Source organism: Podarcis raffonei, chromosome 2, assembly GCF_027172205.1.
Source record: "Podarcis raffonei isolate rPodRaf1 chromosome 2, rPodRaf1.pri, whole genome shotgun sequence".
In the NCBI taxonomy this organism is placed as follows: domain Eukaryota; kingdom Metazoa; phylum Chordata; class Lepidosauria; order Squamata; family Lacertidae; genus Podarcis; species Podarcis raffonei.
The window spans coordinates 115667553-115936808 of NC_070603.1; the positions used below are offsets into that span (position 1 = coordinate 115667553).

Below are 269256 nucleotides of genomic sequence, written 5' to 3' on the forward strand. Positions count from 1 at the left end.
TAATACTATTATTAAGGCGATCCTGGCCAGCAATGCCCACCCTTCTCCCCTTTCCCGCCTCCTTCCCTCCACCCCCTTTGCACCAGATCCCTGCAGGAGGAAGCTTCTCCCCCCTCCCCTTCAAGGCCCCCTTTAAGAAAACAGCTCCCTTTCCTCCCTTCTCTTCTCCCCGCCCGGATCTTGTGCAGCGCCGCCTCTCCCCGTCCCGGGGCTTCTCATCCTGGACCCCCTCGCAAAGCCCCTTCCCGCCTTCCCCGCCATTGGCTTTGCACTCACCCGACATCCTGGGCAGGGGGGGCGGGAATGGGAGCCCCCGCGTGGGAGGCAGGGAGTGAGGGCGCTTAATTAGGAGCCTTAATGAGGAAGCAGCCCCCTCCTCCGCCTCCGCAGCCTCGCTTCCCGCCTCCTCCCCTCCCTCCTTTGCAAGCCGGGAAATTATCTCTGCTGGTGAAGCCGGAAGTGGAGGCAACTCTGAGGAGGAAGGAGAAGTTTCTCTTGACGCTCACCCTCTTGTCTGTTATTTGATAATTGGGGGAAGGAAAACCTTGTGGCACCCAACCAATGGGGAGACGAGGGAGGGAACGTGTGCATAGGGAATATAAACTTATACTTTGCCTCAGTTGGACTATGCCTACTTTGGACCCCCACTTTTGCAAGAAACTATTATCCTCAATAAGGGCTTGCCGATCAGAAGGTTGGTAGTTCGAATCCCCGCGAAGCGGTGAGCTCGTCAAACTGCAAGTAGATAAAAAGGTACCTGTTGTAAACAAAATCTGCCCTTATTCCCTTAAGGGGGACACAAGAGCCGTTGTAGAGTCCTTTGCAGGTTCTCCATCAGTTGGAGAAAATAACAGAGGCCAACCAAAGAATATTGAGAAGCAAAGCAGCTAGTAAGCCTGATCTTTATTGAACTGTTGCAACAGGTTGCTCCCCTCACACGCAGGAGGATGGAGGAGGACCCAGAACAAAGGTGTGCCTGCCTTTATATAGCCCTTTTAAATTCCCTGCCCTAGAGCTCAAGACCACCCCTCCATACGTCATACATACATCACAGAAGGGTTGTAACCCAAGACCACGACCCACAAACATCATATCTGCATCACGGTCTACAACAGAAAGGCGGTCTACAACAGAAATTTGGATGTTGTTGCTTTTCCTGTGCTGCTCCAGACATGTGGTCCACATATCTATGTATGTGCTTGGTTGGTACATTTATGAACATTTATTATATATATAAGACCTTAAAATATTTTATTACATACCGCTCCAGCGGGAAGGTAAATGGCGTTTCCGTGCACTGCGCTGGTTCACCAGAAGTGGCTTAGTCATGCTGGCCACATGACCAGGAAGTTGTACGCCGGCTCCCTTGGCCAATAAAGTGAGATGAGCACCGCAACCTCAGAGTCGTCCGCAACTGGACCTAATGGTCAGGGGTCTCTTTACCTTTACCTATTGTCCTCAATAAACTCTTTACTGCTTCACCAATTTTGTTCAGATGATGTTTTAAGGAAGGGGATCAAGGGTCTCAGGACCCACTTCTTACAATGTATGAAGTAGTTTACAGCAAAAAATAACTCTTCTGGGTAACTGAATAAATTATTTTAATAAATATTTAAATGGAGAGCATATTTTGCCTTCTCATGTTCATGTAAACATGGTTCCACTCCAACCTCACTTAGTATTAAATTGTGGGTGGACATATCAGACGCCCCAGAGATTTCTCCAAGTGGTTGTTTATACTAAGCTGGAAATGAACTGAGCTCAAACAGCTCAGCCGGCCTGCTTTTATAGGCAGCCGGCTGTCAACATTGTAACAACAACCCAGGGTTTCCCGCCTAAATTAACTGACATGGACCTGAGTGAAAACTACATAGACAATACCCCTGGTGGCCAGGGTGAGAACTTCAATGCATAACACTTAGTCCCCCCCTTCCACCTCAGCAAAGAATTTTTTATATAGAAATCTACTGGACAGAAGTCTCCCTGTTTGCATTACAGGGAGGGCTCAGCCTCTGTCTACCTTATTGCACACTCATTACACACAATGTATTTTGCCGTGTCCTGTATTCTCCTCAAAGAAACACTCCAGAGACACAGCAACAGTGGCAGGCGGCAGCAGCAGCAGCTAGACAGGTTAGCTGGGGATTTTGATCCAGAAAAGGAGCAGACAGGGAAAGGTTAAGCAGAACCGCCCCCCCCCCAATGTTGCCCTTAGGTGTGCTCAGTCTTCACCTGCTTCATGACTCCACCTGGCATGAGAAAGAAGGATGGAGCTCCAGGAAACAGGAAGTGGTCCTTCAACCAGCCAGGACATCTCACCATCACAGACAGATCCAGTCTCCTGCTGTGGAGTCAAGAGTGGCCCTGGGATGGCAGAGAGAGGAAGGGAAGGGACCAGCGCCAGAAGGAATGGCAGGGCTCCAGATGCTCCCTTGGACCCCCCCTCCCTTGACACCAAGGGGAGCTCCTCTTCTGGGGCTGAAAGCATTGGCGTGGAGGAAGGGCGGAAAGGAAACGTAAAACGCATACAACCATAGACACACTAAGAACTGAATGAAAACAGGCCTGTCTGAAGGAATAGCTACTGGAGAGCATAATGTGGGGTGTAGCTGTAATGCTCACCTGCCTCCCTGGACTGGTCTTTTCTTGGGGTCAGGGAGCTGGGGTGGTCGATCAACATGAAGTTCCCAGGTTACCTTTCCTTCTGGTCAGCTATTCCAGCTCTTGTCTCCTCCCCATTTCTTTCTTTATGGAGGGGCAAAGGCTCTGCACTTTCTATAGATGCAACTACAACCCACAACTGGAATCTTCTGGGTGCATTGAGCCCCCCCCCCAGATAGAATAGATTCCCTCAGCATCTTGCCCCACCTCCCAGAAGCAAGTTTATCTGGTTAAAGTGTTTGTTTGGGACAGCATTATATTGTATTTCTCTGAAGGATAGACTCTTTATATCAGCAGTAATACATTAACTGGGTTATGAATAACAGTTTTGATACTGTCAACATGAACTGTGTCTGAGGTTTCAGAAATACCCATTTCGTTCAAGAAAAGATGCATAAAATACTTTTCCTTTTTGATTCTGGGCACTTGACTTCTCCCATCCTGCTACCATCAAGGCAAACGTTTGGGGCAGATATCCAGGGCCCCACTCAGCAGCAGCAACAGGGGGGGGAGGAGGCCCCACAAACATTTCCCACATTTTGAAGTTAAATGATACAAAGCCTCCTCAAGAATCGACAGAAGCTTACCAGGGTACCTTTCCTTCTAGTCAGCTATTCAGGCTCCTCATTCCTCCCCATTTCGCTATGGAGGGTCAAAGACTATGCACTTTGTATAGATGTAACTACAACCAACATCTGGTATCTTCTGGGCGCACCAAGGTGGCCTCCTTCTGCATTGTCAGCAAGTGACAACTGTCATGGAACAATCCCCAGTGTCTCTGCAGAAAATGTTACTGATGGGCTTGTAGGACCAGGGGAGAGAGGCAGTCTGCTAGGTGGATAGGGTTGTGGGATAGAAATGTCAATAACCAAAGACTGAACTGGACTAAATGTGTAACCTGCCTCAAGATTCTTTGTGGTTGTTTTGTGCTTTCACATTAACTAAATCTGCTGCAAAACAACAACAGAAATGGAAGTGAGCTGGAAGAACTTGATGAAAAAATAGGAATTTTTCTTTATAAACAATAGATTGCCAAAAATAAAAGAATAGAAATACTTAAATGCCCCTATTAATATTAAGGAAATAAAAGAAGGAATTGTGACTTCTAAGAATGGTAAAGTCCCTGGTCCAGATGGTGTTTCTATAATGAATTACAAAAAATTGGAAGAGACCATATTACCAGTGTTAGAAAAAATAATGAACAAAATTTTAGAAGGAGGACAAGTGCCAGAATCAGGGCAAGAGGCCCTAATTACATTGAACTGAAATATGGATCCAATTTAGAGTAAATTAAAAATTATAGACCAAACTCACTTCTTAATTCAGATTATAAATTATTTGCAAAAAATTTTGCCAATAAATTGAAAAAGATCCTGGCAAGATTAATAAAGAAAGATCAGTCAGGCTTCCTACGCAGAAGACAAATTCACGTACAGCAACGTAAGATTGGTAGTAGATACAATAGAATACCTAGAAATGAGACCAGAAAAAAAGGCACCCCTGATCTTGGTGGATGCGGAGAAAGCATTGGATAATGCTTCAGGGGCATTCATGCAAAAAACTTTGGAAATGATGAGTTTGGGTGAGAAAATATGTAGTGGTATAAAAGCGATTTATATTTCCCAAAAGGTCAGACCAATTATAAATGGTGAAACATCAGAAGCTTTTAATATCTCTAAGGGAACAAGACAGGGCTGCCCTCTTTCTCCTCTCCTCTTTATCACACTTCTGGAAGTGTATTTGAAAGCAGTAAGAGAAGACCCTAGAATAGAAGGAATTAAAGTTGGACAAAGGGCCTATAAGGTCAGAGCCTTCTCAGACAATCTAATAATTCCAACAGAAAACCCTCTACAGCAGCAGTTCTCAACTTGTGGGTCCCCAGATGTTATTGGACTACAACTCCCATCATCCCTGAGCTCTGGCCTTGCTAGCTAGGGGTGATGGGAGTTGTAGTTCAACAACATCTGGGGACCCACAGGTTGAGAAACTGCTCTAAAAAGTACTATACAGTGGTACCTTGGGTTACATATGCTTCAGGTTACATAAGCTTCAGGTTACAGACAGTGCTAACCCAGAAATAGTACCTCGGGTTAAGAACTTTGCTTCAGGATGAGAATGGAAATCGTGCGGTGGCGGCATGAAAGCAGCAGGAGGCCTGAATAGCTAAAGTGATGCTTCAGGTTAAGAACAGTTTCAGGTTAACAATAGAGCTCTGGAACGAATTAAGTACTTAACCCGAGGTACCACTGTATTAAGACCTCCCCATGTAAATTAGTGGTATTTCCTAAGGTTCCATATTGACTAAAGCTGCTCCACTGTGTGAGTTTGCCAATGTAATGTAAGTTTATCCTTCTTGTTGAAGCTTTTCCCACATTCAGTACATTTAAATGGTTTCTCCCCCGCGTGAATTCGCTGGTGTATTCTAAGGTGTCCACTTTTACTGAAGCTCTTTCCACATTCAATACATGCAAATGGTTTCTCCCCCGTGTGAGTTCGTTGGTGTATTCTAAGGTGTCCACTTTTACTGAAGCTCTTTCCACATTCAAAACATATAAATGGTTTCTCCTCCGTGTGAGTTAGTTGATGTATTCTAAGTGCTCCACTTTGACTGAAGCTGTTTCCACATTCAATACATTTAAATGGTTTCTCCCCCGTGTGAGTTAGTTGATGTCTTCTAAGATGTTCACTTCTACCGAAGCTCTTTCCACATTCAATACATGCAAATGGTTTCTCCCCTGTGTGAGTTCGTTGGTGTCTTCTAAGGTTTCCAATTACACTGAAGCTCTTTCCACATTCAACACATTTAAATGGTTTCTCCCTCGTGTGAGTTCGTTGATTTACTCTAAGGTATCTATTTTGACTGAAGCTGTTTCCACATTCAATACATGCAAATGGTTTCTCGCCCGTGTGAGTTCGTTGGTGTATTCTAAGGTGTCCACTTCTATTGAAGCTCTTTTCACATTCAAAACATATAAATGGTTTCTCCTCCGTGTGAGTTAGTTGATGTATTCTAAGTGCTCCACTTTGACTGAAGCTGTTTCCACATTCAATACATTTAAATGGTTTCTCCCCCGTGTGTTAGTTGATGTCTTCTAAGATGTTCACTTCTACCGAAGCTCTTTCCACATTCAATACATTTAAATTGTTTCTCCTCTGTGTGAGTTCGTTGATGTCTTCTAAGTGTTCCACTTCTACAGAAGCTCTTTCCACATTCAATACATTTAAATGGTTTCTCCCCCATGTGAGTTCCTTGGTGTATTCTAATTTCTCCACTTTTACTGAAGCACTTTCCACATGCAATACATTTAAACGGTTTCTCCTCTGTGTGAGTTTCTATATTTCTTCTAAGTGCTCCACTTTCACTGAAGCTCTTTCCACATTCAATACATTTCAATGGTTTCTCCCCCGTGTGAGTTCATTGGTGTATTCTAAGTGTTCCATATTGACTGAAGCACTTTCCACATTCAACACATTCAAATGGTTTTCCCCCTGTGTGAGTTAGTTGATGTCTTCTAAGGTTTCCATTTTGACTGAAGCTGTTTTCACATTCAATACATTTAAATGGTTTCTCCTCTGTGTGAGTTTGTTGGTGTATTCTAAGGTGTCCACTTCTACTGAAGCTCTTTCCACATTCAATACATGCAAATGGCTTCTCCCCTGTGTGAGTTCGTTGGTGTATTCTAAGTGTTCCATTTCGACTGAAGCACTTTCCACATTCAGTACATTCAAATGGTTTCCCCCCTGTGTGAGTTCCTTGATGTTTTCTAAGAGTTCCATTTTCCCTGAAGCTCTTTCGATAATCAGTACATTTAAATGGTTTCTCCTCTATGTGAATTTGTTGATGTGTCCTCAGTCTTCGACTGTGACTAATGCACATCCCACATTCCATGCATTTAAACTGTTTCTTTGTTCTTTCCAATGAATTCACAGATGGTTCCATAGAATTCTGGCTATCATCTTTCTCACCTGTTTGGGAGTGGTGGGGAAAAGGAAGAGTATCCTGTTAAGGCTTACAAGAAAGAGACTGAACACATGTCAATCCCAATATGCACCTTCTCCTATTTTAACACTGTCTCATTTCTCCATTGTCCTCTCTATGTTCCAAAGTTTTAGGAATGCAGATGAGATAATGGCAAGAACAACACATGATCACTCCATTCACGTTTAATAAACTGCATTATTTTATAATCTATCGTGGAATTGGCTTCTTAGACACATCTCTGTATTTCTCTTTTCTCAGGGAGGAAATGATCACTGGATCGAGTAGCAGTCTCTCCTATGACTAAGAAGTAAAACTTTCATGTTACTATGCCACATGTAACTGTAAAAATATTGCAATATATTTGAATCCCCAAACTTGGCCCTCCAGATGTTTTGGGACTACAATTCCCATCATCCCTGACCACTGGTCCGGTTAGCTAGGGATGATGGGAGTTGTAGTCCCAAAACATCTGGAGGGCTAAGTTTGGGGATGCCTGTATTAGAACATAAGAAGAGTCTGCTCGATTGGGCAAAGGCCCACCGAGTCCAGCATTCTGCTCTCACAGTGGCCAACTAGATGCCTGTGGGAAACCAGCAAGCAGGATTTGAATACAAGAGCCCTCTGCCTTCCTGTGCTTTCCAGGAAGTAGTATTAAGAAGCATTATTGCCTAGGACCACAAGGGCAGAGCACGGACATCAGTCTAATCCTCTTTTTTCAAGCTATCCAAGTTGTTGGCCATCACTGTCTCCTGTAGGATGGAAGTCCATAATTACAAAAGCAGAAATACAACCAAGAACGCTTTCGGACCATAACTCAATAATTCTTGAACTAAAAGGCGAGACAAATATTCCATTTAGAGTATTGATCATATTTTGGACAATAGAATGAAAGGTGTTTTAGCAGAAAAAAATCATCACAATCAGGCCTGCTTTCTACCAGGACGTCAGATGAAGGAGAATATAAGGAATATAATTGATATTATTGAATATTTGGAAGTAGGAAATGAGAAAAAAGCGGCCTTAATGTTTATAGATGCTGAAAAGGCTTTTGATAATGTTTCATGGGCTTTTATGAAAAAGATAAAAGAAAAAATGAATTTTGGGGAAGCATTTGGGAGAGGAATTGATGCAATTTATTTTTACCAACAGTCTATGCTGATTGTTAATAAGGTTATAACAGAAAAGTGTAAAATAATGAAAGGGACAAGACAGGGATATCCCCTATCACCATTATTATTTATTTTGGTATTGGAGGGCCTGGCGAGAGAGAAAAAGTGGAGAAATTAATTACAGGAATAACAGTAGAAAATAAAGTATATAAATTAAAAGCTTTTACAGTTCACCTTGTAATTACAGTGAAGGATCCCATAAATACTCCACTGAAGGTGGTAGAAAAGATACAGGACTTCGGGCAGGCCGGAGGCTTTAAACTAAACAAGAATAATACTAGGTTTTTGGTAAAAAACACAATGGAGCAAGACCAAAAGGAATTTCAACAGAAACAGAGTTAGTTATACATAACAAAGTCAAATTCTGAGAGATTTGTTTGACAGCTAAGAATATTAATATTTTTAAAGACAATTACAAGAATGAGTGGAAAGAAATAAAAAGAGCTTTAGAGATATGGGGAAGAATGAATTTATCATTTTGGGGAAGAATATCAGTAATAAAAATGAATGTATTGCCAAAAATGTTATTTTTATTCCAATTAGTCCCGGCAATAGACAACGCAGGATGCTTTGAAAAATGGCAAGGAGATATATCTAGGTTTATCTGGAAAGGGAAGAAACCAAGGATAAAAAATAAATTATTAACAGATGTAAGAGAGAGAGGAGGTTTCGCCCTGCCAGATTTGAAACTTTATTATGAAGCATCCTGTATCTGCTAGAACCGGGAATGGATTACATTGGAAAACACAGATACTGTATTTTAGATCTGGAAGTACACAAATAATGGATAGCATGCATATATATGGTAGGAAAAGGACAAGGTGCATAGAGCTTTTCAGAATCATATAGTAAGAAAACCAATGTTTAGGGTATGGGAGAAGTATAAAAATTTGCTTGAGTAAAAAACACCCTGGTGGCTTTCCCCCTTGGAAGCAAGATCTCTGAAAAAAATTGAATATGAGAAGTAATCGGCCGACTTATAGAGAGCTGTTAACTGAAGTTGAAAACCAACTTAAATTAAAAGATTTTGAAGAGATAAGGAAAACTGTAACTGACTGGTTACAGTACCATCAGCTAAACGATATCTTTAAGATAGACAAAAAGAAAGGTTTTAGTTATGAGACATCACAATTTCAAAAAGAGCTTTTAGGAAGTAACATAAAAAGTTCTGTCTAAAATGTGTAACTTGCTCCTAGAACGGTATACAAAGGATGAACAGGTCAAATCAGTTATGACTAAATGGGAAAGGGACTTAGGACATAACATGCAAATGGCAGATTGGGAGAGGCTTGGGAAAACAGATCTGAAATTCACAGCTTGCTGTACATTGAAAGAAAACTACATGAAAATGATGTACTGGTGGTATTTGACTCCTAGTAAGTCATCTAAAATGTATAGAGTAAGTTCAACTTTCTGCTGGAAATGTAAAGAAGTGGGTACCTTTCGCTATATGTGGTGGTGTAGTGGTTCTGGACAGTTAAGAGTTAACACTCCAGAAGCGTTCTTATCAACTGGGTGCACTGGTCACATGACCCGGGCATTTTCCTTTGATCTGTGCTCTCTGGGGCTGCTGAGAGCAGTCAGTCTGAGAATGTGAGCAAGGTAGTTTCGTTTTGTTAGAGACAGAAAGCTGCAAGCATGCAGCTAGATTCTGTTTTTTTTTTAAAGACTATTTATTAAATTTTCCAATTTTTTAAACAAACAAACAAACAAAACAAACAGAAACATTAAACACAGACATAAAATTCATAAACCATACTTTTAAATAACAAATTTCTCAGACCTCCTCATACTTCTCCTTCTTGTATCCCAATTAAGATTATTTGTTCAGCAAATCCTTCATTTAAAGCATTACAGCTTATAACATTACCTTATTTTTCAAACCCTTTCTTTTCCCCATCTATGTTCTTATATATTATTGCAGCTAGAAACCTCTCAGTTTCAATCCAACACCATCTAACTTTCTTAAATTTTACAATGTTTCTGTAAATAGTCCTTAAATTTTTTCCAATCTTCTTCAGCCGACTCTTCTCCCTGGTCACGGATTCTGCTCGTCAATTCTGCCAGTCCCATACAGTCAATCATTTTCATCTGCCATTCTTCCAGAGTGGGTAGATCTTGCGTCTTCCAATACTTTGCGATGAGTATCCTTGCTGCTGTTGTAGCATACATAAAAAAAGTTCTGTCCTTCTTTGGCACCACTTGGCCGACCATGCCCAAGAGAAAGGCCTCTGGTTTCTTCAAGAAATATTTAAAATATTTAAAATATTTAAATACCTTTTTCAGTTCATTATATATCATTTCCCAGAAAGCCTTAATCTTTGGGCACGTCCACCAAAGGTGAAAGAATGTACCTTCATTTTCCTTACATTTCCAACATTTGTTGTCGGGCAAATGATAGATTTTTGCAAGCTTGACTGGGGTCATGTACCACCTATATATCATTTTAATAATATTCTCTCTTAAGGCATTGCATGCCGTGAATTTAATCCCGGTGGTCCACAACTGTTCCCAGTCAGCAAACATAATATTATGTCCAACGTCTTGTGCCCATTTAATCATTACAGATTTAACCGTCTCATCCTGAGTATTCCATTTCAGCAGCAAGTTATACATTTTTGACAAGGTCTTAGTTTTGGATTCTAGCAATTCTGTTTCCAATTTAGATTTTTCCACCTGGAAACCAACTTTCTTGTCCAAATTATAAACCTCCATTATTTGGTAATAATGAAGCCAATCTCGCACTTTATCTTTCAATTTCTCAAAACTCTGCAATTTCAATCTGTCCCCTTCTAGTTCCAAGATTTCCCAATATTTTGGCCATTTAGCCTCCATGTTAAGTTTTCTCTGAGCCTTAGCCTCCATTGGTGACAACCACCTTGGAGTTTTATTTTCCAATAAATCTTTATATCTAGTCCAAACATTAAACAGTGCTCTCCTGACAATATGATTTTTAAAAGCTTTGTGTGCTTTCACCTTGTCGTACCACAAATATGCATGCCACCCAAAAACATTGCTGAAACCTTCAAGATCCAAAATGTCTGTGTTCTCAAGAAGCAGCCAGTCTTTCAACCAGCAAAATGCTGCTGATTCATAATAAAGTTTCAGGTCTGGCAGGGCAAATCCACCTCTTTCCTTTGCATCAGTTAATATCTTAAATTTTATTCTAGGCTTCTTGCCCTGCCAGACAAATTTAGAAATGTCTTTCTGCCACTTCTTGAAACAATCCATTTTGTCCAAAATTTGCAAAGTTTGAAACAAAAACAACATCTTAGGCAATACATTCATCTTTATAGCTGCAATTCGACCCAACAAGGAAAGCTTCAAATTTGACCAAATTTCTAAATCTTTTTTCACTTCAGCCCAACATTTTTCATAATTATCTTTGAACAAATTCCCATTTTTAGCTGTCATATTAATCCCCAAATATTTCACTTTCTTAACCACAGTCAGGCCTGTTTCATTTTGGAACTTTTCTCTCTCTATCGGTGTTAAATTTTTCTCAAGTACTTTGGTTTTTAACTTGTTCAGTTTAAATCCTGCCACCTGACCAAATTCTTGAATTAGTTCTAAAACTCTTTTAGTACTAGATTCTGGCTCCTGTAGTGTCAAGACTAAATCATCTGCAAACGCTCTTAATTTAAACTGTTTGGCTCCGACCTGTATACCTTTAACCATCCGGTCCCTTCTAATCATGTTCAGCAAGACCTCCAGGACTGAAATAAAAAGCAGAGGGGAGATTGGGCATCCCTGTCGTGTCCCTTTTTCTATCTTAAACTGTTCTGTAACCACATTATTTACAATTAGTTTAGCCGTTTGTTCTGAATATATTGCACCAATACCATTCTCAAAACCATGGCCTACCCCCATACCCTGTAGGTTCTTCTTCATAAAGCTCCAAGAAATGTTATCAAAGGCTTTCTCCGCGTCCACAAATATCAAAACAGCCTTAGTGTTTATATTCACTTCCAACTTCTCCAAAATGTCAATTATATTCCTTAGGTTATCCGAAAGATGTCTACCCGGAAGAAAGCCCGCCTGGTCTTTATGAATCTCCTCAATCAATACTTTTTTCAATCTCTTAGCTAAAATGTCAGCAAAGATTTTGTAATCCACATTTAATAGGGATATGGGACGGTAGTTCCTAAGTTGAGTCTTTTCAGTCTCTGTTTTTGGTATTAGTGTAATGTAGGCCTCTTTCCACGATTCTGGTGCCCTTTTCCCCTCCATAATTTCATTACAAACTTCCTTCAATGGTTGCATTAGCCACTCTTTCAACAGTCTATAGTAGCAGGAAGACAATCCATCCGGTCCTGGAGACTTGCCCGCTTTCATACTTAGAATGGCACCTTCTATCTCCTGGTCAGTTATCTCACAGTTCAGGATAAATTTACTTTCTTGTGAAATTTTTTGTAATCCATTCGTCTTCAAAAATCGGTCTATATCCATTTCGTTCTGTGGCCCTTGTGCAAAAAGTTGTTTGAAATATCTCTGGAAGCAATTTCTGATCTCATTTGGATTATGTATGTCTTTCCCTTCCACTTCCAGATTTGTAATTGTATTTAATTTTTGTCTTTTTTTCAGTTGCCATGCCAGTAATTTCCCACATTTGTTTGCTGATTCAAATGTCTTCTGTCTCATTTGTTTAATTTTCCATTCTATTTCCTGGTTCATCAATTCCATATATTGTACTTGAAGTAGCTTTATTTCTTTCAAAATCTCCTGTGACTTTGGCTTTGCTCTCAGTTTCTTCTCTCCTTCTTTTATTTTCTCCAGAATTTTGTCTTTTTTCTCATTTCGACTTCTCTTCTTTATTGCATTCTGTTGAATCAGAAACCCTCTCATCACGGCTTTACTGGCATCCCATATTACTCTTTTTTCAACATTAGTGGCCAAATTCACTTCAAAATAATCTCTCAAAGTTTTTTGGGCCTTTTTGTATACTTCTTCATCTCTAAATAAGGTGTCATTCATCCTCCATCTAAAGGAGCCGGGTGTCATTTGTTTCATCTCCATCTTTACTGCATTATGGTCGGAGCAAGTTTTGGGGCAGATTTCTACCTTTTTTATCTTCGGTGCCATTCCTCTAGTAATCCAAATTTGGTCAATCCGAGTCCAGGTCATTTTTGCTTCAGAGAAAAAAGTTCCCTCTCTCTCTAGAGGGTTCTTAGTTCTCCAAATGTCAATCAAGTCCATATTGTCAGTCAGTTCAAAAAAGTTCTTTGGTAATCTCCCATCTTTGGTGATTACTTGTCTTTGTGCCTTGTCCATATTTGTAGAGACAACTCCATTCATATCTCCCATTAAGATTATATTATAGTCCAAATAGTCCAGAAGAACCTCATGCAACTTCTTAAAGAATTCAGATTTCCCCTCATTCGGAGCATACACCCCTACAATCAGGAATTTTTCTCCTTGAAGTTGAATTTCAATAGCCAAATATCTTCCTTGTTCATCTTTAAAAATTTGTTTCGGTGAAAGTTTCTCCTTTGCATATATCACAACTCCTCTTTTTTTAACCTTATCCGATGAAATAAATTCTTGTCCCAATCTCTTATTGATGAGCAACTTCCTGTGTGACCTCATTACATGTGTTTCCTGTAGACAAATCAAATCCAGTTGTTCTTTCTTTAATATATGAAAAACACTTTTCCTCTTTCGAGGGGAATTGATCCCATTACAGTTCCAGCTTAGAAGTTGCAGAGCCATGGTTGATTATTTGTTCTTCCCTCCTACTGCCCCGAGTTGCTCTTCTTCCTCAGTCGGTAGTGTGTCTTTCCCTGGTTCAGCAAGTCCATATGACAAATTTGCTACATCCAAAGTTCCTTGTGAGTCAGTTGGGTCCTGTCCAATCACTCCCTTCTGCAGATTCTCACCTTGTTCATTAAGAAATTTGTCTTTATCCTCCACAGTCCTTATTCTTATTTTCCTTCCTTTAAATTTAAAGGATAGGCCTTGAGGAAATTCCCATCTAAAAGGAATTCTGTTTCCTTTCAGTAGGTCCACCAAATCTCTGTAGTGAGCCCTGACATCCAAGATGAGTTTAGAGATATCCCTAAAAATTTCCACGAAAGAATCTCCAATTTCCAAACGTCTTTGATACTGTAAATTAAGAATTTTATCTCTTTCTTCTTTTGATCTTAACGAGATCAGGCAGTCCCTTGCTTTATTCTTTCTTTGCTTCCTACCAATCCTGAAAGCACTCACTATTTTAATTTCTTCCTTTCCCAAATCCTTTTGCCAAAATTCAGTAAATTCTTTCATAAGAAAGTCCACCAATTATCTTGTTCCTCTTCTGGTACCGCCCGAAGTTTCAAATTCTTCTCTTTCCCTTGAAGTTCCCACATAGATAGGGTCAAGTCATGGTCCTCAAGCTTCTTATATACCGGTGGAAACCTCTCCTGATTGGCAGTTGCAATTTCTTTTGCTTCTTCGGCTAATTTCCTAGTGGAGGTTGATTCCTCTATAAGTTTCTCAATAGATTGTGTATTTGAATTCACCTTCTTCCCCAATTCATTTATACTTGTAGTATTCAAATCAATTTTTGCTGAGGCCTCCGCTACTTGCTTATTTGTCTCTGCAACTTGTTTAGCTAGGAATTCCAATGATGTATTAATTTTACTTAATGCCTGGGCGATTGGATCTTGAGATGACATAACTTTTGGTTTTTGTTGTGTAACTATAACTCCTGCCGAACCCGCTGGACCAGATGTTGAGGCCCTTCTCTGCTGATATTGTTTCCCAGATCTAAGCTTTTTTTCTTCCGTTTGTTCTATTTTTCCCTTCTCATCTGCCATATCACTCCCATACAACAGTCCAAGGTCAGTCTCACGCTTAGTTACTTTGTTTTGAAAGGGGATTTCCAGGCTCTGTTATTCTGTAGCACTAAGCTTATTGCAACAAATCTCCTCTAGGGGGACACAGTTTCAATTTCAATTTCAGTGGTAACAAATATAGTCCTAATAACTCCTCTTTGTTCTTTAGTCAAGCACACTTTCCACCAAAAATAGCTTTTTCTGTCCAAAATCTCTTTATAAGCAATTATTCCCTTCACAGAGTATCAACGTTCTTAACACTTAGCACTTTTGACAGCTGTCAAAAGCAGTCCGTTCCAGGTTTTAGAGGCAGCCGATGGAAATGTCTTTGCAGGAGAGAGAGTGATCAAATTTCTCCCCTCTGCCCCTGCTAAGCAGAGGGGAATCCTTTTTCTTTAGTGCTGAATTAAAGTCTTCCAGTACGACTTTTAAGGTTTCTACTTTATATTCTCTTTGCTTTGTCTTGTCTACAAATCGGGAGAAGCAGACTTCCTGTTGGTACTTCCCCTTTTCAGTGCCGAATTGTTTAAAAAATTTGTATAAATTTATCTTCTTCCCCCTACTCACGGGTAGTTGTTTTCAGTCCGAATTTCCAGAAAGGCATCGACGCTCTCCGACAATGGCTTGCGGCTTCGCCCCGTGAAGACGGTACGATGGTGCGCGACTCTCAGCTCCGCGCCACTCACCCCCGCTCCGTTCAGAAGCCTTTAAAAAGGCTCCCTTGCAGTGGGGGGGGGGCGCAAATGGAGCCCACCGAGCCTCCGCGTTCGCAGGCTTCACCGCCTGCGATTTCTTCGGGTCTCCGCTTCGCCGCAGCGGCCAGACCCACGCTCCACGGGGCCGGTTCCCTCCGGAGCTCAGAGGGGACCCGCCATTAACCGTTTCATCCTGAGTATTCCATTTCAACAGCAAGTTATACATCCTTGACAAATTCTTAATTTTGGGTTCTAGCAGTTCTGTTTCTAATTTTGATTTTTCCACCTGGAAGCCAATGTTCTTGTCCAGATTATACGCCTCCATTATCTGATAATAATGGAGCCAATCTCGCACTTTGTTCTTTAGTTTCTCAAAACTCTGCAATTTTAATCTATCTCCATCTTGTTCCAAAATTTCCCAATATTTCGGCCATTTAGCCTGCATATTGAGCTTTTTCTGCGCTTTCGCTTCCATCGGTGACAGCCACCTTGGGGTTTTATTTTCCAATAGATCCTTGTACCTTATCCAAACATTAAACAATGCTTTCCTAACAATATGGTTTTTAAATGCTTTATGCGCTTTGACCTTATCATACCACAGATATGCATGCCATCCAAATACATTATTAAAACCTTCCAAATCCAAAATGCCTGTGTTTTCAAGAAGTAGCCATTCTTTCTTTTCTTTTTTTTTATAAAATTTTTATTGGTTTTTCAACATATAGTATAAGACAATACAAACAACAAACACTGACAAACAAACATATAAACATGTATAATTTCATAAACTTTTTCGTATACCCAATTTCAACGACTTCCCCATGCCTCCCTTTTCTGCATCCCTGTTTTAAACTTTTTTTCAGCAACCCCTGGTCTGAATTACTTATTAATTCCTTTCTTTAACCCTTTTCTTTCCTCTTGTCCAATCATTTATCGCTGCAAATCTGCTATTCTTTACCCATGACATTTTAACACTCAGTAATTTTACAAGAATTTTTAAGATAAAGTTTAAATTTCTTCCAGTCTTCCTCCACCGTCTCTTTCCCTTGGTCACGGATTCTGCTCGTCATCTCTGCTAATCCCATGTAGTCAATCACCTTCGTCTGCCACTCTTCCAGTGTGGGTAGTTCTTGTGTCTTCCAATACTTTGCTAGTAGAACTCTTGCTGCTGTTGTAGCATACATGAAAAACGTCCTATCTTTCTTTGACACCAATTGGCCTACCATGCCCAGGAGAAAGGCCTCTGGTTTCTTATGAAAGGTACACTTAAGCACCTTCTTAATTTCATTATATATCGTTTCCCAGAAGGCCTTAATCCTTGGGCACGTCCACCAAAGGTGATAGAAAGTGCCTTCAGTTTCATTACATTTCCAACATTTGTTATTGGGCAAATGATAAATTTTTGCAAGCTTGACTGGGGTCATGTACCACCTATAAATCATTTTCATAATATTCTCTCTTAAGGCATTACATGCCGTAAATTTTATACCGGTGGTCCATAACTGTTCCCAATCAGCAAACATAATGTCATGACCAATGTCCTGTGCCCATTTAATCATAGCTGATTTAACCGTTTCATCCTGTGTATTCCATTTCCAATTGTACATTCTAGACAGATTCTTAGTATTGGGTTCTAACAATTCTGTTTCTAACTTTGACTTCTCCACCTGGAAGCCAATTTTCCTGTCCTGTTTGAAAACTTCATTTATCTGGTAATAATGAATAATAATAATAATAATAATAATAATAATAATAATAATAATAATTATTATTTATACCCCGCCCATCTGGCTGGGCCTCCCCAGCCACTCTGGGCGGCTTCCATAAAAACCAAAAATACAGTAAAATATCACACGTTAAAAACTTCCCTGAACAGGGCTGCCTTAAGATGTCTTCTGAATGTCAGGTAGTTGTTTATCTCTTTGACATCTGCTGGAAGGGCGTTCCACAGGGCGGGCGCCACTACCGAGAAGGCCCTCTGCCTGGTTCCCTGTAGCTTTGCTTCTCGCAATGAGGGAACCGCCAGAAGGCCCTCGGCGCTGGACCTCAGCGTCCGGACAGAATGATGGGGGTGGAGACGCTCCTTCAGGTATACTGGACCGAGGCCGTTTAGGGCTTTAAAGGTCAGCACCAACACTTTGAATTGTGCTCGGAAACGTACTGGGAGCCAATGTAAGTCTTTCAAGACCGGTGTTATATGGTCTCGGCGGCCGCCCCCAGTCACCAGTCTGGCTGCTGCATTCTGGATTAGTTGTAGTTTCCGAGTCACCTTCAAAGGTAGCCCCACGTAGAGCGCATTGCAGTAATCCAAGTGGGAGATAACCAGAGCATGCACCACTCTGGCGAGACAGTCCGCAGGCAGATAGGGTCTCAGCCTACGTACCAGATGGAGCTGGTAAACAGCTGCCCTGGACACAGATTTGACCTGTGCCTCCATGGACAGCTGTGAGTCCAAAATGACTCCCAGGCTGCGCACCTGGTCCTTCAGGGGCACAGTTACCCCATTCAGGACCAGGGAATCCTCCACACCTGCCCGCCTCCTGTCCCCCAAAAACAGTACTTCTGTCTTGTCAGGATTCTACCTCAATCTGTTAGCCGCCATCCATCCTCCAACCGCCTCCAGACACTCACAGGACCTTCACCGCCCTCACTGGTTCTGATTTAAAGAGAGGTAGAGCTGGGTATCATCCGCATACTGATGAACACCCAGCCCAAACCTCCTGATGATCTCTCCCAGCGGCTGCATGTAAATGTTGAAAAGCATGGGGGACAGAACAGAACCCTGAGGCACCCCACAAGTGAGAGCCCAGGGCTCTGAACACTCATCCCCCACCACCACTTTCTGAACACGGCCCAGGAGGAAGGAGCGGAACCACTGTATGACAGTGCCCCCAGCTCCCAGCCCCTCAAGACGGTCCAGAAGGATGTTATGGTCGATGGTATCAAACGCCGCTGAGAGATCCAGCAGAACTAGGAAACAGCTCTCACCTTTGTCTCTAGCCCGCCGGAGATCATCAACCAGTGCGACCAAGGATCCAGGAGACAGGTGGTTGGTTTCACTCGTCCAAGCAGCCTGTCCACATCCTCGGAGGTAACAAGCCAGTCTCTAACTTTAAACTTCAATTTTTCATAACTCTGTAATTTCACCTTTTCACCTTCTTGTTCTACAATTTCCCAATATTTTGGCCATTTAGATTCCATATTAAAATTTTTAACCTCCTTGGCCTCCATTGGTGACAACCACCTAGGGGTTTTATTTTCCAACAAATCTTTATAACGAATCCAAACATTATATAATGCTTTCCTAACAATATGGTTTTTGAAACTTTTATGAGTTTTTACCTTGTCATACCATATATATGCATGCCAACCAAATCTATTATTGAACCCTTCTAAGTCCAAAATGTCTGTGTTCTCAAGAAGTAGCCAGTCTTTCAGCCAGCAAAAAGCTGCTGCTTCATAGTACAATTTTAAATCCGGCAGGGCAAACCCCCCTCTTTCTTTTGCATCAGTTAATATCTTAAATTTTATTCTGGGCTTTTTGCCCTGCCAGACAAATCTCGATATATCTTTCTGCCACTTCTTGAAACAGTCCATTCTGTCCACAATCTGCAATGTTTGAAACAAAAACAACAGTCTTGGCAAAACATTCATCTTGATAACAGCAATTCGGCCTAACAAGGAAAGTCTCAAGTTTGACCATATTTCCAAATCTTTCTTAATTTCTGTCCAACATTTCTCATAGTTGTCTTTAAATAAGTTCACATTCTTAGTTGTTAAATTAACCCCTAGATATTTCACTTTATTTGCTACCATTAATCCAGTTTCACTCTGAAACTTCTCTCTTTCCTCCACTGCTAAATTCTTTCCCAGTACCTTTGTTTTTTGTTTATTTAGCTTAAAACCTGCTACTCGACCAAAAACTTGTATTATCTCCAAAACTTTTTTAGTACTAGTGTCTGGCTCTTGCAAAGTTAAAACTAAATCATCTGCAAACGCTTTCAACTTATATTGTTTAGCTCCAACCTGAATCCCTTTTACCAGCTGGTCCCCTCTAATCATATTTAGTAACACCTCCAGAACAGTTATGAAAAGTAATGGGGATATTGGGCACCCCTGTCGTGTCCCTTTTTCAATAGCAATTTCTTCAGTAACCACGTTATTTACAATTAGTTTTGCTTTTTGTTCAGAATAGATTGCACCTATACCATTCTCAAAACCTTGGCCTACCCCCATTCCTTTGAGATTCTTTTTCATAAAACTCCAAGAGATATTGTCAAAGGCTTTCTCAGCGTCCACAAATATTAATACTGCCTTAGTATTAATATTGTTTTCGAGTAACTCCATAATGTCTATTATATTTCTCACATTATCAGATAAATGTCTTCCCGGGAGAAAGCCAGCCTGGTCTTTATGAATCTCACCCACCAAAACCCTCTTCAGTCTTTTTGCCAAAATGTCTGCAAAAATTTTGTAATCCACATTAAGCAATGATATAGGGCGGTAGTTCTTAATCTGGTTCTTTTCAGTCTCAGATTTTGGTATAAGTGTAATATATGCTTCTTTCCACGATTCAGGTGCCTTCTTCCCCTCTAAAATTTCATTGCAGACTTCCTTAAACGGTTGAATCAGCCAATCTTTCAAAGCTTTGTAGTATCTGGAAGTCAGTCCATCTGGTCCTGGAGATTTTCCCAGTTTCATGTTTTGAATGGCTCCCTCTATTTCTTGCTCAGTTATTTTCTGGTTCAAAGTCACTTTACTTTGTTCAGATATTTTTTGTAATCCATATTTTTAAAGAAATTCTTCTATCTCTTTTTCGTCCACCGGCCCTTGTGCATAAAGTTTTCTGAAATAACTCTGAAAGCAGTTTCTAATCTCGTTTGGTCTGAAAATGTTCTTTCCTTCAACCTCTAAGCTTGTAACCATATTCAACTTTTGCCTTTTCTTCAATTGCCATGCCAGAAGTTTCCCACATTTATCTGCCGATTCAAATGTCTTTTGTCTCATTTGCTTTATTTTCCATTCTATCTCCTGGTTCATCAATTCCATATATTGTCTCTGGTAGAACTTTATTTCTCTTAAAATTTCATGAGACTTTGGCTTTGATCTCAATTTCTTTTCACCTTCTTTTATTCTTTCCAAAATCTTATCTTTCTTTTCATTCTGTCTCTTCTTTTTTAAGGTATTCTGCTGTATCAGGAATCCTCTCATAACGGCTTTACTTGCGTCCCAAATTGTTCTTTTCTCCACCTCTGTTTTCAGATTTATCTCAAAGTAGTCCTTGATAGTTTTCTGGGCCTTTCTGTACACCTCTTCATCTCTAAATAGGGAGTCATTCATCCTCCATCTGAAGGAACCAGCTGTTGTTATGTTCATTTCCATCTTTACAGCGTTATGGTCGGAGCAAGTCTTTGGGCAGACTTCCACTTTTTTTATCTTGGGTGCCATCCCACTAGTTACCCAAATTTGGTCGATTCTAGTCCAGGTCATTTTTGCTTCAGAGAAGAAAGTTCCCTCTCTCTCCAGAGGGTTTCTTGTTCTCCAAATGTCAATCAAGTCCATATTATCAGTCATTTCAAATAAAGTCTTAGGTAGTCTCCCATCCTTAGAAACCACCTGTCTTAGTGGTTTGTCCATATTTGTAGAGACCACTCCATTCATGTCTCCCATCATAATTACATTGTAATCCATACAGTCCATTAATGTCCCATGTAGTTTCTTAAAGAACTCTGACTTCCCTTCATTCGGAGCGTAGATCCCAATTATCAATAATTTTTCTCTGCTGATTTAGGATTGCTGGCACTGAAAAGCGGCGAACTGAGAAGCTAGTCTGTCTCTACACTCAGAGATTGTCAGGTGGCCTTTGGCAGCCACATAAAAGAAGGGCTGGAGGGTCTCTCCTGAGAAGGAGGCTGCCGAGAATGAGTGGAGGAGGACTGCTCTATCAGCATTCTTTCAACCAGCAGAAAGCTGCTGATTCATAATAAAGTTTAAAGTCTGGCAGGGCAAATCCGCCTCTTTCTTTTGCATCCGTTAATATTTTAAATTTTATTCTAGGCTTCTTGCCCTGCCAGACAAATCTTGAAATATCTCTCTGCCACTTCTTGAAACAATCCATCTTGTCCACAATTTGCAATGCCTGAAACAAAAACAGCATTCTCGGCAATACATTCATTTTTATAGCTGCGATACGGCCCAGCAAAGAAAGTTTCAAATTTGACCATATTTCTAGATCTTTTTTCACTTCACCCCAGCATTTTTCATAGTTATCTTTAAATAAGTTTCCATTTTTTGCTGTCATATTGATCCCCAGTGTGATGGGATGATGAGCTGCTTGTGCGTAAAATCCTAATCCCTCAGAGTTTGGCTAAGTCCCCAAACCTCTGTCTGTGATGGAGCTCCTTAAACATGACTCCATCAATCGCTCGTTGAATCGGACAGTGGGCGTTTACGGAACTTCTTCCAGCATAAAAGCTCCTTAACGGAAACGCGTCTTCTGGACTCTCGGCGTGACAGTTTCCGCCGAGGAGTGGGTGTCCCTACAGGAGGTCCTGAAATCTCCCCGCTGCTCCCGCTTGAAGTGTCTCTGAGCCCTCCCTCCGACTCACTTTCCCTTGGAACTCCACTTCTCCCCCTGCTGGTCCCCTCCTCCGCTGAATGGTCTCTCTCACCCTCCATGAGCCCTTTCACCTCCTTAGTCTCAGATGGCAGTTCCCTGACATCCACCTCCCCTCCAGGGCCCCCTTCACCCCCTTCCCTCCCCTCCTCTGCGGGAGGCGAGGGAGCAAAACCCCTGAAGGAACCTCCCTCATCTTCCGAAGTTTCGAACACTTCCCTCCACCTTTTGCTGTCTCCGGTTTCCAAGTACTCCTCCTCATCGGAGTCTGTTCCTCCTTCCAACTCCGATTCCCTGAATCCCTCCAGTTCCTCCTCATCGTCGGTGGTGCCAAAGTACTCCCTCCGAAACCTCGCTACTGGCTGAGGTTTCCTGGGGAACCTTTGGTGGAACGTTTCGATCAAGATCTCGTCACGGACCTCCTCTGCCTTCACCCAGGTGTTTTCCGACTCCGGTTCCCCTTCCCACGCGACCAAATACTCCACCTGATTACCCTTCCACCTGGAGTTGATGATTTCCGCCACATGGTTGCGGCTTTCCCTTTCTTCTATGGCTGGCCCCCGTGTGGATATCCCTTCACCTTCCCCCCTGTATGGTGACAGTAATGACCTGTGGAATACTGGGTGCAGTTTCATGTGGTTCAGTAACCGGAGTCTGAACGCCACTGGGTTGACCTGTTGGATGACCTCAAATGGTCCCAATCTTTTGGGTCTCAATTTCTTGCAACCCCCCTTGAACGGCAACCCTTGGGTTGATAGCCAGACCCGACTCCCCACCCTAATTGTTTCACCTTCCCTTCTGCTCTTGTCTGCCTGCCTCTTATATTCTTCCTTGGCCCTTTCTAAGTTGAGTTGGAGTTGACGATGGATCGCTTCCATTTCTTCTACAAAAAGTTCCGCGGCCGGAACACTCCATCTTTCCCCTCCTTCCCCTGGAAACGCCCTGGGGTGGCACCCATAATTAGCCAAAAAGGGGCTCATCCCGGTGGACACATTCTCAGCATTATTGTAAGCAAATTCCGCTAGTGCCAACTTTTCGACCCAATCGTTCTCTCTGTCATTGACATAACACCTCAGGTATTGTTGGAGAATACCGTTTGCTCTCTCCGCCTGCCCATTGGTCTCAGGGTGCCTGGCAGTCGAAAAGTTGACCTCTACGTGCAATAAGCTCATAAGTTTCCTCCAGAATCTGGACGTGAACTGTTTCCCTCTGTCAGAAACCACCCTCAAGGGGGCGCCATGCAGTCTGAAAATATGTTCTACAAACAATTTCGCTGTTTCTTCCGCCGTGACTGCATGTGAGCAAGCTACAAAGTGACCCATCTTAGTTAACAGGTCTACTACGACTAGTATGGCGGTTTTCCCCTGGGATTTGGGCAGATCAGTCATAAAATCTATCGACACCGCCTCCCACGGTCATTCTGGTGTGGGTAACGGTTCTAATAACCCCGCTGGTGCCCGCCTTTCTCCTTTGGCTCTCTGGCATTGGTCACACCTTCTCACATACTCCCGTACATCCTCCCTCACCTTGGGCCACCAAAACTCCCTGGTCACCAACCACATGGTCTTGTGTTGCCCAAAATGCCCCGCTGTGGGATTGTCGTGCAGCTGTTTGAGTACTCTCCCCCTCAATTCCCCTTCGGGTATATATAGCGCCCCTCTTCAGGTTTTTATCAATAAACTCCCTTAACTCCTGCATTTCCCTGTCTGACATGGCGTACAGCTTGCCCACGGGGAGCTGGGCCCCAGGGACCAGATTAATTTGGCAGTCAAAGTCTCTGTGCGGTGGTAATTTATCTGCTTCCCTTTCACTGAAGACCTTGCTCAGGTCAGCGTATTGTTTGGGCACCTTCCCTTTGTCCGCCACTTCCGTCCCTGCTAGAGAGGCTTTTGCCCCTTCTGGCACCTTTCCCTCTCTGCAGTGTTCCAGACAATGTGCTGACCCAAAGGAGACCACTCTCTGATGCCAGCCCACTAGCGGGTCATGCAACGCTAGCCAGCTCATTCCCAAAATGACTGGAGCCCCTCCCAGGGTGGCTACATTGAACGCTATCCTCTCAGTGTGCCTGGCCACCCTCATAACCATTGGGACGGTTTGTAGGTTGACTTCTCCTCCCAGCAGCTCCCTCCCATCGATCGTGGTGACCTGCAGGGGGTTGCTTAAAGGGAGTGTCTGTATCTGGTGTTCAGCTGCAAACTCCTTGCTCATAAAATTACAGGAGCTGCCTGAGTCCAGCAGCGCCTTAGTCTTTAGTGGGTATCCGTTTGCCAGCTCTAGCAACACCTCTATTACTAGGGCTGGTCTTGGAGGTTCCGGAGTGGGCACTTTTACTGCTCCTTGGCCTGTCTGCAGTGCCCTGACAGAGGCAGACAGGCGTTGGCTTTTACTGGCTCCTGGACTTCCTCCTCCTTCCCCCCAACAGCTCCAGCCATCCCTTGCCATTCCTTTCTTTGCGGGCAGACTCTGGCAAAGTGACCTGGCTGCTGGCAGAGATAACATTTCTTGGCGCTCTTTCCCTCCTTCTTCCTCCCTTCACTGGGATTTGAAACTGCGCGCGCGCGCGCTGTTCCAACTTCCATCGGCTCTCCTGGCGGGAAACTTGGTTCTGGAATCTCTGGAATGCGGAAATCCCTCCAACGCTCTCCTTTCCCCTCCCGCTTCTCCAAGGCTCTTGCCTCCTGGCGTGCTCCAATGGTCAGCGCTGATTTGGTCAGCTGGTCCATAGACTCCGCCCTGGGCGCCCGGGAAAGTTCATCTTTCACCGCCGAAGAAAGCCCCTCTTCAAAGAGCATTTGAATGGGTTCCGCCGAAAGGTCCCACCCCAATCTATGTATCAACATTGTAAACTCAGTCCAGTACTCACGAACCGATCGGCTCCCCTGTTTGCACGCCATCAATTGTCTGCGCACCAGCCCCTGTTCAATCTCGCTGGAAAACATCAAATCCATGGCGCGAAAAAACTTCCTCGCGTCCTTCAGCATGTCACTATTCCCTGCCATCAGGGGTCTGACCCAATCTCTCGCCCCTCCTTCGAGATGGCCAATCACAAACGCCACTCTCGATGCCTCGTCGGGAAAGTCATTAAACTGCAGTTCAAGAGCATACTGCATCTCTGTCCTAAAGGCTTGGTAGTTCCTGGGGTCCCCCCCAAACTTCTGCACCATTCCTGGCATCTTTCTTGCTAGTGTAGCGCCTTTTGCCTTTTCTGCATCCTGCGCCCTCCTTTCTTCTAGCCTCGCCGTTTGCATTGCTAGCTGGAGTTCCAACACTCTGTACCTTTCTTCCAGGCTTGGACCCTCTCCAGCTCCTGCTGCTCCTCCGGCTCCGGCTGGGTTACTCATGATGCCTCTCTGCACAAGCTGCTTTCAGGGACTGTCCGATTGCTGTGATGGGATGATGAGCTGCTTGTGCGTAAAATCCTAATCCCTCAGAGTTTGGCTAAGTCCCCAAACCTCTGTCTGTGATGGAGCTCCTTAAACATGACTCCATCAATCGCTCGTTGAATCGGACAGTGGGCGTTTACGGAACTTCTTCCAGCATAAAAGCTCCTTAACGGAAACGCGTCTTCTGGACTCTCGGCGTGACAGTTTCCGCCGAGGAGTGGGTGTCCCTACAGGGGGTCCTGAAATCTCCCCGCTGCTCCCGCTTGAAGTGTCTCTGAGCCCTCCCTCCGACTCACTTTCCCTTGGAACTCCACTTCTCCCCCTGCTGGTCCCCTCCTCCGCTGAATGGTCTCTCTCACCCTCCATGAGCCCTTTCACCTCCTTAGTCTCAGATGGCAGTTCCCTGACACCCAGGTATTTAACTTTCTTGACCACTGTTAAACCTGTCATATTCTGAAACCTCTCTCTCTCGGTTTGTGTTAAGTTTTTCTCTAAAACCTTGGTTTTTAACTTATTCAGTTTAAACCCAGCGACCCGACCAAATTCTTGAATCAGTTCTAAAACCCTTTTAGTACTAGATTCTGGCTCCTGTAAAGTCAATACTAAGTCATCTGCAAATGCTCTCAGTTTGTACTGTCTAGCTCCGACCTGTATACCTTTAACCAACTGGTCCCTTCTGATCATGTTCAGCAAAACCTCCAGAAGCGATATAAAAAGCAATGGGGAAATTGGGCAACCTTGTCGTGTCCCTTTTTCTATTTTGAATTCTTCCATCACCACATTGTTCACAATTAATTTTGCCTTTTGTTCTGAATATATTGCACTTATACCATTTTCAAAACCTTGGCCTACCCCCATACCCTGTAAGTTCTTTTTCATAAAAGTCCAAGAAATATTGTCAAAGGCTTTCTCCGCATCCACAAATATCAAAACTGCCTTAGTGTTTATATTCTCTTGCAATTTCTCTATAATGTTAATTATATTTCTCACATTATCAGACAGATGTCTTCCTGGGAGAAAACCTGCTTGGTCTTTATGTATCTCTTCCACTAACACTTTTTTTAGTCTTTTTGCTAAAATGTCTGCAAAAATTTTATAATCCACATTAAGCAGTGATATGGGACGGTAGTTCTTGAGCTGAGTCTTTTCAGTCTCTGTTTTCGGTACAAGTGTAATATATGCTTCCTTCCACGACTCTGGTGCCATTTTCCCCTGCATTATTTCATTACAGACTTCTTTCAGAGGTTGCACTAACCATTCCTTTAAAGATCTGTAGTATCTAGAAGTCAGTCCATCCGGTCCTGGAGATTTACCCAATTGCATGTTCTGAATGGCACCTTCTATCTCCTGTTCAGTTATTTTATAACTCAACATTAATTTATTTTCTTGAAAGATTTTTTGTAATCCATTTTTCTTCAAAAATCGGTCTAAGTCAATTACTCTCTGTGGTCCTTGTATATATAGTTGTTTAAAGTACCTCTGGAAACAATTTCTGATCTCCACTGGGTTCTGTATATACCTTCCTTCCACTTCTAAATTTATAATTGTATTTTGTTTTTGTCTTTTTTTCATTTGCCAAGCCAACAGTTTCCCACATTTGTTAGCTGACTCAAATGTCTTTTGTCTCATTTGTTTAATTTTCCACTCAATCTCTTGGTTCATCATTTTCATAAGTTGCACTTGGTATAGCTTTATTTCTCTCAAAATCTCCTGCGATTTGGGTTTTACTCTCATTTTTTTTCACCTTCCTTTATTTTCTCCAAAAATTTTTCCTTCTTCTCATTCTGGATTCTCTTTTTTAATGTATTCTGTTGTATCAAGAACCCTCTCATAACCGCCTTACTAGCGTCCCAGATTACTCTTTTTTCCACATCGGTGTTCATATTTATCTCAAAATAGTCTCTCAAGGTTTTTTGGGCCTTCTTTGAAACTTCTTCATCTCTAAATAGGGTGTCATTCATCCTCCATCTGAAGGAACCAGTTGATATTAGTTTCATCTCCATCTTGACGGCGTTGTGGTCGGAGCAGGTTTTTGGGCAGATTTCCACTTTCCTAGTCTTTGGTGCCATTCCTCTAGTTACCCATATTTGGTCAATTCTAGTCCATGTCATTTTGGCTTCAGGAAAGAAGGTTCCCTCCTTAGCCAAGGGGTTCTTTATTCTCCAAATGTCCACTAAATCCAAGTTGTCTGTCATCTCAAAAAAGGTCTTCGGTAGTCTACCATCCTTGGTGACCTGTTTTTGTGCCTTGTCCATATATGTAGATACCACTCCGTTCATATCTCCCAGCAGAACTACGTTGTAATCCAAATAGTCCATCAGGATCTCATGCAACTTTTTAAAGAAATCAAATTTCCCCTCATTTGGTGCATAAACGCCTACTATCAAAAATTTTTCTCCCTGTATTTGAATTTCAACTGCCACAAATCTTCCTTGGTCATCTTTGAATATAAATTTTGGTTGCAATCTTTCTTTTGCATAAATCACAACTCCTCTTTTTTTTACCTTGTCCGATGAAATAAACTCCTGACCAAGTCTTTTGTTAACCAATATTTTCCTATGTAGCCTTGTTATATGAGTTTCTTGTAGACAAATCAGATCCAATTGCTCCTTTTTAAATAAATGAAACACAGATCTCCTTTTCTGAGGGGAGTTCAAACCGTTACAATTCCAACTTAAAAGTTGCAGAGCCATGATGTAGGTACTATGCTTCTCCTCCGACTGCACCCAGTGCCTGTTCCTGTTCTGTTGGTGGTATCACCTTCTTTAAACGCTCTTTTAATTCAGGAGGAAGATCTGGTATGTCTAGAGTTTCACTTACAAGTGTTCTTAACTCTCCTTCGGCTTTCTTCTGCAGGTCTTCTCCGTGGTCTCTCCAAAATTTGGTTTTGTCGTCCTGATTTTATCCTTATCTTCTTGCCTTTATAGCTGAAAGACAGGCCTTCAGGGAATTCCCACCTGAAAGATTCTGTTACTTCTCAGTCGTGCAGACAAGTCCTTATAATTGGACCTAAGGTCCAGAAGATGTTTCGGAATATCCTTAAATATCTCCACTCTTGATTGATGTATTACCAAAGTCTTCTGAAAGTGCAGACTCAAGATTTTATCTCTCTCCTCTTTTGTTCGGAGGGTGATCAGACAATCTCTTGCTCTATTCTTTTCCCCTCCTTTCCCAAGTCTGAAAGCACTCACTATCTTGAAGCTGTTCTTCTCCAAATCTGAATTCCAAAAGTCTGCAAATTCCTTTGTAAGAAATTCAATCAAATTATCTTTCTCCAATTCAGGAACCGCCCTGACCCTTAAATTTGCTTGTTTCTCCCTCAACTCAATCAAAGAAAGAGTTGATTTGTGTTCTTGTAGTTGTTTATGTATTGGTGGAATCTTCTCTTCTACAACGGTGGCTGTATAGGTTGCAATTTCTTTTGCCTTGTCAGCTGTCTTTCATATTGAAGTTGATTCCTGTACTAATCTCTGGATGGTCTCAGTGTTAGTGTTTACTTTCTGACCCAAACTATTAATGCTTGTAGTATTTTGATTAATACTTGTGGTATTTTGGTCAATTTTATTCGATGTCTCGGCTAGCTGTTTATTTTGTCCAAAGACTCATTTAGTTTACTAAGAGCCTGGGCCAAGGCATCATCAGCGGCCATACCTTTAGGCTTAGATTGTGCCAATGGGGTTGTTATTGGCAAGCCAGAGGGACTGGATGTCAAAGCTCTCCTTTGTAGCCCAATGTCTGTACGTAGTACTTTTCCAGATCTGGTTGCTTGTTGGGACTCTAACTTGTCTTTCCCATCAGCCATAACCCTCCAGATGAAAGCCAAGGTCAGTCACACACTCAAAGTCAGAGTCAGAGTCTGCCAAGGTCAGCCACACACTCAGAGACAAAGATTGTTTTGAAATGGAAAATTCCCTTAGTCCAGCTGCAATTGCAGCAATTTCACAGTTCCTCTAGGGGGACACAGTATCAACAACAGTCAATAATGTTTTTTAAAGTAACTTATTTTCCCTTTCATCCCCCGGTCTCCAAAGGACAACAGTTCCTTTTTCAGTTTATTTATTGCCTGGTACTTTAAAATCAGGAGAAACCAGTCAGTAATATTGTGTCTTAATTGTATCTTCAAGCGCAGAGTTAACTGTTGCAGAGAAAAAGTACTTTCAGCGACAACACACTTCCCAGTACGACATTTTTAACTGTTCGCAGGAGCCGGTCTCAGGGGTTTGAGCAGTGGATTTAGCTGCTCTAGCTCTCTCTTTTTGCAGGGAAATACTGTTCAAATCCTTTCCCCCCTCCTCCCCTGTGTCAAAAGGGGGGCTAACACTTGTTTGATGTTCAGATTGTAATCCTTAAAAACGACCTTTAAGGTTTCCGCTTACAAGTTCATTGCTTTACTCCTTTACAAAAATGGGAGGCAGACTTCCTTTTTGTACCTCTCCGCATTCGGTGCCAAATCTTTTAATTCAATTCCTTTAATTGCCAAATGACCTACGCACGGGTCGTTGATCTTGGTGCCAAATTTCAAGAAGGCAGCGCTCTCTGGCAACGGCTTTGCGGCTTCGCTCCACGGAAGAAGCAGACGACTCACAGCACAGCGCCACTTCCCCGCTCCGCTCTGGAGCCCAAAACTGGACTCCTTTGCCGATTGGGGGGGGCGCAAAAAGGTGCCCGCCGAGTCCCACGGCCACAGGCTTCACCCGCCTGTGGTTTTTGAGGGTCCCCGCTGCGCTGTAGCGGTAAAAACCCCAGTTTTCGCGGAGCCAGTCCCCTCCGATTTAGGGGGAATCAGCCATTTTCCGATGGCGCCACCCCGGAAGTCCCAGATCCCTGAGCTCTCACTTGTGGGGTGCCTCAGGGTTCCGTCCTCTCCCCATGCTTTTCAACATCTACATGAAGCCACTGGGAGAGATCAGGGGGTTTGGGCTGGGTGTTCATCAGTATGCGGATACCCAGCTCTACCTCTCTTTCAAATCAGAACCACTGAAGATGGTGAAGGTCCTGTGTGAGTTCCTGGAGGTGATTGGAGGATGGATGGCAGCTAACATATTAAAGTTGAATCCCGACAATGCAGATGTCCTGTTTTGGGGGGACAGGAGGCAGGCAGGTGTGGAGGACTCCCTGGTCCTGAATGGGGTAACTGTGCCCCTAAAGGACCAGGTGCGCAGCCTGGGAGTCATTTTGGACTTGCAGCTGTCCATGGAGGCACAGGTCAATTCTGTGTCCAGGGCAGCTGTTTACCAGCTCCATCTGGTACGCAGGCTGAGACCCTATCTGCCCGAAGACTGTCTTGCTAGACTACTGCATGCTCCAGTTATCTCCCACTTGCACTACTGCAATGCATTCTACGTGGGGCTACCTTTGAAGGTAATCCAGAAACAACAACTAATCCAGAATGCGGCGGCTAGACTGGTGACGGGAGGAGAGTCTTCACCCCCATCGTTCTGCCTGGACATGGAGGTCCAGTACCAAGAGCCTGCTGGCGGTTCCCTCACTGTGAGAAGCAAAGTTACAGGGAACCAGGCAGAGGGCCTTCTCGGTAGTGGTGCCCTCCCTGTGGAATACCTTCCCACCAGATGTCAAAGGAAAAAACAGCCACCAGACTTTAAAAGACATCTGAAGGCTGTCCTGTTTAGGGAAGCTTTTAATATCTGAAGGACTATTGTATTTCAATATTTTGTTGGAAGCCACCAAGATTGGCTAGGGAAATCCAGCCAGATGGTCGTGGTACAAATAAAAAAAAATTATTATTATTGAAAACAAACACAAATTATTTTCTGTACATCCAGAGACTTGACAATCATCTTCACTTCCCAGGAAATCTGGGAAACCTGAGCGGAAAACTCCATACATTTATATGGTTTCCCACCTGTGTGAATTATCTTATGAATATTAAGGTCTCCACTCCCTCTGAAGCCTTTTCCACATTTCATAAATCTGGTTTTCCCCATGTGAGTTAGCAGAAGTTTCCTAAGGTTTCATATTGAGTTAAGCTTCTCCCATGTGTGAGTTCGCCAGTGTAATGTAAGTTTATCCTTCCAGTTGAAGCTCATCTCACATTCAATACGTTCCAATGGTTTCTCCCCTGTATAAATTAGTTGGTGTACTCTAAGTGCTCTACTGCAGCTGAAGTTGGTGTCTTATAAGGTGTCGATATGGACTGAAGCTTTCCACATTCTTTCCACGTTCAGTAAATTTAAATGGTTTCTCCTGTGTGAGTTTTTTGGTGTTTTCTAAGGTGTCCATTTTGACTGAAGCTCTTTCCACACTCCATACATTTAAATGGCTTCTCCCCTGTGTGAGTTCGTTGGTGTATTCTAAGTTTCCAACTTGTACTGAAGCTTTTTCCACATTCAATACATTCAAATGGTTTCTCCCCTATGTGAGTTCGTTGGTGTATTCTAAGTGTTCCATTTCGACTGAAGCTCTTTCCACATTCAATACATTTAAATGGTGTCTCCCCCGTGTGAGTTCGTTGGTGTTTTCTAAGGTTTCCACTTTCACTGAAGCTCATTCCACATTCAATACATTTAAATGGTTTCTCCCCTGTGTGAGTTCGTTGATGTTTTCTAAGGCTTCCAGTTACACTGAAGCACTTTCCACATTCAATACATGCAAATGGTTTCTCCCCCGTGTGAGTTAGTTGATGGCTTCTAAGGTGTCCATTTTGACTGAAGCTCATTCCACATTCAATACATTTAAATGGTTTCTCCCCTGTGTGAGTTCGTTGATGTTTTCTAAGGCTTCCAGTTACACTGAAGCACTTTCCACATTCAATACATTTAAATGGTTTCTCCCCTGTGTGAGTTCGTTGATGTGTTCTAAGGTTTCCAGTTACACTGAAGCTCATTCCACATTCAATACATTTAAATGGTTTCTCCCCTGTGTGAGTTCGTTGATGTTTTCTAAGAGTTCTATTTTCCCTGAAGGTCTTTCCACATTCAATACATTTAAATGGTGTCTCCCCCGTGTGAGTTCGTTGGTGTATTCTAAGTGCTCCACTTTGACGGAAGCTCTTTCCACATTCAATACATTTAAATGGTTTATCCCCTGTGTGAGTTCGTTGGTGTCTTCTAAGGGGTCCACTTCCACTGAAGCTCTTTCCACATTCAGTACATTCAAATGGTTTCCCCCCTGTGTGAGTTCCTTGGTGTTTTCTAAGAGTTCTATTTTCCCTGAAGGTCTTTCGATAGTCAGTACATCTAAATGGCTTCTCCTCTATGTGAATTTGTTGATGTGTCCTCAATCTTCCACTGTGACTAAACCACATCCCACATTCCAGGCATTTAAACTGTTTCTTTGTTCTTCCCAATGATTTCACAGATGACTCCATAGAATTCTGGCAATCATCTTCCTCACCTGTTTGGGAGTGGGGGTGGTGGGGAGAATCCTGTTAAGACTTTCAAGAAAGACAAGAAAGGAACTAAAAAACACGTCAATCCCAATATGCACCGTCCCTTATTTTAACAGTCTCCATTCTCCACTGTCCTCTCTTACGTTCCAAACTTCTAGGAATGTAGATGAGATAATGGCAAGAACGAGACATGATCACTCCATTCACACTTAATAAAATGCATTTATGTTATAATTTATGGTGGAACTGGCTTCTTAGACACATCTCTGTACAGTGGTACCTCAGGTTAAGTACTTAATTCGTTCTGGAGGTCCGTACTTAACCTGAAACTGTTCTTAAGCTGAAGCAGCATTTTAGCTAATGGGGCCTTCACCGCCGGAGCACGATTTCTGTTCTCATCCTGAAGCAAAGTTCTTAATCTGAAGCACTATTTCTGGTTGAGCAGAGTCTGTAACCTGAAGCATATGTAACCTGAAGTGTATGTAACCCGAGGTACCACAGTATTTCTCTTTTTCCAGGGAGGAAATGATCACAGGCTTGAATAGCAGTCTCTCCTATGACTAAGAAGTAAAACTTTTGTGTTACTATGCCACATGTAACTGTAAAAATATTGCAATATATTAGAACAGGCATTCCCAAACTTGGCCCTCCAGATGTTTTGGGATTACAATTCCCATCATCCCTGACCACTGATCCTGTTAGCTAGGGATGTTGGGAGTTGCGGTCCGAAAACATCTGGAGGGCCAAGTTTGGGGATGTCTGTATTAGAATATAAGAAGAGCCTGCTCATTTGGGCAAAGGCCCCCCTAGTCCAGCATCCTGTTCTCACAGTTGTCAACTAAATGCCTGCGGGAAACCAGCAAGCAGGATTTGAGTACAAGAGCCCCCTGCCTTCCTGTGCTTTCAGTCTAATCCTCTTTTTCAAGCTATCCAAGTTGTTGGCCATCACTCCTGTAGGATGGAAGTCCATAGAAGTCCATTTAGACTATTGCTCATATTTTGGGCAATAGAATAAAAGGTGTTTTAGCAGAAAAAATTCATGACAAGCAGGCCTGCTTTCTACCAGGACGTCAGATGAAGGAGAATATAAGGAATATAATTGATATTATTGAATATTTGAAAGTAAGAAATGAGAAAAAAGTGGCCTTAATGTTTATAGATGCTGAAAAGGCTCTTGATAATGTTTCATGGGCTTTTATGAAAAAGATAAAAGAAAAAATGAATTATGGGGAAGCAATTTATTTTTACCAACAGTCTATGCTGATTGTAAATAAGGTTATAACAGAAAAGTGTAAAATAACGAAGGGGACAAGACAAGGATATCCCCTATCACCATTATTATTGATTTTGGTATTAGAGGCCCTAGCGAGAGAGAAAAAGTGGAGGAATTAATTAATGGAATAACAGTAGAAAATAAAGCATATAAATTAAAAGCTTTTACAGTAATTGTAATTACTCCACTGAAGGTGGTAGAAAAGATACAGGACTTCGGGCAGGCCGGAGGCTTTAAACTAAACAAGAATAAGACTAGTTTTTGGTAAAAAACACAATGGAGCAAGACCAAAAGGAATTACAATACTGTATTGTTTTAATTAGTGTTTTTATGGAGCAGTCAAGTAATTTCGTTGTCCCCGAGAGGGGGCAATGACAATAAAGATATTATTATTATTATTATTATTATTATTATTATTATTATTATTAGTTATACATAAAAAGTCAAATACTGATAGATTTGTCTGACAGCTAAGAATATTAATATTTTTAAAGACAATTACAAGAATGAGTGGAAAGAAATAAAAAGAGCTTTAGCGATATGGGGAAGAATGAATTTATCATTTTGGTGAAGAATATCAGTAATAAAAATGAATGTATTGCCAAAAATGTTATTTTTATTCCAATCAGTCCTGGCAACAGGCAACGCAGGATGCTTTGAAAAATGGCAAGAAGATATATCTAGGTTTATCTGACAAGGGACAAAATCAAGTATAAAAAATAAATTATTAACAGATGTAAGAGAGAGAGGAGGTTTCGCCCTGCCGGATTTGAAACTTGTCAGGGAACTGCCATCGGAGCTAGACGTTGCTTGTGCGCAGCGACAGGCAGGCAGCATAATGAGCCAAACCGGAGAAGCCGGCGCAACGGAGCAAGCAGCTGGAGTGCAAAATCTGGTGGAGAGGAACCGAGATTTGGAACAGCATGTGGCTCTCCTGACGACGCGGCTGGACGAAAGGTGGGCTCAGGATGCACAGGTCAGACCCACCCCCGTCGCAAGGAAGGTACCGGGACTGGTACACAAGTTTGGGGGGAAGCCCCAGGACTATAACGCATTCCGAACGGAAATAGAGTACGCTTTGGAACTGCAGCATAATGACTTTGCTGATGATGGGGAAATGGTGGCCTATATTGTCGGGCATCTACAGGATGGGGCCCGGGAATGGATCAGGCCCCTAATGGCGACACAAAATGCTGCCTTGAAAGACCTTAGGAAATTCTATCAGGCGATGGACGCAATGTATTCCAGTGAAGTGGAGCAAAATGTGACTCGACGGGAATTGATGGGGTGCAAGCAGGGGAGCCAATCAGTTAGAGACTACTGGTCGCGCTTTGCGATGTTGATCCACCGGCTAGGGTGGGATCTGGACTCTGAACCCATTCAAATGTTGTTTGAGGAGGGGTTGTCCCCAACTGTGAAGGACGAGCTTGCCCGCGCGCCTCGCCCGCAGCTGACCAAGGCTGTGCTTGCGATTGGAGTAAGACAGGAAGCACGGGCTCAGGAGAAGCGTGAAGGGAGAGGGGAACGTTGCCATGACTACTGCATTCCTGAAATACCGAGGCAGCCTTCCCAGCCGGCTGAGCCAATGGAAATAGATGGCGCGCGTGCGAGGTTTCAAACTCCAGTGAAGGTCGCAAGAGGGAGGGAAAGGATTGGAAAACCACCAAGAAGTGTTTCCTCTGCCAACGGCCAGGACATTTTGCCAGGGTCTGCCCTCAAAGAAAGGCCTGGCAAGGGATGGTGGGAGCTGCTGGCTGTGAGGAGGAGGGGGAAAGGGGACAGGCACAGGGAAACGCCAACGCTTGGCTGCCAATCAGCGGGGGCAGCAGCCAAGCCAGCAACCAATAGAAGTGCCCCAGCCAGACCCTCCCAGGGCAGCTATAGCCATAGAAGTGGTGCTAGAACTCCCGAATGGGCACCCAGTCAAGGTGGAGGAGCTGCTGGATTCAGGCAGCTCCTGCAATTTCTTCAGCAGGGACTTCGCTCTAGAGCACCAACTCCACCTGCTGCCCCTGGATTTTCCCTTGCAAGTGACCACCATCGATGGCAGGGAACTTCTGGGAGGGGAAGTGACACACTAGACCGCACCAATGAGAATGAGGGTTTCCAGGCACACGGAGACCATTGCCTTTCACGTAGCCACACTGGCAGGACCCCCAATAATATTAGGGATGAGCTGGCTGGCACTACATGATCCAGTAGTGGCATGGCATCAGCGGTCGGTCACCTTTGGGTCAGCTTACTGCTTGGAACACTGTCTAGGGGGGGAAAACCCAAGGATGACCGTGGCCAGGGTGGCTGGGATGGCTGTGGAGCCAAAAGGGGAGGTGCCACCACAATATGCTGACCTGCAGGAGGTCTTCAGCGAGAAGGAGGTGGATAGACTACGCCCCCATAGACCCTTTGACTGCCAAATCAACTTACTCCCAGGGGCTCAGCTGCCGGTGGGTAAGCTGTATGCCATGTCTGACCGGGAAATGCAGGAGTTGCGGGAATTTATTGACAAGAACCTGAAAAGAGGTTTCATAAGAGAATCAAAGGCGGTGGGGGGCAGTCCGGTGTTCTTTGTGGACAAAAAGGATACTAATCAGCCTAGATTAGTCATAGATTTCAGGGCCTTGAACCTTGTATCAGAACCCGTGACCTTCCCAATGCCCAGGATTGACGACATTTTAACACGGGTGAGGCAGGGGAAAATCTTTACTAAGCTGGACCTCCGGGGAGCGTACAATTTGATTAGGATGAGGGAGGGGGACGAATGGAAAACCACCATGTTCACCCCCCTGGGGGCCTTTGAGTACTTATATGCCATTTGGATTATAGTCGGGCTCCGCCTGCTTTCAAGCATTTATGCACCACGTGTTGGGGTGCTTGCTGTACAAAAACTGCGTAGCCTTTTTGGACGACGTCTTAATCTATTCTGACAATGAGAAGCAACATGTCAGAGACGTCAGGGAAGTGCTAAAGAGACTGCAGAAGCACCAGTTGTGGGTCAAGCTGGAAAAATGCCAATTTCACGCAAGAGAGGTTGAGTTTCTGGGGTACACGTTGTCAGACAAGGGCCTAGCTATGGACCCCAGCAAGGTGCAGGCAGTGCTGGAATGGAAGGCCCCCAAAACCCGGAAGGACGTGCAGAGGTTCCTAGGGTTCAGCAACTTCTACAGGAAGTTCATCAAGAACTTCGCCCACTTGACAGCGCCCATCACAGATTGTCTCAGTAGCAAAAAGTTCGTCTGGACAGAAAGGGCCCAGCAATCCTTTGAAAGAATGAAGAAGGCGTTCGCTTCGGAAGAGCAGCTGCTGCACGTGGATCTGCAGAAGCCCATGAGGCTGGAGACCGACGCGTCAGACCGAGCCATCGGAGCGGTACTGTTGCAGCCAGGGGCCCAGCGGGGCTGGAGGCCATGCGCCTTTTTCTCGAGGAAGCTGAGCAAGTCGGAGCAAAACTACACGGTGTATGACCGCGAACTGCTGGCAATTTATGCAGCATTTCGATGATGGAGACATCTGCTAATAGGGGCGCAGCACAAGATCCAGGTGTGTACGGATCACAAGAACTTGAAATACTGGAATACTCAACCAGAGACAGATTCGATGGGCACAGGAGTTCTCCAAGTTTTCCTTTGAGATCCGGTACGTGCCGGGAGAGGAAAACGTAAGAGCAGATGCTCTCTCCCGGAAGCCGGAGTACATGGAAGGAGAGGGACTGCCGGAAGTCAGACACGTGTTCCCCGAGAACCGATGGGTGTGTGGGGGAGTGTTGGTTGGGAAACGAGAACTGGCCGGGCTTACTAGAAACGACGAATTCGCTCAAACTAAAATCAGGGAACTCCGGGACGGAAGGGAAAACCATGGAGGGTTTGAGGAAAAGGAAGGGCTACTGTATTATAAGGGGGCGCTGTACGTACCGGGGGAGACCTTGAGGGGAAGGGTACTCAAACAACTCCACGACAACCCAACAGCGGGGCACTTTGGTCAACACAAAACCATGTTGCTTGTCACCAGGCAGTTCTGGTGGCCAAGGGTAAGGGAAGATGTACGGGAATATGTACGGGGGTGCGACCGCTGCCAGAGGGCAAAGGGGGAGAGGGCTGCCCCTGCAGGGTTACTGGAACGCTTACCCACGCCGGGAAGACCCTGGGTGGTGGTGTCCATCGATTTTATGACAGATTTGCCCAAGTCAAGGGGGAAGGCAGCAGTCATGGTAGTAGTCAATCTACTGACAAAAATGTGCCATTTCATAGCTTGCTCACATGCGGTGACGGCAGAGGAAACAGCCAGGTTGTTTGTGGATCACATCTTCAGGCTGCATGGGGCTCCCTCGAGGGTCATCTCAGATCGCGGGAAACAGTTTACTTCCCGGTTCTGGAGAAAGCTCATGAGCTTGCTGCAGGTCGAGGTGGGCTTCTTGACGGCGAGACACCCGGAAACCAATGGGCAAGCAGAAAGAGCGAACAGTATACTCCAGCAATACCTACGCTGCTACGTCAGCGAGAGACAGAACGATTGGGTAGAGAAACTAGCGCTGGCTGAATTTGCGTACAAGAACGCTGAACATGTGTCCATGGGAATGAGCCCGTTCATGGCCAATTATGGGTGTCACCCCAGGGCCTTCCCGAGGAGAGGGGAGGAAGGGTGGAGCGTACCTGCGGCAGAGCAGTTTGTGGAAGAAATGGAGGCCTTGCACCAGCAACTTAAGATGAACTTGGAACGGGCCAAGGAAATTTACAAGAGGCAGGCAGACAAGCACCGTCAGGAAGGGGAAACCATATGGGTGGGAGACCGGGTGTGGTTGTCAACCCAAGGGTTACCCTTTAAGGGAGGGTGCAAGAAGTTGCAGCCAAGGCGGCTGGGACCTTTTGAGGTAACACAGCAGGTGAACCCCGTGGCATTCAAGCTCAAGTTGCCTGACAGCATGAAGATACACCCAGTGTTCCATAGGTCCCTACTCTCACCGTACAGGGAGGGGCGGGAATTCCCGGGGCGGGAGGGAGAAGTCACCACACACCCGCAGGTAGAGGAGAGGGAACACCACAACCAAGCCACGGAAATACTCGATTCAAGGTGGCGAGGGCGCCAGGTGGAGTACTTGGTAGCTTGGGAGGGAGAACCCAGGTCAGAAAACACGTGAGTTCCCGCGGAGGCAATCAATGACGGGTATCTTGTGGAGGAGTTCCACAGCCTGTTCCCAGATAAACCAAAACCACTAGCGAGATTCTGGGAGGAGCAATTTGGAACCACAGATGATGAAGAGGATTTTGTGGGTTTTCCTGCCTCCGAAGAGGAGGGAGGAGAGGCGTCAGAGGGAGAAGAATCAGACTGGGAGGCCCACCCCGCGGGAAGAGATCGGAGCGGGTGGGAAGCGGGTTTTGAATCCTCAGAGGATGGCGACAGCTCCTTCCGGGGATTCCCCGCATCGTTGGCCGAGGAAAGGGACGAAGTTGGATCAAAAGGTCGGGCCGGGGGTGGAGGGGGTCCTGGGGGGGAGGTGGATGTCAGGGAACTGCCATCGGAGCTAGAGGCGGAGGCAAGGCTCCCAAGCGATGCTGGAGAAGGGCCCAGCAGGGAGAGAGGCAGCTCATCAGCTGGGGAAGGAAATCAGCGTAACACCAGGGATAAAGGGGGGCAGATGGGGGAATCGGCGAGGGTGCTCCAGGACTCCTCACCGGAGACCAGCGGGGAGAGCACGGGTCCTCCGCTGCCCACACCCACCCTGCGCAGAAGACTTCCGCGCAGGGAGAGTAGGCGGAGACTTGGCGTCAAAGAACTTCTTTGCTGGAAGAGGTTCAAGAAACGCCCACGGACGGATTCTGCTAGCGACTGAAACAGCCACGAAGTGAAGGGCTGTCCAGACAGAAAAGGTTTAACCAGGCAACCTAGCCAGGAGTGGCGGCAACTTACGCACGAGCAACCCCTATAACCATTACAAAACTTTATTATGAAGCATCCTGTATCTGCTAGAACCGGTAATGGAAAACACAGATACTGTATTTTAGATCTGGAAGGACACAAATAATGGATAGCATGCATATTTATGGTAGGAAAAGGCCAAGGTGTTTAGAGCTTTTAAGAATCATATAGTAAGAAAACAAATTTGTAGGGTACAGGAGAAGTATAAAAATTTGCTTGAGTAAAAAACACCCTGGTGGCTTTCCCCCTTGGAAGTAATATCTCTGAAAAAAATTGAATATGAGAAGTTATCAGCCAACTTATAGAGAGCTGTTAACTGAAGTTGAAAACCAACTGAAATTAAAAGATTTTGAAGAGATAAGGGAAGCTTTAACTGACTGGTTACAGTACCATCAACTAAACGATATCTTTAAGATAGACAAAAAGAAAGGTTTTAGTTAAGAGACATCACATTACAAAAAGAACTCTTAGGAAGTAACATAAAAAGATCTGTCTAAAATGTGTAACTTCCTCCTAGAATGGTATACAAAGGATGAACAGGTCAAATCAGTTATGACGAAATGGGAAAGGGACTTAGGACATAACATACAAATGGCAGATTGGGAGAGGCTTTGGAAAACAGATCTGAAATTCACAGCTTGTTGTACATTGAAAGAAAACTACATGAAAATGATGTAGTGGTGGTACAGTGGTGCCTCGCAAGACGAAAATAATCCGTTCCGCGAGTCTCTTCGTCTAGCGGTTTTTTCGTCTTGCGAAACAACCCTATTAGTGGCTTAGCGGATTAGTGCTATAGCGGCTTAGCGGCTATTAGCGGCTTAGCGGCTTAGAAAAAGGGGGGGAGCGAAAAAAATTGCAAAACTCGCAAGACGTTTTCGTCTTGCGAAGCAAGCCCATAGGGAAATTCATCTTGCAAAGCACATCGAAAAACGGAAAACCCTTTCGTCTAGTGGGTTTTTCGTCTTGCGGGGCACCACTGTATTTGACTCCTAGTAAGTTAATTAAAACGTATAGAGAAAGTTCAAATATCTGCTGGAAGTGTAAAGAAGAAGTGGGTACCTTTTGCTATATGTGGTGGTCATGTAAGATAACAGTATCATTTTGGGAAATGGTATATAATGAAAAAGTAGAGACATCACCTTGCCAACAAAGGTCCGTACAGTAAAAGCTATGGTTTTCTCAGTAGTGATGTATGGAAGTGAAAGCTGGACCATAAAGAAAGCTGATCGCTGAAGAATTGATGCCTTTAAATTATGGTGCTGGAGGACACTCTTGAGAGTCCCATGGACTGAAAGAAGATCAAACCTATCCATTCTTAAGGAAATCAGCCCTGAGTGCTCGCTGGAAGGACAGATCGTGAAGCTGAGGCTCCAATACTTTGGCCACCTCATGAGAAGAGAAGACTCCCTGGAAAAGACCCTAATCTTGGGAAAGACTGAGGGCACAAGGAGAAGGGGACGACAGAGGACGAGATGGTTGGATAATGTTCGCGAAACTACCAGCATGAGTTTGACGAAACTGCGGGAAGCAGTGGAAGACAGAAGTGCCTGGCGTGCTCTGGTCCATGGGGTCACGAAAAGTTGGACACGACTAAACAACAACAACAAATATAATGAATTGGGGAAAAAATGTTTAAAATAATGTTTGTTAAGAATGTAGAAGCTTATTTATTTGGAATTACAGGTACTGAGATCGCAAAAGACCAGGAAAGACTATGTATGTGACAACAGCTGCACAGATGTTATTATCCCAACGATGGAAAGATGCAATAATCCCAACTAGGGAAGATTGGCAAGCCAAACTGCTGGACTCTGCCGAAATGGCAAAATTAGCCGCGAGACTCCGGAATCAAGAAAACAAGGATTATAAAAAAGAATGGGGAAATTTTATAATTTACCTATGAGATTACTGCACGCAAATCAAAACGTTAGCTGGACTTTAGGAATCACTCGTAAATAGGTTTATGGACAATTTAGATAAATGAAAACTGTGGAGAATGTATCTATACAGTGGTACCTCATGTTATGTAAGCCTCTGGTATTTTTACGGGTTTCGCCGCTCGCACGCGTAGAAACACTCTATTGCACTGTGTGCGTGTGCAGAAGCGGTCCTCCGGTTTGCAAAAACCTCGGGATCCATCTGGGGCTCCTTAACGGATCCCGTTTGCAAACGGAGGTACCACTGTATGTAGTTTTGGAAAAATTAATATAAGGACCCATGAAAGGGATGGAGCGAAGTCATGTGATTCAGAGAATCTCATGAAATGATTAGAAAAATGTCTTTGATATAAACTTGTATTTGTAAAAAACAATAAAAATATTTCAAAAAAAGGGAAGTCCATAGATTGACTATGCTTCTGTAGATTCATCATTTGCAAACCCAGAAATAGGTGTTCCTGTTTTTGAAGTTTGCCTCGGAAACCGAACGTGCTCCTGAGCTTCCATTTTTACTGTTGCGCAGCAAATTTAAGTGCCCCCCATCCTAATTAAGGCTTTTTTTCATTCCGTTTTACCCCTGAGCAGCTGATTTAAGTCGTCTCCATCGTAATCAAGGTTTTTTTTCATCCCATTTGTTCCCTTGCACAGCTGATTTAAGCTCCCCCGCCCCCAATCAATATTCAAGCCATTCCTGGTTGCAGTGTTCTGAGGTGACATTTGCTGCTTTAGTTTTTTCCTATTTTTTGTGTTTTTGTTTTTGTGGCTTTTTCATTTTTGACTGAGGCTTGTTTTTTCTTTTATGATTGATTGATTGACTGTGGAAAGGGATAAAAGCGCCCCATTTAATCAATGACTATCATCAGTGCAGGTACAAAAAAAAGTAATTTTAATTTTTTTCATCTACAATGCTGTCTTATTTATTTTATGGTACAGAACATTGACTATTGCTTTCTTTTTATGGATCAATGGTCTTGTTAGATAGTAAAATTCATGTTACATTGCTGTTTTAGGGGTTGTTTTTAAAAGTCTGGAACGGATTAATGCATTACTTTCTATGGGAAAACACGCCTTGGTTTAGGAACGCTTTGGTTTTTGAATACTTCTGGAACAATTAAATTTGAGAACCGAGGTACCACTGTAACTCCTAAGATTTAAAATCCTGGAGGAAGAAAATCTGCCCCCACTACTTTATGAAAGGGATTCAAGAAACAAAGAGCTGCTTTAGAGAAGGCCTCACCCCTTCCTTCTTCCTGTCAGGAACTTCCTTCCATTTGTCTCCTCTCCATCTTTTCCTCTTTCTCCCTCCACCATCCATCTATCCCTGTCCCCATCTCCTCTCCCCTGGAACTCACCAGATTTCTCCAAGGGTCCTGGGAGGGAATGCTCAGAGGTTGTGGGAAGGGATGTGGGAGAGAGCCTGACCAGGTCAACCGTCCATCTTCCTCCTTCCATCCTGGCCAGGGTTGCAGGTTCAGTCTCAGCTAGGTTTGCAGGTTCAGCTTCCTGAGGAGCCCAGAAGCCAGAGCAAGTTGCAGCTTCCTGGGAGGGAGGGAAGAAGAAGCCAAGGGAGTCTGAGAGCCCCTGCAGGGATTCTCCTGCCCAAGACATTCTGCTGCCCCTGGAGAAGCCCCAACTGGGCACCCCCTTCCCAAGAGCCCCCACCCATTTTCAAACACCGTTGCAAATTCCTTTCACCTGCCTGTCCCACCTCCCTTCCTAAGGCTGGCATGGTATGCACATTAGTGGCCTGAGAGTAGAACCCTTGGAACTTAAAAGTTAATCTGCAAAGGACTGCTCTGAATACATGGGTGGCCCTTGCATGGAGAAGAAGGAAGCCAATTCCTTGCATCTGAACCCCCTGGGAGAGGAGGGGGATCCGCCACTGCTCTCTCTGCTTCCTTCTCTGTCCTCGTGCCCTGCAAACACCCTTTGCTCTTGTTGATCAGGGGAGAGAGGTGGCTGGTGGAAGGAGCCTTCAAACCCATCCGTTTCCTCCTCTGCTCCCCCTCCTGTCCTTTTGGGAAACAGGAGCTTTGGTCAGGAGTAAACAACTTAGATGGCAAGTTCACAAGATAAGCACTTTGGAGCACTGCTCCTTAAAGAGCACTGATTCCTTAAAGAGGGCATTTCTTGAAAAATCAAACTAGAAGACCTCTGATGGCAGCCCTGTACAGTGGTACGTCAGGTTACATACGCTTCAGGTTACAGACTCCGCAAACCCAGAAATAGAGCTTCAGGTTAAGAACTTTACTTCAGGATGAGAACAGAAATCATGCTCCAGCGGCGCGGCAGCAGCAGGATGCCCTGTTAGCTAAAGTGGTGCTTCAGGTTAAGGAGAGTTTCAGGTTAAGTACGGACTAAGTACTTAACGAATTAAGTACTTAACCTGAGGTACCACTGTACAGGGAAGTTTTTGATGTTTTAATGTTTTTATTTTGTTGGAAGCCGCCCAGAGTGGCTGAGGCAACACAGTCAGATAGACAGGGTGCAACTAATGAATTAACAATAAAATAATAATAATAATATTCCATCCTAAGCATGTCCTGCTATACATTGCTGGTCAGAGACTCTGTCTCAACCTCCCCCTTGAACACAACAGGGCTTCCTATTTTTACTGCTGTTCTTTACATTTCTATACTGCCCTTCCTCCGAAGATCACAGGGCAGCTTACAAGAAAAAAACACAGAGATGCATAGCAGAGTAAGAAATAAAAATGACAACGCCCCCCCATGCAGTTCTGAAGTCCATAGATTGTTTAATGAGCCAAACGCCTGGGAGAAGAGGAATGCTTTGGCCTGGTGCCTAAAGATAAGGAAGGAAGCCAGGACACTGAGGTCCTCCTGCCAGTTCTCTCACTGCGAGAAGTGAAGTTTCAGGGCATGCAGAGGGAGTTCTAGGTAATGGCACCCTCACTTCCAGCGTCAAAGAGATAAAGAACTACAGAACTTTTAGAAGACATATGGAGGCAGCCTTGTATTGGGAAGTTTTTAACATTTGACATTTTATAGATGTTGTTAGCTGCCCAGAGAGGCTGGTGAAACCTAGCCAGATGGTCGGGATATAAATATCAAAATTATTGTTGTTATTATTATTTTTATTGCAAACCTGGCCAGCAATGCCCACCGCTCTCCCGCCTCCTTCCCTGCAACTCCCTTTGCACCAAATCCCTTCAGGAGGAAACTTCTCCCCCCCTCCCCTTCACGGCCCCCATTAAGGAAATAGCTCCCTTTCCTCCCTTGTCTTCTCCCCGTCCTGGGGCTTCTCATCCTGGACCCCCTCGCAAAGCCCCTATTACTATTAAGCCCTTGATACTATTAAAGCGATCCTGGCCAGCAATGCCCACCCTTCTCCCCTTTCCCGCCTCCTTCCCTGCAACTCCCTTTCCACCAGATCCCTGCAGGAGGAAGCCTCTCCCCCCCCCCTTCAAGGCCCCCTTTAAGAAAACAGCTCCCTTTCCTCCCTTCTCTTCTCCCCGCCCGGATCTTGTGCAGCGCCGCCTCTCCCTGTCCCGGGGCTTCTCATCCTGGACCCCCTCGCAAAGCCCCTTCCCGCCTTCCCCACCATTGGCTTTGCACTCACCCGAAATCCCGGGCAAAGGGGCGGGAATGGGAGCCCCCGCGTGGGAGGCAGGGAGTGAGGGCGCTTAATTGTTGTTGTTGTTTAGTCGTTTAGTCGTGTCCGACTCTTCGTGACCCCATGGACCAGAGCACGCCAGGCACCTCTGTCCTCCACTGCCTCCCGCAGTTTAGTCAAACTCATGCTGGTAACCTCGAAAACACTATCCAACCATCTCATCCTCTGTCGCCCCCTTCTCCTTGTGCCCTCCATCTTTCCCAGCATCAGTGTCTTCTCCAGGGAGTCTTCTCTTCTCATGAGGTGGCCAAAGTACTGGAGCCTCAGCTTCACGATCTGTCCTTCCAGTGAGCACTCAGGGCTGATTTCATTAAGAATGGATGTGTTTGATCTTCTTGCAGTCCATGGGACTCTCAAGAGTCTCCTCCAGCACCATAATTCAAAAGCATCAATTCTTCGGCGATCAGCCTTCTTTATGGTCCAGCTCTCACTTCCATACATCACTGCTGGGAAAACCATGGCTTTAACTATACGGACCAGACAACGGGCGCTTAATTAGGAGCCTTAATTAGGAAGAAGCCCCCTCCTCCGCCTCCGCACGATGCAGCCTCGCTTCCCGCCTCCTTCCCTCCCTCCCTCCTTTGCAAGCCGGGAAATTATCTCTGCTGGGGAAGCCGGAAGTGGAAGCAACTCAGAGGAGGAAGAAAAAGTTTCTATCCACGCTCAGCCTCTTGTCTGTTATTTGATAATTGGGGGAAGGAAAACCTTGCAGCACCCAACCAATGGGGAGACGAGGGAGGGAATGTGTGCATGGGGAATATAAGGTCATGCTTTGCCCCAGCTGGACTGTGCCTGCTTTGGACCCCCGCTTTTGCAAGAATGTATTGTCCTCCATAAAGGGACGCGGGTGGCGCTGTGGGTTAAAGTCTCAGCGCCTAGGACTTGCCGATCAAAAGGTCGGCGGTTCGAATCCCCATGGCGGGGTGCGCTCCCGTTGTTCGGTCCCAGCGCCTGCCAACCTAGCAGTTCGAAAGCACCCCCGGGTGCAAGTAGATAAATAGGGACCGCTTACTAGCGGGAAGGTAAACGGCGTTCCGTGTGCTGCGCTGGCTCGCCAGATGCAGCTTGTCACGCTGGCCACGTGACCCGGAAGTGTCTCCGGACAGCGCTGGCCCCCGGCCTATAGAGTGAGATGGGCGCACAACCCTAGAGTCTGGCAAGACTGGCCCGTACAGGCAGGGGTACCTTTACCTTTACCTATTGTCCTCGATAAACTCTTTACTGCTTCACCAATTTTATTCAGATGGTATTTTAAGGAACGGCACTGTGGAGAGATACTTGGGATGGATTGTGCTTTGGCTTGTGTTATTTTGTTTATATTTATTAATTGAATAAAATTTATTTTAAAAAACCTGCAGAGGGGTTTCCCAAAACAAACAAAAAGAACACCACAGCAGTAAAATCAGGAAAAAATTACAACCCTACTTTAAAACATACAAAAGCTAAAATATTAAAACAGATTAAAATTACTTCCATTTCCTTTTTTTTAACTTCTTTTTATTAAGTTTCATGTAAGTAACCAAAAAGGAAAACAAATTAACAGTTACAAAGAAAAGAAAAAATACATAACAAATATCTAAACATAACATAAAAATATTGTCCATTTCCGTTACAGTTCTTTGTCTTCACACTTGTCTCTTTATATCTTAGGAACTTAAATCATTCTTCTACACTCTGTTGACCTCCATCCCTCCCGCTTTCAGGCTTCTTAATATACATAATTTATTTTTCCTGCAGCTAGTGATTGTTAATAATTTGCACGTCGTAAGATTTATATCAGACCTGCTATAGTTTTTAGGCTTCTGTAATTCCCTTCGATGTATATCATAAATTTGTTCCAGTCATTAATAAACTTTGTATTTTTTTGGTTTCTGATTTTTTGTGTCATTTTTGCAAGTTCAACAAATTCAAATAATTTTGTTTGCCAGTCTCTAATTGATGGGGTATCTTGGTTTTTCCAATTTTGGGCAATTAATAATCTGGCGGCGGCTGTGGCATACTGAAATAGTATCTTATCTTCTTTTTTGATTTCATCCCCAATTATCCCTAGTAGGAATGCTTCCGGTCTTTTGGGAAATGTATATTTAAATATTTTTTTTAACTCATTATAAATATGTTCCCAATATTTCTTCATTTCTTCGCATGTCCACCACATATGGAAAAAGTTGCCTTCTTTAACTTTACACTTCCAGCAGTTCTTATTTCCAGTTTTACACATTTTCCCCAACTTTGCTGGTGTAATGTACCACCTATACATCATCTTTTCTAAATTTTCCCTGAGTGTTACACATGCCGTAAATTTCATTCCACTAGTCCATAATTTCAACCATTTGTCATATTCTATATTATATCCCAGATCCATTGCCCATCTTGTCATTACCCCCTTTATTTCCTCGTCTTTGGTGTCCCACTCTAATAATATGTTATACATTTTGGATAATAATTTGGATTTGCCTTCGATTATCTCTATCTGAAACTTAGATTTCTTTTCATTCATCCCTACTTTTTTATCGTCTCTCCATACTGCATTTATTTGATGGAATTGTAACCGAAATTACTTCCATTTCCTAAGTATCTGGCTAAGGTAAAGGTAAAGGGACCCCTGACCATTGTGGCCGAATCTGGGGTTGTGGCGCTCATCTCGCTTTATTTTCCGAGGGAGCTGGCGTACAGCTTCCGGGTCATGTGCCCAGTATGACCAAGCCGCTTCTGGTGAACCAGAGCAGCGCATGGAAACGCTGTTTACCTTCCCGCCGGAGCAGTACCTATTTATCTACTTGCACTTTGACGTGCTTTTCGGCAAGCCCTAGGCTCTGTGGTTTAACCCACAGCGCCACCCGTGTCCCTGGGTATGCTTGCCTAAACAAGAATGCTTTTAGCAGGTGCTTGAAAAGAGTCTAGCAAAGGCATGTGCTTTATTGCAATAGGCGGGGAGTTCCAAAGTGCAGGTGCTGCCACAGTAAACAATGCAGTGCAGATATTATGTGGAACCTGTAGTAGTGCTTGAAACTACTGAAGTGTAGATTTTATTTATTGTGATTTCACCATGCTCTGTATTATCTGAAAAAGAACATTTATTTAAAAAGCAGGACTGCACAGCAGCAGTCTATTCGCCTGCAAGGCTCATCATGATCCGTGGGAGTTATTCCCAAGCCAACGGTGCATAAGATGGACTGCAATCCTATGCACCCCTTGCATCCAACTTGTACCTAAAAATCTGCACAAACCTGCACCAGAGAACTGTAGAGTTGGAAGGGACCCCTGAGGGTCATCTAGCCAAACCCCTGGGGCAACGCAGGAATCTCAATGAGATTATCCCTGACTGATGGCCAGCCATCTTCTGTTTTTCCCTCAGCCAGGACACACAACAACTGAGACTGGAGGTGGGGGGAAAGATAAATTTTGACCAGGGAAAGACAATGGGGCAGATTTGTCAGGCACATGCAGGCGCAGTTTGAAGGCTTTACACAGAGAGGAACCCCCCCACAGAGAGGAACCCCACGTGCAGGTTTCCCTGCATGTAATGTAACAGGCAGGGAGCCAGCTCAGATAGAGAGAAAGACTTTTTGGGGGCGGGGAGGACAAAAGAGTACCAAAGTCTTGGAATTTATTTTACAGTGGTACCTCAGGTTACAAACGCTTCAGGTTACATACGCTTCAGGTTATAGACTCCGCTCACCCAGAAATAGTGCCTTGCACTATTTAAAATAACATGAGAAAAATAGAAAGATTTTTAAAAGAAAAAAAGGTGCAGAAGATCCCGACAGAAAAGAAAGAAAGGCTGAACGCCCCTATAGAAATGGAAGAGATTAAGGAAGCCATAAAAGAGTTGAAAAAAGGGAAAGCTCCAGGACCAGATGGATTTACAGCAAGTTATTATAAAGAAATGAGATACATCCTGTCTACACCGCTGAGAGAAGTCATGAATAATATTCTTCAGGATAGAGAAATGCCGGAGACGTGGAAAGAAGCTTTTATTACACTAATACCAAAACAAGACTCTGATTTGACTCAAGTTAAAAAGCACAGGCCTATCTCATTGCTAAATACAGACTACAAAATTTTTGCAAGTATCTTAGCGAAGAGGTTGAAAAAGATACTACAAGAAATTATTCATAAAGACCAGGCGGGTTTCCTTCCTGGCAGACAGATGAAAGATAATATAAGGAATATAATTAATTTGTTAGAATATCTGACAGCCAGGAATGAGAAACAAGCTGTGTCAATATTTGTGGATGCAGAAAAGGCATTTGATAATATTTCTTGGGACTTTATGTTAAAAAATTTAGAATATATGGAAGTGGGGAAAGAATTCTTTAATGGAATAAAAGCGATATATACTGAACAAAGAGCAAAGCTTATTGTAAACAACATGACTACAGAAGAATTAAAAATATCAAAAGGTACGAGACAAGGATGCCCTCTCTCACCATTGTTATTCATAATGGTTCTGGAAATTTTCTTAAATTCAATAAGGAGAAATGAAGCAATAAAAGGTGTGTCAGTAGGCCAGAATGAGTATAAAGTAAAAGCCTTTGCTGATGATCTGGTAATAACAGTGGAAGAACCGCTGGAAAGTGCAAAAGTAGTTTTGGAAGAAGTTGAACAATTTGGTCAAATGGCAGGGTTTATATTAAATAAGAAAAAAACCGAAATACTTACAAAAAACATGGAGCAAGATATGATAGAAACAATGTAACAACAAATAGGGATAGAAGTGGTGAAAAAAGTTGAATATTTGGGAATCTGGTTAACCCCCAAGAATATTGATTTGTTTCAGAATAACTATGAGCCAGTGTGGAAGGGAATAAAGAAAGATCTAGAGGTGTGGGGTCGAATGAAGTTATCTTTTTGGGGGAGAATTTCAACGATTAAGATGAGCATGCTGCCAAAGATGTTGTTTTTGTTTCAGACAATTCCAATAATCAAGGGAACAGTGATCTTTAAAGAATGGCAAAGAGCAATTTCAAGATATATCTGGCAGGGTAAGAAGCCAAGAATTCAGTTTAAGTTATTAACGGATGCGAAAGAAAGAGGAGGCTTTACCCTGCCAGACTTGAAATTATATTATGAAGCTTCATGCCTCTGTTGGTTGAAGGAATGGATAAAGTTAAAAAATACTGTGTCAGAGCTGCCCGAGGTCCCAGCTCACAAAGGACCAACGCCGGTTCGTTGTTATGTACAAAAGTCTTTATTGAAGTTCAGTTTCGCTTTCACAGCCGCAGCGTGCAGCTCTACGTCTCAAACTCTAGACCGCTGAAGCTCCGTCTGAATCTCCTCCCCCCAGACACCAGTTTAAGACTCTAGCCTTGCTCCACCTCTTCCTTTGCTCTTTCCTCCTCTGGTTCCGCCTGTCCGTCGGGGTCTTGCCCTTCCTAGACTCTTCTGACGCTGAGTCCCCTGAGTCTTCCCCCTGCCTCCGGCGGGCTTTAGGACCTGGTTCCCAATCCGGGTTTTCTGCTGTCCCGCGCGCCTGTACATTCGAACTTGGCGCGCGCGCCCAGCCGGCAACCTTCCTCCTGACCGTTACACTGCTCCTGTCACTGCTTCCCCCTTCGGGGAGGCTAGCTGGACCTGACCTCCCCTCCGTTCCCCCACTCTCCGATAGAGGCGTGGTCAGCCCTGACTCATCTTCTCTCCCCGCTGGAGGAGACGCTGGTCCTGACACATGGGACTCTTCCCCCCCACTACGCTCTGGTGGGGAAGCTGGTCCTGATCTCCCGCTGCTGCTTTGGGAGTCCCCGCTGGCCCCTTGTTTCTGGTGCGTCCCCCCTGGGACCCCCCTTGCCCTGACCATCGGCGCCCCCTTCTGGGAATCTTCTGATTCGCTGGAGAAGCTCATGGAATCTCTCGGGTCACTGTCATACTCCCCTACGCTGCCCTCAGATTCTTCCCCTTCGCTCTCCATTTCCTCTCTCCCCTGTGATTCTGCTCCTGAGCCCCTGACATACTGATTTGCTAGATTTAGAAGGTTTTGATAACAGATTTGGCTGGCACGCATATTTATGGTGTGAGAAGAAAAAAATCCATAAAGGTTTCGGAAACCACATCTTTAGAAGATCTCTCATAGAAATATGGGAGAGGTATAAAAGTTTATTAGAACCAAGAATTCCCCACTGGCTATCTCCGTTAGAAGTTATGAGTCTTAAGAAAGTCAATATGAGGGGGAACTGGATTACATATAAAGAATTGATAGTAAAAGAAGGAGGAAAATGGAAAATGAAACCTTATGAAGAAGTGAAGGAGCATGTATATGATTGGTTGCATTATTATCAGATTAATGAAATGTTTAAAAAGGATTTGAAAGAAAGAGGTTTTGATGAAAAAGAATCAAAATATCAAATGGAAATAATAAATAATGAGTACAAAATTTTATCTAAAATGTATAAAATGTTGCTGGAATGGTATACAAAAGACGAGGAAGTTAAATCGGTTATGATACACTGGGCCAGAGATTTGGGTCATAATATACAGTTCAATGACTGGATAAAATTATGGAATGAAAATATAAAATTTACGGCATGCACTGCGTTAAAGGAAAATGTTATGAAAATGGTTTATAGATGGTATATTACACCCGTAAAATTGGCAAAAATGTATAAAACATGTAACAAGTGTTGGAAATGTAAAGAAAAAGAGGGAACATTTTTACCATATGTGGTGGGATTGCAAGAAGGTGACGGGTTTCTGGGAATTGATATATAATGAGTTGAAAAAGATGTTGAAATATACATTTGTTAAGAAACCAGAGGCTTTTCTTTTAGGAATAGTAGGAAATGAGATAAATAGAAAGGACTGTAAACTTTTCCAATACGCAGTAACTGCAGCGAGAATACTACTGGCCCAAAAATGGAAACAGGAACAACTACCGATGTTAGAAGAATGGAGAATAAAATTGATGGACTATGCAGAACTAGATAAACTAACGGGGAAGATCAGATATCTACGAGACCAAAAGTTCATCGAAGATTGGGGAAAATCTTTAGATTATTTGAAATGTATATGTGATGAGCAAACAATGCTAGTGGGATTTCAAGAAGCTCTGTGAATGTTTGAGGAATATTGTGTTGAAGAAAAATAAGAGGGTGAAGGTATATAAAATGCAATATAAAAATTAGGAAATGTGTAATTAAAAAATTGAATAATGGATGACTGTTAGAGAGGCTTAAGGAAGTCCAAAAGAGAAAATATGTGATAAATTTAGATTGGATATTATAAATGTATGTTGGAAAATTAATAAAAATTATTTATAAAAAAAAAAGAAATAGTGCCTCGGGTTAAGAACTTTGCTTCAGGATGAGAACAGAAATCGTGCTCCAGCGGCGCAGCAGCAGCAGGAGGCCCCATTAGCTAAAGTGGTGCTTCAGGTTAAGAACAGTTTCAGGTTAAGAACGGACCTCCGGAACGAATTAAGTACTTAATCCGAGGTACCACTGTATCCTCTTTGGGATGGTGGCGCTAGGGCTCTGGGACCACCCTCCCCAAAATATTTACTTGCCTTCAATGTATTGTTACCACTGTTATTTTATAGTACAGATCATTTTTAAATTAAGCACTTTCTCTAAAATTAAAACAGCAGAAGTAATCAGTAGCATAGATATCAAAGGAAAGGCAAGAGAATGGTCCCTAATAGATATAAGGGAGACACAGGTACACAAGCACACAGAAGTAAATAACCCAAGAGTGGCTTCATTGAGTTGTTAAGTGTTATGTTGTTAAGTGAAGCTAAATCCCCACTGCAGCCTTGACAGAGTAAATGAGGCACATTCATTTTATGTTACACGGATGAGATCATTTTAATGTGGTAGTCCCATCCTGAGAATTTCTGCGAAGGTTGGTGAAAAATTTCTTTTTTTTTTATAAATATATTTTATTAATTTTCCATACATTCGTATCACATTAGCAATTTACAATAAATTTCCAATTTTTTGACTTCCTTCAGCTTCTCTGACAATCATTCGAATTCTAATTTTTTGATACGCATTTCCAAGTTTTAATATTACCTTTATGCTTACCCCCCTCTTATATTTTACTTTTTTGCAATATTTCTTATTCTGTTACAAAGCTTCTTTAAATGCCACTAACGTTATTTCGTTATCACTTATACATTCCCAATAATCTGCTAATTTTTTCCAGTCCTCGATGAAACTTTGATCTCGTTGATACCTGATCTTCCCAGTCAGTTTATCAAGTTCTGCATAGTCCATCAGCTTCGTTCTCCATTCCTCCAACGTTGGTATTTGTTCTTGTTTCCAATTCTGGGCCAGTAATATTCTTGCCGCTGTCACTGCATATTGGAAAATTTTATAATCCTTTCTATTTATTTCATTACCAATTATTCCTAAAAGAAAGGCCTCTGGTTTCTTAACAAATGTATATTTCAACATTTTTTTCAACTCATTATATATCAACTCCCAGAAGCTTTTCACTTTCTTACATTCCCACCACATATGAAAAAATGTACCGTCCTTTTCTTTACATTTCCAACACTTCTTACATGTTTTGTACATTTTTGCTAGTTTTACTGGTGTGATATACCATCTATATATCATTTTCATAACATTTTCCTTTAATGCAGTGCATGCAGTAAATTTAATACCTTCATTCCAGAGTTTTGTCCAATCGTCAAATTGTATGTTGTGTCCAATATCTCTGGCCCATTTTATCATAACTGATTTGACTTCTTCATCTTTTGTGTGCCATTCCAACAATATTTTGTACATTTTGGATAAGTTTTTATATTCATTATTTATTATTTCTATTTGAAATTTAGAGTCCTTCTCTGCATATCCATGTTCTTTAAAATCTTTCTTAAACATTTCATTTGTTTGAAAATAATGTAGCCAATCATACACAAATTCTTTCACTTCTTCATAGGGTTTCATTTTCCATTTCCCCCCTTCTTTAATGATCAAATTTCCATATGTGATCCAATTCTTTCTCATATTGATTTTTTTAACAGTCATAACCTCTAATGGCGACAACCAGTGTGGAGTTTTTGTTTCGAGTAGGTTTTTATACCTCTCCCATATTTCTATTAACGGTCCTCTGAAAATGTGGTTTCCAAAACCTCTATGGATTTTCTTCTTTCCAGCCCATAGATATTCGTGCCATCCAAATCTATTATCAAATCCTTCTAAATCCAACAATTCTGTGTTTTTTAATTTTATCCATTCCTTTAACCAACAGAGACCTGAGGCTTCATAATACAGTTTCAAGTCTGGCAAGGCAAAGCCTCCTCTTTCTTTTGCATCAGTTAGTAACTTAAATTGAATTCTTGGCTTCTTTCCTTGCCAAATATACCTTGAAATTACTCTTTGCCATTCTTTAAAAACCCCAGTCCCCTTGATTATCGGAATTGTTTGATATAAAAACAATAATTTTGGTAGCACGCTCATCTTTATCGTTGAGATCCTTCCCCAAAATGATAATTTCATTCGTCCCCACATATCCAGATCTTTCTTTATCCCATTCCACACTGGTATGTAATTATTCTGATATAAATCTATATTCTTGGGGCTTATCCAAATACCTAAATATTTCACCTTTTTCACCACTTCTATGCCTGCTTGCTGCTGTATATTTTCAATCTTATCTGAGTCCATATTCTTAGCAATTATTTTAGTCTTTTTCTTATTCAATATAAATCCTGCCACTTGACCAAATCTCTCTACCTCCATAAGTATATTTTTCATACTTTCCAAGGGATCTTCTACCGTTATAACCAGATCATCGGCAAAGGCTTTCACTTTATATTCATTCCGGCCTACTTCAACCCCTTTTATTGCCTCATTTTCCCTTAATGATTTTAGAAAAACCTCCAGTACCATGATGAATAACAATGGTGAAATTGGACACCCTTGTCGTGTACCTTTAGATATCCCAATTTCCTCTGTAATCACATTATTTACAATTAATTTAGCTTTCTGCTCCGTATAAATTGCTTTAATTCCGTTGAGAAATTCCTCCCCTACTTCCATATATTCTAGACTTCTCAGCATAAAATCCCAAGATATGTTATCAAAGGCCTTTTCCGCATCAACAAATATTAACATCGCTTGTTTCTCATTTCTGGCAGTCAAATATTCCAAAATGTTGATTATATTCCTTACATTGTCTCTCATTTGTCTGCCAGGTAAGAAACCCGCTTGGTCCTTATGTATAATATCCTTTAATATTCTTTTCATCCTTTTCGCCAAAATACTTGCAAAAATTTTGTAGTCTGTGTTGAGTAGTGAAATAGGCCTATAATTTTTTACTTGTGTTAAGTCAGAATCTTGTTTCGGGATAAATGTGATAAATGCTTCCTTCCATGTTTCCGGGATTTCTCTTTCTTTGAGAATATTGTCCATAACTTCTTTCAAAGGCAACGACAGGATGTGTTTCATCTCTTTATAATATCTTGCTGTAAATCCATCCGGTCCTGGAGCTTTCCCTTTCTTAAGTTCTTTTATAACTTCTTTTATTTCATCTAATTCAATTGGGGTGTTCAGCCTTTCTCTTTTTTCTGTCGGGATCTTCTGCACCATCTTTTCTTTTAAATATCTTTCTATTTTTCTCATATTATTCTTTTCTGTTCTTTTATATAGATGTCTATAAAAGTCCAAGAATCCTTTTCTAATGCCTTTTGGGCTGTCTATTTCTTCTCCCTCCACGATGATTTTGTTAACTGTGCTCTGTTCTTTCCTTTTTTTGATTTGCCAAGCTAGCCATTTTCCTGATTTATTCGCCGATTCAAAATTCCTTTGTCTCATTTTTTTTATATTCCATTCCACCTCTTTGTTGATTATCATCGCAAATTGTGCTTGCAAAGCCTTTATATTCTGTTTTATTTTCTCATTATTCGGTTTTTTAACCAATTTTTGTTCATTGTCCATTATTTGTCTTAGAATTTCCTTCTTTCCTTTCTCTCTATTTTTATTTTTGATAGAATTCTGCTGGATAAAAAATCCTCTCATAACCGCCTTGCTAGCGTCCCAAACCGTGTTGATTTTCGTACCTTTATTATAGTTGTTTACAAAATAATCCGTCAGAGATTTTTGGGCTTTCTCCACAATTTTTTGATCATCTAGAAGGTAATCGTTCATTCTCCATCTGAATGTTCTCTCTTCATATCCTTGTAGTTCTAGTTTTATTGGGCTATGATCTGATATTACTCTTGGTTGGATTTCTATTTGTTTAATTCTTGGAGTTAACTCATTTGAGACCCAAATTTGATCAATTCTTGACATTGACTGGTTCGGATCCGAGTAGAATGTAAATTGTTTTTCCAGTGGATGTCTCAATCTCCAAATGTCTATTAAGTTGCAGCTTTTTATCAGTGAAAAAAATGTTTTTGGAAGTTTTCCTTCTTTACTAATTCCTGCTGCTCTTAGTCTGTCCATTTTCCAGTTGGTGAAAAATTTCATTCCCAAAATTACTGCAACATTTTCTTCAGAAGACATTTCCCCTGTATCACTGAAAGTGCACGCAAGCGCATGCGCATGCGCATGCGCGCACACACACATACATATATATCGCCACTACACCCCATAGCCAGCGTGGTGTAGTGGTTAAGAGCGGTAGTCTCGTAATCTGGGGAACCGGGTTCGCGTCTCCGCTCCTCCACATGCAGCTGCTGGGTGACCTTGGGCCAGTCACACTTCTCTGAAGTCTCTCAGCCCCACTCACCTCACAGAGTGTTTGTTGTGGGGGAGGAAGGGAAAGGAGAATGTTAGCCACTTTGAGACTCCTTCGGGTAATGATAAAGCGGGATATCAAATCCAAACTCTTCTTCTTCTTCTTCATTTTTTGTGCACAATTTGAATTACTTGAAGGCCATTCTGAGAATCTGTATAAATGCTTGGTCATTAAAAATAACATAAAACAAATGCCAACACAATGAAAACTGTGCACAAAAGCACGGTTTTATAAACTTTGTCACCAGCCTTGGGGAGAGGGGTGGGAATGTACAGTTTGCTGTGCTTAGCCTTGTAATGGGAGACTGAAAGGGCTTAAATTTTTTTTTAAAAGTCTTATGTCTAGGAATATTTTTCTGCAAAAGCAACAGACTGGTTGTCAAAAGTGTGAACTTCGTTAACTGACCCTATTTAAAGGAATTGGTCAGTTAGTCACAGAATTTATTTTCTTTTCTTCTTCTTTTAATTACACAACTGCTTTTGGGGGTGGAAGTGTGGTCAAGCACACAGCATCCTAGAACTATTAACCAGCCATCACCAGGCTCCTTTGAGTGTCTGTCAGCAAAAGCAATAAATGCAATAATATTGGCAAAGCTTTAAAACTCTATGGGTGAGAAGGCAGGTCTGAGAAAATCATGGAGGGTCACTTGTGTAGATCGACATGAAGCAAGCCATGTGAGCTAAATATTAACTGTGCATATTGCATCAATCAAAATAACCTCCCGCCCCCTCCTCCCCGCCCCCTTGCAGGAATCAAGATAATTCAAGGTTACGGCTTCTGTTTTTCCCTGGTTCTGCTCTGCTTCGCAGCAATCATGCATATTCAATATTGAGAAGCCTATGGCGCCCCCCGCCACTCCCAAGCGTACCCCGAGCCTCGGGGGAAGGGGGGAGAGCTGCGCTCGTCCTCTCCCCTGCCTGCCTCCTCCAGCTCAGTGCGGGCTGTGTGCCAAATGTCACCCCCGTCAGGATGGCACCCGGGGCAGGCCGAACCCACCACACTCACCTTGGTACGCCTCTGACCCCTGGATGCGCACTCCATTGTCTCTTGAGACATGTGGATATCAAACAAGGGTAGTTTGTACACACGCTCACACACCCCTCTGTATCCAGGCAAGAAAGGAGCGTTATCGGAGTTCAAGGCCAAATCCCAGCCAGGCAAGAGCACTCAAGAAGAGCACAAAGCGTGGCCTGAGGAGAGTTCAGGGGGCCAGACTGAGAGACCTGGAGGGCCACATATGTTTCCCCATCCCTGCTCTACATCACCCAGGATGAATAGCGCCTTTGGGGAGAAGTCCATTTGGCTCCATCTCTCCCAAATCCCTTTTTGTGACTCAAGTTGTGTGGCTTGGCAGGATTACAAAGCCTAACAGTATAGCAAGATTTCAATATATCCTAGTAGGTGCCCATTCTCTCCCCTCTCTCTCCCCATACTCCCTTGCCTTCCCATGCCTTTTTAAAAAAATGTGGTATTTGGTTCAACTCTGCTTTTCTTTGAAAGCAAACCCGGGGGGGGGGGGAACCATGCCACTTTCCTGGAAATGGTGCGAGACAGGGAGCTGAAAATCAGCTGAATTGTACCTCTCAGGTGTAAATATTTACCAATCCATACATGAGAATAAAACATTTTGGGAACACGGAACTTGCACGGATTACGAAATCCTGGACAGTGTGGCGGTGGAGTTGACCCTTTCAAGCAAGGCTAGATAGATGGGGATAAAACCCCAGAGATCTGACCTCAGCCTTGGCAATTGTTGAAATATCTGCTGGACCTTGATTAAAGGGATTTGTTGCTGTTGGCAGAAGCCTTGGCTTCATTTGGAACAAGCCTAAAAAGTGGATTTTTTTGGGGGGGGGGGGTGAGAGTTGGAGAAGGATCATACGGCTGGTGATGCATTTGTGCTTTCAGTGGGCTTGGCTTCCAAGTTTATGCACTCTTGGGGCTGCAGCCAGATAATCTTGATCGGAATGGGTCTGGGAGTAATCAGGAGCTGGTTTTGACTCATATCAGTCCCGGTGGCTTTCTGAGGTCCCAGTCAAGGGGACTCTCTGCCCATCACCGTGACCAGCTACTGGGGAGCTCATGGTGGTGTAGTGGTTAGACTGGTGTCTCTCAAACTTGGGTCTCTGGCTGTTAAAAGGTAAAGGGATCCCTGACCATTAGGTCCAGTTGTGACCGACTCTGGGGTTGTGGCACTCATCTCGCTTTATTGGCCGAGGGAGCCGGCGTACAGCTTCCGGGTCATGTGGTCACCATGACTAAGCCGCTTCTGGTGAACCAGAGCAGCGCACGGAAACGCTGTTTACCTTCCTGCCAGAGCGGTACCTATTTATCTACTTGCACTTTGACAAACCTAGACAGCATCTTAAAAAGTAGAGACATCACCTTGCCAACAAAGGTCCGTATAGTAAAAGCTAAGGTTTTCCCAATAGTGATGTATGGAAGTGAAAGCTGGACCATAAAGAAGGCTGATCGCTGAAGAATTGATGCTTTTGAATTATGGTGCTGGAGGAGACTCTTGAGAGTCCCATGGACTGCAAGAAGATCAAACCTCTCCATTCTGAAGGAAATCAGCCCTGAGTGCGCACTGGAAGGACAGATTGTGAAGCTGAGGCTCCAATACTTTGGCCACCTCATGAGAAGAGAAGACTCCCTGGAAAAGACCCTGATGTTGGGAAAGATGGAGGGCACAAGGAGAAGGGGGCGACAGAGGATGAGATGGTTGGACAGTGTTCTCGAAGCTACCAGCATGAGTTTGACCAAACTGCGGGAGGCAGTGGAAGCGGCCTCGGTCCAGTATATCTGAAGGAGCGTCTCCTCCTCCATCGTTCTGCCCGGACACTGAGGTCCAGCTCCGAGGGCCTTCTGGCGGTTCCCTCACTGCGAGGGGCCAAGTTACAGGGAACCAGGCAGAGGGCCTTCTCGGTAGTGGCGCCCGCCTTGTGGAACGCCCTGCCATCAGATGTCAAAGCGATAAACATCTACCTGACATTCAGAAGACATCTGAAGGCAGCCCGGTTCAGGGAAGTTTTTAATATGTGACATTTTAGTGTATCTTTCATCTTTGTTGGAAGCCGCCCAGAGTGGCTGGGGAACAAATGGGCGGGGTACAAATAATAAATTATTATTATTATTATTATTATTATTATTATTATTAAGGTAGGAGTGCCTGGCATGCTCTGGTCCATGGGGTCACGAAGAGTCGGACACGACTAAACGACTACACAACAACAAAGAATTCTGACTTTTCTCATAATGAATTGCTTTCTCAGTGGAAACACTTCTTGCCAGTTATTATGAGGACCACTGCAGTTGCATCTTTCCCCCTCCTTTTGCCACCTCTCAACTTTGGAGAAGTGAAATGTTATCATTTGTCCACATGGTGGTGCTGTTGACTTTATTGGTCAACACAGAGGCTTTGTAAAGAATTATAGCCTGTCCTTGAAAAGCCTCATGATAAAATAAAATAGAAACGTCTTATGATCTTTGGTTGGTTGCTGATGGTTTGAACTTTGGCCTGAATCTTTCTCTCGTCCTCTCGTCCTCTTTTGCTTCTGCGGCCGTGAATATTTCTAGAAAGTTTCACGTATTCCCAACTGTCCCTTTCTTCTCATCTTATTTTAAATGGAATGAATCTGATTTTTTTCAATTTCTGCCTTCTTTGCAGGATCTGTTGGGAAGAGCAGTGTCGTCTGCTCCACAGAATGTCTTTGTTATTGGTATGTTAAAAAGCAGATCACTTAATCAATTTTTTAAAAAGACATAACTTTTTTAAAAAAGAAAAATGTTGTTCATTTAACCAATGAGTGTGAGATGCAGAAAGACTCTCAAGAACCCTGTGAGGTAGGCTGATAGGCGGTGAGTTGGCCAACAGCAAACCACGTAGCTGAGTGAGGATTCGGCCTAATTTCACCACCATCCTCTCCATGATTCCAGTTCTCCTTTTCCCACAAGTTCCCTTTTCCTTTGCTGCTCTGATAAGTTTGTTGTGGGTGTCCATGTAACTGTTCCACTTTCCTCTGTCAGGAAAATCCTGTCAGAAACCTGCAGAGCAAATATACACAGGTCCTTTTCCAAATCAAACAGTGAATGCCAGGACAGCAGAGCCGGGATGGAGAGACGAGGAATGAGTGAACCTCTTTTTCTGTTTAAACAATGCAAGATGTTTTCTGACAAAGTTTTAATAAAGCGTGTTTGAACATTTGTACACCTTTTCCGTCCTCCCTGGGTGTGTAGGGGGGTGAGGAGGGTGTAAGAACAGGAAGAGAGCCTTACTGGACCAGCCAAAGTCTGGGGAACCTGAGGGCCACATTGCCTTATAAGCAAACTTTCAAGGGCCATATGCCAACAGAGGCAAAAGTGGGAGGAGCAACAAATGCTTACCTTTGGACAGTAGACAAGTTTCTGAACACACACCTTTCTGACGTCCATCCAAGGGCATTGCCAGAGTTCACAGTTATAGTCCAGTTGCAATCATTCCTAACAACGTGTGACGATTGTCTGGGATACCCAGTCAGGTAGGTGGCATATAAATAACAAAATTATTATTAATAATAATATGCACACAGTAGGAGTTTTTCCTGCCACTCTTCCACTCATTGAAATTCTCTGATATCCCTGGCCCTGCTCAGAGTAGACCTGCTGCAAATAACATGCGCGGCTAAAAGGCTCATTTATTTCAGTGTTTATACTCTGTGAAGAGGTAGCATTGAATAACACATTTTTATTATCTTCCTTCATGGATCACTGCCTTGCTGTGGCGAAGGGGCTTGGATAATTCAGAGAAGCTATGAACTATGCCAAGCAGGGCACCCAAGATGGACAGGTCATAGTGGAGAGTTTTGACCAAACGTGATCCACCTGGAGCAGGAACCGGCAAGCCACTCCAGTATCCCTGCCAAGAAAACTCGATGGACAAAGACAACAGGCATATAAAAGTTATGACGCTGGAAGATGATCCCCTCAAGTCAGAAGGCGTCCAACATGCTACTGAGGAAGAGCAGACGACAAGTACAAGTAGATTCAGAGCTGATGAAGCGGCTGGGCCAAAGCCGAAAGGACGCTCAGTTGCGGATATGCCTAGAAGCGAAAGGAAAGTCCAATGCTGTAAAGAAAAATATTGCATAGGAACGTGGAATGTAAGAACCATGAACCTGGGTAAGTTGGGTGTGGTCAAAAATGAGATGGCAAGAATAAATATTGACATCCTGGGCATCAGTGAACTAAAATGGACAGTGTTATCTACTGAAGTCTCACCCTGGGCCAGCAGGGGGATACTGTAGATAGTTATGCAAATGAAGGATCGAAAGTGACGTTCAGTGATTGGATAGTTTGTATGCAAATGAAGGATCGAAAGTGACATTCAGTGATTGGATAGTTTTAGAAAGTTGCAACAGTTACATTGTCCTGGAGCTTTATATAAGCAGGCTGACTGAGCTCCTCAGTTCAGTTCTGTTCCAGCTTACAAATAAAGAGCTGCTTTGGAAGAATCGCTGTGTCGTCTGATATGTTCGCCCACAACTTAACAGACGGGAATGCGCAAATTCAGTTTGGATGACCATCATATTTACTACTGTGGGCAAGAATCCCATAAAAGAAATGGATTGGCCTTCATAGTCAACAAAAGAGTGGCGAGAGCTGTACTGGGATGCAATCTCAAAAATGATAGAATGATCTCGATACGAATCCAAGGCAGACCTTTTAACATCACAGTAATCCAGGTTTATGCACCAACTACCGGTGCTGAAGAAACTGAAACTGACCAATCTGACCAACTGTCAAAACTGTCATCTTGAAAGGGTGGTGGCTTTAGGCTTTCTCTGAATGACAGAGAATGTGACAACAAAAGGATGTGATAATGGCTCTTCAAGAGTTGCATAGCCTAAGGCCAATGGAGGCTGAAATGAAGGCTGTCGGGGGGGGGCAGTTTGAACTTTTAGACTTATCTTTTATTTCTAAGATGCTGAGCCTGCGCTGGACAGCACCAGATATTGTATGGATACATTTCTGGATGTATCATTTGATTTTTCTGTTTTGTTTTGAAGAGTTCTGCAAGTAAAAGTTTGAAGAAAAAAGAAAAAAGAAATTGACCAATTCTATGAAGACTTACAACACCTTCTAGAAATGACACTAAAGAAGGATATTCTTCTCATTATATTGGACTGGAATGCTAAACTAGGGAGTCAAGAGATAAAAGGAACAACTGGCAAGTTTGGCCTTGGAGTTCAAAACGAAGCAGGGCAAAGGCTAATAGAGTTCTGCCAAGAGAACAAGCTGGTCATCACAAACACTCTTTTCCAACAACACAAGAGATGACTCTACACATGGACATCACCAGATGGGCAGTACCGAAATCAGATTGATTATATTCTCTGCAGCCAAAGATGGAGAAGCTCTATACAGTCAGCAAAAACAAGACCTGGAGCTGACTGTGGCTCAGATCATCATCTTCTTATAGCAAAATTCAAGCTTAAACTGAAGAAAGTAAGAAAAACCACTGGGCCGGTAAGATATAATCTAAATCAAATCCCTTATGAATACACAGTGGAAATGAGGAACAGGTTTAAGGATTTACAGAGTTTAAGGATGGACAGAGTGCCTGAAGAACTATGGGTGGAGGCTCGTAACATTATACAGGAGGCAGCAACGAAAACCATCCCAATGAAAAGGAAATGCAAGAAAGCAAAGTGGCTGTCCAACAAGGCCTTACAAATAGTGGGGGAGAGAAGGCAAGCAAAATGCGAGGAAGATAGTGAAGGATATAGGAAACTGAATACAGATTTCCAAAAAATAGCAAGGAGAGACAAGAAGGCCTTCTTAAATGAGCAATGCAAAGAAATAGAGGAAAACAATAGAATGGGAAAAACTAGAGCGCTGTTCAAGAAAATTGGAGATATGAAAAGAACATTTCGTACAAAGATTACCATAATAAAGGACAAAAGTGGTAAGGACCTAACAGAAGCAGAAGACATCAAGAAGAGGTGGCAAGAATACACAGAGGAATTATACCAGAAAGATATGGATGGCTCGCACACCCCAGGTAGTGTGGTTGCTGACCTTGAGCCAGACATCCTGGAGAGTGAAGTCAAATGGGCCTTAGAAAGCACTGCAAATAACAAGGCCAGTGGAAGTGATGGTATTCCAGCTGAGCTATTTAAAATTTTAAAAGATGATGCTGTTAAGGTGCTACACTCAATATGCCAGCAAGTTTGGAAAACTCAGCAGCGGCCAGAGGATTGGAGAAGATCAGTCTATATCCCAATCTCAAAGAAGGGCAATACCAATTCATCTCGAGAGAGAACGGAGTGTACCTCCAGGAGTGAAGTCAAACCACTGTGTTATCAGCACCAAAGTGACCTCCCTGCGGCTCAAGCCTGGGCAGCAGGCATGGAGGTCATGGGCTGCCCAGATGACAAAACCCATCAGCTGCCCTCACCTGGTTAAGCTGGCCAATTGAAGCCATTTCCCAGAGTGTGGCCACTGTTGCATGCTAACAGCTTCTAGGAGCCACAGGTGAGAGAGCTGAGTGCGGGGTGGGGGTCAAAGGTGGGCAAACTACCCCAGAATGATGTGTCTCCCTTAACACCCCATATGCCCCACAAGTATTTTAACAGATAACAGACGTTTTGAGGTCAGTGTGCCATCCCCCACTCCCACATTAAACCCCCTCACCAAGCGTCAGGGTGTGAAAAAGCCACACTCTTGCCTGGCATTTTCCATACTTAGAGCCATGAACCAGAGCGATAAGTGGTGTTTCTGAAGAGATAACCCTCTGTTCCCCTGGCCAAGGGCGATGGCTGGGGGCCCTGGCGAAACTGCCAGGTGCCCAAAATGCCAGAAAGTGTTTGTTTTCTTTGACGAATGGCTGTCTGTGCTGAAGATAATGAATCGCTTCATGATTTTTATCTGCTTTTTTGTTGTTGTTGTTCTGAAAGAGAAATTGCATCATTTATCTGGTCACGATAGCTCGAGAACAAATTGGTCAATCTGTACAGTACAAGTTTGGGAACGTACAGCACCGAGGAAGAGCTGATTAGATTGAGCTGATATGGCAGGAAAGATAAGAAGGGAAGTCCAGGAGAGTGTGGGTAGTGGGCAGATCAGCTGGTAAAGCCCGAGAATCTCAGGGTTGTCGGTTTGATCCCCATGTTGGGCAAAAGATTCTTGCACTGCAGGGGGTTGGACTAGATGGTCCTTGTTATGTACTGAAGTTCTCACCCTGGGCCAGCAGGGGGATACTATAGATAGTTATGCAAATGAAGGATCAAAAGTGACGTTCAGTGATTGGATAGTTTGTATGCAAATGAAGGATCGAAAGTGACGTTCAGTGATTGGATAGTTTTAGAAAGTTGTTACAGTAACAAGGTACTGGAGCTCTATATAAGCAGGCTGACTGAGGCCTTCAGTTCAGTTCTGTTCCAGCTTACAAATAAAGAGCTGCTTTGGAGAAATCGCTATGTCGTCTGCTATGTCAACCCACAACTTAACAGTCCCCGTGGTCCCTTCTACAATTCTGTGATGGTGCACAATCTGGAGTGGCACTTGTTAGGAGCAAGCATAGGAAGCAGCCTTATATGGAGTCGGACCCTGGGCCCACCTAGTTCACTGACTGGCATCAGATCTCCAGGATTTCAGACGGGGAGTCCAACCCTGCCTGGAGATGCTGATGGTTGAAAATGAGACCTTCCGCATGCAAAGCAGCTGCTCTGCTGCTGAGCGATGTCCTTTCTCCAGGATTTACAACCCCGGTGCAAAGCTTTGGGGTCGTTCTCCACCTCCAGTTGTTGTTGTTGCTGCTGTTTTATTTTATTTTGAATTTCAATACCGGGTCTCAGGGCAGTTCACAGAATAAAATCAAGATATAAAACCACAAAATACATAATCAAAATAAATACAGCAACCCAATGTTGTTGTTGTTTAGTTGTTTAGTCGTGTCCGACTCTTCCTGACCCCGTGGACCAGAGCACGCCAGGCACTCCTGTCTTCCACTGCCTCCCACAGTTTGGTCAAACTCATGCTGGTAGGATGCAGGAGAGCAAGATTAGAAATGTAATAAGTAAATTTTGTTGTTTAGTTGTGTCCGACTCTTTGTGACCCCATGGACCAGAGCACGCCAGGCACTCCTGTCTTCCACTGCCTCCTGCAGTTTGGTCAAACTCAAACTCAAGCTTCGAGAACACTGTCCAACCATCTCGTCCTCCGTCGTCCCCTTCTCCTTGTGCCCTCCATCTTTCCCAACATCAGGGTCTTTTCCAGGGAGTCTTCTCTTCTCATGAGGTGGCCAATACCCGAGCAACCCAATACCCCCCCCCCACAAAAATCACAAGACATTTTAAAAGGGCATAGGATAGAAATCGGATCAACCAAAGGCCTGGTTAAAAAGGAATGTTTTTGCCTGGCGCCTAAAGGTGTATAATGAAGGCGCCAGGTGAACTTCCCTGGGGAGAGCATTCCACAGATGGGGAGCCACTGCAGAGAAGGCCCTGTTCTCGTGCTGCCACCCTCCGGACCTCTGAAGGAGGAGGCACATGAAGGAGGGCCTCGGAAGATGATCTCAGGGTCTGGTAGGTTCATATGGAGAGAGGTGGTCCTTGAGGTACGGCGGTCCTGAGCCGTTTAAGGCTTTATAGGTCAAAACCAGCACTTTGAATTCGGTTTTATTTTGTCAAGCTACGAAATGCTTTTAAACAACCCACAACCAAAAAAACAACCCCCGTCCCCATTTCTCTTTTAGAAAGCCACAAAAAATATTCCTGCAGGGAAAACACAGTTACGAATCCCTGCGCACAGGACCAAAATTATGTACGTCACAACTCCCACTAAGTTACACAACCGCTCTCCTTGACTGCGTTTTCTCCTTGGCCGAAAACGGAGGGAGGATGTGCATTTGGAGACAAACTGTGCCACCCATGGACAGCAGAAGTTTCTCCTTGGTGGGTTTGAAGCCTGGGGGTGGAGAGTGTTGTTCTGGGAGGTGCTTGGCTTTTCTCTCCCTGCCTGCCCCACCTCCAACCATGAATGTTCCTGGCTATATATGCACCAGGATGGGGGCCCCTGCACCCATTTAAAAATGCTAACTGCTGCGCTCCTTGTTCTCCTCCTGCTGGTTCTAGCCTTGTTGACAAAGCGGCATGGGGGGTTCAGCTTTCCGAAGAACTCGGGGAGGCTGCCCGGGCCTCGGGCCTTGCCCTTCGTTGGCAATCTCCTCCACCTGTTCCATCCTGACCTTCCCATCCACTTCCATGACTTGGCTCGGCAATATGGCTCCATCTTCCGCCTTCGCCTTGGCAGCAAAGGTAAACCAGAGCAAAAACTTGTTCACCAAGGCATTGGATAGCTTAGTCACAATTTTACATTGTCTTGCCGTTTTATTGTCTTAGGACTCAGCCACGTTTGTTTGCCCCTGAGTCTGAGAGGTTTTCCTTTCGTCCCAGGGGGAAAACACCCACCCACCCCGCTTTTTACTGCTGAATCAGAACAAACTTTGGTTGGGTTTTCTGCAAATTGGCATTTGTTCCGATTCAGTGGTAAACAGTGGGTTTGCTCAGGGAAAGTGGTGAGACAAATGACAAACTTCTCAGACCTCTGCCTATCAATCACAGGACAAAAGAAAGTGTGAATGGTTCTTACTGTAGTTTGGGGTGTTTTTTTTGGTGTGTGTGGGGTATTCTTGTCTGCATTTTCATTTTTAGAAGAGGACTCCCCTCCCTGCTTCTATGGTTGCTAATTCTCTCTTTATAAAATTTACCAGCTAAAATGTTTATTTGTATACACAAATGAAGATTTTGCGCATAAAAGGACATTACAATTACTTAAAATAGTAATTTTTAAAATATATATTTGTACAATAGTTTGTCTGTTAGTATTTCAGTTATTGCCTTGCTTCTGCGTTTTAACTTTTTAGAATATCACATTTGTTTCCCCACTTTTATGGTTGTCAATTCTCTCTTTATAAAATTTACTAGCCAAAGTGTTTATTTATATGCACAATTGAAGATCTTGTGCACAAAAGGATATTGCAATGATTCAAAATAGTAATTCTTTTTTTTTAAAAAAATGCAATCATTTTTCTGTTAGTATTTGGTTATTTTCTTGCTTCTGCATTTTAACTTTTTAGAAGATCATGTTTCTTTTTCTACTTGTCACTGTTGCCTTTGATATATATATTAAATAGCCAATACATTTATACATGGTCATAAATGACAAATTACACATAAAGGTTATTACAATAATACAAAAGTGTTAATTTTTTAAAAATAAAAAGTAATAGTAATTAGAACAAATATAAAAACTTGATTGGCATTTGTTAAAATTCAGCAGTGAACAGTAGGTTTTCCTGGGAAAAATGGCAGGACAAAAGGGAGGAGAACACCTCTTAGATGTCTGGAAATCACAGAACGAATGAAAGAACCATAAGTGTCCTTTAGTATAACAGGGTCTTTTGAAGTGCATTATTTTTTAATTTTTTTAAATTAAAGTCTTGGCTTTTTCATTCTTGTTTTGCATGCCACCTTTTGAATAATACAGAGAAGTGGCTTTTCAATTATTAAATTCTACTTTCTTTTTTTCTTTCTTTTTTCTTCTCTCCCTAATGCCTCATCAAATGAAACGGATTTGTAAAAATGTTACATGGAAGAAAAAAAATACGAGGCATTACACTTACACTGTAAAACAAGAAAACCCTTAATAAAATATATTTTTTTTTAAAAAAAGAGGAACTATCCAATGTTAGACTTTATTAATTTGCAAAGCTCTGCTTGAAGTGTGACCAGTGTTGCATACCACCCATAAATGTTTGCATCAGGGTCCTTTTTCTGAGCAGAAAAAGCTAATTATTCCTCCCTCATTTCCCTGATATACACAGCAAGCCCCCATAAACCACTGCTCATCTGTCTGGGTTTCCCCAGCCACTCTGGGTGGCTCCCAACATAATAATAATAATAATAAAGTGATAAAATATCAAACATTTCAAACTTCCCTTTAGTGGTTGGCAGTGCCTGTCCTGGGTTTCTGGATAAGGAATCTTCTCAGCTCTGTCTAAAAATGCCAGGTATTGAACTTGGAATCTTCTGCACACAAAAGAGATACTCTAGATCCCTCCTCTGGTTCACAGCTTCCTAATTACCCTGAACAGTAATTAAATAAACAAAGCTGCTTAGCCTTGTTGTTGTTGTTTAGTCGTTTAGTCGTGTCCGACTATTCGTGACCCCATGGACCAGAGCACGCCAGGCACTCCTGTCTTCCACTGCCTCCCGCAGTTTGGTCAGACTCATTTTTGTGGCTTCGAGAACACTGTCTAACCATCTTGTCCTCTGTCGTCCCCTTCTCCTTGTGCCCTCAGTCTTTCCCAACATCAGGGTCTTTTCCAGGGAGTCTTCTCTTCTCATGAGGTGGCCAAAGTATTGGAGCCTCAGCTTCACGATCTGTCCTTCCAGTGAGCACTCAGGGCTGATTTCCTTCAGAATCCATAGGTTAGATCTTCTTGCAGTCCATGGGACTCTCAAGAGTCTCCTCCAGCACCATAATTCAAAAGCATCAATTCTTTGGCGATCAGCCTTCTTTATGGTCCAGCTCCCACTTCCATACATCACTACTGGGAAAACCATGGCTTTAACTATACGGACCTTTGTTGGTAAGGTGATGTCTCTACTTTTTAAGATGCTGTCTAGGTTTGCCATCGCCTTTCTCCCAAGGAGCAGGCGTCTTTTAATTTCGTGACTGCTGTCACCATCTGCAGTGATCATGGAGCCCAAGAATTAGCCTAGAATTGGCTATATACAAATATACAGTAATTATTTAAAATTCAGTGTCACATAAAAAAGTCAAAAAATACATCCTTTTAAAAAAAATGTAAAGAAAACTGAACCATCTAAGGGTATATAATCAATACCCATGTCTGAGATTCCTAGTTCTCCTTTGTTGCTGTATTGTTTTTAACACTGATTGGGAGCCGCCCAGAGTGGCTGGGGAAACTCAGCCAGATGGGCGGGGTATAAATAATAAATTATTATTATTATTATTATTAAGTCACCAGACCACAAAATACCAAAGAGCCTTGTGGCACCATAAAGGACTGATTTATTATAGCATAAACTTTCCTGGATGACTGCCTGCTTCGGCTGGTGAATCTGATGACAGACAGCTGCATCTTACGAAGTGGGTCTGAGTTAACAAAAGGTTATGGTGTCATGAACGTGTCACAAAACTCCTTCAAAGTGTCACAAAACCCTCTTCCTTGTTTGTTTTTTTAACCACATGCCCTTCAGAATCCAGCTGCCCCTCTGCAGTTATTTAAGGTGCCTGGGTACGCTTCTCCATTCCATAGCACGGCTGTTGATTTCAGTGATCCCAAATTGCTCCAATAATTCCCTATTTAGATCTCAGCCTTCCCATGTGCTGGCAAATAAAATCACGGCCACTGTTTAAGCAGGTATAATTCCTGCACTTGCATGTTTGTTTGGAAATGGGTGCTGTTTTTTAAAACTAAAATAAAATATTAGCCTCGTTAGCATAGCTTGAGAGATGCGTCTTTTGACTGGCTAAATGATCTTGGTGGCAAATTAAGTAATAATTCCTTGTTTTGTTTCGCTTTGAACTTTGGTGGAACTGTCCATTCTGCCTTAACAGTGGCTTCCCGCGGTTTCAGGCGAGGTGGGATCCTTTTATCAGAAGAGAAGGCAGGGATTTGATTTTTTGATCTACCACTTGCCTAGCCTAGTTTTTCTGTGGCTCTGCCGGTTGGGAATGCGGATCAGGCGCTAGATCCGGGACGGGAAAACTGCAGCCCTCCAAACGTTACAGGATTCCCACTCCCATCACCCCCTGTCCATTGGCTATTCAGGTGGGGACTGATGGGAAATGGAGTCCAACAAGAACCTGTCTGCGCTAGAGAAAGCGGGAGGGCTCTCCCCGGAGTTAAATCTGATGACGCAATAAAAACATAAGGGCATCCCATGCCCTAAACTGGCCAATGCACCAACATTCATTGGATTCTAGTCGCGGTTAAGTTTTGATCATCATCAGCCCAGTGGAACAGGGAGTCAAGTTTACACACGAGGGGGAAAAACAAGCAGACTTCTGATAGTTACTGAAACGAATCGCTTGGTTTCTTCATATGTAAAGTTTAAAAGTATTACTAAATGATCTGAAATGGAATTAGGAATGATCTAAAATGTCTGGGGTCCCTTTAAAATGTATATAAAAAATGGAAATCTCTGATAGAGACTGTATACTGATGTATATTCATGGGCAAGTGGGGTCTTGAACCCTGGTCTCCCGGGTCCTTGTCTGCAACTGCCACACCAAGACCAAAGCAGAAACCTTCCCCACACTCCCCTTTTCCCTTCTATGAAGAAACCCTTTCTGGGACCCCACATTTAATTCTTCCCTGGTTCTCCTTGCTGGCCCCAGTAGGACCAACTTGGCCAGTTAGCCCTGGTGATCATTTGATGTCTACTAACTGGGTCCCCCCCAAAAAATGACCCCTGAATTTTTGAATTTTATTGATATTGATGCTGCATTTTATGTTGTATTTTATGCTGTTTTATTCTGTTTTTAAGTCACATTTTAATCAATGTTTTATATTGCTGTTAGCCACCCTGAGCCCGGTTTTTAAACTGGGAAGGGTGGGGTATAAAATAATTCTTTTAAAATTATTATTATATAAGCAGCTTTTGAATTTCTTTTTCTTTTTCTTAGACATGGTGGTTCTGAATAGCACAGATCTGATTCGGGAGGCGCTGCTGCGGAAATGGTCTGATTTTGCAGGACGGCCTCATGGATTTGTTGGTAATTGTAACCTGGTTGAATGGGAAGATATACACATAGCCCTGGTTGAAACGTAACTGCTTAAGCAAACATGGATCAATCCTTGGTTCATTAGCCTAGTTTGCTCACTAATCACAGTCAGAAAAGAACTTAGTCTCCTCAGTTGGAGGTAATGAGAAACTACAGTTTATTCAAAATTGCAAGCTTGTCTTGTATGGATAAGGGCAGAGGGAGAGATTTGGGCTCATGCTTGCAACAGCAAGCCATAGTTTATTGTTACATCTGAACCTGACCATAGAGTCAAGGAAGGCCTGGACTAGAGCAACACAAAGCACTCACTTCCTGTTCCCATGTGAAAGCAGAATCGTGACAAACATTGGCAAGGAAATCCCTCTACTGTACCCCCTCATGCACCTTCCTGGAGCCAGTTTTAGGTGCCTAGTAGTAGTGGCAAATCAAAATGGCTGCCTTCACTTGGAAACAGGAAGTGCCAATCAAACTGCGTTTTGATTGGGAAGCTTTGTGTAAACTGTGGGCTTCAGGTTGACCCTAATGGCCTTGTTCTACATAGTGGTTACATTATGTTGATTCTCCCACAATCAAACACTTTTCATAGCAAATACCACTGAGGTAATTTTCTTTCATGCCTACCATGGCAGTGACTCCATTTCTGAATATGTGTTCTTCCTTCTCCCTGAATTGTTTTTTCCCAACAGACAGAGCAATTCCTCCCCTTTCTCTGGCACTATTTTGCCACCCTCCTTGTGTATTTTTGCCTAGGTGAATGAAAACATTTTAATATTACAGGTAGTTGTAAAATAGGAAGCTGGGAGAGAGCAGCAGCAGCAGGAGAAGCAGCTCAGGGCCCGATTCCAAATAGGAGTGAAAACAGGATGCATATTCCATTCTGTCTTGTTCTTTGCTGCATGTAGACCTGTTTCCCTTCTGCTGCAGCTTGTCTTCTGCCAAAACCAAAATATGTCATGTATGTTAGTTTCTGTTTCTCACTGAGCAGCTGCTTGGAGTCACAGGACTCTGTTTACATTCCAGAGACCTTCCAGTCTCACAGGAAGGGAGACGGGGTGTGACGTTAGTGGTTTCCTGTTTCCTTTGTTCCTTTGTTCAGTTGCTCTCTGCTTTTGTAGACAGAGGATGTATATTTCTTTGCTGTCTGCGTAGCAAGAAATAAAGCATAGCATGTAGCCCAAACCTCTCGTCTCTTCCCTGTGCTGGGAACTCTGCTGAATAGAATGTGCCTTGGAGCCTCATCAAAGGCTTGAGGTCGTTATACGTCGGGAGGCAATTCGAAGGCTCGGCCGAAGGAAGATGAGACTATCAGCTTGGCCGAGCGGAGATTCTGACAATGTATACAGTTCATCGTTGACATTACGTTGTTCCACCCCAATCATTTCAGTGCACAGGCAATGGAAATCAGGAGGGGAAACAAATAAATTCTGTATCATTTGCAGACTGTAAGCAACAAAAGCAAATCCTGGCTTAATTGATTTCCCTTCTGGCAATGGGGCCAATGAACCAACTCCGGTTTCTGTTCCGGTTTCCTTCGCAATTTGCTGGTGTGTGATTGCATTCCGCCCCCCCCCCCCGGAAAGAGCAGCAGTCCGGAAGCATTCCTTCTCTCCCTCCTACTTCTCGCCCTGCAGCAGACCTTGTTTCATTGGGAGGCAAGGACCTCTCCTTGGGCAACTATACGCCGACCTGGCGTCTGCAGAGAAAAATGGCCCACGTAGCTTTCCAGCGCTGCCTGCGAGGAAACATGGAGCAGATTGTCCAGAGCCAGGCTCGTCAGCTCTGCAAGGTGAGATGCTGCAAACGCCACCGATTGAGCAGGGTGGGCGGCTTGTGCATCTTGTGAAGCCGTCTCTCCGGGGCCAGGACTTCCGCTTGTGCAACAGAACTTCCCCTCCCCTTTTAAAAAAACAAAAAAATGTGTAACCTCTAGCCTGGGCAATAAAACCCAGAACCATATCGTTTTACTTTATGTCAGGGGCATAGCTGTCAAACATCCCTTATTCGGTGGGAAACTCCCTTATCCCAGCGCCGTTTCCCACTGCTGTCCCTTATTGATGATGTCCCTTAAATTTCCCGGGTTTCAAAGGAAGCAGCTCCTCTCCCTCCCTCCCTGCCAGCCGGCCAGGGAGGAGGGAGGCTCCAACTGTGTTGCTTGGCTGCGTTGCTCACCCAATAAGGAGTCTAAGAACGACTGGGGGGTGGAGCTTGCATGCCTTGTGCCCGGCCGCATTGCCTGGGGACTTGCCTTTGCTCAGCGCTTGCCAGCGGAGAGGTGACGGTGGTTTTCCTTGCTGCATCCCCTTTGCCGGGTTGCTGCACTGTGGGAACCACCGCTTGAGGCTTCGTTTAACTGCTGGCTGGGCTTTCTGCCTTTGGCTCAGAGGGGCTCATAAGTTAAACATACCTGTGCTCGGAATCGGATGGATGCGTCACCCTTGCCGGGGAAAAGGTCTGTCTGGAGCGGGGGCACATGGTGGGGGAAAAGGAAAGGAACTGGTTGAGTACAATGGCGGGCGGCGATCTCGTGGGGGGGGCTTTTGGATTTGTTTTGGAGGCTCCTTCAATTGACTGTTATGGGGGAAAGGAAAGGAGCTGGTTGACTAAAATCCCTTATTTTGGCTGCTGATCCCTTATTTTCAAATCTGTAAGTTGACAGCTATGGTCAGGGGTAGGGAACCTTTTTCAGACTGAGGGTAGCACTGCGGGTCACATGCCATTGGTGGGCGGAGCCAGCGGCAAATGTGGGCGGAGCAACAGAGACGAACTTTGTATGGTGGGCTGCACTTCAGCCATCCAAAAGTCAGGGGTTTCTGGGTGCACCTCCAGGCAAGCGAAAAGCATCATCACTCTCTAAGGAGAGGGGAGAGTCCTGAGCAGGGGTCAGCAAACCTTTTCAGCAGGGGGCCGGTCCACTGTCCCTCCGACCTTGTGGGGGACTGGACTATAAGCCACCCCCCACGACTCTCCCCTCCATTCTTCACAGCACCGGACGAGCCCCAGTGGCTGCTTACCTGTGTCTTGCGAGCGGCAGGGGCTGGTGGCGGCGGAGTGACAATGAGCGGCGCATGAAAGGGCTCCGGAGAGGGGCTGCTTAAAATGGCGGCCGCTGAAGCGCTGCTGCTGCTGGCACCAACAAAGCCCAATCCCCTTCCTTCTCTAGGCAGGGCGGGGAGAAGCCAGGAGGAGGGAGGGAGGAGGTGCCTGCAGCAACTTCTGGTCAGTTTTACCATTTCTGCATATTCCATTCTTCCTTTACTGGGACTTCTGCTTCTTTCCATTTTGGGGCAAGTAGCATTCTTGCTGCTGTATTAGCATACATAAATAAGTTTCTATACAGTTTAGGTAGTTCTGTCCCTATAACTCCCCAGAGAAAAGTTTCTTTTAAAAAAATAAAATAAAATAAAAGTTACTTTGAACATCCTTTTCAATTCATTATATATCATTTCCCAGAAAGCTTTAACCTTACTACAAGACCACCACATATGATAAAAAGAACCTTCTTTCTCTTTACATTTACAACGCTGGTTTGATTTAGATATATCCATTTTTGCCAGTTCACTTTGTGTTAGATACCAACGATATGTCATTTTTGTATAATTTTCTCATAAACCATAACATGCTGTAAATTTTATAACCAAATTCCACAATCGTTCTCATGTTTCCATGTCTATATTATGAACAATATCTATCGCCCAGACGATGCTACATGTTCTAAGGGAAGCCTTTTCCTCTTCTGGTTTTGTCAGGCTTTCCATGGTTATGGGGGCAAACCTGTGGACTTGGCTAAGGATTTCTCCCTGCAAGCCTGTGGGATCATCTGCAGCGTCTTGTTCGGCCCTTTGGTGAGTAGGAACGGAGAAATTTGTCCACTTCAGTCCCCCTCAGTTTTTCCTTTTCCCGTTCTCAAGTTCAGATCTCTGTAAGTGCACATCAGTTTGCAATTTCTCTCTTAAAATGTCCTCATGAAAATTCAATGACATTTGAGTGGGCGCCTAATTTACCCATTTTTGCAATGCATTTCGCCCTAATATAAAACATTTTTGTCTGTCATTTTCACCGATTCATGTATTTTATGCACGTCTTATGCTAGCATGTGCATTCTTGCACATTACTTGCCCCAAGAACTGCAATGCAAAATCCAGAGAAGTCCCCAGGAGAATTCATAAGTATTTTAGTGGGTGATTCCCTAATACACTCACTTCCCCTTAATTTCCCCTTAATATACACATACAAATTTAAGAAGAGCCTGGACCTTCTTAGTCCAGGTATCCTCCTCTCACTGTGTGCTATTTTCATGGATGTACATGGATGGGTGGGGTGTAAATAATAAATTGTTGTTGTTGTTGTTATCATTGCTTTCCCACTAAACTGCATTTTTGTGCACTTCATTTATCTGGAGAAACGTGCCACAAAATTTTGCAAGGGCAGCTGCATTTCAGTTCATGTTTAGGTAACAAAGCAAATTAGGTCACTGCAGCAAAATGTGTACAGTTCCAAATTTGTCCCTATCCCTATTGCTGAGTCATAAGGTGTACAATCAAATCTCAGATCCTGAACGCCTCCGTTTTGGAACATTTCGGTTCCTGAACGTCGAAAACTCGGAAGCAAATGCTCCGATTTTCGAATGCTTTTGGGAAGCCGTGCCTCGGTTGTTGAACATCTTCCCGGAAGCTGAACGTTCTTCTGGAACGGATTATGTTCAACAACTGAGGTTTGACTATAATGGCAGGAAATACCACTGTTGTCATTAGACTCCCCTTCTTGTTAAATCACCTTTTCTCATGGCTATCTGCTCCGACTAGGGATGGAAGGAGTTGTCAGTTCTAGTCCTCTCAATTTCTCATTCCCCCCCCTAATTTTAAATTCAGTTTTCTACATTTTGCAGCAATTTTCATTTTATTTTATATATTTTTAAAAAACCCCACGAAATTCAGGCAGCATTTTAGTGCAAATGTCACTTTCTTCTTCTTCTGCGATCCCTTGTAGCCAAGTAAGATTGTCTTCCATAAACACGGTTTTAACAATGAGTCCGTAAGTGACTGTGGAGGCCAATTCTGGATCCACACGTCCTTCCATAGTGGGGACATTGGTTTCCGGGTGGGAGTTGATCACAGTGAGGGTTTGCCAAGTGTTCCTTCCTCTTAGCACATTTATCCCTTGCGTCCTGAGTTCGAGTGTCTTCAAAGCCCAAGACACCTTTGGTAAAGGCTGTTCTCCAACTAGAGCGCTCGCCAGTCAGTGTTTCCCAGTTGTCAGTGTTTGCACTATAAAGGGATCTAAACCACAGAGCCTAGGGCTTGCCGATCAGAAGGTCGGCAGTTCGAATCCCTGCGACAGGGTGAGTTCCCGTTGCTCAGTCCCTGCTCCTGCCCACCTAGCAGTTCGCTAGGCCACAGTAACTCCCCCCTCTCTCCTTTCTTGGAGGTTTCTTTTTTATAATTTTTATTATTATTAAACATTTCAACATAACAATTTATCAAAAACATATCAACCTCATTTCTGCCCCATAAATTTCCTACCCCCATCCCTGAAAAGAACCCACCCTTCCACCCCCTCCCAGACTTCCCTCAGCTCCTCTCTCTGGTTTTTGATCACATGTTACTCTCTGCATATTCTAAAATAGTAATGACCCTTAATTTATCTGTCTATATGTTACCAATAGGGACGCGGGTGGCGCTGTGGGTTAAACCACAGAGCCTAGGACTTGCCGATCAGAAGGTCGGCGGTTCAAATCCCTGTGACGGGGTGAGTTCCCGTTGCTCGGTCCCTGCTCCTGCCAACCTAGCAGTTCGAAAGCACAAAGTGCAAGTAGATAAATAGGTACCACTCCGGCACAAAGGTAAATGGCGTTTCTGTGCGCTGCTCTGGTTCGCCAGAAGCGGTTTAGTCATGCTGGCCACATGACCCGGAAGCTGTATGCCGGCTCCCTTGGCTAACAAAGCTAGATGAGCGCCACAACCCCAGAGTCGTCCGTGACTGGACCTAATGGTCAGGGATCCCTTTACCTTTTATACTACATTTTTTTAGATTTGCCTTTAAACCTATTTATCTTTTCATACACAGTTTTTACTAATGTATGTACACAGTTTTACACAAGCAGTTTCCTCTAATTTGATGCTAGCAACTTTTGCACACCCCCCCCCCCATATTTGTATTTTTGCCAATCTTGTGTTGTTGGAGAACAGCCTCACAAAATTCAGGCAGGTGCGTACTTTGAAAGAAGGCTGTGTTTTGGGTCACATATTGCTTCAGAAAGTGTGAGTTTGACAGATTTGCCGGAAATGAATTGACTCTCCCAGCATCCCTCCTGCCATTTGTCTTCGTCTCCAGCCTGACTCTGCACTTTCCTCCACTTCAGGACAATTTCACCATTGAGAAACTGCATGACTGCATCTACAAGATAATGGAAAAGTGGGGTGCAATCTCTGTCCAGGCGGTGGATGCCTTGCCCTTCCTCAAGGTACAGGGGCAGCAATGAGCTGGCTAACTAGGGGGGAAACACCACCGCCACCTAAACTTGCCTTGCAAGGCCAAGGTCAATTTCACTTTCTTAAAGAGCATCTCCACCCCATCATTCTGCCCGGATACTAAGGTCCAGCTCTGAGGGCTTTCTGGTGGTTCCTTCACTGCAAGAAGTGAGGTTACAGGGAACCAGGCAGAGAGCCTTCTCGGTAGCGGCGCCCGCCCTTTGGAACGTTGTTATGTACTGAGTTGAGTAGGATTCAGAATGCAGCAGTCTGATTGGTCCTAGAACAATAGGGTCCAGAATGCAGCAGTCTGACTAGTCCACAGGAGCCACCCAATCCAGCTCCAGTTGGAAGTGAATCCGCAACCTGATTGGCCTACAGGTGAATCCCGGAATTAGCCAATCACGTGGGGCCCGTTGTGCAAATAATGTATATAAAGCAGACATTCTGGGGGAACTTCCATTCCTCCTCACCACTATGAGCTGAATAAAGAGCATGAAATCCATTCTCAACTCCGAGTATATTTCAAACGCCCTCCCATCAGGTGTCAAGGAAATAGACAACTATCCGACTTTTAGAAGACATCTGAAGGCAGCCCTGTTTAGGGGAGTGTTTGATGTTTTATCGTGTTTTTAATATTCTGTTGGGAGCTGTCCAGAGTGGCTGGGAAAACCAAGCCAGATGGGCGGGGTATAAACAAACAAACATTATTATTATTATTGTTATTATTATTATTATTATTATTATTATTATTATTATTATTAAAGCAAGTTTATTGACTGGTTCTAGTCAAAGCGCTTTGCTGCACAGCTCAAGCAAGCAGGCTGCTTTGGACTTTGCTATGCTGAGATAGCCTGGTTCTCTGCAAAAGTGGGAGAAATAATCGGGTGGGTCTCTGGGTGTTTTGTGCTGAAAATCAGCTACCTTCTGCTTCCCTGACACCCTAGGTCTTCCCCAATGCCAATTTGCGCCACCTGCTCTCCTGCATCAAAAGCCGGGATGCCTTGGTCCAGCACGTGATGAAGAAACACCAGGTGAGGATATGGATGGTGAGCAGGTTGGGATCTTCTTGTGGGGATCTGCAGCAGGAGACCGGGACACTCATTGGCCCTTGATGCAGCAACGTGGAGAAGCAGCACTTCAAGGTACTATGGAAGATGACATCATGCATTTGTTGGGTAGAAATCCAACTGGTGCAGTGGTGCTCAAGGAAGGCCTTTTTTAAATAAAATAAAATAAAATTCAAAGATCTTTATTGAAACTTAGCATATATACATAATAACCAAAATTCCCAATGATTCCCTCACATGAAATATAATATCTACATTACAACAGTTGCATAATTATAATACACTTAATTATAAAACCCATCACCCACCCCTCCACAGCAATTTGACTTCTGTATATTTCTTTCAACATTTTCTCCTTGCTTTCTATAATAAATTATTTTTGTTAAATTCTGATTTTTTTCCCCTTTGTTTGTTTTGTTATTGCTTACATTTTTTATCCTAAGCCTATTAACATGTCATTTTTAGAACAATATTTTGACATATAATCTTCGAAATACTTCCACTCCATTCTTAACTTTTGATTTGATTGATATCTTATAATTGAAGTTAATTTTGCCAATTCTATATACTCACTTAATTTACAAGTCCACTCTTCCTTTGCTGGTATGTCCTGAGATTTCCATTTAGTAGCAATCACTACCCTGGCAGCTGTTGTTGCATATAAAAAGATTGTTTTTTTCATATGTGGTATGTCTTTGCCCACCAACCCTACCAGATAAGCTTCAGGATTTTTTTATCAAGGTTTTTTTTTTTTTTTTAGCATTTTCTTAAGTTCCTCATGTATTTTTCCCTAAAACTTCTTTATTTCTCAAGGAAGCCCTCTTGATCCAGTGGATGCTTTTGCTAATGGAAGGGGAGTGGCAAGTTAGGGGTTTGTTTTTGCCAGTTTCCCTCTCCCACCTACAGCCCCCCTGAAAATTAACTCCAGAGAGCCGAGGGACCCTCCAAAACAGGGTGGACAATGGTGCAGAGGACTATTTGTTCATTTATTTGTTTATTACTTTTATATACTACCTTTATCTTCCAAGGAGTTCATGGTGGGGCACATGGTTCCCCAGTTCCTTCTCACAACAACACTGTGAGGTAGGCTAGGCTAGGAGATCGAGACAGGCCCAAGGTCACCCAATGAGCTTCATGTCTGAGTGGGGAAGGGTGAATTGTCAAGATCCGTCCATTAGTAAAGGACTGCGGGGGGGGGGACTTGTGGCCTTCCAGAGCTACACTGGATTCCCATCACATCAACTGTTACCTGCCCTGACTGGGACCTATTGGAGTTGAAGTCCAACGTTAGATGAAAAAGGCCACAAGTTGTCCATTCCTGTGTTAGTGAATGCCTCTGTTGAATGAGAAGGTTTGAAATTCCTCCAGAATGTTCATAATGAGGGAAACAAATACAAGTAGGCCATTCCACAGATGGGGAGCCACCACCGAGAAGGCCTTGTCACATGAAGACAAAACGGTAGGGCGATTTCAGTGATGGGGCGTGGGGGTGGGCTTTTCATGACAACTGGACGTCGAGATTAGATTCAGTCAGGGCTCTTAGATTCCCTTGGGGAGGAGTGGGTGACGTCCTGGTTAAGCAGAAACTGAAGAGGTCATAGCATTGGGGTCTCTTTTGATTTTGGAGGAGCTTAAGAATATTAGAAGAGGCCTGGTGGAACAGGCCATTGGCCCACCTAGTCCAGCACCCTGTTCTCATGGTGGCCTGACGAAAACTGGCAAGCAGGACTGAAGCACAAGAACATTCTCCCCTTGTTTCCAGCAACTGATACGTGGAAGCATTGCTGCCTTGAAGTTCTCCCTTGCTTGGGCACTAAGCCACTTCTGCTCTCTCTCTCTGTCTGTCTCTCTCTCTCTCAGGAGCCCCACAGCACCTCAGAAGGACAGGACATGGTGGACCACATGCTGCAATTCCAGCATGACCATGAGGCTAGTGAGTGCAAGGGGACGGGCCTTGTGCCGGAACACGTCCACATGGCCATTGTTGACATGCTCATCGGAGGTACTGAGACCACAGCAACTTTACTCAACTGGGCTGTGGCCTTTTTGGTGCATCGCCCACAGGTAGGACGCAGCGGTGTGTGTGTGTGTGTGGCATCCCAAGCTTGGTGGTTCGCTAGGCCACAGTAGCTCCTCCCCTCCTTTCTTGGAGGTTTCTAAGCAGAGGTTGGATGGCCATCTGTCATGGGAGTTGGACTAGATGACACTTAGTGTCCCTTCCAAATCTACAATGCCTGTGTTTGTGCAGGGTGGGGTTGGGAGGCTTTCTGTGCCTAAGGGTTGTGTCCCCTCGTGTCAGCCTGGGTCTATAGCAAACTACAGGGATCCTAAATCCGCAGGAATGTTTTCTACTTCCTCTCAGCACCCTGATTCGTTCGTATCTCTGCCACTCCAGATCCAGGAGCGAATCCATGAAGAGCTCATAGCCGTGGTGGGAACAAGCCGTGACCCCACCTATAGCGACCGGGAGCACCTGCCCTTCTTGAACGCCACCATCTTGGAGACCTTGCGCTTGCGCCCCTCGGCAGCCCTTGCTTTGCCCCACATGACCATCCGGGATACAAGGTACCCACTTTCTGCAAGGCCTATCCTGACATTCTCCATGTGTAGAAGGGAACCACGGGGGCTGCGCTGCTGGACCACCTCTGACAGTGCGCTCCCCGGATAGCCACACGTTGGTGTTGACACCTGTAGATTCTCATGTGTGAACATTCACTGGGCTGATAGATATCCATGCCAATGCAGTGGACTTCTGAGTTGGTACCATACAGAGGGTGTCAAGAAGGGGTTAACAGCGCAGCTCTTGCTCCCACTTTTATGCTGTTGCTGCTGCTGCTGTTAATTTGATTAGTGAATTGCTTCCTATGAGCATAAGATGTGGATGTTTAAAAATGTGTTCCCAAACAGATGTAGATACGTGGAGAACTGAGTTGGAGATATGGGAAGCCAAATGTTATGGCTTGGTCTCTCCCACAAACGCAAGCAACTCTGCCTGTTAATTATTTCAGATTTATTGCTAAAACAACAAACTAGGACAGAACTCCTCTACTCATCGTCCTCCCCAGAAGATGGAGTTGCCCGGACTGAGCTCCTCCCCCTTCCCCAGCTTCGAAAACCAAGGTGAGGCTTCTGATTGGCTGCAGGAGCTTCCTGCACTCAATTGGAAGCCGCGTCGGATGCTCGGCTTCCGAAAAACGTTCGCAAACCGGAACACTCACTTCCGGGTTTGCAGCATTTGGGAGCCGATTTGTTCGGGAGCCAAGCCGTTCAACTACCAAGGTACCACTGTATATATATAAAACACCTGCAGTGCAGCATCAGCGCTCCATCTAATCCGACTTCTTACAACGGCCAAAAGGACACCCTTGAGGAGCTCAGAAGCAAGGTATAAAGGAAAATATCTTTTCCTGCTGTTCCTTAGCAGCAGTAAATTGGATTGGGAAGCATAGGAAACTCATAGATCCCATGCACCCCGACAGGAAATGATGCTTGGTCAGTGCCACTCGGGATGTTGGGGAGAGCCAGCAGTGTAGTTTTCCCATGGCTCCCTTCTTAGGCCTGTTAAGGCCAATGCTTACAAGGCTTTTCCTGTTTCTAGTGAGGCCTTGCTACCATTGACACCAATGCGGGAGGGAGATTTTGAACCAAGACCTCATGTAAGAGAGAAGAGAAGAGAAGGGAGAAGTGGGGTGGATTTCAGAGGCATTTGTGCTATGCACTGTACCAGGAATATTGAATTCTTATGGGGGTCACATTCCCGTGTTTGTCACAGCCTGAGGCAAAACGGGGTGAAGCTATGAATATATCTTTGTTTACTTATTTGCAGTACTTTCTAGGCACATTGTCACATCCCACTCCATCCTCCATCCTCCATCTAGGGAAGCACGACCAGCGTTTGAGGACATATGCCAGGCATGCAAAAACATCTTTCAGAGCAGGGCAGGTGAAAGGTTGAGGTGGGTGGCTGAAAGGGAACTGCAGCCCCAGGGAGACTTCCGGGGACCGGACAAGAGATACGTTTGCCCCCAGGCCTCAGGTTCACCACCCAACCATCCCTGCTCTGTGTGTTCCCCGGCTGTGTGCTCAGGACAGGAGTCTTTGTGTTTGCAATAGATGCCAAGGCTGTCTCTGAGAAGGTGGTTCAGTGGTCAGGGCAGAGAGGAGAGGAAGCTGAGACCCTGTTGCCTGTGAGATGGTAGATGTTAACTCATTTTTTTGTCTTCTCTCCACTGCAAGCTTGTCTGGTTTTTCCATTCCCAAGGGGACAACAGTCATCACTAATCTCTATGGGGCCCATCATGATGAGAGCAAGTGGCACCGCCCCCTGGAGTTCAGACCAGGTATTGCACTGTGTGTGTGTGTGTGTGTGTGTGTGTGTGTGTGTGTGTGTGTGTGAGAGAGAGAGAGAGAGAGAGAGAGAGAGAGAGAGAGAGAGAGAGAGAGATACAGATAGATCTGTGTGTCACAATGAGAAAGCAAGGGCTCACCTGCACTTTCACCGGACACATATTTTGATTGAACTGCATACTAATTAATTGCTAGGAGTGAGCATTGGTATAAGGCAGCTTCCTATGTTCCCAATAAATTTAATTAAAGGTAAAGGTAAAGGGACTCCTGACCATTGGGTCCAGTCATGACCGACTCTGGGGTTGCGACGCTCATCTCGCTTTATTGGCCGAGGGAACCGGCGTACAGCTTCCGGGTCGGTCATGTGGCCAGCATGACTAAGCCGCTTCTGGCGAACCAGAGCAGCGCACGGAAACGCTGTTTACCTTCCCGCCGGAGCGGTACCTATTTATCTACTTGCACTTTGACGTGCTTTCGAACTGCTAGGTGGGCAGGAGCAGGGACCGAGCAACAGGAGCTCACCCTGTCATGGGGATTCGAACCACCGACCTTCTGATCGGCAAGTCTGTGATTTAACCCACAGCACCACCCGCGTCCCTTTAATTACTTTGGCTTTAAATAGATATAATTCAGGAGAGCGTGAACCGGAATGAGTTGAGGGGAATGGAGCATAAATGAATGGGAAACAACTGGTATTTGGGCAGGGTGCAGATCAATAGAAGAAGTTATCTGGGGTGATCTGGGCGAAAACATGTTGCCTTGACATTTAAATCAGCAGATGTAAATTCCATGCAAATAGTGCCCTGGGTACCTGTGCCCTGAATCTTTTGCTTCCGTGGGTGGGCAATTCTCTTCCTGACACAAGCTTTCTCTTCTTGCCTAGAGAGGTTCCTGGAGGAGGACCCCTCGGGGGAGGCCCAGAGGCAACTCATCCCATTTGGTTGTGGGGCACGGGTCTGCCTGGGGGAGACTCTGGGGCGCATGGAGGCTTTCCACGTCCTTGCACACACCCTGCGGGATTTCCAGATATTGCCCCCATCGCCTGGACACCTCCCTGACCTCAGGGGCTCCTATCGGTTTATTGTGCATTGCAAGCCCTTCAGGGTGAGGCTGGTTCCCTGGGCAGCGGCGTCCGAACTTGCAAAATGAGGCCCTCCGCTGGCAGTCGGGACGACACTCAGTCCCTTCCGACTCTGCAATTCTACGATGCTGTTATCTTGGGACAGTCGCCGACTCTCAGCTGAGTCGTTGTGAGGATAATATAGAAGGGGGGACGGGAGAACTATTTTATGCCACTTTGAGCTCCTTGGGAGAAATACTCTAGCTATTTGTAGATAGATATAATAAACGTTAATCAATTTAACCTTAGTGTACATTAGACTGGCTTTTTGTGGTTTTTATAAAAGATTTTCTTTTGCTACAAAACAAATGGGGAAAAGTACATATTTTGTCTTCACGAAGAGTCTTTTTCACAGTTTTTTTAGGGTCTTTTTCACAGTTCAGTTACATGTAGGGAGAGATACTTGAGTCATGGGCATCTTGCGATGGGGGAAAAGAGAGGGGAGGGAGAGTGTTGTACTTTAGTTCTGTTTCAGTGTGTTAGTGTAGGGGTTTGTGTCAACATCACGTGTATCACACAATAAATATTGCTGCAAACAATTCTGAGATCATGGTCTTTCTAATGAGTGGCTTTCTAATGAGGTTTGTTAATTGTCCTACTTTAAATGTTGTGAGGATCCTATGGCCTTTTAAAATGTGTTTTTTGGGGGTGGGGGCTATTGGGTTGTTCTTTTAATTTTGATTATGTATCTTGTGGTTTTATATTTTGATTTTATTCTGTGAACCGCCCTGAGACCTCTGGATATAGGGCGGTATATACTGTAAATTCAATAAATAATTATAATTATGCACATATACACACACACATACACACACACATACACACACACACTATCCTGAACTTTTAGATCACCCAGGTCATTGTTTTAAAACAGGGGTGAAGACACATTTAGCCCTCAATATATTGCTTGACCCCAATTCCCAACATCCCTGGCGACGGGGCCAATGAGAGTTGTAGCCCAATGACTTCTGGATAGCACCAGGTTGGCAAAAGCCTAGGAGACCAGGGTTCAAATCCCGACTCGGCCATGAAGCTCACTAGGGGACTCTGGTCCAGTCCACTGCCTCTCAGCCTAGCCTACCTCACAGGGTTGTTGCAAGGCTAAAACGGGGAGGTGGCAAACCACCTTGAGCTCCTTGGAGAAAAAGGGTGGAATGTAAATTAAATAAGTAATGTTTCTCCTTATCATGGCCACCCACTCATTCACACCCACTTTCCCTCCAGCCCATAGAGGAAAGCAAGTAGGTTGTGAGGAAGGTCTGCCCTCTGTCCGATGCTGCTTGGCTCTGCCCCATCCTCCACTCCCTAAGATTCAAGAGACCCGTATTCAGTTCTCAAAATCAGTTCTCAAAAAGCTGAGCCAAGAACAGCCCTGCAGGATCGGGCCCACCACCAGCAAAAGAAAGACGCGATTCCTTCTCTATCCTTTTTTTCCAAAAATTATTTTTTATTTTAAACGTTTTTCTCACAAGGATCTAAAAAATAACATCCCCCCCACCAAGCGCTTCATATAGAGAAACTTAACCCTGACGCACCCCCCCCAAAAAGTACCACTGTACAGCCTGCCCCTCCCGCCCCGTGCAAAGATCCTGCCCCGTCTCAGGTCAGCGACAGCTTCTGCCCAGGAGCAATGTGCTTGCGCTGCCCTCACAGGGGAGAAAAGCAAACCCTGTTTCCCCCCAAAGTGCTGAGGACACGTGCTGAGATCCAGGGGCCTTGAGAGAAGCGCCAACTGCATGTGCGATTCTGTTTGCACCGTCTTTTATTCAGGGCTCTCGCTGGAGCCACCCAGGACGGCAGTCGGAAGGTGCTGAGTGCACAAGGTGCGTGCCAAGCTCCTGACACTTGCGGAGAAACGACAGCAAGAAATCGAGATCCTGCCAGGGAGATTGGAAGCACCTCATTTCTTGCCATCCTAGTTCTCTCTCTCCCTCTCCACCTGCCTTTCATTTTTCCAGGCTTTGGTTCCCATCTTGGCCCAGTGCTAGAGCATCTGATTGGTGTGTAAAAGGTCCCAGCCCCCTCCAATGGCATCTCCAGGAAGAGTTGGGACAGATCCTGCCTGAAACGCTGCCAGTAGATTCAGAGCTTGGTGGACCAATGTTCTGGCTCCGTATAAAACAGCTTCCTAGGTTCCTTATAACTAAGATGGGCTCTCTATAGCTTCTGCCTTCTGGAGCAGGAGAGGCTGAGTTGTGATCTGAGGCCAGTGTTCAGATGGCAGGAGCCTTTTGTGAAGAACTCGCCTACCATTTTTAGAAGGCCACAGCGGAGGCACAATTTGGCTAAATGTGTGTATGTGTGCACCTGCATGTGAAATCAGGCAGCATGGCTTACAGATTTCAAATTCCCCACTGCCTTTCCTTATGCAATCAAAGCGATGCTCTGGTTTGCTTAGAACTGTTGCGCATCTAGCTTTTTAAACAAGCGCTATTTGCTGTTTTGCTCTTCTCAGCTTCAACACATTCATTGTTTAAAATAAGAAATCAATTTGAGAACCGTTTTCCATCTGTCACTTCCTTCACCCACCCATCAACAGATTCTTTCATCCATGGCCCTCCAGAAGTTTTGCTGGACTACAACTCCCATCATGCTGGCTGGGGCTCATGGGAGTTGGAGTCCTACAACATCTGAAGGGCCGAGGGTCTCCAGCAGCCTTAAGTCAACCCATCAGGTCATTTTTCTGGTGCCATTCCACATTTGGAGTGCTGTTTACATTTTTTTTTTTAAAAAAGAAACAATTTTTTCCTGTATCCAGAGGAATAAGTTCAAGGAATGCACATGCATACTCTGCTTTTGAATGAGACCTGGTAGCGTTCAGTGGCACAGAGGAAGAGGCTGGAAGCAGAAATATAGAGCTCTCTCCTACTCTACCAAAAAAACTGTAGCCTGTTTGCCTTCAGGTAAGGCTGTTCCTTTTATTCCGTTTTGTGCAGGTTACACTTCTCATCCATTAGAGGAGGCATGGCCAACTTGGATTGAATCTGGCCCTTAAAGAAATTACATTTCCCGCTCCCCACCAATGGCCTGAATACATTTTCCCTCAAGGCGTGGTGGAAACTCCGGCCACAATTTCACTTGTATGGTAAAAGAGCTTCAATTTGCAAGACACTGAGATATTTTCCAGTTCACAGCTGCAGCTCTGTCCCTCCTGTCTCTCTCTCACACACACAATTTGGTAGGTCAGGCTAAGCCAACAGCTGTGAAGCCCATGGCGATAACAACACTTATTATTTGTAAAGCACTCTGCTAGATGACTGCAACACTGGCCTCCTTCTCGCTGAGCTTTCAAGCTTGTGTCTGGGCTGTACCACTTCAGACAGCAGGTAGGGGTTCCCACGGCAGACCGTTTCAAATTTCTTCCCGCATGTAGAAAACTAACATGGCAGGAGCCTTCTCTCTCACATGATAGTTTTCTACTTGCATGGTTGAGATAGGAGGATTCAGCCATTTGCACCCTCACCTGTAGCCTGAAGTGGTACATTCAGGTGGAAGTGGGCCAGTCTTCCCTTACAAAGACAGACAGTAAAACCACCATTGCTTGCCAGCTTAAATCAATCGTACTGTTATCAATTTGCATGTCCCCCAGTTTTCATCTCGGGGGTCTTTTCAGCCCACGTCATTCAGCTCTCTTTCGTTCTGTGATCTCTTAAGCTGCCAGTTCATTCCAGTTCATCTGTTCTTCTCTTTCTGTCTCTTCTTTGCAACGGCAAGTTGTTTGGGGAGGGGGAACACGAGAAAGGCAAGAGCTTTTGCATGGATGGGGGGCAGCTGGCTTCAGTTTATAAGATTCCCAGGAGGGGTAAAAGAAATGCCAAAAATAAAAAGTGCTTTTAATGTTAACCTGCTTTCAGCGACTGTGTTTACGAATTTACCTCCTTTCTGAAAAGGATTTGGGGGAGAGGGAGGAGGAGAACTGGGGGGGGAGCTGAAGAAGGGGAAGCCTGACTGGAGACAGATCTGTGGGAGCAGGAAGCAGACAGAGGATAGGGCTAGGGGAGGGGTCAGCAACTACAAGATCGTGGGCCAAAAACCATCCCTTAAGAGGAGAAAATGGCTTCTGTGGCAACAGTCCATGTTGGGGATTGGGACGCTGGCCAATCTGCCCTTGTTATCAGTGACTCTCCAGGAAAAATCTACTTGCTGACCAGGCAACAGCTATCCTGCAACACGCTCCAAAACTAAACCATTCCATCCCCTTAACTCTGCCCCTTCCACTATCATGTGCGTCGCATTCCTCTTATCTTGCGGCTGGTCAGCAGGAGATAGGGGAGGAAACGAATATTACAAGGTGCTTTTGAAAAATTTGTCCATTTCCTTTGTTTTGCTCCTTCCTTTTTCTCAGGGGAATTTGCGGCAGGGTGCGAGGTATCTCCCATTGCAGAGGGGTGGTTGCTGCTGCTGTTTTCTCTTTCCTCCTCCTCTGTTCTCCCACTGAGTCAGTCCTGCAGCCTCCTTCCCTTTGCTCACACCCGACGCAGAGGCCGGAAGCCGCGGGGTCTCAGTTTCATCTCTGTGAAGGGGATGGAAAACTCGAAGCCTTTCCAGTTAAACCAGTTGATGCCCTTGGATGAGACAGAGAGAAAGAAAGAAAGAAAGAAAGAAAGAAGGTAAGTGAGAAGCAAGGAGATGCATAATCTAGGAACAGCATGTTCCCTGATTGGGGACAAGGACATAAGCAGGGCCTGCTGAATCACGCCAGTGGCCCACCTAGTCCAGCATTCTGTTCTCACAGTGGCCAATCAGAGGGCTGTGGGAAACCAGCAATCAGGATTCGAACACGAGCCCTCTCCTCTCCTGTGGTTTCCAGTGACTGGTACAGTCATACCTCGGGTTAAAGTTCCTTCAGGTTGTGCGTTTTCGGGTTGCGCTCCACGGCAACCCGGAAGTAACGGAATGCGTTACTTCCGGGTTTCGTCGCTCACGCATGCGCAGATGCTCAAAACGATGTCACGCACATGCGCAGAAGTGGCGAATTGCAACCCGCGCATGCACAGACGTGTAGGCGCGGGTTGTGTTCGCTTCAGGATGCAAACGTGACTCCAGAACGGATCCCGTTCGCATCTAGAGGTACCACTGTATTCAGATGTATTACTGCTTCCAATTGTGGAGGTACAGCATTGCCATCGTGACCAGCAGCCATCGATAGCCCTCTCCTCCACAAATTCCTCTAATCCTCTTTTAAAGCCATCCAAGTTGGCGCCCACCCCCCCCCCCACCCGGAGAAGCGACTTCCATAGTTTAATTGTGTGCAGTGTGAAAAAGTGCTGCCTTGGAGAACTGGATCTCCATGGACGTTGAACGGTTCAGACAGGAACAGGAACTGCCAATGTTTGTTTGTGTCCGAAACGGAAATCAAACCAGCTGATACACGACTGGTATTCGCTGTAATTGTAGCTTTCCAAATGATACCTAATTGATTGTGAGTTTCTCACCACCTCATTGCTTTGCCCTGAAATAAATGGGGTGGAATAAATAAATAAATGGAGTGGAAAAGAAGAAGGATAAGGAACTTAAATCAGAAGCGAGGATCTTGTGGCTCTCTTGGCATTGCCAGACTCTCACTCCCATCCCCTCTGACCATTAGCCATGCTAGTTAGGACTGATGAGGACTGGAGTCCAGCGACGCCTGGAGGGTCACAGGGTCCTCATCCTTGTTATGTGGATGAAATTGATTATTAAAGGGCCAGATCAAAATGATCAGACAACAGCAAAGGTTGCTAGGTTTATCGAGGGTGCAATGAGATTAAGGGCCACTATCTGAACGATAATCTTGGTAATTTGATTGCCCTTTTTACCCATTTTATTTGTATATACTTATGTTGCCATGGCCATTGGCTAATGCGAATAAAGTTTATCTATCTAATTATTACAGGGATGGGGAGCCTGTGACCCCCAGATGATGTTGGACTACAACTTCCATCAGCCCCAGCCAGCATGGCCAATGGCCACCAGTTTTGGGAGTTTTAGTCCAACATCATCTGAAGAATCCTAATCGATGTCCTGGAGGGCTTGTTTGCCACTATAAGAACAAGGATATATGACTGCATGGACCATTGTTCTCATCAAGCAAAGTGCTTTTAACTTTCTCATCATATATATTTATGTATTTAAAGGTCCTGGACCTTTGAACATCTGCACAGGGGGTAGAAACTGAACAGGCGAGCAAGTGATGCTCTCCCCATCACGGCAATAGGAAAGGGACACCGGCCTGTCACTCATAATTTGCAAGCACTTTGTGCTTGAAAGGTGCAGCTGCCCTTCACTCCCCCTCGCCCCATTGCAGTACCTGGTGGTCGCGGTTGTTTGCGTAAAGCCCGTTGAGGTTGGCGTAGTGGCAGTTGCGGTACCACCATGCGCCGCGGTAAGAGACAGCGCAGGGGATGATGACTCGGTTGGGGTCGCGGTCCTTGGTGGAGAAGACGCTGCCCGAGTGGTAGGTGAAAGCATCACCTGCGGAAGTGGGAAGAAGAAGAAGAAAAAGAGTTTGGATTTGATATCCCACTTTATCACTACCCTAAGGAGTCTCAAAGCAGCTAACATTCTCCTTTCCCTTCCTCCCCAACAACAAACACTCTGTGAGGTGAGTGGGGCTGAGAGACTTCAGAGAAGTGTGACTGGCCCAAGGTCACCCAGCAGCTGCATGTGGAGGAGCAGGGAATCGAACCTGGTTCACCAGATTACGAGTCCACTGCTCTTAACCACTACACCACGCTGGAAAGGAGGAGAGAGGGTTTGAAATGGAGCACAAATCTTCCTCGAGCCTGCGCTCAGCCTTGAATCCTTAGATCCCCCTGCTCAAACCTGCCTTGAGGTTCCCTCACTCAAAAGAATAATATAATATGAGTAAATGGGTATGTATTGCTATGTATTTGCGGGCGACAGCTGCAACATCTAAGGAGAGGGAGAAGACTTGTAAAAACAGACACCTTTATCTATGCAGGAAGATTCAGGGTAGGCAAAAGAAAGTCCTTCTCCACACAGTGCATAGTTAAACTATGGAACTCACTCCCACATGAGGCAGTGATGGCTGGCTTTAAAAAGAGGATTATACACATGTATGGAGGGAAAGGCTATCGATGGCTATTAGCCACCACAGTTAAGTTCTGCTTCCACTGTCAGAGACAGCATGCCTCTGAATAATAGCTTCTGGCTTGTTTTGTTTTGTTTTTAACTTTCTCACGTTCACAGAATCATAAAACGATAGAATTGTAGAGTTGGAAGGGACCCCAAGGGTCATCTAGTCCAACCCCCTGCGATGCAGGAATCTCAGCTAAAGCATCCATGACAGATGGCCGTCCGACCTCTGCTTAAAAACCTCCAGTGAAGGAGAGTCCACAGTCTCCCAAGGGAGAACTGTCAGACAGCTCTTATTGTTCCTCTGAGTCAAGTTGCCCTGCAGACATCCTAAGCACTCCCTCTGAAACCAAACTGCCTTTCAACATCCTTTTCTTGCGAGCTCTCTGATTGGATCCCACCTGACAATGGTGACGGCCTGGAAGCCCCAGCCCCAGCCCCCCTCACCAGCAGTGCCGCTGTAACTGCCCAGGTGCAGGCGGTAATGATCAGCAGGGGGATCCACGCGGAAATTCTGGTAGGTTGCATAGACAGACTCGTTCCCAGCCCGCAGATCCACGCGCAGCTCGTAGTCCCCTGATGTCGTCAGCTGGTGCAGAGCATCGTTCCCTGGAGAGCAAGGCAGAGAGCAGGATGAGCCCTGTTTCCCTCGCGCACCCTGGTTCCCATCCTCTTGCAACATGGCTGTCACTTTAGGCTGCGTGTTTTGTTTTCTTTGGAGAAGAGGCTTCAGGTGACTTTGCAGAAAAAGAGAGCCAGTGCAATCAGACTGCTGCAAGGGTGGGGGACCTTTTTATCCTGAGGGCTGAATTTTTTCCCTGTGCAGCCTTCCAAGGGCCAGTAGCAAAAGCAGGAGGAAGAACGGATGTAAAGTTTACCTTTGTACATCAGGCTACTCGCTCTACAAAATTAACGCCACCCTGTCTGTCCTGCATCCAGCCAAGCAACAGGTATCATGGGGGCGCTCTATGTGGGGCTACCTTTGAAGGTGACCCAGAAACGACAACTAATCCAGAATGTGGAAGCTGGACTGGTGACTGGGAGTGGCCGCGGAGACCACATAACACCGGTCTTGAAAGACCTACACTGGCTCCCAGTACGTTTCCGGGCACAATTCAAAGTTTTGATGATGACCTTTAAAGCCCTAAACAGCCTTGGCCCAGTATACCTGAAGGAGCGTCTCCACCTCCATTATTCAGCCCTCTGGTGGTTCCCTCGCTGCGAGAAGTGAAGTTACAGGGAACCAGGCAGAGGGCCTTCTCGGTAGTGGCACCCGCCCTGTGGAACACCCTCACACTAGACGTCAAGGAAATAAACAACTACCTGACTTTTAGAAGACATCTGAAGACAATCCTATATAGGGAAATTTTTAATGTTTGAATTTTCTTGTGTTTTTAATATTCTGTTGGGAGCCACCCAGAGTGGCTGGGGAAACCCAGCCAGATGAGTGGGGTATAAATCATCATCATCATCACCATCAGAATCCAAGTACACATTCCAGCCAGGCAAAGACACCCAAGGAGAGTGTTGAGCAATGCCAGTGAGGTGAGTAGCCTGGGGAGCACCCCAAGAGCCAGGCAAACAGCCACAGAGGATCACCTTTGACCTCCGTCCCTGACATATGGCTTATGTTTGAGAGGCCTGGTTTTAAATCCCAGCGTGGCTGGGGAAAGCCTTTCTTGTGCCATGTGTTTTTTCCTCCGTTCCCAGTTTGTAAAAGGACAGTGGCAACAAACCTGCCACAGCATCCTTTTGTGCAGATGGAGGAATTAAAAGGCAGCTAAGCAATGTACGCACCTAGCCAGAACTCCCTGGTGAGGTTGCCAAAGCCGGTGGCGTATTCCTGCCAGTTGCGCCAGAAATTGGTCTCGCCGTTCATCCGACGTTGGAAGACCTAAAGAGAAGGAGGAAGAGTGAAATGGCACAGTGGGGTGTGTGAGAGAGAGAGTTTTGCGCATGCAAATGAATTTCTGGTGTGTTTATGTCTTCTGTGGGTAAACAAATAAAATTTGAGTTACAGAAAGGTAGCCGTGTTGGTCTGCCATAGTCAAAACAAAATTTTTTTTCCCTTCCAGTAGCACCTTAAAGACCAACTAAGTTAGTTCTTGGTATGAGCTTTCGTGTGCATGCACACTTCTTCAGATACACAGTGTGCATGCACACGAAAGCTCATACCAAGAACTAACTTAGTTGGTCTTTAAGGTGCTACTGGAAGGAAAAAAATTTTTTTGTTTTAAATAAAATTTGCATCAAGGTGGCCCAATGTCAGCGCCAGCTACAGCTGGATTTCTGGATAATGCAAATTAATGCCCCTCAATATGCTCCTGAACAGCACAAGTGCATAAATGAAGAAACCCCACAGGGATGGGGGAATCTGTTTTGAGCTGACACCACCTTTGAATGCTTCTGCCCATAATTCCATTCCTCGGCTACCCTCCTTAATACTTACTATCCAGCCTCCTCCGTCAGTCTCCATGTCGCAGTACACCTGCAAGGGGCGGTCCTGGTTGCCCCCAAGATAAATCGTCCTCACTCTCGAGGGTCCCGGCCCATTCTGGCTCTCCTCTGCGCAATCCCGAGGGAAGGGGTATTTCAGGGGTCCTGCCGAGGAAAGAAAAGACGACTCTGCCAATGTCTATCCTATACAGTGGTACCTCGGGTTAAGAACTTAATTCGTTCTGGAGGTTCGTTCTTAACCTGAAACTGTTCTTAACCTGAAGCACTACTTTAGCTAATGGGGCGTCCTGCTGCTGCCGTGCCGCCAGAGCACGATTTCTGTTCTCATCCTGAAGCAAAGCTCTTAACCTGATGTACTATTTCTGGGTTAGCGGAGTCTGTTTTTAAATATTTTTATTTAATTTTCCAACATACATTTATAATATCCAATCTGAATTTATCACATATTTTCTCTTTTAGACTTCCTTCAACCTTTCTGACAATCATCCATTATTCAAATTTTTAAATACGCATTTCCTAATTTTATATTGCATTTTATAGACCTTCACCCTCTTAGTTTTCATCAATACAATAGTCCTCTAACATTCACAGAGCTTCTTGAAATCCCACTAGTGTTATTTGCTCATCACATACACATTTCAGATAATCTGAAAATTTCCCCCAGTCCTCGATGAACTTTTGATCTCGTAGATATCTGATCTTTCCTTTTAGTTTGTCCAGTTCTGCATAATCCATCAGTTTCATTCTCCATTCTTCGAGCGTCGGCAATTGTTCCTGTTTCCAGGTTTAGCAGAGTCTGTAACTTGAAGCGTCTGTAACCTGAAGTGTATGTAACCCGAGGTACCACTGTATACTAATTGCAAGCTCATTCTCTGTTTGCTGATCTTTATGTAGCTATCCATACAGATAGGCTCAGGGGAACCCCAAAGATACAAAACTAAAACTAAAACATGGGGAAATAAGGTGCTCCAAACCATCCCAATGAAGACAAGATTGACAGAATGCTGGTTGACTGTTGAAAGGAGGGTGAGCAGAAAACCTTGGGATGGGGCATGCTGGAATGGAGTACCTGGAAGAGAGCACGGCCAGCTGGCCGTGTAAAGGAAGATAACCTCCATTTTCAGGAGCAGCTGTTGGGGACTGATTTCCATTATTGTGCCCTGTTTATGAGCTACCAGACTAATGTTTGGGGCAGTGGCGGAGGTGGGTGGAGGGAAAGAACTAGATCAAATGAACGACATAATTCAATATTAAGTGAGCTGAATTGTCTCAGAAACAGTGGAGGCTCCATTGGTGAGAATGGGGCACTGTCCCACCAACCTCAGCCAGCCCCCTCCTGCTGTCCTTCTTATAATCATTGCAGAAGGAGGAACTGACCATCTCAATGTTGCCCTTGTAAAATTCAGCAGGGAGAAGGATGGGGACAAAACTGGAATGAGCTGGCTCACTCTGTCCTTGGCTCTCTGGCTCCACCTACTGTTGGCCTCCTCTGCCTTCTGCCCTGCCAGCCCCAATGGCTGTAAGTCACCATTGCTCAGAAGGGATTGTTCTGAGAAAAACTGTCAGACACCACTGCCTACAAATGGCATAGAGACTTTTGGGGGCCAATTTTCACTTAGCATTTAAATCTTCCTGTTTCAATATCCCGCCTTTCACTCCCCTTCAGGAGTCTCAAAGCGGCTAACAACCTCCTTTCCCTTCCTCCCCCACAACAAACACTCTGTGAGGTAAGTGGGGCTGAGAGACTTCAAAGAAGTGTGACTGGCCCAAGGTCACGCAGCAGCTGCATGTGGAGGAGCGGAGACGCGAACCCGGTTCCCCAGATTAGGTGACTACCACTACACTCTTAACCACTACACCACACTGGCTCTCTTAAATCTTCCTGTTTCATAGCATAAAGGGGTTGGGCATGTGGTCCCAAGATGCAGAATCGCGAGAGGGCAGCCTCTTGTTCTAGAAAACAGCAGCAGTTCCCCCTCTTCCTCCTCAAGGAGCGTGTTAATGACTTGTGAGTCTCATTCTTACATGTGAATGTCATCACTGCAGAATGATAAACTGGGGTTGGGAGAGGCATGCGTAACGCAAACGGGCGTTCTCTCTCTGGTGCAGGTTTTGCGAAGCTGTCAAAGCCTCGTGTGCCTAAACACAAATGTGTTGACCCTCGGACGCCCCAGGCAGAGCAATTACCGGTGGTGAAGGATGTGGCGGTTGGGGCTGTAGGAGTGCCTCTTCTCAGTGCCTGGACTTGAACCTGGTACCGACCGGAAGGAATCAGGTCTTGGAGTTCATACGAGGTGACAGAAGCGTCCACGGTGATCTCCTGTGGAGCAGACAATGAGGGGCAGTGAAAAGCCAAACCAATAACATGCTGTGGAGCTTACATAGTTAACCCCAAAACTCTTCCCCTATAGTAGAGTGCTCCCAGCCCTACTATCAGAAAGGTGAGTCAGTCAATAAGTCTGACACTTCATATATTCTCATGGAGGGATTGTTCAGGGCCTACATATCGGCTTTACATATTGGTAAGGTAAAGGTAAAGGGACCCCCTGACCACTAGGTCCAGTCGTGACCGACTCTGGGGTTGCGGCACTCATCTTGCTTTATTGGCCGAGGGAGCCGGCGTACAGCTTCCAGGTCATGTGGCCAGCATGACTAAACCACTTCTGGCGAACCAGAGCAGCGCATGGAAACGCCGTTTACCTTCCCACCAGAGTGGTACCTATTTATCTACTTGCACTTTGACGTGCTTTCGAACTGCTAGGTTGGCAGGAGCAGGGACTGAGCAATGGGAGCTCACCTGGTCGTGGGGATTTGAACCACCGACCTTCTGATCGGCAAGTCCTAGACTCTGTGGTTTAACCCACAGCGCCACCTGCATCCCAATTACATATTGGTAGAGTTGCCTAAATAAAAAAATGTTTCAGCCAGAACAAAAGACAGTATAGAGAAGACATCTGCCTAATGTCAATGGGCAGGGAGTTCCAGAGTATTCATGATACAATTTCTCTCCTGGGGAATCTGATACAAGATCAGTGGTGTTGTTGCCTGCTGCATAAAGGTAAAGGTAAAGGTACCCCTGACCGTTAGGTCCAGTCGCAGACGACTCTGGGATTGCAGCGCTCATCTTGCTCTATAGACTGAGGGAGCTGGCATTTGTCCACAGACAGCTTCCGGGTCATGGCCAGCATGACTAAGCCGCTTCTGTGAACCAGAGCAGTGAACGGAAATGACGTTTACCTTTCTGCCGGAGCGGTACCTATTTATCTACTTGCACTGGTGTGCTTTCGAACTGCTAGGGGCAGGAGCTGGGACCGAGCAACGGGAGCTCACCCCGTCGAGGGGATTCGAACCGCCGACTTTCTGATCAGCAAGTCCTAGGCTCTGTGGTTTAGACTGTTTAATTCCAATGGACTCTGCTTTGTAGGTTTCGACTTGAAAACAAACCATGCGCTGTAGTGCCATCCCTGGATATTCTCACTTCTCAGGGAACTGGGAAGTGCATAACCAGGACAATACTAGACAGTTGGGTACCTTTGATTGTCCAGACGGGGTTTCATAGGTTAGCAGATATCCACCAGGAGGGGCACGGGGTGGCAGCCAAGTGAGACGAGCACTGCGGGATGAGATTTCACTAGCCTGCAGATCCCGGGGTCCATCTGCCCCTGGAAAATGGAGAGGAATAAAGGTTTAAGAAAAACCAAAGCAGTCAAGTTATCTACCTGGCACAGGGAAGATTCCTGCCCCTCTCAATGCAACATGTACCCTCTCAGCAGCGTAAACCAGAGGGACCCAAGAAGGGAGTGAAGGGATGGATAGCTCAGCTGGCAGAGCACGAGGCTCTTAATCTCAGGGTCAAATGTTTGAGCCCCATGTTGGACGAAAGATTTCTGCATTGCAGGGGGTTGGACTAGATGACCCTCAAGGTACCTCCCAACTTTGCAATTCTATGATTCTAAGTAAACTTGACTAAGGAGGACAAAATGAGAGCCCTGCAGGATCCAGACCAAAGGCCCATCTAGCTGTTCTCACAGCTGCCAGCCAGATGCTTATGGGAAGCCTAAAAACAGGACTTTCCTCACTTGCGATTTTCAGCAACTAGTCTTCAGAGGCATATACTGCCTCTGACAGGGGAGGTAGAAGAGACTTAGGACATGGTTCCCTCCCAAATCTATTTCAGGCCCTCCAGTCTCCGTTGGCTGGCTTTCCTGCCCTTTGTGAGTCTCAGAATGTCTCTATCGCTTCCCCGGCCCCATCTGCATACCGGTGGTGAACGTGGCGCTGGCGGGAGAACTGCGGTTTCCTCCTTTCTCCCCATACACGCTGGCCCGATATTCTGTGTCCAGGTGCAGCCCTGACAACTGCAACTCAGCCCGGTTCCCTGGCACTGACTCGGAGGCCCTTGCACCTGGGAGAGAAAGAGAAGAGACGGATTATTAAGAATGGGCCCTGCTGCAAGTAGAGATGAGTGGATCTGTCAGCTTCGGGATTCTTCAGTTCGACCTTTTTTGCACTCACAGGTTCAGGTCTCCACGCTGCCACATCACCTGCAATCTTTATTTTTTGAAAAGGTAACATGCTCATGGAAATTCACCAGCATTTTAGTGTGAATTACACACGTCTGTAAGCAATATTGCTCCTTAATTCTGGGCCACTTTCCACCACTGTCCCCGAGCCACTAGTTTGCGTCTGACTCCAGCTGTGGGACTTTGAAGTTCTACTAAGAACAACAGTGCAGATTGCAGAAGTCCAAGGCTTACACACCTTTTCCTCTTGTCTTGTGGCCATGTCTGCCTTTTGTGGCAACAAGTATAATGCAATGAATTACACTCTCAGTCTCCCCGCTGCCTCCCAAATGGAATAAGGGCCTTGACCACCTGCAAATCACCCCACCCCTGCCCAAATCCCCAACTCTCACCACCGGCAGGCCCGTAGGTGACAATGTAGTTGTTCATCTCAGCCACAGCAGGTTGCCAGGTAAGCACAGCTGACGAATCGGTGACGTCAATGGCACGCAAGTTGGAAGGACCATCCGGAACTGTGAGGAGGAGAGAGGAGGATGCTAAAGGAGGTACAAGCCCCGGCAGAACCGGTTGAAAGGACCCTAGGAAGAAGGTATGGGAGAGAACCCCTTTCTCCCCCTATACCCTGAAACCCTCCAGACACACCGCTGTGCCCAGGTCTGATGCGCAAATTGTCCTAATTGGTACAAGGTGGCTTCTTAAAAGTGGATTCCTGGTCTTGGAAGATACCGGAAGTGGTTGAGAGTTGTTGCTGTTTCTATCATGCAATATTATATTTCAAATGAATCACTAAGTTGTTTATTTTTGTAGTCATGCTTTTCACTATGACTTATTTGCATTGGATCTGATTGGTTGTCGGGTGTGTGATCTTTGTCGTATATTTCGTCGTTCCCATGGCTTGTGAACTGCCTTGTGTATAGCAATGTGGAAAGGCGGTATACAAATTTAAAATGGAATTGCTGCAATGTGCTCTATGTGAAGCTTCCCTTAGGCTTCTCTGGAGTACAGTCGTACTGTGGAAGCCGAACGAAATCCATTCCGGAAGTCTGTTCGACTTCCAAAACGTTTGGAAACCAAATTGCGGCTTCTGGTTGGCTGCAGGAAGCTCCTGCAGCCAAACGGAAGCCGCGAAAGCCCTGTCAGACATTCAGCTTCCAAAAATAGTTCACTAACCAAAACAGTCACTTCCGGGTTTGCGGCGTTCGGGAGCCAAAACGTTCGAGAACTAAGCTGTTCAAAAACCAAGGTACGACTGCACTGCAATGTGCTTAATGTGAGGCTTCCCCTGGAAACTGCAGCTGTTGCAGAATGCAGCAGCAAGGCTGCTGACTAGGGCATCCTGTTGACACCATAGAACACCTCTGCTGAGAAAGCAGCACTGGCTGCCAATATGCTATGGAGTGCAGTTCAAGGTTTTGCTTTTAGTACCTAAAACCCTGAAAGACTTGGAACCACCTCGCCCCATATATCCCTGTCTGGCAACTGTGTGCCTGTGATGGGCCCTGCTGGGAGGAGCTCCACATGCCCCAGAAGTGCACTTAGTTTGTATTAGGAACTGGGCTTTTAGTGTGGCCACTCCAGCACTCTGGAATCAGTTACAAGCTGAAATTAGACAGGCACATAGCATCTTGTCATTCAAGTGACTACTGGAGATGTTTTTGTTTAAGAAGGCTTTCCTAGAAATGTAACCAGGTCTGTTTACGGAGTATTGCCAATGGTATAACTACAGAAATGGTATTATCGCTTTTAGCTTGCTTTTAGAGATTGCATCTCTTGCATTTTATCATTTTGTTCTTTGTATGTTGCTTCAATAGTTTCTGGGTGTGAAGTGGCTTATAAATCTGTAAAACGAGGAAACGAATAAAATTATGGTGTGTTGCAGCTTTTCCCCACGGACGTACCTGTGGTGACATAACCCACCAAGGGCTCGCTTTCTTCGAACCCACGAACAGACATCACAGTGACCTCATAGCTGGCCCCAGGGGTCAGGCCCTCAATGGTTGTTCGGAGCTTGGATCCATCCACAGAGATGCTCCTTGGCTCTCCTGCAACAGAATTAGCAGGTCTCAAATCTCTGTAGAACTGCAGGACACCAGGATGTCAAAGGCTTGTCTTAGGAGGCGGCACATTGTTCTTCAACTGGTCAGGACTGCGGTGTCACAGGCTGATTTAAGCTGCTGTCTGGACTCCAAGAATAGGATTGCTGCTAGGGATGGGAAGATCTGCTAGGTCAATCCTCTCAGTTTCTGACTTTTCCAAACCTTAATAGTTTAGTCTCCACATGTCAACATAGGTTTGCGGATGATTATTATTGAGTTCCCCATGAAAATCCATCAGTATTTTAGTAAAGTATATACACATTTTTGTGTGCAATGTTGCCTGAATTGCAACACAATTCCCCCTAATGTAATGCATTTTTGAGGATATCGAAGATATCTAGGAAGCTAGTAATGCCACCCTGTTTAAAGCTAAAGCTAAAAGTAAAGGACCCCTGGACGGTTTAGTCCAGTCAAAGGCCTATGGGGTTGGGGTGCTCATCTCGCTTTCAGGCAGAGGGAGCTGGCATTTGACCACAGACAGCTTTTCTAGGTCATGTGACCAGCATGACTAAACCACTTCTGGCACAACGGGACACTGCGACGGAAACCAGAGCACACAGAAAGCCATTTACTTTCCCGCCACAGCGGTACCTACTTATCTACTTGCACTGGTGTGCTTTTGAACTGCTGGGTTGGTAGGAGCTGGGACAGAGCAACGGGAGCTCACTCCGTTGCAGGGATTCAAACCACCAACCTTCCAACTGGCAAGCCCAAGAGGCTCAGTGGTTTAGACCACAGCGCCCCTCGCGTCCCTTTTGCCAACCCGTCTCCCCCACGGGCGACAGGATACAAGGCCTCACCTCCATCTGAGGGCTGGAAGGAAACTTTATAACCATCAACACGAGATGACGGTGATCTCCAGTTCGCCACCACGGAGGTCTCACGGATGTCATTGAAGAGCAGGTCCCGGGGGCTATCCAGCTCTGGAAGGGGAAAGAGAAAAGGGAACAGATTGTTTTGTTGCATGCATGAGAGCTCAGAGCTGCATCGTTGGAGCTCCTAATGTCATGTTCTTCCTTTAAAAAAAGTTTGGAGTGGGAGAGAGGAGATGGATTTGGATTTCTGCTGCTGCAGCAGCACCACAGGGGACACAGGGCTGGATCCGCCATCCCTGCTCTCCCCATGGAGTGGCCCTGAGCCCAATAGCCTGCTTTTTTGGAGAATAAAATTACGTAGGGGGTTCCAGTTGCATGACTCCAACATAACGCATCGTTTGGCCCTCGGCATCCAAAACAATACCCACGCTTTGGCACCTGCCTCTCTGTTGCTCGCTCTCCCCCCCCCCCCACTTGAAATCCTCCTCCCTTTCTCCTGGGATTAACTGTGGCCAGTTTGGCTGACCGCAAAGGAAACAGAGAAACGCCAAAGATTAATTCCTCGGGTCTCACAAAGGAAACCACAGCTGGACGCCAGCCGAACCCTGCGAGCTAAGCCAGGGCTGCAGCTGTTGGGGCTGCTTCTCGCTGCCTCCTAAAAGATCAGCTTGGACCCTTTGAGATAACCGCTTCTGCGCCCCCCCATGGCCCTCTTAGCCTAGGTTAACTGGTACAGTTTGGTGGTTGCAGCTGGCTGTGTTTTTTGTGTGTGTGTGTGATGGAAATCCTTACTTTTTTTTAATGCCTTATTGAACAAAAGAAGTAAAAATAATTCTACTTTTGCAGAGCAAATGAGGGACAAGTTGGTTTTCTAAAAAGTCCCTCTCATTTTTGCTGCTTCATATGTGGGTAGAAGAATGAGGGCATTTCAGCACTGCAAGAAAATGGGTTAAAATGAGGGGTGGAAGAGGGTTTAGCAGTGGTGAGGCAAATGTTTCCTTGTAGCCACCATGCTCTACCTCCCCCACCCCATAGTCCCTTGGGACAAATGCTACATCATCATGTAGAGTTGCTAACAGATTATTGGGGGGGGGGCAGTGAATGGTGGCTGCTGGAAACAGCTTTCATTGCCACTTTTATCGGTGCCAACATGTCTCGCTTGCAAAACTGGCAGCAGCAGCAGTGAAGACAGCTTTCTTTCCCTCTCCTAACTTCATGCCAAAAGCTCTCAGCCTTTATCCTTTATTCTCCCGCAAAACCAATCTCATAGGCTTTCTGCCTCCTCAGTCTTCCCCATTTCTTCATTCCATTTCTGCCCAGCAACACCAGGCCTCTTGTGGGTCCAGCAGGACATGACGTGGGTTTCCCTCCCTCCCCCCACACTTAACTGGCCTTCTGCTTTTCTCACATGAGCTGCATCAACAAATCTGTTCAGTAGCTAGAGACCTTTTCTTACAACAAGCATTCCATGACATCATGGAATCTCAGCCAATAGCTGTGGGGCAAGTCTCACAAGTAAATGGCAGATTCGGGTCTTTAGTGTTAAGACCAATAGATGTTTTATTGTTTGCCAAGAAAACTATGTGTCTATGGTTATTTTTGTAATTTGTATGTAATTTGGTATTTGTGGTTTTTTTGGTGTGTTTTTTCTTGTTGTATAAATAAAGATTTTTTTTTTAAAAAAAATGGCAGATTCGGATTTCCCTCACCCAGCACTTACCCATGTGTCAGGGAACTGCCATCGGAGAAACAGGAGGTGAAAGGGCTCACAGAGGCTGAGAGAGACTTATCAGCTGAGGAGGGAACCAGCAGGGGGAGAGGAGGAGCTCCAAGGGAAAGTGAGTCGGAGGGATGGCTCAGAGACACTTCCAGCGAAAACAGTGGGGAGGTTTCAGGACCTCCTATAGGGACACCCACTCCTCGCCGGAAACTGTCGCGCCGAGAGTCCAGAAGACGCGTTTCCGTTAAGGAACTTTTATGCTGGAAGAAGTTCCGTAAACGCCCACTGTCGGATTCTACAAGCGACTGACGGAGCCATGCTTAAGGAGCTCCGTTACAGACAGAGGTTTGTGGACTTAGCCAAACTCTGAGGGCCTAGGAATTTCACGCACAAGCAGCTCATCATCCCATCACACCATGCATGCAAGCAAGTGTAATTCAGCTGACAGACTTCAGGAGATTAAGACTTTTTCCTCCTGCTTTTCTGGGTAGCGAGGTGGCACGTGTGGCCTTCTTACCTGTCCCACTTGTCGTTGCCACTGTGTTGATGCTGGCCGCTTCTGACCCGTCCTGGATGCCATAGACGGTAAGGCTGTACTCGGTGTTGGGCGAAAGGCCCCGAAACACGACAGAGCGTTCATCCCCGGTCACGTTGATTTTCTTGGTCGGTGTGGGACTCATTTCACTATCCGGAACAGAGATCTTGCGCTGGACCGAAAAGAAATCAAACTCTCCCTCGGGAGCTTCCCATGTGAGCTGCAGCGTAGTGGGTGTCACCTCAGAGACAACCAAGTTTTCAAGGAAGACCAGTTTGCTGGCCTCTGGGGAAGCTATGGGATAAAGAACAGAGATGAGTGAACAGGCAACGAAATGACAGATGAATTTCAGATTAAGTATACAGTGGTACCTTGGGTTAAGAACTTAATTCCTTCCGGAGGTCCGTTCTTAACCTGAAACTCTTCTTAACTGAGGTACCACTTTAGCTAATGGGGCCTCCCGCTGCCGCAGTGCGATTTCTGTCCTCATCCTGAAGCAAAGTTCTTAACCCGAGGTACTATTTCTGGGTTAGCGGAGTCTGTAACCTGAAGCGTCTGTAACCTGAAGCGTCTGTAACCCGAGGTACCACTGTACAGTGATGAACATCACACCCCAAAATCATCACCATCATCCTAATTTCACAGAACTGAACTGGGGGTGACTAATCAGAAAAGAGATCTTGGGGTTGTAGTGGGCAGCTGAATGACTATATGATCTCAGGATGTGGCAAGACTGAAAACGGTGAATTCCATGGTGGGGCTTGTTAGGAAGGGGGCCAGTTTGGTTGGGAAGACCCCTCACCCTCTGTGGCCCTTAAAACTAGAACCAGAGCTGGATTAACAATTAAGCAAAGTAAGCACATGCTTAGGGCATCAAGGGGAGCGGGGGGCACCACAGTTATTTTCCATTGCTGGATTTTTAACATTAATGGTCACAAAATGTTCATTTTCTGGCGGTTCCCTCATTGCGAGAAGTGAGGTTACAGGGAACCAGACAGAGGGCCTTCTCAGCAGTGGCGCCCGACCTGTGGAATGCCCTCCCTTCAGATGTGAAGGAAATAAGCAGCTATCTTATCTTTAAAATACATCTGAAGACAACCCTGTTATGGGAAGTTTTTAATGCTGTATTTTTTTTAACACTCAATTGGGAGCTGCCCAGAGTAGCTGGGGAAACTCAGCCAGATGGGTGGGGTATAAATAAATTATTATTATTATTATTATTATTATTATTATTATTATTATTATTATTTTCTCAGCTGAAATATATTAAAAATCCCTGCAGAACAGCTATGCAGCAAAGCATGCTGGGTGTCTTATCTCTGTTAAATACAGAAGCAGACGTGTTACGTAAGACTAGTTTTGAGGATCTGATCAAAGACCGCAATGAAAAAAATTAGGAGAACTTTTTTCAAATATAAAGTGGAAGTATTCAAAAATAAACATCGTTTTCCATCTTACTGTAGGTTTCATTTGAACCTTAAAAAAATATTTTACGGTTTATTCTTGTCCGTATTTTGAATTAGATATATATGGGGCCACCAAAATCTTTTAAGTGTTTAGGGCCTCTAAAGGTCTTAATCCTCCAACTGGAACTCACTGGAACATCCAACGAAGCTGACCGTTGAAATATTAAGGACAGAAAAGAAAGAAAGCACTTGCTGGAAGCCGCAGGAGGGGAGAGACATCTTGTTCTCTGTTTGCGGGCTTCCTACAGGCATGTGGTGGCCACTGTGAGAACAGGATGCTGGACTAAAGCGGGCTATCGGCCTGATCCTGCGGGGATTCTTATATTCTTATGTACTCTTCAGAACGCACACTTTTAACTAGATGGGATAAGGGCAGGGTTCAAACTGCTGGTGCCACGTGTCTAAGTTGTTCCTCGGCCTTGCCTGTGGCTGATCCTCCAGCTGTGCCTCTTACCCCCGGCTCCATCCATCTTCTCTGCAACAGGACCGGCCTTGACAAAGAGACGTCAGCGCCACAAGGCCCTTGCCTCATTTTTCAGACATGCTCGCATGCTGCACACGCCAGCACATTTCCCCCCCCCCTTTGCGTAAACACCGAACGTAAGTGTCGGCCTCTGTCAGCTCATTAGTAAGTGGCCTGACTTGCGCCATTAATCTCTCCACACATTTCTGCGTTCTGCCTGCGTCCTGCTACTTTGACGAGCACGGGCTGCTGCTCCCAGCCAGTTTTCGTGTTTTTTTAAGCCAAGGAAATGGAGCTGGATCTAAACTCAGATCTTCTCACTCTGCTGACTGAGCACACTTACAGCGAGGCTGGCTGGCCTAGAGGGGCAGGGAGTGGAAGAGGGTCCAGCAGGAAAATCTCTTCCCTGGACAGATTGGAGAACTGGGCCAAAACAAACAAGATGAATTTTAACAGGGAGAAATGTAAAGTATTGCACTTGGGCAAAAAAAACGAGAGGCACAAATACAAGATGGGTGACACGTGGCTTGAGAGCACTACATGTGAAAAGGATCTAGGAGTCTTGGTTGACCACAAACTTGACATGAGCCAACAGTGTGACGCGGCAGCTAAAAAAGCCAATGCAATTCTGGGCTGCATCAATAGGAGTATAGCATCTAGATCAAGGGAAGTAATAGTGCCACTGTATTCTGCTCTGGTCAGACCTCACCTGGAGTACTGTGTCCAGTTCTGGGCGCCACAGTTCAAGAAGGACACTGACAAACTGGAACATGTCCAGAGGAGGGCAACCAAAATGGTCAAAGGCCTGGAAAAGATGCCTTATGAGGAACGGCTAAGGGAGCTGGGCATGTTTAGCCTGGAGAAAAGGAGGTTAAGGGGTGATATGATAGCCATGTTCAAATATATAAAAGGATGTCACATAGAGGAGGGAGAAAGGTTGTTTTCTGCTGCTCCAGAGAAGCGGACACGGAGCAATGGATCCAAACTGCAGGAAAGAAGATTCCACCTAAACATTAGGAAGAACTTCCTGACAGTAAGAGCTGTTCGACAGTGGAATTTGCTGCCAAGGAGTGTGGTAGAGTCTCCTTCTTTGGAGGTCTTTAAGCAGAGGCTTGACAACCATATGTCAGGAGTGCTCTGATGGTGTTTCCTGCTTGGCAGGGGGTTGGACTCTATGATTCTATGATTCTTTGGGCTGTGGGAAGACTTGGAGAATTTTTGGGAAAAGCTCATAAGGCAGTGGTAGAGCAGATGCTTGCATGTAGAAGGTGATTATTTGGGGGACAATTGCCTCGCCCCCTTTACGTTCAGGAGAGGCCCTCTAAGAGAACCCGTCGTTTTCAGTTTCACCCAGTTTCTCATTCTTCCAAAGTTCGGTTCTCCACAATTCCATATTGAATTGAGATTTGTTTTTTAAAAATATTCTCCATTATAATACTTGAGCATTTTAGTGTGAATTTATCCTTATAGGCACATTTTTGCATGCAGTTTCACCTAAGATACACATTTTTACAAAGCAATTTCCACTAATACAGCACATTTTTTGCATGTTATTTTAACCAATACAGTGGTACCTCGGGTTACATACGCTTCAGGTTACAGACTCTGCTAACCCAGAAATAGTGCTTCAGGTTAAGAACTTTGCTTCAGGATGAGAACAGAAATCGTGCTCCGGCAGTGCAGTGGCAGCAGGAGGCCCCATTAGCTAAAGTGGTGCTTCAGGTTAAGAACAGTTTCAGGTTAAGTACGGACCTCCAGAACGAATTAAGTACTTAACCCGAGGTACCACTGTATATGCATTTTGCATGCTATTTTCACCAATATATCAGTTTTTATGCACACTTCACCCTAGTATATGCATTTTTTAACACACTGCTTGGCTGGAGAAACTTGGCTGAGGGATGAGACTTGGAGTCCAATGACATCTGGAAAGCCCCAAGTTCGCTATCCCTAGCTTAATGGATCCTCCATGTTCAGAGGCACTATGCCTCTGAATATCAGTCACTGGGGAGAAAGAGCAAGATTGCCTTCATGCCCTGCCTGTGGACATCCCTAGGGCATCTGGTTTGCCACTGTGGGAAACAGGATGGTGCTTTAGTCTGATCCAACAGAGCACTTCTTTTGTTCTAAGAAGAAGTGGTGAAACGGGACGGACAAAAGAAGAAGAGAGGCTATGGAGTAGAGGAAAAGGATACAAATATGAGAGCGACAGGAAGAAAGACCTATAGGTGGTTCTGGAAAGGAAGATGCAATTACAGAGCAGCAATTCAGACCATTGCATGGACTAGTTGGACCCAAAGAAATAGTGGGAGAAACCAGCTGGGGAGCCCTCAAGAGAAGAAAGCTCAGAGTGGTGGTGGGACCAATGAGTGGTCAGAGGGAGAAAAGGGAGCAGACTGGGAGGAGGAGGTGTCAGAAGCTGAAGGGGCAGCAGGACTTAGTGAGCAGGGAGAGTCTGTGCCAGAGAGAAGTCCAGAATCAGAATCAGACCCAGAAGCAGGAGAGCAGGGAGGCCAAGAGGCAGAGATGAGTCAGGCTGGGGAAGAATCCAGGGGGTCTTCCCCTCCTGCTGCGGCAAGCTCCCTTCCCCACTGGCCTCCCAGGACCAGGTGAGACATGAAGCAGGAGGAGGAAAGGCAGACACACCAGTGGAGTCTCAGATTGCTTGGGAAGTATCTGGGCAAGGAGAAGATTTAGGCAGCTGTGGGAAGGCAGGGACCTTCAGACTCTGCAAGTACATCACAGGGGCAAGACCTACTGAAGAAGAATTGAAGAGTGCTCATTAGGTACTCCTAAACAGAACCTGTTTCTTTTAATAAGGAGTTCACTTTCTCTGTGTGGTTTATTGCTGGCTCACTTCTAACAACCATGTTACCTGTGACAGCATCTATAGAGATGGGCCCGTGCCGCTTCCTGCCAGAGATGCCATAGAGGTTGAACTTGTATCTGTGGGAAGTGGTCAGGTCCTTGATGACGACTGTGCGGGAATCAGCATCGACGGGTACCGCCTGGAGCTTTCCTTCAGTGTCCTTGTACTGGATGAGGAAGGAGTCGAATTTCCCAGCAGAGATGGTCCACGAGAGGCGGACAGTGCCCTGAGTAACCTCGGAAATTGAAAGATCGCCCAGTGTGGGGTGGACCTCTGTTTTCACCATTGGAGCTAGAACAAATAAGAAGAGCAGCAAAAATGAATGTGAATCATCTTGTTCTGTTATGTAAGGCGGACGCTAGCCCCCAATTTATTTATTTCACAGCATCTATGTAATGTTTGATTTTTACTTTGGATCCCAAACTTGGACATTTTGGCTCCTGAATGCTGCAAACCTGGAAGTGAGTGTTCCATTTTGCGAACGTTCTTTGGAACCCGGATGTCCAACAGGGCTTCCGTGGCTTCTGATTGGCTGCAGGAGGTTCCTGCAGCCAATCAGAAGCTGTGCTTTGGTTTCCGAACATTTTGGAAGTTGAACAGACTTCCAGAACGGATTCCGTTCGACTTTCAAGGTACGACTGTAATAAAACCACCACTAAGTGGTTTACAAAAAATAAATAAACTAAAACATTAAGATTATCAATATAAGATAGTTTAAAATGCATTTAAAAACATTAAAAAGTGAATTCTAATAAACAGTAAGCAAAATGATAAAAACACATGCCAGCATTCCATATGCTGGATAGGTATGCCTAAGCAAAATGTTTATATGTTTCAGCCAAGTGCTGAAAAGGGTGCAGTGAAGGTGCCTGATGTCTAAAGCCAGGGAGTTCCAAAGTTTAGGTGCTGCCAAAGTAAAAATCAATTTATTACAAGTATGGAATAAATATCATGTTCTGCAGCTATAGAGTAAGGTAACGGCACAAGTAGATTCAGCCCCAATATAGCCCTGTTTTTCAAACAAGATAGCAGAGTTGGAGTAAAGTATGGGAAATTATAAAAACTGCAGGTAAGATGTGCAATATAAGAACAACTTTGCAGATCTGCTCATCATCCATAACTGGTACAGAGGTGAGAACTGCAGGATACAAGATATACACAGTCAAGAGAAATCTATACTATATTTATATACCGTATTTTTTGCACCATAACACTCACTTTTTTCCTCCTAGAAAGTAAGGGGAAATGTCTGTGCGTGTTATGGAGGAAATGCCTACGGGTGGCATGCCTACGGATTTTCCTCCTCTAAAAACTACGTGCGTGTTATGGTCGGGTGCGTGTTATGGAGCGAAAAATACGGTAGCTATACTGTAGATATGCATAGGCACTGGGAATGCAGGAGTGAAAGAGTTTCAAAGGAGGATAAAATAAAATGAATAAAACCAGGGGGGAAGAAAGAGGGGGTGTTATACCCTCCCCAGAAATTCTGGGTCCCTGACCTGTGACTGCTTCAGTGGAAATGGGTCCAAGACGCTTCCGTCCAGAGATGCCAAATAGGTTGAACTTATATTTACGGGAGGGCACCAAGCCGGAGACTATGACATTGCGGGAGTCTTTGTCCACAGGCAGTGCCTGAGGCTTGCCCTCTGCATCTCGGTACTGAATGATGAAAGAGTCAAAATCCCCGGACTGGACACTCCAAGACAGACGGACAGTTGTGCTGGTGATGTCAGAGGCTGAGAGCTCCCCCAGACTGGGCTTGGGAGGGGCTGGCTGTTCTGAAGCGGCTGGGGATAGGAAAGAGAGAGGCAGAAGATTGAACCAACGAGGCTTTGATAAAAGCCTTAATTTCACCTCCACGTTACCTTTTATCTAAAAAGGAACAGCCATGTTAATCTGCAGTGGCAAAAATTCCAGGCACTCGTACCTGGTCCATTGGGAAAACTCCAGAAGAAACAGTAGCATAAATACATTTCGCAGGTCACAATCCATACCATATATTTAAAATGCATCTAAGGTCTCCCCACGCCCACAAAATCCTGGGTTAAATTGTGTCATTAACCAGCAGAACCACTACTCATTTTCCTTTAAAAGCAATGCAGGAACATTGCAGAGTTAATTTATATATCAGGCACCAGGGGGAGTAGTGTCCTTGTTGTGCAGAAGTGTATATAAGGTAATGAAGCAGTGATCCTGGGGCTTAGAATACAACAGGTATAGCGGGGCTGCTATACGTCCAGAATTTCTCGGACATAGCCTAATTTTTCACTTTTTGAAATATGGCAACCCTAAGGTATAGTATAAAAGGGACATGGGTGGTGCTGTGGTCTAAACCACAGAGCCTAGGGCTTGCCAGTCAGAAGGTCGGCAGTTTGAATCCCTGCAATGGGGTGAGCTCCCGTTGCTCGGTCCCAGCTCCTGCCAACCTAGCAGTTTGAAAGCACATCAAAGTGCAAGTAGATAAATAGGTACTGCTCTGGTGGGAAGGTAAATGGCGTTTCCGTGCGCTGCTCTGGTCCGCCAGAAGGGGGTTAGTCATGCTGGCCACATGACCCAGAAGCTGTACGCCGGCTCCCTTGGCCAATAAAGCAAGATGAGCGCTGCAACCCCAGTCGTCCACAACTGGACCGAACGGTCAGGAGTCCCTTTACCTTTTTAAGGTGTAGTATATGTGAAATGCTGAATAAACGTTCTGCAAAGGACTGGAGCTCATTGCTAGAGAAGCTACCATGCATGCAGGTCAGGTTCAATCTGCCATATCTACCTATTTATCTACTTGCACTGGCATGCTTTCAAACTGCTAGGTTGGCAGGAGCTCACCCTGTCGCAGGGATTCAAACCACCGACCTTCTGATCAGCAAGCCCAAGAGGCTCAGTGGTTTATAGCACAGCGCCACCCGCATCCCTTTGCAGGGAAGAGAGTTCAGCTAGGATAAATGGGGGTGGACAGCCTAGGGAAGAACCTCTCCCTGACCCAGAAGGCACATTGCATGACTTCTCTTAAAACCTTGTGCCTCAGTTTACCCTTTGTCTAAGCATCCTAACACATAAAGGTAAGGCAGTTTAGTTAGGTCATTTAAAAAAAATAAATCCTCCAACATTTCAAAGATAAAAATGATGTATTTGTAAACACATGCACACCCATTCTCATATTCTCATATGAGAAATGAGGGGGAAGGGGGAAGGAAAATCAAAGGTCATTTTTATATGTGAAATGTAAAAGGATGTTTTTTTAAATATAAAAAATGACTGTTTGGCCAGGAAGTGAGGAGTGGGCAGCTGAATTTCTGGAGGTCAGGAAACAGAGAGCTGTGGGAATGGCAGAAATAAAAATTTAAAACATGGACTGAGAAAGTAACAGCAATGGTATAGGGTTAAATTAAGGGGGTCCTTTTCTGTGAGCGCATGCTGAGGAAAGGCATGATGCCTGTTGGGAAGTCCAAGAGCAGGAGTTAATTTTGTTAGGGTTGAAGTCAACTAGCCAAGAGGGGAGGTCATGTGGGCAGGTGTTGCTTAGCAACCAAGCACAGTGGCGTGATCCTCACTGAGGTAGCGCATGCTCCCTCTTTCTGAGGGAGTTTTCTTCTGTATGTTTAGTTGAATGTCTCTGTGTTGTGTGCAAGGCTAGAACTACATAAGAAAGACAAAACTTTGCTGTTCTTTTCTCATCAAATGACACACTCTTTTCAATCTTTTTGTCAGTAAACCGTTATCAAGACATTTCTCTCTGGGCTCCGACTGCGTTATTTAAGTAACTTTGCCAACAATGCCATAGTAGATGGGTCTACTGTTATTATGTCTTTCCCAGTGGCAAGCTGAAATCCAAAACAGAAAAGCATCAGCAAAGCCCACAGCTCTCAAGATGTGCTACTGGGGAGAGGGGAGAGCGATTTGTGTGTGTGAGAGAGACCTAGAATGAAAAGAGAAACGAGAGAAATGGTTGCTAGGTGGCCACTGAACCACCAGGGCTGACCTGTGGTGGCCTCTGTAGAGATGGGCCCGAGACGTTTGCGGCCCGAGATGCCGTAGAGGTTGAACCTGTATTTGTGGGAGGGGACCAGATCATGAAGCCGCAGCGAGCGCATGCCACCATCCACGGGCAAAGCATGGGGATTGCCATCCGCATCCCGGTACTGGATGATAAAAGAGTCGAAATTCCCAGTCTCCACGGTCCAGGAGAGGAGGACTGATTCTGGGGTGATGTCATGGGCTGACAATTCTCCGAACTTCAGCTGAGTCAGGGCCCCAGGCTGGGTGCCTGGAACAGAGACATGAGATAGGAGATGCCGGATTAAAAATATTTTAACAGTGAAACTGCAGAGAGCAGCTACTGGCAAATTTTGTCATTTAACACAGATATAAAGAACAAAGAAAAAGCTAAAAGAAACTGAAAAGAGAAGTTACAGTTATTATATAGCACAGCATCCTTCAATCTTTTCAGACCTGGAACTCACTTTTAACACACACACACACATGCACTTGGGGACCACTTCTTAATATATTTTTGCTACATGGCGGTAGTGCTGCTATTGCAACCCACTTTGGATTAGGCTTCAGCCTGAAAGTGGGCCCTGACCTGCCCGTTGAAGGCCAGTGACAAAGCACATCTGTTTGTCAATGTTTGTTTTTTTCCAAAAAACAAAGCCACATGTTTCAACTGACTTCAGCTTGGTAACAGCGTAATGGTAATGAAGTCCATCCCAAACATTGCTGCTGGCATGACTCACCTTAGGGTGGACTGTGACCCAGCTGTGAGACCAAAATTATTACTTTTGCCATTGTAAGAGTTGTTTTTTTTTAAAAAAAGGCTATTGGGGGCCTATGCATGATTTGGTTGAAACTTGAAGAAGGCCAGAGGTCTTTAAAGCAGTGTTTCCCAACCTTGGGCCTCCAGCTTGGACTACAACTCCCATCATCCCTAGCTAGCAAGACCAGTGGTCAGGGATGAGGGAATTGTAGTTCAAAAACAGCTGGAGTCCCAAGGTTGGGAAACACTGCAGTTTAAAGCCCTCTGCAATTCTCCTCGTAATTTGAGCAGCGGCAGTTATTGTTCAAACAAGGAGATATTCCCACATTGGTAGCTGGCCTCCAATACTCACTGCCGTGAATTGGGACATACTGGGAAGTGATGGAACAGGCCCAAATATGGTAACACGAACAGGGAAAGCAGTTCAGGGATACATATTTCTTTACAGAGAAGCGTGACGCCTTGAAGGGTTAACATCCCCTCATGCGCCATCAGGGCCTCTCAGGAGGACAACACTCTGAGGAGTTAGATCTTTCTCAGAGTGCCCCCCACCCAGCCCTAGGGGCTGAGGCACTTGACCAAGGAGGGAGGGAAAACAGGAGATTGGGGGATCAAGCTGTGGCCAGTCCCCAAAAGTCAAGCAAGACGGGCAGGAGAAAGGAGCAGGAACATTTTCTCTCAGTAATGCTAAGAAACCAGGGAAAATAACCTGCAGAGCTGGGAAGAGCCGGGAGCCAATCAAGGGCATCTGCAGGAATGTTTCTAGTGGCAGGAGGGTGGGGAAAGTTAGGAGGGGAGCAGGCTTGCTTCTCACACACAAAATGAGAAAACTCGGATTTTGCCTCATGTCTCAAATGCTTGTAGAACTCTCTCTCTCTTTAATGAAATGTGGGAATCTGGGGATTATGGTCTATCAGGGTCTAAGAGCACAGTGAGGACCCGAGGAGCCTGCATGAGGGAGATTCTTTGTAGCACAGACTGAGGCTTAATCGCCTCTGAGGTAATGGGCGCTATACAGATGACCAGTGCTTTTTCCTGGGGGAGGAGGATGCAGGGGGATGCATACCCCTAAACATTTTGTGAATCTAAGTTTGGCCTCATTGAGGGGCAGTATTTCAATATGAGTAGGAAAATGAGAGTACCCCTAAACATTTTTTTAAAAGAAAAAAGCACTGCAGATGACTCTCCATTTATACGAGGGGATAGTGCATAAAGCCAAAATTGCATATAGTCAAAATTGCATATAGTCAAAATTGCATGGGTGGCATAGCTGTCAACGTTTCCCTTTTTTAAAGGGAAATTCACTTATTCCGAATAGGATTCCTCGCAAGAAAGGGGAAAAGTTGACAGCTATGATGGGCAGGTGGGATTGCCAAAGTCTCCCCCGCCCCCCAGAGGCAATTTTTTTTTGCCAAGCGTGTAAAGCTGAATGTGTACAAGTAAAATGTGTGCACATTGCGAGTTACTCAGGCCGTGGGGGCAAGGCAGGGCTCACTGAAAAGAAATTATCTCGGACTTCTGGGTTAGCGCCATCGTCTAATGGCGGATTCCCTCCGAGCTCCGGAGGGAATCGGCTTAGTAGGGGTCGGGTCCTGCCGCCGCGGCGACGCGGGGACCCTCAGAAACCACAGGCGCTGAAGCCTGTGGACCTGGTGACTCGGCGGGCACCATTTGCGCCCCCCCGACCCGCGAAGGAGCCTTTTTAAAGGCTCCGGAACGGGGGACGGAGAGCGGTGCGGTGCTGAGAGTCGACTGCTTCCCCTACTGAGTGAAGCCGCATGCCATGGACGGAGAGCGCTGACTTCTTTCTCTGAACATTTGGACTGAAAGTAACAACCCGTGAGTAATACAGAAATTGGACTTAAAAAGGGAAAATTTTTCTTGGGAATTAGGTACGACCGGGGAAGGCGCAAAGAGGAAGTCCGTCTACCCGCCTTGTAAACATCTTAAAGCAAGGATTTGATAACTAAGGTTGAGAGAACACCTTTCTCTTTAGTGGATAAAAGCAATTAACTCCATGTTTTGGCAATGTAAGTGATTTTGCTGGAGGATAAGAGCTAATATTGAGAGCGGAATTGTCACCCCTCCCCCAGGACCCGGGAGCGATCGGTGAGAGAGCCTGCTGAAGAGATATAGAAGACTTTGACAGCTGTCAAACTAGCTGTCAAAGTTGGGGGGAAAGGAGAACTTTGTTTCTGTTGTCTTTGCTGGTTATATTTGTTACAATTTGGTAATAAATTGTTAAAAATAAAGAAGAAAAGGCTAATTTGACTTTTGGGTTGGAACTGGAAGACACTAAGAAACCAGAACCCCTCTAGAGGGGGTTCAGGGACATTACAAGAATGGCTGTAAGTGGAAAAATACTGGCTGAACTGGAGAGGACTTTTTTTCTCTTGGGAAAGTTACAAGAACAAAGTGATGTTTTGGCTACAAATGTTACAATATTGAATGAAACAGTAAATAAAACTACTGAGCCTGGAAGGGACTTGACTCAAGTCTTTGCAGCTGAACAAAAAGTTTTTGCAGCTGAATTAAAAATCTCTGCAGCTGAACAAGAAAAGAAATCTGAGAAATTTGAGAATGTGAGGAAAGAGATATATGATGATTTGAAGGAAAAGGAAGGAGGAGCTATAATGTCACAGATGATTAAGGAGAGCCAGAGGCCTGTTAAGATGGATACAAAGGAAAATAAGAACAGGATGATGAAAATTTGGTTTGAATTGAAGAATGGAGAATGGAGAGATCTCCTCATGTGGAGATCTGAAGACCTATGGATTACAAACCTGGCTAAAGTGGAAACTGGAGCTTTTGGGATATTTGGACTTAAGAGAAGCAAGAAACAAGATTTCGGCTCCACTTTTAAATATGGAGGTCTGGCTGGAAGAAACATGGACCTTATTGGGACAGAGCTTCTTCGAGATTTGGTGTCTAATACAAAGGACTATCAAAAAAACTGGCAGAGAGGAATTGAGAGAGAATTAAGAGCCTCGGACGTGAGGTCACCAGGCTGACAGCAGATAGACTGATGGACATTTGTTGGGGTTCGAAACCGGGAAAGGGGGGGTGGGGCTTTGGGAATCCAAAGGGTGTACAATTATACTCTGTTTCTTTTTATTCTGTTTTGCTACTAATATAAAAATGGGGAATTCGTGGAAGGGAATTGGGGTCGACCTTAGAAAGATTTTTAAGAATAAGTACTGATGTATAAAGACTGAGGTTTATAAGTTAAAATTGGTTAACTAAAATGAATTAAATATAATAAGGTAAAATTTGAGGACAAGAACTTGCTGAACTAAAAATTGGAACTGGAATACAAGAAGGGGAGGTGTGGGGAAGTCAAGGAAATATGTTATTGAAAGTAAGGAATGTAAATTTTATGTGTTTTTAATTGTTTTTTTGTTTTTTCTCTATTTTTTGAAAACTTCAATAAATATCTATATATAAAAAAAAGAAATTATCTCCACACCGCAAACCGGCACGTGTCAGGGACAAGGGTTTGGGCCTAGCTGACGTATTAGTTTTCTACATGGAGGAATCGAATCTTGAGGGAGTTTTCCATCCTGCGAGTCTCCCACTCATACACCCCATTGCGGACTCAGGTGGGGCAGCTGGAGCAAAGCCAAGGTCTTTGGTCTGACGGGCGTTTGTTGCTGTGCCCCCTGGGAGAGCGTGCCTAGCCGGTTCCTGACAGGCTGGTGCTTGGAGTGCACCTCGTGGCAAATGACACCAACAAGAACAGGCAGTATTTCCTCTTCCCTCTTCAATTTAAACAGCTCTGAGTGAACGGGGTCTGAAAAAGAGACTGAGTGAGCGCAGTTAGGACTGCCAGGCTGTGGAGCAAGGAGAACCCGGTTCAGGTCCCTGCTCAGCAGGCTGATCCCTTATCTTTCAGCCTAGCCCACCTTGGAAGGATAAAGCAAGGAAGGAGAAACTGTGCAGACCATCTAGAGCTTCTTGAAGGAAGGCTGGGATATAAATACAGTTAATAGTACAGTACAGGGATTTAGCAGGAAAGAATAGTTTGTTGAGCTGAAGTCACAATTCATGTGAGAGGCAGGTTTCTTTCTTTTTTGAATTATGTTTCTCATAATGCAGCTGCCACCAGTCCACTAAGGAAAGAAAGTGTGTGTTGTGTGTGTGGGGGAGAACCACAGCTTCGAAACCAAGGACCCCTGCCCCCCCAGCGAAGGTGCCATCTGACCTGTGACAGCATCTGTGGAAATGGGACCGAGACGCTTGTGTCCGTAAATGCCATAAAGGTTGAACTTATATCGGTGAGAAGGAGCCAGGTTGGGGACGGTGACGTCACGGGAATCACCGTTTAGGGGCAGCACCTGGGGCTTGCCCTCTCTGTCTCTGTATTGGACAAGGAAAGAGTCGAAGTTGCCCGCAGGGACGCTCCAAGAGAGGCTGACGGAGTCGCTGGTGGTCTTGGACACAGAGAGATCTCCGAGCCTGGGCTGAGTTTCCTCGCTTGGTGCTGGTTCTGGGGCTAGAGGGGGAAAGAAGGGTGCGGAGCAGAAAACGAAGAGGTTCTTGTCACAAGCTGAAAGCCTAAAGTGCTGTTAATTTTTTTTAAAAAAAGAATTGTCAAGATATCGCAACCGGGAGAAACACAATGGAGAATGTCAACCTGCTGGACTGAAATCAGGAGAGGAAGCTGGTGAGTGGAGACAATAATAATAATAATAATAATAATAATAATAATAATAATAATTTATTTATACCCCGCCCCTCTGGCTGAGTTTCCCCAGCCACTCTGGGCGGCTTCCAATCAAGTGTTAAAAACAATACAGCGTTAAATATTAAAAACTTCCCTAAACAGGGCTGCCTTCAGATGTCTTTTAAAAAGAAGATAGCTTCTTATTTGAACTATAATATGGGGGGGGGGTTAGGGTGATTGGTGCCCCTTTTAATAACTGTGCATTGGACCAAATACTGTATTTTTCCATGTATAAGACTACATTTCCCCCTATTTTTTCAAGTTTAAAATTGTGTGTTGTTTTATACACGGGGGCATGTTATACACGGAAAATACGGTAGTTTCAAAGGTATGTTTGGGTTCCGTAGAAACTTATCAGTGGTTCTTCGGTTTGGGCCCGTACACACACCCCTTTTTATTGCACATTCGCGATTTGTTCTCTTGATGTGGATGTGAGCAATCAGAGCTTTCAACACTTCTTGTGCCTGCAAACGTTTTTGGAGATACCACACTGACTCATTTCTGATCAGTGCATATCCTGCTAAATATCCTATCTTTTAAATGTTCTGGTTTATTTTTCAAAATCTCCTTGAGAGTTTCAACAATAGAGCATGACAACGCTCCACCTGCTGCAAAATGTTGCACCTAGACTGTTGATGGACACAAACTATCACCGGCACATAACTTTGGTACTCAAGAGCTTCCACTGGCTGCACATATGCCACCAAGCCAGGTTCAATGTTCTTGCCTTAATTTACAATTCCCTTAACATCTTTGTTCCAGGATACCTCAAGGACTACTTAATCCCCTATATTCCTGCCCTATCACTGAAGCCTTTGGGTGAGCTACCGTTAGAGGTCCCCTGCAGCCCGGATGCAAGGCTCATATCCACCAGGAGCTGTGCATTCTGTATAATGGGCTCAAAATCAGAGGAACCCACTTCCACTTGATGTCAAGCAAGCCCTCTTGAACTTCCAGTGCCTGCTTTAGGTTTTTTAAATGGACTTCTCATTTTGTTGTTTTAACTCATTCTTATTGAGTGCCAAGGGCCTTCTGGCAGTTCCCTCACTGTGAGAAACCAAGTTACAGAAGACCAGGCAGAGGGCCTTCTCGGTAGTGGCACCTGCCCTGTGGAACACCCTCCCACCAGATGTCAAAGAGAAGAACAACTACTAGACTTTTAGAAGACATCTGAATGCAGGCCTGTTTAGGGACGCTTTTAATGTTTAACAGACCACTGTATTTTAATACTTTGTTGGAAGCTGCCCAGAGTGGCTGGGGAAACCCAGCCAGATGGGCAGGGTATAAATAATAAATCATTGTTATTGTTATTATATTATTATTATTGCACCAAATTTCTTGCAGAGGTAATTGTAATTTAGCGGTATATAAATTGTCTGCATGAATGAAAATGGAAACCCTGGAGACCCTTCTCTGAAGACTGTTGTTTTGAAAACCACAGCCTTAGACCAAGGTGCCCTTCTGACCTCTTTGCTACACTTCAAACCTGGGAAAAAGTTTCCTTTCACATTCCTTTCCCGCACCTGTTAAGGATGCAGGGTCTCTGTCATTTAAAACACCAACAACTCATAGAGGGGGAGCTTTTATGAATACAGTGTCGATGTGGCCAAGGTCAAAGGCATCCAGGGAGCTACGAACAAGCCTCTGCTGACCTGTGACAGCATCAGTCGAGACAGGCCCAAGGCGCTTAGAGCCAGAGACTCCGAAGATGTTGAATTTGTATCTCTGCGACGGCATGAGGTTGTAGAGGTGGAGGGAGCGCATGGTGCCGTCCACAGGTAACACCTGGAGCTTCCCTGCAGCATCCTTGTACTGGATGAGGAAAGAGTCAAAGCTACCTTCCTGGATGTTCCAGGAGAGGAGAAGAGAGTCTGGGGTGACCTCAGAGACTGTGGCGTCTCCAAGGCTGGGCTGAACTCTTTGGCCTGCGGCTTCTTCGGGCTTCTTTTCCTCCTCACCTGGCGGAGTTGTTTCTGGAGCTATAAGAAGACAGAGGAAGACGGTGGAGGAAGTTGGGATACAGATTCTAGGAAGGAACACGACCTTGAGGTTGGGATGCTTTTTTTGGTGGAGGCCTCTACCTTTACCTCCCTTCATGCTTGAGACACAATGAGCAGAGAGGAGAAATTTCCACATGCACAATTCATGCAATTCATTCCTACTGTATGCATCTGTTTTTATATGAGGTCACCCTTGTTTTTTCCTGTATGATATCCCACTGGGAGTGACAGGACATCATCAAGTGCCGTTGCTCCCAAGCAGCAATGGACCAATCTATCAATTTCAGCTTCTCATTTTTTCAATCTTCAGTTCAGTTCTCCATTGTTTCTGTGTCACTTCGCTTTTTTTTTACACTCCTCATGAAAATTCATCAGCATATTAGCGCAATTTTCTCCTATAATGCAAATTTTTCTTTTTTAACTTTAAAAAATCATTGTCTCTATAGTTATATTATGTTAAAGTGTTCGCCTGAGCTTTAAAAATATAAAAATACACATTTTTCTATGCAATTTCACCTAATCAATGTAGTTTTGCAAAGTGTTCCCCCCCTGATATTTGTATTTCCTGTTAATACACATTTTTATGTCATTTTCACTAATATATGCATTTATAATGCACACTTTATGCATTTTTGAATGCATTGCTTGGCTGGAGAACTGCTTTGCAAAATTTGGAGAAGTGCCAGTTTCAAAGGATGGCTGCTTTTCTGTTTGCTTCTTGTTTCAGAAGGTGGGAATTGGGTAGGTTCAGATTAAAGTGAGAACTGAACCCAATTTCTGCCCCACCTCTTGCTTCTAGGGGGCTTGCTGCATTGCATCAAAAGAATGTGGCAGCAAGGAGCCTTGTGGGTGGCTTAGGTAAAGGGACCCCTGACCATTAGGTGCAGTCGTGACCGACTCTGGGGTTGTGGCGCTCATCTCGCTTTCTTGGCCGAGGGAGCTGGCGTACAGCTTCCGGGTCATGTGGCCAGCATGACTAAGCCGCTTCTGGCGAACCAGAGCTGTGCACGGAAACGCCGTTTACCTTCCCGCTGGAGCGGTACCTATTTATCTACTTGCACTTTGACGTTCCTTCGAACTGCTAGGTTGGCAGGAGCAGGGACCGAGCAACAGGAGCTCACCCCGTCACGGGCATTTGAACCATACAACCTTCTGATTGGCAAGCCCTAGGCTCTGTGGTTTAACCCACAGTGCCACCTGCGTCCCGTGGGTGGCTTAATTAGCCTTTAAAAAGAAATAAATACATTTCAGAGGGACAGAGGCTGCCTCAGAACAAGTACTTCTAAATTTCTGTACTTTTCTGAGATTTTAAAAGATTTTTGCTTTAAAATCCATACAGGAATGGGGTGGGATGGACTCAATCCTGCTCCCATTCAGAACTGGGATGGACCAGACTTTAATGGGCCCATCCATCCCCACTGAGACTGCCGGCCCTCTTGTGATTAGAATGGTATGATTATAGCTGTAATGTGCCGCATCTTGTTTGCTTGGGTATGGTAATGATTTCATTGTTTTGTTTTAAACGGTGTTTTTAATTTGTTCATCACCCACAGAAAGAATGCTGTGGCATGGGACCGTAAATTAGGATTTCATGCCACAATATTTGTGGTCAATGAACAAATTAAAAACACCATTTAAAACAAAACAATTGAAGCAATGCTAAATCCAAGCAAACAACCACTCTCAGTATAGAAACAGTGAGGTCCCAGAAGTTCCAGCAAATAAGGGCACAAGTTCAGGTCAGGGGAAGTTAGTTCCTCAATAGAGAGGGGCTCTGTTTCTGACGTTGCCAATTGCAAAATTTGGATGCATTCAGTAAGCTTCTATATTAAACCACAAGGTCAAGAAACTCTCTCTGTGTGTTTGTGTGTGTATGTGACACAGGTGCTGTGAATCAGAGGACGCTGACTTCTGTGCCCATCCAAAACCACATTATGAAATTTTCATGCATTCTGTGGATCTGAACCCTATCAGGAGAGGGGAATGAGCAGATGAGGAGGAAAGAAAGACGTGCAGTGATTCGTCCACAGATGGTTTCAGAAACTAGCAGCTGACCTAGAACCTATTAAAGAGGAAAAGTTGAGTTAAGGAATAGGGAGGGTGAAATCATTAGTACTCCCCAGCACCCCAATTTCTCCCGGAGTTGCTGCTGACCTGCTGTCACAGCATTGGCAGAGTTGGGTCCAAAACGCTGGTTTCCAGAGATACCATAGAGATTGAACCTGTATTTGTGAGAGGGGACCAGGTTGGAGACAACGACCTCGCGGGAACCCCCTCCTACAGGAAGTGCCTGGGGTCTTCCCTCTGCATCCTTGTACTGGACAGAGAAAGAATCAAAGCTTCCTTCGGGGACGCTCCATGAGAGACGGGCAGCGTTGCTGGTGACCTCCGAGACCAAGAGCTGTCCCAGGTGAGGTTCCACCTTTCCTTCCACCGCTTGCACGTCAGGATCTGTGGCTAGAGTTAAAACGAAGATGGTGAGGGAGAGAATGCTGCTGGGGTATCTTCGCAAGGGGTGTTTCTCACCTTCTACAGGTCTCTCCAGCTTTAGGAAGAGGAGAGGAGGGAAAGCATGCTAGCACAATAGACAGGGAAATTTGGGAAACTGTGACATGCAGTTGGAAACTTCCCACATCTACATGCAAGCTGCCAGGAATTTCTAGGGCTAGATATGGCGTGTCTGTATGCTGCACAGTGAAGAAGACGACGACTTTGGGTTTGATATCCCGCTTTATCACTACCCGAAGGAGTCTCAAAGCGGCCAACATTCTCCTTTCCCTTCCTCCCCAACAACAAAAACTCTTTGAGGTGAGTGGGGGTGAGAGACTTCAAAGAAGTGTTACTGGCCCAAGGTCACCTAGCAGCTGCAAGTGGAGGAGCGGAGATGCGAATCTGGTTCACCAGATTACTAGTCTACCGCTCTTAACCACTACACCACACTGGCTCTTGATAGTGATCTATCAAGGCTTCATGCTAGTGTGTTCATTGCAAAATGAAGTTGTCAAGGCTTGACCAACGGCACCAGAGTGGGGTGAGAGAGGAGCCAGACATCAGAGGGGCAAGCCAGAAATGGTGGTGTCTGGTGTCTGTTGGGTTTGGTGGTGCGTAAGGCAGGAGGCCAACAGTAGGTGGAGCCAGAGGCAATGACAAGCCAAGCCAACAAATTCTAGATTTGTTCTGATCCTCCTTTTTGCCCTGTGAGACAAGAGCAATGCAACAGCTAAGGAGGAGGAGCAAGCTGACAGCTTGTGCCACCATGTGGGGTGGTTGTAAGAAGACAGACAGGTGATGGTAGCTGAGGACAGGCGGAGTCCAGTGGGGCAGTGGCTTTTTTGCCCTATAAGGGGAGGAACAAGCAGGAAAGAAAGAAAGACAGCAGGACAGGCACTGATCCTCCCCGAGGGTTTTAGGGACCTAATAAAATGTAATAATGTGGAAAAGATCAGTTAGAGTGAGGAGGTGAAATCACTAGTACACAGCCCCCTCAATTTCTCCCGGAGGTACTGCTGACCTGTCATCTCAGCAGTGGCAGATATGGGTCCCAAACGCTGGTTTCCAGAGATACCATAGAGATTGAACTTGTATTTGTGAGAGGGGACCAGGTTGGAGACAATGACCTCACGGGAGCCCCCTCCTACGGGAAGCGCCTGTGGCTTTCCCTCTGCGTCTCTGTACTGGACAGAGAAAGAATCAAAGCTTCCTTCGGGGACACTCCATGAGAGACGGGCAGCGTTGCTGGTGACCTCCGAGACCGAGAGCTGGCCCAAGCGGGGTTCCCTTCCGGTAGAGTCCTCTGCATCCACCTCGTCTCTCTTTAGCTGTGTTGCTGTGAGAATTAAAACAGAAATGGCAAGTGAGGGACCGATGCTGGGATAACATTGTAGTGGGTATTGGCCTTCAGATATTCTACCAGAGGAAGAGTGTATACTACACATAGTAAAGGTAAAGGGACCCCTGACCATTAGGTCCAGTCGTGGCCGACTCTGGGGTTGCGGCGCTCATCTCGCTTTATTGCCCGAGGGAGCTGGCGTTTGTCCTCAGACAGCTTCCGGGTCATGTGGCCAGCATGACAAAGCCACTTCTGGCGAAACCAGAACAGCGCACGGAAACGCCGTTTACCTTCCTGCCGGAGCAGTACCTATTTATCTACTTGCAGTTTGACGTGCTTTCGAACTGCTAGGTTGGCATGAGCAGAGACCGAGCAACGGGAGCTCACCCTGTCACGGGGATTTGAACCGCCGACCTTCTGATTGGCAAGCCCTAGGCTCTGTGGTTTAACCCACAGCGCCACCCGCGTCCCTTTACCCTTTAAAAAGAAATAAATACATTTCAGAGGGACAGAGGCTGCCTCAGAACAAGTACTTTTAAATTTCTGTACTTTTCTGAGATTTTAAAAGATTTTTGCTTTAAAATCCATACAGGAATGGGGTGGGATGGACTCAATCCTGCTCCCATTCAGAACTGGGATGGACCAGACTTTAATGGGCCCATCCATCCCCACTGAGACTGCTGACCCTCTTGTGCTTAGAATGGTATAATTATAGCTGTAATGTGCTGCATCTTGTATGCTTGGATATGGTATTGATTCAATTGTTTTGTTTTAAAGTGTGTTTTTAATTTGTTCATCGCCCACAGAAAGAATGCTGCGGCATGGGACCGTAAATTAGGATTTCATGCCACAGTATACTTTCTGTGCTCAATGAACAAATTTAAAACACAATTTATACTTTAAAACACACAGTATACTTTCTTTGTCACCATCTTGCCAGACAGAAGGCCTGATGCAAGGAAAGATGGACTTTCCTGCCGGTTTGTTTTCTGAAAAAGAGATCTGCAACCAAAGCAGTAAGAAAGGGAAAGCGGAGGGAGGAAACAGAGGACTGGAGAAAACAGCTGTCTTGAAATTACAGAGAGAATGGCATCCATTTTTAGATCCTCTGCTGACCTGTGACAACAATGACTGAGATTGGGCCAAAGCGCCTCCGTCCAGACAAGCCAAAGAGGTTGAACTTATATCTGTAGGAAGGCACCAAGTAGTAAATCACAACAGAGTTGGTCTCCTTATCTACAGGCAGTGCCTGTGGTTTATTGTCAGCATCCTTGTACTGGACCAGGAAGGAGTCAAAGATCCCAGAGGGGACATCCCAAGAGAGGCGGACAGAGTCGCTGGTGACGTCAGAAGCAGAGAGCTGCCCAAAGTCAGATCCTGGAGGTGGCGTTCCTCTTTCCCCCCTCTCCGTCACTGGTGTCAACGGAGCTGTAAAAAAGAAGAAGTCAACAGTAGATGTTGGTGGAGCACCCTTTCCATGATCAACAAACTTCTGGCTGTGAGGTGTGCAAAATTGTACAGTAGATTGCACTTCTGGAAGAGGAAAATACTTAGACAGGCATAGTTTTAGTGATCCTGGTTGCAGGGTTTTTAAATAACTTGGAATACTATGTGAGGCTCTGGTCACCTCAAAAAGAGCATTGTAAAGCGGGGGATGGAGCGAATTAATTTCTTTAAAAAGTATATAACATCCTCATGAAAATTCATTGCATCTTACTGCAAAATTCTCTTCATATACACATTTTTGCAATTTCCCCTAACACAATGCAATTATTGTGTGGTATTTTCACCACACAATATGTGAAATTTTATCCACACTTTACTCCTGCATATGCATTATTGTACACACTGCTTGGCTTTAAAATCCATAGGTAAAGGTAAAGGGACCCTGACCATTAGGTCCAGTCGTGACCGACTCTGGGGTTGCGGCGCTCATCTCGCTTTATTGGCCGAGGGAGCTGGCGTACAGCTTCCGGGTCATGTGGCCGGCATGACGAAGCCGCTTCTGGTGAACCAGTGCAGCGCAGGGAAACGCCGTTTACCTTCCTGCCGGAGCGGTACCTATTTATTTACTTGCACTTTGACATGCTTTAGAACTTCTAGGTTGGCAGGAGCAGGGACAGAGCAACAGGAGCTCATCCCATCGCCGGGATTCGAACCACCGACCTTCTGATCGGCAAGTCCTAGGCTCTGTGGTTTAACCCACAGCGCCACCTGCGTCCCTCTTTAAAATCCATAGAAGTGTGAATTATGAAGGTTGGTTATGTTTTGGCTTGCATGTTGTTTTGGGAAGTGTGACTTCAGTAGTTTCACTACCGAATGCAAACTGAAGGGACTTTCTCCCCGATCCCATATCTAATGGAAAACAGTGTAAATCCTCCAGCAGAGGAGTGAACAGCCAATTCGCTTTTGTCACATCCACAGCATACATTTAAAGCACTTACTAGACCACTTTAGCAGTCATGGAGAATCCTGCGGACTGCATTTTGTTAAGAGTGCTGACCTCGCAGAGCTAGAGTCCGCAGCACCCTTAAACTCCAGTTCCCAGGGTGATAGTGCTCGAAGTGTATGCTGCGGATGTGACTTTTCTCTCTAGGAGTTGGGCAAGGGCCTTGTGTGTGCACTGCTGACCTGTGGAGGCATCAGTGGATACAGGGCCAAGCCGCTCGCCACCAGAAAGTCCATAAAGGTCAAATCGGTATCGCTGGGAAGGAGACAGGTTAGAGACTGTGACCTCACGGGAACCACCGTCCACAGGCATGGTCTGCAGCTCGTCCTCTCCATCTTCGTACTGAACAAGGAAGGAGTCAAAATTCCCAGTTGGGACACTCCAAGAAAGACGGATTGAATTGCTGTTAGCTTCTGAGACTGAGAGCTGCCCCAAGCTAGGCTCACTCTCTCCATCATCTTCGTCATCTTCTCCCTCCTTGTTGTCCTCCTCGGCTTCAGCTAGAACAAAAAATGGGGAGTGGGAACAGGGGTAAAGGTCCCGCCGTTGTGAGAAATGAACCACCAGGATCATTTTGCTATCAAGTACAGGGAGGAAAGCATGAACAGACTAACACATCCTGACGGGTGAAAATTCCTGCAAGATAACAGAAAGGCAAATAAGGCAGCGAATGTGCATTTGTGGCAGAGTTGCTTCAACACAGCTGCTTATAGCACCGTCCATTATAGGAGGGAGGAAATGGGAAATTAGGGAATAAGAAAAAGGAGAGAACGAGTTTCAGGCTGCATGCACACTCCAATTTACTCTGCATCTAGAGAGCTCCTGCCGCTGGTTTGGGTAGAGGGATACACATGATGTGAGACTTGATCCATATCTATCCTATATCTTTCCTGTCATTGCTTAGGAAATACAGGTACTGCATTTCCCCCCAAGCCAGCTTTGATCCATACTGAGAAAAAGAAAAGCACAGCCTCATTGTAAATCAGTAATTGTGCGCACAACCATAGTCCAATAGTTTGCCTGTATACCCTCCCCCTTCGTATTTTAAAATAAACCTGTTTTTGGCAAAATGCCCCCCTCCTCCATAAATCAGGAAGCATTGCCTCCTCACAATGACAGCAGACTCTTTAAGAGACGTCCATGAAACTTCTGTGGATCAGGAATTGGTTAAGTAGCAGGAAGCACAAGACTAAACATTCTCCGAATGGAGAGAAGTAGAAAGTGGAGTCCCACGAGGAACAGCATTGACACCTGTGCTTTTTGACTTGTTTCTAAACAATCGAGAGTTAGGGGTGAGCAGTGAGGTGGCCAGTTTCACTGAGGATACAGAATTGTTCAGAGAGCTTCAAACAAAAAGAGATTGGGAAGAGCTCCAAAAGGGCCTCTCCAAACTGAATGAATGGGCATTAAGATCTAACCTCTCCATTCTTAAGGAAATCAGCCCTGAGTGCTCACTGGAAGGACAGATCCTGAAGCTGAGGCTCCAGTACTTTGGCCACCTCATGAGAAGAGAAGACTCCCTGGAAAAGACCCTGATGTTGGGAAAGATGGAGGGCACAAGCAGAAGGGGACGACAGAGGATGAGATGGTTGGATAGTGTTCTCGAAGCTACGAGCACAAGTTTGACCAAACTGCAGGAGGCAGTGGAAGACAGGAGTGCCTGGCATGCTCTGGTCCATGGGGTCACGAAGAGTCGGACACAACTAAATGACTAAACAACAACAAAAGTGGCAAGAGCAATTTAACGTAAGCCAATATAAAGTACTGGATGTCAGGGCAAAAAAATAAATAAATCTTGATTTCACATAAACTCTCGTGGGGACTGAACTAGCATTGACAGGCCAGGAACGAGACCTTGGGGACGTAGTGGATATCTTGATGAAGATGTCGACCCCATGTGTGGCAGCTGTGGGAAAAAGTAAATTGTAAATGGAAGTGGGATGATGCAGACACAGCTTAGAAGGCGAGAGGATGTCACTGAGAGAATTTGCATCCTCCTTTCTGCCCCTAAAACAGAAAAAGAGAGAAAAGACTTCTGCTGACCTGTGGTGGCTTCAGAGGAAATAGGGCCCAGGCGCCTGCGGCCAACGACCCCATAGAGATTGAACTTGTATCTGTGGGAAGGAACCAGGTTGGGGACAGTGACCTCGCGAGCAACTCCCTCCACGGTCAGCGCCTGGGGTTTGCCCTCTGCATCCTTGTACTGGATCAGGAAGGAGTCGAAGTCCCCAGTGGGGACAGTCCAGGAGAGAAGAGCGGAATTGCTGGTGACCTCTGAGACAGAGAGCTCTTCTAGGCTTGGCTTCGCTGGGCCTTCGCCAGACACTGCAGCTGCTGAGGCCAAGAGATTAAAAACAAACAGGAATTAAATCTGTGTTCAGCTAGTACAGTGGTACCTCGGGTTAAGAACTTAATTTGTTCCGGAAGTCCGTTCTTAAGCTGAAACTGTTCTTAACCTGAAGCACCACTTTAGCTAATGGTACCTCCCGCTGCCACCACGTGATTTCTGTTCTCATCCTGAAGCAAAGTTCTTAACTCGAGGTACTATTTCTGGGTTAGCGGAGTATGTAACCTGAAGCGTCTGTAACCTGAACGGTCTGTAACCCGAGGTACCACTGTACGCTGGGTTCAGAGGCAAATAAATTAGGCTCGAAGCTAAGAGTGCCGAGTTCAAATTCCATCACCGTCAGGGATTTTCATAATTGACATGTAAGAAACACAGCTGAGGCTGCAAGTCTGAGACAGGGCAGGTGCGATCTAGGGCCTTAAACTGCTTTAGGAGTCACTCCCTCCTCTTGAGGAACTTAGCTTCACAAATTCGCCTCCACAGGAGGAAAAACAGTTAACATCCCCTTGTTAACTTCCTGCTCAAATTCTCACACATAGAATGAAACTCCACCCAAACTGCTTCTTCAGGGCCAGCACCAGGAGTCAGGACAAACTCCATCGGCTGACACCCCTACCCCCTCCGTCAGCAGCACTGGCCTGCTTCGCCCCCTCCTTTCCCCAGTGATGCCAAGCTCATCTAGCAGCAGGTAGGCCAGGGTTGCCCAGTAGTAGTGGGGCCAGCCAAAGAAGGGTGAGGCCTGGTTGACCGGACTCACCGGCAGAGGGACCACTGGAATTTTCCCATGATGCAAAGATAATGCATTGCAGGCATTGCCTTGAGGGAAATGTAAATGACAGCGGTGCTGGTGAGTGTAGTTCAGCATCATGCAAAAATACAAATAAAATCAAAGGCCGCCCCCCCAAGTGACCCAGTTTCTGCTGCCTTGGCAGAACCCTCTAGGCTTCCGATATTTACCTCATTATTGCCTGTATTAGCACCAGGCCTGGTAAATTTTCATTTTGAAAAGAGATCATCAAGTCTTTTTTATATGGATCTGCATATACATTTTTGTCTGAAATATGCGAAATAGCTTAATATAGCCAGACACATTCCAAGGGAGGGACAGACTTGATACTTTCAGTTTCTCTCTGTTTCCCATTTCCCCTAATTTTTGGTTTCCCAAACTTCTGCATCAGTTTCTAATGATTTTTTAAAAGTCTGTGTGAGAATTTGCCTGCATTTTAGTGTGCCTACTTCCTAATGCACATACAGGCAACACCCAATTTTTGCAGGGGTTGCGTTCTAGGTCATTACGCATGATGGTGGTGCATGTATATGCCCACCCTAGTCCCCTCCCCCTTTCCCGGCTCTCAGCAATGCACATGTGCATGGTTGTGTGTACTTTGAATGCGTGCAAAATGGTTGCTGCCGGTATTAAATTTGTATGAAATTTTGCCTAATATACACATTTTTATGTATATTTCAGCCAACATAACTACATTTTCGTACGTTATTTTCTTGAGCATAGACATTTTTATTCCCAATTCCCCCAAATCTGCACATGTTTGTGTGCACATTATTTGGTTGTCTTGGTTTCATACACACTGCAACATTTGCAAGAGTGCAAATTTTGAAGATTAGTTGTGTTTCGCTTTGCGTGTCATTTCGGGAAATGCAAATTAAGTAGCTTTTCATGTGAACTGAACCAAATTTACACCACCACTCCCAATGCCCTATTCATGCCAAAGAGCCATGTGCTGACCTGTGACTGTGTCGGCTGAGACAGGGCCAAGGCGTTTGCGCCCTACAATCCCGTAGAGGTTGAACTTGTATCGTCGGGCAGGAGACAGGCCAGAGATGGTAGTCTCATAGGTGCCTCCATCCAAGGGCAGCTGCTGGGGTTTGCCTTCAGCATCCTTGTACTGGACTAAGAAGGAGTCAAATCTCCCGGCTAGAACAGTCCAGGAGAGGCGGGCAGACTCACTGGTGACATCAGAGACAGAGAGTTCTCCTAAGGTTGGTGCAGCCAGCAATTCTGCAACTGGAGAAGAGAACAGAGAAAGAGAGAACAAAAATGAAGAATTTGTAAGCACCAACTTGGCTCCTGTGATAAACTTATTTATCATTCAATAGGTGGTTCTTCAGGTAGTGGCATGTAAGATAGGCAGGAATCAAAAGAATAGAAGATCCCTGCTGGATCCGGCCAGTGGCCCATTCTAGCCCAGAATCCTGTTCCCACAGTGGCCAACCAGATGTCTATGGGAAACCAGCAAGCACGAGTGCTCTCGCCACCAGCAATTTCCACCCAATGGTATTCAGGGGCATATACTGCCTTCAACAGTGAACATCAGGGTTAGTGTATTGTCTAAAATAATACAGTAGTACCTTGGATTACATACGCTTCAGGTTACATACGCTTCAAGTTACAGACTCCGCTAACCCAGAAATAGTACATCGGGTTAAGAACTTTGCTTCAGGATGAGAACAGAAATCGCGCAGTGGCAGCGCGGCGGCAGCGGGAGACCCCATTAGCTAAAGTGGTGCTTCAGGTTAAGAAAAGTTTCAAGTTGAGAACGGACCTCCAGAACGAATTAAATACGTAACTAGAGGTACCACTGTACAGCGATAGTGCTGACTTAATGTCAATAATTCCATGGCATGGGAGCTGCCACACTGAAAGGCTGACTCCCTGCAAATGCAGAACGAACATTATTATTATTATTATTTATTAAATTTGTATACCGCCCCTCATCTGAAGATCACAACAGAAAAAGTACAAAATGGGAACATAAAATACATAATGAAACAAACCAATAATTGCCCCTCCCACAAACACATTTAAAAAGCCATAGAAAGTTAATCAGACGAATGCCTTGTTGAAGAGGAATGTTTTCACGTAGTGCCTAAAGATATGTAATGATGGCTCCAGGGGAGCCTCCCTGGGGAGGGCATTCCACAAACGGGGAGCCTCCAAAGTAATAATAATAATATTTTATTATTTATACCCCACCCATCTGGCTGGGTCTCCCCAGCCACCCTGGGCAGCTTCCAACAAAGTATTAAAATACAGTGGTCTGTTAAACATTAAAAGCTTCCCTAAACAGGGCTGCCTTCAGATGTCTTCTAAAAGTCTGGTAGTTGTTCTTCTCTTTGACATCTGGTGGGGATGTCAAAGAGAATAACAACTACCAGTAAGGACCCGTACTCGTGTTGCCACCGTCTGGACTCCTCATGTAGGAGGCACACAAAGAAGGGATGATGGTCACAGGGTCCAGGGTGGTTTGGACAGTCCGTGAGAGAACCCCACCTGGGCTCAGCCACTATCTTTGCGTGAATTGACACAGAAAATAAATCCTGGGAAAGTGCCCCAGCTCATCAAGTGAAGCTGACCTGTGGTGGCATCTGTGGAGATGGGGCCGTGGCGCTTGCGGCCAGTGAGTCCATAAAGGTTGAACTTGTATCTGCGGGAAGGAACCAGATTGGGGACGATGGTCTCGCGGAAGGCTCCCTCCACTGGGATTGCCTGAGGTTTGCCCTCAGCGTCCTTGTACTGGATCAGGAAAGAGTCAAAGTTCCCCGTGGGGACAGTCCAGGAGAGACGGATGGAATCAGTGGTGATATCCAAGGCTGAGAGCTCTCCCAAGCTGGGCTGAGGAGCTGGCGTTGTTGGTAGTACAGCTGAAAAATGGAGAAACAGAGAAAGTGCATCTTAAGGGATGGGGGAAGCAAGAGGTAAGAGAAGCAGAAGGCTCTCAGGAGCAGGGAGATCCCCAGGCTGGGAGCAATTGAGGGCTCCTTTGTCATGTGACAAAGACACATGAGAGCAGAAGCAGCAAAGCAGGCTGGGAAGTGCAGGGACGGCACAGTCATTTGGGCCTACTAAAGTTATTCAGGCCTAACTGCTAACTGTTGAGTCATTCTGACATGTGACTGAGTAGCCAGTTTCTCTTTTGTGTTCTCTGTAAGATGTCAGTGAGAGTCTGTCTGCTTTAGCTGTGAGCAGAGTCAGTATGTAATCTCAGTCAAACTGTTTGGAACCATGTTGTTTATGAAGAAGTTTATTTTAAATTCAGTAAAGCTTTTATTCTTTAAAACTCTGCATTATTAGTTTACGCTGCGCGTCATCCTTTGGAGGTGACATTGAGGATACAGACAGTAGCAGAGAAAATTATCAACTGTCCTGAGCTGATTCTCAGGAATAGAGGAATCTGCCTTATATACTGAGTCAGGTCACAGAGAAAAAATTCATTTGACCTACCAAGGTGGTTCTTGGGAAAATAAGAAGCTACCTTATGCTGAGTTGGACAATTGGTCCATCTAGCTCAGTAGTATCCAGACTGCTAGCAGCTCTCCAGGGTATCAGGCAAGAAATCTTTCCCAGCCGTACCTAGAGATGTTGGGACTGAATCTGGGACCTTCTGCATGCAGAGCTGTGGCCTAAGCTGTGGCCTCTTGACCATGTGTTATGGCTTGCAGAAGGTATTTAGAACCTCCCCTTGCTGACCTGTGACTGTGTCAGTAGAAACTGGACCCAGACGCTTGCGACCAGAGACTCCGTAAAGGTTGAACTTGTATCTTCGAGAAGGCACGAGGCTGGAGACGGTGACTTCGCGGGAAGCTCCGTCCACTGGAAGGGCCTGAGGCTTCCCCTCCGCATCCTTGTACTGGACCAGGAAGGAGTCGAAGCTCCCAATGGGGACAGTCCAGGAGAGACGGACAGAGTCGGTGGTGACGTCCGAGACTGAGAGCTCTCCCAAGCTGGGCTGAGGAGCAGGCGTTGTTGGTAGTGGGGCTGCGAAACAGAGGAGGAAGAGATGAGAATGTACATTTTAACGGATGTGGGAAGGAAGAGATGAGACAGAGGCAGAAGGTTCTTTTAATGAACTCTGTGATATCTGGCTGGCCTTGAGATGGGTGCTTCACCTCCAGGCCTGGTGCTTTTACTTTAAGCAAGCAAGCAAATAAACAAACCTCCATGTGACACTTTCCAATTTGCGGCAAGCGTTTTCTCCTAAAGCTGATCCCAAAGTGCCCCCTGCTTTTGGAACATGGGAAGGTAGCTGATACTGAGTCAGGCCATTGCTCCATCTAGTATTGTCTAATCCAGGGTTTCCCAAACTTGGGTCTCCAGCTGTTGTTGGACTACAGCTCCCATCATCCCTATTTTGCAGGACCAGTGGTCAGGGATGATGGGAATTATACTCCAAAAAAGAGCTGGAAACCCTGATCTACAGTGACTTGGCAGCAGCTGCTCTTCCACTGAGCTAGGTCCCTTTCCATCCTAGCCTTTTCTGAAAGGGGACAGCAGTTCTGGAGGCTTTGGGCAAACTAAATCCTAAAATAAATTGAAATGAAGTGGGGGCTTGCCAAAATAGGAATTAGCATGTGGCTGCATTATTAATTCTTTTCAAAATCGTTAAAAGCTTTGCCAACATTTTTAACTCTGTTGTGTATCTTTTTGCCCCATTCTGCTCTGGTTTGTCAGAAGCGGCTTAGTCATGCTGGCCACGTGACTGTATGCCGGCTCCCTCGGCCAGTAAAGCGAGATGAGAGCCGCAACCCCAGAGTTGTCCATGACAGGACCTAGCGGTCAGGGGTCCCTTTACCTTTACTTAGAGTAGACCCACTAATATTAACATAACAAAGTTAGTTCTGTCCATTAATTCTCCTGGGTTTACTCTGAGTAGAAAGTAACTGGATACAACCACATGAAGATACAGAAGCAGTTTGGAAGTTTATCCCATCTGAAAATCCAGTTCCTCGAGCCAAGATGGAAATGTGAGCCTGGAGAGAATGCCTCCCCAAACCTGGTGGCCTCCAGACTGGGGGGGAAGGGTGGTTGCTGACCTGTCTCTGCTTCTGTGGAGATGGGGCCCAGACGCTTCCGGCCCAAGACACCATAGAGGTTGATCTGGTATCTGTGGGACGGGGCCAAGTCGTGGAGGTGGAGAGAGCGGAGGCGCCCGTCAACAGGGAGAACCTGGGGTTTGCCCTGAGCGTCTTGGTATTGGATGATGAAAGAGTCAAAGTCCCCGGCCTCCACAGTCCAGGAGACGTCAAGGGAGTTTGGCATGGCATTACCAGCTGTTAGCTCTCCAAGCTTGAGTGCTGGAGTGGGCTTCACCATCAGTTGATCTGGAACAGAGAGAAGAATAAGGAGTCAATGGCCACCATGAGAGAGAGAGAGAGAGAGAGAGAGAGAGAGAGAGAGAGAGAGAGAGAGAGAGATGCTTCTTCCAACTTATCACCTATGCCAGAGGGTGTCGTGTTCTGCCCAGCACTGGCATCACCACCTGGCATCATTGCCAGGGCCCTTACAGGCTCAGCTGCTGACTGCTTGTCTGGACACCCTTAATTTTCACCCCCTTTCCTTCCGGCACTCTCTTTTTTAAAAAAACAACATAATTTTTATTGAGTTTTCCAAAATTAAATTTCGCATAAATTACCTAAACTTCCTAACTACCATGTTACTCAAAGTGAGTATCGACCTCCTTCCCACCCTCTTTCTGACTTCCCCATTTTTTTTGGTCAGATCATTCGCATTTTTATAACCACTTCTTTACTAAATACTATCTTTATCATTCACCCTCTTATATGTAAATTAGCTCCTTAATTTCACATTGCATAACATTTCATGTTAAAGCTGCAAACGTTTTCAAATATTTACAATTTTCTTTCCAATAAATTATAAATTTGCTCCAGTCCTTAAGAAACAATTCATCGTGCCGGTTTCTTATCTTTCCCGTTAACTTTGCCAATTCAATATATTCTACCATCTTTATCTGCCAGTCTTCAAGGGAGGGGAGTTCTTGCTGCTTCCATCGTTGGGCCATCAAAATTCTTGCAGCCGTTGTGGCATATATAAGCAAATTTACATCATTTTTTTGAATTTCCTCATCAATTAACACCAATAAGAAGGCCTCTGGTTTTTTAACCAAAATTATAACCTCCCGGCACTCTGAACACTGCCTGGCAAAAGGATCTAGCCACTATTTTAATCTCCCACAATGCCCTCAAGCAAGCATTGCTTTGGGTTTCATGGAAAACGTCAGTGGTGGCGAAAGCTGCATATTCCTGCATTGCAGGAATAGGCGATCCTCAGTGTCCCTTCCAATGGGATGATTCCATGATTCTATATGACAATCGAAATGAATAATTCGCTCTGACATGGGGGGGAAACGCACTTCTGGGGCACAGTGGCAACTTCGTTTGTATTTATATACATGCACCCTCGGTCTGCATTGCAGATGGAGACGCAGTGACGCCCCTGCTCCTGAGACAGAATGGAAATAAATTGCTTCCCCTGTAAAAGAATTATGGTTGCTGTGACCTCAGCTGACCTGTGACCGCACTAGTGGAAATGGGGCCAATCCGCTTGCGACCAGAGATCCCATAGAGATTGAACTTGTATCTACGGGAAGGCAGGAGGCTAGAAATGGTGACCTCGCGAGAACCTCCGTCCACCGGAAGGGCCTGAGGCCTCCCCTCCGCATCCTTGTATTGGACCAGGAAGGAGTCAAAGTTCCCAGTGGGGACTGTCCAGGAGAGGCGGAGAGAATCACTAGAGACATCAACAGCTGAGAGCTCCCCTAGGGTGGGTTGTGGTGGCGTCGTCACTGCTGAGGCTAAAACACAGAGGGAGAGAAAAGGGGGGTGAAGAGTGAAGTACAGTCGGGAACTCTTCTGCTCCTGTAAAAATTAAGTCATGATTAGAAGAATACAAAAGGTCTCCCAGTATGCTCCTCCTAAGCCTTAGGGCCTATGGCATAGAGCAGACTGAAGAGCTGTACCAAAAGGTAAGATGAGATAAACTCGCCTATTGTTTTTTCCTGACAGCAAGGCTAGAAAGCAGGCACTCATAATTAGGGATGCTGGAGAATGCCAATTGGATCAGAAACAGGTGCAGAAATCACCTGTTTGCAGATTCACTAGTTGCCAGGACAAGATTAAGATAATGCAAATGCAAGTGGGCAGTTCTTGACAGCGTATTTCAAAGCTTCAAATAACTATCACCACTGGTGACTGGCGCCCAAATGATGCATAAAAGCTATGGCCATGGTGATCTGTATGCACTGGTAACCTCAGGATTAAACTTTTGCAATGCGCTCTGTGTGGGGCTACCCTGGTGCCTGGTCCAGTGCAAAATGCTGTGGCTACACTCTTGGTGGGGACAGACTGTTGCCATTGCATAAATCTAGTGCTTAAAAGCTTGCACGGGTTGCCCATATGTTAGAAAGCCAAGTTCAGGGGTCATGTATTAGTTCACAAGGCCCTTAACAACTTGGGTGCAGGATTGTTGAAGGACCGACTGATCCCTTATATCCCTGTCTGATCACCGAGATCTTTTGGGCAAGGCTGTCGTGGTGGTTCCCCAGAGCTCAGGTCCACAGCTTGTAACGACTAGAATCCCCCACATTATGTGGTGTGGGCCCAAGCATGTGAAACTCCGTCTCAAGTGCGATTGGGCACCCTCAATGCTGAACTTCCGCTGCATGAGAAAAGCCACATCTACAATGTGCAATTATAGCTTCCTTATTCCAACTTTGTCTTTTATTTCCCCACTGAAATAAATCATGGGAGCTATAGTTTGTTAAGGGAGCCAAGGATTCCTCAGGAGATCTATGCCAAGAACCTCCTGCATGCAAAACGCTTGATCTACCATGGAGCTACAGAATTGTGTTGTATATAAAGCAAGAAAAATGATGGTGGTGGGGTAAGGTAAAGGGACCCCTGACCATCAGGTCCAGTCGTGGCTGACTCTGGGGTTGCGGCGCTCATCTCGCTTTATTGGCCAAGGGAGCAGGCATACAGCTTCTGGGTCATGTGCCCAGCATGACCAAGCCGCTTCTAGTGAACCAGGGCAGCGCATGGAAACGCCGTTTACCTTCCCGCCGGAGTGGTACCTATTTATCTACTTGTACTTTGATGTGCTTTCGAACTGCTAGGTTGGCAGGAGCAGGGACCGAGAAATGGCAGCTCACCCTGTCACAGGGATTCGAACCACTGAAAGTGCCATAAATGTAGTGCAAATGGAGCTGGGAAAGTAGTTCACGAGGGAGAGGGAAAAGGAACTTTCACCCCAATGTTAAAATAAATGTAAAAAGTAAGTATCTGCTTGTGGCCAGGCTATCACTTGAGCAGAGAAGTTTTTCTCTCCTCCCACCACCCAAGAAAGACCCTTCAGGTGTCGAGCTCAAAAGGTATGCCTGAAAGAGAACAGAAATTCATAGGCTTGGGTGCATCTTCTTCTGATGCTGCAGATGTGCCCTGAGGAAGAAAGGAGAAAAGCGTGTCCGGAGGGGGGGGGAGACCACAGCCCAGTTGGCCACTTCATCCACTGCTGACCTGTGACAGCCTCCACGGGCAGGGGGCCATAGCGCTTGCCGCGGTAAAGTCCGTAGAGGTTAAACGTGTATCTGTGGGAGGGCTCCAGGTTGGGGACAGTGAGCGTGCGGGAAGCCCCATCCACGGGCAACGCCTGCGGCCTCCCATCTGCATCTTCATACTCCACTAGAAAGGAGTCAAAATTCCCAGTTGGGACAGTCCAGGAGAGACGGGCCGAGTCACTGGTGATGTCAGAAACAGACAGCTGGTCTAGGCTCAGCTGAACAACGGTGACCTTTTCTGTGGTGGCCTTTGGTGGCGTTCCTACAGCAGCTAAAACAGAGAGAAAGTGTAACCCCATAGTGGTGGGACAATACGTAGGGCAGGGGTGGGGGACTCTGTTACCAGCTTGAAGGATGCATTCCCTTCTGGTCAACCTCTGAAAGTCCCCAGACCAATGGTGGGTGTGGTTAGAGTCAAAAGGGGGTGGAGCCATGAATGTCAATGTTGCCTTTGCAAATTGGTTTCTCCCAATTTCTCCTTTTTCTAGTTTTGGGTTCAGCTTCATGGGCATAGCCACGATTTTTGTTGGGGGGCAGCAGGACTTTATTAGGGTAGCAGAACCAATGTGATTGGTCAGTATTTCCATTGTTTTACTTGAACGGCGGGGCAGGGCGGCAGCTGCCCCCTCTGGCTACGCCCATGTTCAACTTGTTGTATTTCTGCAGCAATTTCAAATTTACTTTGGGTTTTTTTGGGATTTTTAAAAATAAGGCACTATAAAAATTCAGCTGCAGATATCTTACACCATGGGAGACAGAGGCCCTTTAAGAGTCATGCTTTCCCTGCTAAAAGAAACATGGGATTTCTGGTTTGTTAAAGGAGATGAGAATTGTTAGGAGACTTTTAGCAAACTAGAGTATATGTTGGTCCCATTGCAATCTCAAATTTCCTGCAATCCTTTTACCTGGGCCCATTTAAACTTGCCATAAATGGAGAGCAAATGGGCTGAGTCACTGGTGATGTCAAACAGGGCTGTGACAGTGGTTCGCGATGGAGAGGGAGAAGGAACTTTCAGCTCAGTGTTAAGATAAATATAAAATGTAAGTACAGTCATAGCCTGGAAGTTGAACAGAATCCGTTCGACTTCCAAAATGTTTGACTTCCAAAATGCGGCTTCTGATTGGCTGCAGAAACCTCCTGCATCTAGTCGGAAGCCTCAGAAGCCTCATCGTACGTTCAGCTTCCAGAAGAACGTTTGAAAACCGGAACATTCACTTCCGGTTTTTGATCGTTCAGGAGCTGGAACGTTCGACTCCCAAGGCGTTCGGGAACTGAGGTACGATTGTATCTGCTTGTGGCCAGGCTATCACTCGAGCAGAGAGGTTTCTCTCTCCTCCCGCCACCCAAGAAAGGGCCTTCAGGTGCAGAGCTAAAAAGGTATGCCTGAAAGAGAACAGAAATTCATAGACTGGGGTGCATCTTCTTCCGATGCTGCAGATGCGCCCTGAGGAAGAAAGGAGAAAAGCGTGTCCAGGACAGGGGGAGGGGAAAGACCACATCGCGGTCGATCACTTCATCCACTGCTGACCTGTGACAGCCTCCACTGCCAGGGGGCCATAGCGCTTGCCGCGGTAAAGTCCGTAGAGGTTAAACGTGTATCTGTGGGAGGGCTCCAGGTTGGGGACAGTGAGCGTGCGGGAAGCCCCATCCACGGGCAACGCCTGCGGCCTCCCATCTGCATCTTCGTACTCCACTAGAAAGGAGTCAAAATTCCCAGTTGGGACAGTCCAGGAGAGACGGGCCGAGTCACTGGTGATGTCAGAAACAGACAGCTGGTCTAGGCTCAGCTGAACAACGGTGACCTTTTCTGTGGTGGCCTTTGGTGGCGTTCCTACAGCAGCTAAAACAGAGAGAAAGTGTAACCCCATAGCGGTGGGACAAGATGTAGGGCAGCAGTTGGGGACTCTGTTACCAGCCTGAGGGATGCATTCCCTTCAGGTCAACCTCTCAAAGTCCCCAGGCCAATGGTGGGTGTGGCTAGAGGCAAAAGGGGGTGGAGCCATGAATGTCAATGTTGCCTTTGTAAAGTAGGCTGTTTTCTGCATGCACTCAAACACGTCTCTCTATCCCCCACCCACCCACCATAGCTGTCAACGTTTCCCTTTTTTTAAGGGAAGTTCCCTTATTCCGAATAGGATTCCTCGCAAGAAATGGGAAAAGTTGACAGTATGCCACCCACCCAAGCAAGCAAGCAAGCAGAACAGCATCAGAATCCGAGGACACAATCCAAATCAGGCCAAAAGACTTGGGTGCAAAACAAGGCTTGTGAGGGGTGTGTTCAGTGGATCATTCCAAGGGCCAGACATAAGTTGCCTTATGGCTCCCAGGCCAAATGAGGTACCCTAACCCATAGAGAGCTAAACTATATGTGAAAAGGGCACTGCATACTGGTAGGCATGGACAAAGCAGTCAGCTTTGGTTTCTCACAATTTCTCCATTTTCTAGTTTTGGGTTCACATTCATGCGCATAGCCAGGGGGGCAGAAGCGATGTGATTGGTCAATATTTCTAGTGTTTTACTTGATCTGGGGGGCAGCTGCCCCCCATTGTCTATGCCTATGTTCAGCTTGTTGCATTTCCGCAGCAGTTTTAAATTGATTTGAGGTTTTTTTCAGATTTTTAAAAATAAGACACTATGAAAATTTAGCTGCAGATATCTTACACCATGGGAGACAGAGGCCCTTTAAGAGCCATGGCTTCCCTTCTAAAAGAATCCTAGGATTTCTGGTGCGTTAAGGGAGATGAGAGTTGTTAGGAGACCCTTAGCAAACCAGACTTTGAAACCTAGTGAGTCTCATAGCCATCTCAAATTTTCTACAATCCTTTTACCTAGGCTCCTTCAAACTTGCCATAAGCGGAGGGCAAATGGGCTGAGTCACTGGTGATGTCAAACAGGGCTGTGAAAGTGGTTTGCAGTGGAGAGGGAGAAGGAACTTTCAGCTCAGTGTTAAGATAAATGTAAGAAGTAAGTATCTGCTTGTGGCCAGGCTATCACTCGAGCAGAGAGGTTTTTCTCTCCTCCCACCACCCAAGAAAGGCCCTTCAGGTGCAGAGCTCAAAAGGTATGCCTGAAAGAGAACAGAAATTCATAGGCTGGGGAGCATCTTCTTCCGATGCTGCAGATGCACCCTGAGGAAGAATGGAGAAAAGCGTGTCCAGGGCAAGGGGAGGGGAAAGACCACATCGCGGTCGATCACTTCATCCACTGCTGACCTGTGACAGCCTCCACGGGCAGGGGGCCATAGCGCTTGCCGCGGTAAAGTCCGTAGAGGTTAAACGTGTATCTGTGGGAGGGCTCCAGGTTGGGGACAGTGAGCGTGCGGGAAGCCCCATCCACGGGCAACGCCTGCGGCCTCCCATCTGCATCTTCGTACTCCACTAGAAAGGAGTCAAAATTCCCAGTTGGGACAGTCCAGGAGAGACGGGCCGAGTCACTGGTGATGTCGGAAACAGACAGCTGGTCTAGGCTCAGCTGAACGACGGTGACCTTTTCTGTGGTGGCCTTTGGTGGCGTTCCTACAGCAGCTAAAACAGAGAGAAAGTGTAACCCCATAGCGGTGGGACAAGATGTAGGGCAGCAGTTGGGGACTCTGTTACCAGCCTGAGGGATGCATTCCCTTCAGGTCAACCTCTCAAAGTCCCCAGGCCAATGGTGGGTGTGGCTAGAGGCAAAAGGGGGTGGAGCCATGAATGTCAATGTTGCCTTTGTAAAGTAGGCTGTTTTCTGCATGCACTCAAACACGTCTCTCTATCACCCAAGCAAGCAAGTGCAGTATCAGAATCCAAGGACACAATCCAAGTCAGACCAAAAGACAAAAGCAAGGCTTGTGAGGGGTGTGTCTAGCGGATGGTTCCAACGGGCAGAGTGAGATGCCTGGAAGGCTACTTATGGCTCCCAGGCCAAATGAGGTTCCCTAATCCAAAGAGACCTAAACTATATGTGAAACGGGTAATGCATACTGGTAGGCATGGACAAAGCAGTCATTTCTGGTTCTTCCCAGTTTCTCCTTTTTCTAGTTTCGGGTTTAGCTTGTTGCATTTCTGCAACAGTTTCAACTTTATCTTATTTTTAAAAAGAAAATAAGGCACAATGAAAATTCAGCTGCAAATATGTTACACCGCTGGCGACTGAGGCCCAGTGTCAGAGTCATGGCTTCCCTCCTGGGTAGTTTTTTTAACGGAGTTTAGAGTTGCTAGGAGAAGTTTAACAAGCTAGATTTTCCTGGCCCACAGTTCTCCAGCAATTGTGGCCGGGATGAAGAACCCAATGCCTTTCAGATGTTTTTGGACTACAACTCCTATCATCCCAGGCCATCAACCATGCTGGCTGGGCCTGATGGGACCTGGGGTCCAAAAACATCTGGAGGGTCATAGGGTCTCCATCACTAGTCAGACAAAATCCCCAATCACCTGCTCCCTCTTCCTTTTTTAAACGGAGTGGAGGTGTCCGATATTAAATTGGGACAGTTTACATACAAAGCAATTGATCTATCATGTAGCTATGGAATTGTGGAGGCACATGGTGCTGTATATTTAAGGAAGCAAGACTATGCAAGTCCCCATGCCACCTCAAATTTTCTACAATCTGTCTCCACAGGCCCCTTCAAACCTGCCATAAATGTAGTGCAAATGGGGCTGGAAAAATGGTTTGCGACGGAGAGGGAGAAGGAACTTTCAGCTCAATGTTACGATGAATGTAAAAAGGAAGTATCTGCCTGTGGGCCAGGCTATCACTCGAGCAGAGAGGTTTTTCTCTCCTCCCGCCACCCAAGAAAGGCCCTTCAGGTACAGAGCTCAAAAGGTGTGCCTGAAAGAGAACAGAAATTTGTAGGCTGGGGTGCATCTTCTTCCGATGCTGCAGATGCGCCCTGAGGAAGAAAGGAGAAAAGCGTGTCCAGGACAGGGGGAGGGGAAAGACCACATCGCGGTCGATCACTTCATCCACTGCTGACCTGTGACAGCCTCCACTGCCAGGGGGCCATAGCGCTTGCCGCGGTAAAGTCCGTAGAGGTTAAACGTGTATCTGTGAGAGGGCTCCAGGTTGGGGACAGTGAGCGTGCGGGAAGCCCCATCCACGGGCAACGCCTGCGGCCTCCCATCTGCATCTTCGTACTCCACTAGAAAGGAGTCAAAATTCCCAGTTGGGACAGTCCAGGAGAGACGGGCCGAGTCACTGGTGATGTCAGAAACGGACAGCTGGTCCAGGCTGAGCTGAACGACGGTGACCTTTTCTGTGGTGGCCCCTGGTGGCGTTCCTACAGCAGCTAAAACAGAAAGAAAGTGTAACCCCATAGCGGTGGGACAAGACGTAGGGCAGGGGTGGGGGACTCTGTTACCAGCTTGAAGGATGCATTGTCTTTTGGTCAACCTTCCAAAGTCCCCAGGCCAATGGTGGGTGTGGCTAGAGGCAAAAGGGGGTGGAGCCATGAATGTCAATGTTGCCTTTGTAAAGTAGGCTATTTTCTGCATACAGTCAGACATGTCTCTCTATCCCCCACCCAAGCAAGCACAAGCAATATCAGAGTCCAAGGACACATTCCAAGTCAGGCCAAAAGACTTGGGTGCAAAGCAAGGCTTGTGAGGGGTATGTCCTGAGGGGAGGGTGTGTGTCCAGCGGAGAGTTCCAAGGGGTGTGTTCAGTGGATCATTCCAAGTGCCAGACTGAGATGCCTGGAGGGCCGCATAAGGCTCCCAGACCAAATGAGATTCCCCAACCCTGAGTGAGAGCTAAACTACTACTACTATTAAAATTTGTATACTGCACTTCACCCATAGATCTCAGGGCAGTTCACAACATAAAAAAATACAACATTCCCCCAGCACACACATTTTTGGATGTATTGCTTGGCTGGAGAACTGCATTGTGAACCTTGGAGAAGTACACATCTCAAAGAATGGTTGTGTTTGGGTCTGCTTGTTGCTTTGGAAAGTGTGAATTGGGGAGAGATTTACTGAGAAGTGCAAAATGATTCAATTTGGTCCCCCATCAATTTGGGTGCTTCTCCTTTCCGCTACACTGACTATGTAACTGTATCTTTGAGGGATGTGCAGAAAGGCACAGATGGATCAGCAGGGGTGGGAAAGAGAAGAGTAAAAGACAAATAGGAAAGAGAAGGAACAGATAGAATGTCTGGAAGAGGTTCGTGTCAACACAGCTACTGTAAAATCAGGGAGAAAGCAATAAGTTTGACTGTTAGGTGGCCACTTATGACACCGCTGCTGCTTCCTGAGGAAAGAAGGACATTAATAAGGAGGGTGGGAATTCTGAAACACCTCCAGGCGAGGAGGCACACGAAGAAGGGCCTCAGACGATGGTCACAGGGTCCAGGTTGGTTTGGACAGTCCCACATGGGCTCAGCCACTAGCTTTGCATGAAATGACACAGAAAATAGATCCCGGAAAAGTGCCCCAGCTCATCAAGTGAAGCTGACCTGTGGTGGCATCTGTGGAAATGGGGCCGTGACGCTTGCGGCCAGTGAGTCCATAAAGGTTGAACTTGTATCTGCGGGAAGGAACCAGATTGGGGACGATGGTCTCGCGGAAGGCTCCCTCCACTGGGATTGCCTGAGGTTTGCCCTCAGCGTCCTTGTACTGGATCAGGAAAGAGTCAAAGTTCCCCGTGGGGACTGTCCAGGAGAGACGGATGGAATCACTGGTGGCATCAGAAGCAGAGAGCTCCCCCAGGCTGGGAGGAGTTGGCTGTTCCTGTGATGATGCTGGAGGAACAGAAAGAAGTAGATGCTGCTGAACAAATGCTCTCCTAGGTGGGCAGTTTAGAAGATAAACGAACTGAGGAGGGCGCATATTATGGAAGTTTATAAGAAGGTGGAGGAGAACTGTATTACAAGATTTAGGAGAAACACAAATTTCAAAAGACGAATGTGTTTCAGTTTGTGTATTGGTTTGGAAAAAGTGAATTGGGTGGATTTACCAATAAATTCAAAATGTTTCAGTTTTCTCCCCAATCCCTACTCAGAACATACAAAGATTGCTCCTCTCACCCACCCACTGATTGAGTAACTGTATCCTGAGAGGAGTCCCTTGGAACCAAGGCCTATGAAATCAATGGGAAAGCAATAAATGTGAGTGTTCGGCAGCCACTTCTGACACCGCTGATGCCCTCTGAGAAAACAAGAAAACTAAAACACATCCAGCCCAAATGACTCTTGCTGCTGACCTGTGGTGGCATCTGTGGAGATGGGGCCGAGGCGTTTGCGGCCAGTGAGTCCGTAAAGGTTGAACTTGTATCTGCGGGAAGGAACCAGATTGGGGACGACGGTCTCACGGAAAGCTCCCTCCACTGGAATCGCCTGAGGTTTGCCCTCAGCGTCTTTGTACTGGATCAGGAAAGAGTCAAAGCTCCCCGTGGGGACAGTCCAGGAGAGACGGACGGAATTGCTGGTGGCATCAGAAGCAGAGAGCTCACCCAGGCTGGGAGCAATTGAAGGTTCCTTTGGAAGTGATGCTGGGGAAACAGATAGTAGTAGAGAGAAAAATCATTTGACCTACCAGGGTGGTTCTCAGGAACATAAGAAGCTAGCTTATACTGAGTTGGACCATTGGTCCATCTAGTTCAGTAGTATCCAGACTGACTGCTAGCAGCTCTCCAAGATATCAGACAAGAAGCCTCTCCTGGCCCTATCTGGAGATGTCAGGGACTGAATCTTGGACCTTCTCCATGCAGAGCAGAAGCTATAACCCTAAGCTGTGGCCTCTTGACCATGTATTATGGCTTGCAAAAGGTCTTTAGAACCTCCCCTTGCTGACCTGTGACTGTGTCAGTAGAAACTGGACCCAGACGCTTGCGACCAGAGACTCCGTAAAGGTTAAACTTGTATCTTCGGGAAGGCACGAGGTTGGAGACAGTGACCTCACGGGAACTTCCATCCACTGGAAGGGCCTGAGGCTTCCCCTCCGCATCCTTGTACTGGACCAGGAAGGAGTCGAAGTTCCCAGTGGGGACAGTCCAGGAGAGACGGACAGAGTCAGTGGTGACGTCCAAGACTGAGAGCTCTCCCAAGCTGGGCTGAGGAGCAGGCGTTGTTGGTAGTGGGGCTGCGAAACAGAGGAGGAAGAGATGAGAATGCACATCCTAACGGATGTGAGAAGGAAGAGATGAGACAGAGGCAGGAGACCCTCCTTATGAGCTCTGTGACAGCTGGTTGACCTAGAGATGGGTGTTTCATCTCCAGGGCATGTGTAAATCTGTCAAATTTAATTAAAATGCCCTTGGAGAGGAACATCAAAAACAATGACAATAGCTGAAAGAACAAAAATGAAAAAAGTTTTAGCTACTTTGACTTCCACATCTACCAAACCATGCAAATATCCTCCAAAGCATCCTGAGATCTATAGCTTTCTGGAGATCCTGTGATTTCCATTCTAAAGATCCCCTACGCCTTCGCAGAACCACAGTTCCCATGGCTCCTTAGTAGCACTGCAATTTGCATGGCTCATTAGCAGAACGACAGTTCCTGTGTTTCCTTAGTAATGGCTGTGAAATACGGTAAGCTTGCTGCTCATTTTATTTTGTCATGGGCAGACATGCACTGTGAAAAAAATCGCAGAACGAATCCTCTGCTCTCGTAGCACCACAGAACGAGATGGCGTTCCAAAGTTTTAGGATTCAGCTTGTGGCTCCATCTTTTTCTGGCCTTGCCATACCAAAAGGAGAAAGAGGACGAATGCTCTGTCAGTTAGAAAAGACATATACAGTGGTACCTCGGGTTAAATACTTAATTCGTTCCAGAGGTCCGTTCTTAACCTGAATCTGTTCTTAACCTGAAGCACCACTTTAGCTAATGGGGCCTCCCGCTGTTGCCACGCCACCGGAGCACAACTTCTGTTCTTATCCTGAAGCAAAGTTCTTAACCTGAGGTACTATTTCTGGGTTAGCGGTCTTAACCTGAAGCGTATGTAACCTGAAGCGTATGTAACCCGAGGTACCACAATACGTATACTGAATGCTTGTGCTAACCTGTGGTGGCATCAGCTGAGACAGGTCCAAGACGCTGGGGCCCAGAGATTCCATAGAGGAAGAATCTGTATCTTTGGGAAGGAACCAAATTAAGAACAGTGGCCTCGCGGGAATGTTGGTCTACGGTCAGGGCTTGGTCATTGCCCTCGGAGTCCTTGTACTGGACAAAGAAGGAGTCAAAGCTGCCAGTCGGGACACTCCATGTGAGACGGACAGAGTTGCTGGTGGCATCCGAGACTAAGAGGTCACCAAGGACAGGTTCCGGCTCAGGCTCAGGTACAGGCTCTTCGTCCCGTGATGCTGTTATGGGGAAGCAAGACGAAATATAATAAAAGGCAGAAGCAGCAGCCCTCAATAGGCCTAGAGACTCACACATAATGTTTCTAAGCCTGCGCTCTCATTCCTGCTTTCCTGGTCATGGCGGGAAAAGCAGCTGAATATGTAGGACTGCGCTATAAAATGCACCTTGAATGTCAGCCCTTGTTTTGGGTGTTTATTTTCGTTTTGCCTGTTGAAAAGACCACAGGAGTGCTTATGTGCATAGGTGGCACCCATCCTTTCATATAATCCAAGGTCACTGGTTTTTAAAAGAGCACTTTCAGCACACAAAACTTTTGCAGGGCTTCGGAGAAGGTGAAAGCATGTTACAGCACAATCCTAAATGAGTCTTACTCAGAATTCAAGGGGGCTTACACCCAGATAAGTGGGGTAACAGTCACACTTGTCCTCTGATTGTCTAGATGCAAAGGCAGATTGAATTCTGTGTACAGTTGCGTCCTGGGTGAAGCAAAAATGAAACACTACGCCCTGGAAAAGGAAATGGGTTAAAGTGGGGGAAAGACGCCACTTCCTGCAAACACAATACTATAGTTCATGGCAGGCCTTCTGCTGACCTGTGGTGACATCTGCCGTGGCTGGGCCGAGACGTTTGCGACTGGAGATGCCATAGAGATTGAATCTGTATTTGCGGGAAGGAGCCAGGCTAGGGATGGTGACTTCGCGGGAGTCCCCCTCCATGGGCAGCACTTGGGGTCTGCCCTCAGCATCTTTGTACTGGACCAGGAAGGAATCAAATCTCCCAGAGGGGACACTCCAGGAGAGGCGGACAGAACTGCTGGTGATATCTGAGGCAGAGAGTTCTCCCAGGCCGGGTGGAGCTGTCACTTCTCTCTCTGGCTTCTTTTCTGGGGCTGGGACTTTGCCTAGAGAGCAAAGAAGCAAAGAATATATTTTTTAAGGGAGTGCTGGGACTGAGATAAGGTTGGATCTGCCAGTGTCGATTTTTCTGAGTTTCTCGTTTTTCCAGGTTTCAGTTCAGTTCTCCTTTTCTACATCAACTTGCAAAAAATATATATCAGTATTTTTGTGCATTTCCCCCCTAATATTCACATTGTTGCATGCAATTTTGCACAAGACATACATCAGAGACATTTTGGTAGCAATAGACTAAAAAGTCTAATAAATTATTATTATTATTATTATTATTATTATTATTATTATTATTATTATTACTACTACTTTTAAAGCCATCTCCTCAAAGTGATTTCCATATAAGAAAATTAAAAACAGTTAAATACACAAACACAGCAAATAAATTTAAAAGAAGACAAAAACCCTAACAGGACTTGTGGTATAGACCAGGCATGTCCAACAGGTAGATCATGATCTACCGGTAGATCACTGGTAGATCATTGGCTTCCCGCAAAGAAGCTGAACAACTGTGACTCCCGTAAAAATAGCTCAACATTTTACCTCCTCCCTGAAAAAAACTCAACAACTTTGACCCGAACCCCCAAAAAGGGGGTAGATCACTGCCAGTTTTTAACTCTGTGAATATATCGCAGTCTCTTGGGAGTTGGCCAACCCTGGTATAGACCATTTATCCATCAAGGAAAGGCTGTCGGAACAAAGATGTTTAATGTCTTCAGTTGTTTATGGAAAATGTTGATGGGGCACCTGTCGTATCTCAGCAGTAATGCTATTCCACTGAAAAAGGGCAGCTGCACTAGAAGCCCTGCTCCGAGTTACTGAGTTCTTGTTGAGATAAATTGCAAGCAATATCCCCTTGAATCATAGAATTATAGAGATGGAGGTGACCACTAGGATCACCTAGTCCAACCCCCTGTGATGCAGAAATCTTTTGCCCAACATTGGGCTCAGACCCACGACCCTGAAATTAAGCATCTCGTGCTCTACCAACTGAGCTATCTCACAGGGCTAAATCAATGCATTTTATATGTTATTCCCATCTTTGTTCACACTTGGCCTAGTATACAATTTTTTTGGACGCATGATTCGGAGAACCGCCTCACAAAATTCAGAGAAGTGCATATTTTGAAAGATAGTTGTGCTTCAGTTTGTATATATAAGTCAGAATTAGTTGCGTAAAATGTGACGTGAACCATATTTCTCTCTCCCCCCCCCTCCATGTTCTGAGCTGTGCTATTTTTTATAATGGTTTATACATTACGTATTTGCAGATATTTATTTTTTGTGTTAATAGAAGTGTAGCAAATAAGATCAAAAGGAGGATGAGCAGAGCTATGCTGAAAGATAGCGCAGTAAAGTTTGTCAGGGTGGGACTAGGAAGAACTGGGCCGGAGCTGTAGAGAAATAGTGATTAAAGCAAAATTTTGTGAAATTTGCCAACTTATTCCAGAAGAAGCAACTCTGGGAAATGGTACACGATAGGAACATTATCTTATCTCCTCAGCAAATTTTCCTTATGCTTGGCAGAAAAATCCAATGATATAAGAAAGCAGAACCTCATACCTCAAACCCCATCCTTTCATATGAATCAGACCCTCCAAGTGTCCCTATTTTCCAAGGACAGTCCAGGAGCTACAAAAGCTGTCCTGGTCATAGAATCATAGAATCATAGAGTTGGAAGAGACCACAAGGGCCATCGAGTCCAACCCCCTGCCAAGCAGGAAACACCATCAGAGCACTCCTGACATATGGTTGTCAAGCCTCTGCTTAAAGACCTCCAAAGAAGGAGACTCCACCACACTCCTTGGCAGCAAATTCCACTGTCGAACAGCTCTTACTGTCAGGAAGTTCTTCCTAATGTTTAGGTGGAATCTTCTTTCTTGTAGTTTGGATCCATTGCTCCGTGTCCGCTTCTCTGGAGCAGCAGAAAACAACCTTTCTCCCTCCTCTATGTGACATCCTTTTATATATTTGAACATGGCTATCATATCACCCCTTAACCTCCTCTTCTCCAGGCTAAACATGCCCAGCTCCCTTAGCCGTTCCTCATAAGGCATCGTTTCCAGGCCTTTGACCATTTTGGTTGCCCTCCTCTGGACACGTTCCAGTTTGTCAATGTCCTTCTTGAACTGTGGTGCCCAGAACTGGACACAGTACTCCAGGTGAGGTCTGACCAGAGCAGAATACAGTGGCACTATTACTTCCCTTGATCTAGATGCTATACTCCTATTGATGCAGCCCAGAATTGCATTGGCTTTTTTAGCTGCCGCGTCACACTGTTGGCTCATGTCAAGTTTGTGGTCAACCAAGACTCCTAGATCCTTTTCACATGTAGTGCTCTCAAGCCAGGTGTCACCCATCTTGTATTTGTGCCTCTCATTTTTTTTGCCCAAGTGCAATACTTTACATTTCTCCCTGTTAAAATTCATCTTGTTTGTTTTGGCCCAGTTCTCTAATCTGTCAAGGTCGTTTTGAAGTGTGTTCCTGTCCTCTGGGGTGTTAGCCACCCCTCCCAGTTTGGTGTCATCTGCAAATTTGATCAGGATGCCCTTGAGTCCATCATCCAAGTCGTTGATAAAGATGTTGAATAAGACCGGGCCCAAGACAGAACCCTGTGGCACCCCACTAGTCACTCTTCTCCAGGATGAAGAGGAACCATTGATGAGCACCCTTTGGGTTCGGTCAGTCAGCCAGTTACAAATCCACTGAGTGGTAGCATAGTCAAGACCGCATTTTACCAGCTTCTTTACAAGAATATCATGGGGCACCTTGTCAAATGCCTTGCTGAAATCAAGGTAGGCTACATCCACTGCGTTCCCTTCATCTACCAGGCTTGTAATTCTGTCAAAAAACGAGATCAGGTTAGTCTGACATGACTTATTTTTCAGAAATCCATGCTGACTATTGGTGATCACAGCATTCCTTTCCAGGTGCTCACAGACTGTTTGCTTAATGATCTGCTCCAGAATCTTCCCTGGAATTGATGTCAGACTGACTGGGCGGTAATTATTTGGGTCCTCTCTTTTCCCCTTTTTGAAAATAGGGACAACATTTGCCCTCCTCCAGTCTGCCGGGACTTCGCCTGTTCTCCAGGAATTCTCAAAGATGACTGCCAGTGGTTCTGAAATCACATCTGCCAGTTCTTTTAATACTCTTGGATGCAGTTCATCTGGCCCTGGAGACTTGAATACATCTAGACTAGCCAAGTATTCTTGTACTATCTCCTTAGTTATTCTGGGCTGTGTTTCCTCTGCTGAATCATTTGCTCCAAATTCTTCAGGTCGGGCATTGTTTTCTTTATCGGAGAAGACTGAGGCAAAGAAGGCATTGAGGAGTTCAGCCCTTTCTGTGTCCCCTGTTTGCATTTCACCATCTTCTCCTCTGAGTGACCCCACTGTTTCTTTGTTCTTCCTTTTGCTTCGAACATACCCATAAAAGCCTTTTTTGTTGCTTTTAACCTCTCTAGCAAGCCTGAGTTCATTCTGTGCTTTAGCTTTTCTGACTTTGTGTCTACACGTGCTGGCTATTTGTTTGAATTCCTCTTTGGTGGTTTCCCCCCTTTTCCATTTTTTGTACACATCCTTTTTTAATCTTAACTCAGTTAAAAGTTCTTTAGATAGCCACCCTGGCTTCTTTAGGCACCTTCCATGTTTCCGTCTCATTGGTATTGCCTGAAGTTGTGCTTTTACTATCTCCCTCTTAACAAACTCCCAGCCATCATGAACTCCCTTTCCTTTTAGTATTACTGTCCATGGGATCTCACCCAGCACTTCCCTAAGTTTTATGAAGTCGGCTTTCTTAAAGTCGAGAAATTGAGTCCTAGTATGCTTGGCTGCTCCTTTCCGCTGTATAGTAAACTTCAGAAGAGCATGATCACTCGCGCCTAATGATCCTTCCACTTCTACCCCACTAACCAGGTCATCAACATTGGTTAGGACCAGATCTAAAATGGCTGTTCCTCTTGTAGCTTCTCCCACTTTCTGGACAATGAAGTTGTCTGCAAGGCCAGTGAGGAATCTGTTTGACCTTATGCTCTTGGCTGAGTTTGACATCCAACAAATATCCGGGTAATTGAAGTCCCCCATTACTACTATCTCCCTTCCTTTTCCATGCTTGGCCATCTGTTCCAGGAAGGCATCATCTATGTCCTCCGTTTGGCTTGGGGATCTATAGTAAACTCCCACAATGAGGTCACTGTTATTCTTCTCTCCCTTAATTTTGACCCAAATGCTCTCACTTTGGCTTTGAGGTTCTAAATCTTGGATCTCTTCACAGGTATACACATCCCTGACATATAACGCCACTCCTCCTCCTTTCTTGTCTGGTCTGTTTCTCTGAAATAGATTGTATCCCTCCATTATTACATTCCAATCGTGGGACTTATCCCACCAGGTTTCAGTGATGCCTATTATGTCATATTTAGTTTGCTGTACCAAGAGCTCAAGCTCATCTTGTTTATTTCCCATACTTTGCGCATTAGTGTACAGACATTGAAGTCCATTAATCATTCCCCCGTGTCTCTTATTTAAGGATTTTTTCCTCCCACCACTAGGTCTGCGTGCTGTTTGCTCCATTCGGTCTATGACATTTGGATGATCATCTTCATCAATTGATAGACTCCTACCTTCAGGAGCACTGTCTCCCTCCCCCACATTAGTCAGTTTAAAGCCCTCCTGATGAGGTTTCTGAGATTTTTTGCAAAAACATTCCTACCAACCGTTGTGAGGTGCAGCCCATCGCTTGCCAGAAGTCCATCTTCAAGAAACTGCATTCCGTGATCTAAGAATCCAAACCGTTCCTGTTTACACCATTTGCGAAGCCAGTTGTTCACTTCCACTATTTTTCCCTCTCTCCCTGGGCCACGTCGTTCAACTGGGAGGACAGATGAGATGACACTTTGTGCATTTAATTGCTTCAATTTCCTGCCCAGAGCCTCGTAATCTCTTTTGATCTTCTGGAGGCTATTGCTTGCAGTGTCATTGGTTCCCACATGAACCAAGAGGAAGGGGTATTTGTCAGTGGGTTTTATGATTCCTTGCAGTCGTTCAGTTACATCTTGGATCTTAGCCCCGGGGAGACAGCACACTTCCCGAGACATCTTGTCAGGCCCACAGATCACTGCTTCTGTTCCCCTCAGTAGGGAATCCCCTATCACCACTACACGCCTCCTCTTAGGTCTGGTCGGGGTTCTTCCGTGAGCTGTCCGTTCCAAGGTCGCCTGCACATTCCCTGAAGACTGCCTTTGCTGCTCGTCTTCATATACCTGATCGACTGTAATGAGGGAGAGATCCTCAAATGGAGTCTGCTCTTCGTCTTCCATGCTAGGGGAAAGGACCTCAAAGCGATTGCGTATTTCTAAACAATCAGAGCGAACCCTGGGCCTCCTACTTCTTTGAGTCACGTTTCTCCATATATCTGGCTCCTGTGTTGGTGAATTAGCCTCCTTCTCAGGGGAGTCCCCTGTCTCCTCCTTGGTGGAGACAGTGTGCTCTGTTGCTTCCAAGAAGAGCTCCAGCTCTCTAATTCTTTGGAGCGTAGCTACACGTTCCTCCAGTTGCTGGACTTTGTCTTTTAAGAGGGCAATCAACATGCAATTGCTGCAGGTAAAGCTGCCTGCAACCTTTGGCAAGATGGCAAACATTGCGCAGGAACCACAGGCGACTGCAGCTGTTCCCTCACCCTCCATCTTGAGAAGGTGTCGTTGGGGGTGACTACAGCGGTCCTCCATCATAAAAAGCGTGAAGACAGGACAAATAAATCCCCCCAAATAAACCTATATCTCCCCCAACAAATGTTTGAGACTAGCTCCCCTAAATCTAAAAGATGGATCAAACTGACAAGCTCCTCCCACAGCTAATCCCCTACCTCAACAGAAGCCCTGCCCCCTCTGACCTTTGCACAGAGAAAGGTTTCTGATTTGATCCCAGAATGTCCCGCTTTCCTTTAGGATGTCCCTAATTTCATCAGAATAATGTTGGAGACTATGGTAGGATGACCCTATTTTCATTGGAAATGTTGGAGGGTATGGAGTTATCTGACCCTGAGCCATCTGAAGGCAGCTCTCCATACAGAAGTTTAATGTTTAATTATGTTTTTATATATGTTGGAAGCTGCCTGGTGTAACTGGGGCAACCCAGTGAGATGGATGGGGTTTAAATAGTAAAATTGTTGTTATGGAATAGGACACCCCTATTTTCATTGGAAAAATGTTGGAGGGCATGATGAATATTGTGAGGAGGAAACTGTCTTTAGAGTTTAGATATAAACAGAAAGTTGGAGAGCTGAGCTCAGATGATGATGATGAAAATTTATTATTTATATGCCGCTCATCCGACTAGGTTGCCCCAGCCACTTTGGGTGGCTTCCAACAAATTAAAAATATTAAGCACAGTAAAAAACCAAACATTAAAAACTTCCCTATACAGGGCTGCCTTCAGATGTCTTCTAAAAGTCAGATAGTATTTCCTTGACATCTGACACTCCCAGGGCCACAAGTGTTGGATTCAGACCACAGGCCTGGCCTGAAAGGGGTTTCTGTTGCCTCAGTGTAGTAACTTTGAGTCATAAAAATTCCATTCCTGCCTTTTGGTCAGAGCTTCTTCACAGATACAGCTGTATTCTGCTGCCCACACCCTTGGGCCTAGAAGAGGTACTTTGTCCTCAGCTTACTTTTTCTTTGGCCAAACCATTTTGCCAACTCATCAGCGCCATGTTTACTTGGGAGTAAATCCCACGGAACTCAGTAGGGCTTACTATAGATTAGGCATACATGGGACATGGACAATTTCTCTCTGATTCCTCCCTCCTCCTGGATATTTTTTTTTAAAGCAAGACCATGATGGGATAGTTTTTAAACCTTTGGGCCTGCTTTCAAGTAAAACATCTCTGGGCTTTTACAAGACATTTCTATCTGGAAAAGGAAACAAAGAAATCTAAATGCAACTAAAGTCTCCCTGTGCATTCCAGGTTCAAAACCAGGACTGACTGGAATGGCACAGTTTGACTTTGTGTTTTTAACACGCCTGGCTTCTATCACTGTCCTTTTGCGGGAGGCGTACGATTAACACAGCACCTATTGACTAAAATAAGCTTCTTGAGGGAAATGATCCGCCCACCCTGTAAAAATGTGTACTGGTTCTATAAGACTGAGTGGCAACAGAGGAAGCCATTTTGATGGTGGCAGCCATTTTGAATTTCCTGAAATCCAGTAAGCACTCCAGAGCAGGGAATGAAATAGAAATGAAATGGCATTCTCTCTCTCTCTCAACGGTTGGATATTCCAGGAGGAAGTGTTTCCTTCCACAGGGCAGAGTTGAACAATCGCATTTGCTACCACAGGGTGTAGCAGTGGCAGCCATCCTGGACGGCTTTAAAGAGGGGATTAGACAGTTTCATGGAAAACAAAAATATCAGGACCTATTTGTCATATTGGCTACATGCTGTCTCTAAAATCAAAAGTGGTACATCTCTGAATGCATCGGTGCCAACCCCCTGGGGCCCTGGGTGCCTGAGCACCCACCAAATTCCCCATGAATTTGGCTGGGCACCCACAAATTTCAGTTCCAGGGCCATGCATGCTGCATAGCACCCATGGCCTGATCCAGCAGACAGGCTCTTACATTCTTAATCCTGTGCTCAGTACCACATATTGGGTGTCTGTGTTTCTGCAGAATTACAAACCTGGATAAAGTTAGGAAGGCATGGAAATTACATGAGCATTTCAGAAGCAGCAGAGATTCCAGCAGATTAGGCTGCCTTGAATTAACATTTGCACGTTTTACAAATCTGAGACAGGGCAGAATTCAGGCTCCGAATATTACTTCTGAAAATTTAGAAATGTTCACGCTTTCTTTTTTTGACTTCCGACCATGAAGATCGGTTTATAAAACTGAAGCACTGTCGATTACTTTGTAGATAATAATATGCCAATTCAAATGCATTTTTAAAAGAAAGAAAAACAGATGGATCCAACGGTCTGCATAACTGGGAGCGTTGGAATACGTCATTTGTAGGGGAGAGAAATTTCAGTGCAACTATTTATATTGTAATCATCATCAATCTGAGGCAACAAAATTGGCAAGGCATGGTTATAATTGTTGGAAAATCTGCCTCATTTGTTTCTGCGCAGAAATAACATTGCCCCTGGTGAGTATTTGGCTTTGACTTTTCTTTTTTAAAAGGTATATAAGCAAATGGGACCTGCAATGAAATGTGATGTGGAGTGTCCCGGCATGGATTATTCTGGAAGGGGCATGGTTAGCTGGTCAGCCAGTCAGCCAGCCAGCCAGCTATTCCCCTTCTGGAATAATCCATTCCCTTCCCCTTCCTACACACTTTTCTATTTAACCCCTGCCCAATAGTTAGCATTCTACGTATCCAACTAAATTCTACTCAGAATAGACTCACTAAAATCAATAAACTTAGATTAGTTATGTTTCTTAACTTAAATGGTTCAAATCTGAGTATAATTACCATTAGCTACAACCAAAACTGTTCTCGTTGGGCTGTTTTGGAGTTCCTCCATATGTTGTCGTCCGTCCCCCCCACACTACTAACTTTTTGTGGGGTTACTTCTGCAAACCTTGCCACGTCCCTCTTTTGAATGGACGGCACTGTTTTGGCTGCAAAAGCAACGGCACTCATACCTGAAGGGAAGGGTATTGTTCATTTAATTTATAAATTTATAATTTTCACACCCTGGTGTTCCCCCTGAAGGAGTCCAGGATAGTGATGGCGACTTATTTTTGCAAGCCAATTTGATTTAGGATTTGCTCGGCATCCCCCCACCCCAAACTCATTTCAACTCTAAAAATCAAGAAGTATGCCAACCAACATTCTGGAGAGACATCGCTCACCTGTAACCATCTCTGTGGAAACAGGGCCATGTCTCTTGCGGCCTACGAGTCCATAAAGGCTGAACTTGTACTTCCGGGAAGGCGCTAGGTCATAGATGGTGACTTCCTGGGATCCTCCATCCACGGGCAGACTCTTCGGCTTGCCCTCAGCATCTTTATACTGGATCAAAAAGGAGTCAAAGGTCCCCGTGGGGACGTCCCAGGACAGGCGGGCAGAGTTCTCTTTGACGTCTGAGACGGAGAGCTGCCCCAAAGTGGGCTTCTCCAGGGCTGGTGCCGGGGCTGAAAAATGAACAAGAGGAGGAGAGGATGAGGGCGGCCGAACTCTTAAGAAGGAAAGAAGTAAGCGGATGGGAGAAAATACAATTATCCTAATCCCCAAGTATTTCTACCCAGAAGAAGTCTATTTTATTTCTTCAGTTTTTAATTCTTGCTGGGTTTTAATACTGTTTCATGATCTGTGTTCTATCTTACACAACCAAGCCTAATGCCACCTAATGACCAAACTGTATAATGACATTATCCATGAGCCCAGGGGACAGTGGACTGCGAGCAACTTGGCCTACAGTCCAGTCCCTCCTCTGGACTGGAGAAGTTTATTTCATGGTAGGTTTTCGGTTGCATTCATTAATTCATTGATTTCCAGATTTCTACACCACTATATTTTCAGAAAACTACCCACTGGTCTATAGGAGCCAGTGATGGCCGCCAGCTTGAATGGCTTTAAAAGAGGATTAGACAAATTCATGGAGGCAAGGCAATAATAATAATGATAATAATGATAAATATTATTAATTATACCCTGCCCATCTGGCTGGGTTTCCCCAGCCACTCTAGGAGGCTATCAACAGCTATCAACAGCTGTTAGCCATGATGGATATGCTCTGCCTTTCTTTGCTTCTGAATGCCAGTTACTGGAAATCGAAGGTAGGCAGAGTGCTGTTGTGCTCATATCTCACTTGCAGGCTTCCCACAGGCATCCGGTTGGCCACTATGAGAAGAGGATGGATGCTGGACTTCATGGGCCTTTGGTCTGATTCAGCAGGCTCATCTTATGTTCTTCAGTACACAGATATAGAATGTACAACACAGATCATAACACAGCACTGAAGCATTAATAATAAGAACTGAAAACTGTAGAAATAAAACAGATCAAGGCTGCATGGAAACAAACTGAGAAATGTGCTAAGAGGAAGGTACGCTTGGCAAATCCACACTGTGATCAACTCCTGCCCAGAAACCTATGTCCCCACTGTGGAAGGACGTGTGGGTCCAGAATTGGCCTCCACAGTCACTTATGGACTCATTGTTAAAACCGTGTTTATGGAAAACAATCTTACTCGGCTACGAGTGATCGCCGCTGGAGGAGGAGGAGGAGGAGGAGGAGGAGAAGAAGGAGGAGGAGGAGGAGGAAAAGAAGAAGAAGAACTATTGAAAGCACATCATGTCCCCCCAAGAAGCCTGGGGAATGTATAAGGCTGTTGGGAATTATAGCTCTGTGAGGGGTATACTATAGTTCCCAGAATACTGGAGGTGTGGAGATGTGCTTTAAAAGTAGGGTCTGTGCGCAGCCTAATTTGGGAAGGAGTTGGAAGGAAAGGGAGATTAACAATATAACACTGAAAGAACACGGGCACGTTGGGGCTTGATTCACTTTGATGGGAAGAGGATTCCAGGAAACTGGTGCCGCAATGCTAAAAGCAGGTGCTCAAGTCACAGCACACCACTGCAAGGCTGATCCCAGGGCAGTTTCCATCATATTAAAAAAATACAAAACCAAAATACACTATGTAAAATGTAACTAATTACTGCAGCAGTATAGAGGCTAATCAACATGGCAACTCTTACTAGGTAACCCTCTAGAATGGTTGTGGGGACCTCCTTCCCTCACACCTTAGGATTCAGTGCTGTCCGACCCCCATCCCACACCTAGCAAGCAGCTCATGATAAATAACCGTCAACATCTCAGAATCCTGCAAAGTGGAATGGAAAAAAAATGGTGTTTATCACACCAGAACAGAGAAGCGGGCTGCTGAACCCCAAAATACGTGTCTGGAAGAAATATGGGAGTTAGCGGGTTAGAAAACTTCCTGGTTTGTGTCAGAAATATTATAAGAGGTGTTATGAAGTCTTCTTTGTGCAGGTTCTGAAACAAAGTAAAGGAGGCCTAGAGAAAAGAAAGGTGATCACATATAGCTGGGTAAAAGAAGGTTGTGGCTCATGCCTAGAGCATCTCTTCTAAATGGAGAAGGTCCTTGGTCCGCTCCCTTGCATGGCTGGGATTGCCCACTGAAACCCTGGCGAGCTGTTGCGAGTCAGTGTAGGCAATACTGAGCTAGACAGAGCCATGGTCTGACTCTGCATATGGCAGCTTCCTCAATTCGGGGAGCCCAGAGCGATGTACCTGTGGATGTCTTTGTAGTTAGTGGAGGATTGTAGCTCCCATCAGGTTTCTCCCCACTTAACTCCAGTTCGTACTCCGTTCTGGGGGTCAAACCCATCACGGTGACGCTTCTCTCTGTCCCTGGTACTCTGATTTCCCCTGGTGGGGCACTGGATTTGGGGTCCCTGTACTGAAGGGAAAAGCTGCGGAAGGAACTGGGTGGGGCCGACCAAGTCACACGGAGACTGTCCGGAGAGATGTCCGTCACAGTCAGGTCCCGCAGTGGCACTTCAGGGCTTTTTGTGGTGAGTCTAGGGAAAGTTTGGGTCTTGGCAGCTGAAGGAGGTCCTGGAGCTGAAGAAAGAGAGATGTTGGGTGAGAAAATTGCAACCTCCTCCCCGGCTTTACTCCAACTAGCATACCTCCCCATTCCCTGGGCATGGAATAAGGAGTGAAAGGCATATTGACTACTGTAATGTACTCTATGGCAGTGGGCTGCCCTTGAAGGCTATGTGACGGCTTTAGCTAGTAAAGAATGTGGCAGTCCATATACTTAGGGCATGGGTCACTGATGGCACATCTCAAGTGGGCTCCAGGCCCTGTGCTATTTATTTATTTTATTTAACAAAATGTATATACCGCTTTAGGTTTTTTTGTAGGGCTGTGTGTTTTTTGTTTTCTTTTTTTGCAATGAGTGAGAGTATTTACACTAAACTCACCCTCCACTTTCACCATAGACCTAATTTGCCAAGAAAATTTGAATGAGGACAAATTTTATTAAGAATTACATGCCCAAACATACAGTAACTTTGTTTCAATTCTAATCAAGAATGCTGATTTCAGGGGAGAGCAGGGGCCAGTTCAATGGAGAAGTATGCTAGCCAAACCTGTATCACAGCTGACCCCATCAAGAAGAGGGGGTGAGAGAAGGGTTGTATCCTACAAAATAATCCCTTTAGCACAAGGACTTCCATCTGTGCAATGGGACTCCCTGTCCCTCCCCACTGGGGGAAAATGAGGCACATGGAGAGAGGAAAATAAGTCCCGTTACATGGGCAGAAGTCGTTGTGGTACCGGATAGAACTCCAATCATTTCCTCTATGGCACGGGTGTCAAACACAAGGCCCGCGGGCCGAATCCGGCCCGCCAGACCTCGTCATGTGGCCCGTGTAGCCGCCGCCGGCCGCCAGCCTTCACCTTTTATTCTCGATTTTTTTTTTTTTTACACAAGAAAGCCGCCTCTTCAGCGCATGCGTGGCAGCCTTCAAGCCAGAGAACGTCTGCCCTCTAGCGGCGCCGGCCGTTCTACACAGGAAACCTCCACTTTACATGTCCTTTACATAGTCCTACAGATACAACCGGCCCTTTGAGGGTGACCAAACTGCTGATGCGGCCCCCGATGAATTTGAGTTTGACACCCCTGCTCTATGGCCTCTTCACCCAGTCAGAGAGAGCACTTGCTTGAAAAAAACCACACGCGCACACCCCACTCAAATATCCCAGTTAATTTCAAGGTGAGCACATAGAGATGCTGAGCAGTGGATGGTGGGAACAGCAGCTACGTGAACTGGTTTGATGGGTGCGTGGTGGAAGCCAACATTGCTGCAAAAGAAAGTGTGTGATTGAGGGAGAAATCTTTCAGCCACACAGAAGCGACATGAAGGCGAGAGCTCGGGACGCCTCCTTCCTCCTTTGCCTGGAGGAAGAATAAAGCAGTTAAACACAAAGGTATCCAGAGACACTCTTGACCAAGGTCAGCACGTGACTGTAGCTGGGAAAAAGGTGCGCAATGGAAGATAAATAAATAAATCGCGTGACAGAGAAGAAGTAGTGCCAAAACAACATTTCGCAGAAACATAAAGTTCAGTGGAATTTCAAAATTCAAAAGGTGAAAAATTGTGAAGTTTAATTTTTTTGGGGGGGTGTCCCCCCTTTTATTTTAAAGAGAGAACTCTTTGGGTCTTCCTAATAAATATTCAAGACATAACCTTAAACTAAATACTTAGAACTAGATACAATAATCTGCCAGTGTGAGGTTGTGTTTAGAGCACTGGTGATCTAGGGCCTGTTGCTATATTTCAGTCTAACCTACCAAGCAGGGTTGTAGAGGATAAAAGGGAAGGTTTGGACAAAGCTGGTGTTTTAGACAGAAAAGCAGAATAAAAATGCAATGAAATACTTAAATCAAATCCTTCTCAGTCACCCTGTTTTCCTCTCCAAACATCATTTATATTTAGCATCATCCTTGACTGGGATCATCATAAACATTTTTATCAAGAAGTCTATAAATACTCCTTTGTTTGCAAGCAAATTCATAGGACAGGGGGTGCCCCTTGAGGCCTTGCTGGACTACAACTTGAATCATTCTGCCGGCCAGTGGCCATGCTGGTTGGGGCTCATGGGAGTTGGAGTCCAACCACAACTGTTTTTTGTTTGTTTGTTTTGTTTTGTTTTGTTTTGTTTTGTTTTTGGGTTTAGATCCCCTCCAAAGGCTATCGTAGTTTGGTTCACAGACATTCAGACAATCTTGTGGCAACACAGACAAGGAGCAAAGGCAAACACAGTGACTGCGAGAAGCAGTGTGTAGCACAAAAAAACAGACTGGACAAAATTCCGGGAGCTGCAAGTGATTGCGTTATTTGGATTCAGGAAGAAGAAGATAATTAGCTGGTGGACACTGTGACATTGGCGTGAAGAACGATACGAGTGAGGAAGTCAAGAAAGCTGTTGATTAGGAAAAAGAGAAAACAATTAGCAGGCCGCTGTCTGAACGACTTTCTGGAGCAGGGGTGGGGAACCTCAGGCCTGTGAGCGGAATGCGGCACTCTACCCTCCTCAATCTGGCCCTCAGAACTTTCCCAGGGCCACACTCACCCCAGGCCACAACCTTTGCCAGTCACGCTCCACCCTCTCTTCAAGTCTTTTCAACTAGCTGGAAGAGGTCCTTGAAATGTAATACAATGCCTCTTGCTCGTTTGGTCTGAGAATGGAGACTTAAAAAAACAAGGTTCCCCACTCCTGTTCTGGAGAATGCGAAAGCAACACATGTCTGGACGGCACACAGATTCAGTTTGGTGGCAACACAGACGAGGCATGTGATTGTATGATTACAGGCAAGAAGGAGATAGTGAACCACCCTGGGAGACGGACGTCCTACCCATCCTGGTACCTGTGGCGGTTAAAAAGGAGTATGACTTAGAGGAACGTCCTTTCAGCACCCCGTGGATTTCCACATGGTAGGTTGTGCCAGGATCCAATCCGGTGATAACTGCTCTGGAGGAATCTCCAGGCACCACCAGCTCCCCTACTTCTCCAGTCCCCGTATTGCGGTAGAGGATGACCACGTTGTCAGAGACCCCTCTCACGCTGTCCAGAGACACCTCAATGCTGCCCGAGGAGCTGCCTACTACCGCCGGCTTGGGATGGTCTGAGTGGGAGTAGCTGCCTCTCGCAGTTGGGGATTCTGTTTTCTGAAGCAGATCGTCAGTCTCTCTATCAAGCCGGTCCTTGAAACTCTCTATGACCTCCTCTGGCTTCCGGAGAATTAGATAGATGTATATGTCCCTGGCCACACTCTGTATGGTCCGGTTACCATGGAGAGGGAAGTTTATGGCGCGGAGGTAGCTCTCCAAACGCTCGAGGAGAGTCCCGTTGTACGGGGAGAGCTTGGTCGAGATGTTCTCTGTCATTTTCTTCATGAAAAGCTCCTTAGCTTTGGCGACGTTGGACGGGCTACGGCCTGGCTGCGGCCTGTTGCCCGGCTGACCAGCTCCAGGCCCAGAGGAGGAAGAGTCAGGCCTTCGGTGGGAAGAAGAGGGGGGTGGTGTGGAGTACTGGCGGACTGGCTGGCTCGGAGCTGGCGCTGGTGGGATCAAAAATTGAGGCAGTTACAGCAAAGGAGGGGATGAAAGTGAGCTGTGGAGATGGGATGCATGTGAAGTGGTAAATCAATTGCAGAGGTAGATCCCCAATTGGTAAGAAAATCCCTGGTTTCCCACCCATCCACCCCTTCTGAAGCAGCCTGCAATGGAGTTGGCACCCCACAGAAGAGACATGCGCGCTGCTGACCCCTTCTTGGGAACCTTCCTTCAAGCTCTCACATCATCTGCAATAAAAGCGAGGCAGTTAGTTTGAGCTCTCCTCAGAAATCACCCTTGTAGCCCTTTCCGTCTGTTGGATCTCCAGAGACCTGTGAGCTGTAAAGAGAAGGGGCTGTGGGAGAGAAAGGGACGCCATCTTCTGACCACTGCAGCTGTCGAAAGGAAATAATGAGATGGTAATAATACTTGGATAGAAAAGACATGGGGAAAAGGTTATGGTGAAAGATGAGAGGCACTGAATGTGGGCAGTTTCATATTCATCTTGCAGTTACCCTTCGGCACGCAGTTTCCTACTGGGATGCTGTCTCCAGGACACCCTCCACACCCCAATTCCCCTTAAAGAGTCCACCTTCTCACTGCCATTATTGCTCACTGTGGCTGTCCTCCTTGCTCACTGTTCTTCCCACCGGCCTGCCTGTGAGGTTAAGACCCAACGAGCAAGCAGGCAGCGGCAGCCTTTGCCCCCCCCCCCAGGGATGGCTGTTGGGACTGGTGCCCTTTGGGACTAGTAGGGTGGAAGGCAGGGAAGCCCAACAGTAGGCGGAGCCATAGCCAATGACAGGCAAGAGCCAGAGCCAATGGCAAGTGGAGCCAACTAGTCCTAGCTTTGCCTCCATCCTCCTTCCTGCTGAGCTGAGTTTTTCAAGGGGCATTGCTGGGCTTAAAGGAGAAGGAAGGTGACAGCCAGGGCTTACCCCCTGGACTGGTTTTAAGAAAGAAGGTGGGCAGTTGGGCACTGGCTGAGGGCAGAATGAGGTTGGTGGGGTGGTGCCTCAGTTGCCCTAAGTTGGTGGGGTGGTGCCTCAATTGCTGAGCCTCCTTTTCACCACCATTGTTGTCTAGGCTGGAGACAGATGAACATGCAGGCCTCGTCCATGTGGTGTTCTCCTCCAACTGCTGCTGTCCCGCACTTTCTCCCCCCTAAACCCAGAGATTCCTCATGCTTTGAAAATCCAAACAGGAGAGCTGCATCGATCGCATAGGGAATCTCCAAATTTAGGGAGGAGAAAACGGGCGACTGCAGAAGTTGGAGGAGAACGACGTGGGGGATTCAAAGGAGACACAAGAGGTTCACGTTCCACATTAAGCTAAGGTATGAGCAGATCCCTAGTCCTAGCAAGGAGTTAGGAAGTAACAATGGAGAATCGCTGGGCCTAGGCATACATTTGTTGAGTTTTGTTATGACCATTTCTTCCATTTCACCATGAGGTTTTAGTCCTTTATCAAAATTGGGAGAATTGTAGATTTCGAAAGATAGCTGAGTTTCAGTTCATGCACTTATTTCAGAAAGCTGAGAATGTCAGCTTCACATTTTAATGCAAACCTGCCTCCTTTGCTCATCCTGAACCATCCTTCTCCCTTAATCTCTTGCCACGTGGCATAACCTGTAGCCCCATAAGCTCACCTGCTGGCCTCACATGTGGATTGATTTGCATGTTAGGGAAGCAGATGGCATAGACTATGAAACCCAGTCCTGTTTTCCTATCAGTCTTGTACTAGAGGTATCAAGCACTTAGTGGGGGCATCCCATTAGGTTGCAGAACTGAAAACAGGAGTGGGAGTGGGTCAGTCGGAAGAGCGCTCTGCTTCCCTTTGACTTTGCTGCGTTCTGGATCTCAAACTGTTTCAGGAAGTGTGTATTAGGTAGGTCTTCCTTTCGGTACAAATTGAATCTCTCCCGCATCCCCAGCTGAGACAAGGGGCAACCCCAGCTCCCAGCCATCACTCCCAGGGCCCTACCAGTAGTGCTGACGATGATGCTGGTGGCTCGGCTGTTCTCGCCGCTCTGGCGGGCGAACATGGTGATGCGGTATCGGGTGCTGCTCTCCAGCTCATCCAGGGTGACGCTTTCAGGTGCTGCAGGCAGTTCCACACGCTTCACGGCCTGGGCGGGCCGAGAGGCAACCAGAGGCACGTAGCTCAGGATGTAGCCATCAGGGCGAGAAGCTGGCGGTTCCCACTCCAGGGTCATGGAGTTTTCTGTCACCTGCGACGACTGCAGACCACGTGGAGGAGCTACTCCTGGGAGGGGGAAGGGGAGATGTACATAGCACACAAGGCACTGAAATGAGACAGGAGGACACTTAGAGGCAGCAGGAGCTTGTGCGGAATGAAAGTAGCAGGGAGGGAGCAGAGGCAGGCCGCTTTAAAACTGAGGACTAGAACCTTGATTTGTTGGCGCAGGGTGTAACAGGAACTACAGGTGCTTAGTTCTATTCGAAACTTACAACCGGATAGCGTAATGCTGGTGGTCAACAGAAGAGGTTTAAAGACTGTCTCAAGGCAAATATAAAAAAAAATGCAGTGTAAACACCAACAATTGAGAAACACTGACCTGTGGGCGTTCCAATTGGAGAACAGCCTTTACCAAAGGTGTCATGGACTTTGAAGACGCTCAAACTCAGGACGAAAGGGGGAAACGTGCTAAGAGGAAGACATATTTGGCAAACCCTCACCATGATCGACTCCCACCCGGAAACCTATATCCCCACTGTGGAAGGATGTGCGGATCCAGAATTGGCCTCCACAGTCACTAACCGTCTCACTATTAAAACCGTGTTCATGGAAGACAATCTTACTTGGCTATGAGTGATCACCAAAGAAGAAGTGCAGTTGAGGATATGATATGCAGGGAAAGGTGGTATAAGAACATAAGAGAAGCTCTGCAGCTGCATCAGGCCAAGGGCCCATCATGCTCTGGCATCATGTTCTCGCAGTGCCAAAAGGAATCCTGAAAGCAGGACCAGCACTTCTCTCGACACTGGAGATTCGGAGGCATGTTGGCTGTGACAGTGGAGGCAGGACATAGCCATTGCGGTTAGCAGCCACAGAGGCCATTTTAGGATAGCGCGACCAGTTTGGCTGCACTGGGCACCACGCTGCAGAATGGAGCATGAGAGGCAGCAGCGGCAAATTTGGGCACCACTGAAATGTGACAGCCCAAAGTCTGCCACTGGTAGCCACTTGGAGCCTTTACCCTCCATGAATTAGACTGCATTCGCACACTAGTGCATCCTGTTTCCAAACGTTCCACTATCTGCTAATTTCTGCATTGTAGCTTAGCTTTCACACAATGAAAAGGCCACTTCCAGAAGTGTAGCAGAATATTGTGGGTGATCTTGGGTGTCCCTGCCTCTCTGCCTATGGATAAAAGGGGAAGAGGGAGAACAAGAGGAAAGGTGGGTTATAAGGTGGTGCAGTGCATTTGGTCAGTGCCTCTGGCTGTTAACCGGAAAGTTGCTGGTTTGAGCCCACCCTGGGAAGGCTGTGGGCAAAAAGATTCCTGCGTTGCAGGGAGTTGGGCTAGGTGACCCACACGATCCCTCCCAACTACAATTCTATGATTCTCGTCATCAATGCCCCACAGAGAGTAATTTAGACTGGAGATGGGCACTCCTAAAGCTGAACTGGGAACAGGCTGCAAGGGCGGAGACGGGCAAAAGATATGATGATGATGATGATGATGATGATGATGATGATAATAATATATTATTTATACCCCACCCATCTGGCTGAGTTTCCCCAGCCACTCTGGGTGGCTCCCAATCAAGTGTTAAAAAGAGAAACACACTGCTCCAGGCTACATACGTGTACGCACGGTCTGGGTGACGGGGGGTCCATAGCGCTGCCCCTTTTCTGCCCGGACAGTGACAGTGTATTCCTCTCCCGGCGTCAGCCCTCTGCGTTCAAAGCCTGTTTCCGTCCCAGACAGACGTACTGATTCACCTGCCTGCTGATCCCGCTGCACATCAGAGGAGAACGGCGCTGAGTAACTTTTCGGCACCAGAAGGAAACACCCCAAAACGCAACGTCCGGCAGTGCCCGGTTGTGTTTATACACACACGCAGATTAAAGCTTTCTGAGTCAGCTGCCACCGCCACATCTAGCGGTAGCGAATGTCATATTTCAACCACGCACAGCGTGAAGAAGTCCTTTCTGTCACTCCTGAATCTCTCACAACCTGGGTTCACTGGATGGCACTCTAGTGTTAAGAGAGACCTCAACACCAGCCCAAGATATTATGCTGCTTGAGACAAAATGGTGCGCCCCTAGCCCACTTACAGAAACCAGCCGGAGGGGCAACTGGATCTTACTTCAGCACGAATCATAGGGCAGTACCCTCCACCACAACTGAGGGCAGCAAGCTAGCTTAGTTGTCACAGTGCGAGCTGCATAGCGCATCCAGCTCTTTCCTCCAACATCTCACCTCATCGTCTGCCTCATGAAGTGGCTGCCTCACTCTAGCTAATGTTAGGGCCGGCCCTGATATACCTCTATTCCCCCTCCTTCCATACACCATTCACAATTTTTCTAGCCAAATGAATGAAGCCCCCTGCTCGAAGACCCACCCTTACAATCTCCACCCTTCCCCGCTTTCCGTGGAAGCACATTGTCCCAAAGAGTGGTTGCTTACTGTGGGTTTCACGTGAATTTCATACGCATCCACAGATACTTCCGGGCGGTTCCACTCCAAGCGGAAGGACGTCTCATCTCGATTTTTCACATGGATGCCAATGGATGGAATCTCTGTTCAGGTCAAGAGCAAGAGAAGAGTGGTGGGGAGGCAGAAAAGAGTCGAAAACCAAATTTATCTCCATCCTTCTTTTAACACTCACCCTCCCCAGCGTGTCCCCCAAAAGCGCATTGATCTGAACCCCAGCAAGATAAAAGCTCTGATGCCTAGGGTGGCTAGAACTTGCATGCCATTTGCATATGCAATTATACAGCATGTGTATAGATGCAAATTTAGGGGAGGGGAATAATAAAAAGGAAAAATAATATATCACACCACAGCAGGAAAGACTGTGATCGGGTGACCAGAGTGCCTGACTATGATAATTAAGATGATTTTATTCACGAATTACGTTCACCTCAAGGTGATTTATGTACACACCATTAAAAAGCATTGTTTAAAAAACAAAACAACAAAAACCTCAATACAGATTTAAAAACCAATATAATAATAATAATAATGATAATAATAATAATAATAATAATAATAATAATAATAATAATAATTGCTTGCGCTTCACCCCAATATCCCAGGGCGGGTCACAACAATTTAAAATGAAACATTAAAAGCAGACATTTTTTTAAATGAATGTAAATGTAATGATTTTTTTAAAAAAATGTATAATTATTAAAAAATTACAATCACAAAAAATAGTGTGGATGAACACCTAAACGAAATAAAAATGAGCACTAAATCAGAGACCTTTTCATACTGGATGTAAAAGCTTGTTTGGTATGCTGCCTACCATTGATGTACAAGATAACTATTCCCTTATGAAAAACAAAGGCTTCCTCTCCCTTACATGGTTGGCAAGCATCAGGGTTTGACCTGAAGTGCCTGAGGAACTTGCAAAATAGCCTGAGGGCAAGAGAAGCTAACCCAACACCCTGAGCCACTGGGCCACAGTGATTTCGTCTTGAGGTGTTTCCTACCTACCTATGGAACAGTCTTCTCCCGAATAACCGTCATGACAGATGCACACTCCGTTCTGGCACTCCCCGCGGCCACTGCAGTCCTCCGGACATGCCAGTTGCCCGCAGTCCGGCCCGGTATACCCCTTGTGGCAGGCGCACACGGCTCCTTTCAGGCAGCGGCCTCTCTGGTTGCAGTCGTTGGGGCAGGCCTTGGTTCCACAGGCTGGGCCCGTGAAGCCAGGCTCACAGACGCACCGCCCGTTGTGGCACTCTCCCCGCCGGTTGCAGTTGCTGGGGCAGGCTCGGCTCCCGCAGTCGGGCCCGGAGTAACCAGGGTCGCACACGCACTGCCCATCCACACATCGGCCACGACCTTGGCAGTCCTGTGGACAGGCCGGGTCGGCACAGGAAGGTCCAGAGTAGCCAGGGAAGCAGGCACAGCGCCCGTCCACGCAGCGCCCTTGGTCGTTGCAGTCGTCTGGGCAGGAAGGCGGCTCCTCGCAGCGGGCACCGGAGTAGCCGGGGCGGCACTGGCAGCGCCCGTTCGCGCACTTGCCACGCTGGGGGCCGCCACAGCCACCTGGGCAGGTTGGCTCGGCACAGGTGGGGCCACTCCAGCCTGCCTCGCATTCGCACAGGCAGCGGGAGAGGTCGAAGGAACCATGGTTCGAGCATAAGGTTCGGGTGTCCGTCTGGCCTGGGTGAGGGGCGAGAGAAAGTAGGAAAGGGAAGAAGGGGGTCAGGGATTGAAAGCCAGGCCACACCTAACCATCTTGTGGGTTTCTTTATTTGCACGTACAGTCATGCCTTGGTTCGTGAATGGAATCCGTTTCAGAAGTCTGTTTGACTTCTGAAAATGTTCGAAACCAAGGTGTGGCTTCCGATTGGTTGCAGGAGCTTGCTGCACTCAATCAGAAGTCGCGTTGGATGTTCGGGTTCAAAAGAACAGTCACAAACCGGAACACTTCCGGGTTTGTGGCGTTCGGGAGCCAAAATGTTTGAGTCACAAAGCGTTCGAGAACCAAGGTACGACTGTATTGCCTATATATCACGCCTGCCAGGAGTGAGCCACCAGTAACTGTGCAAGTTGGAGTTAACTCTTTATTAGCAAAAACACAATAGAAACAGGAGGGTCAGTCCTAATGAGCACAGCAGCTCATCTCCAGTAGGCCTTGCCCCATGAAGCAGTTGCTAAGACTGAAAGTTCCTGCCTCCTCACAGCTGCCCAAGTCCCATCCTCTCCAGGGTTTTTGTCCAAGCAATCAGAGACTGCGCTTGTGTGAAGCCAACCTCTCCTCTGCCCTTTTCATGCCTCTTCTGGTTCTGGAAGACCAGAGGGGAGGAGAGCTTGTTGCAGCAGGAGTGGGAGACACCTGTGACTCTTTACCAGCCTGACTCATCTATGACCTCCCTCCTGCTTCAACTTCTGCCTCTCATTCTGGACATTGCCACAGAGTCTCCCAGCTCACCAAACATCTGCTACATCTTCATCTTCTGACACCTCCTCCTCCCAGTCTTCTCCCTCTGACCACTCATCAGTGTCCCACACCACTCCCCAGGCTCTGAGTCTTCTTCCCTTGGAAGAAACTGTAGTGGCTTACAGGGTTCTCTCCCACCCAAATTTCATCCCCACAAGAACCCTGCGAGGTAGGTTTCCTTGTGCCCCAGGGAGGTCACTTCGGTGCTGCATACCCTCTCCAAGGCCTTACCTGTACTAGCCTGGGAACTGCTGGTCGCAGGGCAGCAGCCTCCCCCAGCCTGGCAGGTGTCTCGCAGTGACCGCACTTCATTCTCTAGTGCCTGCAGCCGTCTCAAGAGGTCCTGGGTGTCCTCAGTTCCAGGTGGGCACCCACAGGACTGCTGGGGCAGGTTGATGCGGTGAGTGAAGACCACATGCTCCTGGTCTGGCCCTTCCAGCGTGTGCTCGTACAGACCCCCTCCTCTGGAGGAGCCAGGAGGGCCCAGCGCCTCTTGGGGTGCAGAGGAGGATCCCTCATCCTCGGTGCCATCTCCTTTCAGCTTTATCGTGTAGATATGAGAGAAAACGGTAGCGTTGGAGGGGATGACCCGGTGGGGCACATGCGCCTCCCAAGAGGTCCCCAGCCAGAAGAGGAACAGAAGGAAGGGCATGGGTCTTGGTTGTCTCCCCATGCTCTGGACCTGTGAGGGAAATGGCAACAAAAAAAGATGGATGGATGAGGGCCGACAAAATGGATCTGAAGGTGCATTCGGTTGTGTGGAATATTGCATCTGTTTTCCTGATTACAATGGAAGTACTTCTGTCCTATTTTCTAATATTCCTTTCACACTCTGCCAGAGAGCTAGCAATAAATCACAGAGATTATGTGATGCTAACTCTTTGTTAAGAGAAACAAGGCCTGCTCACGGTTGCCTGGCCTAATGAGCACAGCAATTCTTCTCAGTAGTTTTTGTCCTTATGAGGCAGTTGTGGAGGCTGAAGATCTCCTCCTTCCCACAGTTCCATAAGTCTGTTCCTCCCAGGTCTATACCAAGCAATCTGAGACTATGCCAGCACACCTGTCTCTGCTCCTAAACGGCCTCGGCCCAATATACCTGAAGTAGTGTCTCCACCCCCATTGTTCAGTCTGGACTCTGAGGGCCAGCTCCGAGGGCCTTCTGGCGGTTCCCTCACTGCAAGAAGTGAGGTTACAGGGAAGCAGGCAGAGGGCTTTCTCGGTAGTGGCGCCTGCCCTGTGGAATGCCCTCCCATCAGATGTCAAGGAAATAAACAACTATCTGACTTTTAGAAGACATCTGAAGGCAACCCTGTATAGGGAAGTTTTTAATATTTGATGTTTTATTGTGTTTTTAATATTCTATTGGGAGCTGCCCAGAGGGGTGGGGTATAAATAATAATTATTTTTATTATAAAGAACCGTATGCCACTCCAAAGTCTCTCATTCTGTCACTGTCATGGCCACTGGCTTAGAGCTGGTGAGAATTTTAGACCAGCATACCTTTCCGAAGGACCGAAGGTATTCTCAGTCCCTGTTCTGCATGATTTGGACAGTTCTGCATTTAGCTGCATGCAATGGCCACTCCCTTGTCTACTCTGGCGAGAGGCGTCTGATAAGGTCAACTGCTCCCTACAAAGGTTGATGCCATAATTTTTTTCTGCCTCCACTGTTTCTGGGAATAGCAGGCAGGCAGAGAGCTGTTGGATCATGTCCATCTTGTGTCTGGTTGGCTATGGTGAGAACAGGATGCTGTAATAGATTTAGGGGTTGCCAACTTTAATAAAATATTTGTGGGCCCAGGTAAGGCCTCCCCCCTCATGGGCACACCCATACCATTTGAATGGCAATGCCCATCAACATTAAGGTAAAGGGACCCCTGACCATTAGGTCCAGTCATGACCGACTCTGGGATTGTGGCGCTCATCTCGCTTTATTGGCCGAGGGAGCTGGCGTACAGCTTCCGGGTCATGTGGCCAGCATGACTAAGCCGCTTCTGGTGAACCAGAGCAGTGCACGGAAACACCGTTTATCTTCCCGCCAGAGCGGTACCTATTTATCTACTTGCACTTTGATGTGCTTTTGAACTGCTAGGTGGGCAGGAGCAGGGACCAAGCAACGGGAGCTCACCCCATCGCAGGGATTCGAACCGCCAACCTTCTGATTGCCAAGTCCTAGGCTCTGTGGTTTAACCTACAGCGCCCATCAACATTGGGGGGCCCCTAATTTTATTGAAGCCCCTAGAAGTTGGCTGAGAGAGAGTGGCTTGCTTCAGACCACTTTTTATAATTGAGGCGAAATTTGAACCATGGACCTCCTCATTCACTGCTCAACTTCTTGGCTGCCCGCTACACCGCATCAGCTTTCATGTAATAGCCAAGAGGGGGGATGGTGCTTTTGGCCAAAGCTACATTAGGAAAACATAATTGTCCGACAATGGGTTACCCACAGTTCAAAATATGTGTTTGTTTAAGGTTCGTTCTTTATTGGCTAGTCTTCAGCCAAAGCTCTCAGGGTGGCTCAGGAAGATTAAAAACAAAATTAAGTCAGCAAACAGCAGAGCTGATAGAAGCTCCAACCTTGAAACATTCGGCATAAAATGTTCCTTGGTAGCCACAGTGTGTGAAAGGGAAATGGGTGCGCAATGAATGACGCATGACTGCTTAGTAGGGGAAAGGATGGAGCTCAGGGGTAGGGCATCCAATCTGCATGCAGAAGGTCCCATCTCTAGGCACGGCTGGGTTTCTGCCTGAAACCCTGGAGAATCACTGCCAGTCAGTGTGGACAATTCTGAGCTAGATGGACCAGTGGCTCTGACTCAGTATAAGGGAGTTTCTTGTGTTCCTGTGCCATAACTCTCCCTCTCTGAGCACTTATTCAGACTTCCGCTTATCACACTGCTTTCCACAGGGGAAAACCACTCTTTAGTGCTCCGTCGGAGTAAATGGTGATGCAGATTTTCTCCGTAGAGGCATTTGCTCCAGTTTAGCACTAAAGAGCAGGTTTTCCCTGGGAAGGGAGAGGGGAAAGGGGAAAGCTGCTGGGATCCAAGTCTAGTAAGTGCGAAAACCTCCCATGCTTTCTAAAGGCACAGGAACAAGCGGATGTGAGGACAAACCCTCAATTTCAATCACAGGGCAGCTACATCCAAGCCAGGTTCGAACCCACAGAGCGTTGAACGCACCATGTATTTAAGCTCTCATGCACCTGCTGTTTCTTGTAACCTGTCGCTCGCCTTATGTGCCAATCTGATTTATACATCAAAGCCTTGGGCAGAACTGGAGTTGTGAGTTTGATGAATTTTCATGGATGAATTGCTGGGGAAATGTGGAAAAAATGAGGGATTGGGGGAAATGGCTTTTGACTGATTTATCCACCCCTAAGTTAAAGCTATGGTTTCCCCAGTAGTGATGTATGGAAGTGAGAGCTGGACCATAAAGAAGACTGATCGCCGAAGAATTGATGCTTTTGAATTATGGTGCTGGAGGAGACTCTTGAGAGTCCCATGGACTGCAAGAAGATCAAACCTATCCATTCTTAAGGAAATCAGCCCTGAGTGCTCACTGGAAGGACAGATCCTGAAGCTGAGACTCCAATACTTTGGCCACCTCATGAGAAGAGAAGACTCCCTGCAAAATACCCTGATGTTGGGAAAGATGGAGGGCACAAGGAGAAGGGGACGACAGAGGACGAGACGGTTGGACAGTGTTCTCGAAGCTGACCAAACTGCGGGAGGCAGTGGAAGACAGGAGTGCCTGGTGTGCTCTGGTCCATGGGGTCACGAAGAGTCGGACACGACTAAACGACTAAACAACAACAACAAATATAACCCCATTTAATTAAAAGGGGGGAGGATACCCAGAAGACAAAATTAAAGGTTTTTTGTTTTTAAGGGAAAGTGATTAACCAGGAACAACCAGCCAGCCAACAGTAGCTGTTCTCAGTAAATAAAAACAACTGTGAAGTTCAGGAAAATTCTTGTCTGTTGACACGTGTTAAAACCTCTTTCTCTCTTACACACACACACACACACACAGGCTGTTCCTTGATGCAACCTCGGTTGGAGAAACCCCCCAAAAGGGGTGTTTTTCTCGCCTGCTCCTGCAGCAGCACAACCACTGGATTTTTTTAAAAAACAACAACTAGGGAATTGTGGCACAATGCGGATATCTCCAATCGCATTGATGTGGACAGCAGGAATGCAAAACAGAGGCATGACAGGGAACCCATAGCGCTCGCCAAAGCCAGGGAGTTGGGAAGCAGGAACAGCAGTGCACGGCAGGGGGAGGGGGGGGACGGAAGGACAAGCCACGGAGTGCTGTGAAATGCAAGCAGAGACGTGGCCAGGAGTCAGATATGGTGGAGGAAGCTGGCAGGGTAGACGGGGAGAAACGGATTAGATAAGAGTGGGCCAGGACAGACAGAGGGAGCTCAATCTTATCCTTAAAGCTTCCTTGTGACAACAGTCTGCAGCACAGCCGTGGATTGACCTGCCTCCAGAGGTTGTGGGATTTCCTTACTTCTAGCCGCCTGGGCCTCAAACTCCTGGATCCAACACTGTCCCCCCCCCCCAAATACTTTTTATTGCTTTTTCATAGCAACAACAAATAAAACAAATACTTTTACATTCAAAAATTTGTATGTCTTCTTATTTACCCTGCTCCTTATTGCGCCCGGACTTCCTTCCATCCCTTCAATGGTTTTCATCTTTTCTTACAGTTTCTTATTTACACTCCATCCATATCACAAGATTTACATTAATCCTGCTACAGTTTTTAAATTCTTACAATTACTCCGTATATATTCAACAAATTTACTCCAATCCTTTTCGAACTTTGCTTCTTTTTGGTTCCGGATCTTATAAGTGAATTTTGCCAATTCTATGTATTCAAACATTTTTGTCTGCCACTCCATTAAAGTTGGGATTTCTTGGGATTTCCATTTCTGAGCCACTAAGATTCTAGCGGCGGTCGTTGCGTACATGAATAGTTTGTAATCTTCCTTTTATCCCGTTATCCTTAGCAAAAATGCTTCTGGTTTCTTTGGGAACGTGTATTTAAATATTTTTTTCATTTCGTTATATATCATGTCCCAATATTTTTTCATTTTTTCACACGTCCACCACATGTGGAAAAATTCACCATCTTTTGTTTTACATTTCCATCACATTTTATTAACTACTCTATACATTTTTGCTAGTTTAACCAGGGTGATATACCAACAGTACATCATTTTCATTAAATTTACTTCAACACTGTCAATGGCCTTGGTGGCTAGGACTGCCTATTTCCAGCTATGACTGTCTCACCACCGACGTCCCATATTGCACAGAAATGAATTGGCCCCTGTACTCCAGGTTCTGGGTAGCTACCAAATTGGATTAGTGCAATGCGCTCTATGTGGGTCCAAAATCTAGCAGCCAGATTACTGGGTGGGGTTCCATTTAGAATTTGCTGATTTAATGGTTGCCCGTTTCCCCCCAGGCCCAGTTCAAGGTGCTTACATTAATGTTTAAAGCCCTAAATGATTTAGGCCAGGCATCCTTAAACTCAGCCCTCCAGATGTTTTGGGACTACAACTCCCATCATCCCTAGCTAACAGGACCAGTGGTCAGAGATGATGGGAATTGTAGTCCCAAAACATCTGGAGGGCCAAGTTTGGGGATGCCTGACTTAGGCCCTCAATTCCTGAAAGACCACCTTCTTCCCTGCAGACCCTCTCAGGTGTTAACTGTTATGTACTGAAGTTCTCACCCTGGGCCAGCAGGGGGATACTGTAGATAGTTATGCAAATAAGGGATTGAAAGTGACGTTCAGGGATTGGATAGTTTTAGAAAATTGTTACAGTTACGTTGTACTGGAGCTCTATATAAGCAGGCTGACTGAACCCTTCAGTTCAGTTCTGTTCTGGCCTGTGAATAAACAACAGCTGTTTGAAGAATCGCTGTGTCGTCTGATATGTTCACCCACAACTTAACATTAACGTTGGCAGAAGAAGTGTCCCTCAAAATCTCAGGGGGTGGTGGCCCAGGAGAGGGAATTCTCTGTGGCAGCCCCTAAGTTCCCTCCCCACAGATGTGTGCCTGGCACCTACATTAGCGGCGGACTTGGGTACTAGGCCAACACTCCCAGCCTTCGTGCTGCCTTCCCAAAAGCAGGTAAGGAAGTGTCTGGCTTTGGGAAAGAGGCACAAGGCTCTGGCAATTTTCCAGAGCAATCCTACCTCCTTCCCAAAGCTGGGAAAGAGCTAGCTTAGCTTTGGGAAGGCGGCAGGAGGACTCTAGGACCCAGTACCTTGTGAGATGGTGTCCCCCTGGGCTCAGTGCTCAGTGCATGTGCACCACTCACATAGCCCTAAATCTGCCCCGGTCTTCATTGCATAGCTTTCAGCATTTTTCATCTATTTAACAAAATGTATAGGATTGCATTCAGCAGAAATGCTACTCAGAGTAAACCCATCAAGATTAAAAAACAGGAATTTAGGGCCATTAATTTCAATGTATCTACTGTGAGTAACAGTTAGTCGAATACAACTCATATAAGCGCTTGACTGTAATACAGTGGTACCTCAGGTAACAAACACCTCAGGTTACAAACACTTCAGGTTACAGACTCCGCTAACCCAGAAACAGTACCTCGGGTTAAGAACTTTACCTCAGGATGAGAACAGAAATCGTGTGACGGCAGCAGGAGGCCCCATTAGCTAAAGTGGTACCTCAGGTTAAGAATGGTTTCAGGTTAAGAACAGACCTCCAGAACAAATTAAGTTCGTAACCAGAGGTACCACTGTAAAGCCTTTTAGTGGCTTACCAGAAAAATATCAATAAAAGTTAAAAACAGGTATGCAAAAAGACTCAAAAGATAAATAAGATCAACAATAAGCTATAAGAGATTACATGCCTCATTCTGCATGTCTGGATAGGCTTGCCTGAACAGAAATGTTTAACCAGGCACTAAAAAGAGTTCAGCAAAGGAACCTGACTGGTGTCAATAAGCAGGGAGTTCCAAAGTGTAGGTGACAGAGCAAAAGATGGATTTCTTACCAACGTGGAACAAGTGTTATGTGGCACCACAGACTGAAGTGGTCAAGGGGGCTTATAAGGGGTAAGACCATCTCGCAGATAAACTGGTCCCAAGCTATTAAGGAATTTTCATACTAATAGTAACACCTTGCACTGGCCCAGCATCAAGTTGGCAGCCAGCGCAGATGTCTAAGCAGAGGTGCTACATGCTGACAGGGTCTCGCTCCAGTCAGCAATCACGCTGCAGTAGCTGCAGCTTCCAGATCGAGCTCAAGGGAAGCCCCACATAGAGTGCAACACCGTCACTCAATCTTGAAGTCACCAAGGGCAATGAAGTAATACGCCAAAGAAGCTCTTTCTTAGCCTGGCCTTTGACACCTGCGATACCTATTCTTAGGACCCACCTGCTTCCCCCCTCAAAAGTAGCCTTTTAACAACCACAAGGCAGCAAACAAAACAAAACAAAACAAAACACAAAACCAGCAGCTAAAGCTTCCTGTCAGGGAAGAAGAAGATGAAGAAAGCTTAACCAATAGAGTTTCTGCCTGCCGTGCAGCTGGTCTAGGAAATGAAGGGGGGAATGGTGGCGAGAGACCCTATCCTGAATTAACCTTACTCTATAATGGGGAATTAACATTTCCCCTCTCCCTTCGGGTCAGCGCACTGCTGGAATCCATGGGAGTTAACAAACATCTGAGCTCCTGCACCAGCTTTATTATTATTCCAGCTGTTGGCCTGAAGTGCTGCAATTTTCCAATAAACTTTCCTGGACTTCCCTTCGTTCCCTCCAGGGGCTGCTCCGTTACTTATTGGGAGTAAATAAAACGCCTGTTCTCCTCTCATGCTACAATATGAATAGCCTCTTACAGAAGGACTCAGCAGGAGAGCAGCACCAGCCGCCTCGCCTTCCAAATTTCCCTTCCCTCCATTTGCAAACTCTCTAGAACGCCACCGTCGCCAAATCTGAGAGGATTCAGTAGGCCCGGCCTGCCCCTCTCCCCTCAGCCCCCAGGCCGCCTCTTTGACTGAGAGAGGTTTCAAAAGATTGGTATTGATGCTGCTTCCGATAAATCAGGCCCACACATTTCCCCCCCGCACATAACCGCCACGTGCTGGGTGCGGGCAGGAGTGTCGGTGCTGATTCATCGGCCCGGTATTTCCCGCCACAAGCCAATTCTGTCGCCTAACCATACGTCCAGCCTGAAGGGGGATTAAGTAGTATTCTGAATTGGGACAGAACAGACCTTGACGCCAAGGGACCTCTTTACAGGATACAGTTCCTCAAGCAGAGAAGTGAGCAGGGGTGGGGTGAGGAAGCACTCTGTGCATGCTCTGAGAAAGGAAGGGGTAGAAACTTCCATTTGGTGCACAACCTATCTGCAAATCTGCCTACTTCACACTTTCCGAAAGAACAGGAGCACCAAAGCGAAGGCATCCCTTGAAACTAGCACTTCTCGCTATTTTGCACCGCCGCTCTCTAACCAAATGGGACGTGGGTGGCACTGTGGGTTAAACCACAAAGCCTAGGTGAAATATACTCAGAGTCGCAAAGTGATTTCATGCTCTTTATTCAGCTCATAGTGGTGAGGAGGAATGAATGAATGTCCCCTCAAAGTATCTGCTTTATATACATTATTTACACAATGGGCTGCACATGATTGGCTAATTCCGGAATTCTACTGTAAGCCAATCAGCTTGTGGATTCACTTCAATCTGGAGCATGATTGGGTGGTTCCTTCCAACCAATCATACTGCTGCATTGTTCTAGGACCAATCAGACTGCTGCATTCTGAATCCTATTGTTCTAGGACTAATCAGACTGCTGCCTTTTGGATCCTATTGTTCTAGGACCAATCAGACTGCTGCAGTTTGGAGCCTATTCAACTCAGTACATAACACCCCTCCCCTCTAAGTTCCCGTCCTGCCCGGGAGGTCGCATTCATAGTCCTCGAGGTACGCTGGCGGCCTACGTGTGCGTTGCGGCCTGGGGTGTTCCCTGGTCCGGGGTTCAGGTTCTGGCTCGTGTTCCAAGGATGCTGGCTGTGATGGGGCTGTCTGGTCTGGCGCAACCGGCTCGCTCAGTCGTGGTTCTGGTTCCGGTGTCCTTTCGGCCTCGCAGGTCCTCTCTGTATTTACTGATTCTGCCTCTCCTGCTGGCCCCTCGTGCTCTATGGGCCTCACTGCCCCTCTGTTCCCTTGGGACTCCTCTGACCTTTCCTCCTCCTGGTTTTCTCCCGGGAATCGTCGCCGTATCTGGTCGCAGTGGCGGCGCCAGCATTGCCCCCCATCTGTTAGCACCTCGTACGACACGGGGCCAGTGACCCTGGTGACTGTGGCGGGTACCCATGCTGGGCCTGCCCCAAAATTCTTTGCGTACACTGGGTCCTGGGCCTCGAAGGTCCGGGGGTTCCTGCCTTCCCCCACCACTACCTCATCCTGAGCTCTATCGGGGTGAAGGCGGTCCAATCTGATTGCAAGGCGCCGACCCATTAGTAGTTCAGCGGGGCTCCGGCCAGTTGTTGAGCTGGGGGTGCTGTGCTGTGCTAGAAGGAATGTGGCAAGGCGGTACTCCCAATCCCCTTGCGTCATGCGGCGAAGGGTGTCCTTGGTGGTCCGCACCATGCGTTCTGCTTGGCCATTGGTGGCAGGATGGAATGGCGCCGAACAGATGTGGCGGATGGCGTTTTGCGCTGTGAAGGTTTGGAATTCTCCTGACGTAAATGCAGTCCCGTTGTCTGAGACGAGAGTGTCAGGGAGCCCGTGGGTTGCAAACAGCCTGCGTAGTACCCGGATGGCTGCGGACGTAGAAGTGGACGGTACCAGTGCGACTTCCAGCCATTTGGTGTAGGAGTCCACCACTATGAAGAATGTTTTTCCCTGAAAGGGGCCAGCGAAGTCCACATGCAGGCGTGACCATGGTGCTCGGGCGGACTCCCAGGACTGGACTGGGGCCCTTGGGGGATCTGGGCGGGATTCTTGGCAGGCCTGGCAGTGTTTGACCCAGGCCTCTATCTCTCCGTCGATCCCCGGCCACCACACATAACTCCTGGCAAGGGCCTTCATTCTTACTACCCCTGGGTGTGTCTCGTGTAGGGCTGTGAGGACCCTTTTGCGGAGGGGCTGGGGAACAACGACCCTGCTTCCCCATAACAGGCACCCCTTGTGGGCCGACAGTTCATGTTTGCGGGTTGTGTAGCTGGCGAATTCTGGCCCGGGGCTGCTGCTGGGCCATCCCCTCCACACCCAGTCCAGGACCCGGGAGATGACCCTATCTTTCTTGGAATGGTGTGCAACTTCTTGTGCCTGAATGGGGCGGTCGGGAAGCAGCTCCAGGCTCATAACCTCTTGTGCAGGTGCTGGGTCGGGGCCTGTTTCCGGTAGTGGTAGCCTGCTGAGGGCATCCGCATGGCCCATCGCCTTCCCCGGACGGTGAATCAGTGCATACTGGTAGCTGGCAAGGAAAATTGACCACCTGAGGACGCGAGGAGACAGCACTTGGGGGGTCTGCTTTTCAGGGGCAAATAAGCCAAGCAACGGCTTGTGGTCAGTCACCACGGTGAAGGGCCGCCCGTACAAGAAATCATGGAATTTTTTTACTCCCTTCACGATTGCCAGACCCTCCTTGTCGATTTGCGAGTAGTTCCGCTCGGTTGCGTTGAGTGTCTGGGAAAAGTATGCCACCGGTACCTCTCTTCCATCCGGGAGTTGGTGTCCCAGGACAGCGCCAATTCCATAGGGCGAGGCATCGCATGCTAGCACCACCGGCAGCCTCTCGTCGAAGTGTGCCAAGACCGAGTTTGAGACAAGCAAGTCCTTGACTGCCTGGAATGCGGCCTCCTGGCGCTGGCCCCACACCCAAGGGGCCCGCTTGTCCAGGAGTCTGTGTAGGGGCTCTGCTACCGCCGCCTTGTGGGGAAGGAAGGAATGGTAAAAGTTCAATAGTCCCAAGAAGGCCTGAAGTTCAGTCTTGTTCTTGGGCGCTGGGGCATCACAAATGGCCCGTACCTTGTCCCCAGTCGGGTGGACCCCTTCTGCGTCCACCATAAATCCCAGAAAGTCCACCTGAGGCACTCCTAGTAGACATTTTTCCCGCTTCACCTTGAGACCCGCCGTCTGGAAACGGTGCAGAACGGTGCGGAGGCGGTCCTCAAACTCCTCTGGTGTGGGCCCGGCAATCAACACATCATCGAAGAAGGGGGTGACGCCAGGAATCCCTTTAAGTAGAGAGTCCATTAGATTCTGGAATATGCCTGGTGCCACGCTGACACCGAATTGCAGCCGCTTTACCCTGAATGCTCCTCTGTGCGTCACAATCGTCTGTGCCTCTGCTGTGGCCTCATCTACTGGCAGCTGTTGATATGCTTGGGCCAAGTCCAGCTTGCCAAAAATTTTCGACCCAGCCAGGGTGGCAAGAACATGGCTGACCACTGGCACTGGGTATGCATGGGCCGTGAGGGCCTTGTTTATGGTACATTTGTAGTCTGCGCAGATGCGGACTGAACCATTAGGCTTGACGGGCGTGACGATTGGGGTTTCCCAGGGGGCATTAGGCACCGGCTCCAGCACTCCTTGCTCCACGAGCCGGTCCAATTCCTCGTCTATACGGGGTTTCAGGGCGAACGGGACCCGGCGGGCCTTGAGCCTGACCGGTCGTACTGCGGGGTCAAGCTGTAGAGCAATGGGGGGGCCCGTATACTGTCCCAATTTCCCATCGAAAACCCCCGGAAATTCCTTGCATATGGCGTCCACGTCCACTTGTAAGCTAGTGTGGTTCACCCCGGTGACGGCTAGCCCCAGTGGTCCAAACCATGCCAATCCCAGTAAGCTAATGTAGGGGCCCTTGACCACAAGCAAGTCCAGTTGCCGCGTCCGCCCTCGGTATTGCACCCTGAAGGTCCCCACCCCCATTGTGGGGACCTTACGTTTTTGGAAGTCCCGGAGGGTGAATGGGGCCGGCCTGAGTTTGGGACCCCCAGTAGGACACAGTTTCCTTAAGGTCCTTGCCGAGATTATGGATAGAGTTGAACCCGTGTCAAGCTCCATGCGGCATGGGGCCCCCTCTATCTGTACGTCAACATAAATTTTCTCTACGTTGGGGTGGGGCAACTGGTATACCTGGAAGTCCGTGAGCTCTGTCGAGTTGCCTTGGTGCGTTGGGCCCCGGGACCTGGGGCTCTTGGATTGGTCATCTGATGCCTGGCGTCGGGTGGGCCGAGCCCGACACACCCGGGCGATGTGTCCCAATTTTCTGCACTGCCTGCACTCTGCGTTGCGGAAACGGCAGGTCCTCCTCTCGTGACTTTCTCCACAGCTTGCGCAGCTCCCTCCTTCTCGTCGAGGCAGCTGTGGTATGTGGGCTGCTTGAGTGCGCTGCTGTACTCGGTGCACCTCCTCCCTGTCGGATCCTGAGTCGTCGGTGAGGTCTTCGTGGTGGACCCTCGGTTGGGACAGCTGGCTCGGCCGTGCCTCTTGCGTCGACCTCTCGGCAGCTTCCGTTGCCAGGGCCTCCTCCAGAGCGACCTGGAACGTTAGGTCCTTCTTAGCGTAGAGGCGTTGTTGCAGCTTCTCATCCTTCAGGCCACCGACGAGGCGGTCACGAAGCATGTTCTCCAGCTCTGAGAAGTTGCAGAACCGGGCGGCTTGGCGGAGAGAGGTCACAAACCCAGTTATGGTTTCCCCAGGGGCTTGCCGCTTTGCGTAGAAGGCATTTCGACGAGCCACCACTGAGGGCTGTGGCGAAAAGTGCCCCTTCAGCTGTTCCATTATTGTTTTGTATGGAACAGTAGCGACGTCTTCCGGCGCAAGGAGGGCCCGGGCGATTTCAAACGTCTCCTCTCCGCAGACGCTGAAGAATATCGCCCTCTTCTTGGCGTCTTCTTCGTCGGTGACCCCTTTGGCTTCTAGGAGGAAGGTGAAACGGGAGGCGTACGCTTCCCAGTCTCCCGATGCTGGGTTGAACGGCGAGAAGCTGTTGTCGGTTGCCATTCTGAGTTCCTTGTGTCCCGGAGCTGAAGCCTGGATACACGGTGCGAGGCAGCGGTGCGGCAGGTGGCGGTGCTGCGGTGCTGTGTGTGGCAGTCAGCTCAGCGGGATCCCACCTTCGTCGCCAGTGAAATATACTCAGAGTCGCAAAGTGATTTCATGCTCTTTATTCAGCTCATAGTGGTGAGGAGGAATGAATGAATGTCCCCTCAAAGTATCTGCTTTATATACATTATTTACACAATGGGCTGCACATGATTGGCTAATTCCGGAATTCTACTGTAAGCCAATCAGCTTGTGGATTCACTTCAATCTGGAGCATGATTGGGTGGTTCCTTCCAACCAATCATACTGCTGCATTGTTCTAGGACCAATCAGACTGCTGCATTCTGAATCCTATTGTTCTAGGACTAATCAGACTGCTGCCTTTTGGATCCTATTGTTCTAGGACCAATCAGACTGCTGCAGTTTGGAGCCTATTCAACTCAGTACATAACACTAGGGCTTGCTGATCAGAAGGTTGGCGGTTCGAATCCCCGCGACAGGGTGAGCTCCCATTGCTCGGTCCCTGCTCCTGCCAACCTAGCAGTTCGAAAGCACGTCAAAATGCAAGTAGATAAATAGGTACTGCTCCGGTGGCGAGGTAAACGGCGTTTCCGTGCGCTGCTCTGGTTCGCTAGAAGCGGCTTAGTCATGCTGGCCACATGACCCGGAAGCTGTACACTGGCTCCCTCGGCCAGTAAAGCGAGATGAGCGCCGCAACCCCAGAGTCGGCCACGACTGGACCTAATGGTCAGGGTTCCCTTTACCTTTATCTTTCTCTAACGAAGCGATATCCAATAATGCATTATATTAAAGGATATTGCTTTGCAATAGAAAATGTGCGTATGGAACAAAATGAATTTTTACTAAGACTTTAAAAACACACACACACAAACGGATGTGAACCGAAAAGATTGGGGAAAATACGAAGCTGAGAGAAACCGAAATTGTCAGGTTTCTCCATCGCTAGCAGGGGTGGGACACTCTTTTATGCTTGTTGACGCCTTTTATTTTTAGTTTGCACCCTGCTTGTCTGATCGCCAGCGCTAAGAGCATTTTAATGGTCTTTTGCAGCAGCCTCATAAACGGAAATTTAGGAAGGGAGGTTTTTCTTGGCGTGGAAATCAGGGCTGGGGGCTGGGAGAGTTGTGACCTGCTACATATCTATGTGTCAGCCCAGATATTCAAGGCACTGGAGAGGGTGTGTGTGTGTGTGTGTGTGTGTGTGTGTGTGTGTAGAAGTCTCATCCCTCCACCAATGATCCCAAATCACTGGAAGATATGTATAACTTCAAAAGAGTTAGAAACCTCTCTTGCTTTAAAATGAAGCAAAACAGCCTCTGTGACGGGAGCTTGGATGGTCACCACACAAGGGGCAGGGACTCCCAGAGAAACAGCCAGAACATACCTATGGGTAGCTTAATATGTTCAAAGAGTTTTAATTATGGTTACCAGATTTTTTTCAATGAATCCGGGAACACTTTTTTTTTTTAAATCTAACTAGCAACAGGGAGTCAGTAGTGGGGATGGTGAGGCAAAAGACCCTGGGCCCAAGCAAACATGCATATTGTATAAAGGTGCAAAGCCCTTCTTTCACACCCTGTGAAACATAAATGTGCAGAGTTTTTAAGAAACTGGGCAATGGCTGCCAGCCCGTGGCTCCCGAGCCTCCCCCGATCTGTCAAAACAAAGGGGGAAGGGGGCAGGAGATCTGTACCGCCCAATGTCCCCAGTTCCCCTTAGGCAGTGGCAGCGGCAGTGGCAGTCAACAGCCTGGAGCCAGCCAGAGTCAACTGCGCTACCAGGCTGGCTCCAGGCTGCTGAGGCTGCCGCTGCCACGTTTCCCGGGGTCAGATTTGCAAATCTGGGGACATTCCAGGGATGGAATTTGTCCAGGGACAGATTTGCAAATCCGGGGACTGTCCCCGGGAACCGGTGACGTCTGGTAACCCTAGTTTTAATTACATTGCAGTTACTAGGAATTATGGGTATTTTCTGTCTCCACCGCCAGAGACACCATATGCCTCTGAATAGCAGTTGTTGGGATCCACAAATGCAGAGATAGTGCTGCTGTGCTCAGGTCCTGCTTGTGAGCTTCCCAAAGGCACCTGAGTTGGCCAGTGGGAAGTAGATGAGCCATTTCCCCCATCCAGAAGGGCTCTTGTTATGTCTTTGTGGCTACCATCCCATCAGGGTGTTCATAAATTCCTAAGTTATCTGTGCAGGGCGTGTGAAGCAGAGTGTTTCTTTTGAGTGTCCAGAATGCTGATCCGTTTCACTGGATGACCACAGATTCTGATAATATTGGATTCTGATAATATTGGAGTGGGGCGGAAAGCATCTCCAGAGTCACTTTCACAAAATTTTATAAGCCTCTGTTATCTATTTTAAAAAAAAAACTGGAAGGGGGGAACCTGACCTAGCCACTGTGATCCACGCGACGGTCACCTCCAGACTGGATTATTGTAACTCGCTCTACGTGGGGCTGCCCTTAAGACTGACCCAGAAACTCCAGCGGGTGCAGAATGCTGCAGCGAGACTCCTTACGGGGTCTTTGCTGCGAGATCACATTCATCCGGTGCTATATCAACTGCACTGGCTCCCGGTGGAGTACAGGATCGGGTTTAAGGTGCTGGTTTTAACCTTTAAAGCCCTATACGGCCTAGGACCCTCGTACCTACGGGACCGCCTCTCCTGGTATGCCCCACAGAGAAACTTACGGTCTTCAAATAAAAATATCTTGAAGGTCCCAGGCCACAGAGAAGTTAGGCTGGCCTCAACTAGAGCCAGGGCTTTTTCGGCTGTGGCTCCGACCTGGTGGAACACTCTGTCACAAGAGACCAGGGCCCTGCGGGACTTGACATCTTTCCGCAGGGCCTGCAAGACAGAGCTGTTCCGCCAGGCCTTTGGCCAGGGCACAGCCTGACTCCCTCCCTCGGCAATCTTCGCGGAGCTCTGGCCCAATGGTGGCCAGTGGCTTGAATTTAATTAATTTTATAATGAATGATTTTAGAGTGTTGTTTGTGTTGTACTTTTGTATTGTTTTATTGTTGTTAGCCGCCCTGAGCCCAGCTTCGGCTGGGGAGGGCGGGATATAAATAAAATTTATTATTATTATTATTACTACTGATGAAAAGGCTGGAGTACACATCACCCATTTAAAGCGCTTTTAAAATGATTCTGGGAATTGTGGCTATTAAGGGTGCTCTGTGAGGGGAGGGGTGGTCTGGAAGTGGGGGGTGTGCCCAAGGGCCACATAGAGAAGCCACAAGGGCCGCATCAATGGTTCCCCGCTACCGATCTACCCCAAAGTTGTCTGTCCTGGCTCGCAGCTGCTCTTCAGCTTCTCCCCTGACAACCCTTTATCTCAGTCACTTTCAGTTGAAGATGCCAGGGAATGAACTGGGGGGCTATTGGAATAATAATAATAATAATAATAATAATAATAATAATAATAATAATAATTTATTATTTATACCCCGCCCATCTGGCTGGGCTTCCACAGCCACTCTGGGCAGCTTCCAACCAAATCTTAAAATACAGTAATATATCAAACATTAAAAGCTTCCCTAAACAGGGCTGCCTTCAGATGTCTTCTAAAAGTCTGGTAGTTGTCGTTCTCTTTGACATCTGGTGGGAGGGCGTTCCACAGGGCAGGCGCCACTACCGAGAAGGCCCTATGCCTAGTTCCCTGTAACTTTCAGATATTTCAGAGATGAAGCCAGGCCAAAATGGTTGGAACAACTTTGCTGCGGAAGAGCAGTCTAGAACAGCAGTATGATTCACTTGCCTCAGTTGGGCGCAGCGCCACCTATAATTAGAATAGTGGTATTACAGTTAAGTAATACCTCACAGGGAGCTTCCGCCTGCATGGGAGAGTCGTGAGTGCAAGTGTCAAGGGTTGGCTTGGCCAGGACCCTTCAGGGACCCAGGGCACCCACTGGCAAGAGTCCCTGGGACCTTCTCCTCTTCCTCAGCACTGCAACAGTGTGCCCTCCTGCCTCTCCCTCTGGCCCAGAGGGGATGGCCAAGCAAGCGACCACAGTGGTGCATTGAGCGAGGAATCGGCCCAGTCTCTTTACTCAATGGCTGCCTCGTAAATAAGGAGGTGGAGGGAATGATGGCGTAGGAGCAGCAACAGTTGGCAACAATGACCGTGGAGGGTGGATCAGGGAGAAAGGACTTCAAGCTCAGGTGGGGGGGGATGTGGCCCCCGGACCTTTCTATGTGGCCCTTGGGAACCTCTCCAGCCCACAACCCTCTCTGCCCCTGCTCTGCCCCTTCCTTGGGTGTATACGCCTTGCTGGAACCTGTTGATCTCTGATCATGCTTTGTGCTTGACTGAATGGAGGGTGTCTTTTCCTCCCCCAAAAGCTAGAGGGGTTGGGCGACTAGAACTGGGGAGGAGCTCCGGGTTCGAATCCTCAGGGGAAAAGCAGGATAGGGAAAGAAAACATAGGCTTGGTCAGAGAGCTGTGACCCCTTTGTTAAATGCATGAGGAGAGGAAGGTCAATTACGGACCTTTTCCCCGATTGAGCTGCGCGGTAGCAGTCGGCTGGATTAGCCACAGGGGGAGACGTACCTTGACGTTTTAAGTGGTCTGCACACACAATGTGCCGGAATGCAACCTGTCTGCATTCCAAACCACTCTGACCGCACTTTAAAAGCCAGGCATGTCTTCATCCTGAGGGAGCGAGTGTGCAAACCATAAAACTCTGGTTCAAATCTTATCTCCGTCAAGGGCACCCTGTGTGGCCTGAAGGAAACCGCAATTATATAGTTCAGTATTTCTGAAGTAAACTGCCAACCGCTCCACACACACACACACACACTGTCCTCAGATTCTTTCAACTTACCTCATAGAGCATTTGCTCCAACTCCTGGGTTCCTGAGTTACTACAGCATTACAACATGCACATCTGGGGTTGTGAATGGGTGGCGGTGGGGATGAGGCCATGTGGTGGCCATGTGGTGTGGGTCTCTTGGGGAGCGCTTCTGGGTTTAATTAACCTGTTTATTGCCTGTAACCTGCTGCGGCACGCAAACAGAGACCATAACCACGGCCTCTCTGAGACACTAATTCGTGTGGTAATGTTCTGACACCTCCTGCTTTAAAAAGGGGGAAACAAAAAGCCCAGAAGGAGTGTGAGCCCCTTTTAAATGTGTTGGGGAAGGGAGGGCACCTCGGTACCTCGGGTTAAGAACTTAATTCGTTCTGGACGTCCGTTCTTAACCTGAAACTGTTCTTAACCTGAGGTACCACTTTAGCTAAATGGGGCCTCCCGCCACCACCGCGATTTCTGTTCTCATCCTGAAGCAAAGTTCTTAACCCGAGGTACTACTTCTGGGTTAGCGGAGTCTGTAACCCGAAGCATCTGTAACCTGAGGTACCACTGTACTGGGTTGTCTTTGTTCTTATTTTTATTGTGTGCTTTGTGTGGGTTTTTTATATTACAATCTTATGTTGTGAACCGTCCTGCGATCTACAGGTATAGGGCGCTATACAAATTTAACAAATAATGAAATAATGAATAATAATTCCCAACCCGGTTCAGGAAACTGAGCCGTTGCTGTAACATGGTGCCTATTTATATTATTATTAATTAAATTAGTATAGCGCCCTTCATCTGAGGATCACAGCTCGCTTTGCGATACGAAAACACAAAAGTATATAACACAGTGACAAGCAAAAACAACGGAACTTAAGTTTTTTTAAACTGAGGGTGCAGCTTTTATCTTAACAACACCCCAGATTCCTGTCAGATATAAGGGAAGGGTCGCAGCTCAGAGGTGCTAGAACATCTGCTTTGAAAGCAGAATGATGATGATGATGATGATGAAGATGCAGAAGGCCTCAGGTTCAATCTCTGTCATCTTCTCTGACAGCTCAGTTGGTAGCACATGAGACTCTTAACATCAGGGACATGGATTCGAGTCCTACATTGGGCAAAAGATTACTGCACTGCATGGGGTTGGGCTAGATGACCCTTGGGGTCCCTTCTAACACTATAATTCTCTGATTCCAGGTAAGACTGCCTGAAACTCTGGAGAGTTGCAACCAGTCAGTGTTCACAATGCTCTAGGTTCAATATAAGGCAGATTCCTATGTTCCTATATTGACTTTTCACAGGTACACCGTATAGCGGTGGGGAGCGACAATACATGCAAAGCACATCCATAAGTTTATGCTGCTTCCCAAACCATGAAATAAAGTAAAATGCCATCTGGTGCCTGAAGGCCCCCTTGGCCAGCTGCGGCTGGGCAGGTTGCTCCAACCTCTGAGTTAGCACCCTGAGAGAGGGCCTCACCTGTGTGCCCCATTTCGGCTGGACAGGATGTGTGGAATCCATCCCTCTGCAGTGCACTATCCTCACCATACACCCCCCCCAAAACACACACACACACCCCTGTCTCATATTTGCACAAACAAAACTTGACCTTTGAGCAAGAGGGAGAAAATCCCAGGTCCAAATTAAATAACCGCCGTCTTAATCCTCCTATAAGCAGTCCTTTGGCCCGGGAAACAGAGATCTCTTAATGAAAAGAGGACTGTAAACAGCCAACCCTAATGACATCCTTCAGATCAGTGCAAACACAGCTCTGGGTCCGGCCACAGATTCCCCCTCCTCCCTTAATCCCAGCTGAAATTTAGGACCACCACCCCTCCTCCTCCTCCACCTCGCCGCCAAAAAACTCAGCCCGAGGCCTGAGAACCCCTCTGTCCGTCCAAGAGACGTTAAGTGTCCGTCAGAGGGGCCAGCTTGGCTTCCACATGTTTGCAAACCGGCTCATATCATACAGCAAGAACCCAGCTTGATGTAGTACAAAGGGGGCTTTCAAACCATTTCCAGGAAACAGGGGAGACTGGTGCATGAGGTCAAATGGGGCACTGCCCCACCAACCTCGTTCTGCCTCCAGGCAGGCCCCATCTGCCTGCCTGCCTACAACTAGCCTGGAGGGGGGGCAATGGCTATCAGCCTCCTCTCCCTTAGTCTTAGTGTTGCCCTTCCAGAACTCAGAAGGGAAGACAAAACCAGAATGAGTTATGGTGCAGTGGTTAGAGTGTCAGACTACGCCCTGGGAGACCAGGGTTCAAATCCTCACTCAGACACAGGACCTTGGGCCACTCACTGCCTCTCGGCCTAGCCTACCCCACCAGGTTGTTGTGGGGATTAAATGAGGAAGAAGGGAGCCATGTATGGCCCCTTGAGTACCTGGGAGGATAAAAGTGGGTTAAAAATGCAATAAACTCATACATGCGGGCAACTCCCTGCTTGCGCGAGGGCTATGTTCCGAGGCACCCCATGTTTAAGCGGAATTGTGTATACAGTCATACCTCGGGTTACAGACACTTCAGGTTGCGGTTTTTCGGGTTACGGACACGCCAAAACCCGGAAGTACCAGAACGAGTTACTTCCGGGTTTCGGCGGTTGCGCATGCGCACAAGCGCTAAATCGCCCTTTGCGCATGCATAGAAGCACTGAATTGCAACCCGCGCATGCAGAGACATGGGGCTGTGGCTTGCGAACGTGCCTCCTGCACGGATCACGTTTGCAGCCCAAGCGTCCACTGTATTGGGAACACCATTGAGAAAGCCTGCAAACACCCTCTGAACCTCTGAAAACCCTTTAAAAAACCAGCAGCGTTTACCAGACTCCCTCGAAATTGCCTTGCTCAAACTGCAACTCTCTGCAGACTGCAAAGGTGAACGCAAAGTCTCCTGGGATTGCACATGAAAAAGCCTTGTGGGATTGCTAGGTTCTGCTTTGTGCCATATTCACATTCTTTTGGGGGCCATTTTTGCCCCTCTAAGTGCCACTTAGGGGTTCTGGTGTTGCCCGTGTGTGCGGCCGCGCGTTACTCGAATGCACGTAAATGGGGAGTTGCCTGTCGTCGACTCTGCCTGTCATTGGCTCTGGCTGCGCCTATCCTTGTTTCTGGCTCCGCCTTCCTGCCTTGTGCCCTTCCAGACACAGGGGGCATAACAGATCACAGATAAGAGCAGACAAGATTCTGCAAGACAGCCAGTCTCTTCCCTTGCCATGGGCAGCAACAGGGTGTGTGTGTGTGTGTGTGTGTGTGTGTGTGTGTGTGTGTGTAATGTAGGGATCCTCTCTCAGTTCATCCAATGGGATAATGAGGCCTAAGCAGACTCAGTGTCCACCACGAACTGATTTTGCATGCACCCCCCAGAAGACTGCATGAAGCTGCCTTACACTGAATGGTTTTATCTCCATCAGCATTGTCTGTGCTGATTTGAGGTGGCTTGCGAGCAGGTTGGCCCACGTCACCCCAGAACTGCATCACCAAAGAAATACAGTGGTACCCCGGGTTACAGACGCTTCAGGTTGCAGACTCCACTAATCCAGAAATAGTACCTCGGGTTAAGAACTTTGCTTCAGGATGAGAACAGAAATCGTGGCGTGGCGGCACGGCAGCAGCAGGAGGCCCCATTAGCTAAAGTGGTGCTTCAGGTTAAGAACAGTTTCAGGTTAAGAACGGACCTCCAGAACAAATTAAGTACTTAACCCAAGATACCCACTGTACTCCTAAACATGCCTAATGCTCTGAGTGACATGAAGCCAAAACAGCACCATCCAGCACGTGCAGGGGAAATCACAACGACTGCAGGAGTTCCAAAATTATTTCATCGAAACCCCTACAGTGGCATATCCCCCCCCCCATAGAGCAGCCCAGTGAGGACTGAGAATACTCAGTGGGCACAGAATGCTAACTCGCTGTTGGTGTGCCAGAAACATAAATAGGGGAAAATCAATGGAGTGTCTGGAAAGCAAACATGGCTGGCTTGATGGCAGGAGTGCCCCTACGCTGCAATGTTTTGTTGCAGAGCCCACCTGTCCGTTCTAGTGACCATCTGTGAGATCCTGCTGTGTGCAGGGCTTCCTTTGACTTATTCCTTATTTGTTTTGCTTTGCTTTAATCAACCCCCCACAGACCAGCTGCGATCCCAGGCAGTGGAAAAGGAGCCGGGAAAATGTGAGTCAGCCAGGCCAGCCGCCATCTCTTGCCCTGCCCGACAGGCCCCTTTCACGTGTTTTCCTGGCGGGGGAGGGCTTGTTGCCAGGAAGAGAGAAGCATGTGTGTATGAGGTCCGGATCTTTTGTGCGAAGGCGTTGCGGGCGGAGCTATCGGAGTGGGTGCCCATTGCTGAGGCCACACGGACCTGCTACAGAGATTTTTTCCAGGGTGGTCAAAGGTTTCAAATGCACATATTCTATTCATTAAAATATTACGAACGGTATGAGGAAAGGAGGTGAGAGATAGGGAGAACCTATCCTTCCACTCTCTTATAAAACCAGGACCCTGGCAATAGGCCAAGCCAAGTGAAATTATCTAGCACGTTTTCGCGGGACGCATTGCAAAACTCAGGCAAGCTGCTGCCACGAGATGCAGTGACACAACCTCTCAAGAAGAGCCTGGTTTGCTGGATCAGGCCAGAGGCTGATGGAGTCCAGCACCCTGTTATCACAGTGGCCAACCAGATGCCTCTTCTGGGAAAGAGCCCACAAGCAAGAAATGAGCACAAGAGCACAGCTCTCCCCCTTTGCGATTCCAAGAAACCAGGAAGCACCGTTTCTGATCCTGGAGGTAATACACGCACCCATCCTGATCGGCAGCCCATTGACATGGCCTCAATATCTGCCATCAGTTGTAAAGTTCCTTAAGGCTAGTTAAAGGCTGCCAGCTCACAGAGAGCTTTTTAAAGCATCACTATCAATATGGAGGGACACGGGTGGCGCTGTGGGTTAAACCACAGAGCCTAGGACTTGCTGATCAGAAGGTCAGCAGTTCGAATCCCCACGATGGGGTGAGCTCCCATTGCTTGGTCCCTGCTCCTGCCAACCTAGCAGTTTGAAAGCACGTCAAAGTGCAAGTAGATAAATAGGTACCGCTCTGGCGGGAAGGTAAACGGCATTTCTGTGTGCTGCTCTGGTTCACCAGAAGTGGCTTTGCCATGGTGGCCACATGACCCGGAAGCTGTACATCGGCTCCCTCAGCCAATAAAGCAAGATGAGCGCCGCAACCCCAGAGTCGGTCATGACTGTACCTAATGATCAGGGGTCCCTTTACCTTTATCAATATGGCGAATAAGATGCACAATAAACACCAAAATCGCAAACACAAATGAGCAACATCCACCGACACAAAGAATTGATGAATTCCACGGTGATCACTCTCTGCTTTTGTAAGACGTTTATGTCACTGCATTTATTTCTGTTCGCTTGCTATAATATGCTTTAAAAACAAATTTCTGTGCGAACATAGCAAGCCTGCCTTAATACTTGCCTTGCATGATTTTTTGAGAACATAAGAAGATCCCACGAGATCAGACCAATGGCCCACCTGGTCCAGAGTCCTTTTCTCCCAGTGGCCAACCAGATGCCTGTGGAAAACCTGCAAGCAGGATTCAAGCGCAAGAACCCTCTCCCCTCCTGCGGTTTCCAGCAGAGTCGGAAGGGACCCTGTGGATCATCTAGTCCAACCCCCTGCAATACAGGAATCTTAACTGAAGCATCCATGGCAGATGGCCATCCAACCTCTGCTTTAAAACCCCCAAGGAAGGAGAGTCCACTACCTCCTGAGGGAGACCACCTGCCTCGCCCCACCCTCTGGCCCTAGGAGTCCTCATAAGGGAGCTGTTCCTGGAGGAAGAACTGTGAGGGGAGAGACACCATCAGGCAAGGCCTCCTTACACCTGCCTTGCTCCACCCTCTGCTTCTCAATGTGTATTGTATTGTTTGATGTACTGTGGCTTGCTGTTTCATTGATTATAGTTTAGATATTATTGTAACTGTTGAGTGGATTTCTGTTTAACTTTAAATGTTGATATTATTATTTTATACTATTCTAATTGATTGTTGAATGTTACTTTTTAGATGTAGGCGGCCTATTTTAAAGTTATGTTTTATTATCACATTTTTGTATTGCATTTGTTATAAAATGTACATTTTTTGTTTCTTCAGCTTGTAAACGGCCTTGAGTATTGTAAGATAGAAAGGCGGTAATCAAATTAAAAATGATGATGATGATGACCGTTCCACTGTCAAACTGCTCTCTAACCATCAAAAAGTTATTCCTGATGTTTAGCCGGAATCTCCTTTATTGCAACTTGAATCTGTTGGTTCAGGTCCTACCCTCCAGAGCAGGAGAAAAGAAGTTTCCTCCACCTTCCATGTGACAGCCTTTGAGATATTCAAAGGTGGCTATCAAACCTCCTCTCAATCTCCTCTTTTCCAGGCTAAACAGACCCAACTCCTTCAACCATTCCTCATCAGGCTTGGTTTCCCTGTCCTAATCATAGAACCATAGACTTGTAGACTTGGAAGGGACCTTGAGGGTCACCCAGTCCAACCCCTGCGATGTGGGAATACTCAGCTGTCCCATATGGGGCTCGAACCTGCAACCTTGGCATTATCAGCACCATGCGCTAAGCAACTGAGCCATGTGCCTATCGCATGCATGGCCCAGAAGTGCTCTGTTAATCTTGTGTGGAATGGGGTGAGAAAGACTTAGGTAAGGACTGGATTTATTTATTTATTTCTTTTAGGACAAAGGCAATAACCCCTAGGCTTGAAACCTCCCTCCCTCTCTTGTTAAAGAAATATAACTACAGCTGGACAATAAAGGGCCTCACATCGGTGTAATTCTGCAATGCATTGGGTTACATTACAGCCTGCCTGCTTCGGCAAGTGCTGGATGGGCTCCCAGACCTGCCTCTATCAGCATCCAGCTCCATCCTCTCTCAGCTGTTTACTGTGTGTTAAATTCTTTTGCGAAAAGACAAGGTCCCCGCCCAAATCCAGCGCTCACAGAGGGGAAAGCATCAAGAACGGAGAAGAAGATCCAGACCCTTTACATGCCATGGGGTTGTTGTTGTTGTTATTGTTGTTGTTAAATCATTTCTTACCCACCCTTCATGAATAAGTCACAGAGCAGGTTGCAACAATTTGAAATTTAGGATTAACAAGAAATCAAGACGGAGTATAATCACAGGAATAGGGTGGACCTCGGAAACATATATCTCAGGCGTCAAAAGGCCATGGTTAAAGTGGTGCAGTGGCTGGCTTTGAGAAAGCTCAGAGTCAGGACACCTGAAACTGAGATAACTGAGATGTATGGTTGGGCAAATCTGGATCCTCTCCATTTTAGTGCAAATTTCTCTCAATAGTATGTAATTTCTCTTTTTGCAAAGCAATTCTCTATTGCATTTCTGTGCGTCATTTTCAACAATACGTGCATTTCGAGCCATAATTTAAGGCACCCAGCACCTGCCATTTTGAACACTTTGCTTGCCTTGCAAAATTCAGAGAAGTGGGAATTTCGAAGGGTGGCTGTGTTTCGTTTCTCTTGTGTCATAAAGTGCAGAATTGGTCTGTTTGCGGTTATTGATTCTTGCATTGGATTGGATGCCCCTCAGAGCCTCTTCCACCTCTGCAATTCTATGATTCTATTACTAATCTCCCCCCATCCATAGTGAGAAAGTCATCACCAGAGTTTAAGATTTGGAGTCTAGGCAGCAAGTCCATTTCACTACTGGCATGCATTTATATATGGGATGTGGGTTAAACCACAGAGCCTAGGACTTGCTGATCAGAAGGTTGGCGGTTCGAATCCCGGCGACGGGGTGAGCTCCCGTTGCTCGGTCCCTGCTCCTGCCAACCTAGCAGTTTGAAAGCACATCAAACTGCAAGCAGATAAATAGGTACCGCTCTGGCAGGAAGGTAAATGGCGTTTCCATGCGCTGCTCTCGTTTGCCAGAAGTGGCTTAGTCATGCTGGCCACATGACCCGGAAGCTGTACACCGGCTCCCTCGGCCAATAAAGCGAGATGAGCGCCACAACCCCAGAGTCGGTCACGACTGGACCTAATGGTCAGGGGTCCCTTTACACACACACACACACACACACACACACACACACACATCCATACCAAACCATATTACAAAAGTAATATAAACCTCCTCCCCAGCAGCAGTATTTCAGGATTAAGATTACATTTCTTTAAAACTCAGTGCATTCCACGAATAACGTTAAGCATCTTCTATACAACAGAATATGCTAATTTATCCTTTACAGCACTTTCAAACAACAACAAATGACTCCACTAATCAGAGCCACATTTCATTTTCCTTAATCCGTCTAACCCATTGATCCTGTTTTCCCTTAAAAAGACCAAACCATTTTTTAATGTAGTTGGAACCCTTCTAACAAATTCCTGGCTATTTATACTGGCTGAGTTCATGATCACCGCCTCCCCAGGTTTAGACAACATCTCCTTGACATCAAATAAAAACCCATTTCGCTTTCTAGATTCAAACCAACAGAGGTTGCAAGGAATCAGGCGCCAACTGCCAAGGGAGAATTGGGGTGATGTTGCATCAGGACATCGGGAGGAGACAAAGAGCGGAGCCGAACACAGCGGCAGAGCAGCTTCAGTAGTCGGCAGCCCCTCCTTAACCTGCCTCTGCCACCGGGGGGGGGGGGTCTTCTTCCCCATTCCTTCCCCTCTGTGGCAGGACGAAGAGGAGCCCAGCTCTGTGCTTGGCCTCCTTTGAATATTGCGGGGGCCCAACCTTCTCCCAAAAATTATTGGGGGGCCCAAAAGGAACCAGTCCCTACAAGATGACACCCCTGCAAGGAATAAAGCTGAGGGTTATAGCAATGGCGAACATTGGACAATTCCAGTTGCACCCTATGCAACACCAAAACTAAGCCCCCCAGCTCCCCACATCTTGCCTTCCGTTGTCCGTCACAGTTGTGACGCCCTGTGGTCATGCTCCCCTAAATCTGCCTCTGGTTGTAGCCAATGCTAGTTCTACTCATTGCAATTAATGTGTTAAACAGATTAAAGGTAAAGGGACCCCTGACCATTAGGTCCAGTCGTGGCCGACTCTGGGGTTGTGGCACTCATCTTGCTTTATTGGCCGAGGGAGCCGGTGAACCAGAGCAGCACACAGAAACGCCGTTTACCTTCCCGCCGGAGTGGTACCTATTTATCTACTTGTACTTTGATGTGCTTTTGAACTGCTATGTTGGCAGGAGCAGGGACAGAGCAACGGGAGCTCACCCCGTTGCGGGGATTCAAACCACCAACCTTCCAATTGGCAAGTCCTAGGCTCTGTGGTTTAACCCACAGCACCACCCGCGTCCCATTGTTAAACAGATTAGGCATGAATTAAATAGGCTCACTGCAATTAACAAACCCCAGTTAGCCATATATCCATTAATTGCAATGGGTCTTCTTTGAGAGCAACTAGCAAGGGCCCAGCTTCTAGTCTGAGGGATCATCCACACTTCCATTTGCCCCACCGCTTTCCCCCCAGGGAAACCGCAGTTTAGCGCTGAATCAGAACGAACAGCAATTGGGTTTTCTGCAAATTGACATTTCTTTCGATTTAGTGCTAAAACATGGGTTGCCGGGGGGGCAGGCGGCAGCAGGGCAAAGGCAAACCTGCTTGGACCCATACCTTGAAAGCACAGGACAAGCAGAAAACCACTTGGACCCATGTTTTCTGGGCAAGCAGAAGAAGGCCTGTGTGCCTTTAAAGCTCTGGATCAAAGTGTGGATTTCAGTGTGTGGCTTTTCCCCGCATGAAGCTGCAGGCGATGAGGCTTCCCTCTGTTTATGTCACAAGAGGAAGGCATCATCGGAGCATTGGCAGACCTTTTGGAGAAAAGGCGGGTAATAAATTCAATAATTGGTGATATAGCGGGAGACTGGATCCCTCCCCGCTATGGGAGCAGTAACTCCATTTTGGTACCGGCCAAACTAATACTCACACACAGACTTACACAACGCCCCCCTGATCTCCTGACTCTTCTTTCCCCCCACAACCATCCATCAGTGAAAAGCCCGTTCCAGATCAGATTCACATCAACAAGACCTGCAAAGAACAAAGGCGAGGGAGCCTCTGCGCTTTAAGAGCCTCATCAAAGAGAACGTTTCCACATGTGGCCTCTTCCTGCAGGCGATGGGAGAAGCTGGATCTGGCAGACTTCTCTCTGTTTATGTCGCCCTGGACACGCGCCGCTTCCTGGAGGTCAGAGCAGCCTGACAACGCAGCCCATTTGCCCGGGGGGGGGGGAGGGTGCTGTCCCTCTCTGAAGGCCTTCCAACAAGGGGCAGCGACCTCTTGCGGGTGCCCAGAGGTGCCTGGCGAGAGAAAAGGATGCTGGACTCGGATGGGCCTGATCCGTCAGGCTCTTCTGACGTTCAGTGCTGAGGAAAGGGCACTCTGCAGATGCCCAGGGGGACTCTTTACATCATTTCACCTCTTGCATGTGTGGTTGTGGCTGAAACCTAGCTCTGAAAAGAACCATGTTTCACCCTGATTCAAAATGAACCCCAAATGCTGAGGGTTAAAGGCCCTCTCCATCTCCTGCTGCTGCCACCTTCCTTCCTTCAAGGCTGACTCTCTCTCTCTCTCTCTCTCTCTCTCTCTCTCTCTCTCTCTCTCTCTCTCTCCCAGCTGGGCTCCATGCACAGCAGTCCGTGGAGAGAAAGGCTCTTTCAGGGCCCATTTCCTTGGGAAGTGAAGAGGTCGGAACTGTGCCCTGAACCAATGGCCGACACACAAGAGCCTTCTGTCCTCTCCTCCTCCAAACAGATGCTGTGCTTCTTTCCCTCCTTCCTGGCTCACGGGCAGGACTCCTCCACATGGACCCTGTATGTGTCTCAGGAGGTTCCAGGTACACATGACCCTCAATTTTTTAATTTTTTTCCTAATCTTAAATTCAGTTCTTCATATTCTACTTCAGTTGCCATTTTTTAAAAAAAGTCCTCATGAAAATTCATCAGCAGATCAGTGCCAATTTCCCTTCACATTTGCTTCTGTGCAATTTTGCTTACTACACACTTGGTTTTCTGCAGAGCCATTTCCCCTACCACAACACAAATCCGTATGTTATTTTCACAAACATGCATTTTGATGCACACCTAACCCCAGTATATGCGTTGTTGTTTTTAGGTGCACTTGACTGGACTGCATTGCAAATTTTGGAGAAGTGCCAATTTTGGACAATTGAATACAGTGGTACCTCAGGTTAAGTACTTAATTTGTTCCAGAGGTCCGTTCTTAACCTGAAACTGTTCTTAACCTGAAGCGCCACTTTAGCTAATGGGGCCTCCTGCTGCCGCCGCACCGCCGGAGCACGATTTCTGTTCTCATCCTGAAGCAAAGTTCTTAACCCAAGGTACTATTTCTGGGTTAGCGGAGTCTGTAACCTGAAGCGTATGTGTGGCGATCACACAGGGCCCCCGGACGTTTCACAGTCTATTGACCCTGTGCCACCACTGCGGTTGCTTTCTTCGCTGCCACCACCCCACTTCTCACGGCGACACACGGAGTCCAGACAGTTGTTAACATAAACAAATAATCAAGTTTATTTTTAAATGCAGGAACCAGTGTATGGTTGCAGTTTATTTTTCTCTTGTCAGTTTCCTAATCTTAGTTCCTAACAACTCCAAACTGATTATTCCAACTAACTATCTGCCTCAACCTAACAATTCCTCTCACTCTCTCAAAATACAACTCGACCAACCCACTGCCTATTCCACCCAAGCCTCAACTCCCAACTGACAAACCTCAACTCCCAACTCCCAACCCTCAACTGACTTTCAAAACCTCCCACTCTATCTTTTACTCCCCCCTTGCATTCTCACTGGCCAATCACATCACACCCATTTTAACCCTTTCCTTGATCCATCCTAGGAGGCAAACGCCACAGTATGTAACCTGAAGCATATGTACCACTGTACAGGGCTCTTTTGCTACCCCTTCTCCAAGCACTAGCACCCTCTTTTTCTATTTTTAATGCTTTCCGGAATGTTCCAGGTTGTGAACGAAAAGGACAATGTATTTGGTTGAAAAACAAGACAGTCTAGGCTAGGGGACAGAGGCACCATCTTTTAAAGAGGATTGAGGGGACCCGTGCGCAACGCCGCACAATGTCATTACATCTTGCGCACAACACTGCGAGTCATCATGACGTCATGCATGTGCCCTCATACAATGCCCTGACATCGCATGTGTGATGCCGCAAGGAGCCAGGGGGCGGTGCTGATCACCCCCTGAATATTGAGGGGGCTTGACCCCCTCAAAAATACTTGGGAGTGGGCCAAAACTGCCCTGGCTCCTAGGGAGTTGGCACACCTGCTAGGGGGAGAACCTGAAAGATTTTTCCATCCATGACACTGTAAAAACGGGGGGGGGGGGTTTGCTTTGCAGTTGTAATTTAAATCTAAAACTTATTTTCTCTGTATCCCAAACCTTCCTTGATGTCATGAAATGGCTGGCTGCAGAGGAGGGGTGGAAGGCACCAGGTGGGGAACCCCAAGGGAAGAAGGGTCAGAGCCTAGGGAGTGGTGGTGGGGCAACAGAGAGCAGTCAGAGGGAGAAGACTGGGAAGAAGAGGGTTGGAAGCTGAAGAGGCAACAGGGTTTAGTGAGCAGGAAGAGGCTATGACAGAGGGCAGTCCAGAATCAAAAGCAGGAGAGGAGGCTGGAGAGCAGGGAGACCAAGAGGCAGAGATGAGGCAGGCTGCTGAAGAAGCCAGGGGACCTCCCCTCTGGCCTCCCAGAACCAGAAAAGGAATGAAGAGGGAGGAGCAGAGACATATCTACAGAGTCTCAGATTGCTTGGGAAGGAGCCAGGGAGGAGGAGACTAAGGAGCTGTGGGAAGGTGGGGATCTTCAGCTTCCGCAAATGCCTCATTGGGACAAGACCCACTGGGAAGAGTTGCTGCGCTCTCTCGGCCAGGCCTCCTGTGCTGTTTGTTCCTTTAAATAGTTAAATTCACTGACCCTGTGTGAGGTATTACTGACTTGCTCCAGGCTCCCGCCCCTGACACTTACAGAGGAATTATCCAATACAGTCAAACCTCGGCTCCCAAACACCGGAAACCTGGAAGTAAGTGTTCCGGTTTTTGAACATTTTTTGGAAGTCGAACATCCGACGCGGCTTCCACTTGAGTGCAGGAAGCTCCTGCAGCCAAGAGGAAGCTGCATCTCGGTTGTCGAACATTTCGGAAGCCGAACGGGTTTCCAGAACTGTTATGTACTGAGTTGAATAGGATCCAAAATGCAGCAATCTGATTGGTCCTAAAACAATAGGATTCAGAATGCAGCAGTCTGATTGGTCCACAGGAGCCACCCAATCCAGACAACCAAGGTTTGACTGTATTCCTTTTTTATTCTCATAACAGCCCTCTCAGTAGTCAGATTCCAAGAATCGCTCAGTAAAGCTCTCTTTTCCTAGAAGGTACACAGGAAGCTGCCTTATTCCAAGTCAGAACCATGGTCCCATCTCGCTCAGTATTGTACACACTGACCAGCAGCAGCTCTCCAGGGTTTCAAGCAGGGAGCCTTTCACTAGCTGTTCCTAGAGATGCTATTGGAGGCGGACAGAACCTGGGACTTTCTGCATGCAATGGAGATGTTCTAACCGTTTTGCTGTGGCCTGCCCTCTCAGCATAGTAAAGGTAAAGGGACCCCTGACTGTTAGGACCAGTCGTGGCCGACTCTGGGGTTGTGGTGCTCATCTCGCTTTATTGGCCGAGGGAGCCGGCGTACGGCTTCCGGGTCATGTGCCAGTATGACTAAGCCGCTTCTGGCGAACCAGAGCAGCACACGGAAACGCCGTTTACCTTCCCGCCCGCGCCGAGGCGGTACCTATTTATCTACTTGCACTTTGACATGTTTTCGAACTGCTAGGTTAGCAGGAGCAGGGATTGAGCAACAGGAACTCACCCCATTGCGGGGATTCAAATCGCAGACCTTCTGATCGGCAAGTCCTAGGCTCTGTGGTTTAACCCACAGTGCCACCCGCGTCCCCCTCTCAGCGTAGCGGCAGGCATTGGCAGGGTAATGTAAGACAGCTGCTGCAGAGGCGACACGTCATTAAAGCCTCCCAGAAGGCACTTAAAGTGATTTTTCAGATCAGCTGTGAAAATGTCCCGAAGCCTCAGTTCAAAGCCATGGATACTTAGGGTGGCTTTTCAGTCGCTCCATTCATTTCTTTGTAAAACCAGCAGTACAAAATGCATGCCAATGCAAGCGGGAAAGAAATCTGGGGATACAATCAACGTACGGAGGGGGGTCAATACTATACCTGACAACTACCTGACATTTAGAAAACATCTGAAGGCAGCCCTGTTCAGGGAAGTTTTTAATGTGTGACATTTTAATGTATTTTTTAATCTTTGTTGGAAGCCGCCCAGAGTGGCTGGGGAAACCCAGCCAGATGGGCAGGGTACAAATAAATTATTATTATTATTATTATTATTATTATTATTATTATTATTATTATTATTATTAGAACAGAACTCTAGCCCAATGGTTGCCATTAATTTGATTTTGAACTGATTTTAAAATGAATTGATTTTAGAATGTTGTGTTACTTTTATTATTGTTAGCCGCTCTGAGCCCGGCTGGGGAGGGCGGGTTATAAATAAAAAAATTATGATGATTATGATGTTGGGAGCCACCCAGAGTGGCTGGAAAGACCTAGCCAGATGGGCGGGGTATAAATAATAATAATAATAATTATTATTATTATTATTATTATTATTATTATTATTATTATTATTTTCTTAATAAGTGAACCAGGATACACCTTTCCTTTGAAACCGGCTCATCTCCAAATTTTGCAATCCAGCCAAGTAATTAGTAATGTGTACAAAAATGCATGAATACCAAGGTAATGCGTGCGCGAGGATGTGTATATGAGTGAAAACAACATACAAAGATGCATTGTATTTGGTGAAATTAGTTCGTGCAAATGTTATATAGAATTAGGCCAAATTGCAGAGGGGGGAAAAGGAGAATATTGCACTATCATGAAGCCTTTTTAAACTAACGAATAAATCACAAACTGATGTGGAAATGTGGAGAGATGAACTTAACACTGGAAAAATTAGAAACTGAGACAAACTGAAACTGAGAGACTTCCTGGTCAGTCACTCCCTGGCACTGCCATTTCCAGCAATCCCATGAATGTGGGGACCTAGAGATCATTACCAAGGGCACCCCCAGAACCCACTTCCCTTATCTGCATTTGGAGCTATGGAGTGTAAGAATGCAGAGAATTGTGGAAAGAGGGCACCTGAGCATGCACAAAAGTCCTTTTCTTCACTACAGAGTGGAAACAATAGGCAGCAAGATGCATGCTGGGATCAAAAGGGAAAAGGCCTTCAGAGGAGAGGGAGCGGTTGTAGGGTGGGCCTGAGCGAAGGAAACGCTTGTGTTTAGAATAGGAAACAAGAACCACCCATGATCCTTGCCAAATATCCTTTGCGTTGACCCCAAACAACCTATGTCCTGTCTGCTAGCATGTTCTCCTCCATATCAAAAGCAAAGGCTTCTGGACTTCACATAGAAATTTGCAGCCATGTTTACACACACACACACACACACACACACACACACACACACACACACCCCTTGTCATCTGCTTTAAAACATATACTCCAAAGTTTCATTGAGCTAAATGAGCCTTAGTTCTGAGCAGACATGCCTAGGATGGAGCTATTTCACACTCTGCATGTGCTCAGAGGCGCTCTCCTTTCCCCTACATTCTGCTCCTTTGACTTCAGCTGAATGAGGATGGAATTATTCAGCGGGAAAGAAACACACTCTGCCCATGCTTATTCACAACCTCCTGGCCCTGAAACGACAATCCGGGAAGATAACGCAAACACCACCGCAACTGCAACTCCCAGCTCCAGTTAAGCTCTGTTTGAACCCTTCTCATCTTAGCTGACTGTGTTCCTTGGAGTTTTCCGTTTGGAGATAAACTGGCGGGCACACGCCCCTCTTTAATCATGGTACTTCCTTTTGCATATCTTCTATTTATGTTAGAACCTTTCTTGGCCGCTTTTCTGGGCAAGGCTTGGCAGCATCTGCATCTCATTCTGTGCAAGGTTATCGGCTGCCCATGACAAATCATGCACCCCTGGCTCCTCTTCTGAGCGCCACCCTAGCTCAGCCTTGCTTTTGCAACGGTCTTTGTTTGCGCCCTGGGCAAGCGGATGGAGGCCAGGGGAGGTCTCCCAGTCCGTGAGCTGCTGAGCTGCCTCCATGTTCCTCCTCCAAAAGTATAGGCACAGGCTGGATCTTTCTCCCAAGACCTTTACACAGTTCAGGGAACAGGGCTAACACCAGACATTTTGGCACATGGCGCAAACCGCAAAATGGCATCCCTCACTTCCCCACCAGGGAAGAAGGGGTGAGTGAAGATCTACACTAGTAACTAGGAGGAATAAAAATGTACATCAGGATTTGCTGCCGCCTGAGGCAGTCGCCTCACCTTGTCTCATGGGTGGGCCAGCCATGTTAGGGAAGTACCCAGGGATGTTGGCACCCCCGGCAGTTCCACAGCTTGCCTCTATTTGAGGTAGTTTGGGCTGGGAGGCAGTGTCTGGTCCGGTGAGCTGCGTGGCAGAGCGGGGATTCGAACCCTGGTCTCCCGGTCCAACACTACAGCGTGGTGTAGTGGTTAAGAGCAGTGGACTCATAATCTGGTGAACCGGGTTCGCATCTCCGCTCCTCCACATGCAGCTGCTGGGTGACCTTGGGCCAGTCACACTTCTCTGAAGTCTCTCAGCCCCACTCACCTCACAGAGTGTTTGTTGTGGGGGAGGAAGGGAAAGGAGAATGTTAGCCGCTTTGAGACTCCCCTGACCATTAGGTCCAGTCGTGACCGACTCTGGGGTTGTGGCGCTCATCTCGCTTTATTGGCTGAGGTAGCTGGCGTCTAGCTTCCGGGTCATGTGGCCAGCATGACTAAGCCACTTCTGATGAACCAGAGCAGCGCATGGAAACGCTGTTTATCTTCCTGCCAGAGTGGTACCTATTTATCTACTTGCACTTTGAGGTTCTTTCGAACTGCTAGGTTGGCAGGAGCAGGGACCGAGCAACGGGAGCTCACCCCGTCGTGGGGATTCGAACTGCCGACCTTCTGATCAGCAAGTCCTAGGCTCTGTGGTTTAACCCACAGCGCCACCCGCATCCCCTTGAGACTCCTTAGGGTAGTGATAAAGCGGGATATCAAATCCAAACTCTTCTTCTTCTTCTTCTTCTTCTTCTTCTTCTTCTTCTTCTTCTTCTCTAGCCACTACACCGCAAGCCACACCCCACTCTAGTCCTTGGACTTCTTGCCTGGTTGAAGAGGTGCAATGTGGTTTGTCTGCGTGGAAGCCCCTGATCTTTGCACGGCTAGGATGTCCTCTTCTGCACAGCAGCATCTGTTGCCCTGCCCACTTTTGAATCTGGCTCCGCCCACCCACAGCATGGGCCCACTCCACGCCTGAAGGTTTTTTGCGATGGGCCAAGGAAGGTTCCCTGCCCTTTGTTTTGCACGGGATCATCGGGTCGGAATGCGTCTCCTGGGCTTCTCCTGCAGGTCCTGGAACAACAGGAATCCTGCCTCAAAGAGCTTCGTAATCTTCTTTAAAAAGAAACAAGGAAAGGGCAAAGGAGAAGCCTGGCCCAGCCTTCCCTCCCCACTGATGGCTCAAGGCGATGGGAAAGAACCTCATTACTGCAATATCTTGGACACGGCTTAACTGGGAATAAGCATAGTTGAATCCACTGGAGCTTACTTCTGTGTAAACATTGGGTCCGGGCCATCACTCTGCCTCAGGGAGCAAGTCCATCTAAGCCAAGCCAACTTCAGTCTCTCCAAACAGCTTTTAAAGCATGTAAGGATGAGCTCTGCCGGGGCAATAGCCCGTCCAGTCCAGCGTCCTCTTCTCACAGTGGCCACCCAGATTGCTGAATCATAGACTGGCAGAGGTGGAAGGGACCCTGGGGGTCATCTAGTCCAACCCCTTGCAATGCAGGAATCTCAGCTAAAGCATCTCGGACAGATGGCCACCCAACCTCTGCTTATAAACCTCCATGGAAGGAGAGTCCACCACCTCCCAAGGGAGACCGTTCCACTTTCTAACAGATGCCTATGGAGAACCTGAGGGCAGCTGAACCCTCCTCTCCTGTGGCTTCCAGAAGCTGGTCTTCAGAAGCTTCTGACCATCAGAGCAAAGCCACCCTGGCTAGTAGCCATCAAGAGTCTTTTCCTCCTCCATTGCATTCACCCAATTCTCTTTTAGAGACCTCCACGTTGGTGGCCTCCTGCAAGGGACAAATATGGAGGGCTACATGGGTTCCCCCATCTCAGGTCCTTATCCCAGTGCCTTTACCTGAACCAGTCAGGCTACACTGAAGATGACACAACCTTCAAACCCTGGGAACACAGGAAAGACAAAATCTGAAAAGTATCTTCTGGCGAAGAGTCAAACAGCAACAGTCCAGCTAGGATGGAACCACTGGCTTCATTCATTCACCGGTGCTGTGATTTGACCATAATGACAGCTTGCCCTTCAACATGATTCAGGAGCAAGTGGAAGGATTCCAACCTAGGACAGAGTCTAAGAGACTAAAGCTGGATGAAGTTCTTCCCATTAATGACTCCCGTTAAAGGGTTCCACCCCCTGCCCCCCCAAATGCACACTTTATGTACCAAACAATAAACACATCACATATTCTGTGGATCCCAATAGTGATGTATGGAAGTGAGAGCTGGACCATAAAGAAGGCTGATTGCCAAAGAATTGATGCTTTTGAATTATGGTGCTGGAGGAGAGTCTTGAGAGCCCCATGGACTGCAAGAAGATCAAACCTATCCATTCTGAAGGAAATCAGCCCTGAGTGCTCACTGGAAGGACAGATCCTGAAGCTGAGGCTCCAGTACTTTGGCCACCTCATGAGAAGAGAAAACTCCATGGAAAAGACCCTGATGTTGGGAAAGATTGAGGGCACAAGGAGAAGGGGACGACAGAGGATGAGATGGTTGGACAGTGTTCTTGAAGCTACCAGCGTGAGTTTGACCAAACTGCGGGAGGCAGTGGAAGACAGAAGTGCCTGGCATGCTCTGGTCCAGGGGGTCACAAAGAGTCAGACACTACTAAATGACTAAACAACAACAACATTGTGTGGATCTCGCATAAGCAACATGGATTCAGGTGAATCAGTGACACAGTAGAAAGCACGGGTGGCAAATCTGTACCGCCGTCCCCTCAAGATGTTGCTGGGACAAGGCCTCCTGCCACCCCTGACCCTTGGTCATGCTGGCTGTTGGTTCTGATGGGAGATGAAGTCCAGCAACATCTGGGGCGGACTCACATCCTTTGCATGCTTCTGAATACCAGTTGCTGGAAACCGCAGGAAGGGAGACTAGAGTAACGTTGTGCTCAATTCCTGCCGTTGGGCATCCCATGAATATCTGTGAGAACAGCCACTGTGCTCTTATGCACATGAAGGCCTCCAGTGAGTAACAGAATTCCTAACACAATACCCTAAACAGTGTTCCTTCAATCCTAGATTCAGGTAGGTAGCCGTGTTGGTCTGACGCAGTCGAAATAATAATAATAATAATAATAATAATAATAATAATAATAATAATACAACATTGTCTAGTAGCACCTTACAGACCAACTAAGTTTGTTCTGGTATAAGCTTTCGTGTGCATGCACACTTCTCCAGTGTTCCTTCAAGTACATCTTCACCTAGTTAGAAAATAGTGCTTTTCCTGGGAGCCTTTCACAAATTATTTAAAAAGACAACAAAATGAGCTGGACTTCTTGGCAGGTTTTGAATAAACATACACGAATTTATTGAGGGTTAACATAGTAGACAGATAATATAAGGATGTGTACAATTTTACAATATGCAGAAGTTAATATAGGTTGAGAAATCAGAGAGAAGAGCTGAGGGAAGTCTTAGGGGGGAAATGGGGGAAATAGTGAAGATGATTTGCTTTGATAGTTTGTTATGTTGAAATTGTTAATAAAAATTTTAAAAAGAAAGAAAAAAATACTGCAAACAAAACCAGGTTGATGGTAAGAGCTCTTTGACAATGGAGCGGACTGGACTCTCTTGGAGGTTTTTAAACAGAGGTTGAATGTCAGGGGTTACTTAGCTGTGGTTCCGACAATGTGGCAGGTTGGATTAAATGACTCTTTGGGTCCCTTCAGACTCTACAGTTCTATGATTCTAATGTCTTCTCTTGAGAACCTCTCCTCTCAGATGTTAATTCCCTTTGCCAGTTTTGGGACATCTGTGCTATCATCTACTGCTGCTGTGACTTTTTGCTATGACAGTTTTACATAGGAACACAGGAAGCTGCCTTATGGAGAGTCAGACCTCTCTGATCTATCTAAGGAAAGGCCCTGCTGGCCGAAACCCAATAAATAATCTGCCTATCTGTTCAGAAACACTGAGTTAGATGGACCACTTGACTTGGAATAAGGCAGCTCCCTATGTTTCTGTTCTCTGAAGAAGGTTAGGTTGAGCGATTTGCTCAGAGCCATCCAATGAGCATCAAATGCCCCACCCCTTCGTCTCAGTTTCACCCTCAGAAGCGATTAGGATGGAGACAGAACTAGAATGAGCTGGCTCTGCCTCTCATTGGCTCTGGCGCCACCTGCTGTCAGCCTCCCTGCCTTCCACCCTATCAGTCCCAATTGCTACCGGACACCACCATCATGGGGAAAAGAACTGAATTGCTGGATCAGACCAAAGGTATGACAACACAGAGGGAAGAAGGACCCCAAGGGCACATGTCCTGCGCAATCTCCCAGAGCCTGAATTTCAGTAGTGGGACGGGACAGAGGGAAAGGCAGATGGCGCAGAGGATGTCACTCTTTGGCTATATATCAACAACACAAAAGCCAGAGGGTTCTACAAACACAGGCAACACCTCTCCATCCTGTGGGAAAAAATGTGTAGCCAAAATGACAATTTATGTTTACTGTACAAGTGTATAAAGGGGTTAAGACTCACAGAGAGCTGAATTGCTAGAGAGGATATCTCGGTGGTACCATATCCCTTAGGCAAATGATTTTTATCCTTACTATTTCCTCCTCGCCTCTATCGTCCTCTTTTTTCATTTACCTGCTGATGGAAATCAATGTCATTTGCTCTCTCCCAAGAGCAAACACCGTCTTAGTACTTAGTATGTAGAAAGCAACTTGTAAGTACCGCTAATGGCCTCGTATTCTTCACAGTGCTGACTCCTGGCAAGACTTATATGTGAGTAAACATCATATTTTCTTGTGCTTACTGCGCAGTCTGTCATCTGATTATTTTTGTAGGAGGGAAAGGAGTGAATCCCAAACGGCAGGGGCATATTTAAGTATATTTAAGGCTAAGCAGCCTACTTTCAAGTCTGTTTTTATTCCTGTAATATTTTAACTCAGAGCAGCTAAAGCTCTAAACCTCACTCACGTGAGACTGAAGGGATAAATTAAGTTTACTATATCCTCTCCTACTTGCCAAAATCCATCCATTTTTCCCCCTCTCCAGGCAAGCAAGAGGCATGATCGCGAGTTAAGGGCATGTCTTGTCTAAGCAAAAGCACTCAAGGAGAAGAGTCAGTGAAGGCTCTGGCCTGGGGAAGAGTCCCAAGGTCTGGACAGAGAGTCCTGGAAGGCCATATCCTTCCCCTGGGCCTTGAGGTCCCCTTCTCCTGGTATAGCAGCACATCCTGCTCCACACCTGATCACCATCAACTTATCAGAGTGTCCCTGGACTCCTAGGTGGAGTGATGAGAACAAGGCTCTAGTCTACTGGAAGGCTGCAGCAGTATCAAAATGGTAGGAGGCATGTGGAACAGTCCATTAAGGCGAAGGGGGCATTGCCCCACCAGCCTCATTCTGCCTTCAATCAGCCTCCACCTCCCTGCCTTCTTTCTTACAACCAGCCTCCCCCTTAGTCTTCCCCAGAGCGGGTGGGGCAACCCACCCAGATGAGAGGGTTATAAATAATAAGATTGTTGTTGTTAGCATTGGTATCAGTGTTGCCCTTGAAGAACTCAGCAGGGAGGAGGAAGGGGGCAAGACTAGCATCGGTTGCCTCTGCTTGCTGTTGGTTCTGACTCCCTCTACTGTTGAGCTCCCTTCTTTTCACCCTACCAGCCCAAATGGACGCCAACCATTGCAGATGTCAAAGCACAGTAGGAGTTTGCTATAGTTAGGGAGCCCATGCTGAAGGCAGGCGAGGCCACTGCCTTGCTGAAGCTAAGGAGGTCTGGTCAGTGCATGGATGGGCAACCTCTTGAGAACCATGCAAAAAAGCCCCCTTGGGCAGGCAGGCTAGGAATATAAGGAAATAAATGGAATCAGTAAAGGACCATCCAGTCCTCTTCCAGTTTTCTGGCTAGGACTGCTTCCTGTGTGCATTTCTCAGCCTGCATTTCTCCCATGAGCTGGTAGACAGTCCACCACTTGATCGAATTGACTTTAAAGGTAAGGGGACCCCTGACCATTAGGTCCAGTGGTGGCCGACTCTGGGGTTGCGGCGCTCATCTCGCTTTATTGGCCGAGGGAGCCGGCGTACAGCTTCCGGGTCATGTGGCCAGCATGACTAAGCCACTTCTGGCGAACCAGAGCAGTGCACGGAAATGCCGTTTACCTTCCCGCCGGAGCGGTACCTATTTATCTACTTGCACTTTGACATGCTTTCGAACTGCTAGGTTGGCAGGAGCAGGGACTGAGCAACGGGAGCTCACCCCGTCGCGGGGATTCGAACCGCCGACCTTCCGATTGGCAAGTCCTAGGCTCTGTGGTTTAACCCACAGCGCCACCTGCATCCCTGGAATTGACTTTAAAAAACCCTTAAAAGCCTGCAACCACATCTTTTTGTATCATAAATCTAGCATCAAGTTCTCTGATGAGGCAGATCTGTTTCCAGTCGCCCCAAACAACTGGTTCAAACAACAATAAACAGGTTTTTGACTGAACTTTGGAAAGAATGTCCTGACAACGTAAGTCATTCAACTCTGGAACAGAGATGGACTTGGAAGGAGACAAAGACGCTCCTTCTTTCAGAGAACCTCGGTGGCCAAACTACCAGTAGATTTATTGCATCAACAGGAGAATTGGACTAGATGATATTTGGGTGTTGTCCAACTGAGTCCTACTCAAAGTAGACCCAATGAAATAATGCATTAGTTATGCCCATTAAAATAAATGAGTCTTCTCTGAGTAGGACTAGCATTGGATACAGACTTATGATTCCATCTAACTAGGCATCATTTAACTTCTTCATTAATATCTTCCTTTCCCTTACATCTTCTTCCTTCTCTTCCTCTCTTAACTTTTATGTCCTCTTAGGTGATTGTATAAATATACCCCCCACTCTCAGTCTATCCAGTTCTGTGCCCCAAACAATAGTTTCCTCTTAGGGACACCAGATGCAAAAGAGGACAGGATTCCTGTATCTTTAATAGTGGCATACCTGCCGAGTTTCCCTCTTAAAGGAGCAGGAGCCCCATCCTCTTTTGAATCTTTTATCTTAGCCTTCATCCTTCACCCACCTTGCTATCTATGCTTCAGTACATCCAGTTACCTCTGCCCCTTCCCGTTGCTTTCGCCCTCCTCTTAAATGCCTGCAACACAGGACCACAAAGGCCACATCTGTGAGTCTTTAAGGTGCCACAAGACTCTTCATTGGTTTTGCTGCAACGGACTAAGATGTCTACTGATCTAGAAAACTACCCTTCCTTGAAACTGATAGGAATGTAGAATAATGGCCTTCTACATTGGTCCATCTAAGCCGCACTGATAGGAAGGAGCTCACCAGGGTTTCAAACAGGGAGACTTTCCTAGACCTCCCTGAAGATGGCAGGAGTTGAGCCTGGACCTTCTGCATGTTAGGCAGATGCTCTAACCACTGAGCTAAGGTCCTTTCCCCAAAGACTAGGAACACGAGAAACTGCCTTATGCTGTCGGACCGCTGGCCCATCTAACTCAGTATTGCGTACACTGACTGGCAGCAGCTGTCCAGGGTTTCAGATAGGAGACAGCCCCACTGTCTACAAACACACACACAAGCATCTGATATCTAGGGCAGACTTCAGACTTGTTAGAGCTGGATTCTCTCACTATGGGAGAGAATGGGAATGGGAGAGAAATCTGATTTACTTCATGTCAAAAGGTAGAGGCACCTAATCCACACTTTCCAAGACAAAACCCAACCATCCTTCAGAATTCACACTTCTCTGAACTTTTGCAGTGCAGTCCTGCCAGCCAATAAATGTGTACAGAAATACACGTGCTGGGGTAAAGCGTGCATAAAACTGCATATAACTGTGAAAATAACATACCAAAATGAAGAAGGTTTGGGGGAAATTGCTTGCATAGACATTCTGCTTTAAAAAGGTGTATCACCGGGAGAAATGCTGCTGAATTTTCCTGAGGACTTGCTATAAAAATATTAATAGCAGCAAACTGAGGTGGAAATATGGAGAACTGAACTTCTAATTGTAAAAATGGAAAATTACAGAAATTAAATGGACAGATTCACACAAACACCCTACTCACTTGAACCCCAAGATTCAGCCTTTGCCCTCCGGGTGCACTCCAGCCAGCACAAGATTGGATTGCAGTGCTTTTGGACTACAACTCCCATCACTGGCTGGGTCTGATGGGAGTTGTAGTTCAAAACATCTGGGGGGCACCAGGTGGGCGAAGGCTGCCCAAGATCTATCCAGAAGAGCCAGGTGTAAAGGACATAGTGTGAAAGAACTGTGTGCCTCTGAGCACATGGTTAACCTGGGAATTAATGTTCAGTGCCGGAACTGAACTGAGAGCACACAAAAGTCCACTTTGGGTTACCATTCTTCTCCATTTCATCACCCCAACAAAGGCAGGAAAATTGGCTTTCTTGTTGCTGCCATTGTTGAACAGCCGGCAGTCAACCCCACTTGACAATCTACTGTGAAATCCACACAGAGACCCACAGGCTACCCCAGGAGGTTTTGAATTCCACGTGGCTCTCTCTTAGCTGAAAGAGCTGTCCTTTGAAAGTTTTCTGAAAACATTCTCATAAGCCGCCTGACAACACTGGAGGAATTATAGCTTTAGAGACAAGACAGATTCCTGGAAACGTTCTCACAAGCTGCCCGGTGACACCAGAGGAATTATAGCTTCATAGATAAGACGCAACCATTCATTATCCTTTCGTCCCTCTAGAGCATCATTCCGTTCATTCACACTTTGCAATACTTCTTCAATGGCTATGCTCAGCCGATGTACTTTTTATTTTCGTCAATGAATTCACGTTTTCTTCACAATGCCATCGTGACTTTAGTAAGCACAATACTTTAATATTTAAAAAGCCACCTGTCTGTGCTCTATAGATTGCCACTAGATCTTGAGGGATTGAAACTCGTGCATTAAACTCATTGCTGTGTCAAACAGCACTGCCTTCTCTTGCCTGCTCTAACACTGCTTCATCTCTCCTTGCCTTCATCCACCCTTAATCTCTCTTCCGTTCCATCCATCCATCCATCCATCCATCCATCCATCCATCTGTCCCTCTCTCTCTCCCATCTAACTCCCATTCATCTGCAACAAATTACTGCGAACATCTGTCTATCAGCATCAAACTTTCTTACCTGCTCCCTTCACTCCCCAGCCTGCCAGTCTCTTGTTACCATGACATGTTCTTAAAAACTCAACTTTCCCAACAGCAAAACAATGCTTTCCTTTATCACTGTAGCTGCTCGGGGATCCTATCAGGAAAGCCCAAATATTTTTTCAAAACTCAGATGCTCTGCAGGGCATCTTGAGCACACACCACCACTTCCCCCAGGACTTTCCCTGCTTCAGCTGCCCCACAGGGAATCCCCTCCTTACTTGCAAAAAGTTTGATGCTCGGGCTGCAAAGAGCTCTACTCGTCCGCTGCCTCTCTCTGCTTCGCTCCCTCTCTCTGCGCGACTCTTTCTCCTGCCCTGGAGAGAGAGAGAGAGAGGAGGCGAATGTGTTGGCCTTTGGATTTCCTGGCTCAGTACAGCACTGGGGTGTGAGCGAGCATATGTGCATCACTCACACACACACACAAACACACACACATAGACTCATTCACTCCTTTGCTTCTGCTTGGTTTGGAATCGGAGGCAGTCAGACACAAAACGCCATGAGATCATAATGGGACTCTCTGATAACCATCTTGGCACAGAGATTTAGATCACTCCATAGTCCTCCTGTTCCAACACACTTGTTCATATCTATGTTAAACTTTCTTCCTCCCGCAGACACATCTCTTTTCACTTTGCCGCCCTCTTTCTCTCTGTGTGATATGTGGCCTCCATCCATTGATCCTTTCCCCTGGAACCATCTCTGTCTGTCTTTCTCTCTCTCTGTCTGTCTCTCTACTTGTTGTGGCTCCACACTCCATAAACTAAAAGCTGCTTCACACGCAAACACTCTCTCCTACAGAGCTGTTGCTTCCACATAAGAGGAGATCCCATCTGCAGACTGTCACGCAACTGGCATGATCTACGAATGTAAGGACCAGGCCAGCAACTCACCTAGTCAGGCAACCTGTTCTCACAGTGGCCAAGCGGATGCTTCGATGGGAAACCCTGCAAGTAGGACTTGTGCTGCTTTTCCTACTTGTGACCTCCAACAGCGACTGGTATCCAGCAGTGGAGACAGGGCATAGCCATCTTGGCTGGAAGCCACTGATAGTCTTATCCTCTGTGAATTTGCCAGCAGACACCCACACCCCTTACAGCCTTCTAAAGTTGGTTACTTGGCAGTGAATTCTTGTGGCAGTGAATTCCGCAGATTCACTGCTCCACAAAACACAGCTTCCCATTCCATGTATACACAGTTAAATAGAGGTAGGCGCACGTTCCTCAAATTTATTAATAATCAGATCTTTGTGGTTTCTTCAGCTGAAAAAAGACTCCCAGGGAGTTCTCAGACGGTCATTATTTGGGGTTGGGATTCAGTCACATACTGGCAAATTCAGGTTGCTTAATTATAGTTGATTTGAATATCTTGCTCAGCAACTTTGCTCCCCCCAGCAGACTTTTATAATAGGGAAAGTGATGGGGGGCATGAACTCGAAAGTGTGGTTTAACACTTGCATAGTGGGTGGTGGGTTTTTATCCTTCTAGCTTTGAAGTACAGTATTAGTATTAGTATTAGTATTAGTATTAGTATTAGTATTAGTATTAGTATTAGTACAGCGGGTGGCGCTGTGGGTTAAACCACAGAGCCTAGGGCTTGCCGATCAGAAGGTCGCGGTTCAAATCCCCGCAACAGGGTGAGCTCCCATTGCTCGGTCCCTGCTGCTGCCAACCTAGCAGTTCAAAAGCATGTCAAAGTGCAAGTAGATAAATAGGTACCGCTCTGGCGGGAAGGTAAAGAGTCTAATCCTGGACATAAGATTTGTGGAGTGGGACATCTGCGATTATGGGTGCGTCATGGAAGCAGTAATGCTTCTGAATATTAGTTGCTGCAAATGGCAGGAGGGGAGAGTCCTCTTATGCTCAGGTATTGTTTGAGGGTTTTCCAGAGGCACTTGGTTGACTGCTGTGAGAACAGCAGGAGAGTTTTCAACCCGGGGTCGTGGGTTCGAGTCCCATGGCAAAAGATTCGGGCAAAAGATTCCTGCATTGCAGGGGGTTGGAATAGATGACCCATCGGGTCTCTTCCAACTCTACAGTCCTATGATTCTGTGATGGGGTGGGCCGTTGGTCTGATGCAGCGAGCTCTTCTTATGTTCTTAGACAAAGCGCAACAGCCTTCTTCTGCAGCTGGAAAATACTGGGGAGGCTGGGGAACAGAGATAGAGAATTGTTATCATTGGAACATCCTTCACATAGGTCGGCACAAGGCCATGAAACTCAACACTTTCAAAAACATTTCTTGCAAAATTGGCCTTCTAAACTTGCCACAGAAATTTTGTTCTCTTGCCTTAACAGATGAAAGATGGGGAAACCCCAAGGCTTGACGATATACGAAAGATATGTTACTTGTTGTTGTTTAGTGGTGTCCAACTCTTCATGACCCCCTGGACCAGAGCACGCCAGGCACTCCTGTCTTCCACTGCCTCCCGCAGTTTGGTCAAACTCATGCTGGTAGCTTTGAGAACACTGTCCAACCATCTCGTCCTCTGTCGTCCCCTTCTCCTTGTGCCCTCCATCTTTCCCAACATCAGGGTCTTTTCCAGGGAGTCTTCTCTTCTCATGAGGTGGCCTAAGTATTGGAGCCTCAGCTTCAGGATCTGTCCTTCCAGCGAGCACTCAGGACTGATTTCCTTAAGGATGGATAGGTTTGATCTTCTTGCAGTCCATGGGACTCTCAAGAGTCTCCTCCAGCACCATAATTCAAAAGCACCAATTCTTCAGAGATCATCCTTCTTTATGGTCCAGCTCTCACATCTATACATCACTGCTGGGAAAACCATAGCTTTAACTATACGGACCTTTGTCGGCAAGGTGATACAAAAATAATAATCATTTTTGTGGGAAACCTAAGTTTTGGGGGTGGGAAAATCCCCCCAAACAGCCGAAGGAGAACTGAGCATGCTCAGTGACCATAGAATGCTGACTGCCTCTTCAGAATGGGGAAACAAAACACCAACAGGGAAAGGGGGACTGGAAGGGAGTGGTTGAATAAATGTTCCATCCTAACACCATCCTGAGTTCATCGCTACTTAAGTAGCCTGCCAAGTGGGTATAGGACGGCAGTCTGCAAAACAAAACAAAATAAAACTCCAGACTGATTATTTTTGTTTGTTTTTTGCAGGTGTATTTTGCAAGATGTCATTGGCATGCTGGTGCTACAATAGCATATCACATTTATGCTGGGCTGACCAGATTGCCCTCTGGAGGGACACACTTGTACTATAGCAAAACAGAACCTGGACAAATAACACATTTGTGGTAGGAGAAGTTACATGATTTTGGCAGGGAGTTACAGTATGCACCAACTAGAAATGAAGCAGAAATGTCTTCCCTTGAGCTTTCATGAATGCACAATAAAATAATATTTATTAGGGCTGCCACACGGCTGGAATTTCCCGGACAGAGCCGGAATTTGTCCTTTAAATATGGCATCTGGGTGGAATAACCCAGGTGTGTGGTGATTTTCAAAAAACGAAAAGGTGAAAAATTCTCTCTCTCTTTTGGAGAGTTTGGAAAAAAACAAAAACAAAACCCCAACAACTTTGCCCAAAAAACCTGAACAACTTTTGTGTCCAGATTTTCACTTTTTGAAATATGGAAACCTCATTATTAATATTTATATTTATACCCTGCCTTTTTCTCTGACAGGGACTCAATGCAGGTTACAGATAAAAATATGAATGGCATAAAAAAACCAATAATTATAACAGATAAATGGATAGAGATATATAGATATAGGAACTGGCTCTGTTGCAGGTTCCACATAATACTTGTTAAGTATTTGTAGGAAATCAAATTTTAGTGTGGTAGATCCCACACTTTGGAACTCCCTGCCTACTGACACCAGGCAGGTGCTTTTTCTGTACTCTTTTCAGCACCTGCTAAGAACGTTTTTTGTTTAGACAAGCCTATCCAGAAATGTAGAATGCTGACATTTTTTAAAATCTGGTGTTTAGCTTACTGATGATTTCGAACTATTTTTCTTTGCTTCATATAGTTGTTTCTCACCTTTTTTTTCATGATAGCTATATTGTAAACCACTTGGAGGTTTTATTTCAATCAAGCGGTATATATGTCCTGCAAAATAAATAAATGAACTCCAGTACACACATGGAGACACAAGACGCAACACAAAGTTTTTGCATCAAGCGAAGGGAAATTCTGCCAAGAAAAATGTGCTTGTTTGGCATTTTTTGCAAGTCATGGGAAGGGGCAGAGTAATGCATTATCTGTTACTGTAAGCAGACAATAATGTCTGTGACATGTGTTTATATTGTTTTCAAGGTCATTTAGAAATTAAAAAAGAAGAATACATTAAGCCCTGGAAAGCTGCAAACAAAATAAAATTGCAAAAACAATTTTGAAAACCGCCAGATATTTCAAAGCATGACGAGTAAGCGGCAGAAGGACAATAAGACACAAAAAGCAGTCTGGAAACAAAAGCACAACAACATGTCCTTTTAATTTAAAGGTTTGGGCGAATAAAAGATGTAAACCTGGCACTGAAAAAAACTCCCAGTTCAGCTCTTGGAGGAGGTGCTTGATAGCCAGGGCACTATGAATGGGGACTGCAGAGTCCAGTGCCTCTTAAAGTACCAAACTAAGCCACAGATAGGGATAGATGGAACTGTCAATTTCAGGTTCCTTGTTTCGCCAGTCTTAAATTCAGTTCTCCACATTTCTGCAACAGTTTACAATCACTATTTTTAAATCCTCATGAAAACTCACCAGCATTTTAGTGTACATGTTTCCACATAGAAACCTTTATATCTTTATTCCACATAGATATAAAGATTGACATTTTCCAACCTTACTATATGCTTGTGAAACATAGACCACTTATAAACACCATCTCCAACTCCTCGAAAGATTCCATCAACATTGTCTCTGAAAAATTTTACACATCACTTAGGAAGACAGGCGAACTAATATCAGTGTACTGGAAGAAGCAAAGATCACCAGTGTTGAGGCACTGATTCTTCAACATCATCTTCGTTGGACTGGTCATGTTGTGCGGATGCCTGATGATCGTCTTCCAAAGCAACTACTCTATTCCGAACTTAAAAATGGAAAGCATAATGCTGGTGGTCAACAAAAGAGGTTTAAAGACTGTCTCAAGGCAAAGCTAAAAAAATGTAGTATAAACACTGACAACTGGGAAACACTGGCCTGCGAGCACTCCAGTTGGAGAACAGCTTCTACCAAAGGTGTCAAGGGCTTTGAAGACACTCAAACTCAGGAAGCAAGGGAGAAATGTGCTAGGAGGAAGGCACGCTTGGCAAATCCACACCGTGGTCAACTCCCGCCTGGAAACAAATGTCCCCACTATGGAAGGACGTGTGGATCCAGAATTGGCCCCCACAGTCACTTACAGACTCATTGTTAAAACCATGTTTATGGAAGACAATCTTACTCGGCTACGAGTGATCACCAAAGAAGAAGAGATATAAAGAAGTTTCCCCTAATATTTTGCATGCTATTTTCATCAACATTTGCATGAGCATGTGATAGCTCAGTTGGTTGGAGCTTGGTGCTGATAATGCCAAGGTTGCCGGTTCGATCACCATATCGGACGGCTGCATATTCCTGCATTGCAGGGGATCAGACTAGATGTTCCTAGAGGTCCCTTCCAACTCTCCAATTCTATGATTTCTACAATCCCTCCCTATATATATATTGTTGTTGTTTAGTCGTTTAGTCGTGTCCGACTCTTCATGACCCCATGGACCAGAGCACGCCAGGCACTCCTGTCTTCCACTGCTTCCCGCAGTTTGGTCAAACTCATGCTGGTAGCTTCGAGAACGCTGTTCAGCCATCTCGTCATCTGTCATCCCCTTCTCCTTGTGCCCTCAATCTTTCCCAACATCAGGGTCTTCTCCAGGGAGTCTTCTCTTCTCATGAGGTGGCCAAAGTATTGGAGCCTCAGCTTCACAATCTGTCCTTCCAGTGAGCACTCAGGGCTGATTTCCTTCAGAATGGATACGTTTGATCTTCTTGCAGTCCATGGGACTCTCAAGAGTCTCCTCCAGCACCATAATTCAAAAGCATCAATTCTTTGGCGATCAGCCTGCTTTATGGCTACACACACACACACACACACACACACACACACACACTGGTGGACAAACAGCATGGTGAAATTCAGAGAAGTGTGAATTTCAAAGGACGGCTGAGTTTCTCTTCCTGTATTGTCTTCAGAAATTCAGATTGGGTAATTTCACCTTAAAATGCACAATGAACCCAATTCCCCATCCCATCCCTAACCATAGTTTGTTTCTTAATTTACTTATTGAATCGATATTCCACCATTTTCTCCAGGCTCACCCAACAAGCTTCATGGCCAAGCGGGGATTTGAAGTCTGGTCTCCAGAGGTCCTAATCCGGAGCTCTAACCACTACACCCCCTGGCTCCTGGTGAGTTTGGACACCCTACCTGCCCTCTCTGTGACTCTCTCCGCCCCCTCCACCCACCCTTTGCTGCTGGCCTCCTTCCCCACAGACTGCCCCACCCTCCGCCCCCCAACGGTGCTTGTCGTGATCTTTCCTGGAGAAAGAGATGAGGTCACGTATTGGAAAGAGGGAGAGAAAGAGCGAGAATCGTGAGGGGGAAGGCAGGTTTGGATAGCAATAAGAGGAGCGGATGCTGAACAACACGGTGGAGGGAAGCCAAGCTCTTCCAACAACCCCTCTCTTTCCCTCCCAGCTCATTCCATTGCTTATTACGATGAGACCCAATACATTCTTTACAAGACAAGAACAAATTTTCATTGTGGGACCGAGATCAGAGCCAAGGGCTCCTTGAGGAGAAAAGGCTGTGGATGTGTTTCTTGGATACGGATCGGAGCCAGTCAGCTGGATAGCGCAGGCTAGAAGCAGGCGATCTGGAAGAGCTTGTCATGCAGAAGATATTTATGGAGGAGAGGGCTGCCGGTGGCCACTTGCCACGAGGTCTATGTCCTATGTTCAGAGGCAGCAATCCCAGCTGGGTACCAGTGGCTAGGGGTCACAAGCAGGGCTGCTAGGCTCAAGCCCTGCTGGTGAGCATCCCAAAGACATCTGGTTGGCCACAGTGAGGACGAGATGCTGCGATGATAACACTTCAAACCGCCACAGCTTCCCCCAAAGGGAAGGGTGCTGAGAGTTCTCAGAAGGCCCCCTTTCCCCCTCATGGAGCTACAGATTTTCCAGAGCGGTCCCTCTTCCCAACGTGCCCTAGAGTGCAGATGTGGCCTATGTGTGTTTGTGGACTTCCTGGGAGCATCTGGGTGGGCCACTGGCTGAAGCAAGATGCTGGACTAGATGCTGGAGGTTACCCTTGCAGAAACTCCAAAAGAAAAGGATGCAAGCCCCGAGGGGAAAGATAGGCCTTTGTTTAAATACAAATACACACAGGGACAGCCTTGAAAATAAGGGGGAGGCTGCAAAGAACCACATCCTAAGCAATGTTTGTATACACTTCCAAATTACACACGCCATTTCTATTCAGCAATCAAAGGATCACAGCAATCCTAATCGTTGAAACCCAATACCATCATCCTGAACCAATTAAAATTATTTGGCTCTTCAAATCAGCCCTCATCATAGTATCATTTGATTACATATAACCATTTTTCAGTGTCTGACTTTATTAAGGCTTTTGATTATTTTTCCTGTTCATTTAAAGTGTCCTCTTTCATCTGTCCAGAAAACAATTCAAGATTAATCACAATTGCCATGCCCAGTTGATTCATGTATACAATGGCCGTCATAGATTCTAACAGTTTATTCTTTTCAGGGTACTGGAATGGACATTCGCCAGGTACAGTACCAAAAAGCAGCTAGTTCTGTACTTTAAAAGGCAGGTACACGCCCTTTTAGTTTAGCTAGGCCATAGGCTCAAAAGAAAACAGAATGATCAAAATACAGTTTTATGAAATTTATGTTTTCTCCAGCATATACATTGAAAGCAGTACCATACCACTTAGAACAGTCATGGCTTCTGTCGCAAAGGATCCTGGGAACTGCAGTTTCTTATGAGGGCTGGGAGTTTAGGAGACTCCTCCTACTGATGGTCTGAATACACGTTATGCTCCATATATTCTTTATGCCCATATAGTTTTTGAAAGTTTGGGGATTCAAAAAAAAAAAAAAAGCTTCTTAGGAGACACAAACTGGCTGACAAATTATTTTAAAAGGAACATTTACAGTATCAACAATATGTGATGTGTCCTGGGTTGGCTGGTAATTAAAGTGTGTATTTCAGAAAAAAGAGAATTCTTTAATAAGAGATGAAGGGGCACATTAGAGACTCACCAAAATTATTAAGGGGCAGAACTTAATTATGAATGGGCAGAACTTAATCCTGGTTTAGCCTCCTAGGCTTGAAGGCTTTCACTCGCCCCTGATGCATGCTGAAGGACAAGCTGTGATTATGGTCAAACCGTGGCGTCGGTGCCGATGAATGAATGAAGCCGATGGTTCCCAGCTGGTTCATTGCTGTCTGACCCTTTGCCAGAATAGCCTCGTCAGATTTGGTATCTCATGTGCTGCCAAAGCGTTTGGGATTTGCATAATCCTTAATACAGCCTGACTGGTCGAGAGAAAGGCTATAGCAGGAGTCAGCAAACTACGGTCCGGCCCACCGGTGGAAAAGTTTGCCAACCCCTGGGCTATAGGATAAGCAGGGCCGGTTCAATACATTTTGCTACCTGAGGCAAAGGCCAAGATGGCACCCTTTCCTGGCACATTAAGAAGTCAGTTTGAGTGGTGGTTGAATCTTACAGCAATACAGGCCTTGAGGGCAGTCCACATAGCACCCCCAGCTCTGTCCTTTCCCTGCACCTCAGTATGTGCCACCTGAGGCAGCTGCCTCATGCTGCCTCGTCATAGGGCCAGCCCTGAGGATAAGGCAGTGATGAGGGACCTGTGTAGTCCTCCATGCTCGCTCCAACAGGAGGCAGTGATGGCCACCAATTGGGATGGCTTTAAAAGAGGATTGGACAAATTCATGGAGAAGGAGGCGATCCATAGCTACTAACAAATCATCCAATCGTTCATGCTGTGCCAGTGCTGTCCAGGTAGCCTTTATAAACCATCTAAACCTAGGCTACTCTAAACCCATTCTGGCCATGGCATGTTGTGGCAGTGAGTTCCCTAGATTCAGAAAAGGGCAACCAAAACGACCAAGGGGATGGAACATCTCCCTTAAGGGGGAAGGATGCCGCATTCGGGACTTTTTTGTTAGAGAAAAGGTGAGTTAAGAGGCAACATGATGGAAGTGTATACAATTGTGCATGGAATAATAGAGTGGATAAAGAAAGTTCTCTCTCTCTCTCTCTCTCTCTCTCTCTCTCTCTCTCTCTCTCTCTCACAAACACACTAGAACTCATAGATGCCCAATGAAGCAGCATGTTGGAAGATTCATCATCGTTATTTTATCTGTGTGCTGCCTTTCCATAGTTCAGACCACGCTCAAGGCAGCTTACACCATGAAAATATTTGCATAATTACAAAAGTAGTCACAAGCAATGAATAAAACACATCAAGAAGTGCACAACCCAGTTGAACAATTTCCACGTAAATTGCAATAGGACAGATAAAAGACAGAACTTTTTCACACGGTCAGTGCTTTTTCTCTGGGGGGGACGCAGGGGCATGCATACCCCTAAACATTTTGTAAATCTTTGTACTTTTGTCCATTTACTGTATTTTCTCCAATTTGAACGATTTGAAAATGGTGATTTTCTCGAGTCAAAATGAGAGTACCTCTAAACATTTTTTAGAAAGAAAAAGCAATGCATGCAGTGCATAAACTATGGAACTCACTCCCCCAGGAGGGATGGTCACTAACCTGAAGGGCTTTAAAAAAGGATTGGGCAAATTCATGGAGGAGAATAGGGCTATCGATGGCTACTGGCCATACTGGCGATCCTCTGCCGCCATGGGCAGAGGCAGAGAGGCTTCTGAATACAAGTAGCTGTAAAGCAGCGATGTCCAACAGGTCAATCCCCGAATGATTGCTGTCGATTGCAGGCTCCCTTTTGATTGTTGGCTGTAAAAAGAATTGTGAAGGATGCCTTAGCCCTGCCGTCCTTTTGTCCATGAACTGGGAAGTCGTTTCAGAGACTAAGCTTGTCTGTATCGCTTTGTCTGTTCTTTTGCCATGATGTTGTTTTTGAGCTTAACAACTTTCATCTTTCATTTCCCCAACTTTGCCCTCCCCTTAAAAAAGGTCAGCAACTTTAACTCCCTCCCCCTAATGACAATGGGTAGATCACTGCCACTTGTTTCATACTGGGAGTAGATTACATTCTCTTGGGAGCTGGATGTGGATGGCACTGTGGTCTAAACCTCAGAGCCAAGGACTTGCCTATCAGAAGGTCGGCGGTTCAAATCCCCACGATGGGGTGAGATCCCGTTGCTCGGTCCCTACTCCTGTCAAGCTAGCAGTTCAAAAGCATGTTAAAGTGCAAGTAGATAAATAGGTACTGCTCCGGCGGGAAGGTAAAAGGTGTTTCCATGCGCCGCTCTGGTTGGCCACATGACCCAGAAGCTGTCTGAGGACAAACGCCAGCTCCCTCGGCCTATAGAGCAAGATGAGCGCGCAACCCCAGAGTCGTCCACGGCTGGACCTAATGGTCAGGGGTACCTACCTTTACCTTTAGATTGCAGCCTCTTGGGGGTTGGACGTGCCTGCTGTAAAGCACAAGAAGGGACAGAGCTCTTGTGCTTGAGTTTTCCACAGGCATCAGTGTGATCACTTAAGAACAAGATGCTGGACTCAATGCGCCGTTGGCCCGATTCACCAGGCTCTTATGTTCTTACTGTGCCGTATGTGTGCATCCTTTTCCCTGTGCTAAATTGCCCTATCTAAATTTTACGACCCATTGTATAGGCTTTGGAGAGAGGAGGAAGAGCTTATCTACTGTACATCCTCAACACCAGACATCGCTTTATAAACTTCTGCAACAGTGTTCCACCCCCTCCCCCGGCCGCCTTCATTTTAAATGTTTTAGGGTCTCATTCTGGGGAAAGTGTTTTAACTCTTTGATCATTTTAATTGCCATTTTCTACACATGCACATCCGTTTCCCCCCATGTGTTCTGGTAACCCCTTTATATTATTAACACACACACACACACACACCATAATAATGGTACTTAGATGTAGACAGGTTCGTGACAACAGAGCTATTTCAAACCTTCCTGACTCATAATCAAGGAATGTTCAGAGGGTCTTCCAAGTTATTCCAAGTTAAATTGGGGGAGAGGGGGAAGCAATCTGATTATAAGAGTATTTGATATGGTTTTCAGACATCCAAATAACTACCATAACTACCATAGAATCAGAGAATCTTGGAGTTGGAAGGGACCCAATGGTCATCTAATCCAACCCGTTTCAATGCAGGAATCTCAGCTAAAGCATCCATGAGAGATGACCATCCAGCCTCTGCTTAAAAACCTCCAAGGAAGGAGAGCCCACCACCTCTTGTGGGAGTCTTTTCCACTGCCGAACAGCTCTTACTGTCAGAATTTTTTTCCAAATGCTTAGTCGGAATCTCCTTTCTTGCAACTTGAAGCGATTGGTTCGAGTCCTACCCTCCAGAGAAGGAGAAAATAAGCATGCTCCCTTCTACATGTGGCAGCCCTTAAGATATATGAAGATCTTATCTCCTCTCAGTCTCCTCTTTTCCTGGCTAAACATACCCAACATATTCCAAGTGCGCTCTGGCCAAGGCAGAATAGAGTGGAACTATTACTTCCCTTGATCTGGACACTATGCTTCTATCGATGCAGCCTAGAATAGCATTAGCCTTTTTTGCTGCTGCGTCACACTGTTGACTCCTGTTAAGCATGTTATAGCAATGTCAGTCATGCAATCCAAACACTCATCCTTCCCTCCTCCCTTAATTGTACCTTCAGTCATGCTTAAGAAACACCCATTTAATAGCTCATTCCTGTCACCATTTATGGTCAAATGAGACACAATGTTTAGTCACCCATGTTATATTTAATAATAATAATAATAATAATAATAATAATAATAATAATAATAAAAAAATTTTATTTATACCCTGCCCTTCCCGGTTTAAAAACCGGGCTCAGGGCGGCTAACAGCAAATATAAAACCTTGATTAAAATGCGACTTAAAAACAGCATAAAATACAACATAAAATGCAGCATCAATATCAATAACATTCTAAAATTCAGGGGTCATTTTTTGGGGGGGGGCAGTCAGTAGACATCAAATGATCGCCAGGGCTAACTGGCCAAGTTGGTCCTACTAGGGGCAGCAAGGAGACCAGGGAAGAATTAAATGTGGGGTCCCAGAAAGGGTTTCTTCATAAAAGAGGAAAGGGGAAAAGGGAATAAAGGGAATCAGCCTAATTCAAATTGAAGGCCAGGTGGAATAGCTCTGTCTTGCAGGTCCTGCAGAAGGAGATCAGTAGGTATTAGCTAATACATTCATGTCCCAAATTTCATCCAAGGAGCTCAAGAAGTCATACATAGTTCTCCCCACACCCTTCACCATGTTATCCTCACGACAACCCTGTGAGGTAGGTTAGGTTGTGAGACAGTGACTGACCCAATGACACCCAGTGAGCTTCATTGCTGAGTGGTGATTCGAACCCGGGGCACTCAGGTCCTAGTCCAGCACTCTGACCCCTTCCTCCATCATTTCAGCCCAACCCAGCAGAAAATTTAAGTTACTGCAAGTTGTCCACCACCACCACCACTTTCTGGCGGCTTCCAACAAAATACAATGGTACCTTGGGTTAAGAACTTAATTCATTCTGGAGGTCTGTTCTTAACCTGAAACTGCTCTTAACCTGAAGCACCACTTCAGGTTGGGGCCTCCCGCTGCCGCTGCGCCGCTGCTGCACGATTTCTGTTCTCATCCTGAAGCAAAGTTCTTAACCTGAGGTACTATTTCTGGGTCAGCGGATTCTGTAACCTGAAGCGTATGTAACCTGAGGTACCACTGTATTAAAACACAAAAAACCTAAAACATTAAAAACCTTGTTGCACAGGGCTGCCTTCAGATGTCTTCTAAAGGGCCAGGTATCTCCTAATTATTACTATTGTTATTACCATTGATTATGAACCTTCTAAATCACTGTCTCAAGAAAATTCACACAATTCCTAGGTTCAGGTTTGTCACCTTCCATCGGCCAAAAGATGGTTCTTTTGAGCATGTGCTAAGTGCCCCCATCCCTGCCCGACATAAAATGTCCATTTGCAAAAGGCAGTAAATTGGTTACATATGCAGCTTGGGAGACAGGACAGGATCACACTCCCGGTGTTTTTAACCTCCCTGCACATTCCTACAGGCCAGCCCCGAGCCCTGAGGTTGCCTGGCTGGGCTCCTGGCTCCTGCTCTCTGTGGGGCCAGTGTGTGAGGGGATGAAAAGCCCGAGTGATAGCAGAGAAAAGGGTCTCTCTGTCCCCAGCGGTTTGGAAACCCCATCGCCACAGCCAGTCCTTCCAGGAACGGCCCTTCAAAGAGGAGTGGCGTTTGTTTTGGCCTGCGAAGGGGGTCAACACAGACTTCTGGGGGCCTGCGATCGTCCCAGACAGGGGCCTATAGAGGAACCTAGGAAAGGGAGGGGCAGCGTAAGTGGGCCAAAGATAATTATTGGGGTTGGGGGAGCGAAAGAACAAGGAAACAAATTTGAACAAGGAGGCTGAATAAAGTCCTTTGATTCCGTATTCCTGTTCCCCCCACCTACCTCCATCGCTTGCCAATTCTCAACCTCCTTTAAGCTGCCTTATTACAAGTTTGGGTTCAATGCATTAAGACAAGACTTCATACAGTGTTTTTATTAATTAGCAGTTACAACAACGACCCGCTTTCTGCTGGGGCTGCTTCAGCCAACTGCACCACTCTCCAGGAATCATCTCCACAAACTCCCATTCAAAATGACCTTAGCAGGTTGGAGAACTGGACCCAAACTAACAAAATGAATTTCAACAGGGACAAATGTAAGGTTCTGCACTTAGGCAGGAAGAGCCAGAGAGGCCAAATATAAGATTGGGGATGTGGGTGTCACCTGGCTTACTAACAGTGCATGTGAAAAGGATCTAGGGGACTTGGTGGACCACAAGCTGAACACGAGTCAACGGTGTGATGCAGCAGCAAAAAAAAGCTAATGGTATTCTAGGCTGCATCAACAGAAGCATAGTGTTCAGATCAAGGGAAGTATTTGTCCCACTCTATTCTGCCTTGGTCAGATCACACCTGGAATACTGTGTCCAATTCTGGGCGCCTCAGTTTAAGAAGGGTGTTGACAAGCTGGAACGTGTGCAGAGGAGGGCAACCAAGATGGTCAAGGGTCTGGAAACAAAGTCTTACGAGGAACAGTTGAGGGAGTTGGGCATGTTTAGCCTGGCGAAGAGGAGACTGAGAGGAGATATGATAAGCATCTTCAAATATCTCAAGGGCTGTCACATGGAAGATGGAGCAAGCTCGTTTTCTCCTGCTCTGGAGGGTAGGACTCGAACCAATGGCTTCATGTTACAAGAAAGGAGATTCCTACTAAACATCAGGAGGACCTTTCTCATGATAAGAGCTGTTTGACAGAGGAACAGACTCCCTCGGACGTTGGTGGACTCTCCTTCCTTGGAGGTTTTTAAATGGCGGCTGGATGGCCATCTGTCATGTTTAGCTCTGATTCCTGCATTGTAGGGAGTTGGACTAGATGACCCTTGGGATACCTCCCAACTATGACTTTAAGATTCTATGAAATGCTTCTTGTAAGGAAACAATTTTCGGTTTCTGTGGTCCCTGCAATCTGCTGCAATGGAACCCATGAGTTCTGGTGTCCAGTTCCCCATGGCTCCCCTCTAACCCATACAGACCCCGGATGTCCTTCCAGAGAAGCTCGTTGCTGCTATAATGTTTCATTCTCCCCTTCCAAGATCATCCCCCTTTTTCTCTCTCTCTCCCGCTTCCCCTTCTTCATTTTCATCCTCTCCCTTTCGTCGTGGACGAGGCTCCAGCTGGACCCCAGACAACTGGGCCCGAGTCGCTTTCTCCTGCTCCAGATCCCAGGAATATACAACGGGAGCTGAGCTCATGGATAAAAATACGTCCAGGAGTCTCTGGAGAGAAGAGAGAGCAAGAAAACAAGAGTGTGAGAAAGGGAAAGTTCAAGCTCAGGCTGGGACTCAAAGGAGGGTCAGGGATTAAGAGGGGTTGGAGAAGGGGGTTTTGATCAGATGTGGGGGGTGGTTAGACAACAGGGGGGGGGACTGTGCTTAGTTTCCAGGTGCCAGTTTGAGAATATATGGTAGTAGTAACCCTTGTCCCTGTGAACTCTTGTCTACTAACCTCTGTTGTTCTACAGGAAAAGCACTTTGAACATGCCCAGAGGCATACTTTTCTCTGCTTTTGCCTCACACATTCATCCCCCCCTTTTTTTTTATGGACGAAGAATCTTGGCGCAAGCCTTGGACAGCAGATGGAAAACCAGCAAGGTGACATTTTCCTCACTGACACCATCCAAAGCGTCGCCTTTGGGTTTTCTGTTTGTTCAAGGAACTGTTCCTTAATAGCCAGGGGAGGTTGTTGTGGTTCCAATGTTGTACCGGGAAAACCCGGGTTCAGAACCCTCTCTTCAGCTGTGTACACGTGGCTTCCAGCCAAAGAATTATGGGAGCTGCAGTTTACCCTTCACAGAGCTACAATTCCCTGCCCTCTCAACAAACTACAGTTCCCAGGATTCTCTGGCGGAAGTCGTGGGTTTTAAATAAGCAGTGTGCACATGGTCATGGAGATCATCAAGTGATATTGGGGGCCGGTCACCATCTCTCAGCCTAACCTACCTCACAGGGCTGCTGTGAGGATAAAATGTCAGAAAAGTGGACTACCAATATAATAAGCAAACAGTTTAAATAGATGGCCATCCTAACTCCAGCCAGGATGCCAAGAAACAGAGGACAGCAGACCTGCTCTGTCTATAAAGAAATGACGGAGGACCGTGGTCAGAACAAGCTACTTCTGCATGTGTGTGGGGGACCCCCGATCGAAATGTCACCAGACAAGGCCTGCACGTTTCCAAGCCCATTTCCATGGCAACCCAAAGGCCACGAGCCAGTGTGGAAGGAAGGCCATCTTCTGTTTGTCCAGACGGCTGTTGCCGGGTGACCTTTTTCTCCCTCCCTCCCTCTTTCTCTCTCTCTCATCGTCAGCTTGTTGGAAGCCCAGGCATGTCCCTGTGGGAGTTTTGTCTTTGGATTCCTTGACCCAGAAAGCAGTGGGGAGGCTCATGTTTTACTGGTTTCGGCCTGGCCCGGGTACGCAATCTGGGGTTTCTCTCACGCGCGTCCATTCTCTCCCCTTTGAGGGGGACACCCGCACAGCAAGAGAACGGTGCAGGAGCCAGCCTTCTTGGCTTGTTGTCCTGGGAGCTGTCAAAGGATGAGCCTAACCAGGGGTAGTCAATAATCGGAGGAGCCAGGAACATCATAAACCCATGACTGCAGACCAGGGGAGTCGCCATCCTTGCTCTGGCCTCGTCCCAAGGGACCAGAGGGCGGGGAGGGGGAGATACGTGTATCTGCATCCATGCACCGTGAACGGAGAGCCATTCAAATGTGGGAGAGGCTCCCTCTGTAGGTCAGACTTGCAAGCCGACAGCCCAAAGTTGCTCTTTCACAAGCCAAAGTTTTAAGGCAGTGGGTTGCAAAACGTTTTTGTGGCGGTGGTGGTTTTGTAGATTGATTAGTCCCTCTTATATCTCACACACCCGAGCAAGGATTCCTGGTAGTTCAGGGTGCTGAGAGCTGTTAGGGAGACCTCCCTCACAGAGCTACATTTCCCTTGGTTATTAAAATACTCTGGGAATTGTAGCTCTGTGTGGGGGCATGGCAGGGTCTCCTAACAACTCTCGGTACCCTTGATGAACTACAGTTCCCAGGATTCTTTGGGAGAAGCCATGGTTGTCGAAGTGCTATAATAGTGTTTTAAATGTATTGCATAAGGTACCTGACTCCCTTCCATGGGAATATAGCATTTGTTCTACAGGCATATGGGCTTCCTCAGAAGTTTCTCAGGGGGTCCTTTAGTGAGAAGCTTGGTAGGAACATAGGATGCAGCCTTCGATACACACTTACATCCATGAAGTGGTTCCTGCTCATTTCCGCAAATGAGCAAGGCAGCGTTGGTAGTTCTACATGAATTGGGTTTGCATTCAGTGTGAGCCACAGGCTGCACCAGCACTATGCATTTAAAGCAGTATCTCCCCCCACCCCAATAATTTTTATTAAATTTTTCCAAATATCTTAAACACAATACAGGCATTTAAAGCAGTTTCATGCCACTTGGAATGCTCATGGCTTCCCCAAATATTGGGGGCCACAGGAGACCCCTGTTCCCTTCACAGAGCTGGTTTTACATCCATCCCTCTTCCCAGGGACCTCTGGGAAATTTTGCTCTGTGGCAGGTGTAGGGGTCTCCTAGCAACCCTGGACAACCCTTAATCAACTACAGTTCCCAGAATTCTTTGGGACAGTTGTGACTGTTTACAGTGGTACGATACTGTTTTAAATGTATTGTGCAGACGGACCCATCAACATTAAAGGGCCTGGTTTACTTACATCCATTCATTTCAATGGATGACCCTCATTGTTGCCATTGCAATAATGTCCGTGCTACAGAATTGTCTCCAGAAAGGATCCCCCAAGTAATGTTTGCTGTGCATACACAGGAAATATGGGTTCATTGGTGCAGGTGTACAGATATGTGAGGAGATGTGGTTGACGCCCGCCCGCCCAAGGAAGATGCAGTGTTCTGGCCAATGTTTGGACTGTACCACCCTAAGCCTCCCTTAGTTGGTGGGTCCAGTGAGGAACAAAATATAACCCACAAACCTGAAGTCTGACCACCTCTGAGCCAGAGGGAGTGCAATGGTGGGATCCAATCATCTTTTTATCATAGAAAACTCAGTGGTGAAAGGGAAAGCTGTCAGCTTCCCTGCCCTGTCTGATATGTGGGCCTTCTGGCAACAGGACTACTGTTGGCATTCCTAATTTTACTTTTTGAAAGGATTTTTACCCTGCTCTTCAGCCAAAAAAGCTCCCAGAGCAGCTTACACAAGATTGATGTGTTATAGAAGGCATAACACACAAAGAAAGAGGGGTGAGGAGGGAAGAGGAAAACAAGCAAACCAAGGCACAGATTGCATGGTAATTCCAGGATCAGTTAGAATGGAAATGGGTGAGAGAGAGATAAAACCAGCAGCAGCTAATCTCTCAGCAGAGTGGATGGAGTGGCCCTGCTTCTCCCAATTCTCCCTCACTACATCCTAGTAGAACAGCTTCTGCCAGAGGAGCCCAGTGGACATGGTCTCTCGGAAGAGCCAATTTTGCCTTGGAAAAGAAGGAAAAGACAGCACTGCCCTTGAGAACGTGCTAAGTGTTGGGATACTGCCAGGGAGGCAAAGTCCATCATAGCCCCCAAGCCGGCTGCCGGACGATACATCGACCTCCCGTAGACAGGCAGTTTCAGCAATTAGCGACACGAAGCCTCAGAAATAGATTGCCACATTCTTAGGCTGGTGCACACTCTATCAGCAGAATTCACACAGCGAAAGATGCACAGCAGGAGAGCATTTTTCCAAGTTTATTCAGCGTTGATCAGAACAAAGAAAAACATGACCGCCTGCATCGGCGTTCAGGCAAGAAGAAGAGAACGAAAGCAACGACACAACATAAACATCCTGTGAACAGGAAATACGCAGGCTGTGACACAAACATCCTGCTCCCTTTTAAGGTGGAACGGAAATATCCTAACACTAAGTGTTCCCCCTTTGGCAATGAATAATAACCACAGCCCACTTCAAAACTTCCTGGATGATTTGTTTGCATGGTTTTTAATTGCTGCTACTGTTCAGGCTTATTCAAGATTTAAACTATTTTAGTGTGGGATTCCCTCCCACCCCAGGGTTCATGTGCTTCTTATGTTGTAAGTCACCTTCTGTTGTAAGTACAAGTTTTCTTCAGAAAGGTGACTAATATGCTTAACAATCTACTTTATTAGGTGCCAGGTGATGACAATTTTATCCTTCGGGCTTTCAGTGGAGAATATTTGTTCTTTTATTGCTGCTGATTGTTTTATGGCTGGTCTTATCTTTCTTTCATTGAACTTTCATTTGCTTGCTTAAAAACAAACAAACTTGTTGTCTAGCTCTTACCTGTTTGTTCTTTAACTGTTGTTGGTGCTTTGGAAATTTCTCTGTGTGTTTTTGAAGAAGACATAGAATATATATATATGTATAAACACACACACACAGTCGTACCTTGGAGGTCGAACAGAATCCATTTCGGAAGTCCATCCGACTCCTGAAATGTTCAGAAACCAAAGTGTGGCTTCTGGTTGGCTGCAGGAAGGTCCTGCAGCCAATCAGAAGCCGCAGTAGCCCCGTCGGATGTCTGGCTTCCAAAAGAATGTTTGAAAATTGGAAAATCACTTCCAATTTTCAATCGTTTGGGGGCCGGAACGTTAGACTCCCAAGGCGTTTGGGAACCGAGGTATGACTGTATGTAAAACGCCTCTCATTCCGCTTTTTTTATCAAGAACAGAAGCAAAGTTGCTCCCAACCAGAAAAATAAAACAATAAAAATGCAAAGCAATTCAACAGCACTCAAAGAAAATCCATTTGAGCAACTCCAGCAACTAAAACAAATATCCTAGCCAACAGCTTCCAGGAAAATAAAATACAGTTAGCCTGCAATCCTATACAGTGGAACCTCCGGTTAAGTACTTAATTCGTTCTGGAGGTCCGTTCTTAACCTGAAACTGTTCTTAACCTGAAGCACCACTTTAGCTAATGGGGCCTCCTGCTGCTGCCGCGCCGCCAGAGCACAATTTCTGTTCTCATCCTGAAGCAAAGTTCTTAACCTGAAGCACTATTTCTGGGTTAGCAGAGTCTGTAACCTGAAGCGTATGTAACCTGAAGCGTATGTAACCCGAGGTACCACTGTACTCACTCACCTGGGAGCAAGTTCCACTGAACCCAATGGCTCTTACTGCTGAGTTGTCACATCTGTAAGGGTGCCTTCAGACAGGCACTATTTTACAAGTCACTATTTTACAGGAGGGCACCCCCCAAATAAGTCAGCACAATCAAAGTGGGTTAAAGGGATCTCGTGCCCTCGTTAGGAAAGTAGTGGGGAAATGCACTGAAAAGCGTCGGATGGACAGTCAATTAACAGGGAAACATATGAGCACTTCACAAGCAAATCAGGATGAACACAGCACCCTTGTGCAAATTGGGTAGTTTCACCTCCAAGCACGAAATGTGTCCGATCTCTCCTCTGACCCTTGGATTGGCTGAACGTTCTAACAGACACTTGAAAAGTCGGCAGTTCTGGGTTTTCCAGAGAACAAAGTGTTTGGAAACATGGCAGCCGAAAACAATGCAGAAGGGGCTCATTGAAAAAACAGCTCGGCCTCCCGTTTGCTAGAAGCTGCCTGCTTTTTTCATCAGGGCTCAAATTGGGGAGAAATCCATGACTTTCATTACTGAAATCGAGGCCACTGTGGAAGAAGCCAGGATTGAAAACTGTAGAACTGTGCAGCTTGGGGGAAAAACCCAAACACATTAATAGCAATAGTAATAATGCGTCTGCAAGAAGATCAAACCTATCCATTCTTAAGGAAATCAGGCCTGAGTGCTCAGTGGAAGGACAGATCCTGAAGCTGAGGCTCCAATACTTTGGCCACCTCATGAGAAGAGAAGACTCCCTGGAAAAGACCCTGATGTTGGGAAAGATGGAGGGCACAAGGAGAAGGGGACGACAGAGGACGAGATGGTTGGACAGTGTTCTCGAAGCCACTAAAATGAGTTTGACTAAACTGCGAGAGACAGTGGAAGACAGGAGTGCCTGGCGTGCTCTGTCCATGGGGTCACGAAGAGTCGGACACGACTAAACAACAACAACAATAATGCGTGCTTCTAGGGGTGCAGGAATAAAACCACTAGCACATTTGCAAAATTAAGCAGGAGCTGGAATAGGGTTCAAATTAGATGGGGGACCACGTGTTGAGATTCCTGCATTGCCGGGGGGTGGACTAGATGGCACTCAGGGTCCCTTCCAACTCTACAATTCTATGATTTTATGATCCCACATTATTATACCAAAGAAGGATCCTTCTCTTTCTCCTCCAGGCCTGGCTTCATTCCCTTCCACAAGTAATCATACATATTGTTTTCTTTCTTTCTTTCTTTCTTTCTTTTTTATTAAAGATTTTCTTGATTTACAAAAGTGTGTGCAATGTCTCTCTCTCTCTCTCTCTCTCTCTCTCTCTCTCTCTCTCTCTCTCTCTCTCTCTCTTATATTTTCCCCCCATGTAACATTTTTACAAGTCAGTTTCATTTGTTGAGACATTAGGAAGAAAAGGGGGGAAGAGGTGGGGTGGGGTCGGGTGGCGATGTTTCTATTTTACTTAGCATATGTAGGGTTTTGTGTCAGCGTTGCTTGTGCAGGTTCTCTGCTGTTCACTTGTGTTCCTTTGGTGGTGAGAGAGGTTGGGGTTGGCCTAGGGCATAGCTATCAACTCTTCCCTTTTCTTGCGAGGAATCCTATTTGGAATAAGGGAATTTCACTTAAAAAAGGGAAAACATTGACAACTATGGCCTAGGGTGTGGTTGTTCATTTGTGGTTGGCTGTGGTGGTCTTTGTTTTCATGTGTGAGTGGGGTGGGTGGGTGTTTTGGATCAGGTTAGCCATATTGATTTGTATGCTGTTGGTAGATTTTTGGTACAGTGGTACCTCGGGTTACATACGCTTCAGGTTACATACGCTTCAGGTTACAGACTCCGCTAACCCAGAAATATTACCTCAGGTTAAGAACTTTGCTTCAGGATGAGAGCAGAAATCGTGCTCCGGAGGCTCAGCGGCAGCAGGAGGCCCCATTAGCTAAAGTGGTGCTTCAGGTTAAGAACAGTTTCAGGTTAAGAACGGACCTCCGGAACAAATTAAGTTCTTAACCCGAGGTACCACGAAATCATACATATTGATCACAGGGCACACACAGATAATACTTGTTTCCTTGGAGGTGTTTTCTGGGATAATTTACGCTATGGAAGGCCAACATAAAGTTGTAAAATTGAAGAGTTGGAAGGGATTCTGAGAATCATCTAGTTCAGCTCCTTGCAATGCAGGAATCTCAACTGAAACATCCATGGCAGGTGGCCCTGCAATGTCTTCTTAAAAACCTCCTAGGAAGAAGAGTCCTGAGGGAGTCCATTCCACTGTCAAACAGCTCTCACTGTCAGAAAGTTCTTCTTGATGTTTAGTCGGAATCTCCTTTCTTGTAACTTGAATCCATTGGTTCAGATCCTTCCCTACAGAGCAGGAGAAAACAAGCATGCTCCCTCTTCCATGTGGCAGCACTTGAGATATTTGAAGATGGCTATCCTGTCTCCCCTCGGTCTCCTCTTTTCCAGGCTAAACATACCCAGCTCCTTCAACCATTCCTCATCAGGCTTGGTTTCCAGACCCTGGGTCATCTTGGCCACCATCCTCTGCACACCTTCCACAACCAGGTCTTCTTCCAGACCTCGAAACAGCAATGGTGGGGGAAGGGGGTGTGTTTTAACCACCACACTCATTAAGGCCAGATTATTTTATTGCTGGAACTTACTGGCTTTTCTCTGAAAGGTTTCCCCTGTTTCATTTCATTTTCTAACATGTCTGATCCCTGTACCAAGGAATCCCAAAGATTGACCTCAGAATATAGAAGGGATGGAGGCATGTTTCTGTTTTTTTGTTTTTTTACGAAAAAGTCTTGAGCTGAGGAATTCAGTCTCACAACAATGTTTGGCCTTTGCAAACTTCACAAACATTTGGCCACACCCACAAGTTTGCCACCATAAATTGTGTGAGGCATGTGAAACTAAACTCCCCCCCCCCATGTTGATCTGCATAATTTATTCTGACTGCAACATTTATTGCAAGTATCGCCAAAAAGTAGGGAAAGGGCAGTGATGGAGGAGAGGAATTGATTCTGGAAGGAGGAGAAGGGGTCTGATTTGTAGATTGGAGAGGCTATTTGTGCTTTCTGCTCTGTTCCTGTTTGTGCTGCTCCAAGCTTGCCTACATTGTGCCTGTCACCTTAAACATACCCATATATCTTGAGATACAGTGGTACCTCGGGTTAAGAACTTAATTCGTTCTGGAGGCCTGTTCTTAACCTGAAACTGTTCTTAACCCGAAGCACCACTTTAGCTAATGGGGCCTCCTGCTGCCACCGCACAATTTCTGTTCTCATCCGAGATAATATTTCTGGATTAGTGGAGTCTGTAACCTGAAGCGTATGTAACCTGAGGTACCACTGTACCAAGATTGGATAGCCAGCCTGCCTTCTATTCTGAAGAGAGGAGAGGCACAGAGTTTTTTTCTGTGTATGATTGTGGCAATGGCTGGTGTGGGTGCCTTTCCGCCCATTGTTGGAGGAGACGATGGGTGGGGTGGGGTTGAACCTGCATCATTCTGCAATCCTGTCCCTAGGCATCTGCAGGAAGAAGGCTAATTTCTCTCACCCAAAAACTGAGAATAGTGTCTGTAGATTTCCCCTTTCACATTTCAGGTCCTACCAAGGTTATACAGTTGTACCTCAGAAGTCGAACAGAATCCTTTCCAGAAGTCCGTTCGACTTCCAAAATGTTCAGAAACCAAGGTGAGGCTTCTGATTGTCTGCAGAAAGCTCCTGCAGACAATTGGAAACCTCAAAAACCATATCAGACGTTCGGGTTCAAAAGAACTTTCACAAACTGGAACACTCACTTCCGGGTTTGAGGCGTTTGGGAGCCAAAACGTTTGACTCGCAAGGCGTTCGACTTCTGAGGTACAACTGTAAACTAAATTCAATCTTTTAAAAAAGTATATACCTGGGAATCTGGGGGTTGCCGTTTATCCAGCTGCCCCCCCCCCCGATGAATGCTATCATCATCCAATTTGTGCGATGTCATGCCCCCTGATGACAGCCATTTTGTGACCGGCACCCACGACTCATCCTCAAAATACAAAATGTGCCCCCTCGCCTGAAACTATCAACCCCTACTTTCCAGCATCTGCCATTTCAAAGGTGGTTTCTGCATTAGAGGGAACTTGCGTGCGCTTCTGAGGTAAATATTTCGAATCTCCTCGGGATCTGAGGTGGGGGCGGCTTTCTGGTGCTGTTAAACTGCTTTAGAACCCACTTGCCTGCTGGAGGTTGCAGTGAGCTGTTCATTCGTTTAAGAGGACATGTAATCTTGCTATGATCCATCTCCCGGACACCATCAGGAGTTCCCACTCACCACCCCACTGGCAATCAAACTTTTTTCTAAACTTTGCTGTTCTGTTTTTTCTCCCCTTGAAAACTTTACGTAATGAAAATTACATAACAACAAACGTGTAAGGTGATTGCCAACTTAGTTTTGCTTGGTTTCCCCACCGAAATCATCAGACTTAAGAATCAGAGACTCAGGGAATTATAGAGCTGGAAAGGACCCTGAGGGAGGAATATCAACTAAAGCACCCTCTGCTTAAAAGCTCCTGAGGAGTCCGCCACCTCCCGAGGGAGCCCTTTTCTTCCCGATGTTTGGTCGGAGTCTCCTTCCTTGTAACTTGAAGCCACTGGTTCAAGTCCTACCCTCCAGAGCAGGAGAAAACAAGCTTGCTCCCTCCTCCATGTGGCAGCCCTTGAGATATTTGAAGACAGCTATCCTATCTCCTCTCAGTCTTCTCTTTTCCAGGCTAAACACACCCAGCTCCTTCAACCATAAGGCATGGTTCCCAGGCCCTTCCTCATCTTGGTTGCTCTCCTCTGCACACATTTCAGCTTGACAATGCCAAAGTTAGTTCACAACTATGAATTTCAGTGGGTTTACTTTGAGTATGGCTGATACAGTATGCAAACCACAACATATAATACAGCCATCATATTTAAAATCAAAACAATATATTATTATGCTCCTTCAGTTCCACACTCATGAATTAATAATAATAATAATAATAATAATAATAATACCTCATCCATCTGGCTGGATTTTCCCAGCCACTCTGGGCAGCTTCCAGCACATATATCAAATCTATAATAAAACATTTTAAGCGGGTTAGTATTACAAATAATCAAATATATTCATAAATTCTGTATCAACAGGTCATAGGAATAATTTATTCTCTCAGAGACTAAAAGACCTTTAGTCTTCCAAATTAAACTTCAGCTTCATACAACCCTGTCTTTCCCATTTGCTCTTTTTTCCGGTCTCTCATCTCTTAATTTCACTAATTTCGTAAGTTTTGCCGTTGTACCACACCCTTGCTGAACCATGGGGATTTGAGCAGGCCGCCATTTCACGGTGAGCAACGTTTTGGCTGCTCTTAATACATTTGCCAACTAAAGAGAGACAATGTCGTTTCTCAGACATCGATCAATACTTGTCTGGGATTTCATGGCTCTTCAGCTTTCAGGAGGATACACTTGTCAACACATAAAGCTGCATACTGAATCAGACCCATGGCCCATTTCATCCAGTGCTGTAGTATAAAAATAGTAAGCCAATAGAGACTATTGGGGCCGGCTCTATCATTAGGTAGAATCAGGCAGCTTCCTTAGGCAGTGGATGCTGAAGATAAGGCAGGGGATACAATATATTGGGGGATTGAGCTATATGTGCCACACTAGCCTGCTGACTACATTTTGGGGAGGGGGGAGGCGTGCGCACTGGATGTTGTCACATCACCACTGTTGAAATAATGTTCCATTTTTATCCATTTATTCACTACTACCACCCATGCAACCAAGTTTACATAATAAAACACAAACCATAATTCATAATACCAAAAAATAAATGAAAACCAAGAGAAAGCAAATAACATCTGTTAGTCTGGTTTGCTTCTGTATGTGGAAAGGAAGGAACACTATCTTGCCTTTTGCCCCAGGCAGCAAAATGTGTTGGACCAGACAACCACAACACGTCGTAAGCAGAAAGCAGACTTGGGGCCCAACTCAACATGTTAGCTGCGCAGACACAATTAACCCGCACTCCTTCGGTTGCAGAAATAGCAGCCAATGGGAAGCTTGAGCAGCCTTGGGACTCTGAGGTGTGTTTGTGGGCGTAATGGCAAGGTAGGTTGGTGCAGTGCAAATGCACCAGCAGGGGCACCGGAATGGCTCTGCCAGTGCATCTGCACCATGCCAACTGTGGGAAAATCTGCAATCAAAATGACAATTATGTTTACTAAATATAAAGGGGTGACTCCTATATTCTTAGAGAAGACAGATCCCTGCAACATAATATTCCCTATTTCCTGTAGCAGGAAATAGGACAAAGGATCTTAATCTTTTCTCCTTACTCCTTGCCTCAATCTCTCACTTCTTTCAACCCAGCGATGTGAGTAGACATACATGCTCAGAGCCCAGACTCCATTTTCGAAACTAATTTTGTATTTTGTAACCAAGAAGCATTTTTACCTGAATACTACATAGAAGACTTTTCTGCCTGCACTGAAATGTAAGTAAGCCTTTTCATTTTTGCTAAAACATGTGGTCTATGCTAAAACCCAGCCTGAGGGACAGGTTGTTGTTGTTGTTGACACAGATAAAAGGTGTGATTGTCTAATTCCAAGTTTCCAGTAAGCTGCCAATGCGCATGTGTTTTTACTCTGCTAAAAGGGCTTCACAGTCTGTTTACTCTCATATTTCTCCCAACACACATGGCACAGGAGGATTAAATTTTAATTTACAGATTTAATCTTCAATCCAGCCTCCCTGCCATCGCATCCCTCCCTCCTGGTAAGCAGTAGCAAATCACCTGCTGAGAGGCCAGATCCGTGCCTCTGCTCCGCCATATCATCTGCTCCAACTGCTGGTCAAGCAAGGGACATTATCACAATCCAAGGACAGAGTCCAGCCAGGCAAGAGCAGTTAGAAAGGGCACAGAGGGATGTGGCCTGGGGAGGAGGAGTTTCCTGGGAAGGGATCTGAGAGCCAGAGAGAGAGGCCTGCAGGGCCACATCCAGTCCTTGGACCCAAGGTTCTTCACCACTCCATCTCATGGAAGCAGACTAGGCACGTGGATTGAGCACATGCGGCAGCCTGAGCCCATCTGACAAAGCAGCTGAAGGCCACCCAGGAGACAGAAGCTTCAGCTCTCAGAGTTTCCTGGCCATGGGCTGGCGAACAACTAAGCCTCTTCTGGAAGAGAAGGCTCTCTTGCCACCTCCGCCCTGGGGATCGCTGACGAAAACAACACAGAATTAGATCACAGGGGAAATATCCCTTGCTGGCCAGTGGCAGCCTGGCAGAGGAAGGTGCTGATGGCAAGGTAAAGAAAGCCATGCACCCTGCGCATGGAAAGAACAGAGCCCAGAGGTTGGCATTCCTCTTTTCCTCACGGGTTGGGAACACCCAGAGCACCTGAAGGGACAAAGGCACAAGCCACGCCACTGATCCGTCGAGCCCAGAATTTATGGGGATGGCCATAGCTCAGTGGCCATGGCCTCCAGTTTGCATGCAAAGGGTCCCAGAGTCAACCCCTTATGCCGAGTGATGCCATTGGTCCATCTAGTTCAGTACTGTCCACACCGATGGAGGGCCACTGACAATCGGTGTGGACAGTACTGAACTAGATGGACCAATGGCATCACTCGGCATAAGGCAGCCTGCTACCTTCCATTCACTTGCAACAGGGAGCATCTTTTGTGAGCTGAAGGTGTGCATAGCCCACAAAGGAGAATGCCCCTTGCTTCTCTGTGTCATGCCAGTGTGGTGTATTTATTTATTACATAAATATACCACCTTTGCCTTCCAAGGAGCTTAAAGTGGTATGTGTGGTTCTTCTCCTCCCCAGTTCATCTTCACAACAACTCTGTGAGGTAGGATAGGCATGAGAGATTATTACTGGCCCAAAGTCACCTACTGAGCTTCATGGCCAAGTGGGGATTCGAACACAGGTCATAGTCCAACACTCTAAGTATTATGGCACACTGGCTTTCTGCTTAGAGTGTTGGACTAAGACCTGGGGAACCAAGGTTAGAATCCCACTTGGCCATGAGGCTCACTGAGTTACCTTGGGCCAGTCTCTTCCTCTCAGCCCAACCGCCTTTGAAATTTGCATTTCTCTGAATTTTGCAACTCAGTTCTCCAGCCAAGTTATGGGTAGAAAAATGCATAGAAAAATGCTAGAGTTATAAGTTTGCATAAATATGCACATGTTAGTGAAAATAATGTACCAAAGCACATATTTGGGGAAACTGCTTTGCAAAAACATGTGCACTAAAATTCTGATTAATTTTCCTGAGGGCTTTTTCCCCTCCCAAAAATATTTGCACGTTGATTTGGAAATGCAGAGGACTGAATTTATGACTGGAAAAATGAAAACATGGGAGAAACCAAAATTGGCAGGTTCACCCATCTCTACCTACAAGGAGCGACGGAAGAAGCTGGCTACGTTTAGCCTTTAGGAGAGACAGTTGGGTAGAGGCATGATAATGGTCTCCAAGTATCAGAAGGAACATCATGGAGAAGCCCTCTTCTCTGTTGCTCCAGAGGGCAGGACGAGAACCAACAAGTGGGAGAAGGAGGGAAGTCGATTTCAGCTAAAGCAGGGATCGGGAGAGGACCGAATCCAGGCAATGGGCCAAATCCTTATCTCTACACAGTTCCACAGGCCATGTTTTGCAGGTGAGCAGCTGCGCCCATCTGTCAATCACCTGGTGCTATATAATAGTATCAGGTGACCTGCATTAGCCTGGGAGGCAAATCTGAATTCAGCTTCACTCCCCTTGCAGCCGCTCAGAACATACATAAACAGAATGTCCTGTATCTGTCTGTGTTTGTGTGTTTGTGTGTTTGTGCATGAAGGGTGTGTTTGCTTGTGAAGTATGCGCTGGCATTCTAGGACTGGGGCATTCTTGGAAAAGTCATCCCTCTACCCCAGAAAGACGAAAGCAGGAAGGCAGTTTCACACACACAAACACACCTCGTTTTTATCCCATCATGAATTTGGACTGAAACTTCTTGTGTCTTGACCCAGCACTACTCCCAAATGCTTCAGAAATATGGCACATTTGCAATTATTTGCGCTCAGTATGATATTAGGGCAGTAACACATGATTCTGCTTTCACTGCAAAAGTTTTGGGGCGGACATACTGCTTCGTCTCCAGTCAGTGAGTATCCAAAAACTTCCCATGGAAATCCTGCAACTTTTCATATCGAGGGAACAGTCTTCCTCTGGAGGTTGTGCCTTCTCCTTCCTTGCAGAGATTGGGTGGCCCTTTGTCATGAATGCTTTAGCTGAGATCCCTGCATTGCTGAACTATTTTTAGCACCTGCTTAAACATTCTTATTGAGGCAAGCCTATGCAGACAAGAAGAATGTTTGGCACGTAATTTTATTGATCTTTTGAATGTTTTTGCATACCTGTTTTTAACTGTCATTCATATATATATATATAGAGAGAGAGAGAGAGAGAGAGAGAGAGAGAGAGAGAGAGAGAGAAAGTTGCTAAGAGGCTTTATTACAGTCAAGTGGGTATATGGGTTGTATTCAACTAGCTGTTACTCAGAGTAGACCCATTGAAATTAATGGCTCCAAATTATGTTTATCTATCTTGATGGGTTTACTAGGAGTAGGATTTTCACTGCATACAACCCTATACATTTTGTTAAATAGCCTCGGCCCAGTATACCTGAAGGAGCATCTCCAACCCCATTGTTCAGCCCGGACACTGAGGTCCAGCGCCGAGGGCCTTCTGGCAGTTCCCTCCCAGCGAGAAGTGAGGTTACAGGCAACCAGGCAAAGGGCCTTCTCGGTGGTGGCACCACCTGCCCTGTGGAACGCCCTCCCATCAGATGTCAAGGAAATAAACAACTATTTGCCTTTTAGAAAACCCTGAACATCTGAGGGCAGTGGAACTACCAAGAGTGCTTCCTCTGTCGATCTTAACGCCTGAGAAGTTGTGCAGGGAAAGAGGTGGTCTTTCAGGTAGAATCATGGGATCAAAAAAGTGGTTATATGAATTCTAAAGGGAATTCTGGTGATCTGGCTGCTATATTTTGGACCAATTGAAGTTTCTGAGTCATCTTCAAGGGCAGCTACAGGTAGAAGCATGTTGCAGTAATCCAGTCTGGAAGTTATCAGAGCATGGAGTACAGCAGCCAAGCCACTTCTTTCCACAAAGGGCTGTAGGTGGTGAGCATGAGGGAGTTAGGACAGGGCACCCCGTGGCCACCTGAACCTCCAGAGACTGTGTTGAATCCAGGAGCAGGCCTGAAACAAGAGGCCTGTTCCTTCAAAAGGAGGCCTGAGAACTCGAGTCGGGACATAGAACACCTCTGTCTTTTAGGATTCAGCTTCAACTGTGGGTTAAACCACAGAGCCTAGGACTTGCCGATCGGGAGGTCGGCGATTCGAATCCCTGCGACGGGGTGAGCTCCCATTGTTCAGTCCCAGCTCCTGCCAACCTAGCAGTTCGAAAGCACAAAGTGCAAGTAGATAAATAGGGAAGGTAAATGGCGTTTCCGTGTGCAGCTCTGGTCCACCAGAAGCGGCTTAGTCATGCTGGCCACATGACCCGGAAGCTGTCTGCGGACAAACACCAGCTCCCACGGCCAATAAAGCGAGATGAGCGCTGCAACCCCAGAGTCGGTCACGACTGGACCTAATGGTCAGGGGTCCCTTTACCCTTTACCCTTTACCTTCAACGCTGACAAGGGAAAGAGAGGGAAAGAGACAAAAAAAAACCCACCAGTCTATGGGGGGACCCAAAAGTGAGCAGGACAAAACATTCCTGCATCCAGGGGATTGGAAGAGGTGACTGTTTGCTTCTCTTCCAACTCTTCAGTTCTATGAAAACTTGCAGAAATGAAGCATAGCCTGGTAGCTGGTTGTACACACTGTGACAAAGGGTGTGGAGAACTCAGAAGCCATGCATTACAAATTCTCCTTTTTTTAAACACGCACACCCCACCCTCTCAATTTGATTCCCGTTCCATAAAGCCAGGAGTCTTGGCTTCCTCCTATCTGACACCCGTCCCCGTCCGCCCCGCTACTTCTGCAACTCTGGACGCCGTTGCCATTCCTTTCGAAGCCAAGAGCTTTGCCGGGAAACGAGGACTTTGAGTTTGTTTTGCTGCAAAAGGGAAGGAAAGATGATAGGAAGGAAGGAAAAGCTCTCTCTCTCTCTCCCCCCCCCCCGGCCACACCGCTTGCATTTGTTTACCAACCAGCCCGTCGGTTGCCGGGGCAACCAAACATCTGCATCGAGACTCCAGATGCTGCCGCATCCAGATGCCATAGCAATGGGATGAGGCAATGCGCAGAAAGGCTCTCTAAGTTAATGGTGATTTAATGAGCAGCGCATGAAAAGGAAAGGGGAGAGAGGAGAAGGGGGAAGAAGATCAAGGGGAAGCAGAGGCGCTGAACATCCACAGATCATGCCTCCATCACCCTTTCTCACCCAGGTGTCAGGTTTTCTCTCTTCCTCCGGGCTCCTTTGGTGTGTGTGACGTTCCCGACATCCATGAGTTTTTCCTCTAGGTTTAGGACGTAAGCACAAGTGATGCTAACCTAACATCTTGTTACAAAATGCATTATCAATCTCGGCAAGTTGTACGCTGAAAGAACATTATATGGAAATGATGTACCTGTGGCATTTGACTCCCAGTAAGTTAGCAAAAATGTATGACAAGTACAAATATCTGCTGAAAATGTAAAGAAAAAAAAAGGCAACTTCTACCATATGTGGTGGACATGCAAGGTAATACAGTCATACCTCTTGTTATGTTCGGTTCAGGTTACGTCTTTTCAGGTTGCGTCCCGTGGCGACCCGGAAATACCGAAAAGGGTTGCTTGCGTTGTGTGTTGGGGGGGGGGTTTGTGGCCATCACCTACCCCTCCCCTTGAAGGGTATTCGTTAAAGGAATCCAGCAGTCGTGATTCCTGCCCGATGCCCTGGTGGCGGCTAGGGCCATGGCTTGACCCCCAGTGACTCTAGGGGAAAGCTTCCAGTTGAATTGCATCAACAACACCCCCTACAGGTTGTTAACCCCTGCGTGACTCCCGGCGGAGCAGGCAGGAGTCAAGTATAGTCTGTTCGATCCAATGCCTAAGCCAGGGGTCAGCAAACTTTTTCAGCCGTGGCCCTTCCACTGTCCCTCAGACGTCGGTTCTTCAAAACGTTCCTAAATCTTTCAGCACCCATCAATGGGCTTGTTGGGGAGGGGGGCAATTAAAATAGCATGAATTCATTGGTGGTGGTGGTGATTGCCAACAACTCAGAGCTATTTATTTTATTTTTCATTCATTTATTTTAATCCATTTGTATCTTCTCTTTTCATCATTCAGTGACAGAGATAAGCATTCCCTCCCTCTCTGAGGATTTAGATTCAGGGGTGAGCAATATTATTCAGCCGTGAGCCAGTCCACCGTCCCATGTGGGGGGCCGGACTATATTTTGAAAAAAATAATAATGAACGAATTCCTATGCCCCACAAATAACCCAGATATGCATTTTAAATAAAAGCACACATTCTACTCATGTAAAAAGACTCTGATTCCCGGACCGTCCACGGGCCGGATTGAGAAGGCGATCGGGCCGGATCCGGCCCCCAGGCCTTAGTTTGCCTACCCATGGCCTAAGCCAATACCACTCACATTCTGTAACCAATAAAGCTGTGGCCTTTTTTAGCCCATTAACCTAAATACTTGTGTCCTTGTGTCTTATTTTATCTCCAAGCAGGGGTGGGGCCTCGACTCACAACTGGCATTCAGAGGCATATAGTGCCTCTGAGATTGGAGGAGCATAGAATTTGTGGTTAATTCCAACACCCACATAAATGCAGGGAATGGCAGCATGGAAGAGAGCTTTTTTTCTGCTGTAGCCCCTAAATTGCGAGACTCCCTCCTCACAGAGGTGTGTCTGTTGCCATCATTATTCAGCATCTGCCGAATGCTGGATCCACACCTCTTAACCCCGGCCTTTGACATGTTAAGGAATTTTTGTGGGTCCCACCTCGTCTCTTTTGTTTAACCTAATACCGTGGTGCTGTAAACTGTTTTGACTTTTTAACATGTTTTTAATTGCATGATTATATTATTGTAACTTGCCCAGGGACCTTCCAGTAAACAGACAAAGTGATTAATTAGAAAGTCACGAAGTAGAGGGCAGGCTTTTGAATTCCCCAGATCTTCTTCAAAACAGTATGAATAAGAAAGGGGAACGGGGAATAAAGTGGAGAGGCAGAACACAATGGGGAAGCCTTTGTCTGCAGAGCTGGGCAGCGTTCAGGAAAAATGGGTCTGCTTTTGATTTTATTTATTTTTACTAGAATCATGGAGTTGGAAGGGACCCACGGGGCATCTAGTCCAACCCCCTGCAAAGACTCTGTGATTCTATTCTATGAATCTTGGAGGTCCACCAACCAGAGCCAGATGCAACATGATCCCACCATTAGGCTTCTCTGCACTTAGGCTTCACACACATAAACATTGCATCCTATATTCCTTTTATTTACTTTTTGTTTTAAAGAATTTAAATACTGCTTAACTACAATAACCTTTAGGCTATTTACAATGCAAAAAACTAATTAAAAGTGTATGATGCCTGCTGGAATAATAATAATAATAATAATAATAATAATAATAATAATAAGTGTTGGCTCAGGGGGGAAATATAGAAAGGAGAATTCCTGGATGCCAAGATCCAAGTTTGGTGCAATTACTCTTTCATGAGAGAACCCCAGCAGAGATTTAAAATCACAAAATGTGCTACAAAGTAGAGCATGGAAATATAGGCTGCTAGACCTTTAAAATATGACCTTCCAAGTTCCTTTCCAAGTTTCCCTCTTCTACTAGCACAGAAAAAGACCACACATTTGTGGAGTTAATTTTTTTTACTTACAAACGCTCCAATGGTCAGATTCATGTGCTTTTCCATACATCTGTCAGAAAAGTTGCACAGGCAGTAAAACTTAGTTTAGTTACAAAGTGGTGAAAGTTCCTAAGTTATTGGTATAGGAACATGGGCGTAGCCAAGGAGGGGCAGGGGGGCAGCTGCCTCCCAAATCAAGTAAATCAGTGGTACCTTGGGTTAAGAATTTAATTCGTTCTGGAGGTCCGTTCTTAACCTGAAACTGTTCTTAACCTGAGGTAGCACTTTAGCTAATGGGGCCTCCCACTGCCGCCACGCTGCCAGAGCATGATTTCTGTTCTCATCCTGAAGCAAAGTTCTTAACCCGAGGTACTATTTCTGGGTTAGTGGAGTCTGTAACCTGAAGCGTATGTAACCTGAAGCGTCTATAACCCAAGGTACCACTGTACTTAACTAACCGAGGTTCTGCTCCCCCCCCAAAAAAAAACCTCAAGAGCGGCTTGTGAGAACCATGTGGTTCAAACGTTGAGCTTCTCAGGTAGACTGGAGAACAAAGCCTTGATTACCTTGTTTCTCCCAAGGTGAGGGAAGGTGGACTTAGCTAAGCCTGGCAGGACAACTTACTCTATGGTATTAACCAATTCATGCATTAATTAGACTTAAGCATGTTGGTAATATGAAGCTGGTACAGTGGTACCTCGGGTTAAGAACTTAATTAGTTCCGGAGGTCCGTTCTTAACCTGAAACTGCTCTTAACCTGAAGCACCACTTTAGCTAATGGGGCCTCCTGCTGCCGCCGTGCAATTTCTGTCCTCATCCTGAAGCAAAGTTCTTAACCCGAGGTACTATTTTTGGGTTAGCGGAGTCTGTAACCTGAAGCATCTGTAACCTGAGGTACCACTGTAATTAGAAGTTACAGAAGCCACATCAGACGTTTGGCTTCCAAAAAACGTTCGCATACTGGAACACTCACTTCCAAGTTTGTGGTGTTTGGGAGTCAAAACATTCGAGTCCTAAGGCATTTGAGAACCAAGGTATGACTGTATAGTTCCCAGGATTCTTTGGGGGAAGGCATCTGTTTTAAAGTGGGATGGGTTTGTTATGCGTGCTGAGAGTCGTTAGGAGACCCACCTATTCCCCCTCACAGGGCTACAATTCTCGTTGTTTAACAGTCGGTCCCTATCCCAGGGAACTCTGGGAATTGCAGCATTGTGAGGGGAGCAGGGATCTCCTAACAAATTCTTGGCACAGTTAACAAACAATAGGTCCCAGAATAATAGGCCACAACTATTTAAAGTGGCATGATACTGCCTTAAATGGATAGTGCATGTGGGACCTGAGTTGGACTGTGTCCTAGGTAAAGAGCCTACAGAAATCAACCTGCTGAAATCTCTGCTCCAATTTCCACCCATGGAAGAAGCTGCTGTTTTTCGGCCTCATTTGCACGGCACTTTCAAATCCCTTTATGATTCCAGCGGGCGCACACTAAGGGTAGGCGAGAAAGCTGCTTGGTTCGGTTCACTTTTGAAAGCGAATCTATTTCATTTCCTATTTTGGAAACAATACGCAAACCAAAACATAGCCATCCCACAAAAATTCAGACTCCTCTGAATTTCATAGCGCAGCTCTCCAGCAACAGGCTTTCCCCAACATGAAGCAACACAGGTTTTCAGCATAGCCATTAAACAAGCGATTAGCTCCAAATCCTTGTTGGCAACAGAACCCTTTATTTAAAACCCAAGTGAAAAAAAAGGGAAAAAGTAACATCTCAAGTCAGTTCACTGATCACATCAAGACCTTGTTTCCTCCAGAGTTTTTTCATCACTGCCCAAGGCCAAGACCAGGTCACAGTGGCCAACCAGATCCCTTTGGGAAGGAAGACTGGAAGCAGGAACTGAGCACACAAGCCCTCTCCCCTCCTGCGGTTTCTAGCAACTGGTATTCTGAAATATTACTGGCTCTAGTTATGGAGTCAACAAGGTGATGCAGCAGCAAAAAAAGCTAATGCTATTCTAGGCTGCATCAACAGAACTGTAGTATCCTGATCAAGGATAGTAATGCTACTTGGTCAGACCACATTCGGAATACTGCATCCCATTCTGGGCACCACAATTTAAGGATGTTGACAAAGCTGAAAGGTGTGCAGAGGAGGGCGACCAAGATGGTCAAGGGTCTGGAAACCAAATCTTTTTATACCCTGCCCATCTAACTGGGTTGCCCCAGCCATTTTGGACAGCTTCCAACATGTATAAAAACACAACAAAACATTAAACATTAGAAAACTTCCCCATACAGGACTGCCTTCAGATGTCTTCTAAAGTCTGTATACTTCTCTCCTTGGATCAGGGCTCTCATAACTCCATATCCTCCAACATTTCTCTGATGAAAATAGGGGCATCCTAGGGACGCGGATGGCGCTGTGGTCTAAACCACAGAGCCTAGGGCTTGCCGATTGGAAGGTTGGCAGTTCGAATCCCCGGAATGGGGTGAGCTCCTATTGCTTGATCCCAGCTCCTGCCAACCTAGCAGTTCGAAAGCACGTCAAAGTGCAAGTAGATAAATAGGTACTGCTCCGGCGGGAAAGTAAACGGTGTTTCCGTGCACTGCTCTGGTTTCGCCAGAAGCGGCTTAGTCATGCTGGCCACATGACCCGGAAAAACTGTCTGCAGACAAACGTCGGCTCCCTCGGCCAGTAAAGTGAGATGAGCGCCGCAACCCCAGAGTCGTTCGTGACTGGACTTAACTGTCAGGGATCCTTTAGCTTTTTTAAAAAAGGAAACGTAGGACATTCCAGAATCAAATCAGAAGCCAAGGTGGCTTCTGTAAATCTGGGACTGTCCCTGGAAAATAGGGGCACTTGTAGGGTCTGGGAAGGTGGGCATGGTGGGGGCGGCATGGGACCAAAGTTTATGTAGATCCAAAACGACATAAGAAGAGCCTGCTGGATTGAGCAAAGGCCCACCTAGTCTCGCCTCCTGTTCTCACAGTAGCCAACCAGATGCCTGTGGGAAACCGGCAAGCAGGATTGGAGCACAAGAGCCCTCTGCCCTCCTGTGGCTTCAGGAATTCAGATGCATTACTGCTTCCGACCATGGAGGCAGAGTGCAGCCATCATGGCTAGTATCCCTCTCCTCCATGAATTTGTCCAATACTCTTTTAAAGTCATCACTGCCTGCTGCCTCCACAGTGTAGCTATGCTTTGTCTAGTCTTCGCTTTCACTTGTCCTGAACTGAGCTTCCTTGGGTGTCCACTACTTCAAGTGTCATGAGAGAGGGAGAACTTTTTCCTTCTGCCCCCTTTCTCGGTAAAGGTAAAGGTAAAGGGACCCCTGACCATTAGGTCCAGTCACGGACGACTCTGGGGTTGCGGCGCTCATCTCGCTTTATTGGCCAAGGGAGCTGGAGTACAGCTTCCAGGTCATGTGGCCAGCATGACTAAGCCGCTTCTGGCGAACCAGAGCAGTGCACGGAAACGCCATTTACCTTCCCGCCAGAGCGGTACCTATTTATCTACTTGCACTTTGACATGCTTTTGAACTGCTAGGTTGGCAGGAGCTGGGACCGAGCAACAGGAGCTCACTCCATCGCCGGGATTCGAACTGCCGACCTTCTGATCAGCAAGTCCTAGGTTCTGTGGTTTAAGTCACAGCGCAACCCGCGTCCCTTTCTTGGTACCATGTCTAATTTTGTGAAGCAAGGCCTCAGGTAGTTCATGGTTCAGCTTCTTCTCAGCCAGTGTGGTGTAGTGGTTAAGAGTGGTGGACTCATAATCTGGGGAACCGGGTTTGCTTCCCCGCTCCTCCACTTGCAGCTGCTGGGTGACCTTGGGCCAGTCACACTTCTCTGAAGTCTCTCAGCCCCACTCACCTCACAGAGTGTTTGTTGTGGGGGAGGAAGGGAAAGGAGAACGTTAGCCACTTTGAGACTCCTTCGGGTAATGATAAAGCGGGATATCAAATCCAAACCCCTCTTCTTCTCTTCTTCTTCTTCTTCTTCTTCTTCTTCTTCTTCTTCTTCTTCTTCTTCTTCTTCTTCTTCTTCTTCTTCTTCACTAACCCCTGTGGGACAGCAGCTCTCTCTGAGGACACGTTTCTCCGCACCCCCACCCCTGGATGTCAATGCCTTTCTCTCCATTCCCGATCCAGGTGAATCTGGGTCAGGGCTTGTGACTCAGAACAGAGAACAGGGAATGGGAAACAAAAACATTGCAATAAAAACCCGGGCCTCGCCCAGAGTTGCAGTGTGTGGCCGTGAGGGTTGGACGACTCTTTGGCAGAAGGTGCCTACCCCCATGGCAAACTCAAAGAGAGAGGGAGAGGGAGAGAGGGGTGTCTAGGGGATGGAGGGATGAGGCTGAGCATTCATTTCAGTTTTTTTTTCCATTGTCTTGTCCAGAGTGTTTGTATTTGCGGGAAAAGAAGGATGTCTGGAGGAGGAGGTGAGGAGAAGACGGTGTCATGCGAAAGGTCCCTGGGGGCGTGTTACTCACTCACTGCAGGGAAAGGAGGCAAGGCCAGCACAAGGAGTGTGGGGTGGCGGCACTTTGGGGGAGTCCGGCAGAATGGACGGACTCCCCCACCTCCCTGCCAGCTAGGACGGTGACTTTTCAGAAGTCAAGAGATCAAAATAAACATCTCGGTTGCCTCGCTGGCTGAAACCGGAGCAAGGAGGCCGTGCTCCAGCTGTTCGCCTTGCCAGCGTCAGCTCGCCAGATGCCTCCGGGAAGGAATCTCACAAGTGTGGCACGCAAAGGGGGCCTTTCCTCTCTTTGTTTATTCCCTCAACACATATCAGTTAGGGAGGTATGTTTCTGAGAGGCAAGGTTGTAGGGGGAGAGGCATCAGAGAGAAAGGGGAGAAGAGAGGAGATAGGAAGGTGAGCAGTATTCAAACTTAGTCCTGCTTGCCACAGACGAGTCACGTTTATTCCAACGGGGGTGCTTTAAGTGCGACTGATTTTGGATCTGACCCAGCTTAAAAGCTTTTAGAGCTAGCCATTACTGGCCTCAGAAAATGAGAGAGAGAGATTTATGTGTGTGGTGATGCATTCAGGAGCTAAAAATATATGATGTTAAGTCTGCTTTATGCATAGGTACCCTCCCTCATTACAGCTCATTGGGTCTCAATGAGTAAAAAAAAGTGTGGATGTAAGAAGAGGCAGGGGGAGGAATCCCCTCACAAAGCCACACTCACACACCGCCCTGAGTTTCATCCTGCGCGTGGCTTTTCCTCAGAACTAGTGAGTCGTTTTCCTCTGCACATTTTCTCCCCTCATGCTTTTATGATATAACAAGCACTGAGGGATCTGCACACTTTGTGGTTTTGGGTTTTTGTTTGAAGACTATGCTGTGGGAAAGTGAGTTTTTCTTTTAAAAAATTATTTTGATGCATATTGCTTTCAAATAACAACTGCCACCTGTACTTCTGGAGACCCCGGAGCTGTATCAGGGCAAAGGCCTATCTGCTCTCACAGTGGCCAACCGGGTACATTGAAGCGAAGCCCCCAAGCATTGCACAAAAGCCATAGATTTCTCCTACTCATGTTCCCCGCTGAGTGGACACTCAGAGGGGCACCTTGCCAAAATGGAAGATGAGAGAGAGATATCAATAGATATCGGGGGAAATATAAAAATCATTGTATGTAGGGGGGGCGGATAAACTGGGGGAAGTCCCCCTGAACAGCCCCGTGAGGATGGAGCATGCTCAGTGGCCATGGAATGCTGACTGACTACTGCAGGGAGGGAAGGAAATGGAACACTCTTTGGGAGAGGTAATGGAATGGTGTTTTGCGGAGGTGGGCATGGCTGGCTGACAGCAGCACTCCAGGCTGCAATGTTTTGTCATGTTGATTCCTTCTGAAAGGAAAGGTGTGTCGCCCTCAGTTGCAGAATTTGAGGGATTCCTCTATCTCTGCCAAGGTTTGGGAGGTTGTGTTGTTGTTGTTGTTGTTGTTGCTATTGCAGCTTGTGCAACAGTCAAGAGTTCCTAACACATCATACCCTCCAACACCTTGAAGGCAAAAACTGGGGCACCATCTTCCCTTTCTTTTCTTGTGAGAGAGCGGTGGCCATTTTGGGTGCCGTGATCTTACATGACTTCACACCACAACCCCCCCCAAAAAAAACGCTTTTCCAGGCTTTTTTGAGGGGGCGGGGAATCGCGACACAAAATTGCATCCAAGGATGTCCCTTTTTCCCCAGGGCACTTGTAGGTACAGTGGTACCTCAGGTTAAGTACCGTATTTTTCGCTCTATAAGATGCACCAGACCATAAGACGCACCTAGTTTTTGGAGGAGGAAAGCAAGAAAAAAAATATTCTGAATCTCAGAAGCCAGGACAACAAGAGGGATCGCTGTGCAGTGAAAGCAGCAATCCCTCTTGCTGTTCTGGCTCCTGGGATAGCTGCGCAGCCTGCATTCACTCCATAAGACGCACACACATTTCCCCTTACTTTTTAGGAGGGAAAAAGTGAGTCTTATAGAGCAAAAAATACGGTACTTAATTCGTTCCGGAAGTCCGTTCTTAATCTGAAACTGTTCTTAACCTGAAGCATCACTTTAGCTAATGGGGCCTCCTGCTGCTGCCGCGCTGCCGGAGCACGATTACTGTTCTCATCCCGAAGCAAAGTTCTTAACCCGAGGTACTATTTCTGGGTTAGCGGAGTCTGTAACCTGAAGCGTATGTAACCCGAGGTACCACTGTAATGACATGTAGGTTATAGAATCAAGGCCAAACAATTTGGGATGCCAGCATTTGGGGAAAAACTTGGGGAAGGGATGTAACTCAATGGTGGAGCATCTATTTTTCATGTAGGAAGTTCCAGGTTCCATCTCCATCTTCAGCATCGTGGCCTAGAGGAGAAGCCTGTGCTTGAAACCCTGTAGAGCTGCTGGCCGTACATGCAGACAGTGTGCACCAATTGCCTGACCCAATATAAGGCAGCTTCCTATATTCCTCAATCGGGGGAGTCATATTTCAGATGCATCTCGACTCATAATTTGGCTCCCAATGATGTTTTCACAGAGATAGGTCCAGCCACCAGCTACTGGCCAGGCAATTATTAACCAAGCTGGTCCATGCTGATTCCCTGAGCGCTTCCAGACCTAATTGTTTTGCTATTTGGCAGGGATCAAGCCAGCTGGAGGAAGGGGGTTCCTACGGACAGACTGTGACTTTGCACTGTGAGTATTCTGAACTGTGCGGTGGAGTGCGCAAGGTCCTGTAAACATCAGGCTCTTCCAACTTTGACGCTCAGATGAGCACTTCATTCCACTTGTTGTCTGGTGTCGGGGTTTCGGGCCCCCCCCCACCTTTTGGGGTGTTGCTGCTACGGAGAACACCAGGCTTCCTCAGTCACGTTGACTCATTGGATTTCGTCCGGAGCAAAAACGTGACCAGTTCCAAACATAGGAAGCTGCCTTGTGATGAATCAGGCCATTGGCTCATTTAGCTCCAATTGGCAGCTGCTCTCGGGGGTTTCAGACAGGAGTTTCCCCAAGCCCCACCTTGGGGGGGGTGTCCTCTCCTTCCTTGGAGGTTTTCAAGCAGGGGTTGGGTGGCCACCTGTCATGCATGCTTTAGTTGAGATTCCCACATTGCAGGGGGTTGGACTAGATGACCCTCAGGGTCCCATCAAACTCTTTGATTCTATATGCCCCACTCACCCTATGGAGCTCTTCATAGGTTCAGTGCTGGTGAATTAGGGGTGGCTCCAGCCTTGATGCTGCCCATCCACAGCTGCTGGTCAACAGACTCAGAAAGCACACGGTTCACCTGGTGTCCTCCTCACTATGTTTCGTCTTTTTATTCACATTACAGAAATTATTTATGTGTTGTACATAAATTATACCTATAGATCTGTATGATAGCTCAGTCGGTAGAGCATAAGACTTCATCTCGGGGTCATGGGGTCATATATAAAAACATAATAAAACATTAAATATAAAGAAGAAACTTTCCCCTACAGGGCTGCCTTCAGGTGTCTTCTAAATTTGTATAGTTACTTATCTCCTTGGGGGTTTTTTTTGGGGGGGGTCTCCTCACAACTCCACACCCTCCAACATTTGATGAAAAGAGCGATATCCTAAGGAAAAACGGAACATTTTGGGATCAAATCAGAAACCAGGAGTGTCCCTGGAAAATAGGTACACTTGGAGGGTCTGCCACATTTAGGGCCTGGTCCTGAGGCTCCTTATTCCTGGTCGGCCAGGCCCTCAGCCACCCAAAGTCCTAAGTACGCATCTCAGGCTGGTCCTCTTATTCTCTTCCTTTAGCTTCTGTTTGGGCCCCATCTTCCCCCAGGGGAGATGTTAGCGTTGCCTCCCTGTAGTGGGGGAGAGATGGCCTTGGAAGAACGGGCTGTACCGTCTGAGTCTTTCTACTGTGACTCTCAGCAGAGATCATCCGTCAGGCGAAAGAGGCCTGGTGGTGAGAAGGAGTGATGGGGCCTTCGCTGTGAGTCAATCTTTGGCTCAGTGCCTCGTGCTCATTCCTCCCTTGTTTGTTGTTTCTCTAACAACGCAGACAAATTCCGTGTGCTCCAAAATTGCGTCGCAACAAAAATTAAGGAAGAATTCAAAAGAGGATTCCCGAGTTCTTTGGTAATTGGAAAACGGACAGGGTGGGGCAGGAGATGAGGAACAAGAGCTCACCGGAAAGCAATCTGGATTGGGGGCATGTGTTGCTGTTGCAACCTTTTTATAAAATAAAAAAGAAAAATTAAACTTTGTTTCTGACAAGGAACTCTTGCCTTCTGCAGATGCAAGCCACAGCCAGAAATTCAACAGGTGTAGTGTTGCCCACCCGCCTTGTTCTGATGAAAGCGTTCCCTGTTGACTTTCTGCCGACAGAATACATGCAATTGCCCTGCCGCTGGGGCTGGAGCAGAAAGGTTACAGCAGGAACAGCCGGCCCTGTGACCCGAAACGAGATTTATGGTTGCAACACAGCTTTGCGAAAACAAAGCGACACGAACCGTCAGTTAATAAATTTTATTTGCAGATCAGAGAATGTTCTCCAGCCATCCAAGGAATCAGAATTTGGCACAGATGTGCTCCAGTACAGCTGCAGCAGCAGCAGCGGACCTAATTATCTCTCTATATAAAAGTTGATTGCTAACATCCAGTCCCACGCTCCCAACATTCCGTCACACTTCGGTGTGACCAATAAACAGCACCCAGAATGGGCCTCTGTGCAGATTGCGGCAGGTTTGAGTCTTGTTGACCAGGGGCACCAACATGAGGGGGAAAGGTTTCGCCACTACACCCTAGTGATATCCCTGAAGGCACTGAATTATTTTCTACCATATAAGGACTACCATTCATTCCTTAGGGGGAAATAGGGTCCCTATCGTGAGTTGCCCCATGGACCATATAGTAGCTCAAGCAGATGGAGAGGGGGGTTCAACTCAGATTGGAAATATACCATGAGGAGAAAGAAACATAGCATGGACGATTGTGCCAAGACCACAATCCGAATCGGAGGTTCCACAGCTGCATTTGCCCTTAAAAAACCCCCACGGGTGATCTGACAATCACGTCTGAATTGGCTCTTGGTCACCCTAAAGTGTGACGGAATGTTGGGAGACGGAACGGAATGTTAGCAACTAACCCTTGCCTGGAGAGATGATGAGGCCCATTGCCGCCACAGCTGTACCGAAGCATCCCTATGCCAAAGTCTTGGTTCCTTGGATAACAAGAGAACGTTGTCCAATCAGTGTATGCTAACACTGAAAATTTAGCCTATGAAACAGCCCACGGACCTTACTCACACCTGATTAACTGGTGACTTGGAAGTCTTTTTTAAAATTTCCTTTGCTTGTGTGAACTTGCCTCATGGTGGCCCATTGGCTTACAGAGCACCTGGATCCAGGTTTTTTTAAATGAAACATTATGGATGAATTTCTGGCCTTGCCGCACAGTTCATCCCCAGGTCAAGCTGCCCAGGGAGGCTACTAAATCTCCTTCCTGGGGCCCCTGCTGTCAAGGCAAGATTAAAAAGTGCCTGTCAGTGGGATGCTTTAGGCACAGAATAGCCTGACTCTGAACAGAACCCGTCGATACTTCCGCTATTCATGTCAATGCCCTCTTGTAATAGTAGGGTTGTGTTCAACTAAGTTCTGCTCAGGCGAGATGCGTTGAAGTTAATGAACCTAAGTCGTTTCCACTCACATCAGTGGGTCTGGTTTGAGTAGGACTAGCATTAGATACAACACATAAAAGTTGGAGGGGCCTTGAAGGTCATTTGCTTTATTTATTAAGGGCCTATCAGCAGGAGCCCTTGGCAAGAACTTTCCGATAAGAACATATGAAGACCCTGTTGGATCAGGCCAAAGGTCCATCTCCTCCAGCATCCTTTTCTCACAATGGCCAACCACATGCCCTCCTGAAGTTTCTATCAACTGGTATTCAAATTATTGCTGCCTCCAACTGAGAAGTCAGTCTAGCGACTTCGGAGACCAGGATTCTGGTCCCCACTTAAGCCATGAAGCTCACTGGGAGACCTTGGGCTGGTCACTCACTCTCAGCCTAACCTACCTCACTGGGTTGTTGAGAGGATAGAAGGAGGAGGAGGAGGAGCAGTATGTACACCACTTTGAGCTCTTGGGAGGAAAGGCAGGATATACCGTATTTTTTGCTCTATAAGACGCACCAGACCATAAGACGCACCTAGTTTTTGGAAGAGGAAAACAAGAAAAAAAATATTCTGAATTCCAGAAGCCAGGACAGCCGCGTGCAGCCTCTCCCGGGCAAGGGGAGCCTTTATCCTGCTGCCCAGGAGAGGCTGCACACGGCTAAGGCTCCCCCAAGAGCTGCACTCCCTTTAAAGAGCGTGCAGAGTGTCTGTGCGGCTTTTGGGGGCTTTTCCTCGAGGAGGGAGAAGGGCAGCCTTTCTCCCTCCTCAGGGAAAAGCCCCGAAGAGCCGCACACACGCTCCACGCGGCTCTTTAAATGGAGCGCTGAACAGAGCCTCCCGCCTTCATTCTCTCCATAAGACTCACAAACATTTCCCCTTACTTTTTAGGAGGGGGAAAGTGCGTCTTATAGAGCGAAAAATACGGTAAATGCAATAAAAATAAATGTGCCATATATACATTTATATGTATGCTTTGCCACAGTATGCAGTTTTAAGGGCATTACTCGGCTGGCGAACTGCATTGCGAAATTCAAATGAGCACCAATTTTGCAAGATGGCTGCGTTTTTGCTTCGCATACTCTTTCAGAAAGTGTGGATTTGGAAAGTTCACTTTTAAATGCAAACAGAAGCAAATCCCCACCCCTCCTTCTCTGGAGATGCCACTGGGGGCTGCTCTCCCATAGTTTCCATTAGAAATTATTCTGAGAATCAGCATTCAGTCCTTGGTAATAAAGAACGAGGGCGAAAAAGAATGCTCTAATGGCTCAGTTGAACACCATCCATGTTTCAAAAGCTCTTCAAGTAACGACTTTCCCATCTTGCGTTGGCCTCTCTATCTTGCGTCCTTTCCCAAATTTCTCTCCAGATTCCTTTAATATCATAACCAGCCAGTGGCTGCTATCCTAAGCACACTTACTAAGGAGTAAGCTTCGTGGAATTCAGAGCGACTTCCTTCGAAGGATTGCGCTTCTCTCCGGTTGCCTCCAGCTGCATCCATTTCCGTTTGCAGAAGGTTCCTCCAACCAGAGGCAGCTTCTGCGGGTGGAACGGCAAAGAAGGGGCTTTGTGCTAGTTCCCCGGGACCACAAATCCACCATCTGCTTCAGGCAATCAGTATAGCCCTTCAGAGCAGTGTAGGTGGCGGTGAGGGAAGCGGCGGAAGTGGGAAACTCAATCCAGGTCTCATCCAAAGGCAAACTCACCTCATTTGCACATGAACTGAATCGCCGCCAAGTTTTGAAAGCCGTGCTTCTCTGAATTGTGCAGCGCAGCTCTCCGGCCAAGCAATGTACGCAAACATGCATATACTGTTAGGATATTTCCGTTCCACCTTAAAAGGGAGCAGGATGTTTGTATAACAGCCTGCGTAAGTTCCTGTCTCACAGGATGTTTATGTTGTAAGTTCGTTTCGTTTTCGCCTGTTTTGCCTGAGCAGTCGGAGCAGACGGTCATGCCTTCTTTGTTCTGACCAACGCCAAATAAACTGTAAATATGCATGTTCTGCTCTCATGCTGTGCAACTTCTTGCTGTGTGAATTCTGCTGTCAGAGTGTGCACTAAGCCTGAGGCTTAGTGTCGCTGAATTGCTGATATTGCCTGACTACGGGAGGTCGATGGATCGTCCGGCACCGAGCTTGGGGGCTCAGATGGATTCTATCTCCCTGGCAGTATCCCAACAACAGGTTTCGGGCCCAGATTCACGGCACTTGCAGGAGAGTAAGACTGCGACAGACTGCTGAGGTATGTGTGGGAAAAGCGAAAGCAGAGGCTTTTCTGTTGCCGCGGCAGCCTCTTTGATGTCCGGCTGGCCTAATTGGCCTGGGAGCCGAGCCAAGCAGGCTTCGTGATTTATGGGTGCCAAGATAAGGAGTCTCTGAAGTGAAGAAGACTCACGGCTGACGTTAAGAGCTGGAATGGAGTTTTTCCAAGCCTCTGAAGCTGCTGAGTGCCCAAAATTAAATCGGGACAATTATGAGACCTGGGCAAAATGGTGTGAGAGTTTGCTGCGTCAGTTTGGAGTCTGGCATACTGTCAGTGAAGCCCCTCCAGTTCCTCTGACAGGGAGATGGGAGGCTCAGAATTCGAGAGCCATAGACGTAATAGTCTTGTCCGTCTCTCTGGAGGAAATTGCTACGCTAGCTGGCAACACGACTGCACGTCAGATGTGGAATGCTTTGAAGATAGCCCATCTGCCAGTCATCCCAGCCCAGAGTTTGACTGCGTCGGAGGTCCTGGCTGTTTCCCAGAATGCGAGTGAATGCAGAGATGCCGAGGGCACCGGTTGCAAGCTGCAGGGGGAGCTGACTGTGATGTCATCCCAGGCAGCATTCCAGCCTCCAGGGGGAGCCAAGGAGTCGGCAGCTGAGAGCTCTGTTTCCCGTGAGAACCAAGGTCAGAGCCTTTGCAGAGGCCGGAAGACCAGATGTAAACAGAGCAAGATGCTTGCAGGTGGCCAGGAGCGGGGGGGCAAGTTGCAAAAGCCCACGCCAGTGGAAAACAAGGCTATGTTTGCTGGCACAGCTCCACCAAAGGCTAAAGGCACGTCTGATGGCCAGGAGCAGGGGGGCAAGTTGCAAAAGCCCTCGCCAGTGGAAAACAAGGCTATGTTTGCTGGCACAGCTTCACCAAAGGCTAAAGGCAAGCTGCAAAAGCCCACGCTGGTGGAAAACAAGGTTTTGTTTGCCAGCAAATCTGCTTCGAAGGGGAAGGCCAGGTTTATTGTGGACTCTGCGGCCACGCGCCATCTCACCAAAGACCGCCATCTGTTCATCTCCTTCACACCTCAAGATGGAGAGGTCCAGCTGGCTGATGGAAGGACTTTGCAAGCTACAGGAGTTGGGACTGTGAAACTTGAAAGTCTGCATACTACCATTAGTAATGTTCTTTTTGTTCCAGGAGCTGTGGACAATTTGATTAGTGTACCACAGCTGACTGGGCGTGGTTTTGAGGTTTCCTTCAAGAGGACTGTCTGTGTCATCAGAAAAGGCAAAGAGGACATTTTGCATGCAAAGTTGATGGATGGTTTGTTCTGTCTAACTTATGATGACAATGGTGTTGCTATGTCTAATGCTGATACTTGTTGTGTTGCACAAACTAACAAGGTTCTTCATGCAGGATGCATTCATGATGCACATCGCAGATTTTGTCACCTCTCTTGGCAAGCGCTAACCAAGATGCCTGAGTTGGTTGAAGGTTTGGACATCAAACCTTGCAAATTTCACATGAAATGTGTATCTTGTGCAGAGAACAAGGTGAAGGTTGCTCCAAAAGGCAAGGAGTCTAGCAGGCAGGCTTCCAAACCCTACCAGCTAGTTCACGCAGACCTGGTAGGCCCTCTAGCGCCCTCTTTGGGAAGAGCAAGGTACTTCATGGTTCTAATTGATTCTTTTTCCAGGTACATTCATGTGTTTATGCTCGAGCAGAAATCGCAAGCATTTCCTAAGTTCAAGGCATTCTGTGCTTGGTTGGAGAATGCTCACGGTAAACGTATTGGCTGTCTGTTTACTGATCGGGGCGGGGAGTTCACTTCTCAGCAGTTTGAAGCTTTCCTGACTGAGAAGGGAATCCAGCATGACTTGTCAACGCCTAGATCGCCATGGATGAATGGGCTTGCGGAGAGAGCAAATCAAACGTTGCTGCAAGGGATAAAAACCTTGTTGCATGATGCCAACCTCCCTGAGAAGTTTTGGGGGGAGGCTCTCTCGAATTTTGTTTACAGTTTTAATCGCAGACTGTCATCACCTATTGGCTGCACTCCCTATGAGAAAATGTTTGGTAAGAAACCTAACACCAAGCACTTGAGAATCTTTGGTTCTGACATGTGGGTACACACCCCACAAAGCAACAAGCTTGGGAAGCGTGGGGCACATGGTTTGTTCATGGGGTACGAAAAAGGTGCATACAGGGTATGGATGACTAACTCTAAATCCATAAAGTTCACAAGGAGTGTTGAGTACAATCCTAAGTGGGGGGAAAATGTGGGAATTTTCCAGAGTTACCCAGAGGAGGATGAAGGTGATGTGAAGAAAGCAGATCATGCTGAGAAAGCTGAGGAAACTGAGGATGATGATGATGATGATGATGATGATGACGATGATGATGATGATCAGAGTTCGAATTCCAGTTCAGTGGGCGGCGCTGCTGCTGCTGTCAGTGACAGTGATGACACAGCAGACTACAAGAGCGCAAAGGCCTCAGTCAGACCATCTGATGAGTCTGACAATGAACTGGAAGAACCACTGTTCACCATTGGTCACTTTTCTCCTAAGAAGGAGGAGATGAGTCCAGAAGACTTGCGTCTGGTTCGCAGGTCTGAAAGGGCGACCAAAGGCAAACCTCCAAAGAGATTTGCTGATGAGTTTGCTAAGATGGCAACTGCTGTTCTTAGTAGCTCGGAGAAGGTGTGGGAACCTTCTAGCTTCAAAGAGGTCCAGGAGTTAACCTCTAAAGATGCTGAGCCTTGGCTTAATGCCATGAAGGCTGAAGTTGATTCCTTAAACAGGAACCAGACTTGGGAACTGGTACCGGTAGTCCCAGGAATGAGACTGGTTGGCAGCAAATGGGTCTTCAAGGCCAAGACAGACCAGAATGGCAAGGTTGTCAGACACAAAGCCAGATTGGTTGCCAGAGGTTTTTCACAGGTACCAGGGCAGGATTACCACGAGACCTACTCACCCACGGTCAAATATGAGAGCATTCGGCTGATGCTCAAGATCGCTGCGGAGGAGAAACTGCATGTTTCCCATCATGACATAAATACAGCTTTTTTGTACGGGATTTTGGGGGAGGAGCTGTACATGCTTCCACCTGACGGGATGCAGATACAGAAGGGAATGGTCTGTAAACTGCGGAAATCCTTATATGGTCTCAAGCAGAGTGCCAGGTGTTGGAACACAAAACTCACTGAAACGTTGCTTTCTCTAGGTTTTCACCAGGGCAAAGCTGATCCGTGTGTGTTTGTCAAAGAGGAGGGGCAAAACAAACTGTATTGTTTATGTTTTGTTGATGATCTTCTGATGTTTTGGAAGAATCAGGCTTTCTACCAAAGCACCCTAGCTCAGCTGAAGGAGCACTTTGACATGAAGGATCTTGGTGAGGTATCCAACTATCTTTCTCTGCAGGTGGAGAGGGACCAAGCAGGTAATTTTCTGGTACACCAAACACAGAAAATTGCTGATGTATTAACCAGGTTGAATTTGGTTGATGCAAACCCAGCAGACACACCGATGGTGACAAGTTACCAGGTAGACAGTACTGCTGAAGCGTTTTCTGACACAACGCTGTACAGATGCATTCTAGGCAAGTTGAATTTCATTGCTAGATGTTCAAGACCTGACATTGCTGTAAGCACTAACCTGCTTAGCAGACATGCTAACAATCCTACTGTTCAGGATTGGAAAGCTCTGAAGCGCATAGCCCGGTATTTGAAAGGGACTATGCACTACAGGCTGAGGTTCACCAGTCAGAAGACTGGAGGTCTTGAAATCTTTGCAGATGCAAGTTTTGGAAGTGACACCACGGATGGTACAAGCACTTCTGGAGTATGCTACATGTACAACCACTGCCTGTTTGACTGGTTGTGCAAAAAGCAGACAACAGTTAGCCTAAGTTCCTGTGAAGCAGAACTCAATGCTCTGTCATTTTCACTCATGGATTGTGAATGGTTGATGCAACTGTTTAAGGACATTGGGGTTTCTGTGAAATGTCCTATACAAGTGTATCAAGACAATAGATCTTGTTTGGCTTTGCTGAACTCAGAGAGTTGCAAGCAAAGAACCAAGTACTTGCAGATTAAGCTACATCGTGCAAGAGAGTGTATTCAGAAAGGACTCATTCAGGTGTCCTACATGCCAGGAAATGAAATTCCTGCTGATCTGTTGTCTAAGGTTGTTAACAGAGAACAACTGAAGGTTTACGCACAAAGGTTGCAATTGGGTTGAACCACAGGTACTACTGGTTACACGGAAAGGGGGAGGATGTTAGGATATTTCCGTTCCACCTTAAAAGGGAGCAGGATGTTTGTATAACAGCCTGCGTAAGTTCCTGTCTCACAGGATGTTTATGTTGTAAGTTCGTTTCGTTTTCGCCTGTTTTGCCTGAGCAGTCGGAGCAGACGGTCATGCCTTCTTTGTTCTGACCAACGCCAAATAAACTGTAAATATGCATGTTCTGCTCTCATGCTGTGCAACTTCTTGCTGTGTGAATTCTGCTGTCAGAGTGTGCACTAAGCCTGAGGCTTAGTGTCGCTGAATTGCTGATATTGCCTGACTACGGGAGGTCGATGGATCGTCCGGCACCGAGCTTGGGGGCTCAGATGGATTCTATCTCCCTGGCAGTATCCCAACATATACAGTGGTGCCTCAGGTTAAGAACTTAATTCGTTCCAGAGGTCCGTTCTTAACCTGAGGTACCACTTTAGCTAATGGGGCCTCCCGCTGCCGCCGCGCGATTTCTGTTCTCATCCTGAAGCAAAGTTCTTAACCTGAGGTACTATTTCTGGGTTAGCGGAGTCTGTAACCTGAAGCGTCTGTAACCTGAAGCATCTGTAACCTGAGGCACCACTGTACGAGTGTGAAGTGTGCAGAAATAGGTACACATGGCTGAGAGCAAAGTTAAAGAGCGTCCTAGATGGGGAAATTGCTTTGCGAAAACTGCATACGTTACGGGGAAAGGGCGTACAAAAAGGTGTAGGGGGAATTCACACAAAAATGCTGATGAATGAGGGAATGTTTTTATTTAAAAAAATGCAAACTGATATGGAAATGTGGCTAACTGAAGACTGAAAAAAATGAGAAATGGGGAGAATCAAGACTCACATACTCACCCTTCCCTGGTAGTGATGGGGGAGCTGTATGAGGAGGACACCATTTGCAATTACCACTTCCGATAGGAAAATAAGAAAGGCCCAACTGGATGAGGCCAAAGGCCCACCTAGTCCAGCATCTCGTTCTCACAGTGACCAACCAAATGCTTGTGGGGAACCTGAAAGCAGGACACGAGCACACAAGTCCTCTCCCCTCTTGTGCTTTCTAGCAAATGGCATTCAGAAGCATCGCTGCCTCCGACCGTGGAGGCAGAACATCACCATTATGGCTAGTAACCATTGATAGCCCTCTCCTCCACGAAATTGTCCAATCCTCTTTTAAAGCCATCGAAGTTGGTGGCCTCCTGTGGGAGGGAGTTCCACAGTCTAACTCTGCTCTGTGTAAAGAAGGACTGTCCTGAATCTTCCAACATTCAGCTTCTGAATGCCAAATAGCTTTAGTGTTATGGGAAAGGGAGGGAAACATAGAATTGTAGAGGTGGAAGGGACCACGAGGGTCATTTAGACCAACCCCCCGCAATGCAGGACTCTTTTGCCCAACATGGGGCTCGAACCCACAACCCTGAGATTAAGAGTCTCATGCTCTACAGACTGAGCTATCCCAGCTGCCATATCTCTGTCCACTCTCTCCATGACATACATTACCATATTTTTCGCTCTATAAGACGCACCAGACCACAAGACGCACCTAGTTTTTGGAGGAGAAAAACAAGAAAAAAAATATTCTGAATCTCAGAAGCCAGAACAGCAAGAGGGATCGCTGCGTAGTGAAAGCAGCAATCCCTCTTGCTGTTCTGGCTTCTGTGGTAGCTGCGCAGCCTGCATTCGCTCCATAAGACACACACACATTTCCCCTTACTTTTTAGGAGGGAAAAAGTGAGTCTTATAGAGCAAAAAATAGGGTATTTTATAAACTTCTATCATGTTACTTCTTCCTCACCTTTTCCCGAAACTAAAAGTCCCAAGCACCTTCTAGCTCAATATCCAGGAATCAGCAGGCGAAGCTTTTCACAGCACTGTGACATACATGGTCTGCGTATCTAGCTGTTGCTAAAGCTAGCGTGACAGATTTGGAGACCTTTTTCCGCCGCAAGGAGGGCAAGGGCAGGGTGTGTGCGTCTGTGTTCCGGAATCTTCTGTTTAGCGGACCTATTGGCAGCTGCAAAGATAGTCTGCACCAGACACTGGAAGCTAAATGCGACCCCAGATTGGACAGAATGTCTGGGGTGAAGTATGGAACATCGCAGAAAGGGAAGCCCTGACATTTATTAGATAGACTAGGGTTATAGAATTTATTGGGTTTACAGAAAATTGGTCCAAGTTTGTTGATTGCTGGAATAGTTCTTACTGTCTGATTCTCAACATGTGGTAAATTTGAAGGGGGGGTGGATTTGGCAGTTCTCATTATAGAGGATAGGATGCATGTGCCCCCCTGCTTCAGATCCATTTTTGCTCTGAGATTCCGGAACTGGGGGAGATTGTGAAGCAAATGATCCAAATTATCTGTTGCTGTTGACCCACCCTTTACCCTAGCATCCCAGGATGGGTTACAATACAGTGGTACCTTGGGTTAAGAACTTAATTCGTTCTGGAGGTCTGTTCTTAACCTGAAACTGTTCTTAACCTGAGGTACCACTTTAGCTATTGGGGCCTCCCGCAGCCACTGCACAGTTTCTGTTCTCATCCTGAAGCAAAGTTCTTAACCCGAGGTACTATTTCTGGGTTAGTGGAGTCTGTAACCTGAAGCGTCTGTAACCTGAAGCGTCTGTAACCCGAGGTACCACTGTATTAAACCGCAATGTTAAAAAACTGTTTAAAACAACTTACAATCTCAAAAATAAGGTGCATCTCAAAAATATACACCTCAGGTATCAAAAGCAAAGGTAAAAAGGTGTGTCTTCAGCATCCCCCAGAAGTTGTATAATGAAGGTGCCAGATTCACCTCTGTCGGGAAGGAGTTCCACAACTTAGGGGCTGCCACAGAGAAGGCCCTGCCCAGGGCTACCACCCCCTGAGTATCTGAGGGAAGAGAAATGTCCGATTTGGATTGGTTTTTGTTATGTACTGAAGTTCTCACCCTGGGCCAGCAGGGGGGATACTGTAGATAGTTTTCACTCAGGTCCACATATGCAAATAATGGATTGAAAGTGACATTCAGTGATTGGATAGTTACAGAAAGTTGTTACAGTTGCGTTGTAGTGGAGCTCTATATAAACAGGCTGGCTGAACCCTTCAGTTCAGTTCTGTTCTGGCCTGTGAATAAACAAGAGCTGTTTGAAGAATTGCTGTGTCGTCTGATATGTTCACCCACAACCTAACAGTTTTCATAGATGTATAATAAAAGGTTCCAGCATTTGACTGTTATGAACAATGTCATGAATCCCAGTTACATAAGATCCTGTTTAGAAACATGGCTGCCTTTTAATATAATATCTTGACTAAAGCAAAGCAATACTGACATTCCGGGCCTGGAAGGTTTGGTATATTATGCCAACTATATAATAATATTTATTATGAAGTTGGCATAATATGTCTGCTTTTGTCTCTCCCTGGCCATGACATTCTTGGCATCTGGCTTTGATGAGCTATGCTCCCTAAATTGGACTTCTTATTGTACAAGTCAGCTTCTGCCCCTTTTCCTGTGTTCTCAGTGCCTTCAAATTGGGCAGCTATTTCTTCAGAGGCATCAAAATAACTGCAGTTTGGAATGCTTCAGTCTATCATCTTGATTCAAAATGGCATCCATCATCATCCGAACATACTCCAAAACATGAACCTTGCTCTTGGGAACTGACACACCCAACAATATCTTTGTTGTTGTTGTTTAGTCGTTTAGTCGTGTCCGACTCTTCGTGACCCCATGGATCAGAGCACGCCAGGCACTTCTGTCTTCCACTGCCTCCCGCAGTTTAGTCAAAAACGATATCTTCAGAGGCATCCAAATGTATGCACTTTGGAACATTTTGGTCGGCCATCTTGATTCAATATGGTGTTGGATGGCATTGAAACAGAGATAAAAACTGGGTCCTCCATCTTGGGGATAGTAACATCTAACTAGGCAATCTCAGGAGAAATCAGAACACAAAGAGAACAGATTGATAATCCAGTTGGCACAATAGATATAGAAGGAAAAGATGGGTTAAATCCCCGTTCCAGTATAGCAGTCCCAAGCTGATGGGTCTCCCTCATCCTCCCACCTTCCCAGTGGCTTCTATTAACTTTTTTAAAGTTTTCTCTTTTTTTGGAGGACATTTACATCTTGCCAGAGGCCTTTTGCCCTTTATCAGGGAGATTGATGAAAGCACCCGATAACCCTCAACAAACTTGACTAATGCATCTCTCTTCTTTTTTTTCAAGAGCCATCCGAGCTAGTAACGTCACCACATCTTGTCAGAGTTAATTCCACCCGTTAATTACGCATCGCATGAAAAAGAATTTCCTCTTGTCCATCCTAAACAATCTGTTGCCAAAGAATTTTCGCTGGCCGGCGGCACCATGTTCTGGTCTTACTAGAGAAGGAGCGAGTTTTTTGTTGTTTTTTAAAAAAGCTCGCTCTCTTCACTCTCTCCACACTGTTCCTAATTCAGTAAACATTGTTCATATT

At 46.3% G+C, this 269256-nt stretch overlaps 5 protein-coding genes across 13 annotated transcripts in view; 1 reads left to right on the forward strand and 4 right to left on the reverse strand.

Moving 5' to 3' along the window:
- The window catches only part of LOC128409109 (oocyte zinc finger protein XlCOF6-like), a 15261-nt gene extending 6373 nt beyond the window's left edge, over positions 1 to 8888 (reverse strand). Inside the window, exon 1 of one of the 2 annotated variants that reach the window (XM_053379336.1) lies at positions 8859 to 8888. Coding sequence is in view for 1 of the 2 variants with exons in the window: in XM_053379335.1 (XP_053235310.1) it covers positions 277 to 283 (7 nt within the window). In the remaining variant the exon portion in view is untranslated. Of the gene's footprint in view, positions 1 to 276; positions 635 to 8858 lie in introns of those variants that run through there. The other variant, XM_053379335.1, reaches the window with a different exon arrangement.
- On the reverse strand, positions 4204 to 5733 carry LOC128409165 (oocyte zinc finger protein XlCOF6-like; the record flags this gene model as incomplete). Its single annotated transcript, XM_053379417.1, has 1 exon — positions 4204 to 5733. A coding segment is annotated over one exon (771 nt), but the record flags the coding sequence as incomplete, so codon positions are not given.
- A 22038-nt stretch (positions 8889 to 30926) lies between the features above and the next one.
- LOC128409092 (gastrula zinc finger protein XlCGF52.1-like) lies at positions 30927 to 45432 on the reverse strand. The gene is made up of 3 exons (XM_053379304.1): positions 45369 to 45432; positions 43142 to 43328; positions 30927 to 32674 (listed from the first exon to the last, which is right to left on the reverse strand). Exons 2-3 carry the CDS (start codon positions 43239 to 43241, stop codon positions 31512 to 31514), a joined length of 1263 nt encoding a protein of 420 aa, XP_053235279.1. The 5' UTR covers positions 43242 to 43328; positions 45369 to 45432; the 3' UTR covers positions 30927 to 31511.
- Positions 45433 to 67083: 21651 nt separating this feature from the next.
- LOC128409040 (steroid 21-hydroxylase) lies at positions 67084 to 85171 on the forward strand. 3 transcript variants are annotated; one of them, XR_008329178.1, is made up of 10 exons: positions 67084 to 67396; positions 71799 to 71888; positions 73529 to 73683; positions 75644 to 75739; positions 78256 to 78357; positions 79312 to 79398; positions 81295 to 81498; positions 81830 to 81999; positions 82443 to 82554; positions 83671 to 83753. XR_008329178.1 is itself a non-coding variant. In XM_053379223.1 (10 exons), the coding sequence occupies exons 1-10, from the start codon at positions 67135 to 67137 to the stop codon at positions 84928 to 84930; spliced, it is 1536 nt and encodes a 511-aa protein (XP_053235198.1). In that variant the 5' UTR covers positions 67089 to 67134; the 3' UTR covers positions 84931 to 85171. The 3 variants fall into 3 exon arrangements, 2 of the variants coding, with proteins under 2 accessions (XP_053235198.1, XP_053235199.1); XM_053379223.1 differs by lacking the exon at positions 82443 to 82554 and adding an exon at positions 84665 to 85171 and having other exon boundaries at positions 67089 to 67396; positions 83671 to 83774; XM_053379224.1 differs by lacking the exons at positions 75644 to 75739; positions 82443 to 82554 and adding an exon at positions 84665 to 85171 and having other exon boundaries at positions 67089 to 67396; positions 83671 to 83774.
- Positions 85172 to 89225: 4054 nt separating this feature from the next.
- Positions 89226 to 214746, reverse strand: TNXB (tenascin XB). 6 transcript variants are annotated; one of them, XM_053379056.1, is made up of 44 exons: positions 214571 to 214746; positions 171046 to 171496; positions 169359 to 170033; positions 168324 to 168436; positions 167498 to 167651; positions 165650 to 165931; positions 159831 to 160163; positions 157427 to 157708; positions 148256 to 148564; positions 147363 to 147662; positions 146153 to 146440; positions 145563 to 145850; positions 144817 to 145101; positions 143338 to 143649; positions 141599 to 141910; positions 139915 to 140226; positions 138345 to 138656; positions 136340 to 136624; positions 134847 to 135134; positions 133504 to 133791; positions 132390 to 132677; positions 130762 to 131040; positions 128714 to 129001; positions 126853 to 127170; positions 125338 to 125649; positions 123904 to 124218; positions 122547 to 122849; positions 120045 to 120371; positions 117871 to 118161; positions 112896 to 113180; positions 110422 to 110709; positions 108929 to 109213; positions 104107 to 104418; positions 101855 to 101977; positions 100857 to 101000; positions 99351 to 99470; positions 98697 to 98840; positions 97967 to 98097; positions 96623 to 96755; positions 94428 to 94579; positions 93776 to 93872; positions 92426 to 92587; positions 91191 to 91354; positions 89226 to 89466 (listed from the first exon to the last, which is right to left on the reverse strand). In XM_053379056.1, exons 2-44 carry the CDS (start codon positions 171485 to 171487, stop codon positions 89368 to 89370), a joined length of 11220 nt encoding a protein of 3739 aa, XP_053235031.1. In that variant the 5' UTR covers positions 171488 to 171496; positions 214571 to 214746; the 3' UTR covers positions 89226 to 89367. The 6 variants fall into 6 exon arrangements, with proteins under 6 accessions (XP_053235031.1, XP_053235030.1, XP_053235034.1 ...); XM_053379055.1 differs by having other exon boundaries at positions 128714 to 129004; XM_053379059.1 differs by lacking the exon at positions 159831 to 160163 and having other exon boundaries at positions 128714 to 129004.
- Between the last annotated feature and the right edge of the window lie 54510 nt (positions 214747 to 269256).

What these genes read in the sequence shown, in the direction of transcription:
- LOC128409092 (XM_053379304.1), bottom strand. Translation starts at nt 43,241, where the DNA reads ATGGAAGGAGGAAGATGGACGGTTGACCTGGTCAGGCTCTCTCCCACA. An exon ending in AGGACCCTTGGAGAAATCTG is followed by an intron (nt 32,675 to 43,141) that starts GTGAGTTCCAGG and finishes ACTCCCAAACAG; the next exon opens with GTGAGGAAGATGATTGCCAG.
- LOC128409040 (XM_053379223.1), top strand. Translation starts at nt 67,135, where the DNA reads ATGCACCAGGATGGGGGCCCCTGCACCCATTTAAAAATGCTAACTGCT. An exon ending in ACGGCCTCATGGATTTGTTG is followed by an intron (nt 71,889 to 73,528) that starts GTAATTGTAACC and finishes CTCGCCCTGCAG; the next exon opens with CAGACCTTGTTTCATTGGGA. An exon ending in CCCCCTGGAGTTCAGACCAG is followed by an intron (nt 83,775 to 84,664) that starts GTATTGCACTGT and finishes CTTCTTGCCTAG; the next exon opens with AGAGGTTCCTGGAGGAGGAC.
- TNXB (XM_053379055.1), bottom strand. Translation starts at nt 171,487, where the DNA reads ATGGGGAGACAACCAAGACCCATGCCCTTCCTTCTGTTCCTCTTCTGG. An exon ending in TTCCACTAGTGCGGTCACAG is followed by an intron (nt 135,135 to 136,339) that starts GTCAGCTGAGGT and finishes TCTCTGTTCCAG; the next exon opens with ATCAACTGATGGTGAAGCCC. An exon ending in CTCAGCCGACACAGTCACAG is followed by an intron (nt 129,005 to 130,761) that starts GTCAGCACATGG and finishes TCTTGGCCTCAG; the next exon opens with CAGCTGCAGTGTCTGGCGAA.